The 288,358-nt window shown below is 37.8% G+C and overlaps 4 protein-coding genes across 18 annotated transcripts; 3 read left to right on the forward strand and 1 right to left on the reverse strand.

The window, feature by feature from the left end:
- The first annotated feature begins 419 nt into the window (after window positions 1-419).
- Window positions 420-38,096, forward strand: RAD52 (RAD52 homolog, DNA repair protein). Of its 11 annotated transcripts, none has more exons than XM_057491353.1 (12): window positions 420-519; window positions 12,754-12,856; window positions 13,924-14,025; window positions 14,583-14,676; window positions 14,826-14,893; window positions 16,791-16,909; window positions 17,822-17,897; window positions 33,441-33,637; window positions 33,804-33,937; window positions 34,827-34,907; window positions 35,875-36,090; window positions 36,506-38,096. In XM_057491353.1, coding segments are annotated over exons 1-12 (1,257 nt in total). In that variant the 5' UTR covers window positions 420-517; the 3' UTR covers window positions 36,571-38,096. The 11 variants fall into 11 exon arrangements, with proteins under 11 accessions (XP_057347336.1, XP_036763525.2, XP_036763532.2 ...); XM_036907630.2 differs by lacking the exon at window positions 34,827-34,907 and adding an exon at window positions 34,953-35,033; XM_036907637.2 differs by lacking the exon at window positions 34,827-34,907 and adding an exon at window positions 34,953-35,033 and having other exon boundaries at window positions 17,825-17,897.
- On the reverse strand, window positions 37,685-213,768 carry WNK1 (WNK lysine deficient protein kinase 1). Of its 5 annotated transcripts, none has more exons than XM_036907531.2 (29): window positions 212,043-213,768; window positions 129,723-129,895; window positions 108,037-108,257; window positions 105,777-105,934; window positions 82,305-82,393; window positions 80,448-80,667; window positions 78,668-79,001; window positions 77,694-77,863; window positions 71,694-72,929; window positions 69,534-69,614; window positions 66,211-66,357; window positions 64,752-65,210; window positions 63,758-64,039; window positions 62,984-63,087; window positions 62,730-62,892; window positions 62,198-62,314; window positions 61,716-61,889; window positions 61,448-61,505; window positions 61,186-61,308; window positions 59,240-60,672; window positions 58,027-58,110; window positions 56,114-56,197; window positions 55,450-55,510; window positions 52,597-52,670; window positions 50,733-51,376; window positions 49,856-50,058; window positions 47,327-47,521; window positions 41,064-41,251; window positions 37,685-40,587 (listed from the first exon to the last, which is right to left on the reverse strand). In XM_036907531.2, exons 1-29 carry the CDS (start codon window positions 212,799-212,801, stop codon window positions 40,270-40,272), a joined length of 8,352 nt encoding a protein of 2,783 aa, XP_036763426.2. In that variant the 5' UTR covers window positions 212,802-213,768; the 3' UTR covers window positions 37,685-40,269. The 5 variants fall into 5 exon arrangements, with proteins under 5 accessions (XP_036763426.2, XP_057347334.1, XP_036763499.2 ...); XM_057491351.1 differs by lacking the exon at window positions 71,694-72,929 and adding an exon at window positions 46,336-46,407 and having other exon boundaries at window positions 212,043-213,767; XM_036907604.2 differs by lacking the exon at window positions 71,694-72,929 and having other exon boundaries at window positions 212,043-213,765.
- Window positions 135,442-137,182, forward strand: LOC118923316 (presenilins-associated rhomboid-like protein, mitochondrial). The gene has a single exon (XM_057491356.1). It carries the CDS (start codon window positions 136,391-136,393, stop codon window positions 136,934-136,936), a length of 546 nt encoding a protein of 181 aa, XP_057347339.1. The 5' UTR covers window positions 135,442-136,390; the 3' UTR covers window positions 136,937-137,182.
- On the forward strand, window positions 137,288-146,407 carry LOC130680578 (short coiled-coil protein B-like). The gene is made up of 2 exons (XM_057491357.1): window positions 137,288-137,368; window positions 144,798-146,407. Exon 2 carries the CDS (start codon window positions 144,848-144,850, stop codon window positions 145,010-145,012), a length of 165 nt encoding a protein of 54 aa, XP_057347340.1. The 5' UTR covers window positions 137,288-137,368; window positions 144,798-144,847; the 3' UTR covers window positions 145,013-146,407.
- Window positions 213,769-288,358: the final 74,590 nt, after the last annotated feature.

Raw genomic sequence — 288,358 nt, forward strand, 5'->3', positions numbered from 1 at the left:
ATAAGGAATCTAATCCAAATAGTTAACTAATAAGTCCCAGCACTATTTTAAAAGTAAACATTCCTTTCTTGGTTGATTTCAAATGCCAGCTTTATGAAATAAATTATTTATGTATTAGGTCTGGTTCTAGGTTCTTTACGAAGCTTCCGATAGTGTTACTGGGAGTCCAGGAAATGGCTTGCCCTGGCGTATTACTGCTCAGATAATAAACTGTGATTAACAGGGGTTTATTAAAACAACCAATTTGAAAACGTAAGAGAATGATTTTGTTGGCTTGCTTGGCCTTAATTTGGGGTTGTGATGACTAAACTTTTTAAATCTTGTTTTTGAGCACCTCTCAAAGGATGCGCAATCGTCACCCAGTTGCGAGTTGGCTCCGAAGGGCAGTCTAAGGAACTCCCTTCCCACAAGTCTCCACACACCCATTTCCCTCCGGTCCCAGCTAATTTAAGAAGCCGTCAGGTGATGAGTGGGTGTGCGCGATAGAGGCTGGAGAGGACCGAGAATCAGTACCCGGATGTGTCCCCACTGCCTCGGTCGGCTGTGCCTGTCTGGGGCAGAAGCTAGGAGGGGCTCTCATAACCATTCTTGAGACTTAAAAGCACGGTTTTCTTTCCCGGCAAAATGCCTAGTGTGTACAGATAGGTGCTGAGAAGCTCCTCCTCTGCCGGTTGCCGCATTCCAACCGCGGATTGGGTTTGCGCGCTTGTGCGGGGAAGAAGGCGCGGGAAGAGTGGGCCCCAAAAGGCCTCAGGATAAGCCTCTCGCCCGGGCATGCTCTCCGGGCCCGCCAGGGGGCAGCAGAGACAGGGACTGCGGTGGAAGGACATAGGAACCCTCGCAGGACAGAGGATCAGACCGCGTGGCCTGCCTCGCGATTCTGGCTTGCTTTACGACTTTCGACAGGTTGCTTTGCGGCTCTTCTCCCTTTCCGACTTGGTTTACGCCCCTCGTCCTGTCCGTAGGCCCTCCCTGCGGCTCTTTCGGTCTGGACCTTCTTCCCAGGGTACCTTGCACTTCCTTCCCAGCCTCCTTTGCGTGGCCCTCTCTAAACCCTCCCTGCGACGTTTAGCGCGCAGAGATCCTTACGTGCACCGCGCGCTTCCCGTGGCGCGTAAGTGGGGAGGGGCGGCCAGGTGGCGGCGCCGCTGCGGGGCCACTGGGCCCTGGGCCCTCGGAGCCCGAGCGGAGCGCTCGGCGACAGTGGGACTGGCCTCGCGGGTCCCGAGCACGGAGGCCGGCCCGCAGCGGACAGTCGGGGTGGAGGGCCGGGGCTGCAGCGGCTGCTGTGGAGGGGCGCGGGGCCGACACCCCGGCGGCCGTGGGAGCGGGGCGTCGGCACCTGGGCCGGGGGGAAGGGATTACCTATTTCAAAGGAACTTGGCGCTCTGTTTCTGGATCTTTTTTAAAAATTGAGATAATTCATGTGCAATTAAATCCATCTAAAGCGAACTGTTGAGGGGCTTTTAGTATGTTCACAGGCTGTGCATCCGTCGCCCTTACCTAGTTCCGAGGCATTTCTCACGCCAGAGGGAAACGGCTCAGTAGCAAACTCTTCTTCCCACGTTCCCTGCCCGGCCCGCCTCGTCTGCCTTTTGATTCTATGATTTTGCCAATTCCAGTAACTTCACGTAAGCGGACTCACGGTATTTGACCTTTTGTGTCTGGTTTACTTCACTGAGCATGTTTTCAAGGCTCATCCACGCTGTAGCCTGTGTCAAAATGCCACTCCTTTTTATGGCTGAATAATGAATGATATTCCACTATAGGGATGCACCACATTTTGTTTCTCCATGAGTTGATGGGCATTTGGGTTGGCACTTTTAGCTTCCTGGCTTTCTGAGGCAAAATTTAAAACGAATTTTCCATAATTCAGCATTTAACTGGGGTTGAGTGAAGTGTTTCATTGGGCTCAAATTCTCAGTTCCGCACACATCAGACGGCTGAGTACCGGGCACTGAGCGGGCAAATGTATGCACAGTGTCAGCAGAGGCCCTGCTCTGTCGTGTGTAGGAGTTGAGTGGGTGAAAAATACAACTGAGATAGCAGTGGGTGAGAATTTTTACCTTAAAAAAAGAAACCAGAACAGGCGATCCTCATTCATGAAGTGTGTATTTGGGAATTTCACTCGCTAAAATTCTTCGTAATCCATAAACCAGTACCAGCACTTTGAAGCATGACGAAAATGGGAGTTGCCCCTCCTTGTTTCAGTACTCTGCCCTGAGCGAGTTGTGGGTATATTTAGTGCCACGTTTTTCTCATTTTTATTTTGGTGTTGGTGATTTCACTGTGTGAAATGGCCACCAAGCATAGTGCTGTCCAGTGTTCCAAGTACTGTGGTGCACCTCAGAAAAGACGAGCTTTTAGATAAGCTTCCCTCAGGTATCAGCCATAGTGCTGTTGGCTGTGAGTTCATTGTTAATGAATCAACAGTTTACATTAAATAATGCGGCTTATTTAAAGAAACAACACAAAAAAACACATAACACGGTTAAGTATTGACTGGTGGTCAGAAATGTTGGGGCCAGAGGCTGTCAGGAACGTAACCCTGTATTTCTCCTAGGAGCAAATTCACTATTCATGGTGACTTTATAGAACGATCATGACCAAAGAGAATGGACTGTATAACCAATTTAATTTTCAATGGCAGAGCGCCTCATGTGGATATTTCTCAGTCTCTGTTAACTTTTACCATTCTTACACTTAAGGCATTCATTTTTAATACTGTACTGACAGTTTCAAAGTGGAGAGAAGCTAAAATAAAGCTAAATGCTCTTTATATCATTGCTGGGTGGGAACTATGTTAAGTGCTGGGGATTCAGTAATTAGTATATGGCCTCTGTTCTCGAATGGCTGCATGTGGATTATAGTACGATGTGTGTTTTGACATATGACTAAAATGCTATGGGAATATAGGATTAATTCTGTTCAGAGTGTAATAAGGTGCTTAAGGCTTCAAAGAGGAGATGACATTTTGAGATCTGTTCTTTTTTACTTAAAACATTTTTTTCTACTCTTGCTAATTTTTCTTGAAGTCCCACAAACATAGCAGCATGGACATAAATGAAAGTAAAGAAAAAAACTTGATATCCATTCTGCTGTTTTAGATTCTCACTATCAGAACCTTAACTCAGCACAGTCCTGTCAGTCATGCCTCCTGTAATACATATCCAGAGTCCATCCTTTCTCTACATATCCATGATCTTTGTTGAGCCTTTATCATTTCTTCTGTAGACTGTTGTAATACAGACTAATTGATCTTTCCCAGCATTCACTGTTGACAGAAAGCTTTCTGAGGCATAAATATAATCTTATCATTCTCAGTTTAAAATTTCCTTTGCTCTGCCATGGTTTACAAACTAGTTTCAAGCTTTTTAAGGTGGCTTATATTACTCTGCATGAGCATGCCTTCTGTCTTTAGTAAAGATAAGAGGTCAGAGAAAGGGGGAAATTTCCTTTATAACAAGCTTCATTACCTTTTACTCCCTCCTTTCTCCCTCCACATATAATTAGAAATACTTTTAGGTGATAAGGAAATGGATAAGAAGAAAAACATTTTTGCCAATCTTGCTTACCTTCTTACCTGCTGGATTCAACCATTTCTTGCTCACAGCCACTACTCTAATTCAAGCTCTTTTCCTTTATGCCCACAAGTCTTTTTTTGATCATAGAATTTTATTTTTCTGGGAGAATACCTATCAGAAGAATTCTTGGGTCATATGACATTCTTATTTTCCAAAGAAATCAGATTAATCTCCAATATTACAAAACTGTAAAGCTTCTAGAAAATGTAGAAGAACATCTTCCTGGCCTTGGGCTGTGCAAAGATTTCTTAGACAAGACTCAGAGAGCAATAACCACTAAAAAGAAAAAAAATGTTATTACATCAAAGTTTAAAACTTCTCATCAAAGACAAATCTGAGAAAACAAGTAGGCAGGAACAGACACCTGTCTGACAGAGGACTGATATCCTAGGTATATAAACACCATTAGGGTTCAAGGCCTGGGAATAATCCTCTGTGGTCTGCTCTACCCTCTGGACACATGTCTCCACCTTAGAGTCATTCTTCTGTTTCAGGTAGGTATGGTAGCCTGTGTTTACAGCGGATAAGTTTTATCAGCCTGTTACCTGCCAACAGTGTATGAGAGGTCTACTTGCTTCACATTCTTGCTAGCTTTTGGTGTTGTTAGTCCTATTTTTAGCTATTCTGGTGGGTATGGAGTGGTATGTCATTATTATTTTAACTTTAATCCTTGAATACTAATGAAGGTGAACATTTTTTCCTGTGAAATTTGTTTATCTTCCTAATTTTTAAGTGCCTGCTCAAATCTTTTGCCCATTTCAAATTGGGTTTAGTCTTTTTATTATTGAGTTGTAGGAGTTCTTTCTATATGCTTTCTATATCTGGATATCAGTCCTTTGTGATTGCCTGTTCATTAGAGTTGTTTTTGATAAGTAAAACTTTACATTTTGATGTAGGCAGAGTTGCCACTTTTTTCCTTTATAGTTGCTGCTTTCCTAGTCTTGTCTGTGAAATCTTGGCCACCTACAGGTTGTTAGGATATACATCTGTGTTTTCTTCTGGAGATTTTATTGTTGTAGCTTTACATTGAGGCCTATGATCCATCTCTAGTTTTTGTGAATGTTGTGAAAAGTACTTAGTGAAAATATTTCCTCATATAGATACCCCGTTGTTCCAGCAGCAGCTGTGGAAAATGCCGGTATACTGCATCATTACCTTTGCAATTCAGAATACTGTGTAAAAATGATGGTTGATTTCTGGGCTCTTTTTTCTGTTCCATTGAGCAATCCTTTTGTCAGTACCAAACTATTTTAATTACTGTAGTTTTATAGTAAGTCTTGAGGTCACGTCGTGTAGGTCCTTCAATTTTGTTGTCTTTCAAGATTGATTTGGAGAGTCTAGGTCCTTTGCACTTTTCATGTAAGTATTAGAACCACCTTATCAGTTTCTACAAAAATGTCTGGTAGGATTATGACTGGGATGGCACTCAATCTGTAGATCAGTTTGGGAAATTAATATTTTAAAGAATTGAGTCTTCAAATATATGAACCCAGTATAGCTCCCTTCTTGTTTTTAATTTCTTTTAGTACCGTTTGTAGTTTACAGTGCAGAGGTTTTACGCATCTTTTGTTAAATTTATTCCTGAGTGTGTTTCTTTAACTGTTGTGAGATGGAGCTATCATTTTTATTGTTACTACTTATAGGATGTGCCATTTTTCCTATAACTGCTATTAAGATTTTATCCATTTTTGGTTTCCAGCAGTTTGCCCACAGTGTGTCTAGGTGTGATTTACTTTGTATTATTCTACTTGAGGTTTGATGACCTTAAATCCATAAATTTATGTCTGTCTCCCAATTTAGGAAATTTTGGTCAACTTTAAAAAAAATGTCTTTTTCTGTTCCATTCTCTTTAATCTCTTCTTTTGGGATTCAGCTTTATGTGTTCGTTGGCAAGGGTGTGAAGCAACTATATATCCTATAAGACCGTAAGGCTTTCATTATTTTCAGTGTTTTTTTCCTCCTCCTCAGACTGTATAATTTCTCTCGGTCTATTTTAAAGTTCACTGATTCTTTCTTTAATCTCTAATTTTGTATTTTGTGAGCAGGATTGACAGATGATTTACGAGATTCACTGGCCAAAATTAAGTATAAGTGTAGTGAGTGTGGTTTATCAGAAGGCTTCTTGGGGGTGGGTGGTGTTGTATGTCCTTTGACTTTTAAATTTTCTCTTGTCTAGCAGGATCCTGACTTTCTCCTCTTTGTCCTGCACAGCACTGTTTCAGAGGACATCCGTCATTCCTTCGCGCACTCTCGTGCCCAGAAACACTGACTTCCAGGCCGCCTCAGCAGCCCAGCGCACCCTGAGTGTGCTTGAGTCTCTCTTCCTGGCCCTCTGTGACTGACCACAGCTCTGTCAGGCTCCTACTCCGTGGGGGCCGCCGCCTCCTTTCCCAGGGAGTGAGTCAGTGCTGCCTTAGGCCCCCCACCTCCTCTTCTCTTCTTCGGGGTCCTGCCTTGCTCTCCTTAAAGATTTGGGATGAGAGTTTTGAGAAATATCTCCACCAGAATTTGATGTTAATTTTTTTCTTCTTTAGGCAATGGGAAGTTGTAGTAGTTTCAGTCTTTTAATTACTTTGGAAGATATGTGATACTGTTTTATTCGTTCCTCTTGTGGCCTGTATAGTTTTGGAGGATGTACTGGATAGTTGGGTTTATGTAGCTGCCATAACCTTGGCTAGGTAGGAAGGCTTTCCTAATATTTTACTTTGAAAAATTTGAAGTCTTCAGAAAAGTTATACAATAAGTGCCTGTATATCCTTCACCTAGATTCATAAATTTGTTAATTTACTTTGTCTAGTTCTTTCCCTCTTTATACACACAAACACATTTTATTAATTGAATGATTTCAGTGGCAGAAAACATGGCCCTTAAACCACTACTTCGTCATGTATCGCTTTGTACCAAGAGCTAGTCTCCTGCACAGTCACACCCCAAAAGTTAAGCAGCAATGTACCACCATCATCTGATATGCAGTCCGTTGTCAGGTGTCCCCAGTTCATGGCTTTTTTTCCTTCTCTCAGACCCCAGCAAGGGCCACCTCGGGGTCTCAGCATTGAGTTGTCTCTTTAGGTTCCTTCAACCCAGAAGGTTTCACTTGCCTTTGTGTTTGTTTCGTTTCGGTTTTTGAGACATTGCCATTGAGTCCAGGCCCTGTAGATTTGAACTTACCTGATTGTTTCCCATTATTAAAGTCATGATTAGGTTGGTAGAAATACAGCTTCAGTGATGTGACCTTCTCAGTGCATTCACCAGGGAGCACGTGATGTGACTCTTATTGGTGACAGTATGTTTGCTGACCTCATTAAGGTGGTTATCTGCCAGATTTCTCCGTTGGAAAGGTATCCTCTGCGCCCCCTACATTTTCCCTCCAAGTGCAAGTAGTTTATTTGGGAGATGACGCCAGGACATACTGGTAGAGGAGAGGGAAAGTGAGATGGGAAAGAAAAGGCAGGTAACAAAGGGTGCAAAGTCAGGCCAGTTCCATCTGGGCAGGAAACCAAACCTCATTCCACTGGGGACCTCTGGAGCCAATGTACAACTCACAGCTCAGCCTTACCACACAGAAGGGGGAAGAACTCCAGGGTCTTAAACACCAACTCTTTTCACCTACTGTTAGAGGACTGCTCCAGGGGTATCAATTCTCTGGCATGTCCGGCTTTACAGAAACAAATGGGCCCAGGCTGCCAAAGCAAGCCTTCAGCTGAAGAGATGCAGATGCTGGCATTTGGAAGTCCAGCCAAGTGCACTGTGTTTTAAGAGTTGAAGGGATAATTAGCAGAGCATCTGTAGTGTCTGTTTGACCTGAGTACCCCAGAACCTACAGCTTCAGACAAAAACTTATTTGTGATTATTTTTTCAGGAAATGAATTATAGGAAGCAGAAGTGAGGGAAATGGGAATTGAGGAGAGAAGGGGCATTAAGTCAGTTCAAGGGTACATATTCAGATTGGCCACCCCTTGGTAACAAGTACAGCTGATGGCTTGACCTCCTAAAGCTGTCTCCTGGGAGGATGTACAAGGCCTGCATCCCAGGGCAGTCCACCCGAAGGGAGGAAGGAGAGGGATTCACCCCTCCACTTCTGTGTCCCACTGGTAGAGCTTGTTGCCCCGCAGCACCAGTTATTCCTCCAAGTTTTCAGATTGTGCATGTGTGGGCATCACGTGGGTCTCACCTAAAAGACAAGAGGGAAGCCAAGGTGGGAGGCAAGAGGCACGAGCAGGAAGTAAGGGGCCATGGGTTGTGCCCATGTGCAGTCAGACCTCATGCATGTTGGGACCACATAAGGCAGACAGGGTGGAAAAGGTGGTCAGGGCCTCAGAGTCAGGCAAGGCCAAGAAGATTTGAGATGCCACGTAAGATATGCCTGATATATTTGGATCCTACTCTTAACAGATATGCACATACACACGCACATAATACACATACATAAACAGACAAAAGCTATCTTGCTGGTGGGGGGGATTCAGCCAAATTTTAGTTCTTCCTCTGTTTTTATGGTATATGTCTAAAACTTTCTAAAATATTTTAATTTTATAATGGAAAAACTGTTGTGGACAGTTTTAGAAAGGGAGGCAGAGCAGTAAGTATTTTTTTTATGAAGTAGAAACTGGTAAAAAAAAATGATTCCATGTTTCACTTTATGGGCAGAGACAGGATTATTCTTTTCTTTACTAAAAGGTTGAATCTTTTAAGAATTGTTTAGAAAAGTGGCAACAGGTTGCTTTTTAAATGTGAGAGGTGTAGCTCATGCCTCATAAAATTAGTTTCTCAAGAATTAAAAAATATACTTCATTTATATAGCCTGCATTATGAGTGTCTTTCATTCACTCATCTATTCATTCATTTAACTACTCAACAAACACTTCCCTTCCTGACCCCCTGCTATGTGCAAGGTGTCCTCGTAATCACTGGGGGGTGCAAAGGAGAACATTAGTAATCACCAAATGTTGGAATGCTTCTATTTCCTAGCCTCCATTGCAGTTCGGTTTGGGGCCATGTGATAAGTTCTGTCCAGTGAACTGTGACCACAGGTGATCACTATCACTTCTGGCCTGCAGCTGCTCTGAACTGCTGTGACCACTTTGGCTCTTTCTACCCCTGCAGTAATGACCTTGGAGGTCACATGTGCTAGGTCACACAGCTACCATGTGCACTGGATCTTGCCTGAATGAGCTGTAAACCTTTATTGTGTTAAGCGGTTCCCCCTCCCTTTTTTTATTATGATGAAATACACATAAAAGTTTTCATTTTAACCATTTTTAAGTGTGTAGTTCAGTGGCATTAAGTTAGCTCTATTATCTTTGTTTTTATTCAGTAACTGGACAGGTGCTCATTTGAGGCTTTGTGAATATCCTGTTACCCAACTTTTTAGTATTCAATGATTAATCTTGCTAGATGCTATTATCACATCATTTTAGTAGGACAAACTTATGAGGTTGACCTTTTTTTTTTTTTTTTTTTTTAATAATTATTTTTTATTGAAGGGTAGTTGACGCACAGTATTACATTACATTAGTTTCAAGTGTACAACACAGTGGTAGAACATTTATATACATAATTCTAGGTTCCAGCTATCACCCTACCAAGCTGTTACAATATCTTGACTTTATTCCTTATGCTATACATTACATCCCGGTTACTTATTTATTTTACCATTGGAAGTCTGTCCTTTTTTTTTTTTTTTTGTGAGGGCATCTCTCATATTTATTGATCAAATGGTTGTTAACGACAATAAAATTCTGTATAGGGGAGTCAATGCTCAATGCACAATCATTAATCCACCCCAAGCCTAATTTTCGTCAGTCTCCAATCTTCTGAGGCATAACAAACAAGTTCTTACATGGAGAACAAATTCTTACATAATGAATAAGTTACATAGTGAACAGTACAAGGGCAGTCATCACAGAAACTTTCGGTTTTGCTCATGCATTATGAACTCTAAACAGTCAGTTCAAATATGAATACTCATTTGGTTTTTATACTTGATTTATATGTGGATACCACATTTCTCTCTTTATTATTATTATTTTTAATAAAATGCTGAAGTGGTAGGTAGATACAAGATAAAGGTAGAAAACATAGTTTAGTGTTGTAAGAGAGCAAATGTAGATGATCAGGTGTGTGCCTCTAGACTATGTGTTAATCCAAGCTAGACCAGGGCAATAAAACATCCATGTATGCAGAAGATTTCTCTCAGAATAGGGGGGGTGAGGTTCTAAGCCTCACCTCTGTTGATCCCCAATTTCTCACCTGATGGCCCCCCTGCGACTGTGCCTGTCTTAGGTTGTTCCTCCCTTGAGGAATCTTACCCATCTCTGGCTAACCAGTCATCTTCCGGGGCCATACAGGGAAATGTGAAGTTGGTAAGTGAGAGGGAAGCCTTATTGTTTGAAAAGGTTAGCTTTTTACTTCTTTGCATATTTATGCCCTGTGGCTTCTATGCCCAGCATTTGTCTTGAGGTATCTTTACCACTTGGAGGAGTTATGATACTCGGTAAATTTGATATGAGGCACGAATTCTATTTAAGGGTTGTAATTAGGAAGGAAGAAGAAAAGCTATAGAAGTAGCAGACGGAAGAAAACATGGGAAGATTGATTATTTCTTTGACATATCTTCTTGTAGAGTAACTTCAGCATGTATAGGTTTTAAGCTACTACTTAAATTGCGCACACACATTAACATAATAGGAGTATAGTTACATAACCAAAGCATATCTGTAATTACCAGCCATCTCCAGTGAAACCAAGAAAACCATTAAGGCACCTTAGGCATTTGTGAAAACTTATCTATGATATGGTGGATATTGTCCAACTGAACTTGAACAGTCTGAGAGAAATCAGACAAATTAAAACAACGCATTCCTGGGGACTGTTCACATGCCATATGTTCTTTTAACAGTAAATAGTCTGTAGTTGTAAGAGTTTGGAGCACTACAATTTGCACTTCTCCAAATTCTTGGTTGAGTTCCAACAGTATAGATCCAGTCAAATTTGTTGTTTTACTGTATGCACAGGCCAGCTTAGATATCTCCTTCCTCATTCCCATGGCAAGTCCAGGAACTGGTGGGATGAGTGCATCTACAGCTGTAGCAGTGCGTGGATCTTTGTTGGGGTTTTTTGATGATCATCTTCTGGCATGAGTCTTCCTGAGAGTGCAGATGTTGGAAGTTATGAGGTTGATCTTATTAATATACCCTTTTACAGATAAAGAAATTGGGGCATAGAGGGGTTAAGTAATTGGCCGATTTAGGTAACTTCCCTTGTGGAGCAGAATATTGAGCCACATATGACTCTAAAATTCAAAGTATATTTTATAGCAGTGGTCAGCACAGTATGGCCTGTGGGCCAAGACTGCCACCTCTGCTATAATGAAGTTTTACTGGGACACAGGCGTGCTAATGTCTTACATCTGTGTTTGTTTATATCTGTGGCTGCTTCATGTAAATGTCGAAGCTGAGTAGGGAGAGACCATATGTCCTGCTCAATCTAAAGTATTTCCTATCTGGCCCTTTACAGAAGAAGTTTGCCAACTCCTGCTTTATAAGATAGGTAGTTACATTTTTTTGTTTTTATTTTTATATGGTAGATATTTACATTTTGTTTTTATTTTTATTAAAATAATATATGTACATACTTGAAAAATGAAATAGTGCTAAAAGCTGTGTTTTGAAAAAGGAGACCCCTGCTGTGTTATCCTATACCCCAGCACCACTCCTCAGAGGCAGGTGTGTGTCATTCTTTTAACCATCTTTTCCAGCGTTCACACTTACATTCTAAATAATGTCCTTATCCCACAATTTCTTGATTAAACAATTTTAGACACGAATGATTGACTTATCCTACTTTTCAGTGCTGGATTATAATAATTTATCACTCTTAGCTGAAATGTAATGTTTTATGATCATTTAAATAGTTCTCTACATCTTCATCATAATATATATAAGAAAATAAACATGAACTTAACAATAACTAACATTTATTTAGTACTTCCTATGTGCCAGGCACTATTCTAATGCAATTTTCATGCTGTATCACATTTAATCTTTTCAGAACCTCAAGGAAATATAGGTACTATTATTACCTTCATGTTTCTAGATGAGAAAAATCATTTAGAGAAATGACATGACATGATTTTTTCCCTTGGTGAAGCATGTAGCTGGTGACAGAGCCAAAACTGGCTCATAGTACTTGTGCTCTAAAGCATCATGTTGCAGTGGTCTGTGGAGAGGCATACCACTTGACATTCATAGATTTGTAGTGCCCTTACTAGGTAACAGACTTACAACATGTAAGTTTGCTGAGGCACAGCTTTGAGGCCGGGGAGAGGGGGTCAGGCTGTGGGTCAGCCGGGGCCGGTGCTTCTGTGAGGGTCATCGATCCTCTGATGGTCTGTAAATTTGCAAGGTCTCAGTCCACGGCACTGGCTCTCAGACTTGAGTTTGCGTCAGAATCACCTGGCGGGTTTGGTCAACAACTGATTTCTGGGTCTCACCTCTAGTTTCTGATTTCTCAGGTTTTGGGCATGGCCTGAGAATTTGCATTTCTAATAGGTGATGCTGTTAGAGGCCAGCATCTAACTGGGATACAGAGGCATACCAGTCCCCAGGAGATGCCAGTGCTGCCAGGAACCCACTGGTCTAATGCTCTCTTCTTCCCGAGTGATAGGGGCCCTCTGTGTTTCTTCCTTTTGCTCTTGAATTGTTTTCTGTCTGTAAGTCCTCACCCTCCAACTAGCTTGTTAGCTCCTGGAAAGCAGTTGAGTTTCTGTGGCTTACATTGCTTTTTTGACTCCTAAGGCCAGGGTCCTCTCGCTCATGTGGAAGTCAGCAATAAGTTCATTGCTCTCCCTTGATGTTTCTGTAATTTTGACTTTTTCATTTATGAACATTATAATACATTCTCATTGTAAAAATCCTTGAGTAGCACCCATTACCCTAGCAAAACTGCTAGCAGAATGGTGGAAGCAGGCCCTCAAGGCTTTCCAGGGGCTTGTAGGGTAGGAGCTCGGCCCTGAGGAACAGGCCTTCGTTGGGGCGGTTCACATGTGTGTGAATAAGGTGACTGGCAGCATGTTGCATGTGGTCGCTTTGACCAGAGTTTCAGTAGAGTCTCTTGCCTTTTACCTTTAGCATTCTTTGAGATTTTCTTCTAATCTTCTGTTTATGTAGAGGTCAGCCAGAATGAACATGTTTGCGACTGAGGAAACAATTCTTGGAGGCCGTAACAGCCGGCCCTCAGCTGCTGGTGGCGACTCCGTGCTGTGCTTTGGACAGGTAACTGGTTTTCATATCCAGAAAGAAGTGGGCTGTAGAGCACTGCTTGTGTGTAAGCTATTTATTGTTACGATTTTTCCTTAGAAGCATTATTTGGGAGTCTTTGATGCTTTTTGGGACTTTTGGGACTTTAGCATCAAAATAAGGGCATTTTGGGACTTTAGCATCAAAAGACTAATAGTACTGGGGATTACATTTAGACTTTAATTTCATGTATTGTTTGGGTCAGTTACAAATTCATATGCTCTAATATTCAAAGTAAAATGGAGACTATGTGTGAAAAGTCTGTCTCCTATCACTGTGACATTTCACCCAGGTCTCCTTTCTGGAGGCATCCAAAGTTTTTGTTGTCATATTCTTTGTAGAGATATTCTGTATATATAAAAGATGTTCTTGCTTTGTCCACCCAAATTCTGTCTTTTTTACCAGAGGTCTGTTTCTGAGTTACTTATTTCATTTAAATAGGGCAGGTGGGAAGCTATGGAGGGAAATCATCAGAGCAAGTAGTAGTGATGTATCTGTGTGCAGGGCTGGGGGGGAGTTGAGTGGGAGAGGGGCTCACACTGTGGACAAGCACTGTCCCTGGCCCTTTGCCTGCGTACACATCATACACAGACTGGAAGGCGCAAGGCTTTATTCCCTGGTTCTGGCTTGAGGAAATTTTGTCAGGATGGTAGTAACATCTGAGGCAGTGGTTCTCAAAATGTGGTCCAGTGATCCTGGGGGTCCCCAAGACCTTTTCAGAGTCTGTGAAGTGAAAATTAATTTCATAATAATAACTAAAGTACTGCCTGCTTTTTCACTCTCTCTTATGAGTGAATGATGGAGTTTTCCAGAGACTGCATGGCATGTGATGATGTCATTGCTCTGATGGCTAATAGAATATGTGCCTGAAGTTTGCCAGTTTTAATTTCTAATATTGGTAGACATAACCCACATGGACAAAAGCTCTGAGTGTCTCAATACTTTTTAAGAGTGCAAAGGATTCTGGAGACCAAAAAACCTGGAGACTTGGTGATGTAAGGAAAGGCAGAAATGTGGATTTGGTTTTCCTTTCTGGATTGTAGTACCGGTACACAGCAGAAGAGTACCAGGCCATCCAGAGTGCTCTGAGGCAGAGGCTGGGCCCGGAATACATAAGTAGCCGCGTGGCTGGAGGAGGCCAGAAGGTAGGAGAGTTTATGCCTGAAAGGTGGAGGCTGGCTACTCGGATGACCTTGCCAGCTTCTTCTCTGGGTCCTTGTGGAGTCACAGGGCCTTTTGTTCACTGTTCCTGGGTGTTTGCTAGTGTCTGTGGGAGGGGAAGGGGTCCCTCTTTCATTGCCATCTGAGTGACCCAAGCATTGTCTTGAGACTTCCATGCCAGCCGTCTTAGGAATTCTGCACTTTCTTTTCAAAATGTTTCTTTTGCCATTTGCTTCTGATTTTAAGGTCTGAGTATGCTTTTAGTTTTCTATAATATGTCAACCTGAGAATTGTACTTTTTTGGAAACTGAGTTTTGGAAACTGAGGTGAATGGCTATTCTCCCCGCAGACAGAATATTAGTTCTAACTGGCTCCTTCTGGAAGATCTTTGAAATAAGTTCACTGAGAATTTCTCTGGAATATTTAAGGGGAGTTTTGCCAAAAAAGGTGGTAAGGAATGAATTAAGTAAATTTGGATCCACATTTAAGTGTGATAAGGAGTTTTAACAAGACTTTTTTTTTTCTTTACTTATTTTTCCAGGTGTGTTACATTGAGGGTCACAGGGTAATTAATCTGGCCAATGAGATGTTTGGTTACAACGGCTGGGCACACTCTGTCACACAGCAGAATGTGGGTGAGTGTGTTTCCTGGCAGTGGTGACATCTTCCTTTCCCTACTTTGTCTAATTTCTGATATGAGGCTGCAGGGCAGGAACACTTGGCTGCCAGAAGGAGAAAGATGGGTGAGGCATCCTCTTCACCTGGTTCTCTTTCCCACTCCTAGATTTTGTTGACTTTAACAATGGCAAGTTCTACGTGGGAGTCTGTGCATTTGTGAGAGTCCAGTTAAAGGTGAGGGTGTAAGAGGTCTGCTGCCTCCAAGGCTTGGGCGGGTGGTGAGAGAGCGTGGGCAGGTGGGGATGTCTGTTGCCTGTGCCCAGCCAGGCTGGGGCGCTGGCCTCATTCCCTTAGGATGGTGGTGCTCAGACATTCTAGGCGTGTGTCCCTAGAAGAAATTTGAAAAACTTTCTCTCACACATTTTTAAGTTAACACCTAAAAGCTTCCCACATAAATATAAATACAGGTATCCCTCACATTCCAAAAGTTTGCCTCATGTCATTCGCTTTACAAAAGGCCCACATTAGTACCTGTTTTTGCTGATGGGAAAGAAATCTGATGAGGATTTTCACTTCTACAAAAGCAAAAAGCGAAAATAGCATTCACCATTTGTTGTCAGCAGTCATCATGAAGACAGTGGGCAGGCCAGGTAGGAAGAGGCCCCAGCCTCCTTTCTGGGGAGCCACACTCAGCACCTCAGCATTGGGCACCCAGAGCTTTGAACTGGGTCTGTGAGCATCTGCGCTCTTATCCCGATTTAGTTGGTGCCTCTCTTAGCAAGGTGTGTCTCAAGGGATCAGAAAAGCCAGAGAGGTTATTTTTTAGACTTGGAAACACTCGAAAATACCTCTGTATAAATGAATGGTAACCACATCTTTGCTTTACACTGTTAAGGTTTATGAAAGGTTTGTAGGAAAGCTCCACTTGGGGATGGATGGTGGGGAAGGCATGCAGTGGCAAAGGTGTGTTTTCTGGCACATTGTACAATTTGACATTCTAAAGTAAATCTGTTACCTCTTTTTAAAAGTACCAATGCATTCTAAATAAAGATAATTAAATATTGTCATCCATTTAAAAAATACCTGAGCAAGCTCTTTGGTTTGAGCAAGCTTTTCTTAAATCACCAGAAATTTTACATGGTTTCTTCTGGATCTCATATTTCCATTCCGTTTACTCTTTGGCTCTTATCCTAACATATGTTTATGATCGAAATCTTTTATTAATAACCTTATCTATCTCTGCCTCTTTGTGTGTGTGTATAAAAATAAACTTTTTTGGTAAATTTCCAGTGATCTTAAGGCTCTAAATATTAAAAAATTTCTTTTGAGTTACTATTACAGGTATTAACAAACAGTTGACAACATAACTACATCAAGATTTTTATACTTAATAGAAATAAAATTTATGGAAAAGGAATTCCTTTTTTGAAAGTGCATTTTTTAATGAGGTGGATAAAACCGTTTTTTTCTTTCAGCCCGTTTATATGCCCGTAACTTAATATTACTTAGTCTTAGATAGAATATCCAGCATTAAGTCTATTCTGACTTATTTTTGTAAATAGTACTGAAAAGCCTTATTTACGTAGATAAATAGGAATGGAGACAGTTTTGTTGTAGTGCCATTCATTTCTTTGAATGCTTTCTGAGTTATATTCCAAAAATCACAGAGTGCTATCATCAAACATTATATTCAGTTCTCTACCAGCTAACAACTTGATTAGGCCCACCTTCACTTTTGGCAAAAGCCAAGAAACGGATACCACCTGACTTGCAAAAGGATTTGCTCTCCAGTCATTAGAGTCTTTTAAATACAGTATTTCAAGTGTTCCTTTTGTTTGGTGTCCCAAAGGTTTTTATATCTTGGGGTGATGCATCTTAGTAAGATTTGGAGTGGGATAGATATATGCCTTTTTGTGTAGAAGAGGAAGTGGGAAGACAGTTGTCTCGAGGCACATTTCCAGGCAGATCGGGTCTAGCAAATAGTCCTGGCTATTGATGCTCTTAGAGCTGCATGCCCACTGGCTCTGTCGCATGGCCCTGGGCTGGATGTGCCCAGTTTGAACATGACTGCTTGAGGGGAAGGAAGGCTGTGCAGCTTTTCATGTGAGACCTTGACCTCCTCCTCCACCAGGATGGTTCCTACCATGAAGATGTGGGCTATGGTGTGAGTGAGGGCCTCAGGTCAAAAGCCTTGTCTTTGGAGAAGGCCAGGAAGGAGGCAGTGACAGATGGGCTGAAGCGAGCACTGAGGTAAGCACACGGTTTGGAGTCTGACCTGCTTCATTTCAGCTCTTGTTTCAGAGCTGTTTGGTTTTGTTTTTTTTGAAAAGGTAGCATGTTCACATGGTTCAAAATCAAAATAGCATCTGTCTCACTTCTGCCCGTGTCCCTGGCTGCCCTGCTTCCCTTGTCTCTTGTATTTTCCCAGTGCTCCTTTAGGTTTAGGCCTCCCCTTTTGGGGAACAAGTGGTAGGATTCTAGTCTGTTTTGTAATTGATTTCTCATACCCAACCTCTGCTCATTAATGTATCGTGGAGATCTGTCCACATGAGCACATAGATAGCGTCCTCATTCTCTTTAATACAACCAAACAGTTCTTTATTAGGGGTGTGCAGCAGAGTTAATTTAGGTACATAGAGCAAGGTTTTTAACCTTTAACCAAAGGCCATAGATGCCTTTTAGAATTGAAATGAATTGAATCATCATAAAAATACATGTATGAACATGCACCAAAAACTTGCAATCCCATAGCCTTTGGGGAGCCTTCATAGCTCAAGTAAAGAACATGAGTCCTGGAGGATTGTGTGAGCCCACCATTACTTGGCAACTGGAGCACTCCTTGGAAAAAAATCCCTGCTCTGAATTTGAGCCCCATGTCTAGGAGGTGGCTAATGGGGCTTTGAGAATGGGTTCCTGCTCTTTCCATACTCACTTCCTCTCCTGGAGGGCAGGGGTTTTGGCTGCTATGGCCACTGCTGTATTCTCAGAACCTAACATGGTGCGGGAACATGGTGATGCTCAGTAAATATTTTGGAATGTATATGAGGGTCCATTTCTTCTGCCGCAGTTGAGAAGCAGCTTCACAAAGGTAACTGTTCTCTGATGCTCACATGTAACAATTCTTAACCTTGTCTCCCCTCCTCCTTTTTTTCTTAACCTTAGAAGTTTTGGGAATGCACTGGGAAATTGTATTCTGGACAAAGACTACCTGAGGTCACTGAGTAAGCTGCCACACCAGGTATGTTAGGAATGGCTGAATGGAGTGCAGTGCAGTGAAGCTGTAGTCCACTTGTGTTATGGGTTGAGTACTTGGGGATGGAGAGAGAAAGGAAGATACAGCAACTTAGAGGGTCTGCAACGTGTATTTGGCCTCTCTGAATATTACAGCCAGCAGAAACCAGCCAACTTACTTTACAGATGAAATTGAAGCCTAGAGAATCTGTGCTGTCTCTCTGTAGAGAGAGCTGTGGTTGGGAATGGTCTGTGGAACCTCAAGAGGAGCACATGGCTCTTGGTAGCACCTCTGTCCTTTCTTAGAAATACTCAGAACCTCATCTGTTCAGCCCACTTTTCCATATTAGCCCTGGTGTCTTTAAGGCTCCCTTCTGCCAGTGCCTCTCGCATGACTGAGCAGTTTGCCTTTGGGAAATGGAATCTGCAGTTCAGCACCCCTGGGGTTGCACTCGACCTGTGCTGGGGTGGACACAGAGTGTCCTGTTGCCTGGTGGAGTGGGGCTGCTCTCTGTGGCGTTCTCTGAGGTCACGGCAGTCAACACCCGGGGAAGATGCCCTGTCTTGTACTTGAGGGATTCTGCATTTGGTGGAGCCTCTGATAGAGGTGTGTGTCAGTTGGCATCTGTCAAATCTCCATTTCTTCCCTTTTTAAAAATTCTTTTTGTACATTATTGGAGTTAGGTTGCTAATGTCTTGTTAAGGATTTTTTACATCTATGTTCATGAGAGATGTTAGTTGTAGTTTTCCTTTTTTTATTGTGATAAAAAATCCAAATTTGCTATTTTAGCCATTTTCAAGTGCACAGCTCACCAATGAAATAGCTCTCTAGAATTTTTTAAATCTTCTGGTGCTGAAACTATATACCTGTAAAACAACTCCACCTTTCCCCTTTCTCCCAGCCCTTGGTAACCATCATTCTACTTTTTGTTTCTATGAATTTGACTACTTTAGATACCTCATGTAAGTGGGACCATGCATTTTGTCTTTGTGACTGGCTTATTGCACTTAGCATAATGTCCTCAAGGTTCATGTATTGCTTAGTATGTGTCAGAATTTCCTTCCCTTTTAAGGCTGAGTCATCCGTTGTGTGTATACATCACATTTTCTTTATCTCTTCATTCGCTGAAGGACATTTGGGTTGCTTCTCTCCCTTGGCTGTTGCGAATAGTGCCGATGTGAACCTGGGCGCACAAATACCCCTTCAAACCCCTGCCTGCAGATCTTCCGGATGTATGTCAGGAGTGGGATTGCTCAGCATACGGTAGTTCTATTTCTTACTTTTTGAGGAATGTTCATACTGTTTTCTATAATGACTGCACCATTTTGCAGTTCAGTCAACAAACAGGGAACAAGGGTTCCAATTTCTCCACATCCTTGCCACCATTTTTTATTTTCTATCTTTTTGATAGTAGCCATCCTGATGGGTGTGACACCTTATTGTGGTTTTGATTTACATTTCTCTGCTGATTAATGATCTAGGTAGTCTTTTCTTGGCCATTTGTATATCATCTTTGGATAAATGTCTATTCAAGTCACTTGCTTTTTATTTTTTTTTTATTTTTTATTTTTTATTTTTTTTTATTTTTTTATTTTTTTTATTGAAGGGTAGTTGACACACAGTATTACATTAGTTTCAGGTGTACAACACAGTGATTCAACATTTATACACATGATAATTCTAGGTACCAGCTATCACCATACCAAGTTGTTACAATATTTTGACTATATTGCTTATGCTATACATTACATCCCATTACTTATTTATTTTACAATTGGAAGTGCATGTATATATATATATATATATATATATATTTTTTTTTTTTTTGTGAGGGCATCTCTCATATTTATTGATCAAATGGTTGTTGACAACAATAAAATTCTGTATAGGGGGGTCAATGCTCAATGCACAATCATTAATCCACCCCAAGCCTAATTTTCATCAGTCTCCAATCTTTTGAAGCTTAACGAACAAGTTCTTACATGGATACAAATTCTTACATAGTGAATAAGTTACATGGTGAACATTACAGGGGCAGTCATCACAGAAGCTTTCAGTTTTGCTCATGCATTATGAACTATAAACAGTTCAAATATGAATATTCATTTGATTTTTTTTTTTTAAATAATTATTTTTTATTGAAGGGTAGTTGACGCACAGTATTACATTACATTAGTTTCAAGTGTACAACACAGTGGTAGAACATTTATATACATAATTCTAGGTTCCAGCTATCACCCTACCAAGCTGTTACAATATCTTGACTATATTCCTTATGCTATACATTACATCCCGGTTACTTATTTATTTTACCATTGGAAGTCTGTCCTTTTTTTCTTTTTTTTTTTTTTTTTGTGAGGGCATCTCTCATATTTATTGATCAAATGGTTGTTAACAACAATAAAATTCTGTATAGGGGAGTCAATGCTCAATGCACAATCATTAATCCACCCCAAGCCTAATTTTCGTCAGTCTCCAATCATCTGAGGCATAACAAACAAGTTCTTACATGGAGAACAAATTCTTACATAATGAATAAGTTACATAGTGAACAGTACAAGGGCAGTCATCACAGAAACTTTCGGTTTTGCTCATGCATTATGAACTCTAAACAGTCAGTTCAAATATGAATACTCATTTGGTTTTTATACTTGATTTATATGTGGATACCACATTTCTCTCTTTATTATTATTATTTTTAATAAAATGCTGAAGTGGTAGGTAGATACAAGATAAAGGTAGAAAACATAGTTTAGTGTTGTAAGAGAGCAAATGTAGATGATCAGGTGTGTGCCTGTAGACTATGTGTTAATCCAAGCCAGACCAGGGCAATAAGACATCCACGTATGCAGAAGATTTCTCTCAGAACGGGGGGGTGAGGTTCTAAGCCTCACCTCTGTTGATCCCCAATTTCTCACCTGATGGCCCCCCTGCGACTGTGCCTGTCTTAGGTTGTTCCTCCCTTGAGGAATCTTACCCGTCTCTGGCTAACCAGTCATCTTCCGGGGCCATACAGGGAAATGTGAAGTTGGTAAGTGAGAGAGAAGCCTTATTGTTTGAAAAAGTTAGCTTTTTACTTCTTTGCATATTTATGCCCTGTGGCTTCTATGCCCAGCATTTGTCTTGAGTCACTTGCTTTTTAAATTGGGCTATTTGATTTTTTTTGTTCAGCATGTAGGAGGTCTTCATGTATTTCTGTTTTTAAGTTTGTTGTCACCTCTATCCATTCATCTTGGCTGTTTGCATTCCCATGATAATTAGTGATGTCAAGCACCTTTTTATGTACCAGATAACTGTTTGTATGACTTCTTTGGAACAATATGCATTCAGTTCTTATGTCCATTTTTAAATCAGATTGATTGTTTTTTTGCTATTGAATCATATCAGTTCTTTATATATTTTAGATATTAACCTGTATTAGTTTTATCATTTGCAAATATTTTCTCCCATTTGGTATGTTGCCTTTTGGTTGTGTTTATGGTGTCCTTCACTGTGCAGAACTTTTTGGTTTGATGTTGTCCCACTTGTTTGTTTTTGCTTTTGTTTGCCCTTACTTTGGTGTCAAATCCAAAAAATTATCACCAAGACCACTGTTAAGGAGCTACTAGGAGTTTTATGGTTTCAGGACTAATGTTCAAGTCTGTACTCTATTTGGAGTTAATTTTTATGTATGGTCTTAGTGATCCAGTTTTATTCTTTTGCATGTGGCTGCCCCAACATAATTTATTGAAGAGTGTCCTTGCTCACTATAATCTTGCCTCCTTGTCATAAATTAGTGGGTGGGTTTATTTTCATGTTCTGTATGTTTTCAGGTATCAATACTGTAGTGATTTGATTACTATAGCTTTGTAATATAGTTTGAAATCGGGGTGCATGATGCCTTTAACTTTGTTTTTCTTTCTCAAGAATGCTTTGGCTATTAGGAGTCTTTTGTGATTCCATACAAATTTTGATTGGAATGCCATTGGAATTTTGGTAAGGACTGTTTTGAGTCTATAGATTGCTTTGGGTGGTATGGACATTTTAACAATATTAATTTGAGCAGGAAATATCTTTCCATTTATTTATTTATTTATTTATTTATTTTATTTTTTATTTATTTATTTGGTAGATAATTATTTTTTATTGAAGGGTAGTTGACACACAGTCTTACATTACATTAGTTTCAGGTGTACAACATAGTGATTCAACATTTATATACATGATAATTCTAGGTACCAGCTATCACCATACCAAGTTGTTACAATATTTTGACTATATTCCTTATGCTATACATTACATCCCGGTTACTTATTTATTTTACAATTGGAAGTGTGTACTTTTTTTGTTTGTTTGTTTGTTTGTGAGGGCCTCTCTCATATTTATTGATCAAATGGTTGTTAACAACAATAAAATTCTGTATAGGGGAGTCAATGCTCAATGCACAATCATTAATCCACCCCAAGCCTAATTTTCGTCAGTCTCCAATCTTCCTTTCCATTTATTTTTATCTTCTTAAATTTCTTTTATCAGTGTTTTAAAATTTTCAGAGTAAAGGTTGTTCACCTTCCTCGTTAAATTTATTCTTGGGTATTTTTTTCTTTTTGATGCAATTGCAAATAGGATAGTCTTAATTTCTCTTTCTGATAGTTTGTTTTTAGAGTATTGTCTTTGACTTTTGACAGTTTGATTGTAATGTATCTTGGTGTGAGCTTCTTTGGATTTATCCTAAATGTGTTTTTTTGTATGGCTTCTTGAATTTTATGTCTACTTACCTCAGATTTTGGAAGTTTTTAGCCATTATTTCTGAAAATAATATCTACCTCATTCTCTTTTCCTGACACTCTTTTAATGAGTAGTATAAGTGTTCTATAAATCCCTTAAGGTCTTTATTTTTGTTCAATCTTTCTTCTTTTTGCTTCTCTGACTAGATACTTAAATGACCTGTTTTCAATTTGGCTGATTCTTTCTTCTGCCTGATGAAGTCTTCAGTAGAAGCCCTCTAATCAGCTTTTCAGCTCTTGTATTTTTGAGCTCCAGAATTTGTTTTTTTGTAGTTTGTTTTTGTTGATCTTCTCATTTGGTGATGCATCATTTTCATGATTTCATTTAACTATCTATTTGTCTTCTTTTTTAGCACAGTGAGATCTTTACTACAGTTATTTTAAATTCTTTGTCAGGCAGCTCATAGATCTGCATTTCTTTAGGGTCGATTTTTGTTTTATTTTGTTCCTTTGCTTGGGCCATGTTTCAGGTTTCCCTTATATGTCTTGTGATCTTCTGCTGAGATCTGGGCATTCGAAAAACAACTATCCCTCCCAGTCTCTAAGTATGGGCTTTGTGCAGGGGAAGACTTTTACCTGTCAGCCCAACTGGAGGGTTCTAGGACCTCTCAACATTTTTATGATTTTCTTTGCTTCCTGGCATCTGACTGCAGAACTGTTTCTCTGATGTGCTTTGGTGCTCATCTCTGTGTTTAGTGGCTTTCAAGCTCTGCTGCCCGTCGTCTCAGTGTTCTGAGTCAGGTGAGACAGAAACTAATGACTTGGGCAGGCCCGATGAGCCAGAACGTTGGACGCACAGTCCACTCTTGTGCTTCCCTCCTGCAGAAGCAGCTTCAGTATGGGAAGGTTCTTCTCGGTTGTGTTGCTCTGTGCCAGGTAGGGGCAGGCACATGGTTTTTCTTGGTTTTATGTTGGCCTGAGAACTGTAGCTTCTCAACTGGTCATTAGAGTTCTTACAAAGTATTCTACTCTGTATATTGTTGTTCACTTGGTGTCTGTAGGGAAAGGAGAGCCTGGAGTTTCTTAGTCTACTATTCTGCTGACATCATACTCCATTTCTTTTTTTACTTTATTTTCTTAAATTAATTTTTAAAATGAAGTACAACACATACACAGGAAACTGCATAAATGATAATGGCATAGCCTCATGAATATTTAGAAATGAATTTATTTAAATAAATTTATTTACAAGTAGATATGTTTAACAGCTATTGACTCCTAGGTAGGAAATACAACATTACCAGGACTCCTGAACCCCATTTTGCCCCCTCCATACACTACCTTGACTTTTCCTTTTCAAAAGTAATTACTGTCCTGACTTCTCTATTCTGATTGCCAGCCTCAGAGATATTTTTTCCTGTTTTAAACTTTATATAAGTGGAAATATAGTTATGCTTTATAAAAAAATCATTCAGGCAGAGAGAGAAAAAAGGATCTCTAGGAATGAAAGATGGCAGCATGACAGGTGAGACAGAGACCTCCTCCTAAAACCACATAAAATACAAAAATATAATTAATACAACTAATCCTGAAAGAGCAATAGGAAAGAAGGCTGCACCTGGAGGAAAGAACAGACCTCATGAAACAGGGTAACGTACCAAAGCTGTGAGCCGGTGGGGCCCAAGCCCTTTCCCCACCCCAGCTCACCAGTGGGAGGAAGAGAAACAGAGCGGGGAGGGAGTGGAGGCCTGGGACGCTCTGGGGGCACAAACCTACATTGCATGGTACTCTGGTGATTAGTGGGTATGGAAAGCTAAGACAGGCAGAATATCTGGAGAGATGGAGATTCCAGCTGCTTGTGGAAAACAGGGATCCATATCTGGCTGAGCAGGGCGGGCAGTCTGAGAGACTTCCTAACTACAAGAGGGCTGCTAAAGGGACAAGGATTGCACAGAGCTTACTGCTCAGGAGAAAGGACAGGGAGACAAAATTGTCCGGGTGCACTCTGCCCAGCAGGTTAAACAATCTTAAGGCGCTCCATCCCCCTGGCTGGCTATGCTGCTCCAAGGCCCCACACCGTGATATGCAGCTTGCTGCGCCTTCCTCCCAGCTAGTCTCTGCACCTAGCTCGCAAACTGGCAACCTCTGCCTTGGCATCAGGCAAGCCAGAGGGAAGCCCCGTCTATGGCAGCTACAAACACAAAGCATAGAGGCTTATACCTGTGTGTTCACCCACTGGTTCTGGCAGTGGAGACAGGCATAGCAGGCGGGAAGCAGGGAACATGACTTTCCTCCCCGCAAGGACCAACACCGCTCCCCTGTGACCCCTGACATTGCTCCTGGGGCTGAGCAGCCCCAGAGAGTAGAGCTTCTGGATACTAGAGGATATCACATATCACAGACAAATATGAAATGTCAAAGGAACCTGGTTCAAAGCAAAATCTCAACACCAGAGAAAGGCACAAGTGAGACTGAATTAATAAATATTCCTGACAGAGTTTTCAAAATAAAAATCATAAACATGCTCATGGAGGTACAGAAAAATATTCAAGAACTCAGGAGTGAATTTAGGACAGAGATCCAATCATTGAAGAGCACAATGGCGGGTATTAAAAGCAGATTAGATACAGTGGAGGAGACAATAAATGAAACAGAAACTAGGGATGAGGAATACAAAGAAGCTGAGGCAGAGAGAGAAAAAAGGATCTCTAGGAATGAAAGAATATTGAGAGAACTGTGTAACCAGTCCAAACAGAACAATACTCATATTATAGTGGTTCCAGAAGAAGAAGAGAGAGAAAAAGGAATAGAAAGTATCTTTGAAGAAGTAATTGCTGAAAACTTACCAATCTGAGGAAAGAGACAGTCTCTCAGGCTATGGAGGTGCACAGATCTCCCAACACAAGGGACCCAAGGAGGACAACACCAAGACATAAAAATTAAAATGGCAAAGATAAAGGATAAGGACAGACTATTAAAAGCAGCCAGAGAGAGAAATAAGATCACATACAAAGGAAAACCCATCAGGCTATCATCAGACTTCTCAGCAGAAACCTTACAGGCCAGAAAGGAGTGGCATGATGTACTTAATGCAATGAAGCAGAAGGGCCTCGAGCCAAGAATTATCATTTAAATTTGAAGGAGGAATTAAACAATTTTCAGATAAGCAAAAGTTGAGAGAATTTAGCTCCCACAAACCATCTCTATAGTGTATTTTGGAGGGACTACTATAAATGGAAGTGTTTCTAAGGTTAAATAGCTGTCACCAGAGATAATAAAAAGGAATAGACAAGGAGTACAGAATATGATACCTAGTATATAAAGAATAGAGGAAGAAAAAAAGGAGGGGAAAAAAAAAGAGAACCTTTATATTGTGTTTGTAATAGCATACTGAGTTAAATTAGACTCTTAGATAGTAAGGATGTTACCCTTGAACCTTTGGTAACCACGAATCTAAAGCCTGAACAGCAGTAAGTACATACCTGTCAATAATACCCCTAAATGTAAATGGTCTGAATGCACCAATCAAAAGACATAGAGTCATTGAATGGATAAAAAAACAAGACCCAAATATATGCTGCCTAGAAGAGACTCACTTCAAACCGAAAGACATAACACAGACTAAACGTGAAGGGAAGGAAAAAGATATTTCATGCAACTAATAGGGAGAAAAAAGCAGGTGTTGCAGTAGTAGTATCAGTCAAAATAGACTTTAAAACAAAGAAAGTCACAAGAGACAAAGATGGACATTACATAATGATAAATGGGTCAATCCAACAAGAGGATATAACCATTATAAATATATATGCACCCAGTGCAGGAGCACCAACATATGTGAAACAAATACTAACAGAATTAAAAGGGGAAATAGAATGCAGTGCATTCATTTTAGGAGACTTCAACACTCCACTCACTCCAAAGGACAGATCAACCAGACAGAAAATAAGTAATGAGACAGAGGCATTGGACAACACATTAGAACATATGGACCTAACAGACATCTACAGAACACTCCACCCAAAAGCAGCAGGATGCACATTCTTCTCAAGTGCACATGGAACATTTTCAAGAATAGATCACATACTAGGCCACAAAAAGAGCCTCAGTAAATTTAAAAAAATTGAAATTGTACAAACCAGCTTCTCAGACCACAAAGGTATGAAACTAGAAATAAATTATGCAAAGAAAACAAAAAAGCCTACAAACATATGGTGGCTTAACAACATGCTTCTAAATAACCAATGGATCAATGACCAAATAAAAACAGATCAAGCAATATATGGAAAAAATGACAACAATAATTCAACACTGCAAAATCTGTGGGATGCAACGAAGGCAGTGCTAAGAGGGAAGTATATTGCAATACAGGCCTACCTCAGGAAAGAAGAACAGTCAGATATGAACTGTCTAAATTCACAACTAATGAAACTAGAAAAAGAAGAATAAATGAGGCCCAAAGTCAGTAGAAGGAGGGATATAATAAAGATGAGAGCAAAACTAAATAAAACCAAGAAGAATAAAACAATAGAAAGAATCAAAGAAAGCAGGAGCTGGTTCTTCAAGAAAATAAACAAAATATACAAACCCCTGGGCAGACTTATCAAGAAAAAAAGAGAGTCTACACACATAAACAGAATCAGAAATGAGAAAGGAAGTCTAAATCCCATACACAAAAGTAAAGTCAAAATAGATCAAAGACCTGAATGTAAGTCATGAAACCATAAAACTCTTAGAAAAAAACATAGGCAAAAATCTCTTGGACATGAACATAAGCAACTTCTTCATGAGCATATCTCCCCAGGCAAGGGAAATAAAAACAAAAATGAACAAGAGGGACTATATCAAACTAAAAAGCTTCTGTACAGCAAAGGACACCATCGACAAACAGACACCATAGAACAAAAAGGCATCCTATAATATGGGAGAATATATTCATAAATGACATCTGATAAGGGGTTTATATCCAAAATATATAAAGAGCTCATGCACCTCAACAAACAAAAAGCAAATAAGCCAATTGAAAAATGGGCAGAGGATCTGAACAGACACTTCTCCAAAGAAGAAATTCAGATGGCCAACAGGCACATGAAAAGATGCTCCACGTTGCTAATCATCAGAGAAATGCAAATTAAAACCACAATGAGATTATCACCTCACACCAATAAGGACCGCCACCATCCAAAAGACAAACAACAACAAATGTTGGTGAGGTTGTGGAGAAATGGGAACCCTCCTACACTGCTGGTGGGAATGTAAATTAGTTCAGCCACTGTGGAAAGCAGTATGGAGGTTCCTCAAAAATCCCAAAAAAGAAATACCATTTGACCCAGGAATTCCACTCCTAGGAATTTACCCTAAGAATGCAGGATCCCAGTTTGAAAAAGACATACGCACCCCTATGTTTATCAGCACTATTTCCAATAGCCAAGAAATGGAAGTAACCTAAGTGTCCATCAGTAGATGAATGGATAAAGAAGATGTGGTACATACACACAATGGAATATTATTCAGCCATAATAAGAAAACAAACCCTACCATTTGCAACAACATGGATGGAGGTAGAGGATATTATGCTCAGTGAAATAAACCAGGCAGAGAAAGACAAGTATCAAATGATTTCACTCATCTGTGGAGTATAAGAACAAAGAAAAAGGTGAAGGAACAAAACAGCAGCAGACTCACAGAACCCAAGAATGGACTAACAGTTACCAAAGGGAAGGAGACTGGGGAGGATGGGTGGGAAGGGAGGGATAAGGGGGATTACAACTAGCAGACGTAACGTAGGGAGGCGGGGGATGGGGAAGGCAGTAAAGCACAGAGAAGACAAGTAATGATTCTATAGCATCTTACTATGCTGATGGACAGTGACTGTAATGGGGTATGTGGTGGGGACTTGATAATGGGGGGAGCCTAGTAACCATAATGTTGCTCATGTAATGCTATATTAGTGATAGCAAAATAAAATATAAATAAATAAATAAAATGAGAAAGGAAAATCACTATGACCACTACAGAAATACTAGAGAATTCCATGAAAAATTATATGCTAACAAACTGGATAACCTAGAAGAAATGGAAAACTTTCTTGAAAATTACAACCTTCCAAGGCTGACCCAGAAAGGAACAGAAAGTCTGAACAGGGCAATTACTAGCAACGTAATTGAATTGGTAATCTACCTAAGAACAAAAACCCTGGACCAGATGGCTTCACCAGTGAATTTTATAAAACATTTAGTGGAGATCTAATACCATCCTCCTTAAAGTTTCCCAAAAAGTAGAAGAGGAAGGAATACTTCCAAACTCATGCTATGAGGCCATCATCACCCTAATACCAAAACCAGGCAAAGACACCACAAATAAAGAAAATTCCAGACCAATATCCCAGATGAACATAGATGCAAAAATACTCAACAAAATACTAGCAAACTGAATTAAAAAATACATCAAAAAGATAATCCATCAAGATCAAGTAGTATTTATTCCAGGGATGCAAGGATGGTACAATATTAGAAAACCCATTAATATCATCCACCACATCAACAAAAAGCGTGGCAAAAACCACATGATCATCTCCATAGATGCTGAAAAAGCATTTGACAAAACTCAACATCCATTCATGATAAAAACTCTCAACAAAATGGGTATAGAGGGCAAATACCTCGAGATAATAAAGCCCATATATGACAAACCCACAGCCAACATAATACCTAACAGCGAGAAGCTGAAAGCTTTTCCTCTAAGATCAGGAACAAGACAAGTATGCCCACTCTCCCCACTTTTATTCAACATAGTTCTGGAGGTCCTAGCCATGGCTATGGCTATCAGGCAAAACAAAGAAATACAAGGCATCCAGATTGGTAAAGAAGTCAAACTGTCACTGTTTGCAGATGACATGATATTGTACATAACAAACCCTAAAGACTCCACTCCAAAACTACTCGATCTAATACCTGAATTCAGCAATGTTGCAAGATTCAAAATTAATACACAGAAATCTGTTGCACTCCTACACACTAATGATGAACTAACAGAAAGAGAAATCAGGAAAACAATTCCATTCACAATTGCATCAAAAAGAATAAAATACCTAGGAATAAACCTAACCAGGAAGTGAAAAACCTATACATTGAAAAGTACAAGACATGAGAGAAATTAAAAGTACAACACATCCCGTGCTCAAGGATCGGAACAATTAATATTATCAAAATGGCCATCCTGCCTAAAGCAATCTACATATTCAATACAATCCCTATCAAAATACCAACAGCATTCTTCAACAAACTAGAGAAAATAATTCTAAAATTCATATGGAACCACAAACGACCTTGAAAAGCCAAAGCAATCCTGAGAAGGAAGATCAAAGCTGGTGGGGATTACGCTCCCCAACTTCAAGCTCTACTACAAATCCACAATAATCAAGCCAATTTGGTACTGGCACAAGAATAGACTCATAGACCAGTGGAACAGACTAGAGAGCCCAGATATAAACACAAGTATATATGGTCAATTAATATACGGTAAAGGAGGCATGGAAATCAGTGGGGAAATGACAGCATCTTCAACAGCTGGTGTTGGCAAAACTGGACAGCTACATGCAAGAGAATGAAACTGGATTATTGTCTATGCCCATACACAAAAGTAAACTTGAAATGGATCAAAGACATGAATGTAAGTCATGAAACCATAAAACTCTTAGAAGACAACATAGGAAAAATCTCCTGAATATAAATATGAGCAACTTTTTTCTGAACTTACCTCCTTGAGCAAGGGAAACAAAGGAAAAATGAACACATGGGACTACATGAACAGACAGTTCTCCAAAGAAGAAATTCACATGGCCAACAGGCACATGAAAAGATGCTCCACATCACTAATCATCAGAGAAATGCAAATTAAAACCACAATGAGATATCACCTCACACCAGTAAGGATGGCTGGCATTGAAAAGTCTAAGAACAACAAATGTTGGCGAGGGTGCGGAGAAAGGAACCCTCCTACACTGCTGGTGGGAATGTAAGCTAGTTAACCATTGTGGAAAGCACTATGGAGGTTCCTCAAAAAGCTAAAAATAGAAATACCATTTGACCTGGGAATTCCACTCCTAGGAAATTGGAGAATATAATTTCTCAGACCCAAAAAGATATATGCACCCCTATGTTTATTGCAGTACTATTTACAATAGCCAAGAAATGGTAGCAACCTAAGTGTCTATCAGTAGATGAATGGATAAAGAAGATGTGGTACATACACACAATGGAATATTATTCAGCCGTAAGAAGAAAACAAATCCTTCCATTTGCAACAACATGGATGGAGCCAGAGCGTATTATGCTCAGTGAAATAAGCCAGGCGGAGAAAGACAAGTGCCAAATGATTTCCCTCATTTGTGGAGTGTAACAACAAAGCAAGACTGAAGGAACAAAACAGCAACAGACTCACAGACTCCAAGAAGGGACTAGTGGTTACCAAAGGGGAGAGGTGTGGAATGGCGAGTGGGGAGGGAGGGAGAATATTGAGGAGTATTATGATTGGTACACATGGTGGGGGGGATCAGAGGGAGGTCAGTGTAGCACAGAGAAGGCAAATAGTGACTCTGGCATCTTACCACACTGATAGGCAGTGTCTGCAGTGGGGTATGGGGGGGGAAAATAACGGGTGAATGTAGTAACCTAGTTTTTTCATGTGATACTTTCATAAGAGTGTATATCAATAATACTGTAATAAAATAAATAATGAATAAATAAAAATCACTGAGGTATTAAAGTACATATAAATGTGTAGAAAAGTATGCATATCATAAATGTTTGCTTGATGATGTTTTAAAAAATTGAAATATAGTTGATGCACAGTATTTTGGTTTCAGGTGTACCACATAGTGATTTGGTAATTACATACATTATAAAATGCTCTCTAGAAGAAGCTTAGTTACCATCATCACCATATAAAGATATTACAATGTTACTGACTGTATGCCTGTGCTGTACTTTAATCTCTGTGACTAATTTATTTTATAATTGGAAGTTCGTACCTCTTTATCCCCTTCCCCTATTTCGCCCATCGCCCCATGCCTCCCCTATACAACCACCAGTTTATGAGTCTATTTCTCTGTCATTTGTTCTGTTTTAGATTTCACGTACAAGTGAAATCATATGGTATTTACCTTTCTCAGTCTGACTTGTTTTACTTAGCATAATACCATCAACTTGATGAATTTTAAAACCAGACACATCAACTTAACCAGCAGCTGAATCAAGACAAAACAATCGCAATAACCTCAGAATCTGAGTTGCGTTCCTTCCCCTTCTCATCACTACTAAGGAAAACCACACTTAACAACGTAGATTAGTTTTGACTGTTTTGTAGTCTGTTATCAGTGTGAATTGTTTGCGTGTGGCCTCCTACCCTGTTTGTGAGATTCATTCAGTTTGCATGTGGCACTGTCATTGCTGTGTACTTTTCTGTCACATGAATATGTCACAACTTATTTTTCCATTCTGACTTTAATAGACATTGGAGTGTTTTGTAGCTTTGGTTGTTTTGAATTGGGCCACTATTAGCGTTCTTGTACGTGTCTTTTGGGGCATATGCACACTCATTTATCTTGGGGATAATGACGTCAGCCCAGAGGATAGGCATATGCTTAGTTTTAGTAGATGCTTCATTTTCCAGTGTGGCTGTGCTAATTCCCATGCTTACAGAGCAATATGTGAGAGTTCTGATGTTCCATATCCTCAACAGCATGTAGTGTTGTTTGTTTTTTTCCAAAGCTCACTTTTTTTCCGATTTTGTTTTGGTGGTAAGATATACATAACAAAATTTACCATCTTAACTATTTAAGTGTACAGTCCAGTGGTATGAAATACATTCAGAGTGGTGTGTAACCATCACCACCATTCCTTTCTTTTCATGTTATAAAACTGAAGCTGCTTACCATTAAACACTAACTCCCCACTCCCCACCCCAGCACCTGGTGACCACCATTCTGCTTTCTGTCTCCATGCTTTGACTAAGTACCTCCTGTAAGTGGAATCATACAGGTTTGTCTTTGTGTGATGGACTTACTTGAGTGTAACGTCCTCAAGGTTTATCAGTGTTGACGTGTAAGCTCATTTCTTTTTAACCTACTCATTTACTTTCCAGGGTAGATAAGAAATATCAGTATATTTTTCATTTTCCGGTATCTATCAAAATAGAGTAATCTCAATCCCTCATGTTCAATTATTCTGTCAATGTGACTTGAGGGAGAAATTCTCCCAAGTGAGAAAGCTCTGGGTTTCTGTAGTGTTCGCAGCCTAGAAATAAAATGTGTTGCCCTGTGCCACGAAGGACACAGTCACTACTTCTCACACTTGGAGAGATGCAGGAACGGCCCCTACTGGGAGACCCCCTACAGCCTTGGTCGGCAGCCTCTCTCAGCGCTTCCCCTTCCTGTCATTGGAAGGATGCAGTCACGCCTCAGCAAACCCGAGGCTGCCATGCGTGTTGTCCTTGCAGGGGAAGTGCTGGCAGAAAGGGCTGAGAAGGTGCAGGTCTCTGCGAAGACTATAACAATTTCCATAAAAAACGAGTGAAGATTCAAATCACAGTTTAAGACCATTTGCTCTGAGTCATAACTGAGATTCCTTTTTAGCAAAACAATACAGAATGGCACAAAGCAGAAAGTGAGATTGTTCTACTCATAAAAATTAAAATATTTCTTGATGTTGTGGATCCTTTGTGTAAGCATCTCAGGACCTTAGAGGGGTTGATGGGTAGAGGATTGTGGAATCTAGATCTTTAAAGCGGGGGAAGGAAAGGGAGGGGAAAGAACTGGAGGGAGTTATTTTCCCCTTTTATCCCTTACTAGTTGCCGCTGGAAGTGGATTTAACTAAAGCAAAGCGACAAGATTTTGAACCATCTGTGGAACGAGCGAGATACAGCAGCTGCCAACAGAATGAGACTCTGGGACCCCCAAAAGCACCAGGGGTGACTTCCCCTTGCAGACCAAGCCACTCGGATGACCCCCACATGGTGATGCAGGGGAACAAGGACAACGGCTCCCGGTATGGGGCCCCGTTCCCTCCCTCTCTGCTCCTTCCCACATGCTCTGCGTACCTCCGTTTCTACCTGCGCGGCCAGCGGCTTGGTGTGCTTGCCCCCTCAAAAACCGCATGTCGTTTTCCCCGTTAACTGGAAGCTCACGCCCACCTTGTTGCTCTTCTGCCGCAGAAGCCTAGCCTCCGCGGTGCAGAGCTGCTCTACCTACCAGCGGAAACTCCGGCAGAAACAGCTGCAGCAGCGGTTTCGAGAGCAAATGGAGCTACGGCAGCAAGTTCACCCGCCTGCGCCCTCAGCTGAGAAGGGTCAGGGCGTGAGGAGGGCGGAGCAAAGGCCCTGGGCGGGGCCACTGTGGTGGGGCCACTGTGGTGGGGAAGGCGGCCGGGCGGGGCTCCTGAGCCCTGGCTAGAACAGCACACAGGAGGGGCCCAATACACTAGGATAGTGAAATCCTGCTGTGCACTTCCTTGTTTATAGACACTCATCTTTTGGGGGGAAGGAAATGGGCATTGACATAGTCCAGAACTAGGAATCTCAGGGTATATGACTGGCTTCGTTTACTTTGGCGCGCTCTGTATGAGAAAGCCTTTCTGAGCTGTTTGAATAAGGCAAGATTGGAGCTGAAGGTGTGGGGAGCTTTTGGCAATTACTTATCCATGAATTTTAGTTTGAGTCCAGGTTCAGCAGCTGTAGTAGAGATTTTTTTGTCTCTCCCAGAGGATTTTTGTCTCTCCCAGAAAGGGCTTACTGTAGGCCGACAGGGTATTTGCCCAGCTTCTCCCTAAGAATTATCAGATCATCATAGAGGACTTGCTTCATGTTTAGCTCGCTAATATTCATTCGCTCAGCATAGACAGGCTGAAACAGGAAAAACAATCCCAGCTTTCCTGGGTATGTTCTTGAGAATATTCTAGATCTGTAGCTTCCCACCCGTCACAGAAGCTCCTGGAGAGAAGGGTGGAGGAGTGCCCCCCCGCCCACAGTATCCCTATCCCTAGCCAGACAATTTATATTGGTTTTACATAGTGAATTTCTGCTCAAGATTTTGTTTGAACAAGGGTTATAGCTTTAAAAAGTAATAACTGGCTTCTAATAACCCTTCTGTTTTTGCTGCTAAAGGAGGAATAAACTTTTCTGTTTTTTTTCCCCAATTTGGTGAGGAGAAAAATATATAGTGTTTTTAACTTCATACAGATGGGAAGGTAGGACGGACTCAGGCATGTTCAGTTCTGGCTGTGCTGAGAACCAGTGTGACGCCAGGCAGCTCCCCGGCAGGTTAGTTATGTGTTTCTGTGCCCTTGTCCCCTCTGTAAACCACAGCAGCTCTGCCGGTGCCTGTGAAGCACGGCATTCCCGTAGCTGCTGTTCCAGAACCGCTCCCGGAGGAAGACTTCCTTGCAGGTCAGCAGAAGCTAAAGGATGACTTGTGTATCAATCAGTAAATACCTACGAAATGCCTCTAAGTTACTGTGCCGTGTTTTTGGCAGTCACAAATACAGGCAAACCTGCGCGATGTCGTGGGCTTGGTCTAGACCATTGCAATGTGGTGAATATCACAAGTGAGTCAAATGAACTTTCTTTGGTTCCTAGTGCATATAAAAGCTATTTACACTGTACTGCAGTCTGCAAGTGCCAAATAGCATTATGTTTAAATAAAGTACATACCTTAATTTAAAAAATACAGTATTGCTAAAAAATGCCATCATAGATGAGCATTCAGTGAGTGGGATCACTGACCACGTAACAGTAACAAACACGATGATGAAAACGTTTGAAACACCACTAGGACTACCCACGTGACAGACATGAAGTGAGCAGATGCTGTTGGGAAAATGGAGCTGCTGGACCTGCTTGATGCAGGGTGGACACAAACCTTCAATGAGTAGAAAAACTCAGTATCTGCAGAACACAATACAGCTGAGCACAACAAATGAGGGTGCCTGTGTCTTTGAGAAGAGGGACAAAGTCTGCATTTGCATCTTTTATTGTCCCATGGAGTTTTAGGAGAAAAGAGGGCCCAAAATGCGTTGATGGCATTTCTGACTGATAATAGCATACATTCAGCTCCCCTGTTGCCCTAATCAAGAGAAGTTTCAGTGTACTTTTAAAGGTTAGGGGAAACATTCCCAAAACTGTCAAAAGTCCGTTTGTGACATGGAATTTCTTAGGAACAGATTTCCCAGCACGCCCCATGTGTTGAACACTCAGTGAGGCTTCATTTTTCTGTGTTCTGTTCTTCTAGCCAATCTTGAAATGTGGAATATGGCTCAGGATGCAGGGAACGTTGTTGCCAAGCCCTTGTCTAAATCAGAGCAACACCAGACCTCTGCCACACCAGTCCTGGAGAACCAGATGGTCGCCCAGAACAGGGACCCACAGAGCCTTTGCCACCGGAATCCACAAGCAAAACCTGGACCCTGGCACCTCCAAACTGATGACGTTAACCAGAACCTAACAGGTAGAAAAATGTTTAGAAACAGAAATTGGAGAACTTGAGTTAAATTTTAAAGGAAGAGAGCTATTGCATTTTAGGAAGTCGGATAGAATCATTATAGAGGAATAGCAGTGTGAGAAAATAGAAAACAGAAAATAATTGGTTTAAGAGTCAGAACTTTTCATTTAGGGTCCTGTCCAGAGGTGTAACTCCTTTTTAGCTCTTGATGGTGATGGGAAGCTTAAGCATTAAAGAGCTTTTTTCCTATTAAAAGCAGGTCCATCATGACTGTTGTTAGCAGGGATCTGTCCTTCTCATGACAGTTCATCTTGGGCTTTCAGTCTGATTCAGAATGGCTAACACAAATTACCACCTGCCTCCCAAATAGTCATCTTAAAATCAAGGCAGCTGTATTTTAATGATTTTTTTTCTTCCACAGGCAACTGTGATTCCTATAGGAAGAACCAGGACACGAAGAAAAGGAAAGCGGACCATGTTAATTGAGGATCAGGTCACACATGGGACTATCACAAAGGAATGTTCGGAAATGACTTTTTAGTCATGAAATTGTTTCTAGGGAATAAGCCTTATGTCCAAGGATTTACCTTGCTTCAGTCTCAACTTCAACAGAAGAGCTGACAATTGGAGCCTGCTGCACAGGAAGCTGAGCAGCTGGAAAGCAAGCACTTTTAAAAAGCTGGTCACACACTGCAGTGGGGAGGCTCTGGGGACCTTAGGTGCCTTCTCTTGGCTCTTGAGGGTCTTCACTATTTATTCTTAGGCTATTATAGTAATAGATATTTTAGGGATCACCAGTGGCTACTTGCCCTCAAGCAGTAGAAGCCGTACTACTGCTGAGCAACAACTTGAACAACTGTCTCCATTGCATCACTGCATGCTGCATGTTAGGGCTCCATGTGAGCCCAGCCATGTGAGCTCTGGGCAGCCGGCCAAGAACAAACGCTGTGGTGGTTCACTGCTTTGCTTCAGTCCAGGTTGCAGTTGTCTTCTATGATAATCTTGTTCATAGATTTACAATGTCTTGCATTTTTTCTTGATCAAGGAAGTAATGATCTAAGATCAAGGAAAGGGCATTTTAAGAACGCAAAATAAATCCTCAAGCAGTGTTTATATTTCTTCACTTGAGATGTGAAATATAACCCACCTCAACATAAATTGTTTTCTCATAGCTGCTTTTCCCCCCAAATGAGTTTCCATGTTACTTTTTATGGGATGTTTTGGACCGCATTTTTATCTAATCATCTTGAAGCAGTGGCTTTTGTCAATTTTGGGGTCACAGACCTGTTTGTGGGAAGCTGTGAGCCTGAGGCAAGGAGTCCCAAAGCCCAGGAAGGCGGTGAGCAGCGGCTTAGCCCTGACTTCCCTCGTACGCTGCCTCTTGTTGCACACTCAGCTATGTATTCATCTTTTGATTTTGATAACAGTACCATTTTCCTCAGAGAAACTATTATCTTCCGCTCTGCAGCATAATCTTAGTTCAGGTCAGAAGTGCCACTGAAAAATTTTGTGGAGTTAAGAATCCAGTTATAAATTATGCACAACTCAAAACCGAGCTAAGATCATGAAAAAGGAATTTGCTGGAAATAAAACCCACAGCTCAACAAAAGCAAGTTTGGTTTATTGAATGGTTTCATTAAATAAGTCTACAAAGGTTACAAAGAAGCACAAGCGCCATCTCACAAGAAGCACAACACCCAGAGTTAGTGCAAAATGTACAAGTAACGGCTGCTGAGAAACCCCCAGGGTTTGGATTCAGTTTGTTTTTTTAAACAGTACATTGTTAAATAATGTAAGGAAAACATTTAATTCAGAAAGTTTTTTTAATGTGGAAAAGTAACGTGTACTATTAACACAAAAATAATTTAAACAGTTCAGTAGCACTAGTTCATTTCTCTAGGCTTCAGTTATTTCATCCACAGGAGGGAAAAATAATGAATAGTAAATAAAATCAGTTCTTATTTTTTGTGTGTGAGGGGAAAGATTCCAAAATTATTAAACCAAAATAACCACCAAACAGTAACGTGCTGCATTTGGTTCCCTCATTCCTCTGGTAGAAGTATACTGTTTGATCTGTCCTAGGTGGCCTGTTTCTCATTCACTTGGCACCTTCTTTGTTCTATCCTTACTCTGACCATCTACCCAAGAATTATAAGCAGAGAATAAATAAGTAAACAATTCTGAACAGGGCTCAGAACCCCCGCTCTTTTCATTTCCACCTTCTGAAACCTTTGGCTCCTGTTGCACCTCGAAGGCCTTGGCTAACTTCGTGAAGAGAACGGGACCCCTGGAGGAGCAGCAGGACACCACCTGGGATCCTGCTTGCGGGGGTTCCCAGGCTGCACCCCTGGAGTGGGTGAGAGGTTGGAAATACGTCAATTCCCCAACTCAAGTCAAGAGAAGCAGCATCCAGAATTAGAGTCCTGGCTTTGTTCCTTATCTTCAGTAAGAACAGGGATCCGACAGGTGGCCAATTAGGAGAGTACTCGAAGCCCTCAAAGTAGCAGAACTATGCCGGACAACTAGGTGCATGAATAAGTAATACTGGCTGGTTGCAATTTTCACTTAAGGGGAATATTTGCTTTATGAAAAATTAGATTAGTTCCAATTCTAGAAACAAAGGTGGCACAATAGATTATGATCCCGCAACCAATGGACATCCTAAGGAAGAACAGGAGTAAAGCGTTCTCTCCCACAAACCATTCCTTCAGATGTGGATTCACTTTCCACAAAATGGGTACCCCAAGCTGAGGAATGCATGTACATCTGCAATAAGAGGAAAGCAAGCCAGTTTTTCTTAGAGCAACTTTTCCACCTGTACCATCACGTCCCCCAACTTAAAAACAGGCCCCACCCCCTTCCTTTGCGTTCAGCCATTTCTTCTAGGTCTCATCTGTTCAAGCCCAGCTCAAGTAAGGCTTGTTGCATCCATTGGCCAGGCTTCTTGTATCTTCAAGACAAGTCTGCTCTCTTCTTTACAGTCTTTTTCTTTTCACTTTATCAAACACCACCCTTCGTCTTCAAACTGCCCAATTCTGTGACAACACCCTCCTCACTGTTCCTGAACAGAGCTTATCTGCTTTCAACCACTGATGTCAACTTAACTTCCCACCCTGCCTCTCTTACACCTGCTCTAGACAAAATTTAATGACTTAAGAAAAAATACTTTCAATTTCCTTTTGGTGTGAGTCCCTGCTGGGGTCCCATGGACCTGAGAGTTCCTTCCACATTCCTTTTACTGATCTGGGGTCTGATGAGAATTTGATGCTAATGGCAGAAGCAATAGAAGTCCAAGGCACTAAGATATCCAGCAAGCAATACTGGGAGACAGAAGTATTCAAGTACAGTATTGTATACAATTTTACATTCACATTTATTTATCTAATACAATGGAAATACAAAGGAAAAAGTTAAAGTGTCTCAATAAGTAAAGGATAGAGCTTTTTTTCAACCTTTTAAACCTTTCATATTTTACTCTTAAAACTACTGTTGTCCAACAACATTTATATATCACAGTGTTTCCACATCAAAACTGATGGCAAAGTTACATGTCCACAGGGAACTTGTTTTTTTTTTTCCTAATCGCTAATGCTGCAGTCAGAGCTGCTAATGTTTGCTTAAAGCACTAATGACCTATCATAAGAAAGAGTTGAAACCTCAGCCCCCTGGTGTTTTTCACTGAGTTCTAAAGAGCAAAAAAAAAAAAGAAAAAGAAAAAAAAAAGTGGTGGGGAGAGGGTAGAAGAGGTGCCCATTATTTTTTTGTCTTGAGGCTTAGGTTCGTGAGGGAATAAGGGATTTGGGGTGGGTACCTTTTAAAATTAAGAGCTCCACCCATTTGAAAACACGGATGAGGTTTAGTTCTCCGCTGAGCTCTCTGGCAGCCTGAGCCACGGTTCCTTCCTAGCCCTCACCATTGCCAGATAAATAGGAAACCATATTTTGAAGCTGCCCCATCATGAGAAAGCTGCTCTTTTCTTCTTGTCCCCGCCAATAAATGGGATGGGGGGAGGGTGACTCTTCACTCTGAGGGCTCTCTAAGCAACATTAAACACATTCATTTCTGGCAGGAAATAACCAGTTATATGCAGCACTAGAAGTTAGTATGTAGGCTACTTCCCCCCTCCCCCCACCCCTCAGCATTCTACCTCCTGCCCCTGAATCTACTTGGTTAATGTCTCTAGGTCTAAGTGGTCCGCAGGTTGGAACCTGGGGGGTTGCTGATGGATTTCTGCAAACTGCTCATGTTGAAATTCTGTAAGGAGGCAGTTCCCACTGGTTGGAACTGGCTAAGCGGCTGTGGTGCTGGACCACCTGTCCCACTCCACTGAGTCCCAAACGGGGGAGCTGGGAAACCGTACTGCTGGGGGGGGCACATAGACTTGGTGAAGTGACCTAGAGAGGTAGCTGATGCTGCAGAGATGGGGGCAGAGCTGCCCAGGTTTGGGGTCATGGAGACGCACAGCTGACCGGGTGCAGAGAACTTCCTTGCCATCCCAGGGCCCTGAAAACAAAACAACTACATGTAAAGTTTTGTGTGGGTAGAACACACATGGGTGTGAAATGGGTGGTACTAAAATACAGTTCTAGAACTGGGACTGTATCTTAGAAGGTACAGTGAAACAAAAGCCAAAACAGAATCTTCCATTATTGGCTCTACGCTCATCAAATCAGGGTGAGAACTCCTGGTTGGGAGTGGCAGTGTCTGCTCATGCTACTTTGTGTCTGTGTGTCCAGTCCAGGGTGTTGAAGAAAAAGGGAAGAAGAACTGAGCTGACCAGCAGGGAGCTAGGGACTCAGGGGGGGAGAAGTAAAAGGGTACTTGGATGATTTTTGTCTTGTTTTTCAAAAAGTGTTAAAATTCATGAGCTACTAAGTATAAAGTTCACTAGCCTAGGTTGTTTACATCATCTCTTGATTCAGATGTGTGCTAGGTGGTGCTATAACAAATGGGAAAAATGGCAAAAAGGGAACATTTACCTCATAATTCATGTGTCCTTTGCTTCCTCTCCTGCCTGAAAGATTCATGGCATCTCGGGCCCAGTTGTCTACCAGTTTGTGCAGGTCATCTGTGAATGTGCCTTTCCTGCTGGACGTCATGGCAGGAGGCTGGGCTTGGGCTGCCTGGCTGTTTACTGTTCCCGCCACGGTGTTTGTGCTGCTGGTCCCTAGAGTTAGAAGGAGCAAGAGAATGTAACCATGACAAAGAGCATGGGCTGTAACTTCAGGAAGAGAGAAAACTTTACAGGATGATGAATGGCAAGCCACTGAATGGGGAGGGGATGAACGGAGAAGCCATGCAAGACAGGAAAGTCCCAAGGTCTGTTTAGCCAAGTATTTGGCATCACAGGGTAATGAAAACAGATTCTCTTCAGGAGCTGCAGAGGAGGCTCAACAACTCGGTATACTGGCAGGTGCAAAGGGAGGGGGGGCCCCCTCTGCCCCTCACAGACCCCCCTGGAGCCCTGCTAGTACTCCGGTCCCAGGGCACACTGCTGAGGGCTCTGCGGTATGGCCAATGAGGTGAGTTGCTCTAGAATATTGTGGAATGTAGGGCAAAAGAAGAGGATTCTTGAGCATTGAGTTGAGCTAAAGGAATGCAAAGATAGGTGCTTGGCCCAGGGAAAGATGGGGTTCCCAAAGCAGGTGGCACTGCCATAGTCGTTAGCCCTTCTTCAACAGAAAGAGGTGTTATGAGAAAGACCATGTTCTTTTCAAAAAACTTTTCACCTGGACCCATAAGCATGAATTTGTAAACATAAACTTTGGGAGAGGTGGAACTAAGTCTTCAACCTCTCTCAATTTCCTGAGTAAAGACCAAAACTACTCATGAGGAAGGTTCTCTATGTTGAGCCTGAACCTTCAACTCCAGGAAGACACGATTTTCCTGAAGATGACTTCAGGTCCAACGGGGTCAAGGATTCTTACTCTTTCCCCCCTCTTCCCAAAGAGCAAGCACTCTCATGTGGAAGCATCAGGAACATTCCAGCTGAGGCGGGTGTAAAGAAGGGGGAGCGGGAAGCTTTGAGGTCATCATGAAGGAATTCTATTTCTATGGCTTGATGAGAGGGAAGGAAGGAGTCTGTGTCCTGCCTGGTTTCGGCTCGGCCGGAGGGCACACTGAGGATTATTCGAGCGGCAAGTTGTGGGGAAGAGGGAAAGAAGAGTCATGGTCTTGTTTTTTTCCCCTCACCCCCCACTTTCTTACCAGATCTCACATTGGCTGCAGAATAAGTAAAAGCTACCAAAGTAGGTTGTGAGCCACTAGGCCTTCAGATATCCAAGTATTGCTGGGATCTAAACAAGTGCACAAATCCCACTGCTTGCAAGGTCAAAGCAGCCCCAGAGCACAGCAGCATGCCTGAAGCAGCTCTGCCATTTAAATACCCCATGTGATCCGCTGCTGGTATCAAGCGTGCAGCTGCCTCCCAAGGAATGGCACCCACAAGCATGTCTGCAGTAACAGCTAACTCTGAGGTACAGCTGCAGAGTGAGGAAAGCCACATGCTTCTCACCACTAAGGCAAACCCAGAACTCTGCGGTGTGGGCAGAAGCTCTCAGTGCCCGCGGGAGCCACGAGGGGTCGCTACCCACACACAGTGTAGGGGTGAGTGAGACCCCTGAGGCACAAGAAGGCCAGGGGGCCCAGGACAGCAGCACAGGAAACAGCCTTCCTAGGAGAGTAAGAGTGAGGCGGTGGTGGAGGGGGGAGCACAGGCAGTGAGGGTGGCAGCCGAGATGACAATGAAATCCAGAAAGCAAACACGTCACATGCACGAGGACTGTCACCCTGTCTGATGAGTGAGACAATCACAGTGAGCAGAGCGGCCACAAGCCAAACGCCAGGCCCAGCGCAGGTGGAGCTGCTTGCTCACGCTCACGAGGAGCTCATGCTGGGAGTCCCACCCCCCTAGTCTCACGTAATCGCCTTTGGTGCTGTGAGGACCCCTTTTAACCAACTTTCATTTTTCATTTTCATCTTTATTACACACTATTAGATTCTGAAAATGGGGTTTATACCACGGGGGGACACTCAACTATACTGTTAACTTTCTTCTTCTGGCTTCTGAAAACAGGCTTTCTCATTAAAAAGCAAACAAACTCAGCCTCCTCTGATCAGTAATTAATTCCTGGGAAAAGTTGACTTGCCCACAGAAGCTAGGATAATGGGTTGCATTTAGTCTATTTTAGTAGGAAAGTGTTTAAGAACACTTGTCATACAAGTATTTCTGAGAACGCTGCTTACCTTCCAGAGAATGTACTGACTGGCCTCTATACCTTCCCCAGTTCTGAAGAGCTCTGAGAAGTAGTGTATGCTTTACTACCAAAAGCCCACTTACTGATTTTCTGCTGCTATAACACACTTCCCCACACCACCAGATCCTAGGAACAATAACCTGCTATGAGCCACAATTTACTGCCCAGGATCCCAAGTATAGTTTTCTGGTTGACCCTCTAGGTGGCCTGCTGGGCTGTTGAACTGTCTGCACTTTAATGAGAAATCACCAGTCTAAGAAGCCAAACTCTACAAAGTAGTGTTTCTGTCCTCACCGTGCTGCCAGACACCTCACTATGACGTGAGGGCGTGAACTTTTGTCTGCTTGGTGACTGCTGATTTTCCAGTGGGCGGAACAGTGCCGGCACACAGCTGCTGACTTAAGGACTCTCCAAAGGAGATCTCTGACCTCGCTACACTAACTGGGCATCATCAACCCCTAAATGCCACAGAGCTGGGCTCACAGGGGGTCATCACTGAGAGAACTATGAGGTGATTTCCAATCCAGAAGGACAGCCAGTGGTCAGCAATCAAACATGTTAACTAATAAATTAGAAAAGGGAACAGTCTGGACGGATGGAAGCTGGGAATCAGGGAGTTGTGAGGCTTCAGGGTTCAAATAACTCATGGAAAACAGGCTTTGCAATCAAGGGCCAAAATTAACAGAAAGAAAAGATAATTACTACAGAGCTGGTTGCAAGGACAGACTTTTTTCACCATCTTCCCTGAAGCACAAAGAGAGAGCAATGTGTTAAAGATTCAGAAACATCAGTGTAAGTATTTAGAATCTCCAAACAGCACATCAGTCCCAGCAAGAGAAAGCAGGAGGGGAGACAGACGGTAGGACCTGGGAGCCCTTGCCACAGCTCCAGTTCTACAGGCTCTATCTTCCTGGCTGTTTTATCTGATGGACTGTGGTACCTGGCTGACACAAGTTGAGTTTCCGCATCCAATCTCTGTATCTGAGAGTATCCTGTGCCCTGTGTTTAGGTTCTGGGATGAAATCTCTCAGGTCTCACTGCTTGAATTTCAAATACCCAAGCAGTCTTTCCACTGACCCTGTCCCACTTTCTGTTTCTCCTGCTGGGTTGTTAAAAAGCAATCAATTAAATACATTAACAATTCTACCATAGTAAGTTGGTAGTACCATTGTTACAGTTTCAAGTTAATTTAAATTGGCCAATATATTTCACATCCTAGCCATACATACTAACCCCTTTCCCCTGGAAAAATCCTTAAACCTATGTGGAAAACAAGCAACTTTTGAACATAAATAAAGCATTAAAGCCAAGCCGTGCTTCTAAACCATTATCTATTTTGAGAGCACAGAATAATGTATCTGAAACTAGTTAAGACCCTACACATATAAGTACCTGTTTTCTTTGCATATTTGGTTTATATCTGCCTTTCTAGATTTGTTCACCAAGGCTTATATGATGTACAGTATATGCCTTCAACAGATGTAGGGTGTTGACCCAAAAGGAAGTAATAAAACTTAGTATTTCTAACCACTTTCATTTGAACGACAGTTTAATACTACCTGCCTTTAAGAATGTGAAGGGGATTTGTTGATTTAACTAATTGGAAGTGGCACCTGTCACATTATGTATTCTTCACAAAAAGGCCTTGGCTCTCCTTCCCTCTCAGACATTTCAAGCTGTGTAACAGAGGCCTGACATGTCAGTCTACTTCATAACATCTGTCTCCTACTATTAATGTCTTTTCATCTTTCTAGCTGGACATACAAATTAAATGCTTTTCTAAGTGTCAAGGTGCCAATATGCTTGGTCCAGCCACTCTAAACAGAAAAGTCATTGATCTGAGTGCTTAAAAAATCACACATGCCTGGAAAACTACCAAACTGGGTAATGCCTGCCACCTCCACCTTTTTAAAACAGCCCTGGACTAGCAGTGATATATGAGGCACAAGGACCTCTGAACCACATTCGAAACAATGATGGCCTTAGCACATGCATTTAAAAAGTACTTCAATAACCACATCAGAAGTTTGAGACCTTAAGAGAGAAGATTTTTATACAAACTCTAACCAAAGCTTTCTACTCGGGACTTACTTTTTTAAACTTTTCATTTCAATATACATTTACTGACTACCTACTGTGTGGCAGGTAGGCACTGGCTAGTCAGAGGGAAATGATGTGTGTTTCCCAGGTGCTGTTTCTGTGCACATGACCTTGTTTGATTTGTACAATGGCCCTAGGAGAGAGGCATCATCTTCACTTCACGTGTGGGGAAGATGGGCTGGAGAGGTTGGGTGGCTTGCTAACGTGTCTTGTTTCAAGAAAGCTGGGAAATCCCAGTAATCATGTCAAAAAGACCATTTTCACTTGAGGTACTGGGCTTCGGTCTTTAATAAAATTAATACTTTATCAGAATAACTGCAGTGAAACCCCTTTTGAACTACTAATTTTATGAGGGGGGTAGTGGTGGTGAAAGGATATAATGAAGAGATTCTAACATCTTTTCAAATGATAGATGGTTAGGCTTTATTGAGAATTAAAAAAGATTACAACCTACTCTGGAGAAGAAGAGAGAAATAGGGTGTAACTTTTACTTACTGCTAGGATTAAGTGCATCAATGGTCAAGATGTTTTGTTACTTCTAGTGCCAGAGCAAGGGATTGTCCTGAAAGGACTGTGGCGTTCAACTTCTGCTAGTCTAAATATGACCCAGCAGTCTATACTGTCTTGACATTTTATCTACCCTCTGTCCCAGATCAATGAAGAAGCAATTCTACCAGGAAGTTATTTTGAAGTGTATAGACACCTATTATTTCTACATCATCACAATTAACAGAGACCCAAACTTCTGAGGGTAATAGTAGTTGAGCAAAGCCACTGAGTAGATGATAAGAGACAAATGAAAATGGACTGCATGAAACAACAGATCCAAGCAGCAGAAAAACAAGGACAAGGAAGGAGTAAAGGTGTTACACACAAAGAGCCAAGCAGGGCGTACTCAGAAATCGGGTCCTCCTGCCACCAGGTTTGAATGTCACCTGCTCAGATGCACAGTTAAACTTCGCACAGCCTGTGAGAGGGGGAAAACAGGGAAGAACAGAGAGAGAAGAGACAGAACACAACTACAAGATGTTAGAAACTCGAGGCTGGAATGGTGAAATGCACTAAGATGGCACATAGAAGAACAAGCTTCTAGGGCAGGTCAGATATGCAGGATGGGAAATACTAGGCCTCAAGTTCCTCCATCTGCAAAACGCTGAAGCTCTTCCAGGGGGAATAATACTAGCAAGTCTGTGCGCTTACCACGCACAGGCATTCATCTTGGGAAGAGACAGTCTAATCTTCAGTTTCTTTGACATTTTGCCAAAAGCACCAGAGCTACTCATCTGGACTTCCTCTCATTTTTTCCCACCCACGTCCTTTCAATTGCTGTTCTAATGTTACTAGAAGTTCTTTCTTGTACAGGAATGTTTTGAATGATCATTAGTAAACAAAACTGCATTTGGACAGTAGATTATGGATAAAAAACTGAAGTGTGGGGCTATTTACCTTAGCAAGCTATTCCCATACTTCTAAACTAAAAAGTTCACACTGGCTAAGTAAATGCAGTGAGCCTTCGGAAACTGCTGCAACACCTTAGAATTTGGTCCAGGAAATCTCAGTCTAGTATTAAAGCCTTAGTTCCAAATTCCAAACAAGTCATCAACCTGGTTATATCCTTATATAGGCGCAGGTATAACTTTTTGCACTAATCCCTTGAAAAAAGCTATTCCACCTGATGGGAGTAATGACCCTGCCTAATCTAATCATCACCCACCTTCCCCTTTCTACCCAAAACATCCGTAAGTGGGCAATATACAGGCTGTTTTCTGGTTGGCTGATCTTCCAAGCTACCTTAGCAAGAAGATAACCATCAGGTTTTTGTTACAGACATGGCAAAGTCTCCATCTTAATATTTTTGGAAGATGATGATTGCTTTGATTTCTTACCTTGACCTGGAGCAGAAAGGCTTGGTACTGACATGGCACCATCACTGGTAAAGGCTGAATAGAGGTTGTCACTGGAGGGAGATGGCTTAAGGGGCTGTAACAACTGACTCTGCCCAGTCTCTGGGATGCTGCCAGGAGGGTGAAGGGTCTGCTGGGGATGCAAGACTGAAGCTGAACTCTGTCCAGACAGATTACCTGCCAAAAGATAAAGTGGTATGTGGCAACATGTACAGTTTCCCCAATGTACTTAACAGGCACTGTTCTTATTCCTCTGGTTTGTCCCACTGGGTTATTATTAATGGGCCGAAAGGTATAATCCTCACTAACAGGAGGGGAAGTGAGGAATGAATGAGAATCAACAGACAATAGGGCTATAGGAAACTACCCTAAAGGAGTTTCAGGTTTAGATAACCTAGAGGGTTCTAAAGTCTGAGCTGCATAAGAAAACTAGAACATGTAGTAGATACAAGGAATTTCATTTGACAAGTTTATGAGTGCTTTTTACTCTGTTTTAAAACAATGAGTTGGATCACAATACAAGTTGGCTTGGTATGCATTCTCTGTGTCTTGTAAGCATGTATCAGATCAAATACAAAAGAGGTGTCAAAAGGATGTAGATGACTACAGAGTAATGTGCATTTAAAATTACTGTTTGTAGGTAGTTCTCATTGCTAGCCAAGTGTCTTAAAACTGGCCAACGGCTCCGTTCCCTAGTAACTAGTGAAACAGAAGTCGACTCAAAAAAGTAAGTCAAAATTGGGATCAACACTCTGAATGAGCTGATATCCTTTTTAATCACATCTCTACTAATGAATTGGTTTTAATGTGCTAGAGAAAAGGTCTGCGTTTCTGAAAGCTTCCAGATAACAGAAAGCTGCCAAGAAGTCTGCAACTGATCTCCACTATATTTCTATTAGACCTGAAGAGCAAATATGAAGTATAGACTTAGATTTTCTATTTCTTTGGTTACAACAACTAGCAAGTTTTTTATTCCAATATAGATAAATGAAATAAAACTTTAATCAAGGAAATTACTCCTTAAGATATACCCAAATATCTGTATGAAATTTATATTCATCCCAGTTTCAATTTTGACCAATTCATTCATTAAAAGGAAGAACCTACTTCACTGGATATGGCTGGTAATTGTAGGTCTGCTTTTGTTATGTATCTGTATTCCTATTCTGTTAATGTGTGTATGCAATTTAATTAGTAGTTTGTTAAAACCTATACATGCTTATGTTACTCTACAAGAAGTTATGTCAAAGAAATAATCAATCTTCCCATGTTTTCTTCCGTCTGCTACTTCTATAGCTTTTCTTCTTCCTTCCTAATTACAGCCCTTTAGTAGAATTCGTGCCTCATACAGAAAATTACTGAGTAACATAATTCTTCCAAGTGGTAAAGACACCTCAAGACAAATGCTGGGCATAGAAGCCACAGGGCATTAATATGCAAAGAAGTAAAAACTTAACCTTTTCAAAGAATAGTGCTTCTCTCTCACTTACCAACTTTACATTTCCCTGTATGGCCCCGGAAGATGACTTGTTAGCCAGAGACGGGTAAGATTCCTCAAGGGAGGAACAACCTAAGACAGGCACAGTTGCAGGGGGGCCATCAGGTGAGAAATTGGGGATCAAGAGAGGTGAGGCTTAGAACCTCACCCCCCCTATTTTGAGAGAAATCTTCTGCATCCGTGGATGTTTTGTTGCCCTTGTCTAGCTTGGATTAACACATAGTCTACAGGCACACACCTGATCATCTACATTTGCTCTCTTACAACACTAAACTATGTTTTCTACCTTTATCTTGCATCTACCTACCACTTCAGCATTTTATTATAAAAAAAAAAACAAGGGAGAAATGTGGGATTCACATATAAATCAAGTATAAAAATCAAATGAATAATCATATCTGACTTGTTTATAGTTCATGATGCGTGATCAAAACCGAAAGTTTCTGTGATATGACTGCCCTTGCACTGTTCACCATGTAAGAACTTGTTCGTTATGCTTCAGAAGATTGGAGACTGTTGAGAATTAGGCTTGGGGTTGATTAACGATTGTGCATTGAGTCCCCTATACAGAATTTTATTGTTGTTAACAACCATTTGATCAATAAATATGAGAGATGCCCTCTCAAAAAAAAAAAAAAAAAGGAAGAACCTATATGAACTTTACTAAAGAAAAAACAATGTATTTTCTTCCAACTGCCCAAAAGGTTAGTGAAATGTGAGTTATATGAATTACCAGGCAGAGCTAAATGTTTATCCTTAAGAACTATAAAAATGAAGACTACCAGTAGAGAGTAATATGGATTACAATGGGATAAGCCATTGTACTCACTGAGTCTATTCCCACAAACTCAAAGAGAGGTACTATAAATATGGGGAGTAGTCAAGGAAGCGAGAGTAGGAAAGCCAACCCCTTTGAAATTTAACAAAAATTAAGTTTTCAATAGGTTACATATACAGTTGGAGACGGAAAAAAAACAGGGACAGCCATGATGACCTGGTCCAGGGCATTTTACCTGAAAGCTGAGGGCTTTTATTCCCTAAGGAACTGCTGCGGCTGGATTTGCTGCCTTTGCTTTTAGTGGGCCGCCTTCTCCTCCCTGAAAGAGGGGCGGCTGGGGGGATAATGACAGCAGGGGGCACCTTGCCCAGCTTGGTGTACAAAGATTCAATTTCGTGCTTCTGGCGACTCTGCAGGTCTTGAATCTCTTTAAGATGTCTATGAAGGATAACCAAACATAATTTAAAAATATTGTAACTACTTTTGTTTAAACAAGAATTAACAACAATATTCTTTAACCTCCATTCAGGTAGTTACTTACTCATGAATCTTTTTCACAAATGTACTTAATGTAACTTATACTACCCTGAGATTTTAGTTTGTCATCTCATCTTGCTGGCCACCATTATCCAAGCCAAATTCCAACAAGCTCCTAGCTAACAACAAATGGCTGATGATGTGTTAAGAAAAAAAGATTTCCTGACTTTTGAGGTTACATGTAGAATACTGAATTTGCTCCTCTGATCTAATTTGTAGAGTATGACTGACAAAACCTGCCAACATAATCTACATCCCAGTGCCATGACTGGATTCATTAGGTAGATTAGTAAGCAGCTAAGATTAGGTTAACAATGGTAAAAAGTGCTATTACTAAAAACAATAATATGGTAACAATAATACAAAGGTGCCGAAGAAATTCTATAACTAGAAATGTTATGGGTCCTTATGAATACCAGAAATCTAATGAGAATTTAACTAGTTTTTGCATATCATCCTCTCTTTAAAAGAAATGAGATGTAAACATTGCACTGAAAAGAATACTAATTTAGGCACCAGGAGCTGGGTCTCAATACAATTCTGCCACCTTCTTTCACAGAAGAAAACATACTTACTTTTCCCGTAGTCGTCGCAGCTCTAGCTTTAGGTCTTCATCTTCAATATCTGACTCGTTGTCACTACTCATGTAAGAGGAGTTGAATGAATTACTAAGGCTATGACTTAGGTTCTGGATAGGAAGGCTCTTTGAGCTCAGCTGATGGGGGGAGTGTGGGCTACCTGAACCTTCATCCACATCCCTACTTAAGAAGGCAGCCTCCAGGTCAGAAGATGGCCCGTTCAGAGGTGAAGGCTCTGACAGTTCAGGCTTTTCTTTCTTTGGTATTACAGGAGAAACAGCTTGCTCCAAGTCCACAAAAGGAGGAGATGCCACGGGCCCCTCTGTCTTCGCCTTGATCTTGTCTTCAGTTCTTGACACGGAGAAACGACCTACTTTGTTTGCTGTAGTTGTCACATGAAAACGTCCGACCTTGGTGGGACACCCAGCTTCTAAGCCAGGAGTCTGGTGGGCACTCTCAGGCCTAGCTGGAGAGACGCCATGGAGGGCCATCCCACTGGGCTCTGACTTTACCAGGGTACTCTCTGGGCTACTGTTTGACAGCACTGGGGACTCTGAAGTGCTGGACTCAAAATGAACAGACTTTATATCTTCTGACTTACTTTTACTCTCTTTTTGGACATCATCCATTGCAACTGAAACCTGATGGAAAGAGACCACAGTGAGACTTCAAACAAAATCTCCAGTATTAAATTTTTAGAAAAAATGGATCATTAAAGAGAGAGAGAGAGAAAACTACCTTATTTCCCACTCAGTGAGTAGGCTGATTATCTGTTTACACAGTCCCTCCCTCTTTGACTGAAAATAAATTGAATACCATTATATAGAACAATAATGTATGTCTGTTGGATTGTATAGATTAAATGTAGATTCTGAGTGACTCACTACACTAAATAAATAAGTGATTAATTTTCACGTCTCAAGTTATGCACTAAGACTTATGTCTTAGTGAAAATATAATAAATAACAACAGGTCATAGAATCTTGGAAGGCTGCTTGTAAATAAAAACTACAAAGACTAAATCCAATAAATGTTAAGCGCCAGCTAAGCTTCAAAAATTAACACAACTAAATGGTACTAAAAGGAGGATCCAGATCCTGGCCCTGGTCTGTCCATGTGTTATAAACACAAACTCAGCCCAGCTACAAACCCTTAGAACCTCTACAAATGAGAAAAATATCACACAGTATCTCCATCCTAAGAATAATGAGAAATAATCATGAGAATAATCAGAAAATTGCTGTGAAAGCAGTAAAAACAATGATTTTTCAAAGCTTGCTTGGCACAATATAGTAAGAGCCAGAATATATTCACTTGTTGGACAAGCTGAGAAAACAAAATGATTTATCACCTGATACTGACTCAGTATTTTCACTTCAGAAATTAATGGTAAGTAAAGTATCCTAAATATGGAAAATGTTTTTATATACAAAGATGTTTATTATGTTGTAAAAATTAGAAACAACCTAATGACAACAGGATAATGGTTAGGTAAACCAATTACTAGATGGGAAAAAGGCTGTAATTAAGAATTCAGAGGAAAGGCAGGGTCAATTTTAGATACACCCAAGTACACATAATAGGAATGGAAGAAAATATACCCCAAAAAGTAATCCTGGGGTGTGTGGTGATGGGAGGATGGGTAGAAAGTAGGACTACCTACTCTACTGTTTTAAACAGTCTTTATTTTCTTCAATTAGCATGTATTATTTTAAAAAGAAAAATGATAAAGATCTATAAAGTGCTATATAAAAGAAATACATCATCAAATAGGCAATTTTGTCCTAAAAGGTAGGTACCAATTATATTATGTATGCCCCTCCAAAAAGGGAGTCAAAGCAAGGATAAATGAGGGTCTTACCTGAAACCGCCCCATCTTAAAAACACCAGTCCCTGAACTAGTTGCTATGCCAGGACCTTCTGTGGCTTGAGAAACTGAAACAAACACAGAGAGGAAGAAAATAACTTAGCATATGCTCTTTTTGTTAGCTCTTTTTCCCTCTGGCCAGAAATACAGCAAAGTGAAACTACTTATCAGATGAGTAAAGTTAGAAGCAAGGAAAAATTTGCTTACCTTCCTTTCCCCTTAGGCTTTGTGCAAAAAGGGGAAACAGCTTTTTGCTCTCTTACTAGCTAGCTTCAGTATGAAAGACTGTATTGTTTTTGAAAACTTGTCAAAGGCTCAAGATTTATCATCAACCCTCTACATTTCCTTGTATACATGTACAGATGACATGGCATCACTTGAAGGAATAAAAGTTATATACAAGCAAAACAGTTTCACAGCTTAACTAAAACATTAAGAGATACTATAAAAACTAAGGTTAACAGGCACTAAAAACTTAATTTTATTCTTTAACTCAAAGATATAAATATTTTATGGGGATGATGAGGTTACATTTAAGATATTAAAGACCCATTTTTAAATGAAAACCAGCTCTGGCAAACAGGTTTAAGCAACAGGTAGGCCAAATCTCCAAACAGGACAGTAGAGGCGTTGGCATCATTGTTGAACAGTTTTGAGCAACTTTAAAGCCACCTAGGTCCTCTCTAGTGACAGTCACTTCATTTTCTTTCTAGAGATTACACAGATGTATACCAGCACTCAATGATTTATCTTAGTTGTCATTCCGTATGTCCCATTCTTTTTAATGGTTGCATAGTGTTGTACAGTATGTATGCATTATATGTATTTAAAAATGTATGTATTTTTACCAAGCTTCTACTGATGGATATTTAAGTTATTCAGAATTTCAGTATTGTAAAAGTGCTGTAATGACTATTTTCTTAGAGCTCTGTGGAATAAATACCTAAGAATGAAGTGATGAATCTTTTCCATTTAAAACTTTGGTAGATATTACTAAATTGATCTCCAAAGAGGCTGTACTAAGTCACCCGTGTAGCTAATTAAACTTCTGAATTTGCAAATGAGAGATGAGAAATGCTAACTAGCACTTGTCATTTACTTTCGATTTCTGTTATCATGAAGGAACTTAAGTATTTCCATGTCTATGTTTCTTTTTTTTGTATCTTATTTTTTGGTCCATGCTGAATTTATAGGAACTCTTTATATTAGCAAAACTAGTCCTTTTTATGATATGAATGCACACATACATACATACATATTTCCTAGCTTTTCATTTATCTTTGGACCTAATGGCATTTTTTTTTTTCCCATGCAGAGTAACTTAAATCTATTACTGTGTCTGGGTTTGGTATTAAATATAAAAACACTTTTCTCTGTATCAGGATCAACAAACCACAATCATGGACCAAATTCAAACTACTGCTTGTTTTTGTAAATAAGTTTACTGGAACACAGCCGAACTCATTCATTTATGTATTGTCTACTGCTGCTTTGGGGCTATAGGAGATTGGAGTAACTGTGACAGAGACTGCATGGCCAGCAAAGCCTAAAATATTTACTGTCTGGGCTTTGACAGAAAAAGTTTGTTGACCCTAGACAGTTACAACTTTTTTTCTGTTATGTTTTCTTCAGTACTATTTTATGATATCATTTTTCATCTTTGATCCATTTGGAATTTATTTTGGTCTAGGTTAGCGATCTGTGCTTTTTTCCAGATAACTGTCCATTTGTCCCAAACCATTTATTGCAGTATCTCCATCCTTTTCTGATTTGAAAGACGACCTTTTTCACATTCTACATTCTCTTTTGGTTTGTCCATTTCTAGACTTTCTAGTCTGTTTCATTGATTTTCAAGTCACTTCTCTTAAAATGAGGGAGCCATTTCAGAATGTAATTGGTTTAGAAATAATTTAAATAAGTTTTAAGTAAAAGTTGGCATTTAAGAAAGACAGAAAGAAGTAAGAGCATTCAGGTAATCATTAATAGTTATACAAAGAATACATTTTTGCCAAGTGGTGCTGAGGAGAATGGATATTATAAAAAGGGAAAATTAGTATTAAACATGTGCTAAGGAAACAAAATCACATTGAATAAATACAGCTAACATTTAATTATTTGTCACTTTTAAATATAAATTATTCTGAAGGGAAAGGTAACAAAAAGTAGAAATTTCAAATTTACTAGGTTCTGTGGGACTGTTGATGTGGTGAAAAGAGATTCACAATAAAACTTCAGAACAGCAGTAGCTGATAGGAACTTATGACTATGCACAGGTGATAAAAATTCTAATAAAATATTTAAGTTCTTGGTTTTGATATGTTTTATAAAATTAAGTTGGAAATATGACCTTATAAAGACATCATACTTATGAACAGACCAATTCTAAAGATTTCAGAAATAAAAATGTTTAAACTGATTAATCAAAATCTTACATTTGTATTTCTATCATCCATGTTATTTGAAGCCTGTCTCTCTCTCTAAATACTCAGTGTCACAAAAGCCAAGAGGTTACCAGCAAACTAACTTTTATAAATATGACTGAATTTCCTTAACTCTTAGCAAGGATGTGTCCTACCTAATAACATAAGGTCTTATGCTAAGAAATTTATTACCCCTTATGTGCCCCCTTAAAAAAAGATACACAAAAGAGTCATTAATTTCCATATTATTACATGCTCTATACATTATTATCAACACTCCTTAGTCATGAAATACATAAAAATGTTCTTTAAAAGAGTCTCATATACATCTATGTTCTCAAGAATGTATCTTTGAAACTGTAACGTCTCTGATCAATGGCAGCGAGGACTGCAAGAGGGAATAGGAGAGGAAGAAGATGCTTCTCACCATCCTTCTGAGGCTGTGCTCCTGCTTCTGTAACTGTTGCTGGAGCTGCCGTGGGCACAGGCTGCAAAACACATAATCAGACACCACAGATCTCTAGCTCCAGTCATTCTTAAATGTTTGTCCTGCTACCTTTCCTCTGGTCTTTAAAAGGGGCAGAAAGATAGTGTATGTAAAGACACACTTACATCCAAGGGAATTTTCTGTTTGTTTTTTTTAAAAAATAGCCTAAGAGTAAGTCTGATGTAAAGAAAGACAGATTTTTAAGAAATTTTGTGTCTTACTTCTTCTATGTTGCTTTGTTAATTTCATGGGGTACTTAAGAGTGTAACTAGGATATTCACAGAGTAGTTTTAATCAGAACATTATTGTGTCACAAGCCTGAAAGGAGAAGGCAAATTCTGAAGTACAGCCTCCCCCAAAGCATGAACACAAAATCGATAGGATCGGCCTATGTACACTTCTAACCAGAGGCAAGAAGACTATCTTTCAAACCAGATTTTTTCCCATAGTTACACTGCTGGATGAGTGTTAATTTTTCATCAATCTGTCTTATTTCTGTTGGCTGGAACAAACAGACTCTGAATAGGTGATAAAGGTATTAGTAATGACCTAGGTTAAGTTCCAGAATTATAATGTATTAGAGTTCAAGATTTTCAAAACTTACACCAACTGCAGATGTCACTGCAACAGTCTCTGGACTAAGTGTTCTTCTCAACTGAGCATCAAGATCTTCCAGAGGTTGCTGGGACTGAATAAAAACAACCACAGTTAAGTATAGGTCCTTGGCATACATATTCAGAGACACTACAGATAGCAAATTTATATAAGGCATACTGGTTTATGCTTTAGATTCATACAATATAACACCTGTCTTTTCAATGAATATAAAACTCGGTATACTAAGTTTGACTTACATTGCTTGAATGATTTACCAGTCTCAAAATTTTGTCAATCTCTTAAACTCAGTTAATTTATGTTTTTATAGTTTTGAATCTTCTTTATCTTCTTATCTATTTATCTTCTCTTTAAAAATATATTTTGAAAAATGCTTCAAGATCTTTTGGCAGATTAATTGTATCGCATGTTCCCTATTTTCTTTTTCAGTTTGATAAATCTTTGAGACCTTATGAATAAAAGATGGCATTAACATATTCTGTCACTATCAAGGGATACTATTCTTTCCTTCAGGTCTTAACAATCTATATACTTCTTATACCCTATAAATGGCAGCACGAAGGAACGGGAGGTCTGGACCCTCCATGCTCTTAATCAGGCCTACTACCATCCATTCCAAGGCCATGACTTTTACCTCTGCCACAGTCTCTCGTCCTACATCTATCTTGGCTTCTATCAAACTATTCTACAGCCTTCATTTATGCTTCTTCCTCCATATGCAGGCACTATATTTGAGGGTACAAATAAAATTTACCCTCACTCCTCCATGTCTTATTTGCTGTTTCTCATCACTCTTTAAATCCTCTTAGGAATCTGAATACATGCTTTTAATGAGAAAACTGGTTTAAAACTCCTCATTTTGCATACTTTTACAATGCAATTTTCTCAAAATTTAGTAGTTGATTAAGTGGGTTCTCTGAGTTATGTTATTATGGCAAGTTCCTCAAATTATGTTCTACTGTACATCTGGGATTAAAGATGTAGGGATAAATTCAGACTTCTCAAGTTAACAATTTACCATGTTTTTCTTTTATACAATTCGGAAATGAGTTCCTAATTTAGTTTCAATATTTATTACTTTGTCCCATGGCAGAAACTGGTTATACAATGGATTCATAATGAGTACTTCCCTTACGGGAATTCAATTAAATGTGTTGGATGGTGTAGTACCATGGGAAAGGGAAATAATTCAAATATTACAGGCAATTCTGACCACCACTATACCCAATGAGCAGAACTGAGTGTGAAATGGGAATCTCTTCTTCATGCCACTGGTCTCAGTTCTTCCATGAGCACAGGTTAGCTGAACGGTGTGGGTTTTTAAACTTAAAGATACAGTACATACGTTTCATGAAGAGTAACCCTTACACCCAACCGTATATAAGCCGTATTTTATCAGGTGGTCCCTGAAAGAAATGTCAAACTTTCAAGAAAAAACTGGCAGCACTGAACTCAGAATAGGGGCATTATCAATTATAGTGTGGTACCCTTTCCTAAGGAATTTTCAAAATTAACTTTGACTATGTAAATAGTTTACTTCCACAGTAGTCTAGAAACTAATCTCGTACTTAAGATACAGTGTCACTATTTACAAAAGTGTGAATTAGAGTTATATTTGTCTGGCAAAATGTCAACTTTGCTATTTTCTTCCTTCATGGATATGAAAAGATATTAATACCAAAAGTTTTCTAGATGACTTGAAGCAATGTTATGAACAAAAGAATCATGAAGCTTCTTACTTTAAATGGGGTCTGGGTCACCAGCTACAATGTTTCAAAAGAAAGCTGTTCTAAGCCAACACCAAATAGGAGCCAGAAGCCAAGATCATGCAATGGAGAATTTAAGTAAGCTCTGTGAAAGAAAGTAGGGGCACAAGAAGAAATTTGCCAAATCTTGGGGCACCTGAGTTAGTGAAGGTCCTGGAAAAGGTGGCAGCTGCTCACTGGGTGGAGTACCAGCTGGAAGTTCAGTACCCACTGGTAGGACCTATAGACAGTGAAGGGAAATTCAAGTCCATGAGACACTCAGAGTACAGACTGGAAAGAGCAATCAACTAATTTGAATGCAGCAGCATAAGAAAAAGGCACACTTGACACCTGGGTTATACTCTGGCATCTACCTTAAATAAAGGGCATTTAACCATCATACTATTATAGGGGTTACTACAACATACAAATAAAATATATAGTAAAATTCAGGAAAAGGTTTCCCTTGGGAAAACAGAACAAAGGCTGTATGGACAGGAGAGACACAGACATTCTTAAGCCACTTATTTGGTATAGTATTATTAGGCTTTTCCTAAAACAAGACTTTTCTAGGAAAACAAAAGAGTCCAGAAATAACCAAGGGGTAAGTGTGATATCAAATAGCATCAGAAATCTAACACTGTGAAGCAACATGTGTTTTGTCTGAGTGCAGCCTATTATCCTACTAAAAAGAATCCCACATCAATGGCAATGCAGAAAGATGAGTGAAGCAAACAATACAGTAGAAAAAATACAGCCTTGTTATTTGGAGAAGATCAGAGAGGGTGAAGATGGTAGAATAAGAGGAAATCCATCACAGCTGAATTAGAAAACATATTCTAATTAATTTATTCCTAGGATTAGAGTCTTTTCTCCTCCACTGTATCAAATTCATCAATTTCCAATTTTTTATAAACTCCAAATTGTACATCGGTGAAACCTAAGCAAAGCAGAAAAAGTGCCTCATTCTTACTGAAACTAAGACTGTGAACTCCTGTTACTATGTTTAATTGCCAGCAGAAGCATGTAGCTAGCTCCCTTTTGGGATACAGATTTCTTCAGTTTGTACTAATTAGGAAGAAATGCCTATATTTTACCTGACTATAGTACATTCTTAAAAAAGCATGCAGTATAATCAACCCCCAAAATTCTGCCATATTTCAAAAGAAAAAAGTCTCTCATGTTTAATGTACACATGCATCCTAAAATCACCTTCAATCAATTGACTTAATAAATTCTGAATGTCTACTATAAGCCAGGCATCTCTGTAACAACATTTCTAATTTGCAAGGCTGACTTGAAAAAATGCACTTATTGGAGGGAAAAAGAGTGATCATATATATCAAATTATTTCTAAACAAAAAGCTTACTGGAGCCTTGGTCAAAGGTGGCTTTAATGGAGCCCCTCCTGCTTTCCCTCCTGGTACAGTGCTGACCGGGGTAGAAACTTGTCCAGCTGTGAGCACTGGTGTAACCGATGAGCCAGTTGTTCCTAATGGCAGACTGGCTGGTGGTGAGCAAGTGCTTGCTGTGGAAGTCACCAGCTTGCCTGGTGCAACAGCAGTGGTTGGCACACCAGGTGGGACGGCGGTCTCTACTGCCATTGATGTCTCCAGTGAGACAGAGGCATGTGGAGCTCCAGATGAGCCATGTTCACTGAAGAGAGACCGCAGTTTCTCCTCTAGAGTCTTTATGTCATCAATGCCAGGAGCTTTGGGCTGTATATCAGCATCTATTTCAGGACAGTGAGTATGGGGCTGGTTGGGAAGCAAGGCTGGCTGAGGCTGACTATGAATTAGTGTCTGCTGTACAGCAGGCACACTGGTAACAGGTTGTACCACTGGTGGGATACTGGGTACCTGGGGTAATAAGGGCGTAGGAGTAGGTCCTGCTGCTTGGGGAAGGACAGGAATAGAAGCTACAGCTGATGGAATGACCAAAGGATGGACCCCAACAGGCCCAGAAACAGAACTACATACTCCTGCTCCAGGGGAGGAAGAGGAAGATGATGCAGAGAGGGACAAAGCCAACCCAGCTGCACTGCTATGGGATGTGTTATCCAGCGAGTGTGCACTAACCACCACTGTTTCAGCTGGGGTGGGGGTAGCGGAGCTGCTGCTAAGCTGAACAGCTGGCTGTGAAGCTATGCTTGGGAAGGCGGGGGTGGCAGATGCCGAAGACACCATGGCTATCCCAGAAGTACTGCTTGCTGCCTGCTGAGGTAATACAGGTGGAGGCTTAGCACCTGGGGCAGCACCAACACCCCCTGTAGAGGCTGGAGTTGTTGAAACTGGTATTGAGGTCAAAGTGCCTGTACTAGAAACAATGCTCCCAGGCGCAGGAGCCTGAGCTGGCTGGCTTGTTGTTGATATTGAGACAATGGTAGCTGCTGTGGTGCCTGACACCTCACTGGTAAGTCCTGGTGATTCAGACACAGATGGTACAGGAAGACCACTTGAGGTTATTACACCTGTGCAGGTGGCAACTCCAGCAACCCCTTTCTCAGCAGGCACTGTAATCTCAGACTGAATTACTGGGGTGGAAGTGTCAGTAAGAGGGCAGCTAGGTGCAGGGCCTGATACAGCAGGCGTGGCTGCTGCTGTGGCTGGCACTCCAGAAATGCTACTCATGGAAGAAGGTACTACTGGAAATGTTGGTCCTATATGACTGAAGTTGGGAGGTGCTGTACTGGGTCCTTCTGTCATTTGGGCATGTCTAAGGGCAGAAAAGGCCTGCTGCAGACTAAGGGATGAAGCAGAGTGAGACAAGTTCACTCCAGTGCCATGAGACGTAGAAGCAGCGACTGCAAAGGAAAATATAAAATCAGAATCAGTCTGTTTTAAGAGGGTGGATTCAAAAGATTGTCTTAATAATCTGCTTTTGGATTACCAATAGTACCATATACCAACAGGGTTTAAATCCTCTCCCCAAGAAAAAACAGGCTCTAAAACAGCAAAATAAAATAGTTGTGTGATCAACATAAGTTAGCTTGTATGAGTATCTACTTCTGAAGAAACACAGAGTAACCTTAAAGTATGTACAATAGTCCTAAATAGAGAAACAAACACATCTACTGTATTTATGCGGCTGTTATCTAATATGGCTGTCCTTTTTTGTTCTCTTTAATCCTCTCTAGTCATCATCTATTTCCCTCCTCCATACAGATAAACGTTTATCTGTTGGTTATAATTCGAATTTTTACTCTTCTTTATTGTCTGTGTAATCACTGAAATACAGCTTGATGACCACACTTCCAACATAGCAGAGATGCTGTAGGATTTATCTAAGTGTGTGGCAGAAACAATTCTTTCTTTACCTGTGTCAGATATTTCACTGGTAAAAATTTTTGATTCTTGTAATCGACTTTCTGGCACAGGACTCACTATAAACCGTCTTCCAGCAGAATGAACAACTTGAGTTAAAGAACTGGTAGGAACACCTGGGTAAAAAGAAACAATCCACTTAATCACATTACTAGTATGTATACAGTCACCAAAATGAAGCTTTAAGAGTTCATTAGTAGCACACAACTTCTTAGGTCAGAGTTAAAAGCAAACATGGAAAGAAAAGAAATTCACCTATTTGCTGGGGCATGGAAGATGCAGGAATTGGTTGTTTGAACTCTCCTTCCAATTTCTACAACAAACAAAAGTGATTAAATCTGTTCTCAAATGCAATCTTGACTCATTAGGCAAGCCCAACTGCCACAAGCAAAGAGAACATAAATGTTTGATAATCTCAGTCAGAGGTATAATGTGGTATCACTGGACATTTTGCATGGTAAATTTAGCACTACAGAAATATTCTCGATTAAGCAAAGCTCCATTGTGGGAATGGAGAACCTACTTGAGAACCTGAAAACCCATAGTCATCCTTTCCCTGTAGACTCTCCAATCCTTGGTCACCCTCTGGCTCCACACTGACATCCTCACTGAGCATTTCATCAGCTTTTTCAATAATTTCCCGAACTTGATCCACAAATGACTCTCTTTCTATTGCTAGAATAAAGTCATTGTTAACCTGTAAAAGAAATGTGATATCAGTCTGATTAGTACAGTGTTTCTCAAGCTTTAAGTCACTCACAATCTGCACTACTCTCATGACTTTTCCCCTATCTGCACACTACCTGTATTATTATTTATTTGATATGAAAGTTCTTCAGTACCTAGTTAGACATGTTCTAGACAGAAATATCTCTAAATCACAGATTTGGTGTGCCCGTTATGTCCATTGTCAAAATAGATTCTAAAACATCGCGTATTTGCCTAGGACAGTGGATATTAAGATCAAGACTAAGGCAAAGTTTGGAACGCCAAATGCAGACATACCATAATGGTTGCTATCTCCTCGGGGTTGTCACCATCTAAATCAAACTTAAATGTAACCATTTTCCGATTGTGAGTCTCTAATTGACACTCTACTACTCGGTCTCCTTTATTTGAAACCTAAAAAGAAAAAAACAAAAGGCACTTCATATCTCAGATCAAATTCAGCTTTGTTACTGAATTTGAGAAAGTAATGCAGATTAACACTTAAGCCTCACGGTACCACTACTCTATGAAGCCCTAGTACTCTACCTCTTAAACTGGTAGCAAGAAAGCCTTAAGAGATTACCAGCCTTTGAGTTACTTACTCATCTTTCACTGAAGAATATGGAAAAAATGTAAAATCTTTGTTCTACAAACTAAAACTCTTCTTTTTCTAAAAGGTAAATAATGTCTTATCACAGAAATAAAGAATTTAACAATATCATGTGGGTAAGGAGAAGACTTTAAACTTGATTTAGTAATACACCCGAGACTTAAAAATATTTAAATGATACTAACTAACTATATGCAACCCACAATCAGCAATACTTACATTCAAAATTCTCAATTTAGGTCGTGAAGTCTTTTCATGACGAGAGCGACTTCTTACAGATTTTCGATAATGCCGTTTTGTAGTTCTCCCTTCATGCCTTCCACTGGATGATGGGACATTCTCATTGCCATCACTCATACCTGAAGCAACATCTGAATGTGCACTTTGAAAAAAGAAAGTTCAGTTTACAATGTGAGATTTAAAGATTTGATATTTTGACCTTCCAGTCAAGGAAGGAATTTGACTTTACATACCTGTCTATAGAGGAGACCAGAGTGGTAGGCTGAGGCTGGGTAGGCTGCGGCTGTGCTGTTGGAACTGGCTCTGCAGGAGCAACCTGGGAGACTCCCTGAGTACTCTGCGAACAGAAAGGATAATGCATATCCTGGCAGTAATGTATGTTATTTATTATTGACCATCCCCACCAAACCCTTACCCCCAAGTTCTAGAAGCCCTCAATTTAAAGGTAATTCTTAATATTCAGCATCTAGAGACAGTGCTCTTAAAATTCCAAAGGCAGTGTCTATAGCTATTTATAGCTCTGATATAGACTGCATGGACACCAGTCAACATAGCTGCTATGGAGTGAGAAACTATAATTTGACCTGCAGCCAACATCTTACCAGAAGTGTGCAATAGGGCAGGTAGAGCAAAGTGCAAAGATGACTAAGATCTTTCTCCTAGTAGGGCAAAAATGACAGCTGGGAACATAGCAGGCTAAGAGACCCCTATGACTGCCAATGTAAGAATTAGTGAGAGGATAAAAATAATGGCCAAAGTGCCAGCTAAGGAAGTGAGGTGCTAATAGGGTTACTCTTCCTCAAGGCACAATCACTTCCCAAGAAAACTGCCAGTGGCCACAAGGCCCCCATATTGGCATTTCATTCTGCTGTAAGAAAAAGTCATGCAGAAATTAGTCTGAAATAGTCTCCAAATGAGTTCTTTATCAGGGGAACCTATGTTTCTCCTTTGTCATTTTAATTACATTAAATATATTTTCTATATAAACATGCAGTACTTCCATTTACCTCCAGAGCTGCTTGCTGGGAGGATGTAGTAGGGGCTTGTTGTGCTAAACTCATAGCTGGTTGGGACACTTGAATCTGTCCTCCTATACTGCCCACAGGAACCAAAATATTTGATTCCACATAAGGCTGCACCACTGTAGGAAAGTAACCCGGTGCAGCCAATGCTTCTGTTGACATGGGAGGGGACAAGACTGTAGAAGGGATGCAAACAGAAGCCACGCTGGAAGAGGGAGCAATATTTGAATCTCCTGGGTATTGTGGTGGCAGTCGAGGTGGGAAGCCCTATGACAGAAATCAGGAAGGTGAGTTAGTGCAGGTCGGCTCATCAAATTAGCAAAATAGCAAGACATGCAAAAGAAAAACCAAAAAAATCAAGCACAAAGCAAAGAAGAATAGTAACCTGCTCTCTTTCCAGTAATTTAAAGACTTAAAGATGATTCTTGAAATAAAATGATGGACTGGTTTCAATTTAGGGGACAGGACTCTACAACTATACTTTAAATTGTTTTTTTTTTTAAATTCATGGAGATTATTTAAATAGGAGGAACAGACATAATTCCTTCTATAAAAATATCTTTTTAGCCAATCTTAAATGGGAGAATGCAAAAACTCAAAGTATCATTCTAGGCATATCATGACATACTCATCTTCTAAATCCAAACCCTGAAGCTTTTTATTCATAGCATGTTGGCTACTCTGTTTACCTACAAAAAAAAAAGGAGCCTGACACTCTATTATTAGCCATATCTAATCATTCAATCACCTTCACTGTTTATTAAGACCATTTTTCTTTAAAGAGGTATCCAAGAAAAATGAAAGCAAATCATCACCCTATCTTTTCTCAGAATTTTATTTAGTTTTAGATTTTCCAGTTGGGATCAGCAATCTCTGTTATTGCTAGTTATTTTAATATTCAACTATTAGATTTTCAAGTCCTTGATGGTTTATTACAACCAAACTTTCTGGTGCCCTTTTTCATTAGTCGACACAATACCTGGTACAGAACATCTCCAGAGGGAAGTGGAACCTCAGCAGCTTGTCCAAGGTTAGCAGGTATTCCCATGGACTGAACTGCTGGCTGCAGGAGTTGCGGGTGAACCTGACTTGGCAGCTGAGTCACAGGCTGCAGGAGGGTTGGAAGCTGACTAGGAACCACAGTCGGTCCCCCTGGGATCACAGTTGCTGTAGCAGACGAAGCCAAGGTGAGCAGAGGCTGATTAATGCCAGCTGCCATTGTGATGGGAAGGGATGAGAAACCTGTCTGAGCTGCAGACACATGAGCAGTTGATATGGGAACTTGAGAGATGGGGTACTGAGGGAGTAAGGAAGTAGGGAGTGGCTGTCCCATAGGGAGGAAATGAGCACCAGAATGCACTGGAACAACTGAGGGTTGTGTTGCAACTGGGATCTGAGGTTCGCCTTGGATAGTTGGTGCTGCCTGGGAAACTGGAAGCTGGGAAGGTAAAGAAAAACAAAACACACAGACTTTAAAAAAAAAAAAAAAAAAAAAGCAAGGCCGCCAAAAGCAGGATTTAAATATTAGCCAAAAAGAAGGAAAATTTAAAAAACAACAGAAAAAACCCCAAACCAACCCTGGGTACACTAGTGTTAGTTATGCCATATAAGAATAGGGAAAGGAGAGCAGAAAAGAAGGCTGATAGATCGGCTATGGTGCCAAATCTTTTGTTGTAGAAAATTTTGCTAATGCTAATTGTTTAACAATAAAAGAGGACCTTCTACAGGCAAGGTTGTTGTTATTTACAGTTTTACTCAGATACAGTTCACATACTGTAACCCACTGGTATGTTTGCGGTCACTAAATCTATGACTGCTATTACAACAGTTACAAATTTCAAATGAGTATCTTCCCAGTGGAATCAGATTTTATCCATACTGCTTCCACAATTCTTAAATCTAACACAGGCCTATGAAAGTAGGTATAACTACCATGTTTCACTGACTTTAGGATGCAATCACCCCTCCCCCAACTCCTGGGCATTTTAACATTTATGAAACTCAGATATAACATACATTTAATGGTATGTCAGTATTCAGTGCTACATAAAACAACAGTGCATTTTACAACAGACAAATCTACATGAAAATACAGCATAGGTGCAAACCTAGAATATTAAATATGGTTGACACAATTCTAGAAAATGTCATTGGTTCAGTTACCAAAGCACTTCCATTTAACCCATCATACCTAATACCTATCAGACCAATTTTAGACTGATAAACCTGAAAGTTTTTGGACTATCACCACTATCAGCATGTACCCATTTATATCAACCAATGCATATGCACTGAAGGAACAACTTTCACTTGATTTTTGCAATGAAAATGACCAATTTCAGTATTTTACCATTAGAGAAGGTAGAGGCCTGTTCACATGAAAGGACAAGTTACATGGAAATAATGTTTACGTATCCTTTTAGAAACTAAGAGTTTACCTGTTTCCCAGCTGATACTTGAGGCAAGACCTGTGGAGCTTGAGGCTGGCTCCCTGGCTGTGCAGTAGTGGCCTCGTTGGAGGCTGATGTCTGGGGAAGTGAATACTGTACTGTCTGTTGAGGCGGGGCTGTCTGCTGTACCCCCTGCTGTGAGAATAAAATATAATTACTCAGTTTTATTTCAAGTTATTAAAACATGTTTCTAAGGAAGTATGCTTGCCTAAGGTCTTCAGTGGCTGTAAATGATGACAGTTTATTAGTAATCGAGACATACACAAACCCAAATTCATCAATTCCCCTTTACATTTATTGCTCTTATTCCTCTGGTGTTCTTTTTGGTACAACCAAGAACAATTAACCAGTATTTAAAAACTTGAGTCACCACTGGTTCTTTACCCAACATCCTCCCTGCCCCAACAGTGGGTCATTTACAAAGACATTTGGATACCATATCCAAATACATCTTCCCTCCTCCAAACCCCCTCCTGTTTTTTCCCTATTTCTTGGTATTAGCTCTCACTTTGGTCCTATATAAAATGAATCCAATCTCCTCCTTTAATCTTTTTTATCAACTGCATAATCAATATGCTTGAATAACAGTTCTGATTATAGCTACAAAATGGTGAGAAAAACTTTGAATTTGGAATTTTAGCTTTATCATTTACTAGCTAATGTAAAATTTTAGAGACCGCTCATTTTACTGCCAAAATAAGGTTTCCTTTTTTGAAAACAAAGACACTATCACTTAAAGTAGAGCAAAGGGAATAACATTTGGGTCTCAACCATGTGCAAACCACTCTAGTATAATATACGTCAACTTATAATGCATGCTGCATATTGTACCCAAATACTAAATTTTGTAATAAACTAATACTCCCTTTTGCCTAACAAAAAGCTGAACTTTATAGCTGATTTTTTAAGACTAATTTAAAGTTTTTAATTTTAGAACAAAACATCTTTTCATAATAAAATTTTAACCAATATTTAAGAATATAAAGTTAAATGAAAATATCCCTACCCCATTTCTCCAGAAGCAACCATTTTTAGTTTGGTATGGTGCCTCCACTTCATGGATTTTCATATGCATAAATGGTCATTTACTCACAAGTATATTTTTCATTGTTAAAAACAAAAACATACTCATTCTGTGAATACCGTTCTCAAACATGCTGTTTTCATTTCGTTTACCTATGGCATCAACAGCCTAATGATGAATGTTTTGGTTGTTTTGATTTTTTTTTTTGCTGCTTAGAAATGCTACAACCACCAGCCTTTCACATATGTCCTGGCCCATATAACTAATTGGTTACTGCCGGTATAAAGATAAGCTATTTGAGTGTGTATCTGTACATGTGCACATATACATGGAGATATAATTGACATATAACATAACTATTGGTATACATACATATATATGTATTGTAAAATCATCACAGTAAGTCTAGGTAACACCTATCATCATACATAGTTACAATTTTTTTCTTGCTGATGAGGACTTTTAAGATCTATTCTTAGTAACTTTCAAATATACAATAGTCTATATACAATATACAATACAAATATACAAAAGTATAAACTACAGTCATCATGTGTAGATACATTGCATCCCAGGACCTATTTTTATTTGTATATTTATTATGTATCTAGCCACCTCACTGAGCATCCTAGATTTTTTAGGGTGATAATCTGCAAATAATATTTTGCTCTTCTGATATTTATTCTATACTTCTTTCTTATTATACTAATTAAAACCACCAAAAGAATACTGATATATAATAGTGACAGCAGTCATGTTTGTTTTAATCTTATTAATTTCTGATAATGTATTCTAACTTAAAAAAAATCAGGAACAAATGCTGAATTACATGAAATTTATTTTCAGCAACTAAGGTGTATCATGTATCTAATTATAGAAGACACCTCTGAATATAATACAATTTCCCTATTTTCCCAGGAAAAAAAGAACTAAAAAACTAGAAAATCTTTTTGATCAACTTGAATATATTTAAACTTTAAGTAATTCACACTAAACTATCTAATAATCATTAATTTACATACTCAAATAAGATTGTATATTACATAAACATACTTAGAAATATTGCTTCCCCTTCTTCATTCGAACTCTTCACATGTAATATACAAGTGTCTTTATCTTCACTGGAGCTACACTACAAATGCTCTAGTTTTCTGTAGCATAACACTTTCCCTTTGTGTCTTGAGGTAAAATTTATAGAAGATAAGCAACTGTTTAAGTAATATGATAGTCAAGTTTTTTTGCATTTGTCTTATAGGTTTATTATTCATGCAATATTTGTATGGACTCCTAAAAGTGATTTTTAAACAAGCTGTTTACAATGACATAGAGAACCTGGAATACTGAAATGCTCCTAGGATCAAGAATCAAATCTATATTCAATTTCTTGGCTTTTATTTTAAAGGCAATTCTGTTGGATGTTATCTAAAAACATTTCCGACTATATATACTATTTAAGGTTCTTACAACCATATCTGTCCTCACCAAGTTCTACTTTATCCATTAGAATTTTTTTGGTTATTGTTCAAAATAAAGGACAATGAGAGAGCACTGTAATATCAAAGTATGATAAAGGTTTGAATACATGGTGGTTTCCTTCTCTATTAAGGGGAGTGGATATATCTGAGGAAAAATCCCCACCTTATACTTGGGCATATGATTACCTCTCTCTCACACCCCAATTAATGCAGAACCATGCTTACATCAAGATTTGAAATCAATCAACAATTTTCTTAATCTATACCTTCACTTATTTGTGTTCTAGCTAAAATGAACTATATATTAGCATTATATTAATCCTCAGTTCCTTGAACGTTTGGGAACAAACTCCCCAAATTAGAAGTTTAAAGCAAAGTTCCCAATATAATTGTTCTTAGGACAAAATTCATTCACAGTGCCTCTTAGCTTAAAATCTGGCACCTATCCCACATATTAGAAATGATTTAAAAAGAGTATAGTATTACTAGAGTCAAGCACAATTAAAGTAATGGCAAATGCTCATAAAAGGACAAGTCATAAATATAAGTAAATTATGTGTAGAATCATCTGTTTAAGAAGGCAGAATTTATACCAATAATAATGAAGTTCAATGTATGTCTAGCAGATTATTAAAAATTACGTTTAATAAAAATACATTGTAAAGTGTCAATGAACACAAGAAAGGTTATGCCTCTTGACTTTCCTTTTAAAAACTTCCCAAACCATTTATACCAGTAATCTAATTCATAAAACACATAAAATAGTGTTTTGGCTACTGCTAATTCATAAAACGTAGCAATATTGTTCTCACCTGCTGAGAATGTATGGGTTGGGAAGATGGAACCCCTGTTAAGCTACTTGAGGATGGCTGACTCTGGCTCTGCCCCTGTGCCTGAAGGAAAAAAGTGGATGCAACAAATTAGTTATGCCCTAAGTAAGTGTATAAAGACTTCAGGCTTTTGCAATAAATATTTAAGCTACTGAGAATTTGCTTGAGCAAAATGAAACCTGAGCTTGATGGAGCATGTATGGGAGAAACCACTGGGACATCTTTTGTAAGAAAGGTTAGAGAAGGGTTTTTATCATAGATATTCTCATCCCATGCAAAAACCACTGATGGTTGAAACCTAACCTACCACTGCTGCTCAGGCTTTAATTTTAGCTGGCCAAAATATTTATAATAAATCTCTTATTGAAAATATAATAATCCAGACAATATTAAGACTACAAATGTGAAAAAAAATATGTACCTGAACAATTAAAGCAAAAAGAGTATTCAACAATACCTTGGCTCCTTTTGCTACTTCTTGTAGTGCCATGTGACTTTTATCAAAAATGTAAAAAATCTGTTATCATCAACTACCAAGAACCCAGAGCAATGGCTGTCAACCAGCGGTGGTTCTGCCTGTCACAACTGGGGGAGGTGGCGACTACTAGAGGCCAAAGATGCTACTAAACGTACTCTGCACAGAAAAGCCCCCCCCCACAGAGAACTGACTAACCTAGAACATCAATAGTGTTGGATCTGAGAGACCCATATCTAGTAGAAGTTTAAGCTAAAATAAACGAGAAAGTGAGAAATGAATGGAGAACTTTATACAGATAACTTAAAGAATGAAAAGGCCCACCATGGCTGTTCCACTTCAGTTTAGGGGGGTTTCTTTGAAGCTGACTTGGACATGACATCACATCCCACTGCATCTAACCACTGTAAATATTTATTCTTCTGCAATATGTCTGCAAATTAACTACCTGATATTTGGAATTTTGCATTGGAAAGTTTGAAGAAGAATGGCTGGTAGTGCATTAAGAATCACTAGTACAGTAATGTGAGTATACTGCATGCTCAGGCAGTATAATTTCCAAGGTTCTGGATCTTTTTGTTTTTTTAGTACCAATCTAAGTAACTGATACTTCATGAATACTTTCAGGGCTGTTCATGACCCTGACTGGGGAAGAACATAGGACAAAAGTATGAAGAAGCACATACAGAACTTTTATAGGAGAGTGGAATATTTAAAAGATCCAAATGATGTCTTGGATGTATTGCTGCAAAGTCTCCTATATAGATTTTATAAGACTTACACATTTGACAAATATATCAAAGGAATATACGAAATAGTTAATACTAACTCTACTTATTGAAATCTACTATGTCCATTACTTTGTATCTGCAAGAGAGTGCATATGCTCATACACATACAAAACAAAATTTAAATATTAGGGAAAAAAATCAAGGCCCTGAGATAGCTAACATTCCTTAGCTTGCAACATACATCACAAATTCTCAAAATGAATGATCGGAAAAAACCCCACTCCCACACTAGATTGTAACTTAATTGCTAAAAATTAGAATCAGTCAATTTTTATGGATTAACATTTTATTTGGACATGTAATACACAGCGACTTGTTTAATCAATGCCATTTTAAAGGCATCTCCATTTGTTCAAATTCCTAAGATGTTTTCTTTCTGTCTTTTAAGATCTTTCCACACTAATGAAAATCTGTGCACTTTCATTACTCTTGCTACAAAAAGTATTATCTATTTTCCATTCTTTTCACTTTACAGGAAAAAAATCATTATCCTTTTTTTTTAAACTAGCTATGGTTGTTTCTAGGGAGAAAGAAAAAATTCACGTTGGTATTTGTAAATAATGCTGTGTCAACTTTACATTTTAGACATTTGCATTTGCACTAGTAGTTGAAAATATTCTACATATGGATAGAATTGACTTCGCAAGTGACTAAAATCCTAGGTTTTTTGTTGTGTTTTCCAAGGGTTTGCACATATTATAAGTAGGCAGCTTCTCTCATATTTTGTTGTAAATACAAGTAGCTTATAATCCCCCCCAAATGAAGAAGCTCTTAATAAAATTAAACAATATTCCTCATAATGGAAAGGAGGGATAGAAGATTAAATGTAATGGAACACAGGGTAGTTTAAAAGAATCGTGGAAGTTTTCCTATAACCTGTGGATGGAGTGCAGATCCTCCTGAAGAAAATGAGGCAGATAAAGCCTGCTGAGATGTGGTTCCTTGGGGAAAACAGAAGAAAAGTGGGGGTTCTTGTAACACTGTCTGAGGCAGACGGATAAAGGGTAATGAGACGTCAGAGCCAAAAGGTGCAGCTGCTCCCCCTGTAGGGGGAGGTGACTGAAAATCACTGGGGTCTGAAGAAGTAATTTGTGAGGAATCACTGGAATATTCTGGACTTCCTATTGGCCAGTTCTGTCCGATAGGCTCTACCACAGAAATGGACAATTCTGGGGCATGGTAATTCTGCTGTTCTTCAGTCACAGGCTGCAGGCGGCCATGCAATCCAACTGATTGAAGAGGTGGTTCTTCCTGTTTCAAGTCCACTGTAACCTGTCGATTTCGGTAAACACGCTGAGGTAAAATTCCTCCTTCTCCTGAAGAGGAGCTTGGAGTATGAACATGAAACTCAAACACACAATTGCTTCTGTTCTCACTGTTATGAGTTAACACAGCGGGTGCAGAATGAGGAACAAAGACAGGGTGAAATTTCAAACGTGTAGCATCTGTACTGATTGGTGCAGACATACTAGAGAGGGGAGATCCTGGACTCAGTCCAGAATCTAATGTTAAATTCTGAAGGTGTCCTACCAAGAAAGCCTGTCCAGATGGAAATTCAAAGACAGAACTTGAGGTAGGTCCCCCTTGTACTGGCTTCTGTTCAGGTATCTGTTTCACAGGACTTGACGGGACTGTTGAGTGGTACGGAATACCCTCGTACTGTTCTGCAACCTGGGCCTGGTAATGTACCCCAGCTAGATAAACTGCTTCCTGAGGAATAAAATAGTGAGCTTCTTCTGCAAGTATTCGTCCAGGTCTATAGTCACTGTGAACTTGAGCTGGTTCAAACATAGGATGGACCTGTATCTCACATGGCTCTCCAGTTACTCTACTGGCTGTAGTGCCCAGCATAACTACAGCCTCTGGTGTCCAGTTAGTTGGGCTGCCACCAGGTGGAAGAAGATTTTGGCCAACAGTCCTCAGCACGGGTTGGAAGTGGCGAGTTTGGGCTTCCAAGAAGGAGGTGCTCTTACGCCGCTGGGAAATGGCCACCTTCGGTGGACAGGTAGGAGGTGGTGAAAAAGAAACTGGACGTTCATGAATAGTTGGGAAAAATATCTGTGATTCTGGGTATGTTGGGGTCCCCCCACACGGATGCGCCATGGACTGAGGCTGTATCAACATGAATAAGACAAGTAATTCATACATTCATATGTGAAATTACATTAGACATGCACAACTGGGTAGCTCTGTGTAACCCTATGAAATGGTTACACCAAATTTATAATTAAAGAAATAACAATGTTTTTGAAAATTATGTGCATTGTAAAAATCCATTAAATACATCCAGGGTCAATAAAATTATTCTGTGGGACTCTTTGCATTAGGTAACAGCTGCTTTTCCACAACTTTCCTCTCTCAAAGGAAATGGAAGAATTTAGCTTTTATGTGATTATTCTGTTTTTTACTCACAATTATCATGCTTACTCTTAAGACTTATTGTAAATTATATTAGTAGAAAAATAAAGGAAGAATAAGATTAAGGGAAGACAATTAGCCTAGTGATTTTTATGATACAAGAAATGTACTTCAATTTAAGCTACTAAATAAAGTCCTCTTATACTCTTATTATCCTGTGCTGTGTTAGAGGCTTCAGTGTTATTATCTTACAACTAATATTAGTATGTCTTCTAACTAGAAATCAGATGAGGTTTTTGGTGAACAATAAAATATATGCAATTTGACCAGTGATAGCAGCGTCTTTCCCGTCTACCCAAACTAGATGCAATTAATTTTACTATATGAAGCATGTTACAGATGCTAAATCACTGAATGTCCCCTTTTCTGATCCTAGTTAAGAGTTGAATAATTTGGTGTTTGAATTAAGTGAAAAGGATAATATAAATAACAGTGAACTTGATTTAAGAGCATTTTTTGTTCACAGAAGCAGCTCTAGATTTAAGACTAAAATCAAGAGTTCTATGTTGCCAAGTGCAAACACTGCACACTGTAATAGTTCACTTTCATGGTTTCTTGTCTTGGAAAAGTAGATCAGTTTCATTCTTTCAATAGGAAAGACCCCTATCAAGTTAGCAAAATGGCTCAACTGTTATTTGTACACAATAGCCAAAAGAGGGCTTCTATTTCAAATGAGAATGATGCATTTTGCATTTTACTGTTGTTTATTCACAGAGTATCCCAAGCCATAAAACACTATACAGTTAACCATTCTCCTAGGTGAACATCTTAAGAATTTGGGGTTGCCAATATAGTTAATGAATATATTAACTATATTTACTGTCTGGAAAAGCAGCAGCAAGGTCCCACAGTGTTTAAAACAAACTTTAAAAGACCTTTTATTAACACAAGGGGTCACAGAAAATCACAGGTACTATATGTGTACCTAATGTATTATTAGAGTCAAGGTTCCACTTCATTTAATCTAACAAAAAAGTCTCCATGAGGAAACATTATGTGGCTTTTTAGGTTGCTGACACATTGTTTTAAACAGTTAATAAAACCAACTTTGACTCTTTAATAACTCTTCATGGACTGTGGGGGAAAAATGGACTCACCCAGCTTCATTAGTGTCTCTTTAGAACAACTGATTAGAACCACAAAGAGCAAGTATGTAAGTATGAGGAGAAAATGTGCTGATTATGTTTGATAGGAAATTTGCTTTTGATTAAGTCAACAATGAATTTAAAATGAAATACTACACAGATTCTTTATTACGATATGAAAATGCAAGGGTTTTGTATGTCAGTGGGGAATAGGAGAATATAAAAGCTACATTTTACTGCACACACACTGGCATGTGCCAAAGGTGTTTATAAGCATTCTCTCTCTTTACCTCCTTGCTTTTTTCTCCCCCTTAGAGACTTCTAACAAAAAAATTTCCTCCAGAAGAACTGGTATCCTAAAAGAGTAACATATCACTAAGTTGGGTCCTATTTTTTAATGTTTATTTAAATTGTTGATGCCTGGATGTATTCAGTGGTAATAAATTTTCATTTGTCAGGAAGTTTATGGTTACATACAGTACTGACAAAGAGGGAAGGCAGGCTGGAGCGTCGGCGCTTGCGCTGAGAGGCAGAGTGCATAGGCAGGACACTCTCCAATGCTTTAGAAAGCTTTTCGGCAAAAGTTTCCTCAGGGGCAGTCCGAAGGAGGGAAGGAGAAAGAGGTGCAGACAGCACTGGTGGTGGGGTGGAAGGAGCACTGGGAGAGATGCGGGACAGAGAGGGAACAGCAGAAAGATGGGGAACACAAACCGACATGCTACGGCCACGACGAAGCTAAACAGAAAACAAACACACACATGAAAAACACAGTACTTTGAAAACAAAATAACCAAATGTACAGTGGTAACAGGGCATAGTAGACATAAAGAAATGTTCCATCCTCCCCCAATTCCACAAAGCCAATTTTTTTTAGGAGAAATTAATTCCACACAGCACACCTGGCGGATCACAACTATCCTCTCTACTCTGTTGGTCAAGTACAGGTTTGTTTCTTTTATGAATAATCACAAGATAATGATTAATTATCTTCCTAAATATTCTGCAAAAACATTAACCGTTATGAGTCAATGAATAAGAGTGAATATGACTGACTGAGATAGCAGGACAGGGAAAACAATGAATACTGACTTGCAGTTTCTACAAACTTATGAAGACTAAACAAGAATGGATTCTGTTAGTGTACATTTTAAGATGAAGAATATTTTAAGACTAGATGACTTTGCAGGAGCTTTGGAAACCTCAGAAAAGGCTTCTCTATTCTGTTTTAGAAGGCATCAGATAAAAAGCTTTTTGGCTCACAGTGTTTTATTACACTTGTCTATCTTTGTAAAGGTAAAAAGTCATTTTCTACTACGAAAAGCATTAACTTTCTAGAAAAATTAACTTTCTAGAAGTAATTCACTAGGAAACATCCTGCATTTTTACTAAAATAGCTAACAGAAAAATATCCTAATTGTGAATCTCTAAAAAATAACTTTAAAAATTTTCCAGGCATATTGGAGATTCAACTCAGGTTCACAAAATTGAAGCTCCTTAACAAATATGGCTACAAAGCAGTACGTCTAATACTGTAAGGCTGTTCTGAGAAAGTCTGTTATTTCCTTTTAGAGATTGTGAATTGTGTTATTTTATTTTATTTTCCAAAACTGGCTGCTTAGAATACTCTGGCCAAAATTTGTAGCCCACAAAGAGCAAGTATGGAAGTATCATCATATGATTACTTAAGTTTCATTCTTGGTTCTATTTTTCTCTACCCTATTTATCCTTTATTCTAATTTTTTTATTCCACTTATAATCGATATATTTATATAAGCCACAATAAATTATTTTTGGAATAAGAAAGGAACAGAATCATAAAATAATTTTAAAAGCCCTCAACATTTAATAAGTTCATGATACCTCTACTGAGTATTGTCATTAAAAAGCAAGACTGTCATTAACAGCCTGCTGTTAGGCCATCAGTATATAGCTATGTTTGTGGCTCAAATATTTAAAATCATCATAAGTGATCATTCCATTTCCTTTTCTAAAATAGAGACCCAATGTTTATAAACTTGTGATGAGGGAAGCCAAGAGTTTAAAAATAGTTTTGAAAAAAATCTAGTTATGACGACCCAGAAAAAAAAATCACTTAGAACAAGAGTAGAAACTGACAAGAAATGATGACAAATATTTGTCAGAACACAAAAATATGTCCTCATGTCTTTATAAAGTTCTTTTACCCTACCTATTATTTTAAAGGTCAGAAAAGCAGACTGTTAAAATAGTACATTAGTAGTTTTGTGTTTCTGTGGCCATTCACTGTGAGACCTAGCTAAAGCCAGACTGATGAATAGACTCTGAAATAAACAAATGTCTTTTATTCCAAGCTGTAGGATAAAAGGCCAGGGCAAGCAGAAGTATTTTCTTAACAGAGAGATTTTCGTTTAATACAGAGCAAGAGTTTCACAAAATCCAAATTAAAAGCTTTCTCTGAAAGAGAGAAAGTCTATCTGCCAAAAGATCTCACTACAAGTGCTATACAGTGACCAATGACTCTCCAATTCTCTCCTGAGGCACATGATGTATTTTATTTACCTCTGAAGACTTTAAGGAGGGTGAACAAGAGAAAAGGGGTATTATCTCATGATCTACCTTACAGTCTCTACACAAGAAGCAAGAGTGGCTAATGTAAAACACAGGTATAATGTGTACATAAGTGTATTTTATATATTTATACATAAACACATAAGATATTTCAAGAAATAATCTCCACAAATTGATTCTGAAAATAAATCAGTAATAAAACAGATACCAAATAAAGGGAAAAAGCAAATGAACATATACTGGGGAAGGAACTTGTGTTCAACATAGACTTTAAGGCAGGAACACACATAGCAACTGATGATTAACTAATAAACACAAGCGCTAAATCAAATGGTCATACAAATAAAGGATTCCTTCACTCTAGAGTACTCACATGCAGCATTCTATAATGGTTTGAAGGTCTTACCTGTGTTTTATACAATAAGAAATCTTACAGAAAATACTTAGTAATTCTTTTAATAAGTACGTTTTTGAAAAAACTCTCAATGCCCCACCCCCAAGCCATTTCTATGTCCAACTTACGCTGTTTTTAACAGTTTCAACTCTAAAGTGCTAAAGAGAGCATTATCTTTAATCAATGCAGGTTAGTCTAAGGATTGTACAGTTTCTTCACATAGGAAATCCAGATAATTTCCACATATTAATGTATACATCCCACTTGCCTAAACTACTCCAATCTCTGTAATAGACCTATTTCCTTTAGAAATACACCATTTAGATTTCCTACTTCAGCCTTCTGTTGTTACTTGGGTAGTATAAAGAATTTGAATTGAATGCATTATCTATTGGCTCTCACAGACTTCCACTCCCTTATGCAGTTACTTACCATACTTGAGGGTGGATATGCCCCATGGGGCTGAGATTGTGCTTGCCCTGGGAGTGTGCCAGTAGAATGTGCCTGTTCATGTTGGGAACCATATGAAACTGTCTGTTGGCTGCTCACTCTAGATTCTGTGAAGACAGAAGATCCTTGACCACTGTCAACTGTCCCGTCAGCTGCAGGAGAAATGAATTGCAAAAAAAACCCACAAACAACAGAGATGAATCACAAAAAGGAATTTTATAGTTTCCCATCATAAACTCATGACTTTGGGGTTAATCAGTTTTTTCTTTACATAGACCTGAACTAAATAAATTTTTAAAAAATGAAATCTGGTTATTTTACTAAGTAGGTTTCTATATTAAATGAAGGATCCATATGTCTTTCTAAAAAGTCTTTTTAAAAATATTCCCTGGCTGTCAAAGAACCTCATTACTTGAAGAGTAAGGGAAAATATTCATCAGTCTTAAGTTTGATACAGCTTCCAAAGTCTTTTTGGAGACCAGTGGGTTTATATTAAGCAGGTAGTTCGATTAGTTAACTAGCAGTCTCATTAGTTTCTAGTCTTTATGTTAAAAGAGCTGAATGAGATTAATGGATTTAGTTATAAGTAGTGAAGAAGCTTTGTTAAAAGAGCTGAATGAGATTAATGGATTTAGTTATAAGTAGTGAAAATAAACATTCGTTTTTCATTAATTATATTTTAAGTAACTGTGAAAAATAGAAATCTACAAATTGGAATTTCCAAGATGTAAGAATCTGTAAACTTATTTTATATCTGAATCACATTCCCTCACTGTCCTGTCCTTTTATTCTATTAGCCATGGACATAGGAATAGAAAGTATGGGTAGATGGCAACCATTTCAAATTTGTTAGTCCAAAAGGCCAATACCAAGAGGCCAGTACACAATAATGAACAAGAAGAAAAAAGCCAATTATGAGTATCCTTAGCACACTGTGCATGTCCAAAAATACTTACATAACACAGACATACTAGGTTGCTGGTACTGTAATTGTTGATGTTGATCTGCCTCAGGTTCTTCAGGTTCTACTTGTGTAGAAACTGAAGCTGAAGTGGTGGAGGCAGTGGGCATGCCGGTGCTAGCAGCAGGGAGCTGCTTGATTCCTGCCTGGGAAGCACTTGATTGTTGTTCTACCTGCTGTTTGAGACTCTTCTCTTCCTGCTTTCTTTTTTCTTGCTCTTCCCGCACCAACTGACGCTGCTCTCGTTTTCTCTTAATTAGTGACACTCTGTCTTTGATGGCTTTTGCCATGGTCTTGTGATCACCTTCACAGACATACCCAGACTCTACCTACAGGATGAAAGGGTGCATTAGGAAACAGTAGGGTATCAAAAGAAAACAAACCAAATATAAAACAAAAAAGGCACTTTCAGGAGAAAAAGGAAGAGAGGAAGGGGAAGAAAGAACTCTTTTAAGAACTGGTCATAACCAAACTGTGAAATTACTGGTCTGAGTTATGTATCTCTCCACCACTTTTGTATGTATTACAAGGTGGATGTCATCACTTCTGTAGGAACCCATAGGGCGGATGTACCTTCACTCTTTACAACAAAACCGTGGAGAACCTAAAACTAAAGTTTTTTAAACCAAGTAAGTCTCATTCTATACACTCCATTTCCTGCTCACACATAACACTAATATTAACCTGTGTTGCTTTTACTTCTTTTTGCAGGGAAAACTACTGTAGTAAATATATATTAAGGTTAAAAAAAAACAAAAAACAAAACTCAAAGACAGTATAAAAACTAACAATTAAAAATAATTATCTCTGTCATACCTGACCTTTCTGAGAGGCAACTACTATTGAGTGATTCCTACAAGTTCTAGTAAAGATATTCTATAAGTATCTTCACATAATAAAAAGCTATTTTAGATACTACAGCAAGCCTAAAATTGAAGTGTTTCTTTTTTGAAAAGTGACTTTTTAGATATACTTTAAAAAATGACTCATCAAAGGCTGCCTACTAGTAACTGATTTTGAAAACTCCCTTAAAAGTAAAAATAATTTGTGACCTATTTATAGGCCTTATCCAGATGACTGATCAAAGGCTAATTTATCAATATTTAGAAAACATAACTTGTTATCCAACTAAACAGGCTTATACATATTAGGAGTCATTCAACCTTTGACTTTCAAAATTACTTCAGAATGCACTCTAGATTGATCTCTATCTACCTACCTACCTACTTACCAACCTAATCTTACTTACCTATTAATCCATCCATACCTACCTACCTACTTACTTTCCTATCTAACCATCTACCCGAATCTATCCATCCATTCATCCATCCATCCATCCATCCATCCATCCATCCATCCATCCATCCCTATACCTATCTATGTCTGTATATGCTTTCCTCAAATAAAAATAACTTTGGGGGCCATTAATCAATGCAATTTAGTAACAGTGGGATATGCCATACATACTGTTTCATAAATTGCTTTTTTGTTCAACAATATTAATGTATACAAGTCTACACCAATTTTTATTATTTTTAAATTTTTATTTATTTATTTTATTAAGGTATTATTGATATTACACTATTATGAAGGTTTCACATGAAAAAACAATGTGATTACTACATTCACCCGTTATCATGTCCCCCCCCATATCCCACTGCAGTCACTGTCCATCAGTGTAGTAAGATGCCACAGAGTCATTATTTGCCTTCTCTGTGCTACACTGTCATCCCCCTTACATCAATTTTTAAATGGCTATTAGTATACTAATTTACCATTTCTTGAGCAACATCCTCTGGCACATCTCTCTCCAAGTCAAAGGAAAACTCAATAGCTTCATTGTCTTTGTATTTTCCCTTTAATTTCTTAATATCCTCAATACGCAGCCATAATTTAATGGCTATCTTTTCTCCGTCATCTTCTTCTGCTAATTCTACCCGTACCCCTGTTTCCTCCTGGAAGAAGGCATGGTTCAAAAGATCTTTGATAGAATATCTTCCGAAGAGAGGGAAAAGAAATAAAAACAAGACAAAACACCATCAGATTGAAAACATAACTCTCAAGTGTGGCTGATTTTTATTATGCTTGGAATAATGAAAAAAGGACTATGAAAAGAAAGACAGGAAATTTTATAACCCATTTTTACATTGCTCCATCTGCATAGTGATTACAGGGTTTTACTCTTAAGTTATAGAACTTCAGAACAATCTCATAACAGCTAAGTGACTTTAAAAAGTCTAATCTCAGTTAATAGTGTACTAATAATAGCAAACAATACATAGATATCCTAGCTTCAAAAGACCACATCATCATTTACATAGCATTTATAGTTAGTAAAATACTCCTTATATGTATTATCTCATCTGATCCTTGATCAACATCCAATGAGGTATCATTTCCTACTAGGAAATGGAGGCTCAGACAGGTTGCAAATCTTGCTCATGGTTACAAAAGTTGTAAATGTTGGAATCAAAATGTGAAAATATCTTTTGATTACCTTCTACTACAGCAACCTTTACTTAAGTAAACCCTCCAAAAATTCTCTCAATTCCTTGTTCAGCGGTTTGTGTACTAGGCAAGCAGAAACTTAATTGTGAACAATCTTAAGATAAATGGTCTCAAAATACCAGTAACCTAATAAACTGTTCCATCCAAAAGAGAGAGAAAGTAATTTGTTCTAAGACTGGAAACAAACATTCCTTTGTTTATAGTAAAAAAGTCTTAGCCAGATTAAGGACTCTTCTTCCACAGTATATAAAAATAGAAACTCAAACTAAATTTCTACTAAAAAGCCTTAAAGATCATGATGTTAAGTTCTTCCAAATAACAGTTATGAAAAGAGTATAAGACTAGAGAAGTAACGATATGGAATTCTTTAACTTGGTTGATACACCTGATCACTCACATTCTTCAGATTGATTATGCTCAATTTACAACTTATATTTGTACTGGTTGGTCTACTTTTTCTTTTTTGGAGGGGGAGGGAGGACCGTGAAGGTAGATTATATTTCAAAAACAGACATTGGACCTCTGCCATGCCTAATGGGTGATGAATCAGCTATATGGCTGATCAGACACTTGCCACTCCTCTGAGAAAAGTCTTCTGTTGGTACAAATGACTAAACTGGACCTCCTCCTAAGCTTTGGGCAAAGTCGTATCTTTTTACTCAAAGGAATTTTGGTGTTTTTCTCTTCTTCTATTCTGGCATAATGACAGCAAATCAAGACCTGTATAGTTCAGTTGATTTTAAAGAGCCAATATTTTATTTCACCTTTTAGAATTCAACAGATAAAGAACTAAGGAACAGATTGGTACCTTGGACAGAGAGTAAACCCTACTGGGTTTTATAAATCATGCTGATGCTGTAAGTAGTTCTCATTGAATACAGTAGCAACATTGAAGGGGGTTCTGGTTTTCTTAAACTCTACCAACCACATTTTTCACAACATTCTAGTATACAAAATCTGAATACTACTTCAATGGGCAGAACTCTATTTTTAAAAATATTACATGACATAAACGGAGAGACTAATTATAAGTAAAATATTAAATACATTTTAGCTTGAGTGTTGTACTGAGAGCGTATTACGGTTCAGGTTTTTGTTTAAGCAATACCTAAGGGGCAACATACCTTTCATCCTTGTTTTGCCGTATGCATCCTTCAATAATTTCCTTTACTTCAGGAATTGCTACTTTGTCAAAACTGGCTGGTTTCACCCCCTGAAAACCAGAAAAATAGCAATAGAAACGTATTAATGAAGGCAGACCCTTTGAACTTTGATTTTTAATTACCTCTTAAGGTTCTATTAGATAGCCTTCTTACTATCCTGGCTTTTTCCTGATGTGCCTGCAGGAGCTGGTCCATTGCAGGACCAGAGTTGGGTAGTGGCAATTTAGCTCTCAAAAGAAAACAACAAGGAACAGTTAGATACTGTGGCCACTTACCTCCATGGCCTCTGTATGTGGTTAGGAAAAATTTTAAGCTGTTGTCAACATAATCCTCTGTGTTTAAGGTAAAGGAAGTTAAAGACTAAAAAGAAGGCCAAATATTCTAATTGGTTCGAAGATCTGTTGTTCAGCCTTGTTCCCTAACACATCAATCAACACAGCATTTAACTAATTTGAACAGTGAGTCCATGCATGGGCATGAATTCACAAGCTCAGTTGGGCAGGTACTCTCTTATTATACTATTCTTTAACAAACTCAACAAATATAGGAGTTAAGGATATGGATTGGTTTGGCATGGTAACTGAAGAGCAACCTGTCTTGTTCATTTGAAATATAAAATAAAAAGTGATACACCAGACTCATATGAAAGATAAGCTTTCCAATTAATTTCATAAGAAAACTCAAAACCAGATTTACATGTAATACTAAACAGCATCACGGTGATTTGGAATCTTCATGAAGTGTAAATTCTTCGCAAATAAAAATTTCAGCATTGTGTGGAAAATATACATAAGATACAAGAGTAACAAAATATCCCTGAGAGGTGGTGTGGAAAAACACACCTCATTATCTATTCCCACCTCATTTAAGTAAACACATGGATTGAGTTGGAGTAGCTACACTGATATATTATATTGTCCAAGTGGCACTGTAAGTCTATAAATACATAAAACACAAGGAATAGAAATTCAGGGAAAGGGACTAGGAAAGTTAGAATTTATAAAAATTCTAAATCACCTATAGTCTCAGTGACAAGATATATTAAAACAATTAGTGATAATAATTGAATATATCAGAGAAATGCATATAACCTCTCACAGGTTGAAAAATACATCAGAGATGGTTAGCTCTAAAAATTATTTTATGTAGCTTTGCCTTTATTTTTTATATTAAGGTACATACAGTGCAATGCACAAACCTTAGTGTACAGCTTGATGAATTCTGACATGTGTGTACACTCATACAGTCTTTCAATACTAGAGTTGGGGTGGGACTATTCTCATCAACTTTCTCACTGAATTATTCAAAAGTCCTGATTTGGAGGATTCTACCCCTAGGGCTAACTTTCCCCAGCAAGGAACTGTTTGGTAGGGCTTGCCCTAAATTTAATCAATATATTTAAAAGGTTTATTTCTGAGTAATGACTACAAAGATCACTTTTGTATTCCTCAGTCTTCTTTTATTGTAAATCCAGCTGTTTTCCCAACTTATCTTTGTCTTCACATAATTCTAAGGAAAATAAGAAAATGCTGCTGCTGAAGCAAAAGGCTGATATAATTGAGCAAGCGGATATGGTATTTCAAACAAATATTTAAGAAAACAGGAACTGTTTTAAGAGAGAAAAAAAGATGTACTAAAAGTTTTCTGGTAGAAACACTGGAGATATTTTTTTATATTTGTGTTTAACTTTCTACAATAAACACATAAAACAGTATAAAAGCAAACTTTTATGATGTTTCTTATAAAAATAATGGGAAGAACAACCTAAAATACTGTGTATTAAGTTTGCAGAACATTTATTATTGGCAGAAAATTATCTGAAAGACTGTTCTTTGGTAAAATTGAACATTAATATATAGTTGGCCTTTGCATGTAAAAGACATTCCAAATGTTAAGGAATGTGGCAAGAGAATACAGCTGCTCTTAAGAAAACTGTTCCTTCTTCCATAGACACATTTTAGGGGAATGTAATTTGGCCTTAAATTTGGCAGTAAAACTCTACATATTAATTTAATAAAGCACACATATATGATTATATTAAAAGACTCTTCTGTTTCAATTTAGCAAAGGCCTATTGGAAGAAAGAAAGGATTGAACACAAGGCTTGAGTTCAGTGTGAATTAGACAAGTTGTAGAAGCAGCTCTGAACTTCAGGTTCCTGTCCAGTAAATGGGGATACAACCTGGGCAACTTACATATATTTATGGCAGCTACAATCAAAAGTGATACTAGGGTGAAACTCTTTGAATTATTAAGTTTGTTGACCTAAAGCCACCTTTGAGTTCAAAGGAAATCACCAAAGATAATAAAGCTTAGTTAGGGTTAAAAGAAAGTGAAGAATTCTCTTGAGAAACAAGATACAAAGAGAACCTACTTTCACCCTTGGTTATCCTTACAATTAATCTTCCTGTTAGGACTACCCATACAAACATATACATATATATTCATGACTTTACAGAGAGGGTTTCCTATTTATAAACAGAAATACCAGTTAAACAAATGAGATACAAGGTCATTATACCAGAACTATCAGCTGTAAAATCATGTAACACCTTGAACCCACTAGGTTAAGCTACTTTCTGAATCTACAGTCAAGATTCAGGTATAGAAAATTCCATACCAATGCTTTACAACATCTTCAGACACCACTCTGGCTTTAAAAATGTGTTGCAGGTAACAAGGTAGCCAATAAAACTGGGAGACACCTTACCAGTTCAGCAACTGATATTATATTAAATAAAAGATTTAGGCTGCTTGTAGTTACCCACTTAGACAATGAAAAAGGTAAGAAGAAATTTCACAGTTGGCTTACCATCAGGAAGCCAGGATTATTCAATATCTATCATAGGTATTCTGAATCATTTGAGAATAATAAAGAACACAGAGGGACTGTATATTAAAAATGACCTCCTCAAAATGTAAAAATGAGTATGAAAACTCACTGACCCAGAAAGTGACCAAAAGAAAAGCCATATAGGACATATAATAGAGAGCTGCTTAAAATAAACAAGTACAGGTTTTGATATACTCATTATATTCATAGGCTTCCTGTTCTTAAGAGATGCGAGAACTCAATGTATTTTTTATAACTGGTAATTTTTTAATTAAAAAAAAGTTGTTCTACATTCTAAAACATGATTTTAAACACCAAACAGAACAAAGTAATGATGAGAAGATGTTTTAATGATAAAAGATTTCATCTTTTTTTTAGCTCACATACTTCAGCAAAGATGATTAACTTACAGCTTAAAAAATCCTCCAAGTATCACCCTTTTTGTTTACTCCCTGATTTAGCCCCATGCAGTCCTATTCTATTTAGTCATGTTTTGACTAGGAAAAGCTGTTTTGTTACTTCTTCTGAATGAGGTTCAAAAACACAAAACAGAAAAGAATATTAAGGTAGATAAACTGTGTTAACACTTTACACATAAGAAAAACGAGGTTAAAGACACACACCCTCTTACTCATTCAGCAGAGCTATCAACTGGCTCTAGAAATACTTTTGCTTACTTTTGTAAATTATAGGGTGTCTCTTCAGGCAGTAGTGACATACTATGTTTTTTTTACATGGGACAGTAGCATGTTTCACTGCATTAAACAAAAGTACTTCTTGAACATTCAATCATACATTTAAGATACTTTCAGGGCTATATAAAATTATGTATTCTTAAACAAATAAACAAAGGCCACTTTTGTGCAACCTTAAATGCAGTAAAAAAAATTAAAAAGACTCCCCAAAGACATATCAAAAATTGATTTAAGATAACTGTTTATAAAATATGTTGCTTTGTTTGAACTATGAAAAACCACAAACACATACACATACTTTATAGTCCCTGAGTTTTTCTCTGAATGCTGTATAGTTATGGCTTGCCAATTAATCTGCCAGAAAAATAAGTGAGTCATAATATAGTAATTTCTGGCTCATTCCTCTAGCTCTTAAAAACTGTCAGCACTTGCTTTTTAAAAGCTTTAATTTCAGATGTGTGACATTTAACTATCCTTTCAAAGAAGTAAAACTTTTCCTTACTGCTCAGAATTAAGAAAAACCTCCTTTGTGTTCATACAAAATGTAGTGTAAGTTAACTGAATTACAAAACTTGAAATATTTTTAAAAGCATTCTGAAGTAAACAATTTAAATATATTAACTGAGATTTTCTATACATATCACCAAATGGCTACAATATACCTTTTGTATTTATTGGAAATTCTTACCCACCTCATTTACACAATCCTTTTGAGGGCAGCAGCAGCAATGAGAATTTACGATGACAAACACTGAGCAAAAATCCTTCTTTGTAAAATCCATCAGAAAAGGCAAAATAGGCTTGTTACAGTTAGAGGAAAGTGAGGGGGGGGATGGATAAACTGCAAATTAACAGAGTAAATTAACCCACAGCATAAGAAAGGCAAACATCAAAGTCAGACTGAAGCACAGTTTGTTTAATGCTGGCCATGCTTCTCCAACTTTCAGACCTGGGTTTGCTCTGCTCAACCAACAATCTGCTTCTTCTAGACTGGCTCTTTAAACAAAACTACATGCTGAATGGTGGGGAAACTGTCTGCTACTCTTCCTCCTGCTTCTCCTCCAACAGCAACAGATCCCTAGACAAACAAAATGAGATTTTTTACATGCTCAGAGCTCCACCCATTATGTTCACAAGTTCTGCCTCCTTGACATCAAAACCTACACTGGAAATCTATTTATCTAAACACTCCCTTTCTCCTAATAGTGTTAAAATCATGCTTTTAAAAGAAAATGGTGACTGAGTTCAATGACTGAAATACATACTCAGAATATGTAGTCAAAAGAACACTGGACAAGTAAATCACAGCACTGAGGCTGGGTTCTCAGTTCCACCTCTCATACAACAAATCTGCGTGATCTGGGCAATATCCCTAAAACTCACTTGAAAAGTGCAGATAATAGTTCCTGTTTACCTAATTTAAAAAGTGGTGATATTAAGGTAAACTGTCTTACTACTCTTTCATGGTTCATAAAAAACAAACAAAAAACCCCACACCACAAAGCTGTGTGTGGTACATAGTTAGTACACACAAGTGGTAGGAATTTGTCTCCCTCCCCATTTATTAAAAGTCTTAATGTGTGTATCTACCAGAAGACATTTCCATTTGCTAGGAAGACCTCATCCACCCAAAGATCCGCTACTTTGATTTGAGTGATTAAGGAAAGGTTTCTCTTCATGGCATTAACAAAGCTGGTAGAAAAAGTACTGTTCACTTCATTATTATAATAGGTAACAGAACAGAGTCCTATCCCTTATAATTAGTAAGCCTGAATCCCCATGAAGACAGAGCATTCTAAGGCTTCAATTACTCAACAACATGAGCATAAGCTTAGAAGCTGTTTGGTAGGAATACTATTGTCAAGTCTAGAAATGATTATTAATTTTAACAAGCTATCTCAAAGTAGTTGCCACGTATCTATGGCTCAACAATATTCACCACTACTAAGTAGGTAGTCTAGGATATCAGGTATTGGTCAGAAATACAGCAGTGTAGCCCAGCATTACCTTTTATTTAGGTATTTGAGCAAGGCTATTCAGGACTACGTGTGGCTAAATGAAAACAACAGCTAGAAAATAGGTGCCTTGTTCCCTGCTTCACAGGTTTACCATATATAAAAATGTGGGTGGGTTTTTAAACTCTACAGGGCAACAAACAAAGCCAAAATGAGGTAGCACTTCTTTGGGCAAAAGTATAATGTAGGTACAAATAAACAGATATATAAAGACCAGTCTTTTCTATATATCAAAATAAAAGTTCAATATATGCAATAAAAATACCATTCATACACAGAAAACAGTTTACATGTCTAAACTTCAATTCCTCTTTCTCTTCAAGTCAGTGCTTTTTCTCTGGACTTCCCCATTTCTTTCAATGATATCATCATCAGTTTTATGATCCAGAATAGGGACCTGTTATTCTTGTATGCTTCTCTCACAATATTTAAGTACTATTATTCTCTCTGAACTCCTTAGACAAAGATAAATGTTTAAACAGTTGGTAAACAGTTCTACTGCTCTACTAGTACTCCTACTGCCCCTCCAATAGGTAAAGATCTGTGGCTAAGCAAATTACTGGCTTACTTCTCCAAATCAGTGCTTCTCTTGCGTAACAACTGTGACCACCAAAATCCAGATTATCAACACCTCACCTCTTGAAGCTTAGACAAATTTAAGATGGGCCTCACTGCTGCCATTCTCTCCATCTCCAATTTTTATTTTACACAGTGCCCAGCTCAACCATTTGGCTTTATTTAATCATCTGACATTTAAACATTTCCAATCATCTGACATCATTTAACTCACATCACACTAATAAAAAATGGCTAATAGTTCTCTGTATCTACAAGACAAGCAGAGGACCACAGATCTAGAAAGAATCTGAGAGCCCCTCCTTGTTCAAATGAGACAACTGTGGGCCAAAGAGATTAACAGCACATCAAAATCAGAATTACAACAGGCACCTATGGAGTGTCTAGTCTAGCAGGTACTCAGATACATACTACAGACAATGCATTCTCTTCAACACCTAGAATAAAACAAACTCAGTCTATGTTCCAGTGAGTAAAGGCCTAGTCAATGGTAAAGCAAATTTTAGAATCCAGATTCCACAATGTCTAGTTCAGTGTCACTTCTAGTCCATGTTAGAGTACTTTTAATTTCCTTAACCTGGTGTGCAAAGTCCTCACAATCCAACTTTTATCTACTTCTCTATTCCTATGTCCTCCAAAACAAGCCCAGTTCAACTGGTTACTTGTTCACCAAATACTTAACGCACACTTCCAATGACAAGAATACTCTTTCCACTCTCCCCCTTTTTAGCCAACAGAGTTTATTTCAAGGTGTACCTTAAATCATAGTAAGTAGCAACTATCTATATGAATCTTTTGGCATGTAAGTTATTTACAAAATAGCTGGAAACTCAATACTGTTATAATGTATTTAATGTATTTAAACATAGAAACCACCTTTTTATATCACACCTGTGTTTATTCTATAGTTTAATGTTGTGTGAATTATAGATCAATATTCAATAAATAAAACCAGCTTTTCTGAGAATTCTGAAATAAGGATTAGATGATTGTTCTTTGGCACCTAAAACATTGGGAATGATACCCAGAACTGTTTGGTTTAAGATTAATGGGCTGATTAAGATGAAGAACCTTTAATCTTAATGAAATCGCAGTAGGGTAATGGAAAGATTCTGAAAATCATGCAAAATGTTCCCAAGGTAACAGACTTGATACACAAAGGTTTTTTTTTTTGCATGTACAATCCAAATTTTTGGGTGAAAACAGGAATAAAATTTATAAATTTTATTTTAACTAATTCTTCTGGATTTGGGTCTCTGGGATAGCCAAAAAAATTCCAGGTAACTATTAAAGAAAGAAAAATACAAAGTTTTCTTCAACTTTTCAAACCCTGTCTAATCAGGAATCAGTTTCATTTGTTTCTGTAAAAAAGTAGGGTGAACTGCAATCTGGTATATAAAAAGTAAAAGGAATTTTACCCTAACTACTTTAATTCTGTTTTTCCCAGACAGAATGTTCAAACCTTGCAATCCAAAGGCTAATGGAATCAGTGACAAAGTTAAATTGCACAAACAAAGTAATTAAAAATCCCCATTCTTTCTAGCTTGGTTGTTATGAGGCTGGATTCAGCCAGATTCTAACTGGGTATGAACCATTAGTTTACAGGAATTTGAACATACTTATGATCCCATTGGAAAACAAGGCTCTTCAAACTCCCTACCAAATTCAGCTAGTCCTATCGAAGGAAATTAGTTTACCTCATGATTCCCCAAGGCTCATTACTCTCTGGATACATGAATGCTTGTGTACTCTCCAACCTCAAATGCTCTATCCTTCATAGAAAAAATTGATGCCATTGCTTACTGCTGATTCTATTATTTTAACAGCAGACAAAAGTTGTGCCAAGTACATTACTACTCTTATTCACATCTTCTTATTACCAGTGGCAGAGATTTACAAAATAAGTGAAGTTTTTTCTCCTTTGAACAGGGTTCATGAACCCTCTACACAAGGGCTCAGGCCTGTGATACCAGTCTTATACTCTTGATACTCATATACCCTATATTTTTTATTCTCATATTTTTTTCCCCCTTGAGGTCTAGAAAAAAAGTTTAAAAACAAAAACAGGTAAAGGAAAAAAAACTTAAGGTGTGTTTCAGTGTCATATTAGAGATGCTTAATTTCTGACCCTATTATTACTATTTCTCCTGCATGTCCTTGGCAAAATACTTAACCTCTCAATCCATTTTCCTACCTGTGAAATGAAGATAGTATCTACTCACCAGTATACAAGATTAAAACAAGATAGTGTATGTAAAGCACTTTGCAAAGTGATTGGCAAGAGGCAAGAAGACAAATGAATTATTAGCTCATTCACTCTCATTTAAAACTTGACTTTACTATAAGTTCATTAAACACACTTTAATCACTGCACTGGATAGAACAAGAGAGAACTTACTTCACTACTAAGCATGTCATAATGATATTAATGATAATAATGGCAATGCCTATTAAGTACTGATTGATAACTACATGTAAGGCGCTTTATTATTTTTTATTTACATTTCTCAGTAACTCTCATAAATACCTTAGGCTCTGAAAGGTTAAGTAAAGTTGCTCAAGGTATCATAGCTAGGAAACAACACTGATGGGATTTCAACTCAAGCACACCCACCTCCAGAGTCCATTTCCTCCACAGGCAACATGAAATTGTGTTTCACTTCCTATGGCTCTGTATTCATGTATTCACTTCACAAATACTGACTGAGTGCTAATGACTAGCCACTGTTGCTACTTCTCTATGTCTGTAAAATCTATGCTTTACTGTAACTATTACTTCGATGTTTACCTTCCTTACTAGAAGGTGGGAGAACAAAACATATTATCTTGTTCACTGCTGTATCCCCAAACTGACAGGAGGTATCTAATTAATAGCTGTTAAATAGGTGAATATTTGTTAAAAAAAATTTTTTAAAGCAATTGAGAACTAGAGCTTGTGGTTTGACTATAGAGTTCTGTGATCTTAAGACCTAAAAAAGTAATCCTGAGATATTAAAGGCAGACTCTTCTTTGTATCCCTTTTCTAAGTTAGTGCTAACCCTACAGAAGGCCTTGTGTGTTTAGAAGGGGACAGCTGACTGATTACTAACAAGGTACACATACTAGATCTGGTATGGAAATAAAAAATCTGGAGTAGTGGTGGAAGACAGAGGCAGGGGGTAGTTTGTATTAGAGCCCTACAATCTCTCGGTGAACAACCAAGCATGTTTCCTTAATAAATGTGCAACAGGTAGGCAGACTGAAGGTAAGATGTACTTTTAAAAATTAGTCATATTTATAGCAGTTCCCAAAGGAGAGGGGTGTGGGAGGGCAGGTGGGGAGGGAGGGAAAAGGGGATTGAGGGGTATTATGTTTAGTACACATGGACTGGGGGGGTCACAGGGAAGACAGTGTAGCACAGAGAAGGCACATAGTGGATCTGTGGCATCTTACACTGATGGACAGTGACTACAAGGAGATATTCGATAATATAGGTGAATGTAGTAACCACGTTTTTTCATGTGAAACCTTTATAAAAGTGTATATAAATAATACCTTAATAAAAAAGTTAGTCATATTTACAGTCAAAGCAGACTTAAGAGACGGTATAATAATACTTCAAGGTGCATTCTGACAGTAATAACTATTGCTTATACAATTAAATAAGTCCTTGTATAATCTAGGCATTTACTTAAATCCCCCATGTTTATCTCAGCACCCAAAACATGGGAAAACTTCAGAAAACTAAAAAGGACATAGCCCCACACAGGATCTGAACAGACACTTCTCCAAAGAAGAAATTCAGATGGCCAACAGGCACATGAAAAGATACTCCACACCATAATCATCAGGGAAATGCAAATTAAAACTACAATGAAATAGCACCTCACATTAGTTAGGATGGACAGCATCCAAAAGACAAGTAACAACAGATGCTGGCGAGGATGTGGAGAAAGGGGAACTTTCCTACACTGCTGGTGGAAATGTAAATTAGCTCAACCATTGTGAAAAGCAATATGGAGGCTCCTCAAAAAACTAAAAACAGAAATATCATTTGATCCAGGAATTCCACTCCTAGGAATTTACCCTAACAAACAAGATCCCTACTTCAAAATGACATATGCACCCCTCTGTTTAGTGCAGCACTATTAACAATAGCCAAAATATGTAAGCAACCTAAGGGTCCATTGGTAGATGAATGGATAAAGAAGATGTGGTACATATACACAATGGAATACTCTTCAGCCATAAAAAGAAAACAAATGCTACCATTTGCAACAACATGGATGGAGCCAGAGGGTATTATGCTCAGGGAAATAAGCCAGGCAGAGAAAGACAAGTCCCAAATGATTTCACTCATTTGTGGTGTATAACAACAAAGCAAAACTGAAGGAACAAAACAGCATTAGACTCACAAACTCCAAGAAGGGACTAGTGGTTACCAAAGGGAAGGGGGAAGGGAAGGTGGGTGTGGAGGGAGGGAGAAGGGGATTAAGGGGCATTATAATTAGCACACATAAGTGTAGGCATAGGGAAGCAGCATAGCATGGAGAAGACAGGTAAAAACTCTATAGCATCTTACTATGCTGATGGATAGTGACTGCAGTGTGTGGGGGGGACTTGATAATACAGGTGAATGTTGAAACCACAATGTTGCTCATGTAAAACCTTCATAAGAAGATTGTATATCAATGATACCTTAATTTTTAAAAAAAGGACATAGCCCTTTTTATTCTTCATTGAAAAACAAAATGAGAATGGAGGTTGGTAAAATCAATATGGAATTTCTCAGATAAGAAATACAATAATTGGCAATACAGAACAATAGACTGTAGATACTACAGAACTAAATTTTCACAGTTGAGAGGAAGCATTAAGTGCAATTAAATGCCTACAGTACCCTTAAAAACTAAGGATTCTAACAGTTCTGACTCAGAGAACTCAAGCTTTTTATGCCATCTTTTCTATAGCCTGACTATTATGCCTTTTTAAAAAGCAACTCCTGAATAAGGCAGAAAAATGCAATTAAATAGAGTTAAATTTCTAAGTCTGCAATCAAAAAGCAAAACAAAACAGAATACACAAACAGCAGTAGCCTCATAGACACTGAGAAGTGACTGGTGGTTACTATGAGAGGGGTTGGGGTGGGCATATGGGCAAGCTGGTGGGATAAAGGGGGACAAAGTCTCAATCATAACAGAAGTCGGTCATGGGGATGGTAGTACAGCATGGAGAATATAGCCAATGATTCTGTAACATCTTCCTATGTTGACAGATAGTAACTGCACTAGAGGGGGTGAGGATTTAATAATATGGGTAACTTGAACCTGTGTTGTATACTTGAAACCAATATAAGACTGTATATCAACAACACTTCAAAAAAATTTCTAAGTCAACTTGGTTACCTATAATGCAAGTAATAAGGTGCCATGAAATACTGGAAAAGTAATTTATTCAAATAACATTTTGGTATTGAATTATTTAGCCTACTTTTTATTTATTTAACCAAAAAAAAGGTACATAGAACTGGAAGGGACCTCAGGTATTCACTGTTCCAGCTCATACTTCTCAACCTTTCATGCCCATAAGAATCATCTTTGGAGCTTATAAAATGCGGGTTTGATTCCATCCATCTAGGATGGTGCCAAAATTTTACATTTTTAAAAAGTGGCCTAGTGCCAATTCTGCTGGTCTGGGGACTGCACTCTGGAGATTTAACAAAGATCTAAAGAGTGATTCTCTAAGTGTGAAGATCCCTGAGGGTCCCCAAGATCTCCTTTCAGGGGGGCCTGCAAGGTACTTCCTTTTCTAACAACGTTATCTGCATGAGGCCAGATTTTCTTCATACACATCAACCAAAGCAATACATTGCAACAGACGGAATGCAGCTGATATGAGAATCCAGTTGTCTTCTTTCTGATCAGATGTTAGAGGGATTTACAAAATGTAAAAATGCTGGTGCTGGTCTTTTCACTAAATTTTGAAAATCAGTTTCAGAAAGTTATTTTGCGTAAAAATTACTGATGTCAAGAAATACTGGGCTCACGTTATTTTAAAATTAATAAATACATTATGAAATTCTGTGTTAACTTCTAATATGGTAAAATGGATATAACACAAGAAAACAAAAGCTCTTTGGGGTCCTCAATAAAAAGAGTTTGAAAGCCACTAAGGTAAATCATTCAAGTCTGGTAAGCTGCTATCCTGATCCCTTCTCAAAAGATCTCAATGGGCACAAGAACAGAGCCACAGACCAGTGGAACAGAATAGAGACTCCAGATATTAACCCAAACATATATGGTCACTTAATATATGATAAAGGAGCCATGGATATACAATGGGGAAATGACAGCCTCTGCAAAACAGCTGGTGTTGGCAAAACTGGACAGATACATGTAAGAGAATGAAACTGGATCATTGTCTAACCCCATACACAAAGGTAATTCGAAATGGATCAAAGACCTGAATGTAAATCATGAAACCACAAAACTCTTAGAAAAAAACATAGGCAAAAATCTCTTGGACATAAACATGAGCAACTTCTTCATAAACATATTTCCCCGGGCAAGGGAAACAAAAGCAAAAATGAACAAGTAGGACTATATCAAGCTGAAAAGCTTCTGTACAGCAAAGGACACCATCAATAGAACAAAAAGGTATCCTACAGTATGGGAGAAAATATTCATAAATGACAGATCCGATAAAGGGTTGACATCCAAAATATATAAAGAGCTCATGTACCTCAACAAACAAAAAGCAAATAATCCAATTAAAAAATGGGCAGAGCTGAACAGACAGTTCTCCAAAGAAGAAATTCAGATGGCCAACAGACACATGAAAAGATGCTCCACATCACTAGTCATCAGATAAATGCAAATTAAAACCACAATGAGATATCACCTCACACCAGTAAGGATCGCCACAATCCAAAAGATAAACAATAACAAATGTTGGCGAGGATGTGGAGAAAGGGGAACCCTCCTACACTGCTGATGGGAATGCAAATTAGTTTAACCATTGTGGAAATCAGTATGGAGGTTCCTCAAAAAGCTCAAAATAGAAATACCATTTGACCCAGGAATTCCACTCCTAGATATTTAGCCTAAGAATGCAGCAGCCCAGTTTGAAAAAGACATATGCATCCCTGTTTATCACAGCACTATTTACAATAGCCAAGAAATGGAAGCAACCTAAGTGTCCATCAGTAGATGAATGGATAAAGAAGATGTGGTATTACATATACACAATGGAATATTATTCAGCCATAAGAAGAAAACCAATCCTACCATTTGCAACAACATGGATGGAGCTAGAGGGTATTATGCTCAGTGAAATAAGCCAGGTGGAGAAAGACAAGCATCAAATGATTTCACTCATCTGTGGAGTATAAGAACAAAGAAAAAACTGAAGGAACAAAACAGCAGCAGACTCACAGAACCCAAGAATGGACTAACAGTTACCAAAGGGAAAGGGACTAGGGAGGATGGGTGGGAAGGGGGGGAAGGGAGGGGATAAGGGGATGGGGGGAAAGAAAGGGGGCATTATGATTAGCATGTATAATGGGGGGGCACAGGGAGGGCTGTGCAACACAGAGAAGACAGGTAGTGAGTCTACAGCATCTTACTACGCTGATGGACAGTGACTGTAATGGGGTTTGTGGGGGGGACTTGGTGATGGGGGGAGTCTAGTAAACATAATGTTCCTCATGTAATTGTAGATTAATGATACCCAAACAAACAAAAAGATCTCAATGGACAGAACTGCAAACCTCTACCAGTATAGGCCTTTGCAGTGTGTCTTATAATCTTGCCAAGTTCTTATGTTCAATTGTGATTTTTCTGTTCTTCTCTCTTCTAGGTTAAGAAAATAACTGCTGAGCAACTCCCTCTTCCAATTTCATATAAGCCCCTTCCCTTAAGAAATAAAAGGAATACCAGTATTCCCCACTTTTTGTAAGTTCCCTATCATACCACTTCGCTTTTAAGAAAGACCTACATTAATGCCTGTTTTCATTAACTGAAAGAATTCTGAAGATTTTTGTTTTCAGGAAGAAAAGACGAAAACAAACACAGTATACAGTTTTATTTGGGATTCCTTTTACTGAATCATTTGTTCTTCAAAATATTGCCTAGTGTCTACAACATGCCATATCCTATACTATGAATACAGTATATATAAACAAAGATTTCATAAATCAGGCTCCAGGACAATAACTTTCAAAACACTGTATTTCATCCTTCCTGTTCCCCATTCCTCTTCAGAGGAAAGGGTGACTACAGGTTTAAATAGTTTAAGAAAGAGAAAAGGAGGAAGAGACTACAGAACTAAAGGGAAATAAACCTGTCAGAAAATAACAAATATGGTATACTCACACAATGGTATATTATTCAGTTATAAGAAGGAATGAGGAACTGATTTATGATACAACATGGATAAACACTGAAAATACTAGGCCAAGTCAAAACCAATACAAAAAGCCTAACACAAAAGGCCATATACTGTTACAGTTCCACCTGTATGAAATGTTCACATAGGCAAATCAAATCCACAAAGACAAAAGTAGACTAATGGTTTCTGGGGGCCAAGTGAGGAAGAGGAACAGGGAGTGAATACTAACAGGTATGGGGTTTGTTTTCCAGAGTGATGAAGGATTCTGGTATTAGTGGTGATGACTGCAGAACACTGTGAATATGATAAAAGAAAAAGCCACTGAATTATATATCTTAAAATGATTTAAATGGTGAATATTATAGCACATGAATTTTATCTTAAAAAAAGCCTATTGTAAAACTGAAAACAGGGTAAATACTATGCTAAGAATATGAAACAGTGATATTGGTCTTTCTATGTTCTATTAAACTAACACAAAGACAAAGACTTCTTTCATTTGTGAAGGGGATTTTCTTCTCAATGGAGCACAAGTTTGCATTTGCAAATAAAGATGCACTTGTTTATTAGTGTCTCAAATGTCTTTTCTTAAAAATCAGATTTGTTTTACATACTTTTAATCAAATAATTGCTTATATGAATTTTTATCTGATCTATGGCAGTGGTGTGCACCTGACAGTCTGACATAAAAGAACTCTGATGAAACACATTACTTTTAGACCTGAGTCTCTGGTTAACAACTTTCTAATCAGTAAGGTTTAGCTCTATTTTTCACCTATGCATCCTGTCATTATCTTTAACCAGTTAATCATATTTGCTGGGTTAGGTATAAACAGGGACACAATTTAATACAGGTCACCCACAAAACTTGCATTAAAAAATTACCATATAGCATATAATTTAAACTTGATTTCTTTAAATAGCAGTTATTTTTACACTTAATTTTATATAAAGAAACCTAAATTGTATGCTCTCCTGAGACATTTTAAGTATCAACCTTTTATTTCTTTAGAGAATCAGGAAGTGAATTCACAAGATTAATCAGACACTCATCACTAAATGATGTAGACAGCCTAGTCAGTGCCCAGTCAGTGTTTGTAACAACAGCCCACAAAGCAGCAGGTCATTGCCTGTGGATACATGATGAAATCCACCCCACTGTCAAATCAGAAATACTGTAACACCAGCAAAGAAGGCTGGTGGCAGAGAGAAATAGTACAGCATGCTTAAATATAGGGTTATCTTTTATACACTTCATTCTCCTAGTCCGTTTGGTATCAAAACATTCAGTACTGTTGCAAGGTAAACAAAGGATACTGATTCAAAAACCTTTGTATTTAAAATCCAAATGACCACCTCAAGCAGTTATACTGGTTTTAAGATGTTATTTCTTAGGCTAATACCAACAATAAGTATGGCCAGTAAAAAATGTATTACATTAAAAACTCTTATGTTTTCATCACTGAATCAGAGTAATAGTTCTATTCCTAAACAGAAAAGACTGCCCATAAATTTTCAGTCATTTAAATAGCTACTTGCTTGCATCAAGATTCTCGTGTCTACTAGGAGTACAGATGCTAACAGTATTATAACAGAAGAACATTACCACCACTTTTGCAGATCAGTAATTACTTACAGAACTCTTTAGAGAAAAATTTTCAAAGAAGTTCTGGTGAGATGTGTTTAGAATAGAAGTTAGCAACATTGTCTGTTAGGAGCCAGACTATATATTTTAGGCTTTCTGGACCATACAATCTGTTGAAATCACTCAACTCCACCACTGTAATGTATCAAAACACACATAGATAATATAGAAACAAATGAATGTGGCTGGCTATGTTTTATTATTTTATTTATGGACACTGAAATTTGAATTTTGTGCCATTTATCACATGTCATGACATTCTTCTTTTGATTTTTTCCCCAAACTATTTAAAAATATAAACACCATTTTTAGCTCATGGGCTGTACAAAAATGGGCAGCAGGCTGGATTTTGCCCACGGATTATAGCTTGCTATCCATTGTTTAGAGTATGATGGAGCTAAAAGTAGTACATGGTAAATTAGTAATAAAACACACAAATATTCCATATAAAACCAGCAAATTTTATAGTCCTAAAATTTAAAGTTGTATATACCTCATAATCAGGTCTGCTGTTTTGACCTTATCTTCTTAAGATATGTGCTTACAATGGATATATGTTTGTATTATTATCTATTTTCATAAATGTTAAGTGGAAAAGAACTTAGCTTAATTGCATTCTAATTCATAAAAAAAATAAATCTCTCATCCAACATGTGGCCATCTCTACTGCAACTTCTTATTTCAGAGTATCAGTCATTTCTTCAAATTACTGCAACAGCATCTTAACTGGGTTTTCAGCTTTTAATCTTTCTTCATAAATCCATTCTCCACCCTGTAGCCAGAATAATCTTTAAAATTTTTCAGAGTTGAAGTTTCATCTTATGATACCTACCAGTCTTAAAGGGCTGTGGTGATTCTCCTAGTGCTCAAGTATAAACCTCTGTTCCTCCCTTTTCCCTTGACTCTTCCTTTTCCTACTTCTACAATCTGTAGACAAATGACAGATTTCTCACATGCAACACTATCTTAGTCTCTCCCTATTTCTTTAATATCATTTTCCTAATTTGTCCAAACTCAACTTAATGCTTTCATTAAGTGTAACTGTTTTTTGTACTGTATGGTAACTGGTTTCCTTGTTTGTTCCATCTTCCCCTAGTTAAGTTCCTGAGAGATGGGAATTTGTGTTTTATTGAATAATATTCAATACCTATGATCTAGAAAGAAGTATGGAACATTGCAGAAATTTAAATATTTGTTGGATGAACCCATACGTCACTACAGGTTGAACTGTGTCCCCCAAAAAGATATGCTGAAGTTCTAACCCTCAGTATCTCAGAAGGTGACCTCATTTGGAAATAGGATCACTGCATATTTAATTAACTAAGATGAGGTCATCCTGGAATAGGGTGCAATATGACTTGGGTCCCTATAAGAAAATGAGACCCAGAAATACATTCAGGTGAGGGGAGAATGCCATGTGACTACAAAGACAGAGACTGTCTTACAGATGCAAGCCGAGAATGCCAAAGATTGCTGGCAAACCATCAGAAGATAAGAGGCGAGGAAAGATTCTCCCCTACATATTTCACAGGGAACATGACCCTGCTGAAACCTTGACTTTTGGACTTTTGGCCTCAGAACTGTGAGACAATAGATTTCTGTTGGTTTAGACCTCCCATTTGTGATTGTGATACTTTGTTATGGCAGCCCTAGAAAACTAATACAGGATTTATGCTCAAATATTTGGTGAACCAAATTAAATTTCAGGTATATACAATTTCCTTGTTTGTCCCTCCATACCCTCACTGTCAACTCTTCCTTGAAGTTAGGTTAAAAAAAAAATCAATGGACATGAGCAGATATTAGTGAGGTAAGTTTGATGCATTATAATGGGATAGAATAAATTATTAAATTCACATATTTGGATTCAAACAAGGATTTGTACAAGATCTATCAAAACAATTGGGTGGTTCACATGTGCTTTGATTCAATGTTTTAATTATCAACCATCCTGTCATTTCTAGCAAAATCAGGAGAGTTAATGAAAGGAATTAAAATCCCAACAAACCTAAAGGAAAAAAAAGGGCAAATTACCCTTAGGAAAAGTAAAGACATAAAAATAATTTACATATGAAATTTTATTTATTATTTCTATAGCTAATTTTTAAAAATAAGAAAACTGCTATATGTCACCAAAAAAGTTGAGAACTATATGTTCATCTCACATACAATAGACTGAATAATTATAATGGGGATGGAATCTGACATATTCATGGAAGTTTCTTTTTTTCATTAGAAAATTTCCAGAAACCAACCACTAACCTATCTTCTGGTGCAACCTTTGCTGATTAAACAAAGAGTCAGCCATTTTTCTCCATTCTTTCTTGCAAGTAAAGCATACACCTGCTCTGGCCAAGTCTTATACTTTTTAAAGAACTCTATTTGCAGATGAAATGACCTTGTATAGAGAAAATTCTAAGGAATCTACTAAAAAAGTATCAGAATGAATAAATTAGTTCAGTAAGGTTGTTTAGATTCAAGATCAATATACAAAAAGCAATAGTACTTGTTATGAACATCAAAAACTGAAGTAAGAAAACAATTCCACTTATAATAGCATCACAAAAAATACACTACTTAGGAATAAACTTAATTAAAGCACAAAACTTATACTCTGAGAATTACACAACATCACTGAAAGGAATTATAGAAATCTAAATGGAAAGTGAATCAAAAGTTCATCCCATGTTCATGAACCAGAGGACTCAGTATGGTTAAGATGGCAATTCTCCCCAAACTGATCTATGTATTCATTGTAATACTTATCAGGATCCCAGTTACTTCTGTAGAAACTGACAAGCTGATTCTAAAATTTATATGGAAAGGACCTAGAATAGCCAAAGCTTGAAGAATAAATAGGAAGACACATACTTCTTAATTCAAAACTTACTACAAAGCAATGGTAATTAAGACATATAGGTCCATGGAACAGCCCCGAGAGTTCAGAAATAAACTCATGTGGCTGTGATTCAATGGGAAAAGAACAGTCCTTCAATGGTGCTGGGACAACTGGATAGTCACAAGCAAAAGAATGAAGTTGGACCCTTACCACATACTAAAAATTAACTCAAAATGAATCAAAGGCCTAATTATAAAACTTCCAGAAAAAAACACTGGGACAAATGTTTGTAACTTCAGATTTAGCAATGGATTCTTAGATATGACACAAAAAGCATAAGAAAAAAAAAGGAACAGATAAACTGAACGTCATCGAAATGAAAAACTGTATGCCAAAGGACACTATTAATACAACCTGAAGAATGGGAGAAAATAACTGGAAATCATATATCTCTAAAGGGCTTAAATTTAGAATACACAAAGAACCTATATAGCTCCTTTGCAAAGGACCTGATAGGCATTTGTCCAAAGGAAAAAAAAATTATATACAGACAATGAGTTGTTAATAAATACTCATCATACTATAATTACAACTGTGTACTTACACATTTATGTTCTATATTAGAGCTAGTTTTCTGAAGACAGGGAATATGTATGTTATTTATCTGTAATCATCTGGTGTGAAGCTCTGGACCTGGCACATAGTGAGAATTCAAATAATGTCTACATTTGCATTTGAGGCTTCTATTTGGGATAGTGCTAGGGATAAAGATAAACATAAATACTTTATAGACATAAGTTTACAAATTTTTAAGAATATAAAGCAATAAAATAATAAACAGCAAGCACTCTTTTAAATGCTTCATACATTAATTCAACTTATAAACTCATAAGTAAAATAATCAATTGCAAATAAAATTCTTTAACTTAGATCAATTGATAATCTCAGCTCAAAGAAGGCAAAGATGATCATGCAGTGAAGCCAATCAGATAAAATTTGGTGGAAGAAATCTTCTAAGTATAGCATAAGGACTGACTGGACAGCAGAAAAGCTTGTAGAGAAGGTAAATATTATTACAAATGGATAGGAATAAAGGAAATGAAATGGCATGTGTGCAAGATAACAGGAATGGCTTGACTAAAAAAAGTGTTTAGAAGAAGATGAAGAAGAGCAAAAGATAGTATTAAAAATTTGTACATGCTTTGATAAGCAATCTGGTATCACAGAAGCTCCTTACACTAGGAAGAGGTAGCAAAAAGATTCAACTGGTTTAAGTGAAGCAGAAAAACAAATGAATAATGTAACTACTTCTGGAAGACAGCATAAGGTATGAAGTAAGGAAGATATGAAATCAAGAGTTCTGACAATGACAATGAAGAAGGCTTGGATCTAAGAGTTTTTCTAAAGCAAGAACCTGATAAGCTGGAAGTAGTGAGTAAAAAAAGCAATAAACTTCTTGAAGAGTTCAAGAATTCTAAATAAAATAAAGGATTTAATCATATGGTAAATAGCCTACCCTATGCCCAAAGATAAAAGGGAAAATGTAAATTATTATGCATTGGGAGAAGAAAGGGGAATCTTCATAAAAGACCTGAATTTGGAATAGAGAGAACTCTTAAGAGGGAAAGCAAATGAGCATTCTAAGGGCAAAACTGTACAATAATTATTAGGATACTTCAGGAATATCTGAAGGCTATACAAACTACATTTTTCCAGCTCCCAACCAGACTGCATTGAGGATCACTGCTTTAGAGAGGCCTATCATGGATTAGAAAATGGGATGAAATGGGATACGTGGACATTGAAAAGAGGCTGATAAACTAATAGTAAGGCCTTAAGGACAGAGAGCTGGAGACAGTAACAATACTGATAAAATACCATTGCAGTTATAAGGCCAGGGGTACCTTGAGAGTAATATTCCCTTATATGCAAACAATCTCTATTATTTTTATTTGTTACAAAGACCCTAATGGTCCTCACCATTCATGCTGAATAAAATAAACTGCCCAAACTAAGCTCCAACCCATTACAAAATCTGCATAATAATTTACATTTTCCCTTTTATCTTTGGGCATAGGGTAGGCTATTTACCATAGGAATAAAGGAAATGAAATGGCATGTGTGCAAGATAACAGGAATGGCTTGACTAAAAACAGTGTTTAGATGAAGAAGAGCAAAAGATAGTACAGCACAGAGAAAAGAGTCAATGGTTCTATAACATTTTTCTATGTTGACAGATAGTAACTGCACTAGTGGGGGGTGAGGATTTAATGATGTGGCTAACGGTTGAATCATTGTGTTGTATACTTGAAATAGCACTTACCACATACAAACATACCAAAAAAAAATTTTAAGGAATAGTCATAGTAATTATAATTAATGAGGTAACCAAAGATTCTCAAGCCTTTGTGAAGACGCAAAACTAATTTCGTCTACCTAAAGCAAAATGTTTCCCATCAGTTTCTAGAAATACACAAAACTACCATTTAACCAACTGTCAAAATCTAAAGCACTTCATAAACACATCGTGTAATACATTAAAATTCAATGAAATTGCATCATTAAAAATGGGTTAACTAGATGTTATGTGCCTCTTGACATACATGAAATACACAGCACCACATATTAAGTATTCTTGCAAAAAATTTTTAACCTAAATTTTATCAAGCCTTTGGAACAGTGGCTCTCAAACTTGTTCCCCTTGGGACACTTACATTTTTGAAAATTACTGAGGACCCTAAAGGGTTTTTGTTTATGTGCCCTATAATTACTGATGCTTATGATGTCAGAAATTAAAACCAAGAAAGCTTAAAATATTAATTCATTAAAAATTATAATAAACCCAGTATATGATAATAATACATAACCTTAAAACAAAAAACTCAAAATTTTACAAAACAAAAAAAACCTTAGTGAGAAGATCTACTGGTATTGTTTTATATTTTGCAACCTTTGTAATGTATGGCTTAAGAGAAAATAAATGGATTGTCATAACTGTTTCATTTAATCTGTGGCAATATCATACATCATTTATGTTCTCTGGAAAACTACACTGTATGTTCTTGTACAAATGAGTGAAAAAGACAAAACTATTTTTACATCACTGGCATCCCTCCAACTACTTTAAGGTAAATTTGTGTTTATAGGAATATGGAAGACAGAGTAACAAGTTAAATGACAAGGAGGCAAATCAATAATTGCAGAATGTGAAACAGTCTTTAAAACAAGTAATCTAACCAGGGATGGAAGTACAGCACAGAGAAAATAGTCAATGGTTCTATAACATCTTTCTATGTTGACAGATAGTAACTGCACTAGTGGGCGGTGAGGATTTAATAATGTGGCTAACGGTTGAATCATTGTGTTGTATACTTGAAACTAATATAATATTGTATATCAAACTATACTTTAAAAAAAAGTCATTGATTTTCTTCATTAAATCAATAGAACATAGAAAAAGAAAGTGGGGGCAATAGTTTTAGACAAAGAAACATAAAATGTCTTCCATGCACCTTGATGGGCTCTAATTTGAACAGTGACTATGAACAGGTACCTCTGAAACAACAGGGGAAATACCCAAACAGGTTAGTGTATTAGATGATCTGGAAATTACTGTTAAGTTTTTCAGGAATGACATGGTTACCTAAGAAAAGATCTTTATTTGTCAGATAAGCACAATGAAGAATATAATGGGAAAGCAAAACAAAGAAACAGAGAAAGATGACAAATGAAATACAGCAAAAATGGTCCTGATTTCAAGTTGCATCTAATAAATGATAATTCATTGTACTAGTCTCACTACTTTCACTTGTTTGAACTTTTCAAAACAAAATTACTAAGTATAATTACTTGGTTTAACTTTCATGTCATTTGTGTAAAGCCTCCACATTTTTGTAGTAAACTTCTTTAGTGCTTTATGATTATAGTCCTAAGAACTATGCTTCAGGTTTCAACTGGACAACTAGGAAATACCTCTTCTGGCAGATTAACTATCTTGTGTCATTTACATTAAACAAGGTTTTAATTTACACCTTAAACACTGTGGGTTTATAAATGCTTTCATCAATTGATAAATCAATTTTAAGCCATTCAGGGAAAAGTCTATGAACAAAGCAGACCTTGTTAAGAGCCTTGCTTTTAACTTAGATAATAAGCTTTATGATTTGAGGGAATGAGAATTTAGATGAATAAACAGGGGGTTAGAAATAGGTAATGGGAGTATTCTTGAACATATTTTCTAATGAAGGTTTAAATGAAAGCAAGGAGGGTCCAGGATAAACTGGTGTGTCTCTGATTTTGTTTTTTCTCACCTTATCATGAGCAATAAAATATCTTTAACTCCCTCTTCACCCAACACCCCAGTATGCTTTCTCTTACTGTTTCCTTTTGCAAGGTTGTTATTTAGCTTGGGATTCCTTCTGAGATGTGACCTAAGCTCATCAATCAGTTAGGGGAAGACTTACACTGGTCACTCGACGGTAGATCTGAGCAGCATTCTGGCACTCTGAATAAGGGTATTCAGATGTGGCCATCTCAAGCATACACATGCCAAAAGCATAAACGTCAACAGATTCATCATATTTCTCCTCATACATCTCAGGGGCCATGAACTCTGGGGTACCTTAAATTAAAAGAACGATTCAGTTTCAATGTGAGAAGGTGCAGATGTTACTCACCTGGGGTATAAGGAGAGGTACTGACCTGTGAGAGAGAAAAAAGTGGAAGGGGGAGAAAAAGAAGGGAGGGAGGGAGAGGAGGAGAGAAGAGAGAGAGAAAGGGAGGGAGGTAGAGGAGGATGCAGAGGGGAAGAGAGGGATAGAGAAAGAAAGAGAGAGAGGAGACAGGGATAAAGAGGAAGGAAATCTTAGTCTGTTTCATCCAGTATCTTACAGATCTTCCACTGCAAGGCCTTCATTAAAAAAGCTGGAACCGGGTCAAGTGTCTATTCATTTTTTTCAAATGGATTACTGTTATACAATGTCAAAAGTGGAACTGTGGATAAGAAATAAGCTGGTATAACTCATATTGAAAATAATAGAAGGAAAAGGTAAGAGACTAGCAAGGAATAGATATACTAGCATCTACCTGTAAAATAGGACCTAGGTTTAAAAAGATCAAAATACTTGTCTGCCCCCTACTGTATAGTAGTTGTAAGGTTAACATTATAACTAGTCTCCTGCCATTAACATTCCACCTGATCAGTTTCACTTTTAAGGAGGCCTTGCAGTGAAAAATGTTATGTTCAATGTTTTAAATATAATAAAGTACAATTGTCTTTAAGGACCACTCACCCCTTTCTTCACACACCATCCTACCTGCAGTACACAAATAAGTCTACTGCAGACACAAGAAATATAATGAGGGACATCCTGCAGACAAAAAACACATACATACATGCAAATAAAGGACTCAAATACATCCTGAGTTCTGAGCACAGTGGGTATGAGCCCACAGACCAAGTGTTTCAATGTTTCCAAAGAAATTAAGTCTGGGTACCTCAAATTATGGGACATTTCCAAGAACAGACTTGCACACTATGATTTAAACAAAAAGAGAGAGAAAAAACCTCTCTTGGGCTAGATTTTTAAGATGCCAAAGATAAAGAAATGTTTCCTCTAAGGAAGGCAAAAAAGAAATTCAGCTTTAAATTATTTTCCTATTCTTCTTGTTAATCTATTATCAGAGAAAATGTAAAAACAGCATTCAAAATCAAAGTTACATAATATTCCAAGAACACTACTTTATAAAAATGTGCAAATTACTGGTGCTCCTATGCTTTTTAAAATTAATATGTAAGAATCAAGCCCTCTTAAAAATTAATGATTTTTTTGTTGCTGTCATCGTCACCTTTTGGGGAGAGCAGAGTGTGAAGATTTCACATTTTCAAATTGTCACACCCTCTCTGGAGAGCAAAAGCTTATCAAAATAATAAGCATTATATTATTTTTCCAGCTCTAACTCTCTCATATTAAGTTTAGTCGGAAAAGACAGCCTTGTTCTTTAGATCAGTGATTCTCAACAGGGAGCAATTTCCAGAGACATTTTTGGTTATAGCAACTGGGGGAGGAGATGGAAAGCATATGTGCTACGGCATCTAGGGGCCAGAAATGTTGCTCAATAATCTTACAATGCACAAGACTGTCCTTACAACAAACTGTCCAATCCAAAATGTCAGTAGCACTGAGGGTGAAAAACCCTGTTTTAGATATATCGTATCTTCTGAAGGGAAAGAATAAGAAGAAAGCTGGTAAAAACAAACTTTCAGAATAAACCGTCATATTTTCACATTTAAAAATAAAATGTTAATAGGCAGGTATTTTTGAATATACATATATATCCAACAGACTTTTCTGGAAACTAAACTACATAAAAATTCTATTTTATGATGAAAGCAATATACTGTATCTATTAAAAAATTAAGTATGTAATACTAAATATCAACAAAATGACCCAATAAGATTGATAATTACATAAGGTTTTGCCAACAAAGTTCATCTTACTTCTCTTCATACAACTTAACAAAACATCAATAGTTTCAAGATGATTCTAGAAGCATAGATACAGAGAACTCTGTATCCCCTAAGTAGCACTTATTGCTTTCTGGGTTCAAGCTATGAATTTCTGAAGGTTTATTTCATGTAATAAAAGCTGACAGAATCAGGTTTCCAAATAAAAGGAATGTCAGAAAGCCAGTTAGGCTACAACATAACACCTGAAACATACCTATCACACTCTTGGCAAAGGAAGCCCGCTTCAGGGTTGCCAGACCTAGGTCTCCAATCTTGACTGAGCCTGTAGGGCCAGTGATAAAGATATTGTCACACTTAAGATCTCGGTGAATAATAGGTGGAGTTCGAGTATGAAGAAACTGAAGTCCTTTAAGGATCTGACGGCACCAGCTTCTTAGAACTTTGATCTTCATCACCTTAAACCTTTTCAGGTACCTAGACAAGGAAAGGTATACCAAACAGGTTATCAATGATATGAGTTTACTGCATTGAGGAATTCCATTAAATTATAGCATATCTGAGACAGGAATATCAAATTTAGAGTATTAAGATTCAGTAACCTTAAAGGTTAGTGAAACTTTTAGTAAGGTTAAAGGGAATAGGTTAATAATAGGTTGGTAAGCGAATTCTCATATAACAAAAAGCACAAAAAAATGAATTCTTTAGAAATAGATCACTACTAAAATGATTCAAAAGTTAAGAGGTAGAGTTTGACTTCTGGTAAATGGTGGAGCAAATCTTATTGGATACCGAGCTAATTATAAACTCTAGTAAAATATATATACATGAAACAACTACTTGAAGACTCAGAAGAGCAGCCAAAATCAGACATAAACTGGAGGGGAGTTCACATGACAAAAAAGGGAAAGCACTGCTTGAGTGTCATACTGTTATCTGTTCAGCTGAGGGGAGGCTCCAGTCTGACTGTGCAGGTCACCTCAAACCTGGATAGAAACCTGTAGCCTTATTAGCTGAGGAATATGAGGACAGAGCTTACGACGACCTCAGCATCTGCAACAGTGCCATGCAATAGAACAATGACAGACTAATACAGTATCCACTAGAAAAAGGTGAATATTTATATTTAAATGTAAATTAATTAAACTAAGGAATTTCATTTCCTAGTCAATAGTGGCATGTAGCAAGTGAGTAACATTTTTGACAATACAGATTATAGGACATTTTCAGTATGACAGAAAGTTCCACTGGACAGCAGAGATCTAGAAAGCATAAAAGGGGAATAAATCACAGAGAGGGAGTATATCAAGGGAGCCCCAAATTCTGCATATTTACTCTGCCCAAATCACTGGTTGACCTATGAAATATGTGTATGTGGGGAGATTCTAAGCAGCCCAGCTAATGCTAACAGAACAGAGATTTCTGATGCTACCCACTGCGGGGATGACAAACTTTGGGGACTGAGTTCACATGCATATTTTACCTGGAAATATTCAGGAAAAAAACAAAGATAACTAAAAAATGTAAATTTAAGAGATTACATTTTCTTACTATCTTTAGAATACTTATGACCAGAGGAAAATTTGTAACAATGTATTACAGGGTTTATAGAATATATAAATGTAATATGTATGAAAATTACAGCACAAGGAATAAATGTTAGGGGTAAGCGGAACTATATAGTGCAAAGTTCATTTGAACTAATATATGAAATTGTACAGTATCAACCCTAAGCAAATTGTGAAAAGTTAAAGATATAAATGCAATTTCTAGAGGAATCACTTGTAAACACACACACATACACAGATTTAACTAAAAAGCTAAAACAGAAACTAAAATGAAATTCTACTTCATTTGGTTGGGGTAATTAAAGAAATCTAGTGGTGAAAGTTGGTTTTATGGTTTAAAAGAATATCAAAACATAGTTAACTCTGGAGGTTGAGGGAAGGGATGCCTAAGGGCATTTACTGAGATGATGGAAATGTTCTATATCTTAGTAAGAGTTTTGATTACATAAGTGAATCACTGAATGATACAGTTATGATTTAGTTTTCACTGTATGCAAATTTTGCTGTAAGGAAAAACAAAGATTGCATACAAAAAACTATACAAATATTGGAACTTTAATGAACCAAATACTGAATTGTTTTCAAGTGAAACATACTGATGTCTTCAACTTATTTTGGAAAGAATAAAACTATGGTAGATTGATAGGGAGAGGATCAGATGGGTATATGTATATATGGTAAGGCAAATATGGCAAAAATTAAATATAATAAAATATAGAATCTAGGCAGTGACTATGTGTGTGTTCACTGTATGATTCTTCCAACTTTTATATTTATAATATTGGGAAGTTAGTGAAGCTGGCTTGATCTCTTTCATATGTATAAAATGAAGTATATTTTTAAAAGGTAATAAATTATTGTTTAAACCTTGCAGTTTATGACCTTATGAAATTTTTTAGTATCACTGGAATTCTCTAGGTAAACAATTACATAACTGCAAACGGGCAGTTTTATTTCTTCTTTTCCAATTTTTATACCTTCTACTAGTTTCCTCATCTTTACACCTCACTGTAGTGAGTGGGCTCTCAAGAATACTAAATTTAAGTGGTGAAAACAAATATCCTTGCTTTGTTCCCACTATCAAGGAAATAGCTATGTATGAAGTTAGATGTAGGCTTTTTTCATGGGTGCTCTTTATCAGTTGAGGAAGTTCCCTACTACTTAGTCACAAATAGATGTTGAACTGTCAAATACTTTCTCCACATATGCTGAAATGACCATATGGTTTTTCTCCCTTTTCCTGCTCATGTGGTGAACAGTGTTGATTCATTCAATGTTAAACCAACTTTGTGGTTTTGGGATAAATCCTATTTGGTATGGATGTATTGTGATTGCTGGATCCAATCTTCTATTATTCTGTAAAGGATATTCGCATCTATATTTATGAGGGACATTGCCCTAAAATTTATTTTGCTGTACTATCTTAGGTTTTGGTATTGTGTTATTCATAAATGAGATGGACACTGATTCTTCTGCTTCTGTTTTTTGGTAAAATTCAACACACTGTATTTTACCCCCATTTAAAAAATTATAAAATACATGTAATGTAACATTTACCATTTTTAAATGATATTAAGTACATTCCTACCATTATGCAAACACAACCATTCATCTCTAGACCTCTTTTCATCTTGCAAAACTGAAACTCCATACCCATTAAACAATATTTCTCCCACTTTCTCCTCTGCTTGGGCTCATGGCAACCATCATTCGACACCATTCTACTTTCTGTCTCTGGATTTGACTACTTTAGGTACCTTATGAAAGTATAATCACATAATGTATGTCTTTTTGTGATTTTCACTTAGCATAATGTCCTCACAGTTCTTCCATATCATAGCATGTATCATAATTTCCTTATCTGCTAAAAAATATTCCATTGTACATATATACCACATTTTGCTTATACATTCTCCCACTGATGGATACTCGGGCTGTTTCTACCTTGTAGTTATTATGAATAAAGCTGCTATGAACACGGGTATACAAATATCCCTTCAATTCTTTTAGGTATGTAACCACAGTAGAATTGTTGGATCATATGGTAATTCTATTAATTTTTATTGAGATATAATTGACATATATTAATTTCAGATGGCCATGATTCAAAATTTGTATATTTTATGAAATGATCAGTATAATAAATCTAGTTAACACCCATCACTACACAGTTACAACTTCTTTTCTTGTGATAAGAACTTCTAAGATCTACTCTCAGCAGTTTTCAAATATGCAATATAGTATTATTATCTGTAGTCACCATGTTGTACATTATATCCCCACAACTTAGTTTATAACTAGAAGTTTGTACCTTTTGAGCCATTTCCCCCACTGCAACTACCAATCTGTTCTCTGTATCTATGACTTTGGTTTTGTTGTTGCAGTGGGGATTTGGGGGATTTTTTTGTTTTACATTTTTCATGTAAGTGGGATCATATGGTATTTGCTTTCTCTGCCTGACTTATTTTACTTAGCATAATGCCATCACAGTCTACCCACATTGTCACAAGTGGCTAGATTGACTTTTTAATGGCTAAAAATATTCCATTTTATATATAACACATCTTTATCCATTCATTCATCAATGGATATACTTAGGTTGCTTCCATGTTCTGACTATGATAACTAATATTGCTATGAACATGGGGGGGACATATACATTTTCAAGTTAGTGTTTTTGTTTCCTTTGGATAAATACTCAGAGTGGAATTGCTGGATCATACGGTAGTTCTATTTTAAATTTTTTGAGGAACCTCCATACTGTTTTCCATAATAGCTGCACTAATTTACATTGCCACCAACAGAGTACCCTAGCCCAAGGGAACCCTTTTCTCTACATTCTTGCCAGCACTTGTTATTTCTTATCTTTTTGATACTAGCCATTCTAACACTGGTTTTGATTTGTGTTTCCCTAAGATCTAGTAACGTTGAGCATCTTTTCACATGTTTATTGCTATTTGTCATTTTCTTTGGAGAAATCTTTATTCAATTCTTTGTCCATTTTTGAATCCGCCTGTTTTATCTTGTTGAGTTTTGGGAGTTCTCTATATATTCTAGATATTAATTCCTTTTAAGTTATATGATTTGTAAATATTTTCTCCCATTCTGTAGGTTGCCTTTTTTACTCTGTTGATACTATCCTTTGTAGCACAAAATTTTTTAATTTTCATGAAGTACAATTCTAAACACACTGGTTTTAAAACATTTGATCTGGCTGACGTTTCAGGAATTTCTAATAACCAATATCATTTCCACTTTAATAGAGTATTAAGTTTTCTTTTTAATTGTTGAGGAAAGTGAGCTCAAGGTCACACAACTATTAAAAGACAGAGACAGCAACTGAATTCTTAAGCTTCCACTACTGCTACCACCTGACTAGCTAGCTATCTAATCTGTTATATATACTACCATCAGGTAAGTCTTTCGGAAGAATGCTAGCATAGTCCCAGGCAGATAATAGACACTCACCTGCTTTCTGAATTATTCAATTGTATCACTATTGGATCATGATCAAATCCTTTCCAATGCTTCCCTACATTATCCTATCCATAAATTAAAGCAGAAATTAATCTTACACGCTGCATTCAAAACTCTCTACATTATATTCCCAACCTATCTACTGGAGCCTTTTCTGTCATTATTCCTCCCTATAAACTCTGTTGTTTTAATCAGAAGGGCTAGCCTACAGCTAACTTTTTATACCTATTTTTATACAGTTCCCATAGTACCTCAACACTTAAAAAAAAAATCTACCTAGATTTTAAGGCCTAATTTAACTCTATTACTTTGATAAAAATCTTTAAGAATACCCTAGCCAGTAGGAAGTGATTTCATCTTTTCAACTGCTATTAAAATAAAAATTACTATGCAGTCATAAAAAGGAAAGACATTTTGCCATTTGCAACATGGATGGATCTTGAGAGCATTATTTTAAGTGAAATGAGTCAAAGAAAGATAAATACTATATAATATCACTTATATGTAGAATCTAAAAAACCCAAAAAACAAAACACCAAGCTCAGAGATACAGAAAACAGATTGGGGATGGAGTGGGCAAAATGGGTGAAAGGAATAAAAAGGCACAAACTTCCAGTTATAAATAAGTCATGAGATGTAATGTAAAGCATGGTGACTACAGTTATCAATACTGCATTGTGTATTTGATAAAGTTGGTAGGAAAGTAGATCTTTAAAGTTCTTAACACAAGAGATAGGATTAAAGATGGCGGGGTGAGAGGAGAGGCAGAGGCTTCCTCCTAAAACTGGATACAATTAGAAAATTTAATTGGGGCAACTAATCCTGAGAGAGCAACAGGAAAAGAGGATGGCGTCAGACTGCACACACCTGGAGAAAAGAGCAGACCTCAGCAAACGGGGTAACGAACCAGAGCTGTGGCTCCACAGGACCCGAGCCCCTCCCCCATCCCAGCTCACCGGCGGGAGGAAGAGAAACGGAGCAGGGAGGGAGTGGAAGGCTTGGGACTGCTGAATAACTAACTCCGGAGATCTGCTGTGGGAGCACAAACGTACATTTCAGGGTGCTTTCACGAGACTCGCATGACTACCGGGTTGGAAAGTTAATATAGGCAGAGTTCCTGGGGAGACTGGGATTCCGGCTGCTTGTGGAAAGCAGGGATCTATATCTGGCTGCTCTGGACAAAAACATACCTGTGTGACCGGCCCACTGGCTCAGGCAGTGGAGACAGGCACAGCAGCCAGAAGGCGGAGAACAGCTCCTTTTCCCCCGCAGGCACCAGGACCACTCTCCTGCGACCCCAGACATTGCTTCAGGGGCTGAGCAGCTCCAGAATAGACCTTCTGGACACTAGAAGGCACCATATACAAACACGAAATGCCAAAGGAACCTTGTCCAGAGTAAAATTGTTAATACAACTCCCGAGAAAGATTTAAATGATATGAACCTTGTGGCTCTTCCTGAAAGGGAGTTCAAAATAAAAATCATCAACATTCTAATGGAGGTACAGAAAGACATCCAAGAACTCAGGAATGAATTCAGGTCAGATATCCAATCGTTGAAGAACACGATGGAGGGTATTAAAAAAAGGTTGGATACGGTGGAGGAGACAATAAATGAAATAGAAACTAGAAGAGAGAAATAAAAAGAAGCTGAGGCACAGAGAGAAAAAAGGATCTCTAAAAATGAAAGAACATTGAGAGAACTGTATGACCAATCCAAGCAGAACAATGTTCGTATTATAGGGATACCAGAAGAAGAAGAGAGAGAGAAAGGGATAGAAAGTGTCTTTGAGGAGGTAGTTGCTGAAAACTTCCCCAATCTGGGGAAGGAGATACTCTCTCAGGCCATGGAGATCCATAGATCTCCCAACACAAGGGACACAAGGAAGACAACAGCAAGACACATAGTAATTAAAATGGGAAAGATCAAGGATAAGGACAGACTGTTAAAAGCAGTCAGAGGCAGAAATAAGATCACATACAAAGGAAAGCTCATCAGGCTAACATCAGACTTCTCAGCAGAAACCTTACAGGCCAGAAGGGAGTGGCATGATGTATTTAATGCCATGAAGCAGAAGGGCCTGGAACCAAGATTACTTTATCTGGCAAGATTATCATTTAAATTTGAAGGAGGGATTCAACAATTTCCAGATAAGCAAAAGCTGAGAGAGTTTACCTCCCACAAACCATCTCTGCAGTCTATTCTGGAGGGACTGCTATAGATGGAAGTGTTCCTAGGGTTGGATAGCTGTCACCAGAGGTGGGAAAACCACAGAAGGGAAGGTGGAGCAGCTGATTGTGAGGCAAATGCAAAATTAAATTGACAATCCCCAAAGTCAATCAAGGGATAGACAAAAAGTACAGAATTTGATACTTAAAATATAAAGAATGAAGGAGGAAGAAAAAGGAGGAGAAACAGAAAAGAACCTTTAGATTGTGGTTGTAACAGCATACTAAGTGAGTTAAGTTAGACTCTTAGATAGTAAGGAAAGTAACCTGGAACCTTTGGTAACCATGAATCTGAAGCCTGAAAGGGCAATAACTACATAACTGTCGATAATCACCCTAAATGTAAATGGACTGAATGCACCAATCAAAAGACATAGAGTCACTGAATGGATAAAAACACAAGACCCATCTATATACTGCTTACAAGAGACTCACCTCAAACCCAAAGACATGCACAGACTAAAAGTCAAGGGATGGAAAAAGATATTTCAAGCAAACAAAAGGGAGAAAAAAGCAGGTGTTGCAGTACTAGTATCAGACAAAATAGACTTCAAAACAAAGAAAGTAACAAGAGATAAAGAAGGACATTACATAATGATAAAGGGCTCAGTCCAACAAGAGGATATAACCATTCTAAATATATATGCACCCAACACAGGAGCACCAGCATATGTGAAACAAATACTAACAGAACTAAAGGAGGAAATAGAATGCAATGCATTCATTTTAGGAAACTTCAACACACCATTCACTCCAAAGGACAGATCCACCAGAAAGAAAATAAGTAAGGACACAGAGGCACTGAACAACACACTAGAACAGATGGACCTAATAGACATCTATAGAACTCTACACCCAAAAGCAACAGGATACACATTTTTCTCAAGTGCACATGGAACATTCTCCAGAATAGACCACATACTAGGCCACAAAAAGAACCTCAGTACATTAAAAAAGACTGAAATTCTACCAACCAACTTTTCAGACCACAAAGGTATAACACTAGAAATAAATTGTACAAAGAAAGCAAAAAGGCTCACAAATACATGGAGGCTTAACAACACGCTTCTAAATACTCAATGACCAAATTAAAATGGAGATCCAGAAATATATGTAAATAAATGACAACAACAACACAAAGCCCCAACTTATGTGGGATGCAGCGCAAGCGTTCTTAAGAGGAAAGTATATAGCAATCCAGACATATTTAAAGAAGGAAGAACAAACCCAAATGAATAGTCTAACATCACAATTATCAAAATTGGAAAAAGAAGAACAAATGAGGCCTAAAGCCAGTAGAAGGAGGGACATAATAAAGATCAGAGAAGAAATAAACAAAATTAAGAAGAATAAAACAATAGAAAAAAATCAATGAAACCAAGAGCTGGTTCTTTGAGAAAATAAACAAAATAGCTAAGCCTCTAGCCAGACTTAAGGGAAACAGAGAGTCAACACACATCAACAGAATCAGAAACGAGAAAGGAAACAACACCACGACGGACCCAACAGAAATACAAAGAACTATTAGGGACTACTATGAAAACCTATATGCGAAAAAGCTGGAAAACCTGGAAGAAATGGACAACTTCCTAGAAAAATACAACCTTCCAAAACTGGCCAAGGAAGAAACACAAAATATAAACAAACCAATTACCAGCAAAGAAATTGTAACGGTAATCAAAAACTACCCAAGAAAAAAAACCCCGGGCCAGAAGGATTTACCTTGGAATTTTATCAGACATACAGAGAAGATATAATAGTCATTCTCCTTAAAGTTTTCCAAAAAATAGAAGAGGACAGAATACTCCCAAACTCATTCTATGAGGCCAACATCACCCTAATACCAAAACCAGGCAAAGACCCCACCAAAAAAGAAAATTATAGACCAATAATCCTGATGAACATAGATGCAAAAATACTCAATAAAATATTAACAAACCGAATTCAAAAATATATCAAAACGATCATATACCACGACCAAGTGGGATTCATCCCAGGGATGCAAGGATGGTACAACATTCGAAAATCCATCAACATCATCCACCACATCAACAAAAAGTAAGACAAAAACCACATGATCATCTCCATAGATGCTGAAAAAGCACTCGACAAAATTCAACATCCATTCATGATAAAAACTCTCAGCAAAATGGGTATAGAGGGCAAGTACCTCGACATAATAAAGGCCATATATGATAAACCCACAGCCAACATCATACTGAACAGCGAGAAGCTGGAAGCTTTTCCTCTGAGATCGGGAACAAGACAGGGATGCCCACTCTCCCCACTGTTATTTAACATAGTACTGGAGGTCCTAGCCACGGCAATTAGACAAAACAAAGAAATACAAGGAATCCAGATTGGTAAAGAAGAAGTTAAACTGTCACTATATGCAGATGACATGATATTGTACATAAAAAAACCCTAAAGACTCCACTCCAAAACTACTAGAACTGATATCGGAATACACCAAAGTTGCAGGATACAAAATTAACACACAGAAATCTGTGGCTTTCCTATACACTAACAATGAACTAATAGAAAGAGAAATCAGAAAAAAATTCCATTCACAATTGCATCAAAAAGAATAAAATACCTAGGAATAAACCTAACCAAAGAAGTGAAAGACCTATACCCTGAAAACTATAAGACACTCTTAAGACAAATTAAAGAGGACACTAACTAATGGAAACTCATCCCATGCTCTTGGCTAGGAAGAATTAATATTGTCAAAATGACCATCCTGCCCAAAGCAATATACAGATTTGATGCAATCCCTATCAAATTACCAACAGCATTCTTCAATGAACTGGAACAAATAGTTCAAAATTTCATATGGAAACACCAAAGACCCCGAATAGCCAAAGCAATCCTGAGAAAGAAGAATAAAGTGGGGGTGATCTCACTCCCCAACTTCAAGCTCTACTACAAAGCCATAGTAATCAAGACAATTTGGTACTGGCACAAGAACAGAGCCACAGACCAGTGGAACAGATTAGAGACTCCAGACATTAACCCAAACATATATGGTCAATTAATATTTGATAAAGGAGCCATGGACATACAATGGGGAAATGACAGTCTGTTCAACAGATGATGCTGCAAAACTGGACAGCTACATGTAAGAGAATGAAACTGGATCACTGTCTAACCCCATACACAAAAGTAAATTCAAAATGGATCAAAGACCTGAATGTAAATCATGAAACCATAAAACTCTCAGAAAAAAACATAGGCAAAAATCTCTTGGACATAAACATTAGCGACTTCTTCATGAACATATCTCCCTGGGTAAGGAAAACAAAAGCAAAAATGAACAAGTGGGACTATGTCAAGCTGAAAAGCTTCTGTACAGCAAAGGACACCATCAATAGAACAACAAGGTGCCCTACAGTATGGGAGAATATATTCGTAAATGACAGATCCAATAAAGGCTTGACATCCAAAATCTATAAAGAGCTCATGCACCTCAACAAACAAAAAGCAAATAATCCAATTAAAAAATGGGCAGAGGAGCTGAACAGACAGTTCTCCAAAGAAGAAATTCAGATGGCCAACAGACACATGAAAAGATGCTCCACATTGCTAGTTATCAGAGAAATGCAAATTAAAACAACAATGAGATATCACCTCACAGAAGTAAGGATGGCTACCATCTAAAAGACAAACAACAACAAATGTTGGCAAGGTTGTGGAGAAAGGGGAACTCTCCTACACTGCTGGTGGGAATGTAAATTAGTTCAACCATTGTGGAAAGCAATATGGAGGTTCCTCAAAATGCTCAAAATAGACTTACCATTTAACCCAGGAATTCCACTTCTAGGAATTTACCCTAAGGATGCAGCACTCCAGTTTGAAAAAGACAGATGCACCCCTATGTTTATCGCAGCACTATTTACAATAGCCAAGAAATGGAAGCAACCTAAGTGTCCATCAGTAGATGAATGGATAAAGAAGATGTGGTACACTCCAATGAGTTCTACACAAGAGTATAAAGGGCATATAAAAGTGTAGGCAAAGGGTCTGTTTGTGTTTATACAGAGGATCAAAGCCTAATTGGGCTACACCGAAAATGAACTAAGATACGATATGAAAAAGAACTTCCAACATCAGCACTCTCTGGAAGACTCATGCCAGAAGATGATCATCAAAAAACCCCAACAAAGATCCACGCACTGCTACAGTTGTAGATGCACTCATCCCACCAGCTCCTGGACTTGCCATGGGAATGAAGGAGATATCTAAGCTGGCCTGTGCATACAGTAAACCAACAACAAATTTGACTGGATCTATACTGTTGGAACTCAACCAAGAATTAGGAGAAGTGCAAATTGTAGTGCTCCAAAATCTTACAACTACAGACTATTTACTGTTAAAAAAACATAAGGGATGTGAACATTCCCCAGGAATGGGTTGTTTTAATTTGTCTGATTTCTCTCAGACTGTTCAAGTTCAGTTGGACAATACCCACCATATCATAGTTAAGTTTTCACAAATGCCTAAGGTGCCTAACTGGTTTTCTTGGTTTCACTGGAGATGGCTGGTAATTACAGGTATGCTTTGGTTATGTAACTATACTCCTATTATGTTAATGTGTGTGTGCAATTTAAGTAGTAGCTTAAAACCTATACATGCTGAAGTTACTCTACAAGAAGATATGTCAAAGAAATAATCAATCTTCCCAGGTTTTCTTCCGCCTGCTACTTCTATAGCTTTTCTTCTTCCTTCCTAATTACAACCCTTAAATAGAATTTGTGCCTCATATCAAATTTACCGAGTATCATAATTCTTCCAAGTGGTAAAGATACCTCAAGACAAATGCTGGGCATAGAAGCTACAGGGCATAAATATGCAAAGAAATAAAAAGCTAACCATTTCAAACAATAAGGCTTCTCTCTCACTTACCAACTTTACATTTCCCTGTATGGCCCCGGAAGATGACTGGTTAGCCAGAGACGGGTAAGATTCCTCAAGGGAGGAACAACCTAAGACAGGCACAGTCGCAGGGGGGTCATCAGGTGAGAAATTGGAGATCAACAGAGGTGAGGCTTAGAACCTCACCCCACCGTTCTGAGAGAAATCTTCTGCATCCGTGGATGTTTTATTGCCCTTGTCTAGCTTGGATTAACACATAGTCTACAGGCACACACCTGATCATCTACATTTGCTCTCTTACAACACTAAACTATGTTTTCTACCTTTATCTTGCATCTACCTACCACTTCAGCATTTTATTAAAAATAATAATAATAAAGAGAGAAATGTGGTATCCACATATAAATCAAGTATAAAAATCAAATGAGTATTCATATTTGAACTGACTGTTTATAGTTCATAAACATGCATGAGCAAAACCGAAGGTTTCTGTGATGGCTGCCCTTGTACTGTTCACCATGTAAGAACTTATTCACTATGTAAGAATTTGTTCTCCATGTAAGAACTTGTTTGTTATGCCTCAGAAGATTGGAGACTGACGAAAATTGGGCTTGGGGTGGATTAATGATTGTGCATTGAGCATTGACTCCCCTATACAGAATTTTATTGTTGTTAACAACCATTTGATCAATAAATATGAGAGATGCCCTCACAAAAAAAAAAATAAAAAAATAAAAGTATACACTTCCAATGGTAAAATAATAAGTAACCGGGATGTAATGAATATAGTCAAGATATTGTAACAGCTTGATATGGTGATAGCTGGTACCTAGAATTGTCATGTATATAAATGTTGAATCACTATGTTGTACACCTGAAACTAATGTAATGTAATACTGTGTGTCAACTACCCTTCAATAAAAAAATAATTATCTACAAAAAATAAATAAATAAATAAAGCAGAGTCTTGCACATTTTTTATTTTAAATTAAAAAAAAAAAGAAGATGTGGTACATATACACAACGGAATATTATTCAGGCATAAGAAGAAAACAAATCCTACAATTTTAATTGTCAACAACATGGATGGAGCTAGAGGGTATTATGCTCAGTGAAATAAGCCAAGCAGAGAAAGAAAAATACCGAATGATTTCACTCATTTGTGGAGTAAAAGAACAAAAGAAAAACTGAAGGAACAAAACAACAGCAGAATCACAGAACCCAAGAATGGACTAACAGTTACCAAAGGAAAGAGACTGGGGAGAATGGGAGGGTAGGGAGGGATAAGGGCGGGGAAGAAGAAAGGGGGTATTATGATTAGCATGTATAATGTGGGGGGTGGGGGAAAGGGGAGGGCTGTGCAACACAGAGAAGCAAGTAGTGATTCTACAACATCTTACTATGCTAATGGACAGTGACTGTAATTGGGTTTGTGGGGGGGACTTGGGGTAGGGGAGAGCCTAGTAAACTTAATGTTCTTCATGTAATTGTAGATTAATGATAACAAAATAAAATAAATTAAAAAAAAAAAAAGTTCTTCACATAAGAAAATTAGAAAAAAATCTGTAGTGATCCATGACAGGTGTTAACTAGACTTCTAAGGTGATCACTTCACAATATATACAAATTTTAAATCATTATATTCTATACCTGAGACTAATACAATGCTCTATAATTATACCCCAATAAAATAATTTCAAAAAATTTTAATGAAAACACTTTAAGTTACGCATACTTTGACTCACCTTTCATTTTTAGAAATCTATTTCACAAAAATAAATAAGGACATACATATAAGCATGATTACTGCAACATTGCTTTTAAGGGGAAAATAGGGACAAGAGATCCACTTTGTCCCATACAACTATAAATGGGACGTTTTCAAACTCACAGAGGCTAAATATGGTGAGAGAGAAGTGATGCTAAAAATAGGAAAATAACCTAAAACCACCACAACCAAACAAGATAAATGACAAGGTAGCATCAGGGCAGAAGATATAAAATTTAAATAAATAAAAAGGTTCTACCTAATAAAGCATTTCCAAGTCCTTCATTACAGCTGACTCAGGACCAATCATCTTGAAGAAAAGCTTAGTAGTTCAAAGGCCCCACACTCATAATCATAGCTCCTAATCAGTTTTTCAGTGCTGAAATATTTAACGTGAACTAACAACCAGCTCATGGTTAAATGGGGGTAATTATGGTACCCATCCCCACAAAACTGGAAGACTAAATGTTGAGAACAATGACTGCTGAAGATTATAGGAAATGTTAGGTCAACAAACAGATGGTATCAGTAAAAACACAGAAATTATAAAAAGAAACCAAAGAAATTTGGAAACTGAAAAGTACAGTAACTGAAATGAAAAATTCACTGAAGTGTGTCAAGAGCAGATTTTGAGCAGGAAGAAGAGAGAGGCTGCAATAGAAATTATCCAGTCTGTGAAGCAGAAAGATAAAAGAATAAAGAAAAATCAAGAGAGCCTAAGAGACCTGTGGGATACCACTAAGGTAATCAACATGTGCACAACAGGAGTCCCAAATAAGAGGAGAGAAAGTAGTAGAAGAATATTTCATCAAATAACAGCAAAAACCTTTCCCAGTTTGATCCAAGAAATTTAACAAACTCCAAGAAGGATAAATGCAAAGAGATCCACAATGAGATAGTTATTTAAATTGCTTACAGTCAAAGTGAAAATCTTGAAAATATGAGAAAGGCAACTTGTCATGACCAAGAGATACTCAGTAAGATTATTAACCAATTTCTCAGGAGAAACCATGAAGGCCAGAGGGCAGAGGGATGGCACATTTAAAGTGCTAAAAGGAAAAAACCCTGCCAACCAAAAATTTTATATCCAGCAAAATTATCCTTCAAAAATGAAGGCAAAATTAACTGATTCCCAGTTTAAATTCCCCAAATAAACAAAAGCTGGGGGATTTGTTATTAGTACATCTGCCCTACAAGAAATGTTAAAGGAAATCTTTCAGACTGAAATGAAAGGACACTAGACAGTAACTTTAAACCATAGTAAGAAATAAAATCTCTGGTAAAGATAACTACACAGCTAAATATAAAATAAGCATTAATGTATTTTTGCTTTATAGATGATTTCCTGTTCATTTCCTACATGATTTAGAAGACAAAGGCACAAAATGATAATTATAAATTTGTTAATGGGAACATAATATATAAAGATGTAATCTGTGACAAGAAAAACAAAAGAGGGAGCAAAGCTATGTAAGGACAGAAAGTCTAGATGTTATTACAGTTGATTTGGTATCAATTCAAACTAGTGTTAGAAATTTATGATGTTAATAATTGTAATCCTCAAGGTAACCCTTAAGAAAATATCTAAAAAATATACACAAAGGAAATGACAAGGGTTTCAAAATGGAACACTACAAAAAATTAAATACAAAAGAAAGTAATGAAGGGGATGGGGAACAAGAAGTTATTAAGAAATACAAAAAACAAATTGCAAATGGCAGAAGCTTTATCATTTAACTACTTCAAATATAAATGGATTAAGTTCTCTAATCAAAAGACAAGAGATAGGAGAATAAAGACATATGTATATAAACCAACTGTATGCTGTCTACAAGAGACTCAGTTTAGCTTCAAAGACCCACATAGGTTTAAAGTGAAAGGATAGGAAATAGAAAAAGATATTCCATGAAATAGTAACCAAAGGAGGGTGAGGTGGCTATATTAATATCAGATAAACAGATTAATAAAAAACTGATACAAGAGATAAAGATTATATACTGATAAAAGGATCAATTCATCAAGAAAATAACAATTATAAACACATACACACATACATTATCAGAGCTCCCAAATACATGAAGAAAATATTGACAGAATTGAAGGTAGGAATAGACAGTTCTATAGTAATAGTTGGAGACTTATATACCCCACTTAATAAGGCGTAGAACATCTAGACAGAGGATCATTAAGGTAGTAAAGGATTTGAACAACTCTTTTCACTACCTAGACAATAACATAAATATATGGAACACAACACCCAACAACAGCTGAATATTCTTTGTAAATGCACACAGAACATTTCTTCAATAAACCTCCCAACCGAGTTGAGGACAGATGGGCTTCACTGCTGAGTTTTACCAAACATTTAAAGCAGAATTAACACCAATCCTTTTCAAACCCTTCCAAAAAGGAGTAATGCTTCCTAAGTCACTCTGTGAGGCCTGCATTACCCTGATATCAAAGATACCACAAGAAAACTACATATCAATATCTCTTAGGAATACAGATTCAACAATCCCAACAAAGTATTAGCTAACTGAATCCAACAGCATAGTAAAAGAATTATACAACACCATGACCAAGTGGATTTATACATGAAATGAAAGGGTGGCTCAACATCAATTAACATAATATACCTAAATAGAACAAAGAGAAAAAAAAGCATGATTACCTCAGTTGATGCACAAAAAGCATTAGATAAAGTCCTATCTCTCTATGATAAAAATACTCAAATTAGGAATATTAGAGAATACATTCAACATGATTAAGAAGCATTTGTGAAAAACCCAAAGCTAATGTCATACTCAATGGTGAAACACTGAAGGCTTTTCCAGTAAGATTAGCAATAAGACAAGGATAGCCACTACTCTTCAACACTGTACTAGACGTTCTAGCCAGATCATCTGGACAAGAAAAAGAAATAAAGATATCATAGTTGGAAAGGAAGAAGTAAAACTACCTCTATTTGTAAATACTATGATCATATATATAGAAAATTCCAAAGAATACACACACACATACACACACATCTAGAGTTAATAAAATAATTCAACTAAGTTACAAGAGCGCAAGAAAAACAAACCCAAATCAGTTGTATTTATACACCAACAATCAACAACCTGAAAAGGGAATTAAGAAAACAATTCCATTTGCAACAGCATTCAAAGGAATAAAATGCCTAGGAATAAATTTAACCAAAGAAATGAAAGAAGACCTAAATAAAATGAAAGACATTTTATATCATGGATTGGAAAACAATATAGCTAGTTGACAATACTACCCAAAATGATGGATAGATTCAATGTATTTACAGATACACTTGACTTTGTCTATAGATAACAATTAAAATTCTATCAGCCCTTTTGCAGAAATGTAAAGCTAATCTTCAAATTCACAGGGAATTGCAAGGGATCCTAAAGTGCCAAGGCAATATTGAAAATAAGAACAAAGGGGTGGGGCAAAGGGGAAATGGGAAATTGCTTAATGGAATTTAGTTTTGCAAGATGAAGAGTTCTGAAGATTGATTACATAGCGATGTGAATGTACTTAACATTACTGAATTGTACACTTTAAAATGATTAAGTTGGTAATTTTTTTTTCTTTTTTAACCACAGTAAAAAAATTCCCATATAAATCCTAGAAATCACCTTGTTTCAACCTCTTAATTTTACACATGGAGAGCTGAGGCCTTGAGACAGGGAGCTGCCCCAAATCATAGTTGTTCAGAAGAAGCAGAGCTGGGAGTAGAACTCATAGTTTCTACTCTAAGTCTAGAGTCTTTCTACTGCACACTCTCACCGCCCTAACTTTAAGGCTCTGAAATTGAAACAGATGATGGGAAAAGAGAACTTTACATTTAAAAAGAAAAAATGCCTAGGAATTTAGACAGTGTGCAATTAAAGAGTAAACTTACTGTGTGGGATGGGGAGTGGGGAGTGGGGAGTAAATGCTTAATGGGTATCAGGTGTTCTTTTGAGGTGATGAACATTCTAGGAATTTGATAAATGTGGTGGTTACAACATTGTGAATATATTAAATGCCACTGAATTGTACACTTCAAAAAGGTTCATTTTATGTTATGTGAAATTTCACCTAAATTTAAAAAGAAATCTAAATTTATTTCCATTTCCTGAATCAAATTTTCTAAGCTATATCTTTCCATCTTACTTTTTCAGGTATGGGTGTTAACTTGTTTCAGTTTTTAAGCTTACAAATTTATGCCTATGTGGAACAAAGGCAGAAACTCAAAAAGTCCAAAAAGCATATATAGTTGAACTTTGAACATGGGTTTCAACTGCATGGGTCCACTTACATGCAGATTTTTTTCCCCTATACATATATTGGAAACTTCTTTGGAGATTTGTAACAATTTGAAAAAATACTTTTTTTCCTCTAGCTTATTGTTAAGAACACAGTATTACATACATACATATACAAAATTTGTGCTAACTTTTTATGTTATTGGTAAGGCTTCTGGTTAATAGTAGACTACTAGTCATTAAGTTTTTGGGGAGTCGAGTGTTATATGCAGGTTTTCGACTACAAAGGGGGACAGCATCCCTTTATCCTCCCACCCTGCTGATTAAGGGTCAACTGTAATTCCCATCCTGTTCACCTCTCCAAATGCTACTAATGTTCCTAAATTGTTCTGTATTCTTCCAGATACGAATATGGATGTTTTTTGTTATAGTCAAACAACTTAATGTTCTGCTCAGTTAAACTGTTAATGAAGTATTAACAAGCAAGTTTACAGCATTTGTTTTAATGGCTATGTAAGGGTCATCTGTAATTATATGAGAAAACGAATTTGTTTTAAACCTATTTGCTTAGGACTATACACACATCCTCATTCTAAGCCATCCTCTTCTCAAATACTGTCTTTCCTTCAAGAACGATAATTAAATCTAATGTCTCATCTTTTTCATATTCTCCATCTTTTTCTGATTTAGTCTTGATTCAATCTAGTTTGTTGTTTAATTTACAACTGAAGTTTTAATTTTAATGATTTTTTTATTTCTAAGAAGTTCTTTCAATCTTTCCTAATTATGTCTGAACTTTTTCTGATGGAGTTATTTTCCTTCTTCAGGGTTTCTATTCCTTCTTGTAGTATTTTAAATGCTTGTACATTACTATATAGACTTACATGTATCTTTACTGGTATCTTTTTCCAGTTACATGCTTATTTTGTAACCACCTTGAGAGTTGTCTATCACTATCTTTAATTCCTGCAGTGCTATTTTCCAGTTGTACCTGATCATTTTTACTGGTGTAATCTGTAATTTAATTGTGAGGTCACCTTCTCTAAGGACTGTTTTGTCCATGGATGCTATTACCAGTGAAGAATGAAAATGTCCCTGGGAGTTTCCATTGAGTTCTGGACTTAGGGTTCCTACATCAAGTAGTTAATACATATTTATACTATAGAGACATCTACATAAGACCTAGCCTGAGATTTTTATTTACTCCCTTCTCATCCAAAGTCCTGGGCAGAGGGACAAAATTCCTCATAGCTTTCACTGGCTGCAAGTTTTCCCTTTCCATGGGTAATTCAGTTTTTTTGACACAGGCTAAGTTTCAGTTTCCCTCTCTACTGAGTTCTAAGGCCTTTTGTCCTTGCATGTACACCAAAATGTTAATATCCAATCCTCAAGCCCCATATGTATATTTCACAAAAACAAACAAAAAACTGGCCCATTTTGGCTTTGGGTCACCTCTGCTTTGCCTTTCATCTGGAGGTTACTCTTTCTTTCTTTGGAGCTTGGATATTTATTGAAAAAGCTTTTATTACATTCCACATTTTAGTCTGTTGATGGGGGTAGGCCACTCCACAGAGGCTTAGCCTACTATGTTATCGAAAGCCCCACAATACGGTTTTTACAAAAAGTAAACTGTTGTAAAATACTCTTGCAGGGTATGCCTGACCAACTACTGACAATCCACCTAGTATCCAAATCAGTGAAAATAATCTCAAAATGCAAATATACACACAACTACCATTATAATTCTCCTTAAATCATTCAAGTATTAATCAAGTTTCAGGCATAGTGCTAGGGAGTGCTAGTGGAAAAAACAGGCATGTTAATAACAAGAAGCCTGAAGGACTAGAATAAAGGTGTTACCACAAATTTGGGAGAAATTGTTTGGGAAATTATAATTTGCAGGGGGGAAATAATCTATTGGCTCTTTAACATGTTAATCCTGAGCATCCAAGAACACATGCAAGTAACTACATGCAGGCAACACAAGACTATTTCAAAGATCTGGAATTAATCAGCTCAGTAGCATTAACTGAAGGAAGTAATACACAATAAATATATACTACAGAGATAATTTTAAAAATCCAATTCCTCTGCCATTGGAATGAAGAAGGAGATATCTAAGCTGGCCTGTGCATACAGTAAAACAACAAATTTGACTGGATCTATACTGTTGGAACTCAACCAAAAATTAGGAAAAGTGCAAGTTGCAGCACTCCAAAATCTTGCAACTACAGACTATTTACTGTTAAAAGAACATATGGGATGTGAACAGTTCCCAGGAATGTGTTGTTTTAATTTGTCTGATTTTTCTCAAACTATTCAAATTCAGCTAGACAATATTCATCATATCATAGATAAGTTTTCACAAATGCCTAGGGTGCCTAACTGGATTTCTTGGTTTCACTGGAGATGGCTGGTAATTGTAGGTATGCTTTGGTTATGTAACTATACTCCTATTATGTTAATGTGTGTGCGCAATTTAATTAGTAGTTTAAAACCTATACATGCTTAAGTTACTCTACAAGAAGATATGCCAAAGAAATAATCAATCTTCCCATGTTTTCTTCCATCTGCTACTTCTATAGCTTTTCTTCTTTCTTCCTAATTACAACCCTTAAATAGAATTCGTGCCTCATATCAAATTTACCGAGTATCATAATTCTTCCAAGTGGTAAAGATACCTCAAGACAAATACCGGGCATAAAAGCCACAGGGCATAAATCTGCAAAGAAGTAAAAAGCTAACCTTTTCAAACAATATTGCTTCTCTCTCTTACCAACTTTACATTTCCCTGTATGGCCCCATAAGATGACTGGTTAGCCAGAGACGGGTAAGATTCCTCAAGGGAGGAACAACCTAAGACAGGCACTGTCGCAGGGGGGCCATCAGGTGAGAAATTGGGGATCAACAGAGGTGAGGCTTAGAACCTCACCCCCCCTGTTTTGAGAGAAATCTTCTGCATCCGTGGATGTTTTGTTGTCCTTGTCTAGCTTGGATTAATACTTAGTCTAGAGGCACACACCTGATCATCTACATTTGCTCTCTTACAGCACTAAACTATGTTTTCTACCTTTATCTTGCATCTACCTACCACTTCAGCATTTTATTAAAAATAATAATAATTTTAAAAAATCCAATTCCGCCATAATAAAAAATTTACACTATTTTCCTCTCTGAGTGTAAATAGATACTAAGAGACCTGGGATTCCAAAAATATATTCCCAACTTTTACCTTAAAACTCTTTATTATAAGAGTTCTATACTTGACCTATCCATGACCTGAAAAGCTAGGTCTAGCTGTTTTGGCTTCAATTTCTGATATTATGGAAAGTGGAATTAACTACTAGTAACTGTCACAACACAATTTGCATTTGATACAATATTTGCATAGATGCAGCAAAATTGCCCAATATAAGGTGATAAAACAAGTAGCTTCAACCTCATTTTAACCACTAGAGGGCTACCTTGTCATTTGATTTCTGATCCCTCAGCCACTCAATTTTAGAAATACTAATCACTTTGACTTAAAATAATTAGTTTTATTCTGCAGTAACTTCTTATTTTAATACTTAGCAATAAATATCAGACCACTTTATACACCAGAGGACTTTGTAGACAGGAAAATGTGGTAATATACTAACGACTGGAGGAGTCTCTCCTTAGTATAGCATGCTGGGCAACAAAAGTAGGACTCCTCAGCCCTGAAATAAGAAAACCCAAGTTCTCTCATATTTGTTGGTCAGCTTTTATAATATTGATGGACTTACGTTTTAAGCGTTCCAGATGTCATAAGTTCAGTCACCAAAACAATGCACTTCTTTCCTTTTACTGTCGATTCCCAAGAATCATAGAATCGAACAATATTAGGATGTTGAAGGCCCTTTAACATTTCAGCCTCTTCTTTAAATCTCTGCCTCTCAGACTTTGTTAATTTTCGATCCTAAAATCAAAAGCCAAAAGAGAATGTGGTTTAAAATAATAAAATACCAAGGCACAGTTAAATTTAGATGGTAAACATATACTAAATATAATGATCTATAGTGTTAAAACAGGAACACAACACAAATGTTACTAATAACTAATAACTTCATCAGCCTGTCAGTGTGAGAACAGGCTAAAGTGTATTTAAGAAAAATACGGATATAAAATCATACTTGAGATTATTTTCATATTTTTACCATTAATATGTGCCTCATATATAGTCTCATTTTGTAGGTGCAGTTAACTCCCACTTCTAAATTAAGTCATCTATTGCTAGGAACAAGCAGGGCTTTGGAAGCAGAAAGACCTTAATATAAATTCCAATTGTTTTTTTTTGTTTTGATTAGAATTTACTTTAGGAATACATATGTTCACCTCACAGGACTATTTTAGGAATTAAATAATCTACTAGGCATGCTTTTGTCACATGTTTAAAGCACCGGGCACTTCATAGGTTAATTTACTTACCTGAGATGAACTGGGAAAAAAAACCATTTAACTTGTTCAGTTTGACAAGGTCCCGCATACACGAACTCTGAATCGTTTTGTAAATTAAAACTAAAACTATCTCTGTCATACTAATATTCTGTCAAAGCATGTAATACATAATATTTTAACAAAATATCCCAGGCATACAATAAAGCAATGTGTCCATCAAAAGAATTAAACATTACAGACATAATGTAAAGCCCCCTATGTAACTAGACTTCCAAAACTACTACTTACCTGTGAATAAGCACCACCCTAAATTTAGACACACCATTCCCAAATGGGCTTTTACATTTTATATAAAATGTTGAAATTTTATAAAATGACGTTATAGAGTATGTGTTCTTTGGAAACTGCTTTTTTTGACTCAGTATTGGTTTTTCTTTGGTTGGAGACTGTTAAAGTATCATTGATATACAATCTTATTTTGGTTTCAAATATAGCGGTTCAACAGTTACCCAAATTATTAAATCCTTATCCTCTTTAGCACAGTTACTATCTGTCAATATAGTAAGATGCTACAGAATCACTGACTATATTCTCCATGCTGTACTACTGTCCCCGTGACCAACTTATATTGTGACTGCGAATTATTGGGCCCCTTTATCCCGTTCACCCTCCTCCACCAACCCTCCCCAACCGCTTGCCCTTCGTAACCACTATTCCCTTCTCAGGGTCTATGAGTATACTGCTATTTTGTTCCTTCTGTTTTGCTTTGTTCTTATACTCCACAAGTAAGTGAAATCATACACTCAGTACTGATTTGAGACCACCAATGATGGCATACAAGGAGACATTACAAGAGATCTACCATATTATTATTACAAGTTGGCTTTATTATCACTGTTAACATAGTTATCCATTGTCTGAATATATCATAATTTATATAATCTCTTACTGATGAATCTTTAGGCTGCTCTTCATTTTAAGCTACTACAATACTGCAATAGTGTGGTAATGTTAATCACCTTGGACATATGTTTAAGAGTGTCTTAGGACACAGGTTCTTAACTTGGGGTCCACAAACACCTTTAAGGCAGATTTTTTGAACTTGTGTGAAAACAAATAAATATTTATTTTTCATTAACCTTGAATTCAAATTTAGCATTTCCTTCATTATGAATGCTACCAAATAGCATTCATCAGGACCAGTGATTTTTGTCACAAGCAGACTTAGATATTTTCTTATCACGTAACAGTGCAGATTATCTCAAAGTATCATTTTATACTAATCATTACTTTGACATTATGATAGCTATTAGATCTTGCAGTAAATCGTATCAGTATGCACTAATAATGCACACTATATTAAATCACAAACTTAAGCATTTTTGATAACTCATTATCATTCATTTTCACTTAATCCTATGTATTATATGGACTTAAAATATTATTTTAGCCTTCTTCACTAGTCTTCAAAAGAGATCTTTGGCACCAAAAAACAGTAAAGACCTATTAGGTTACATGGCTAACAATTACTGGATCATAAGGTATAGGCACCTTCAATTTTCACAGGTATCAAAAAATTACTGTAATAATTTATCTCCCAAAAGCATTGTATCAAGGTTCCCATTGCTGCACATGATCACTCACAATTGGTAATATCAGACATCAATTCTTGTCAGTTTGATGGGTGTAAAATCATATACTTTTCCTTAATTTACATTTCTAGAGTCAATAATAAGTTTGAGAAACTTCTTGTTTTCTTTTCAGATTACTTGAGATTCCTCTTCTGCAAAAAAGATGCCCAATCCTATCATTTGTTGCTTTACCTTTTTAAGTTCTTAATATATTCTGGATACTAATCCTTTACTGATTCTATGAGTTACAAATATCTTTTCTCAATTTGTGGTTTGTACTTCCACCTCATTTATTATGTCTTTTGTTTCACAGACGTTTTAATTTCACTATAGTTCAATTTATCTATCTTTTACTTTGTGGGTGGTGGGTTTTACATCTTCAGTAATTCGTTCAGACACTGAGGTCATAATTTTTCTTCTCCTCCTTTTTAAAATATAAATGTTTTGTTTGCCACATTTGGGAATTATTTGTTGAAGAATTTATTTGGTTGGGAAAAAGGAAGACTGCCTGTTACCTTATTTTAATCAACAAATTACCACAGTGCCATTTGATGAACAATACATCTTTTCCATGTAAGTGTAGTTTCATTACTGGATTCTCTATTCTATTCCAAACGTCTATTTCTGCACCAATACCACACTTTCTTAATGCTATAGTTTTAATAATTCATACTTGGTAGTACCACTTCCTACAACAGACCCTTCCCCAAATTTATTTTCTAAATTACCTTGGTAACTTTTTTTTCCTATAAGAATACTTTCATTTTTATAACAAATTATAGCATAAGCCAACTAAAACTATCAGAATATTGCCAAGAAGTTTAATTAAAGGCATACTAATTGGAATGACACTGAGGTAGTACATCTGTTTTCCAATAACCCTTTCTCCCAAGTAGCATATATAAATTTTTTAAACTTTATTGAAGTACATACAAGTTGTATGCCACAAAAAAATCACTAATCACCACTCCCCATCTTATACCTTATTTCCCGAAATATTTTAGTACTATCCTATTACTCTTTACCTAAGTAGACACCATTATAATTTTTAATTAAACAGTATCACCTAACTTACATTTACCCATATTATCTTTATTCATCATTACCTTTTGCTCTCCTTCCCATCTCTGGGTTCAATTTTCTTCTTTCTTGAAATACATTTTCCAAACTCTTTAAGTGAACATTCGTCCATTAGTGGCATAATGTTAGACTGTTTGAAATGTTTATTTCATTATCACTCTTGAATACCAATTTAGATGGATGTGGAATTCTAGGTTGCAAACAACCCACCACCACCCTCTGCCAGCACTTTCAAGATACTGTTTCATGGTGTTCTGGTGTGTATTGAAGCTGTCAATATAAACATACTCCTTTGTAGATCATCAATATTTTCTGTCTGGTTGCTCAAAAGACTTAAAAAAAAATTGTGCTCTGCACCATTACTACCAGGCATCTAGTTTTATTTATATATAATGGGGCTATTTTTTAAGCCAAAAGTTTCAAGTTATCTGTCTTTAAGTCAGGAAAATTCTCAACTATTATTTCTTTGCATATTGCCTCCTCCATTCTCCATTCTCTTCTTTATAATATTTTATGTGTGTTTGTGTTATATGTGAAGGTGTGTGGGGAGGGAGGGAAAACTTACTCTATCCTTTATATCTTTTAACTTCTCTCTCATTTTTCATTTCTTACTCTACTACCTTCTGGATAATGTTCTCAGATCTACCTTCTTTTCTTGCTCACTAACTCTCTTGAGTTATTATATTTAACCTGCTTATTAACTCTGAAAAAATTTTTTAATGCTATCAAAATTTAAAGGAGACAGGGATGTAAAGGACATGTGACAAGATCTCAGTCCCTGCTCCAGAAATAATAAATGAACACAAACCAGATGAACACTTCCAACTGAACATACAGGTCTTGGAGGGCTGGGTAGACAGGTGAGAGGGGCATTTATTTGGCCATCCATAAAGAAAATAAAACCTAAGGACAGTCTGTCTATCACCAAAAGTACCTACTGGGGGTTTTTATAAAGGGAACTTGGTCACTACTCCAGTCTCTACTCTCTCCACTAGCATCATAAAGTTAGGAAGGTAAAAAGAAGAAAAAGCTAGGTACTCATATTAAAGGCTTCAGTGGGGAAGGAATTCTCTTGCCATTTCTCTAGGTCCAATGCCTGGGGGAGGCATTGTAATTACCCCTCCCCACTCTGTGTTAACTCTGCACATGGGGTTTTGAATGAAACATAACTGGCAGCTCAATTTGCAATGATCCCCTTCAACCTCTACTCCATCCAAGCTTCATGAACAGGTTAAGTTTTCCTAGCATTCTCTTTGGAATTTCTTCCCTCTCAGGACCTGCTCCATCTCAAAATAACCACTGCAAGACTGTCCTCTCTCAAAGTTCCCAAAAAACCCCCTTTCACAGCCCTTTTATCACTTTCATTTCCACTTCCAACAGGTGGCTGCAACCAAAGTCACATGCCCCGTCCACTGAGACTCAGATCCCTGGCAGCAGAGCTCTATCATCTTGGGTTATCCTCCTAAAATAAAATGTTCCTTTCCCAGAGAACAGAAAGCCAAAGGACAAGTCAAAGTATCTGGAGCCAGACGACCAAGGTGATACTTGTCATCTAGTTTTAAACTGTAATGCATTTTCATTTCTTGGAGCTCTGTTTGGGTCTTTATCAAATCAGTTATTCACTACCCTCCTCCAACATCATCTTGGTGTTTTTGTTATTTTAGATTTTTAGTCCCTTAACTCTTTTAAAATAACTTATTTTGGAGGCTCAATTCATACCACTTTTACCTGAGTTACTGGGGATCTAATTTTGCCTATTGTTTAGGTGCTAGCATTCTTTCACTCATGGTGGCCTGTTTCTTCATGTGACTTACAATATTTGATAATATGGTTATCTTAAACTATGACTTGTCTGTTGGATTATCCTGTTATGGGTGTACCCCTGTAGACAGGCTCCGAATTTGTTTAGGCCTACTGCGCTAACGGGTATTACCAGGCTTGGCCATACATGGCTCCATGTAATTGATTCAAATTCGAATCTCACACACGTTTGAATACAAATCCTTAATTATGAATTCTCAGGTTAACATTTTTCAGCTGACCTAGAGAAGCCTGTCTTTTCCTCAGAAATGGAGTTCTCTAGTCTGTCTTTTCATTAAAGGTGTAGCTCTAGGAACAACTTTATTGTCTCTCAATTCCAATACCTGCTTGGGCTTGAGATTTCATTTATCCTCAGATAAATGGTAAAACCATGTGTTTTCACTAACAAGACTGGCAACTGTCCTACAAAAGCTGAAATGTCAATTCACTTTTCCCAGTCTGGTTTTTAATTTCTTCTTAGTTTTTAGACCTTGGAGATTATCCTTACATTCTTACCAGCTCAGACATTTAAAAGTATTTTAAATTAAAAGCATTTAAAAGTACAGACTTTTGTTCTCTAAATTTTCAAAATATTTGGTGTTTTACAGTGTGAAGAATTTTTAGCTTGTTTAGTTTTCCATTTATTGACCTTCAACAGCGTTTCTCAAAAGTGTTTTTTAAATATCTTGCTTACTATTCATTCTTAAATGTTACTCATTTAAGGAAAATTTATGTAGAAAAAAAGAACAAAAATCTAGATCACTTGTTAACTCCCTTATACGTTACTGAAACTTTACTATTGTATAGCTGAATTAAGAAAACATTATTTTGAAGAAACTGTGAAAAGGCTGATCACCTATGGAGCACACCTGCACTCCTTTTGAGTGAGTAATTTGCTTTTTAAACTACTCTGCTTGTACCTCCCTGCATGACCTCCTTGCGAATTCTTCCTCAGTCAGAATCAAGAACCCTCCTGTGGGTTGAGGTCTCACCTAGCACGCAGGGAGATCTCCCCAGATTGGATTGCCCAACAATATTTTGGCAACCATGAAGGGACATTTAACATAGTACTAACTAACAGTCTGGGTTTAACTTTCTTATTCAGCAAAAATGTGGATTCAGAAAAGTATCCAAGAACAAACAGTGAAGTAGATAAAAGGCAGCTTTGATTCCTCCTGTAGAAGAAACAGTCTTCTATCCTTCTCCCTATCCCTTAAAGACTCTTGTAAAGCCTTTTTTTTTTACTGTTGGGTTTATAGGTTGTGCATTTGGGTCAGTTGCTATCTGGCAAAGCAAATCACTGAAACCTAGGGTCCAGAGTTATTCTGATGGTATAAAAGCTGACTGGTTGGACAGCAATAAGACCACAAAAGGAAGGAGACTTCAGCAATGACATTAACAAATGGTGGAATAACCTCAGTGATGGCCAGGGGACTTGGACAGGTATCATAGCTGCAAATGTTTTTCTATTCTGTTTCTGGAGATTACCATCTCTATAGCAGATAATGATCAGACATTTCACATCCAACCCAGCCTCAAAGGTCCTCTGTTCTCTGAAGTTGCTGTCAACATTCCATCATTTCTCCTTGTTTCACATGGCCACAAATATGAACGTTTTGTGGAGCTTCTCCTCCAGCATAGTGAACATTCCAGGTCAAGTGCAGTTCACAGCAATGTACTTATCTGCAGGCTTTAATTTCAACTGTGTCAGTTATATGTGTAAAGTTGACACAGGAAGATATGGACCATCACTTGGTACATTAGGCGCAATCATGACTGTCTTTGCTGCCATCTGCACTAAGATCCCAGAAGGGAGGATCACTATAACTTTCCTTCCAATGTTCACGTTCACAGCAGGGAATGTCCTAAAAGCTAATATTGCCATGGATACAATAGGAATGATCCTGGGATGGAAATGTTTTGATCATGCAGCACATCTTAAGGAAGCTTTCTTTGAAAAACGGTATATTACTTATGGTCATGAACTTATTTGGAAGAACAGGGAATCTCTTGTGAAAATTTGGCATGAAATGAGGACTAATGGCCCCTAAAAGAGGAGGTGGCTCTAAGTAAAATTGTGTTTGTCTAATACTGGTGTGTCTGGTTCATGCTGCATGAAAACCCCAGGAACACACTGGCCATGGAGGAACATCTTTGCTCCTGCCTAGAAAAACACCTGGCATCTAGCTTTCCCAGTATTTTGAACTATGTCCCCAGTACATGTCTTACTAGAAAGTGAATACAACAAAGTTGTACAATAAAGGTTTATATATCTCTAATTTGTTGACAGAAACTTCAAAAAGTTAATCCACGGTGGGGCGGAAGATGGCGGCGTGAGTAGAGCAGTGGAAATCTCCTCCCAAAACAACATATATCTATGAAAATATAACAAAGACAACCCTTCCTAGAATAAAGACCAGAGGACACAGGACAACATCCAGACCACATCCGCACCTGAGAGAACCCAGCGCCTCGTGAAGGGGGTAAGATACAAGCCCCGGCCCCGCGGGAGCCGAGCGCCCCTCCCCCCAGCTCCCGGCGGGAGAAGAGCAGGCAGAGCGGGAGGGAGACGGAGCCCAGGGCTGCCGAACACCCAGCCCCAGCCATCCGGGCCAGAGTGTAGGGCCCTCGATACTGGGAAAACAGGGCAGCAAGAACAGTGAGCAGGCACTGGAGGCTGGGCGACAGAGGACATAAGAAAAGCGCGCGACCATTTTTTTTTTTTTTGCCTTTTTGCTGCATTGTTTTGGCGAGCGCTGTTTGGAAGTCTTAAAGGGACAGGGACCCCAATATTAGGGAAACAGGGCAGAAAGACCGGTGAGCAGAGGCCTGAGGCTGGCACCGGAGAATAAAGAAAAACGAACGACCACCTTTTTTTTTTTAAATAAAAAAATTTTTTTTTTTTTAATTAAAAAAAATTTTTTTCTTGTTTTTTTTGTGGTCGTTGTTTTGTTTTGGCGGGTGCTTTTTGGAAGTCTTAAAGGGGCAGGGCGGGCCACTTAATCCAGAGGTAGGGAATCCGGGACCTCTGGGCACCCTAACCCCTGGGCTGCAGGGAGCAGGGAGGCCCCTTACGGAGATAAATAGCCTCCCAGCAGCTCCTGCTCCAACGCGACTCCACCATTTTGGAGCAGCTGCCCGAGCCAGGCCACGCCCACAGCAACAGCGGAGATTAACTCCATAGCAGCCGGGCAGGAAGCAGAAACCCTGTCTGCGCGCAGCTGCGCAGCACAAGCCACTAGAGGCCGCTGTTCTCCCAGGAGAGGACGGCCACAAACCAACAAGAAGGGAAGTCCTTCCAGCCGTCACTCGTCCCAGTTCTGCAGACTATTCCTATCACCATGAAAAGGCAAAGCTACAGGCAGACAAAGATCACAGAGACAACACCAGAGAAGGAGACAGACCTAACCAGTCTTCCTGACAAAGAATTCAAAATAAGAATCATAAACATGCTGACAGAGATGCAGAGAAATACGCAAGAAAAATGGGATGAAGTCCGGAAAGAGATCACAGATGCCAGAAAGGAGATCGCAGAAATGAAACAAACTCTGGAAGGGTTTATAAGCAGAATGGATAGAATGCAAGAGGCCATTGATGGAATTGAAATCAGAGAACAGGAACGCATGGAAGCTGACATAGAGAGAGACAAAAGGATCTCCAGGAATGAAACAATATTAAGAGAACTGTGTGACCAATCTAAAAGGAGCAATATCCGTATTATAGGGGTCCCAGAAGAAGAAGAGAGAGGCAAAGAGATGGAAAGTATCTTAGAAGAAATAATTGCTGAAAACTTCCCCACACTGGGGGAGGAAGTAATCAAACAGACCACGGAAATACACAGAACCCCCAACAGAAAGGATCCAAGAAGGGCAACACCAAGACACATAATAATTAAAATGGCAAAGATCAAGGACAAGGAAAGAGTGTTAAAGGCAGCTAGAGAGAAAAAGGTCACCTATAAAGGGAAACCCATCAGGCTAACGTCAGATTTCTCAACAGAAACCCTACAGGCCAGAAGAGAATGGCATGATATATTTAATACAATGAAACAGAAGGGCCTTGAACCAAGGATACTGTATCCAGCACGACTATCATTCAAATATGACGGTGGGATTAAACAATTCCCAGACAAACAAAAGCTGAGGGAATTTGCTTTCCACAAACCACCTCTACAGAACATCTTACAGGGACTGCTCTAGATGGGAGCACTCCTAGAAAGAGCACAGCACAAAACACCCAACATATGAAGAATCGAGGAGGAGGAACAAGAAGGGAGAGAAGAAAAGAATCTCCAGACAGTGTATATAACAGCTCAATAAGCGAGCTAAGTTAGGCAGTAAGATACTAAAGAGGCTAACCTTGAACCTTTGGTAACCACGAATTTAAAGCCTGCAATGGCAATAAGTACATATCTTTCAATAGTCACCCTAAATGTTAATGGGTTGAATGCACCAATCAAAAGACACAGAGTAACAGAATGGATAAAAAAGCAAGACCCATCTATATGCTGCTTACAAGAAACTCACCTCAAACCCAAAGACATGTACAGACTAAAAGTCAAGGGATGGAAAAACATATTTCAAGCAAACAACAGTGAGAAGAAAGCAGGGGTTGCAGTACTAATATCAGACAAAATAGACTTCAAAACAAAGAAAGTAACAAGAGATAAAGAAGGACACTACATAATGATAAAGGGCTCAGTCAAACAAGAGGATATAACCATTCTAAATATATATGCACCCAACACAGGAGCACCAGCATATGTGAAACAAATACTAACAGAACTAAAGGGGGATATAGACTGCAATGCATTCATTCTAGGAGACTTCAACACACCACTCACCCCAAAGGATAGATCCACTGGGCAGAAAATAAGTAAGGACACGGAAGCACTGAACAACACAGTAGAGCAGATGGACCTAATAGACATCTATAAAACTCTACATCCAAAAGCAGCGGGATATACATTCTTCTCAAGTGCAGATGGAACATTCTCCAGAATAGACCACATACTAGGCCACAAAAAGAGCCTCAGAAAATTCCAAAAGATTGAAATCCTACCAACCAACTTTTCAGACCACAAAGGCATAAAACTAGAAACAAACTGTACAAAGAAAGCAAAGAGGCTCACGAACACATGGAGGCTTAACAACACGCTCCTAAATAATCAATGGATCAATGACCAAATCAAAATGGAGATCCAGCAATATATGGAAACAAATGACAACAACAACACTAAGCCCCAACTTCTGTGGGACACAGCAAAAGCAGTCTTAAGAGGAAAGTATATAGCAATCCAAGCATATTTAAAAAAGGAAGAGCAATCCCAAATGAATGGTCTAATGTCACAATTATCGAAATTGGAAAAAGAAGAACAGATGAGGCCTAAGGTCAGCAGAAGGAGGGACATAATAAAGATCAGAGAAGAAATAAATAAAATTGAGAAGAATAAAACAATTGCAAAAATCAATGAAACCAAGAGCTGGTTCTTCGAGAAAATAAACAAAATAGATAAGCCTCTAGCCAGACTTATTAAGAAGAAAAGAGAGTCAACACAAATCAACAGTATCAGAAACGAGAAAGGAAAAATCACGACGGACCCCACGGAAATGCAAAGAATTATTGGAGAATACTATGAAAACCTATATGCTAACAAGCTGGGAAACCTAGGAGAAATGGACAACTTCCTAGAAAAATATAACCTTCCAAGATTGACCCAGGAAGAAACAGAAAATCTAAACAGACCAATTACCAGCAATGAAATTGAAGAGGTAATCAAAAAACTACCAAAGAACAAAACCCCCGGGCCAGATGGATTTACCTCGGAATTTTATCAGACATACAGGGAAGACATAATACCCATTCTCCTTAAAGTCTTCCAAAAAATAGAGGAGGAGGGGATACTCCCAAACTCATTCTATGAAGCTAACATCACCCTAATACCAAAACCAGGCAAAGACCCCACCAAAAAAGAAAACTACAGACCAATATCCCTGATGAACGTAGATGCAAAAATACTCAACAAAATATTAGCAAACCGAATTCAAAAATACATCAAAAGGATCATACACCATGACCAAGTGGGATTCATTCCAGGGATGCAAGGATGGTACAACATTCGAAAGTCCATCAACATCATCCACCACATCAACAAAAAGAAAGACAAAAACCACATGATCATCTCAATAGATGCTGAAAAAGCATTTGACAAAGTTCAACATCCATTCATGTTAAAAACTCTCAGCAAAATGGGAATAGAGGGCAAGTACCTCAACATAATAAAGGCCATCTATGATAAACCCACAGCCAACATTATATTGAACAGCGAGAAGCTGAAAGCATTTCCTCTGAGATCGGGAACTAGACAGGGATGCCCACTCTCTCCACTGTTATTTAACATAGTACTGGAGGTCCTAGCCACGGCAATCAGACAAAATAAAGAAATACAAGGAATCCAGATTGGTAAAGAAGAAGTTAAACTGTCACTATTTGCAGATGACATGATACTGTACATAAAAAACCCTAAAGACTCCACCCCAAAACTACTAGAACTGATATCGGAATACAGCAAAGTTGCAGGATACAAAATCAACACACAGAAATCTGTGGCTTTCCTATATACTAACAATGAACCAACAGAGAGAGAAATCAGGAAAACAACTCCATTCACAATTGCATCAAAAAAAATAAAATACCTAGGAATAAACCTAACCAAAGAAGTGAAAGACTTATACTCTGAAAACTACAAGTCACTCTTAAGAGAAATTAAAGGGGACACTAACAGATGGAAACTCATCCCATGCTCGTGGCTAGGAAGAATTAATATCGTCAAAATGGCCATCCTGCCCAAAGCAATATACAGATTTGATGCAATCCCTATGAAACTACCAGCAACATTCTTCAATGAACTGGAACAAATAATTCAAAAATTCATATGGAAACACCAAAGACCCCGAATAGCCAAAGCAATCCTGAGAAAGAAGAATAAAGTAGGGGGGATCTCACTCCCCAACTTCAAGCTCTACTATAAAGCCATAGTAATCAAGACAATTTGGTACTGGCACAAGAGCAGAGCCACAGACCAATGGAACAGACTAGAGAATCCAGACATTAACCCAGACATATATGGTCAATTAATATTTGATAAAGGAGCCATGGACATACAATGGCGAAATGACAGTCTCTTCAACAGGTGGTGCTGGCAAAACTGGACAGCTACATGTAGGAGAATGAAACTGGACCATTGTCTAACCCCATATACAAAAGTAAACTCAAAATGGATCAAAGACCTGAATGTAAGCCATGAAACCATTAAACTCCTTGAAGAAAACATAGGCGAAAACCTCTTAGACATAAACATGAGTGACCTCTTCTTGAACATATCTCCCCGGGCAAGGAAAACAACAGCAAAAATGAGTAAGTGGGACTATATTAAGCTGAAAAGCTTCTGTACAGCAAAAGACACCATCAATAGAACAAGAAGGATCCCTACAGTATGGGAGAATATATTTGAAAATGACACATCCGATAAAGGCTTGACGTCCAGAATATATAAGGAGCTCTCACGCCTCAACAAACAAAAAACAAATAACCCAATTAAAAAATGGGCAGAGGAACTGAACAGTTCTCCAAAAAAGAAATACAGATGGCCAACAGACACATGAAAAGATGCTCCACATCGCTAATTATCAGAGAAATGCAAATTAAAACTACAATGAGGTATCACCTCACACCAGTAAGGATGGCTGCCATCCAAAAGACAAACAACAACAAATGTTGGCGAGGCTGTGGAGAAAGGGGAACCCTCCTACACTGCTGGTGGGAATGTAAGTTAGTTCAACCATTGTGGAAAGCAGTATGGAGGTACATCAAAATGCTCAAAACAGACTTACCATTTGACCCAGGAATTGCACTCCTAGGAATTTACCCTAAGAATGCAGCAATCAAGTTTGAGAAAGACAGATGCACCCCTATGTTTATTGCAGCACTATTTACAATAGCCAAGAATTGGAAGCAACCTAAATGTCCATCAATAGATGAATGGATAAAGAAGATGTGGTACATATACACAATGGAATACTACTCAGCTATAAGAAAAGGGCAAATCCAATCATTTGCAGCAACATGGATGGAGCTGGAGGGTATTATGCTCAGTGAAACAAGCCAAGCGGAGAAAGAGAAATACCAAATGATTTCACTTATCTGTGGAATATAAGAACAAAGGAAAAACTGAAGGAACAAAACAGCAGCAGAATCACAGAACTCAAGAATGGACTAACAGGTACCAAAGGGAAAGGGACTGGGGAGGATGGGTGGGTAGGGAGGGATAAGGGGGGGAGAAGTAGGGGGGTATTAAGATTAACATGCATGGGGGGGTAGGAGAAAAGGGAGGGCTGTACAACACAGAGAAGGCAAGTAGTGATTCTACAACATTTTGCTATGCTGATGGACAGTGACTGTAAAGGGGTTTATAGGGGAGACCTGGTATAGGGGAGAGCCTAGTAAACATAATATTCGTCATGTAAGTGTAGATTAGTGATAGCAAAAAAAAAAAAAAAAAAAAAAAAAAAAGGGCAGTTCCTGTGTGGTAACCTCCAACGAGTTCTACACAAGGGTATAAAGGGCATATAAAAGTGTAGGCAAAGGGTCTGTTTGTGTTTATACAGAGGATCAAAGCCTAATTGGGCTACCCCGAAAATGAACTAAGATACGATATGAAAAAGAACTTCCAACATCTGCACCCTCTGGAAGACTCATGCCAGAAGATGATCATCAAAAAACCCCAACAAAGATCCACGCACTGCTACAGCTGTAGATGCACTCATCCCACCAGTTCCTGGACCTGCCATGGGAATGAGGAAGGAGATATCTAAGCTGGCCTGTGCATACAGTAAAACAACAAAATTGGACTGGATCTATACTGTTGGAACTCAACCAAGAATTTGGAGAAGTGCAAATTGTAGCGCTCCAAAGTCTTACAACTACAAACTATTTATTGTTAAAAGAACATATGGCATGTGAACAGTCCCCAGGAATGGGTTGTTTTAATTTGTCTGATTTCTCTCAGACTGTTCAAGTTCATTTGGACAATATCCACCATATCATAGATAAGTTTTCACAAATGCCTAAGGTGCCTAACTGGTTTTCTTGGTTTCACTGCAGATGGCTGGTAATTACAGATATGCTTTGGTTATGTAACTATACTCCTATTATGTTAATGTGTGTGTGCAATTTAAGTAGTAGCTTAAAACCTATACATGCTGAAGTTACTCTACAAGAAGATATATCAAAGAAATAATCAATCTTCCCATGTTTTCTTCCGCCTGCTACTTCTATAGCTTTTCTTCTTCCTTCCTAATTACAACCCTTAAATAGAATTCGTGCCTCATATCAAATTTACCGAGTATCATAATTCTTCCAAGTGGTAAAGATACCTCAAGACAAATGCTGGGCATAGAAGCCACAGGGCATAAATATGCAAAGAAGTAAAAAGCTAACTTTTTCAAACAATAAGGCTTCTCTCTCACTTACCAACTTCACATTTCCCTGTATGGCCCCGGAAGATGACTGGTTAGCCAGAGACAGGTAAGATTCCTCAAGGGAGGAACAACCTAAGACAGGCACAGTCGCAGGGGGGCCATCAGGTGAGAAATTGGGGATCAACAGAGGTGAGGCTTAGAACCTCACCCCCCCGTTCTGAGAGAAATCTTCTGCATACGTGGATGTTTTATTGCCCTGGTCTAGCTTGGATTAACACATAGTCTACAGGCACACACCTGATCATCTACATGTGCTCTCTTACAACACTAAACTATGTTTTCTACCTTTATCTTGTATCTACCTACCACTTCAGCATTTTATTAAAAATAATAAGCTTCCGTTCCCTCCCACTCCCGGCTTCAGGGACTGCAGAACATTCATCAAGGATTTTGTATCCAAGGCCCAAAAGTTTCTTACCTAAGATGATGAATGCTGACATGGATGATCTCTCTGCAAGAGTAGATGCAGTTAAGGAAGAAAATCTGAAGCTAAAATCAGAAAACCAAGTTCTTGGACAGTATATAGAAAACCTCATGTCAGCTTCTAGTGTTTTTCAAACAACTGACACAAAAAGCAAAAGAAAGTAAGGGATTGATAACCCTTGTTTAATGGAATTACTGCTGCTTTTTTCTTTAAAATTTGGATAGGTTCCAAAAGTTAGAGTACTTTTGTTTGTTGCTTCATTGAGTATTTATGAAGATTATGTCAGATTAGGCAAAATTAGAGCATAACAGAAAACTTCATGAATTTGTGTATTATGTTAGTCCATGAAAATGTGCAAATGTAGAGTCTTTATAATTAGAAATGCATATATTTATGAAACTTGAAAATGAATGTTTTACTGAATTTCCTTTGAATTAAAAGTTTAACACTGTCATTTATAGGCATAGTAAGAGATACAAGAAAATAATCACCATGTTGTGAAAAAGTGACCAAAATCATGTACTGAATGCACAGCTTTATGTACCCTGTCCACCATCTTGTGCCTCTTCTCCGTTTGTTTCTTCCTTCCCATTTCCCTTCTCCTAAGGAAAATAATTATTTCACATTGTAAAAGTAATTTCAGTAGTTAATCATCTATGAGAGTCAACTGAACCGTAATTGTTGAAACTTAACTGAAATACTTTCTCAGTTAGGGCTTATTTGTATTTAGTTGTAAGATAGGATTGTTAGTTTCTCTTCAATCAACTGAAAACAGAGGCTATAAAAATTTTTTCTTTGAAACTGAATTGTGAAATTGAGAAGATTTGTTAAAAACCTTTTTGCACAAAATAAGCCATTTGGTATCTGAAAAGCTCTGGTTGTGTGTGTGTTTGAAATAGAAAATTTTAAGAAAAAATAGAAATAGGATGGAAAAAGTACTTCATATACAGCAATGACCAATTCCAAATGTTTTTACTCCAGATCCGTGTTATCTTTAGCACAAATTAGATCTTTTGAAGAATATGTGTGAAAGTGGGTGAAGTTTGATTAACTTTATATAAACCATATCTAGATTACAAAGAGTTCGGTCTCAAGGCTTATTTGTAATACCCAGCAGATCAACTTTTGCAAAATCCCTTGAGTGTATTAGTATTGAATACTGAATAAAATAGGAGAGTTTTACATGTAGTCTAACTGATACTTCCTCAGTATTTTATCTTGCTACTTCTTCCAGAATTTTCTGTAAATCCAACTACTTTGCAGAGTTTTAATCATTCTTTAACAATTTAAAAAATTTTAGTTTGTAGGTTCCATTTGGTAAGAAACTTAATATCAGAAGTAATGCTAAAAAGATCCACTAATGTAGATTTGGGCTACTTTTAATCATGGAATAATCATGTTTGTATTGGTGTAAGATTCAATGAATGACTTTAGCTGTATGAATATATAATAATAATACTGCAAACATTTTGTGTCCCTTTTGTGACCTAATTCACAAACATTTAAGATTGTATTGCAATTTTGCTTTGCTGTTTAATAAAATACTGTTTCAGAAAAAAAAAAAATAATAATAATAATAATAATAATAATAATAAAGAGAGAAATGTGGTATCCACATATAAATCAAGTATAAAAACCAAATGAGTATTCATATTTGAACTGACTGTTTATAGTTCATAATGCATGAGCAAAACCGAAAGTTTCTGTGATGACTGCCCTTGTACTGTTCACTATGTAACTTATTCATTATGTAAGAATTTGTTCTACATGTAAAAACTTGTTTGTTATGCCTCAGAAGATTGGAGACTGACAAAAATTAGGCTTGGGGTGGAATAATGATTGTGCATTGAGCATTGACTCCCCTATACAGAATTTTATTGTCGTTAACAACCATTTGATCAATAAATATGAGAGATGCCCTCACAAAAAAAAAAAAAAAAAAAAAAGGACAGACTTCCAATGGTAAAATAAATTAGTAACCGGGATGTAATGTATAGCATAAGGAATATAGTCAAGATATTGTAACAGCCTGGTAGGGTGATAGCTGGAACCTAGAATTATGTATATAAATGTTCTACCACTGTGTTGTACACTTGAAACTCATGTAATGTAATACTGTGTGTCAACTACCCTTCAATAAAAAATAATTATTATAAAAAAAAAAAAAAAAAAAAAAAAGTTAATCCAGCCTCAAAACTAGAAAACAATAATCACATGAGCTACATGAATTACGATATTCTACCTATCATTAAGTGACATTCAATTTTATTTCAATATACTGTTTGATATGTAGTTTAATATACAGTCTACCTACTTGATTATCTTGATGAAGTACTCATCTGTAGCAGGCAAAATTCATTTTAGTTTTAGTAATTATTGTACATCTTCATAAATGTTTGCTTAAATTTTAATATTTGGGTACCCTGTCTCAGACAATTGGATACAATGAACATCAGGGACAAGGTTCCTGCTATCCTAAACCTTACAACGTTAAGAGGCAGAAGCCTTAATCTTATTAAGTTGATAAAAAGAAAAATTGGGTACTTTGAGAACTATCACAGAAGACCCAACTCTATGTGCATAAGGTAGTGTTAGCCACGTGGGAAGAGAAGCCTTGTCAGCAAGTTACTCTAAGCATTAAAGTGAGATCATGGGCATGTAAGTACTCACAGTTCTAGTCACATAATTCTTAAAATGCTAAAGGCCAGGGCTAGGGTTAGGGTAAGGTTTTTGGCAAGGTGTAGGGGCAGGATAGGGTTACAGTTGGGAGTTAGGGTCCGGGTTTAATGTTAGGGCGAGTGTGAGATTGAGGTTTAGGGTTATGGTGAGGTGTGGGTGAGCGATAAAATTTTAATCTATTTCAATTTGTTTATTCACCTATTGTTTGAACTGTTGGAAAATATATCACAGTAGATCACTGAAGCTGAAACTTGGTATATTATAAAAGATAAGGAAGTATAGTGCTTAATAATAATAGCTTAAATATAAATTATATAATATAATCTCTTTTGTACAAATGGGAAGTTAACTCTAAGTCCAAATAATTTTTCTCTGTAAGGCTTTCACAAAATTCTTATACAGTTTAAAAAGACTATGATCAATCAATTGTGAAAGGTTTTCTCTCAATGGGTGTATAATTTTAGCCAGAAATTGTCACTAGATGTAAACTAAGCCTGTAGCACAACATTCTACATTGTTACTTAAATTTTAATCATAATTTAAAATTTACATTGATTGTTTCTATTGTGTCTACAGTTCCAAGTTTTCAACAATGTTTTAAAGTACACAAGGCTTGTAAATTCTTTCTGCTGAAAACTTAAAGTAATTTACTTTGAGTAGTCTTTCTCTACTACCACGATCTTATTTCAAGCCATCAGTCTCTTCTGGAGTCCTACCATAACCTACTGAAAGTCGTTTCTACACATCTCATCTTAACCCCATACAATCTGTTTGTAGATTTGTCCAGATAAAGCCAGTGTATTTTTTTCTTCTTGACGTATTGTTGATATACTATCTTATGTTGGTTTCAAATAAGTGGTTTAACAGTTACCCACATTAAGTCCTCACCTCCACTCGTGCAGTTACTATCCATCAACATAGGAAGATGTTACAGAATCACTGAGCCAGTGTATTTTTATGCCAACTGGCTCAATTTAATAATTTCTATGCCTACTTAACTATTTCTTAGAAATGCCATTTTTCACATTTTTAGTATCTCTGAAATTATGTCATACAACTGAAGTTTTAGATTCAATTATGTATTATATGCCATAACACTGTTTAAAATTCTTTAATAACTTTCCACAGCCTTTAGGATAAAAGTGAGAATTGCTGTGACCTATGAGGCCTCACATACTATAGTCCTTGTCCACTCTCCAAACCTAATTTCCTTATCACTCTAATCTTTTCCATTTTTAAACATGGCATGCTTCTTCCCACTGAGGTCCTTCATATATACTGTTTCCTCTAGGACACTCTTCTATTAACCTTTTTTACCTAGATAATGCCCATTAATTCTTCAAAGATCAATTCAAGTTATTTACTTAGGGACACCTTCCCTGACTGCCCCTTATACTCTTGGTTAAATTATCCCCTCTCCACACTTATATATGTTTTTATGATCTATGTATATACCTCTTTCTTTGCACTTAATCACAAATAATACTATATTGAGGTTTATTCTAAATGCAGTGATAAAATGCTTTTTCAGTATTTTATTTTTAGCATCTGATAACCTAGCATAACACTTCCAATAGCCATGTGTTAGTGAATCCATGGAATGTGCCTTCCAAAAAAGTGTGTATCCTTAGCAAGGAGTTAGCATTTCCCCAGGGATAAAAGAAATTCCTGTGATTTAAAACGTGCTAACTGGAAGTGGGCCTCGGTGCCTCAGTAAGTGTAACACCATGACCAACTTGCAAAGACCACAGCTGCTGCCATTTTGATTTTTAAAAATAATGTGTAATAGCTATGGCAAAAAAGCTGCCAACTATTTATTTTATAAACAGTTGGGTACTTATATGCATAAAGAGGAATTAAATATAAATAAAGGAAAAAACAAACAAACCAAACAGACTTCTTCCTCACCAAAAATCTACAACCAATTTTCCTTGAGAATACACTGAACAGCAATCTTAAAATTCCATGGGAAGATTAAGATTAACTTTTATCTAATTTTCCCTGTAAGTCATCTATACTACAAATTGGAGCTATTTTACATATCTATTGTAGATTTTTATTCTCCCTGAAAATTACCGATGATTTAGTTTAAAGGGTCTGAGAACCTTGGTTGCATGAGCACAAACTATCAACTTAGTAGGGGAAAACCCAAATAATTTGGTGTTTCTTTCAATAATGTGTCAACTTGTTCTATGCCTTATAACTCAATCTCTTACTTCTTTATCTAGGATCACTTCATAAAATATCTTGGAGAACTACTTTATTTTAGCACCCAAAAGAATTTTAACTTAAGACAAGAGTAAAATAGACCAAAACTAACATAAAGCTGCAGACCAGTAAGAACAGCTGTGGCTTTAAAAGTAATAGTTCTCAAGTGTTTGCTATTTACGACTTGGTTATCTTACTTCTATTCTCATTAATCCTCAGAAAAATCTGAGAGAATATTAGGTAATATTACTTTATTTTTAAACAGATGAACAGGCTAAGAAAAATTAGTATATTCCTCAAATTCACATTCAAAGCAGAAGCAAGAATTAAATGAAGATTTGATTTAAAGATCATGTTCCACTCACTAGACAAATGTATCTTAAAAATTTTGTAAACTTCTAAAACAATTTTCTTCTCAGAAATCCAGGACGATATTTCTATTATTAACTAGAGATCACTGAAAAGTATTTTAGGTAAATTTAGGTAAATTACTAAATTATATGTGAGGGTAAATAAGAGGAATCCATATTGCCTAAATATTACCCACTGTCAATCAAATTATCATCAAGACAATGATAAAAATTTTTAAATAAAGTATCAGATAAGATTTAGAACAGGTTAGCCACTGTTGCTTTTTAGTACCTTCTCTCCAGCATTATCAATCTGGATAAACCTGGAGGCTTGGTAACGCTATCCTAATTGCAGCATTCCCTACACCTTCAGAGTAAAGCAGAGCTGATGCAGCTAGGCTCCTCTATTCATTTAATTCTTTCCACCTACATAAAATTGTTTTGACAGGCAAAACCAAGGATCACTTGTCACATGTCCTCCTGTAATGTGCACAGTTCCAGGCTGCTGAAATGGGGAGTGGGGAGCTGGGCAACAGCAAAAACAACTCTTCTTCTCAGTATCATCCAAATAACAGTGCTCAGTACATTATTTGCTGGTGTGAGAAAGACAATGCTAGTATTTGGTACAATGCTCTTACAGCAATTTGCACATCTTTAGTTACATGTTTTTAAGATTGTAAACATCCTCTACAGGCACTTTCTGGTTATCCCTAAATGTCATTATTTTCTAACGCAGCAATCCTATGCCTTCCTATTGTTTATTAGCCCCAAAGGCAAACCTTCCAAAGAAACTGTGTGACTGAAGCAGTACGAATGTTTTCATTAATTAAATCGGAAATATTTATTATTTAACACTTGTGCCCAAGAAATACCTGGCCTTCAAGTCTCATTAACATTTAAACTTACGTAGCATTTTATTTTTAGTAATATTTAATATTTTATGACTAAATAAAGACCACATATGATAAGTAGACATATCAAAATGTGGGTGAAGTGTCTGCAATTCTTTGATTAAAATATTTTAGGTCAATACTGAAGTCCTTTCTCCTTATCATTTGTGCAACACACTGACTTAGCAAAGCCCTGGGCATCTCATTCCATCTTTAAAGTGATATTAATTGTTGGGTGTTGGGATATAGAAATAAAAACTTGTCTTCAGGCAGAGAGAACTGCAGTTTGAAACACTGCTTTCCAAGGTAACATGGATTTCAGTTACCATTTAAATTTAAAATAATTTAAAGAATCTTTCTGTATTTTGAAGGAAAAGAATAATACAGATACTTAAGTTTGGCATAACTATTTCTCATAGGCCTACATGGTCTAATAACAATTCAAATATGAGAGAAGCATTTTGTACTTCTAAATACTTTTACATACTCAACATCTGCCCTTTTAACTACATAATAACTTTTATTCTTGAAAACTCCAGAATATTTACACATTGATGGCCTGGGGAAAAGTGGGAAAATAACTAGGAGAAGCAAAATAATGATTCTTAAGCAAAATCTCTGGACTGTTAACAACAAAGATTGACAGGGCTTTTAAGGTGTTTTGAAATACAGTATGAAAATTAAGCCAGGATTTCATGTGGCCCAACCCATAGAGTAAACACGTACTAAAAATTTCTTCATGATCTTCTTCCAATCTGGTACCCTTAGAGAGGAACTGAGTCTACTGCACAAAGAGAATCAACATTAGTTGAATTTTCCTCAACAGGTCAATAGATATGGAAATTACAGGGGAAGGGAGAGAACAAGGGGTATTTTTTAAATAGCACTGTGTCCTTTCCATCTTCATGGAGTCATCTAAGAACTGTTCTTCTGAAACGGTACCAGTTTCAGAAAGACAAAACCAGGTCACCAAAGGAATGAAAACGAATTTGGTTGTTCTACCTAATTCCTTCTCCAGTTAGCCCCTTCTACCCAATCTGGTTCATCTTTATTTGCATTTCATTTATTTACAGAAGGGTTCTTTGGTTTCAAAACAGTGGGGAAAAATGACCTACTTACACAGTAAAGACAAGAACGCTTTCTCAAACCAGTTGTGTACTAACAAAGTTCTACAACTAAGCATCCTCCCACTTCATCCCTAAATCTGGGCCAAATATGCCACTTTAGGGCCTAACAGTTATCTCCAACCCTCTCTTCTGGGGGACACAAAAGTCAAACAGAATTAAAAACATCCAGAACCTGGAAACTTTATGTTAATGCTAAAATTGTAGCAGATACTTATAAAAGCTTAAACAAAAAAGAAACAAACATATTTAGTCCAATTAGAAAATGGCAAACTATTTTCACTAAATGACCTACAAAATCCATTGTATAGCAACACTCAAAACAGGAAACCTAGCCATTCATATAAATTTAAAAAGATTTTAATGAGATAGATTAGATTCACTTGAATATGAAGGCTTTTAACTGACAGAGCTAAACTCCACTATTGTAGGGAGGCCTTATCCTAAAAAACTCTAAAGAAAGCAAAAAGGCCCAGATGCAGACAATAAGGGAAGCAGAATGCAGATAAGGTATAAAGGTCAAAAACTTCTCCTTCATCAGAGAAAGCAAATTTTACACATCAAAGACTAATGTTATTCTGCAGCAGATAAAACAGTTACCAAAGTTTGGTAATGAAGGGTTGCCAAAGGGGAGATCAACAAAACAGAACTGAAAACTCCAAATGGCTTATTAGTGGTGAAACTTAGTAGGTCATCCTGTTATGAATGTGCCACCACAAGAAAGCAAATGTGGTGGGTGCACGTCACGAGGACAGCAAGAATCTCATCAAAGAATTCACTGAGTTTGATATCCTAAACTTGTTTCATTTTGTTCAGGGAAGAATCAAAGTCCAGTAATCCCAACACAATGCATTAGCTTTTCAGTGTGTGTGATGAGGTATTCACTTAAGGAAATAAGACCAAACTAAAAAAACTTTTTAGATCCTAAAAAAAAAAAGATGGTGGACTCTAAGTAAAACATGACCATTTATATGAACTTTTACATTTATTTTATTATGGTGTCATTAATATACAATCACATGAGCAACACTGTGGTTACTAGATTCCTCCCCTTATCAAGTCCCCACCACATACCCCATTACAGTCACTGTCTATCAGCATAGTAAGATGCTATAGTGTCACTACTTGTCTTCCCTGTGCAATACTGTCTTCCCTCTGCTCTCCCTACATTATGTGTGCTAATCATAATGCCCCTGAATCCCCTTATCCCTCCCTTCACAACCACCATCCCCAGTCCCTTTTTCCCTTTGGCAACTGTTAGTACATTCTTGGGTTCTTTGAGTCTGCTGCTGTTTTGTTCCTTCAGTTTTTGCATTGTTGTTATACTCCACAGAGGAGTGAAATCATTTGGTACTTGTCTTTCTCTGCCTGGCTTATTTCACTGAGCAAAATACCCTCTAGCTCCATCTATGTTGTTGCAAATGGTAGGATTTGTTTTCTTTTTACGGCTGAATAACATTCCATTGTGTGTATGTACCACATCTTCTTTATCCATTCATCTACTCATGGACACTTTGGTTTGTTTCCATTTCTTGGCTATTGTAAATAGTGCTTTGATAAACATAGGGGTGTGTATGTCTTTTTCAATCAGGGATCCTGTATTCTTAGGGTAGATTCCTGGGAGGGGAATTCCTGGGTCAAATGGCATTTCTATTTGAGAAACCTCCATATTGCTTTCCACAATGGTTGAAGTAGTTTACATTCCTACCAGCAGTGTAGGAGGGTTCCCCTTTCTCCACAGCATCGCCAGCATTTATTGTTGTTTGTCTTTTAGATGTTGGCCATCCTAATGGGTTTGAGGTGATATCTCATTGTTGTTTTCATTTGCATTTCTCTGATGATTAGAGAGGTACAGCATCTTTTCATGTGCCTGTTGGCCATCTGAATTTCTTCTTTGGAGAAGCGTCTGTTCAGATCCTCTGCCCATTTTTTAATCAGGTTATTTGCTTTTAGGTTGCTGAGGCACGTGAGTTTTTATATATTTTGGATGTCAACCTCCTATCAGATATGTCATTTATGAATATATTCTCCCATACTGTAGGATGCTTTTTTATTCTACTGATGGTGTCCTTTGCTGTACAGAAGGTTTTTAGTTTGATATAGTCCCACTTGTTCATTTTTGCTTTTGTTTCTCTTGCCCAGGGAGATATGTTCATGAAGAAGTTGTTCATGTTTATATTCAGAAGAGTTTTGCTTATGTTTTCTTCTGAGAGTTTTATGGTTTCATGACTTACATTCAGGTCTTTGATCCATTTAGATTGAACTTTTGTCTATGGAGTTAGACAATCCAGTTTCATTCTCTTACATGTAACTGTCCAGTTTTGCCAACAGTAGTTGTTGAAGAGGCTGTCATTTCCCCACTGAATATCCACGGCTGCTTTATTGTATATTATTTGACCGTATATGCTTGGGTTAATATCTGGACTCTCTATTCTGTTCCACTGGTCTGTGGGTCTGTTCTTGTGCCAGTACCAAATTGTCTTGATTACTGTAGCTTTGTAGAAGAGCTTTAAGTTGGGGAGCATAATCCCCCCTGCTTTATTTTTCCTTCTCAGGATTGCTTTGGCTATTCGGGGTCTTTTGTGGTTCCATATGAATTTTAGAACTATTTGCTCTAGTTCATTGAAGAATGCTGTTGGTATTTTGATAGGGATTACATTGAATCTGTAGATTGCTTTAGGCAGGATGGCCATTTTGACAATATTAATTCTTACTAGCCAAGAGCATGGGATGAATTTCCATTGATTAGTGTCCTCTTTAATTTCTCCTAAGAGTATCTTGTAGTTTTCAGGGAATAGGTCTTTCACTTCCTTGGTTAGGTTTATTCCTAGGTATTTTATTCTTTTTGATACAATTGTGAATGGAACTGTTTTCCTGATTTCTCTTTCTGCTAGGTCATCATTAGTGTATAGGGATGCAACCGATTTCTGTGTATTAATTTTGTATCCCACAAATTTGCTGAATTCAGACATTAGATCTAGTATAGTTTTGGAGTGGATTCTTTAGGGTTTTTTATGTACAATATCATATCATCTGCAAACAAGGACAGTTTGACTTCTTCCTTACCAATCTGGATGCCTTTTATTTCTGTGTTATCTGATTGCCATGACTAGGAACTTCAGTACTATGCTGAGTAAAAGTGGGAAGAGTGGGCATCCTTGTCTTGTTCCCAATCTTAGAGGTAAAGCTTTCAGCTTTTCACTGCTAAGCATGATGTTGGCTGTCGGTTTGTCAGATATGGCCTTTATTATGTTGAGGTACTTGTCCTCTATACCCATTTTGTTGAGAGTTTTTATCATGAATGGGTGTCGAATTTTGTCAAATGCTTTTTCAGCATCTATGGAGATGATCATGTGATTTATCTCTCTTTTTATTGATATAGTGGATGATGCTGATGGATTTTCAAAATCTGTACCATCCTTTCATCCCTGGGATGCACTTGATCAGGATGTATGATTCTCTTGTATTTTTGAATTCGGTTTGCTAATATTTTGTTGAGTATTTTTGCACCTATGTTCATCAGGGAATATCAGTCAGTAGTTTTCTTTTTTGTGGTATCTTTGCCTGGTTTTGGTATTAGAGTGATGCTGGCTTTACAGAATGAGTTTGGAAGTTTTCCCTCCTACTTTTTGGAAAACTTGAAGGAGAATGGGTATTATGTCTTCTCTAAGTATCTGATAAAATTCAGCAGCAAATCGACCTGGTCCAGGAATTTGTTCTTGGTTGTAAGTTTTTTGATTACTGATTCAATTTCATTGCTGGTAATTGGTCTGTTCAGATTTTCTGTTTCTTCCTTGGTCAGTCTTGGAAGGTTGTATTTTTCTAGAAAGTTGTCCATTTCTTCTAGGTTATCCAGTTTGTTACCATATAATTTTTAAGAGTATTCTCTAACAATTCCTTTTATTTCTGTGGTGTCCATAGTGATTTTTCCTTTCTCACTTCTGATTCTGTTTATGTGTGTAGATTCTATTTTTTTCCTCATAAGTCTGTCTAGGGGTTTATCTATTTTGTTTATTTTCTCAAAGAAGCAGCTCTTGTTTTCATTAAATTTTTCTATTGTTTTATTCTTCTCAATTTTATTTATTTCTTCTCTGATCTTTATTATGTCCCTCCTCCTACTAACTTTGGGCCTCATTTTTTTCTTCTTTTTCCAGTTTCAATAATTGTGAATTTAGACTGTTCATTTGGGATTTTTCTTCCTTCTTTAAATAGGCCTGGATTGCTATGTATTTTCTTCTCACAACTGCCTTCACTGCATCCCACAGAAGTTGGGGCATTGTGCTATTGTTTTCATTTGTCTCCATATATTGCTTGATCTGTTTTAATTTGGTCAGTGATCCGTTGATTATTTAGGAGCATGTTATTGAGCCTCCATGGGTATGTGAGCCTTTTTGTTTTCTTTGTACAATTTATTTCTAGTTTCACACCTTTTTGATCTGAGAAGTTGGCTGATACAATTTCAATCTTTTTTAATTTACTGAGGCTCTTTTTGTGGCCTAATATGCGGTCTATTCTTGAAAATGTTCTATGTGCACTTGAGAAGAATATGTATCCTGTTGCTTTTGGTTCTAGAGTTCTACAGATGTGTAGTAGGTCCATCTGTTCTAGTGTGTTGTTCAGTGCCTCTGTCTCCTTACTTATTTTGTGTCTGGTTGATCTGTCCTTTGGAGTAAATGGAGTGTTGAAGTTTCCTAAAATGAATGCATTGCATTCTATTTACCCTTTAATTCTGTTAGTATTTGTTTTACATATGTAGGTGCTCCTGTGTTTGGTGTACAGATATTTATAATGGTTATATCCTCTTGTTGGACTGACCCCTTTATCATTATGTTATGTTCTTCTTTGTCTCGTTTCTTTCTTTGTTCTGAAGTCCATTTTGTCTGATACAAGAACTGCAACACCTGCTTTTTCTCCCTATTGTTTGCATGAAATATTTTTTTCCATTCCTTCACTTTTAGTCTGTGTATGTCTTTGGGTTTGAAGTGAGTCTCTTTTAGGCAGCATATTGATGGGTCTTGCTTAATGGAGTTTTATATTAAGGAATTAACACTTGGCATCTTCATGGTTGGTAAGATCTGACAAGTTTAATGTTTTGCTAATTCTGGAATTCAAATTAGTATTTACAATCGTTTAGTGGACACTTTATGATCAAAGACTTAATGTCTCTCCAACCCTACAAGTTCCTTCCACAAATCAGCTTAACCACTTCAATTTTCCTCTTTGTCTTCCCAGGCAGTAAGGATGGGACCCTTTTCAATCCTTATTAATGTTACCATTGTCCACATCTCATTTCCACTGTTAAGTGTAAGAATGTTCTGGAGTACCTGTTAACCAAGGATTCTAGAACATTTACCACTATATTAATGCAAATCAATCACCAAGGGAAAGACTTATTATGACCAGCACATTTGGAAATACTCTTTATTACATCAAATCCAAATTCCAAAGCCATTCAGATCCACCTTCTTTTTGTACTTTCCAAAATAATCCACCACAGTTAGGAGGGTTTCCTATACTCTCACATGCCAGGCTTATCTCCTCTTATGCATTCCGACCCTTCAAGTAACTGACATTAATCTTAGTTTCCTTGCTGGTAAAATGGATATAAATCTTTCTTGACTAAGAATTATTTTGAAGATTCAACATGCTGCATGAAAGCTTTAAAAACTGTAAAATAATTATATAAAACATAAGAACTTTGTGTTTATAGTGACTATTCCAGTTTATAGTGATTTATTCCCTTGTATGTATTCCTGAATAATTCCCATTTGGCCATTTTTACTCTTCAGTGAAACAAATCGCTGAAAAAGTCATCAGAAGTTGGAATTTTCTTAATTTTGGACTACCGACCTATCAGGGGTAGGTAAAAGAATTCTGTGTTCTAACTCAGAAAATTAACTATATATTTATATGTATATTCTGGTTATACATATCATCTAGTTGACCAAAAGATTTCACAAGGCAGTTTGCTTTTTTAATTACAAATGATGACCTAAGTGGAAATTTATAAATTCAATGTTAATTGTTAATTTTGTTAATAAACTAATTTTGGCTGCAGGTAGGCTGGCGTGTCCTAATTTCAGCAAGTTTCCCCAGTGAACTATTTACTCTGAATTCCTTTACCAGTTAAATAAAATTTCTGCAGTTATAATTCATAACTGAAAAAGACATCTTCATAAGACTAAGTCATGTATAAAGGAAGATGGACTGCAACAATTTGGTTAAGAAAGGTAAGTAAAACATTGATTTTAGTTGGTTTTAATTTGCATTTAAATTGGAAGTCTGTGGTTTTACAATTATGTAAGATCTATAAAGCGCAAGGGGTACATTTTTGTTTTCTATTCCCATGTGTAGTATTTTAATACTTTAAGTCATGTTAAGGGTTCACAAAATATTCCTTTAAAACATTTCTAACAATGAGGTATCACTTCAAAACCACTAGGACTGCTATTATTAAAAGGAAAAACAAAAACACCTAGACACTAACAAGAGTTAGTAAGGATACAAAGAAATTGGAACCCTTGTGCCTTACTGGTAGGAATGTAAAATGGTACAGCCACTATGGAAAACAGTACGGTTATTTCCTCAAAAAGCTAAACACAGAATTACCATATGATCCAGCAATTCCACTCCTTGGTTTATACCCAAAATAATTGAAAACAGGGACTCAAACAGGACTCAAACACCAATGTTCCTAGCAGCACTTTGCACAATAGCCTAAGGGTGGAAACAGTGCAACTGCCCGGCAACACATGAGTGGAAAACAGTATGTGGTAAGTATGTACAATGGTGTATTATTCACCCTTAAAAAAGAAATTCTGACACATGCTACAACATGGATGAACCATGTCTCAATAATCCAGATGCAAAGGACAAATACCGTTATGTTTCCACTTCCATGAGGTACCCAGAATATGCAAATTCATAAAGATAGAAAGAAGAAAAGAGTATATTTACCAGAAGTTGGTGAAAGGGGAGAATGGGCTGTTAATGAGTTCAAAGTTTCAGTTTGGGGTGATGAAAAAGTTCTGTATATGGATGTACAATACCATTTATGTTCTTAATGCCACTAATTGTACAATTAAAAGATGGTACACTTTGGTAAACTGATGTTGTATACATTTTACCACACAAAAATCCTAACCATTACCTGATTTTGAAGAACCCTGTTTTGACACTTAAGAAAATGAAACACAAAATTCAGGATAGAGGAGGCAGGAGGATGCTACTAGGGAAAGGCACACTGAGGACTTCAAAGGTATACATATGTTCTTCCTACACTAGGCAAGTTCTTGACGTACACGATGAAATATATGAAGCTATATGTAATTCTTCTACACTTTAGAAAAATAATGTATAATGATCATCTTATCAACTCCCTAAAAAAAAAAAAAAACAAGTTACAAATTTCACGTTTTCTTATTTTCATAGCAAGTAAATAATTCTAGCACAATACTGACTTCTTGATAACTTTAGAAACTAGATTAGCCTGCATTGACATTATTAATATTACCTAATCCAATCATTATTTCACCCAATGAATTAGTTTTAATGTATCTCTTAAAAAAAACACTGTTACCACATGATCAATGAGTATATGGTAAATTTAAATACTTTACTTGAGCTTTTTCAAGCATCTATAAATGTAGAATATAAATACACACACACATATCTATGTAAATACTTTCTGTATTTGTTATATTTTAATGTTTTGCCATATTTGTTTTAGATAATCTTCTATCAAATATAAATAATACCATACCTCCCCCCACCGCCATAGTTACCCACTATCTGGAATATTGATGGCATTTATGACAATGTGTATTTTTATAGTTTTACAAAATATGTACACTTTCATGAATGATACACTGTACTGTTTTATATACTGTTATATAAATGCCATCTCAAATTAGTTTTCTCCAAATCTTGCTTTCGTTGTAGCTTATCTTTTTTAATAGACTCATTTCCCATTTCAGTAGAGAAGGTATCTTCAGAGTGTACCTGACTAAATAAAACACATATCCTTATTAAATCAGCAGCAATAACTATGGATTTTCAAAGTAACCATTATATACCAAACTATAGTTTGCAAAACATAAAACTAACCTTTGAATGAGTACATTTTTAGAAACTACTTGTCAACCAAGAAAAAAAAGAATGGGCACATTTTCTTTTAGCTAAATCTTGTTTTTCATTTTCAAAATATGGATACTATAGAGAAAAGCTCTTATTAAACATCTACCTAATTTTATAAAATTAGATCTTACTGCATTTTATATATAGCCTCAGGCTGGCTGCAAAGAATCAGTTACTGCTTCAAAAGTATCTTGTTTATTTACTACCCCTCTTCACACTAAGGCTGCAGTTTATATACAAGCATAATCCTTTCATTTGAAAATAAACATAATTCCCTAAAGTAACTGAAAATTAATAAGGGTCTTTGTCCACTGCCTTTTATTTTTAGAAGAGAAAATGACTGAAATGAAATCAGATTTGTTTAGTATCATGGCTTCAGCCAACAAGTCAAAGGCATCTCTATAAAACAATCATTATGGAACCCTATATTATCAATCACTATGTTTTTCATCCTTAGGTCAGCGCTGCAAAACCAAATTCTTACTGAAATTATAATAGGTTTATTAAGTACCATGCTAAAGTACCAACAATTCAAAAGCAATAAGTAAGTTTCTGCACTTGAGAAACTCAAAGGGAGGTAGGGGTATGTAGGCTTTAATGTAAAAAAAAAAAATGAAGAAATACAATTAACCATATTATAAAGCTGAACCAAATAAAACTGTCATTTTTGTCAGTCATAATGGGGGAATACTGGCTATGCCATGTTTCAACCTAACACATGACTGAATTACTTTTCTTTCCACTTCTCCCAGTGGTTTGGAATATACCTTATTTAACTGTACCAATGATTCCTTTTAAGTTGTCCAACAACATTCTTTAACTTGTATCTAGTACCAGGATCTTTGGAGTGTCTTACATTTGAGTTCAAAACATGTTTACCATCTTCCTTACCTGCTTTTTAGTTGTTAAGGTAATCTGGAGACTGATTATTGTTTCCTTCTGATGCCACAGTTAGTCACAAATAACATGATGTTCATACTTTTTATAACCATATTTACAATTTTAACTATTTCACACATTGTTAGTCATTATAAAATGACTTTAATTTTTGAATGCCTTAATTCTTGTTTCAATACTTAAATGCCTTTAAATACAGTAAATGCCATATCTTCCAGAACCTAATACTGGAGTAAAGAGTCTGATCTTAGATCTTTAGTAAATAATGGTATTTCTCTACATGGATATTTATAAGATGTCCTTCTTCCAAAGATTTACAGATTGAAGAGACTAAGGAGAAATAACAACTAAAGGCAATGTGGGATCCTGGGTGAGATCCTAGAGCCAAAAAAGAACATTAGTGAAAAATTCATTAAATTAAAGTAAGGTCTGCAGGTTAAGTAGTAACACTGTACCAATGTTACCTTCCTATTCTTGTTTATATAGATACTAAAATTAAGGGAAACAAAGTGAAGGATATAAAAAAAATCTCTGTACTATTCTTGCAACTTTTCTCTAAGTCTAGTATTAGTTCAGAAGAAAAAGTTTTTAAAGATGTACAAATACTGAATTTAACAAACTTACTGCTGTGGTGCAGATGATAGAAAGGGGGGCTTTGGAGAGAGAGGCAGGGGGCATATGAGAACTCTACTTTCTGCTCAATTTGGCTGTAAATCTAAAATTCCTCTAAAAAACATTTTCTACTGAAAAAGAACAAAGGCACACATAAAAAAGAACGAGGTAGGGGGAAAAAAGTTGTCCCAATCTTTAAAAGTCAATTATTCTGCTAAAATGTGGCCAAGATGTGGGTCTCTTTTCTTGGTTTTTAACAGAATGAAATGAGTTCTGTCTGTATACAAATAACTTTTTTTTTTAACTCAAAAGTTTTCTCCTAGTCTGTCAATTATTGGTCCTTTACAAATATCAATTTCCATATATTCTTTCTTCTCTGAACTCATTTATCTCATCATTTTTTTTTAATCTGCATCTTGAAAGAATCTTCATCACTAATTTGATTTCCTATGGCATCAACTCTCCTTTTTACTAAGTTCACAATGTGGATTTAAATTCTGGTATTGTTTTCTTGAATTGCCTTCTTCACCTCTCCTTAAAATATGCCATTTTTCTTTCTCAATACCATGAGCAGAGTTTTCATGCATCTTACTCAATATGTTGGCATTTTAATTTATACTTTTGGGTCATGCATGGGTCTTCTGAATTCTCTTCTCAGACACACTTGTTTCTTTTGGCTCTTTCTTGAATGAGGACAGATCTTCCAAACAGTGCTTTGGTCACCACTGTGTCACACATGTGGAAATCAAATTTCTTTAATAAACATTCAAAAATAGTAGTGCCATTACCAGTTTCTAGCAAGCTTTACTCTAGTGCAGATATTTCTCAAACTTTTGCCATTTGCGTATCATTTTCACAAATTTTTGCCAAACCCAATACCAGCTATAATGATATTTACTTGGTATTTTTATTTGCAACACACTAGTATACTTAAAGCTTACTTTAGCATCCTCTTAACCAGTCAGTATTGTTGGTTTTTTAAAACAAATTTATAAATATTGAAATGTTCATTCACATATGACCTAAAATTATCTTTTAACTCTAGAAGTCTATGTACCATATTTTGGATAACAAGCCCATCTACACTACATGCACATTATTAGTTACCACCTACACAGACCTCTCCTCCCACCACTCCATTTACTGATATGCTGACATACAAAAAATTCGTGAGGGCACACAGTAGAGGACTGGAAAAAGAACACCTGGTTCATCTCATATATGCATGGGTGAAGTTGATGGCCACTCAATTTTCTGGTTAGCATGGGCTCCAAGTCTGACTTTTACATAAAAAATGGGGATAGATAAGGATTTTTTTCCTACTCTCAGTCTCTGTTTCAAAAAAACAAAGTTTATATATATTCTGTGTGCTTAACTATTACGTAGAATTTTTTTCTATCTGGCTCAATCTGCCTCGACATTAGTACCATTTATTCTCAGTTCTGTCTTTATGTCTATGAATTTTCATTTGTAGCAATGTTAGGAAATTGAATTCATACCTGATTTCATGATTACTTTAGTAAGAAAATATGAAAGGCGGTATTTGGAGTTGCTAGTCAGCCACCACCTTGAAACTTCTTTCCCCACCCCACACCAAATTTTCAGCTCTGTTAATAAGCAAATAACCAAAGAGCTATGCAACTGACACCAAGAACAAGCTGTCTCTCCATACAGAAAGGTGATTCAACATCATTAACATTATTCAAGAAGTTTGCAGGGGATTCCCATTTAAGATGTCAAAAAAAAACATCTTACTTTACTGTTACCTGCTCTTCCTCCAGACCCCAAAAACATGATAACTCAAAAATGTTAGAGAAATAAATACTAAATGGAAAACAATAAAGAGAATTGGAAAGACCTTTCAGCAGATAAAAGATGTCTAAAAATTGGTAACATTCTGGCCCAAGAAGTCTAGGATACAGTTGGAGGATACCCAAGAAAGTAGCCAATCCTTTCCTTCAAAACACTGAAAGGAGGAGGGGCGGAAGATGGCGGCGTGAGTAGAGCAGCGGAAATCTCCTCCCAAAACAACATATATCTATGAAAATATAACAAAGACAACCCTTCCTAGAATAAAGACCAGAGGACACAGGACAATATTCAGACCACATCCGCACCTGAGAGAACCCAGCGCCCCGCGAAGGGGGTAAGATACAAGCCCCGGCCCCGCGGGAGCCGAGCGCCCCTCCCCCCAGCTCCTGGCGGGAGAAGAGCAGGCAGAGCGGGAGGGAGACGGAGCCCAGGACTGCCGAACACCCAGCCCCAGCCATCCGGGCCAGAGTGCAGGGCGCTCGATACTAGGAAAACAGGGCAGCAAGAACAGTGAGCAGGCACTGGAGGCTGGGCGACAGAGGACATAAGAAAAGCGCGCGACCATTTTTTTTTGCTTTTTGCTGTTTTGTTTTGGCGAGCGCTTTTTGGAAGTCTTAAAGGGATAGGGACCCCAATACTAGGGAAACAGGGCAGAAAGACTGGTGAGCAGAGGCCTGAGGCTGGCACAGGAGAATAAAGAAAAACGAACGACCACCTTTTTTTTTTTTTTTTTAATTAAAAAAATTTTTTTTTCTTTTTTTTTTTTTGGTGGGCGTTGTTTTGTTTTGGCGGGTGCTTTTTGGAAGTCTTAAAGGGGCAGGGCGGGTCACTTAATCCAGAGGTAGGGAATCCGGGGATCTCTGGGCACCCTAACCCCTGGGCTGCAGGGAGCAGGGAGGCCCCTTACGGAGATAAATAGCCTCCCAGCAGCTCCTGCTCCAACGCGACTCCACCATTTTGGAGTAGCTGCCCGAGCGAGGCCACGCCCACAGCAACAGCGGAGATTAACTCCATAGCAGCCGGGAAGGAAGCAGAAACCCTGTCTGCGGGCAGCTGCGCAGCACAAGCCACTAGAGGTCGCTGTTCTCCCAGGAGAGGAGGGCCACAAACCAACAAGAAAGGAAGTCCTTCCAGCCGTCACTCGTCCCAGTTCTGCAGACTATTCCTATCAACATGAAAAGGCAAAGCTACAGGCAGACAAAGATCACAGAGACAACACCAGAGAAGGAGACAGACCTAACCAGTCTCCCTGAAAAAGAATTCAAAATAAGAATCATAAACATGCTGACAGAGATGCAGAGAAATACGCAAGAGAAATGGGATGAAGTCCGGAAGGAGATCACAGATGCCAGAAAGGAGATCGCAGAAATGAAACAAACTCTGGAAGGGTTTATAAGCAGAATGGATAGGATGCAAGAGGCCATTGATGGAATTGAAACCAGAGAACAGGAACGCATAGAAGCTGACATAGAGAGAGACAAAAGGATCTCCAGGAATGAAACAATATTAAGAGAACTGTGTGACCAATCCAAAAGGAACAATATCCGTATTATAGGGGTCCCAGAAGAAGAAGAGAGAAGAAAAGAGATGGAAAGTATCTTAGAAGAAATAATTGCTGAAAACTTCCCCACACTGGGGGAGGAAGTAATCGAACAGACCACGGAAATACACAGAACCCCCAACAGAAAGGATCCAAGAAGGGCAACACCAAGACAAATAATAATTAAAATGGCAAAGATCAAGGACAAGGAAAGAGTGTTAAAGGCAGCTAGAGAGAAAAAGGTCACCTATAAAGGGAAACCCATCAGGCTAACGTCAGATTTCTCAACAGAAACCCTAAAGGCCAGAAGAGAATGGCATGATATATTTAATACAATGAAACAGAAGGGCCTTGAACCAAGGATATTGTATCCAGCACGACTATCAATCAAATATGACGGTGGGATTAAACAATTCCCAGACAAACAAAAGCTGAGGGAATTTGCTTTCCACAAACCACCTCTACAGAACATCTTACAGGGACTGCTCTAGATGGGAGCACTCCTAGAAAGAGCACAGCACAAAACACCCAACATATGAAGAATCGAGGAGGAGGAACAAGAAGGGAGAGAAGAAAAGAATCTCCAGACAGTGTATATAACAGCTCAATAAGCGAGCTAAGTTAGGCAGTAAGATACTAAAGAGGCTAACCTTGAACCTTTGGTAACCACGAATTTAAAGCCTGCAATGGCAATAAGTACATATCTTTCAATAGTCACCCTAAATGTTAATGGGTTGAATGCACCAATCAAAAGACACAGAGTAACAGAATGGATAAAAAAGCAAGACCCATCTATATGCTGCTTACAAGAAACTCACCTCAAACCCAAAGACATGTACAGACTAACAATCAAGAGATGGAAAAACATATTTCAAGCAAACAACAGTGAGAAGAAAGCAGGGGTTGCAGTACTAATATCAGACAAAATAGACTTCAAAACAAAGAAAGTAACAAGAGATAAAGAAGGACACTACATAATGATAAAGGGCTCAGTCAAACAAGAGGATATAACCATTCTAAATATATATGCACCCAACACAGGAGCACCAGCATATGTGAAACAAATACTAACAGAACTAAAGGGGGATATAGACTGCAATGCATTCATTCTAGGAGACTTCAACACAACACACACCCCAAAGGATAGATCCACCGGGCAGAAAATAAGTAAGGACACGGAAGCACTGAACAACACAGTAGAGCAGATGGACCTAATAGACATCTATAGAACTCTACATCCAAAAGCAGCGGGATATACATTCTTCTCAAGTGCACATGGAACATTCTCCAGAATAGACCACATACTAGGCCACAAAAAGAGCCTCAGAAAATTCCAAAAGATTGAAATCCTACCAACCAACTTTTCAGGCCACAAAGGCATAAAACTAGAAATAAACTGTACGAAGAAAGCAAAGAGGCTCACAAACACATGGAGGCTTAACAACACGCTCCTAAATAATCAATGGATCAATGACCAAATCAAAATGGAGATCCAGCAATATATGGAAACAAATGACAACAACAACACTAAGCCCCAACTTCTGTGGGACACAGCAAAAGCAGTCTTAAGAGGAAAGTATATAGCAATCCAAGCATATTTAAAAAAGGAAGAGCAATCCCAAATGAATGGTCTAATGTCACAATTATCGAAATTGGAAAAAGAAGAACAGATGAGGCCTAAGGTCAGCAGAAGGAGGGACATAATAAAGATCAGAGAAGAAATAAATAAAATTGAGAAGAATAAAACAATTGCAAAAATCAATGAAACCAAGAGCTGGTTCTTCGAGAAAATAAACAAAATAGATAAGCCTCTAGCCAGACTTATTAAGAAGAAAAGAGAGTCAACACAAATCAACAGTATCAGAAACGAGAAAGGAAAAATCACGACGGACCCCACGGAAATGCAAAGAATTATTGGAGAATACTATGAAAACCTATATGCTAACAAGCTGGGAAACCTAGGAGAAATGGACAACTTCCTAGAAAAATATAACCTTCCAAAATTGACCCAGGAAGAAACAGAAAATCTAAACAGACCAATTACCAGCAACAAAATTGAAGCGGTAATCAAAAAACTACCAAAGAACAAAACCCCCGGGCCAGATGGATTTACCTCGGAATTTTATCAGACATACAGGGAAGACATAATACCCATTCTCCTTAAAGTTTTCCAAAAAATAGAGGAGGAGGGGATACTCCCAAACTCATTCTATGAAGCTAACATCACCCTAATACCAAAATCAGGCAAAGACACCACCGAAAAAGAAAACTACAGACCAATATCCCTGATGAACGTAGACACAAAAATACTCAACAAAATTTTAGCAAACCGAATTCAAAAATACATCAAAAGGATCATGCACCATGACCAAGTGGGATTCATCACAGGGATGCAAGGATGGTACAACATTCGAAAATCCATCATCATCTACCACATCAACAAAAAGGACAAAAACCACATGATCATCTCCATAGATGCTGAAAAAGCATTTGACAAAATTCAACATCCATTCATGATAAAAACTCTCAACAAAATGGGCATAGAGGGCAAGTACCTCAACATAATAAAGGCCATCTATGATAAACCCACAGCCAACATCATACTGAACAGTGAGAGGCTGAAAGCTTTTCCTCTGAGATCGGGAACAAGACAGGGATGCCCACTCTCTCCACTGTTACTCAACATAGTACTGGAGGTCCTAGCCATGGCAATTAGACAAAACAAAAAAATACAAGGAATCCAGATTGGTAAAGAAGAAATCAAACTGTCACTATTTGCAGATGACATGATATTGTACATAAAAAACCTAAAGACTCCACTCCAAAACTACTAGAACTAATATCGGAATTCAGCAAAGTTGCAGGATATAAAATTAACACACAGAAATCTGTGGCTTTCCTATACACCAACAATGAACTAATAGAAAGAGAAATCAGGAAAACAATTCCATTCACAATAGCATCAAAAAGCATAAAATACCTAGGAATAAACCTACCCAAGGAAGTGGAAGACCTATACCCTGAAAACTATAAGACACTCTTAAGAGAAATTAAAGACGACACTAACAAATGGAAACTCATCCCATGCTCCTGGCTAGGAAGACTTAATATCTTCAAAATGGCCATCCTGCCCAAAGCAATATACAGATTCGATGCAATCCCTATCAAATTACCAACAGCATTCTTCAACGAACTGGAACAAATAGTTCAAAAATTCATATGAAACCACCAAAGACCCCAAATAGCCAAAGCAATCCTGAGAAGGAAGAGAAAGTGGGGGAGATCTCACTCCCCAACTTCAAGCTGTACTACAAAGCCACAGTAATCAAGACAATTTAGTACTGTCACAGGAACAAAGCCACAGACCAGTGGAACAGAATAGAGACCCCAAATATTAACCCAAACATATATGGTCAATGAATACACGATAAAGGAGCCACGGACATACAATGGGGAAATGATAGTCTCTTCAACAGATGGTGCTGACAAAACTGGACAGCTACATGTAAGAGAATGAAACTGGATCACTGTCTAACCCCATACACAAAAGTAAATTCAAAATGGATCAAAGACCTGAATGTAAGTCATGAAACCATAAAACTCTTAGAAAAAAACATAGGTAAAAATCTCATGGACATAAACATGAGTGACTTCTTCATGAACATATCTCCCCGGGCAAGGGAAACAAAAGCAAAAATGAACAAGTGGGACTCTATCAAGCTGAAAAGCTTCTGTAAAGCAAAGAACACCATCAATAGAACAAAAAGGTATCCTACAGTATGGGAGAATATATTCATAAATGACAGATCTGATAAAGGGTTGACATCCAAAATATATAAAGAGCTCACACACCTCAAAAAACAAAAAGCAAACAATCCAGTTAAAAAATGGGCAGAGGAGCTGAACAGATACTTCTCCAAAGAAGAAATTGAGATGGCCAACAGACACATGAAAAGATGCTCCACATCGCTTATCATCAGAGAAATGCAAATTAAAACCACAATGAGATATCACCTCACACCAGTAAGGATCGCCATCATCGAAAAGACAAACAACAACAAATGTTGGCGAGGTTGTGGAGAAAGGGGAACTCTCCTACACTGCTGGTGGGAATGTAAATTAGTTCAACCATTGTGGAAAGCAGTATGGAGGTTCCTCAAAATGCTCAAAATAGAAATACCATTTGACCCAGGAATTCCACTTCTAGGAATTTACCCTAAGAATGCAGCACTCCAGTTTCAAAAAGACAGATGCAGCCCTATGTTTGTCACTGCACTATTTACAAAAGCCAAGACATGAAAGAAACCTAAATGTCCATCAGTAGATGAATGGATAAAGAAGATGTGGTACATATACACAATGGAATATTATTCAGCCATAAGAAAAAAACAGATCCTGCCATTTGCAAAAACATGGATGGAGCTAGAGGGTATTATGCTCAGTGAAATAAACCAGGTGGAGGAAGACAAGTACCAAATGACTTCACTCATATGTGGAGTATAAGAACAAAGGAAAACTGAAGGAACAAAACAACAGCAGAATCACAGAACCCAAGAATGGACTAATAATTACCAAAGGGAAAGGGACTGGGGATGATGGGTGGGAAGGGAGGGATATGGGCGGGAAAAAAGAAAGGGGGCATTACGATTAGCATGTATAGTGTGGGGGGAGCACGGGGAGGGCTGTGCAACACAGAGAAGACAAGTAGTGATTCTACAGCATCTTACTATGCTGATGGACAGTGACTGTGAAGGGGTATGTGGGGGGGACTTGGTGAAGGGCGGAGCCTAGTAAACATAATGTTCTTCATGTAATTGTAGATTAATGATACCAAAACAAACAAATAAATAATAAATAAATAAATAAAACACCTCACCATTCTATCATTCCCCTCCCTGAAAATTCAAAAGACAGTGAAGTTTAACAGTTAACAAGCCCACCCATATTCAGAGCTCAAAGTGAGCCTCATTCTTAAGTATCAGCAATCACCACTCTTGAAGGGAACCTGCGAAGATAAAATTCTTTGAGAAGGCAGTCAGAAAAACACTATGGCATTGGAAACTACAGGAAAAACAGAATTAATACAAGGCAGTACAAAAAGGAGCTGTATCTATACTGTTTGGCTCAGAGATAAATATGAGTTATAAACATTTGATTTTCACTTTTAGACATCTTTAAAACACAAAACAGAATGTTAATATTAATCATCTTGATAATCTAAAAAAACATAATGGAGGTTAGATAGAGAAGAGGGTAAGGGTGGTATTCTCTTCATCTTACAAAGTAGAGCCTACAAACTGCCTGTCTCTGATGGAACAATAAATAAAGGTATGGCATGGGTAAATTATCTAAAGCTGCAATGGAAACCAGTTAAACACCAATCATTTCCATATCACCATTAGGATTGCTGCTGTATTTTCATATCTTTTTTTAAAACCTAATATTCCCTTAAAAATCTATCTTTTTATGAAACTTAAATTTATGGTCAAAGGAACTTTTATATTCTACTCTGAGTGAAATGTGATGCCTGCCTGATATAAAAGGTGAACATAAAAATGGGAAAATGTTAAATTCTAGCTAAATTTTGCTCAACCTTGTTAGTTCTAAAGTGGAAAATCATAGTATTAAGGAATTCAGTGTGTACTGGGGGAATATAAACCCATCACAATAAGGATGATATAATCAATATTAGAAGAATACACAGTATAGTGAAAAGACAGAAAAAAAGATTAATTTATGTCTGGGTAAACTCTTTAGGGAAAATGTTTTAAAATGAATATTCATTTATTATTAATTCAAAAGGAACAACATGAGCATGGAAGTGAAAAACACAGTATGTATATAGATCAAAATAAAAAGTTTAGGAATTGTTTAAACATTTACTCTGAGAGTGGAAAAGGTCAGAGAGGAGGCTGGATAAACACCAATAAAATCTTGTAGAATTTCACACCCCAGTAAGGAGATTTATATTTCATAATATTTGTATTATAGATTTGTATTACAGAGAATGGAGCACAAATGAAAATTTTTAAATATGTAATCATATAGATTTGCACCTTCAAAAGACCACAGTGGCATTGGTGTGGGACACATACCAGAAAAAGGTACTTAGATTTAGGCAGTATTTCTTAATCTCTCAAATGTTCCTTTTCCTTTCTAATTATCAAGTTCTTTGTTGCATAATCCAGGAGAGTATATTATTTCCTGCTCTTCTCTCTTATACTTTCACTGATTCCTGTACTTCAGAAGAATGCATGACAAAAATAGCACCAAGAAGGGTATGGTAGAACTAGGAATATACTTAAGAGGCTTACCACTAGTCTTGAAGGGCAGAATATTATCTGAAGATTCTGATTAACTTAAAAAGTGCATTATAAACTCTAGAGCAACCATTAAAAAAAAAATTTTAAGCAAAATACACAGTATGTGAATGGTTGAGATAAAATAGAAATGTTCAAGTAACCCAAAGGAAAAAAGATTCAAAAATAAGTAAGCGGAACAAAGAGAAAACACTTAGCAAGAGTATCAGTAGCCCTATTAAATTTAAAGGACCTGTGTTATAAGGGAATACTACAGAAAAACTACATAGCAACAAATGAGGTAATCTAGACAAAATGGAAAAAATTCCTATATAGCCACAAAGTATGGAAGCTGACTCAAGAAATTGAGAATCGGACTAGACCTATAATGGCAGAGTGAATTAGTATTTTTTAAAAACTTTCCACAATGAAAAGTCTAGGGGAATTTGCTGGGAAATGCTATCAAAGGTTTAAAGAACATCAATCCTTCACAGACCCTTCAAAAGGAATTCAATGAGGCCAGTATCAACCTAATACCAAAACTGGATAAAGACATCACAGGAAAACTACAGAACAATATCCTTTATGAATAAGGACATAAAAATCCTCACCAAAATACAAGCACACCAAATCCACAACAAATAAAAAGGGTTCTACCCATGCACCAAGTGGGATATATCTTAGGAATGCAAGGTTGATTTAATATCTAAAAATCAATCAATGTAATACACCACAGATTAACAGAGCATAAAGCCCACATGACCTGAGTAGACACAGAAGCACTGAAGAAAATTCAACACCCTTTCATGATAAAAACACTCAACAACCGAGTAGTAGAAGGGAACTTCCTCAATCTGATAAAGGGTATCTACCAAAAAACCACAGCTAACATCATACCTAATCTTAATGGTGGAGACTGAGTAATTTCCCCCAAGGTCTGGAACAAGACAAGGATGTCTGTTCTCATCACTTCTAATTCATTATTCTGAAGATCCTACGTAGGGAAATTAGGGGAGGATAAAAAAAAAAGAATTTAAAAAACATCCAAATTAGAAAGGAATAAGTGAAACTGTATTTATTTGCAGATAATATCATCTTGTATATAAAAAGTCCTAAGGAATCCACAAAACACTACCAGAGCTAGTAAATGAATGCAGCAAGGTTGAGGATTCAATATACAAAATCATCTGTATTTCTAGACTTACAGTGTTTATACACACTAACAATTCAAAATTGAAATTTAAAAAATATCTATTCATAATAACATCATGAATAATGTAATACTTAGGAATAAACTTAACAAAAGAAGTGTTAAGAATCGATGCTGAAGTCACAAAATATTGAGAGAAAATAAAGAAGACCCAAATAGATGGAAAGACATCCATGCTCATGGTTCAGAAACTTAATACTGTTAAGATGACAATACTCATCAAATTGATCTATACATTCACTGCAGTCCTTACCAAAATTCCCCCTAAAAAGTTGCCTTGTGGAGCAGAAACTGACTAGCTATATGTAAATACAAGGCAACTACAAAGTCAAACCAAGCTTGAAAAAGTAGTACAAAATTGGAGAACTCACACTTCCTGATTTTAGAATTTACTACAAAGTATTACTACAGTCATCAAGCAGTGTGGTATTAGCATGAGGAAAGACATATAGATCGATCAACAGAATGGCATCCAGTCCAGAAGTAAGCCTTAGTATCTATGATCAATTGGATTTAAACAAGAATACCAAGACAATTCAAAAGGGAGAAAAAAGGTCTTTTGGAAAAAAACTGCTGAGATAACATGATACCTACTTGCAAAAGAATGAAACTGGACTCCTCATTTGTACCATATAGAAAAATCAACTCAAATGGAGTAGAGACCTAAATATATGAGCTAAAACTATCAAAATGTTAGAAGAAAACAGGAATAGGTCTTTGTGACCTTCAGTCTGGCATGGTTTCTTAGATACGAAACCAAAAGCATGAGTGACAAAATAAAAATCAATTGGATTCCAACAAAATTAAAAATATTTGTGCTTAAAGGACACTATCAAGAAAGTCAAAAGCTAACACACAGAATGAGAAAAATGTTTGCAAATCCTATTTCTGAGAAAGGACTTGTATCTAGCATAGAGAACTCTCAAAACAACAAAAAGACACATAGCCCAATTAAATAATGTGCAAAGAATCTGAATAGATCTACAAGTAGCCATAAAAGATGCTCAACATCACAATTTATTAGGGAAATGCAATCAAAACTCTAATAAGATACCTCTTCACCTGCATGCCCATTCAAGGCTAAAATTTAAAAAATTCATAAAAATAAGTACTGACAAAGATGCAGAGAAACTGGAACTCTTGTTCACTGCTGGTGGGATGAACCCTTATAATTCACTGCTGGTAAAATGGTGCAGTCACTTTGGAAAACAGTCAGGTCTTCAAAAGATTGAACATTGAGTTACTATTTACCTAGCAGTTTCAATCTTCAGCATATGCCCAAGAGAAGTGAAAGTATATGTCCATATAAAAACTAGTGCATTAATGTTCACAGCAGTATTATTTATAATAACTAAGAAAGTGGAAAGAACACAAATGTCAATCAACTCATGAATGAATAAACAAAATGTGGTATATCCATACAATTTAGTATTACTCAACCATCAAAAAGGATGAAGTACTGATGCATGCTACAACATGGATGAATCTTAAAAACATTATGTTAAGTGAAAGAAACCAGTCACAAAAGACCGTTATTATGTTATTTCATTTATATAAAATACCCAAAAGGGCAAATCTAGAGAGATAGGAAGTAGGCTAGTGTTTGTCCACAGCTGGAGGGTTTGGAGAGAAATGGAATTTATTTTGGGGATGATGAAAATGTTCTAAAATCAATTGTTATGATAGCTATACAAGTCTGTGAATACATTAATAACCACTGAATTGTATACTTTAAATAGGTGAATTAAATGATATTAGATTATCTCAATAAAGCTCTTTTAAAAAATGCAAATGGCAAGTTAACAACAGAAACCATCATCAAATGGATTTAAGAATTATATTTGGTTAAACATATGGTCCCTCTGATCCAGTATTGTCTCAGTGACAGAAAAAACCATGCACAGTGATAAGAAAAGGTCCGTTTCCTTCAGCAAAGATTGTGGAGAGAGCCCTAAAACCACACTGTTACTCAATATGAATCTCTATTATCTAAGTATTTTTAAAAACTGTTATCAGTCTCTCTTTTCACTTGGAATAATTAGTTACAATGTTTACTACCCACTGAATAGAGAAATAATATCCTTATTTTTGTCTGTTTACTTAAATTTACTACTTGACTCTTCTGTTGGTGTTACTTATTTTAACATATAATAGTTAGGAAGCCCAGTAAGCTTTATTCTTTGTAATTGTATAGACATTTCAGGTCAAATTTAGTAAGCTCTGCTTTATAAAGTTCTTCCATAAACAGCTAACAATTTGGTATCTCAATGGTCCAAACACCAGAGAGAAAAGCTCTGATTTGTTTTTAATGGAACAGTCCTTTTGGTAACAGTTATCAATGCCATTACTAGGCCCCACAAAGATTTTATTCTCAAGATTTGGATGGTCGGCTGATTGAGCTTTATTGCTACAAGCTTATCTTTTAGTTATAGGAGGATGATATAGAAGTGTCCTAAACCTTATTTATTATTAATAACAGTAGCTCCATGTGTTAGTTTACCCAGAACTAGTTACCATCCTAGGTAATCTATAGACTCATTTAATATTTGAAATACCCTTAAAAGGTAGATGCTATCATTTTCATTTTACAAATGAAGAAAACAGAGGCTTAATGGCTAGGTGGTATAGAGGACCTTTTAACAATGCAGGGAGATTAGGGGTACCAACTAAAAAATCTACATAGAACTTTTGACTCCCTCAAACTGCTAAAAGCCTATTGTTGAGGAGAAGCCATACTAATAACATAAACAATTAACATGTTTTGAATACTATATGCATTATATGCTGTATTCTTACAACAAAGCTAGAGGAAATACAATGTTTTTCAAATTGCTGGAAGTTTCCAAAAATTTTTCCAATATATTTATTGAAAATAATCTGTGTGTAAGTGAACCCTCAAGAGTTCAAACCCATTATTGTTCAAGGGTCAACTGTACTTGAATGCAAACCATGTCTTATTTCCCTAGAGTTCCACAGGACCTGATAAGATCTCCATGAATTAAAGATTAAAAAAAGCAAGTCAAAGGACAATGTTTAAATGTGAACATATATTTGTGTAAGTGCCCAGAGAACTGGAAGCACATGCAAATAATATAGTTGCCTCTGAACACAGGGGTGAAAGTAGGAGGGCAGGGACAAGAAGGGACTTGTAGATTCTGCTATAAACATTTATGGCTTTAATATTAAACAATGTAAATGTATTCCTATGTGTATGTTTTTTTCTTCTAAGAGTAACAATACTACAAAGATGGAAAAAACTCATTAATCAAAACTAATACATATACTACTGTAGTTCTGTGCCAAGGTCTCTTACCTTTAGACCTTTGTACTTCCCTCAGCCTACAACATACATTATTTACCCCCCTCTTTCATGTGGCCAATTTCTTCCTCTAGAAAACTTCCTTGACAAGCTCTCTCACTTTTGGGGGCCTGAAGGTAGGGAAGTAGAAGTGTTTAGGTATTATCAAGATAATTATCCTTAGGTTAGGTAGGGGAAAAGGCAAGCAGACAGTTTGGTATGATAAGAAGTCTCCTAATTGCCCTCTTCTGCAATGGACACTTTGGCTACAGGTCCTGAGTAGAATAAAGTTTCTATTCCCAGCTGAAACCTAGAGGTGGGAGTGGGAGGATTATGAAGTATTTTAAAGCTGGACTAATAAATGACTCTTGACTCACCAAATGTATAAAAAGACTAAAGGAAGTAAACAGCCTCCTCCAATTTAAGATTAGAAATGGACAGAAAATTATCAGGAAAGAACCTCTCAATCATATTAATATTTGATATTATATACCTAAAGTACAATGTCCTGTCGTTAAGCAAGCTGTAAACAGACAATTTTATCTGCCCTCCTCAATATCTTTCACAAAGTAAATCATTAATAAATACCTGATGAACTGAAATGGTTTACCATGTTAGGGTGGCAGTTACATATGAAATGTAACCTTTAAAAAAAAGAAACTCTCTCAAGCAAAGTACTATTTCTTGGATCAAGTATATAAGCTTAAACCAGTAATTACAGAAAAGCACAGATCTAGGTTTCAGATATGTTAGAACCATGTTGTACAAAAAGTTATGTTACGTTAGTGTTACAAAGAACCAAAAATTATAATAGCATTCTGATACTGCTAAAATTTTGTATATAGACATGGAAATGTCCAGATGATCCTCCCTATTATGTAATAATTATCTTTTTCTCTTAATTAAAAGACCCTTTTCATATGTTCATCATTTTTTAAAACTCATAGTAAAATTCTATTACTGACATTTCTAGATTTCTTTCCCAAGTGTACTACTTCACTGCTGTAAACTGTGATACTACAACATCCACAAAATTTACAATAACCCACCAATCCTAACAAAAATAGTTTTAGACCCCATTTTAAAATATCAGGCTTTACTGGGTTTAAACAGATCTAAGACAACTGTCTCTAGAATCTTAACACAGCACATTTCCCTTAGTGGAAATGGCCACAATTCATTTCCCTAAATAATGTGATTTCTACACCCAGTTTTACCAGGCAAATGATTTCAAGCCAATCATGTAATCTTTTTGAGTTATATCTTCATCTCTAAAACTTAAGACTGAGCAGAGAGAACCAAAAGATGTATTAAGTTCCATTCCAAAAAAAGTGAAAGGAAGAAAATGAGGAAGAGGAAAAAGGGAAGGGAGCAAGGAAGGAAAATAGAATAAATACTACACAATATAACACTAAGGCAGTAAACTCCTATCTCCCAAAGTTAAAAAAAAAAAATTAACACTAAGATATGGACATCTAAAGACTTTTGTCATTTAAAAAAGTAATTAGCAGGCCTTTACCTCACAAAACGTTTCTTTCCATGAAACCAGCTGCTCCATGTTCCTTTTAAATAAGTCTATGACACAGCTTTTATACACACATACACAGAAAGTCAAGATAGCTTCCCAGATAAATCTGTTAAACATGCTTACCATTTTTAAGAAAACACAGGCAACAATGAAGATAGCTTAGAAGGATAAGGAAGTCTCCTTACTAACCTCTCCCTACCCACAAAACTCAGCTTAGAAACCACTTCATCCAGATAGTTGTTTCCTTCTACTTCCTCTCCATCCCTCAAGACTAAATTAAGTAGCAGGCATTGTGGATTGTCACCCAGCCATTCCCAAACCTCCCTTGTTGATAACCATAATCACTTATGTGGTTCAAGTATCTATCTGTGCTAGAAATAAGGTAGGCCCCAACACTAGTCCAAGCGAATGAGTCGTGATTGACTTAAGCTGATCATGGAGGTCCCATTTCCAGTATATGGGCGTGTGACCACAACTCTGGGGAGTGGAACATGAGACAATCCACAAGAAACTTGTCTTCTGCTGCTGAATGTGATGCTTGAGAATGGGACCCTTAAGGGCATTAGTGATACACAGCGCTGAGAATGGCAGAGAGATCTTTGATGAAATGACTGAATTAACCCACATGGAAATGCCCTGCCTCTTATGAAAGGCTATAAATTGTTATTGATTAAAGTTGGATTTTCTGCTGCTTACAGCCAAAAACATTCTGGAAGCTTTCAGAAGACAAAGCAGAAGTACCACAGAAAATACTCTCACAGGACTTTTCACAAACACTATTCACAACTTAAAGGCAAAGAGTGGATTTTTTATCTTTTCAGTGTCTAGGCTGTAAGTACTTCACAATATGTGTTCCTTGAATAACTGTGCTATTGTATGTGTGTAAAGTATGAAGGAGATAAAGCTAAAAATGCTGATTGGAGAACATTAAAAACCTGATGAACCTATGTCATTAGACTTTATCTTGTAACAGGTCAGGATTTCCAAAAAACAATGTCACACAGAACACTGTTCTGGTATGTTATAAGACATACCAACTACAGTATCAAATACATTTCAGAAATGTTGGTAAAAATAAATAGGTTTCTTCAATTCAGGACTTCTTATGAACTGACAATATGCATTTTGTTATGTTAATAAGGGAACCTTTGTAAAGTCTCTAAGGTAAACTGAGGATGGATGAGGACTGCTGGGGGAATCACCCTGTGATTAAAAGGTTGGAACTTTTGGTGCCAGCAGCCCCACCCCTCCAGCCCCCACCAATGTCCTGGGAAGGGGAGAGGGGCTGGAGACTGAACTCAATCACCAACAGCCAATAACTTAATCTTGCATATGTAATTAAGCCTCCATAGAACCCCAAAAGGATAGGATTTAGAGAGATTTAAGTTATCACTATAAATGTGAATAGGTTAAAGCTTTCTATTAAAAGAGACCTTAGAACAGGCTTTTTCTTTAACTCTAGCTGTGTTATTAGAAACATACTTAAATTAAAATGAAACAGGAAGGAAGAAATACATGAACAAATAAATGAGATAAATGCTAACAAAAGAATGTAAAAAAGGTAATTGGTAAGCAAAAACAATTTTGAGACAACATATATTTTATATTGATTATATGGTCAATTACATAATATTGATGCATTTAGCCTAGTCTGAATATAAAGCACTAAATATATAGCATATAACATCAAAACTCTTAGAAATATAAAGAGAAACTGATAAATTCACAATTATTTTAGGGAACTGACATGTTTCTCAAATACTAACAAATCAAGTAGCTTAACAAGGCAATATTTGGAATTTAAACTTACAATGAACAAACACAGAACATTCTCCCCTAAAAAACTGAACACAGTTTTCAAAGGATCATTCAACTTCGATTTTTAAAACATCCACATATTATACTATAAGTAGTATTAAAAAAATCCCTAGACCCAGGAAGAAACAGAAAATCTGAATAGACCAATAACCAGCACAGAAATTGAATTGGTAATCAAAAAAACTACCTAAAAACAAAACCCGTAGACATGGTTTCACTGCTGAATTTTATCAAACATTTCATGAAGACCTAATACCCATCCTCCTTAAAGTTTTCCAAAAAGTAGAAGAGGGAATACTCCCAAACTCATTCTACAAGGCCAACATCACTCTAATACCAAAACCAGACAAAGACAACACAAAAAAAGAAAACTGCACACCAATATCCCTGATGAACATAGATGCAAAAATACGCAACAAAATATTAGCGAACCGAATTCAAAAATACATCAAAAAGATCATCCATTATGATCAAGTGGGATTCATCCTAGGGATGCAACGATGGTACAACATTCGAAAATCCATCAACATCATCCATTACATCAACAGAAAGAAGGACAAAAACCACATGATCATCTCCATAGATGCTGAAAAAGCATTCGACAAATTTCAACATCTATTCATAATAAAACTCTCAACAAAATGGGTATAGAGGGCAAGTACCTCAACATAATAAAGGCCATATATGACAAACCCACAGGCAACATTATATCTAACAGCAAGAAGCTGAAAGCTTTTCCTTTAAGATTGGGAACAAGACAAGGATGCCCACTCTCCCAACTTTTATTCAACATAGTTCTGGAGGTCCTAGCCACGACAGTCAGACAACACAAAGAAATAAAAGGTATCCAGACTCACAAGGAAGAAGTCCAAATGTCCCTGTTTGCAGATGACATGATATTGTACATAACAACCCCTAAAGAATCCACTCCAAAACTACTAGATATAATATCTGAATTCAGCAAAGTTGCAGGATACAAAATTAATACACAGAAATCTGTGGCAGTCCTATATGCTAACAAAGTCCTAGCAGAAAGAGAAATCAGGAAAACAATTCCATTCACAATAGCATCAAAAACAGTAAAATACCTAGGAATAAACCTAACCAAGGAAGTGGAAGACCTATACCCTGAAAACTACGGGACACTCTTGAGAGAAATTAAAGAGGACACTAATAAATGGAAATTCATCCCATGCTCTTGGCTAGGAAGAATTAATATTGTCAAAATGGCCATCCTGCCTAAGGCAATCTACAGATTCAATGCAATCCCTATCAAAATACCGATAGCATTCTTCAATGAACTAGAGCAAATAGTTCTAAAATTCATATGGAACCACAAAAGACCCCAAATAACCAAAGCAATCCTGAGAAGGAAGGATAAAGCAGGGGGAATATGCTCCCTGACTTCAAGTTCTACTACAAAGCCAAAGTAATCAAGACAATTTGGTACTGGCACAAGAACAGACCCATAGACCACTGGAACAGACTAGAGAGTCCAGATATAAACCCAAGCATATATGGTCAATTAATATATGATAAAGGAGCCATGGATATACAATGGGGAAATGACAGCCTCTTCAACAGCTGGTATTGGTAAAACTGGACAGTTACATGTAAGAGAATGAAACTGGATTATTGTCTAACCCCGTACACAAAAGTAAACTCAAAATGGATCAAAGACCTGAATGTAAGTCATGAAACCATAAAACTCTTAGAAAAAAATATAGGTAAAAATTTCTTGGACATAAACATGAGCAACTTCTTCATGAACATAATCTCCCCGGGCAAGGGAAACAAAAGCAAAAATGAACAAGTGGGACTATATCAAACTAAAAACCTTCTGTACAGCAAAGGATACCATCAGTAGAACAAAAAGACATCATACAGTATGGGAGAATATACTCATAAATGACAGATCCGATAAAGGGTTGACATCCAAAATATATAAAGGGCTCACACACCTCAACAAAAAAAAAAGCAAATAATCCAATAAAAACATGGGCACAGGATCTGAACAGACAGTTCTCCAAAGAAGAAATTCAGATGGCCAACAGACACATGAGAAGATGCTCCACATCGCTAATCATCAGGGAAATGCAAATTAAAACCACAATGAGATATCACCTCACACCAGTAAGGATGGCCAACATCCAAAAGACAAACAACAAATGTTGGCGAGGATGTGGAGAAAGGGGAACCCTCCTACACTGCTGGTGGGAATGTAAACTAATTCAATGATTGTACCTTCCTACACTGCTGGTGGGAATGTAAACTAATTCAACCATTGTGGAAAGCAGTACGGAGGTTCCTCAAAATACTCGAAATAGAAATACCATTTGACCCAGGAATTCCACTTCTAGGAATTTACCCTAAGAATGCAGCAGCCCAGTTTGAAAAAGACATATGCACTCCTATGTTTATCGCAGCACTATTTACAATAGCCAAGCAATGGAAGCAACCTAAGTGTCCATCAGTAGATGAATGGATAAAGAAGATGTGGTACATATACATAACGGAATATTATTCAGCCATAAGAAGAAAACAAATCCTACCATTTGCAATAACATGGATGGAGCTAGAGGGTATTATGCTCAGTGAAATAAGCCAGGCGGAGAAAGACAAGTATCAAATGATTTCACTCATCTGTGGAATATAACAACAAAGAAAAAACTGAAGGAACAAAACAGCAGCAGACTCACAGAACCCAAGAATGGACTAACAGTTACCAATGGGAAAGGGACTGGGGAGGATAGGTGGGAAGGGAGGCATAAGGGGGAAAATGGGGCATTACGATTAGCACACATAATAATGTAGGAGGGTGAGGACATGGGGAAGGCAGTATATACAGAGAAGACAAGTAGTGATTTTATAGCATCTTACTATGCTGATGTACAGTGACTGTAACAGGGTGCATGAGGGGGACTTGATAATAGGGGGAGTCTAGTAACCATAATGTTGTTCAAGTAATTGTACATTAACAATATCAAAAAAAAATTCCCTATAGCAGAAATTACATAAACCAGAAGCTATTCTCTGGCCATATGGCAATAAAACTAGGAATCTAAGGCATATAAAATGAAAGATCTAAAGATACTGGCATTTGTTTTCCAATAGATTCCTGAACATTTCCCCAATAGCCCAGTCAGATCACAGTGAGACTCACAGAAACAAACCCCAGCCATCGAATTTACCAGTTTTCAATGCCAACTCAAACACCAGCAGACAAACAAGGTTCATCAGATACTTGAAGAAAGCCCTTAGAATCAAAGGTAACTAAAACCAGTAATCAAATTGAAAAAGCAGAAGCTATGACAGGAATTAAGAACTTCAAGGAGAAACTCTAAAATGTGAGTATCTCATTCACATGACATAAGATGATGCAAAAAAAAAATCTCTTGGAAGCTAAAAAATGTTAGCAAAAATGAACCTCAATAGCATGGTCAAGCCATGATTCTCCAAGAAAAAAACTCCAGGGAATAGAATAAAGATATGAAAAATAGGAGGAAAATGATAAGGAAATTAGACCGTTGGTTTAGGAGAAACAACATATATGTAACAGGAGTTCCAGGAGGAGCAACAGAGAAAATAGAAAATAAGAAATAAAGAAACAGAAGGAACTTCTCTGAACCGATGCAAATAAATTTCCAGACACTAAGAGCTGTGATGGAAAAAAGAGACTCACAGCCAGGAATATCACTGTGAAGTTTCAAAATACTGAGAGCAAGTAGAGAAACCTAAAAACTTCCAGAGAGAAAAAATATATTAACGGCACAGAGAATCCTACTAGCATCAAACTTAAAACAGCAACTCTGCAAGTTAGAAGAAAATAGAGCAATGCCTTTAAAATACTTTAGGAAAATTATTTCCAATCTAGAATTCAGGATCTAAACTACCAACTATTAATGAATACTTTAAAAAATGAAGGAGGAGACCAAGAAAGAAATGGGACTCCAGAAACATGATCTAATATCATCAGTTAGTGATGAAAGGAATTCCCAAAGCGAATGGAAGGGGACCCCTAGCCTGGGCATCAACCCAGAAAGCAACTAGCACAGATTGGTGATGGTCAAAAGTCCCTACAAGAGGAATCTCCAAAAGGCAAGAATATTTAGAAGTTTCAATGTATTGACAGATGATTTAAACAAGTGGGGGAAAATTTTAGGGAAAAAATTATAATAAATACAGAGAAAACTAAGTTTAGTAAAATAGTATAACATTTTAGAAAACTGTTATACAGTACCTCAAAAAATTAAACATAAACCTAACATATGATCCCAACTTTCCACATAGTTATTTATTTACCCAAGAGAATTGAAAGCATATATCCACCCAAAGACCTGTACACAAGTATTCATATCAGCTTTATTTAAAATAGCAAAACCCATAAAAAAAACACAAATGTCCATCAACAACGAATGGATAAACAGTGGTACATCCACTTAATAAAATACACAGCCATAAAAGAATGAACTGCATATTGTTACGTGCTACAATATGGATGATACTCTAAATAATTATACTGAGTGAAAAATGCCAAATAAAGGGCATAAAGAAACTTTTGGAAGTGATGAATATGTTCATTATATTGAATGTGTACAATTTAAACCTATTAAATTTAAATTGTACACTTTAAGTACATGCAGTTTATTGCATGTCTGTCATACCTCAAAAAAACTATTTTTCATGTAACAAAAATATTCATGTCAAATGCTAAATTATATATTATGAAACAGGACAATTCATAATCACATAAAAGGCAAAAATAAATAAAACCATAAGAAAAACCTATACACAAACAACATACCAGATGGAAATTCATTCACTAAAATATTAAAAGTATTCACTAAAATATTAAAAGTTGGTGGAAACACAAGTAGATTGGTGTTTTTTTTAATTGAGGTTATCACTGACATATAACATTAATATGTTACTTTCAGGTGTACAATATAATGATTCAATCAAAATTTGTATATACTGCAAAATCATCACCACAGTAAGTCATAGCTAACATAAATAGTTAAAAAAATTTTTTTGTGTGTTAAGGATTTTTAAGATCCACTCTCTTAGCAGCTCTCAAAGACACAATGTAGTTTTTAAACAATAATCACTATATATATATATTAGCAATATATATATATATATATATATATAGTAATGTAACATTACATCCCCATGACTTACTTATTTTATAATTGGAAATTTACCTTTTGACCCCTTTACCCCTCCACCACCTCCAGCAACCACCAATCTGGTCTCTGAATCTAAGGGCTTGTTTTGTTTTGTTTTGTTTTAGATTCCACATGTAAGTGAGATCATATAGTATTTGTCTTTTTCTGTTTGCCTTATTTCACTTACCATAATGCTCTCAAGATCCACCCATGATATGGCAAATGGTAAAGTTTCCTTCTTTTTATGGCTGAATAATATGCATATAAGAAACACAGGTTGTTCTTCTTTCCATCTCTAGATCTTCCAAAATGTGCATAATGACTAGTATTAATATTATAATAATGAAAACCTTTAAGATACATTTTCTTCAATTTGAAACTAAGAATTCAGAGAATCAGATTTCATCTGTGCCTGCAACCATAGTCTCACTATTGATATGACCTAATTTAAAACTCTTATCACCAACTTGTTGAGCTGGTAGGAACAGTTTACTCAAGAACAGCTTAACAAGAGGTCCTTAGTATTCAGAAATAAAAAAATTGGAAAACTCAGAATTGAGTTGTCCAGTAATGGTAGTCATCAGCCAGATATAACTACTGAGACTTCACTGAAATGCTGCTGATGTGATTAAGTGTGAAACATACACTGGATATTGAAGGTTTTATAGAAAAAAGAAATATAAAATATAAAAATATAATTTTATAGTGATCTTATGTTGAAATGACACTTAGATATCTTAGGTTACATAAAACATATTATTAAAATTAATTCCAGCTGCTTCCAATTTTTTTAAATGTGGCTACAAGAGAATTTAAACTACAGATATGTGGTACACATATTTCTATGAACAGTGCTGATTTAGGACATTTTTTAAAAATCTACTTATTTGTCAAAGGTAAATAAAGTCTCTCACTGCAACTTTGTTTCCATCATATTTTCCTCAGATTCCAATTAGATTTCTTAATCCTAGTTAATTTCACAAACTTAGGAACCCCAAAGTGGTATATTCAATAGTACATAGTTAAGCCCCACAGGATGATCCCTAGTTTTAGAAACATTATTCCATCAAAGTTCCCTCAGTTTTTTACTGTATAAAATAGAGATGACAAGGTATTATATATGGTGTTACTAAGAGAAGTGAATGAGATGATATAGAACAGAACCACTAAGTGTCACAGTTACAGACTTGCTGAAGTAAATAAATAGCTATGTAACTGCTTCTACACTAGTTTCTCAGATATCAGGATTTGAATTCAAGCCTCAATGAACTGATGATTAGGTATGAACTTTATCAGGGTCATTTAGGCCAAAAACCTCAAATTTAATTTTCAAAGTCTATGATTTACAATTATATAAAACTTGCAATATGTAATATATACATATACTATTATAAAAAATTTAAATTAATGTGAGTGTACTGTATTTTTGGTTCTTTGTTATTTAAAATAACCCAGCCAAGTACACAAAATTATCATTTTCAAGTGAGGAAAAAGGTTCAGAATTTAAGGGAGTGGGATGTTCAGGTCACACAAATATTAAGTAGTATTCCCAGAAGAACTCAGTCATGGAGGGGTTGAGGGTGGGGAGAAGATATAGGAATCTGACAGAATTAGAAGATTGGCAAGTTAAAAAAGAAAAAAGGATCTTGATGATTAGAACACAAAAACAAACAACTCATTTAAATAACAACATACTTATGTCTTCAAATTGAATCTGTGTTCTGCACAAACTGTCTTTCAAATACTCAAATCCAAAAAGGTGCTGAAGATGGTGCTACTGGTGTGTGTTACAGTTAACAGTTAACAGTTAACGCCAGTATTGTGCCAATTAATAAGGGACTAGATAAAAAGTAGAAATAAAATGAAGATTATTAAATTGTCTACACTGAAAATTAACAACTGTAAAACTTTCCACATGCCTAACTCCAGCTGTTAGGCAAAATGATCATTTGCTGCTTCCCAAGAATGTTCAGAGTCTGTGTTATATTAAGAGACAATAGTAGGAGCTAACATTCATATAAACAGAATATTTCCATTTTGTGGCAAATATTTATCAACAATTTACTGTTTGACTTAACAGTTAAGTAGTAAAAAAAAGCTTTCAAGTTTATACTCTAAATGAAGTGTTTGATTTCATAGAGTGGTTTGTAAACAGCCCTTTAAAAAAAAGAAGAAATACAACAGAAGACGTAACTCATCACTAATTAGGTAAGTATTTTGTGAAACTTGGCTTTTTATGTGTATATGTGCTGGGTCATAATGCAAAATATATTTCATAGAATGGGTCTCAGCCAAAAACTTTTGAAAGCCATTGCAAAGTAGTCTACTACAGCAATTACACATTTAGTAACTGGAGGAGCGTTGGGGAAATCAGACTGAATCAAAGTAAAAAATCCTCCCTTTTGATTGTTCAAGAGGATAAGAATCATATTTAAGTAACACAGCCTAAAGCTGGAAGGATCCTTAATTCTACCACTCACTTTACTAACTAAAGACACATACTTAACCAAAGATCATTTTTCTATACAGTACTTAGCATTAAAAGCAAGTCTCCCATTCTAAATCTCTTTGCACTGAATTAGGCTGCAGAAAGGCTTTTTAAACAAAAAAAGTTACCAGCATGTAAGTGCTAATTCTGAATTTCCTATGTTGGTTTCTAATAACCAAAACAAATTGAAGTTTAGCACATGCAGTCATTTTCCTCAAGTACTATTCTACCAGTTTAATGACCACACCAGCTCTCCCATTAAAAGTGTTTTTCCAGCTAGTTATTTGGTACTTAGCTTTTTATGGCACTTTTCTTTTCTCATTATGCTCAGCAGTGCATGCAATAGTGTGTTTAGGAATACAGCACACCGCTTTTGAAAATGCATGGCCAGGGCCATAACAGAACTGAAGTTTTCCTTTATTTCTATATTCTGTCCAAATTTTAGAAGCAAAGCACTACAAAATCTAACAATTATATCAGACCATATTTTTTTATTTGTGTACCTCACTTAGAATAAAATATTATAAATGTTTTAAGAGGTTTCATTCAGAATAGTAAAACCTTGTAAAACAAGTAAAACAAAAGATTTGATTCTCATCTCATGACAAATAAATCTTCATCAACAACTAAATCAGTAAGAAAAGAGAAGAAATATGTAAGGATTGAAGTCTAAACAAAGTTGATCTCTCCACAAAGCACTAAAACCATTAAACATTTCAGGTGGGGGGCAGACTGTCACCGTTTCATACTACAAGCAAAGATTTATTCTATATCCTCTCTCCTAATATCCATAATAAAGTCATAACATTATTTGCACAGAACCCTAAAAACATGATTCAAATTATTTCTTTAAGGACCATTAATTGTTCATCCTTAAACAATTCTGTTAATGATTAGCAACAAATTCCAGACTTTAAAAACTGCTCAACATTAGGACTGGCAAGATATAAAGTTATTTCTTTTCTGACTTCTTATGACTTCTGACACTTAATGACTAGTCAAGCCAGTGAAGTACATAGAAATGTCAAACAAACGGAGGGAAGAGGAAATAGACACTGACTGATGAGGTACAGTGTCTTTCACATCCACACAGACTCAAGTAAATATCTTATAGTTTATTTCTCAAACCTGCAGTATGGTCATAGGGACATTTAAAAATCCAGTATTTTTATTCCACAGTCCAGTTAATTCACAAAACTGCATATGCATTTTTCTCTTAGAAGATTAAGGGAAAGGAAATTTTTAAATAAAAATATGTGTATGTTTATATTTTTAAGTAATTCTCACAACCTAGATTCTTTTCCCAACAGGGAATTCTAAATATGAAAGCAAGCACCACTCACACGCCAAATATAGGATGTGCCAAAATACACCAATTTTTCCAAAATTGATGAAAATACGAAATTTATTACTGAACTCTTTGAAAGAGAGTAGACAATATAATCATCACTGTTAGAAGAAATACATAATCAGTGGTGGTTTTAACAGAAGAGAATGCTGTCCTGATTTTAAGGAGGGGGGAAAAAATCAGACTTCATCCATTGTTTAGAGTTTTAAAAATATGTGCCTCATGGTTTTTTCCCTAAAACCTTTCATTTTTCCCATAGCTTAATTATGTTAATCTCTTTAAGAAGTGGACATGTCCTGACCCATATTATTTTATTTTCATTCATAATCTCAAGCCCTAATCACAGTGCATGTTAGCACGATGCATGTCTCCAATTTACAGAATCACTTTATGTTAACTCTTTTCTAGATTTGTTACATTTAATATCTCATCAAAATATCTTACCATTAGCATATCTACACAAATTTTAACATCTTTATAAGATTTTTTAAAAACTCAGGCACCAATCATAGTCACAAGTATGAAAAACATCTAAATATTAAATACTGTAAGACAACAGCCCTCTTCTGGTTTCCCACAGCTCAAACAGTTTAAACAAAATTTAATCCTTATCAGAAGCCAAGACTTCAACTCACTTAGGCTGTAAGATAGTTCTTCTTAGATGAAAATATAATTTAAATCATTAGGAAACCCAAAACCAGCTACTATTTACAGATTTCTAGCTAGGGCACTAAGCTTGAAGTCCTTCTAAAACAACTAACAAAGTATCCATTGCCAAAAGTTTTTAACTATGTTTGGGTCATACTTACCTGTGACTACAACTCAGAAGTAAATACCTCAAAAGCTTAATAGTACAATTCTACCGTATCTAAACAGGACACAAAGACAGATGAAAAATACTGCACATTTCTGGAAGCCAAACATTCTAAAGTTTCATGGGTCTGCAGTAAATTCATTTTTAAAATAGCTACCACGTAGTATTAATATTTGTTTCAATGAGCAATTACAGTGAAATAGAACACTAAATATCATTTGTTATTTTTAAATAAGTACCATATTATCGCAAGCTTTGCTGTCACCCTTTCTCTTCAAATGCTTCCCAGCTCACAAATCATAGTAATATTTGAGAAATTACACAGCTGGGTAATAGTTCCACAAAAGACTATATCTAGTTCTATCTCAAAATTTGAGCAGACTATGTTTGGCCCAAAGTAATATAAAGCATCTAACTACACTGATAAAATCTAGTCTTTCACAAACAACAACAAATGTTGACGAGGCTGTGGAGAAAGGGGAACCCTCCTACACTGCTGGTGGGAATGTAAATTAGTTCAACCATTGTGGAAAGCAGTATGGAGGTTCCTCAAAATGCTCAAAATAGAAATACCATTTGACCCAGGAATTCCACTTGTAAGAATTTACCCCAAGAATGCAGCATTCCAGTTTGAAAAAGACAGACGCACCCCTATGTTTATCGCTGCACTATTTATGATAGCCAAGATATGGAAGCAACCTAAATGTCCATCAGTAGATGAATGGATAAAGAAGATGTGGTACATATACACAATGGAATATTATTCAGCCATAAGAAAAAAACAAATCCTACCATTCACAACAACATGGATGAAGCTAGAGGGTATTATGCTCAGTGAAATAAGCCAGGCGGAGAAAGACAAGTACCAAATGATTTCACTCATATGTGGAGTATAAGAACAAAAGAAAACTGAAGGAACAAAACAGCAGCAGAAGCACAGAACCCAAGAATGGACTAATAGTTACCAAAGGGAAAGGGACTGGGGAGGATGGGTGGGAAGGGAGGGATAAGGGCGGGAAAAAAAGAAAGGGGGCATTACGATTAGCATGTATAGTGTCGGGGGGGGGCATGGTGAGAGCTGTGCAACACAGAGGAGACAAGTAGTGATTTTACAGCATCTTACTACGCTGATGGACAGTGACTGTGAACGGGGATGTGGGGGGGGCTTGGTGAAGGGGGGAGCCTAGTAAACATAATGTCCTTCATGTAATTGTAGATTAATGATACCAAAATAAAATTTAAAAAAAAACTCTAGTCTTTCACACAGAAACAGATCTATCTATTTAAAAATCAAATGAAAAGACAGATGCTAACTGACTTTACCAAATGGGAACAGTAACAAAAAGTATTGCTGCACATCGTGGAATAAATTTAACATATGCACCTAATTCTCAATAAATCCCAGAATAGTAATAAAAGGGACCAAGGTCACTTAGTCCAACCCTTTATCTTCAACACTTCTGAATGAGCATCTACTATGTGTGAATAGGGTTTTTAAATATTCTTGTCAACAACTCTGACTCGAACACAGGATTACTGGTTAATTTCCTGTAGTTCATATTCTTACCTAGGTCCCCGTTTTTTCTACTGCCTCTTGGAAGTCCTTGGAACCCACACAATTTCTCTCTCAAAGCACCAGCCCAGATACAAGTGCCATACAGAACAAGAACATACTGAGATTCAATCTGAACTTCACATACTTAACACCACCAAAGATTAGATTGAAAATTGAGAAATTATCAATTCAGTCTTTGGATCATACACACAACTTGACCTATTCATTTTAGTGCTCACTACAAGGTAGTTAATTACAAAGACTGAAGAGAAGCATGCTAACTTTTAAAACAAAAATGAAAAGGGAAAAAGAAAGAAAGAAACAAGAATGATGTAGGCTCAAACTCCCACTTCTACCATTTGCTAGTCATGATGTTGGCAAATTATTCAAGTTCAGTCTCTTCACCTGTAAAATGGTGATTGATATCTATTTGCCACAAGAATTAAATGAAAAAATACATAAAACTGTGTCTGATCCATAAATAGTCTCAAATCCTCACCACTTCCCCAAGTCCTTTAAATACAAAGACATACACACTTCAGACTTGATCAAACTTCACACTGATGCTACAGAGTTGCTAACAAAAACACAACTTGTCATAATAAGACAGAAATTTAAAGACAATTGAATTAGAAATGATTTCTGTCACAAGAAACAGTATTACTTGATGTGCCATTTAGGTTATCGCATTATGTCTTAATTTACTTCCTAAATACTAATAAAGAATACAGAAATGAGGGAATATCTACTAATTGTAAAAGTAAAATTTTAAACACTGATGAGGAACTAGCACATTTCTAAAAATATATTTGTGCATATAAAAATAAAATTTGCATCTTAATAGTATAGGATAAATATGCCCATAAAGACAAAGCAGTTTTTAAATACCAAGATCAGGAAGGTAAGAAATTAGAAATTTCATTTATCAACTTTTACAGGGTAGACTCACTGTAATACAAGTAATGAGGAAACAAAATCTAAGATAATACAAAAGAATCAGACAATGACAATACAAAACCATTAGAAGACAAACAACAGATTAAGAGAAAATATTTATAAAAGATGTATCTGATAAAGGACTGTGATCCAAAATATACAAAGAACTCTGTTTTCAAACTGGTTAAAAAATGGGCCAAAGACATGACACCTCACCAAAGAAGATATTCATATGGCAAATAAACATATAAAAAGATTCTCCACAGACATCATCAGGGAAATGCAAATTAAAACAGTGAGACACCACTACCTATCTATCAGAGTGATCAAAATCTGGATCACCAACACCACCAAATGCTGGTGCGGAGGATGTGGAGCAACAGAAACTCTAACATTCGTTGCTAGTAGGGAGCCACTCTGGAAAATAGTTGGGCTCACAAAACTAAACCTACTCTTATAATTCAATCCAGCAGTTATGCTCCTTGATAACTTACCCAAAGAAGTTGAAAACTTATGTCCACACAAAACCTACATACAAATGTTTACAGCTGTTTTATTCATACTTGAAAGCAACCAAGATGTCCTTTAGTAAGTGAATGGATAAATAACCTGGTATATCCAGATAATGGAATATTACTCAGCAATAAAAGAAATGGGCTATGAAGCCATGAAAAGACATGAAAAATCCTAAGTGCATATTACTAGAGAAAGAAGCAGGGATATAATGGGAAATCTTTGTACCTACCCACTCAATTTTAGGTGGTAAACCTAAAACTACTTTTAAAAAAATTTAATTCTTATGAAGAAAAAAATTGTATTGTTGACAATTCCTAATACTGAAAAATATTTGCTGAAAATGGAACAAATTATTAATTTTGATTTTAAGAATTTATAGAAATTGTTAAGAAAAGCACCTGACACTAAGCCAAGTAGATCAAAAGACAAAAGAGGATATGCAATTCATTATCAAGTATATGGGGGAAGATTCTAAAGAAATAAAAAATATATAAAGCAATGAGAAATTTTCAAGGTAACTGTTGATAAATGGGCAGTGAAATAAGCACTCTGGGGTCACTGAAAATATACATAAGCATATTTATTCTAGAAAATATTCTGACAATATGTAGAAGTAAGTATTTAAATGTTCATATCCTTAGAACCAGTAATTGCATTTCTGAAATTTAATCCTAAGAAAATAAACAGTGAAGTCTGAGGTATTATTTCATGTTTTGTTCTCAAGGCAACAGGTAAATTCCTTTTCTCTATTGCAAAGCCTATGTAGTCCCTAGCCTTGGGGTCTTTTGTGTTATTCTAGAACCAGCAATTAAAAGACAATCCCCTCACCTGGCTTCTGTGTGCGACAGCCTAGGCCTAAAGAGAGTTCAGCTGGACTGTACCAGAGAGGGAGAGGATGGGAGGAATGAAGGGAATTCAAAGTAGAAACTGGATGAAAAAGGGGGATAGAAAGATTCTCCCAGACCAAAATCAGTACCCTCACCTGCAACGAGAACTGCATGGGTAGGGTGGGGTGGGGTGGGGTGGGGTGTGAGGATGGGGTGGCAATAAGAGAGATGATGGTTAGAACTTTATTTTAGAAAATTCTGCAAAAAATCCTATTATCCAAGATTCTCTGTAACCTGGCCTTCAAAAAAACCTTCCAGGATTACATAAATCAGCATGCCATTGACAAGCACTGTAGGTGGAATACTGGAAAGCACTTTCCTAGTAAAGTTCTGGCCTGTATGAAGCCTGTATGTAAGGACTGGCGGGAGGAGGAGCTGTGCAGAGATTAATGACCAACTAAATTAGGTGAAGACACAACACAGACTAAGTTTTAGTAGAACAGGAATATGATATTTCATAGTTACAACCTTATAGAGGAACACTTATGCCTACCATGTTTATAAAATAAAAAAATACCTAAAAACACTGGGGTAAATTGTGGTGTTTCCATGTAAGTAATTATCACACAGCTGCTAAAAATACTAATACGAACTCTTATGTTACAGTAAATTACAAAATTATCATAGCATAAAATTACACACACACACACACACACACACACACACACTATGATTCCAGCAGTATATAGTTCAGAGGGCAGGGTTTTTCCTCTATTTGCCAACTAAGAGAGTACCTGGCACACATGAGTTCTATAAATATTTGTTGAATAAATATAAAACCCATCTTGAGAGAGAGGGAGAGAGAGAGAGACAAAAGAAAATATTTCGAACTGATACATCAGCATGGTCTTTTAGTGATGGAATTTTAGTTAGGTTATTTTGTCTATTTTTCCCTGTCTTTTCTAAGGCGTCTCAAGTATAGATTACTTCTGTAAAATAAAACAATTAGGAAGTAGTTCTCTTTAAATGCATTAAGAATTTCATGTACTTTCTAAACATCTTTGGTGTGCTCTAATGTAGATTTAACTGAAAATTTAAATGAAGGAAGCAGACTGAAGTTATCTTAAATGGGTAGGAAGTAGGAAAAACACTAAGGTTTTTTCCCCCTGTAGTTTAGTCAATATACGAAACTAAACTTCCTCAAAGGACTTTCAATGTACTGTTATTAACGTCCCTAACACTTGGCTCTTATAAACTTGTCAACCACAGTAACACTGCTCTAAAAGCAAACTAAAGATTTAAAATAGTTGGACCATGTCCAAAATCATGAAAGGCAGTGAATGAACTTTATGCAAATCTCTGAACAAAGGCTTAAAGTAAAAAAATAATCAGCTTTGTAATATACCAAGCATGACTTTAAACTTCTATTCAGAGTGATCTACGGCATCAGTCCATCAATCTTCTAGAGCCAACTGTAATTAAATGTTGGCATTTGTGGGCCAAATATTCAACAGATTTTCTTGAGAATTAAAAAGATGTAATACTCAAGTAGGAATTCAAGGGTTGTTGTACATTCTAACCTAAGATCAGAATGTTCTGAAACTGTTATGTCCAACTGCATGTGCAGTAGTATAAAGGAACAAAACAATTATAGCTGTGTACAAACAACACCAGTTTATCTAAAATTTCTAAACGTTAACATAGAATTTTTTTTCTATGAAGTAAATCACGCAAATTAAGCTGCCAAACAGCATGATCACAACTATGTAAACACAACACACCAATTACAATTACAGTATTTGTTGTTTTAAAAACCTCAAAGTTTGAAATGGTAAAACAAGCCAACTGTACATACAGTATAATCACAACTACACAGACAAAAATCAAACACAAAGCAATTAAACTATTACAAATGCTTATCTTTTGGATGAAGAAGGGACTGACTAATTGCAGGTGGTTTGTATTTCCTTTTTTCCTGTAATTCCTTAATTTCTATAATGAGAATACATTACTTCTATAAAGTTTTTTCCTTAAAAACTTTTTTTGTGTGTCACTTAAGGATGATTATAAAAACCAAAGTGGAAATAAATGAAGTTTGTAATTCAGATAACTGAGTCAAAATCAAATTAGCAGTAGCTCTAAACAATGACTATCAAAAGGCCCTTATACAAAAGGAAAATAGATTTCTGTGCTCACTAAATTACCATTTAAAGCATGAAAAGCACTGTCTTGGCATCTTCAGTGTATTTCAACTTTATTAGCTATATATTCAGTAAACTTTTTATCCTTTTTATTTTATAGGAACAATTAAAGACTCAACTATTTTGGAAAAACTTAGTGCAAGCAAATAGCTGAACTATAATGTCTCTTTTTTAAGCAAAAGATACAAAAAATCAATTTATCTGAATTCTCAGTATCATTAAAATATGAGTATGGGCACTAAACTGACTGACAATTTTAAGGAGCCACAATGGCTAGAAATTATTGAATAATATAAAGAAAGCAGCATGTTTACATATTCATGATGTACCCAAACATGCATCAGCAGTTTATCTGAAATAAATCTACCATACATTTCAAGATATTTGCACTAAAAACTGACTTCTAATATTCTCTTAGCAACAACTGAAGTACTCAAAACAAGACCATAAGAAATATCATTTCTAATACAAATATGTTGGCAAATAACAAAAGACAAAATAAAACTTTAAAAAACTAAGTGCCAATTTTCATAATAATCAGATACTTAAAGCACCACAAACTAAAAAGATTAAAAAGCCCAAATTTCTGTTTTCAGCAACAGCAAAATATTATGGCTTGTAAAGGGTACTAATGAAAGAAACCACAAAAGGAAGGTGCTAAGATATTTTTAAAAAGGAAATAGTAAACTTAATTTAGGGCAGCATCAGCTCTTTTACAGCATTTTATTTTAACAGAACAGTCTACATCAGTGATGGCCAACAGAAATATGATGCAATTTACAGCCAACAGCTATACATGCAATTTAAAATTTTCAAATAGCCACATTTAAACAAGTAAACAGAAACAGATGACATTATAGTATTTTACTATACCTAATATACCCAAATGTCATTTCAACATGTAATCTTATTTTTTATATGGGAATCTTTTAAATATATTTTTTAATAGTAAGTCTTCAAAACCCAGTATATATTGTACAAACAGCACATCTCCATTTGGATGCTAAATTTTCATCAGAAAAGACCTTAGAGAACAATTATAAATTGAATTTTATACTAACACTCCCAAAAGTTACCTATGTTCCTAGGGAATGATTGTGAATGTGAGGAAAAAACTCTCCTCCCTTATTTCAACCTTCCACAATTACGAAGAAAATTCAGCACAGTTCAAACCACCTGTTTTCCTCTCAAGTTAAACACTGCATCATATCCCCAAAAACAGCAGTAGAAAGAATATAAAAGGACAGGTAGTAAATTCATTTTAAAAGAGTACTGCTATCAGAAAGGAAGATACTTGAGGATGAAGAGATAGCAGCCCTGCTGCAGTGAGGATACCTGAGAGGACAACTGCCCAGAGGAGCTTAAAGATTGTATTCCCAGTTTTACTCTCAACACTGATACCAAATGTGTGTGTTATTCACACCACCAACAAATCTTTCAACTCTCTGTACACCAAGCAGATATCCTACGATTCAAGTCATTTCTGATACTAATTACCTGGAGTAAGGGCAAACCCCACAGGTAAGGGCTCAGGTCCACAAGACACCCCCCACTTCAGATGCTAGCTTCAGTCCCAGTAAAGTTGCCACCAATATCTCTAACAAGCTATAAACTGGGGCTCCCATGACCTCCAACAACTCCCTCAGGTTTGATAATTTGCTAGAGTGGCTCACAAAATTCAGAACAGTTTGGATACAATCCAGGAACAGTCACATGGAAGAGATGAATGGGGCAATGTATGGGAGGGCTGCACAGCTTCCATGCCTTCTCCAGTGTACCACCTTCCCAGCAACCTGGATGCTCTCTGAACTCCATTGTTTAGAGGTTTTTATGGAGGTTTCATTACATAATCATCAGCCATTAGTGATCGACTAAATTCGCAGCTCATCTCCCCAGAGGTGAGCATGCGAGGTAGGCTGAAAGTTACAACCCTCTCATTATGCCTAGGGTCTGGGGCCTTTCTAGGACCAGTCTTTAATACCTAGGAGCCAGCCAAGAGTCACCTTTTTAGAAATGTGCTCCCATCACTCTGGAAATTCAAAGGGAGTTAGCAGCTCTGTGTCAGGAACTGGGGCCAAAAATGAAACATGTATTTCTCATTATGCCACAGCTACGTACAGGGGGATTATGTAGTCATACATATACTTATGAGAACCAAGTTTCTCACTCCTGGAGTAGGGAGGCATATATATGGAAAAGAAGAGAGCTAGAATTAACTCTATATTGAACTGGAATTAGAGATAGCAATGTGAATTCATGGCTTTCAATATACACATACAGATAGATAAATGTACATACACAGAGAGAGAGAGAGGTATAAACACACATGCATACAGTTATTTGAGCTCCTTACTATGAACCTAGAAACAGCGATACTCCCCCCCACTCCAAGTGGCAATGAGCATACCTGAATGACATTCAGATCTAGTTTTCTGAATTCCATTCTATGCTATAATGAACCAGGCTCCTTGGAGAAACAGCTGGTCCAGCGCTGGGGTAGGGAAATACTAAAAACGCACCTGGAATATTTTATGCAGGAAGTTAGAGTAACATAAAAAAATGATAAAGACATATTAATAAAAAGGACAGAGAAGGCAGCTTCTGGCTAAATCTGGTATAACCTGTGTTTGAAAATATTTCACAGTAAAAAGTTTTTTAAGAAAGTATTGCTGTATCCACCACATTTAGAAGGAAAAAATACTATGTACCATTTAGCTAAGTACTGATTGTTAAAAAAGTCAGTCATCTTTTTACCCATTAAGATGGTAAGGGTGACAGATTTTTAAAACATAAACTAATCAGGTATTCACACTGAGTACTGAGTACATACTCAGTAAATCTGTGAAAGCCTGTAATAGTGATATTTACGGGAAGTGTGGCAATTTCTTTCTTTCCTTGTAAGAGGGACAGAAAATGGTCAAGATTCTTATTACAGAAATCAAAGTTGTGCTTTAGCCATAGGATGCTCACCAGCAAAATTTCACTATGGTCACCCACCTTATGTACAAGTAAAAAAAATCTACAGAGATAAATAAACTGGCATAAATGTAACACAGACAATCGCCCACCAAAAGTAAAATCTAAACTAGTACCTCTATGTAGATAAATAAACTGGTGTAAATGTAACAGAGACAATTTATCCACCCAAAGTAAACCTAAACTAGAACCCCTATGTAGGTGCCTGATAAGGCAGAACAAATATTTAACTTGAGAATCTATCATTTAAAAATTGCTGATGATTTTTTTATTTGGTCTGGAGAGAAAAGAGCAATGCATTTAGCAGTCACCTTCTTTGTTCTGGGAAGAATCACTTGAGTGGCCCTTCTCAGTTATGTAATTGAAACAAACAGGTATCTCTTACCATAGAGAAAGGGTACATAACAGGCTGTTTTTGACTTGAGAAAAGCTGTCTCTACCAATAATACTAAATAGTACTGAGCTAACAGAAAGTGTGCAGAAGTATGGGCCAAGACGGCTCTGGTAAGCAACTGAGACTGAGGCCTTCCCTTTTAAGTTTACTTTTATTAGAAATTCTCTTACAGATTGAGATGGCCCTGAATGAGGTCCACTGGCAGGAAAGTTTCTACCATCCTGACCACACACAATAACATCACTTAGCTTAAAGAAGGGAGAATGAAAGTCTAAACCTATGCTTGGGGATGAAAGAGCAAGGGGTGACTTATACTATGTGTAGCTGAAGCTGAAAACCTCTACTGAACTCAGCTACTCTAACCACCATAGGACTATTTTGAAAAAACTGCCATATTTTGAGGTGCTCAAGTATGGATTACCCTAGTATAAAAGGGACTGTCTGATTTCAAAGGGCTGTTTTAGTCTAAAGAACATCCAGTAATCCAAGCATCTGGGATGATATGCTGATCAGTCTGTGCTGGTGGGTATGTAGGCAAACAGTATCAACTGATACACTTTTAAGAGTTTTATCAAATTGTTTAAGTCTTGATACTTCAAAAAGAAAGCACTTTATCCCTGAAAATCTTACTAGACTGATGTAACATCTTGTTTCCTTAACAATGCTGAATAAACTAAACATTCCAGAGGATTTCAAAACATAATTATGTAATTTAAATGAGATTTTTATTTGGAGATTATACAAGTAAAAAGGCCAAATCCTTCTCAATAGCATATATAATGTCAAAGTAAACAGTGGAGAGGAAAGAGGTAACAAGATTAAAGAAAAAAAATCAAGGGAAAAAAGTCAATTTATACTGTCAGTATTAAGATCTAAGCTAACCAACTATATAACCTCAATCTGCAAAGTAAATAAAACTAAATCCTATGAAAATTATACAATAACATGTTGATCTGTATGTTCATACTGTGATATCCTTAACTCTGCTTCCCCAATGAATAAACATACGGCACTGGTACCTAATAATTTTAGGAATTTAGATGTCCAATTATTTCTTACTAACAATGTAAAACTTGAAAATGAACAATCATGTCAAAAATCCTAACACTATAAAGCCATTCAATCTGTCTCTATTAGATGGAAATTTGATACACACAGACCACTAGAAATAACATTCCTTCTCCAATACTAAGTCTAAACAGAAGTCTCTGTGATGACCATTGTAAATAGCATCTAAAAAACTCTGAACACAGCAAGAAGTTACCAAAATAAACCTGTTAGCTTCCTCCTTACAGAATCCACAGTGTACAGAGACTAAAAGGCCTTTTATGTGCAGATGTATTTCATAAAGTTAAAGTATAAAAGGTGTAAGATGCTCAACAACAAATTATAATTGCTATAACAGAGCAAAAGGACTTAGAATTCCACTAGAATTCAAACTCATCTTCTTGGCTTAACTGAAGTATTCTGTAGTATAAAGAACAAGGACTCAGAAAATGCCATGTGATCTTAAGTTATGAAACCTGAGTTAGTTTCTTCAAATACAAAATTAAGAAAACATATGCTTTACATTGTTTTGAGAATTACAATTACAAATAATATGCTCTGGGCATAGCACTGTGCCTGTCACAAAAGAAGGGCTCTTATAATATTAGTAATTATTAATACCTTGCCAGATTAATTAGCAAGGAACACTCTACAGAAAGACAAAGCCTGAAGAAGTATATGCAGTATTTCGACTTTCTGTTGTAGAAAAGTCCACTTTGGCCACATCCTAGAAACAGTGTTTAAGTAATTCAGAACTTTTCTTACAGTGGAATTTATTTCAAATCATTTCCTCAAGTGACATACAAATATGATCATTTCAGAGAGATGCTCCACTTAAAAAATATATAAAGTATATATCACCACATCATATTAATATGCAAGTGTGGTACGAATGCCAGAATTTATAGGAGAAAAAAACTGTTTAAAAGAATCAACATATTTGAGGAAATGACAGCCTCTTCAACAACTGGTATTGGCAAAACTGGACAGCTACATGCAAGAGAATGAAACAGGATTATTGTCTAACCCCATACACAAAAGAAAAACTCAAAATGGATCAAAGACCTGATTGTTAGGTCATGAAACCATAAAACTCTTGGAAGAAAACATAGGCAAAACTCCCTTGAATATAAACATTAGCAACTTTTTCCTGAACATATCTCCTTGGGCAAGGGAAACAAAATAAAAAATGAACAAATGGGACTACATTGTGCTAAAAACCTTCTGTACAGCAAAGGACACCATCAGCAGAACAAAAAGGCATCCTACAGTATGGAAAAATATATTTGTAAATAACATATCTGACAAGGGGTTAACATCCAAAATATATAAAGAACTCACATGCCTTAACACCCAAAAAGCAAATAACCTTATTAAAAAATGGGCAGAGGATATGAACAGACACTCCTCCAAAGAAGAAATTCAGATGGCCAACAGGCACATGAGAAGATGCTCCACATCGCTAATTATCACGGAAATGCAAATTAAAACCACAACGAGATATCACCTCACAGCAGTTAGGATGGCCAACATAGAAAAGACTAGGGACAACAAATGTTGGTGAGGATGTGCAGAAAGGGGAACCCTCCTACACTGCTGGTGGGAATGTAAAATAGTTCAACCATTGTGGAAAGCAGTATAGAAGTACCTCAAAAAACTAAAAATAGATATAACATTTGACCCAGGAATTCCACTCCTAGGAATTTATCCTAAGAATGCAGGATCCCAGTTTCAAAAAGACATATGCACCCTTATGTTTACTGCAGCACTATTTACAATGATCAAGAAATGGAAGCAACCTTAAGTGTCCATCAGTAGATGAATGGATAAAGGAGAGGTGGTAAATATATACAATGGAATATTATTCAGCCATAAGAAGAAAACCAATCCTACCATTTGCAACAACATGGATGGAGCTAGTAGAGGGTATTATGCTCAGTGAAATAAGCCAGGTGGAGAAAGACAAGAACCAAATGATTTCACTCATCTGTGGAGTATAAGAACAAAGAAGAAACTGAAGGAACCAAACAGCAGCAGACTCACAGAACCCAAGAATGGACTAACAGTTGCCAAAGTGGGGAGGGGACTGGGGAGGATGGATGGGAAGGGAGGGATAAGGGGAATAAGGGGCATTACGATTAGCACACACACAAGGAAGGAAGTATAGCACAGGGAACACAAGTAGTGGCTCTATAGCATCTTACTACACTGACGGACAGAGACTGTAATGGGGTATGTGGTGGGGACTTGATAATGGGGGGAATCTAGTAACCACAATGTTGCTCATGTGATTGTATATTAACGATACCAAAAAAAAAAAAAAGATTCAACACATTACTCCCAATGCTCAACTGAGTATCAGTAAACAGTGGATAAATGGTGTGACATGTGAAAACTTATTTGCATTGAATTTATCTTCAAAGAATAAACAAAAATAAAACATTAATTGGCTTAGAAGAGACTTTTGATGGATGCTGAGGCAGAGAAAGCACATAAAATACTGTATTTTGATGCTGTAACCTCTCAAGACCTTTCCTTGCTTATCTATCCATCTTATCCTCAATCCTGCTCTCTACTTACCCAATTTTTCTTGCCCCATAATTCATTCAAACTTGTCTAAAGAAATGGCGTACTCTTAGTATCTCCACCTAACCTTCCTCAGCCACTTCCTTAACCCACTGCAAACTTTCCACTCTTCTGTAAGATCACCAAATATAATGTAACATGTTAATCTTTGTTAATTCTACATGTAATTCTTCAAAGTGGTAACATTTTTTATTCTTATTCTAAAAAAGGAAAGACTGTTTTGTACTGCTAATAGAGGATGCATTTTTTAAATGGGTAACAAGTTATAAAGACACCACTGTATATTCTTTATAGTTTGTGAATTCTATCTCAATAAAGCTATTTCTTAAAAAAAGCACAACTGAACACAAGATCTAGACACATGTTCTAAAAGAACTTTCTGCAATGACGGAAATGTTCTATATCTGTGCCATCCAATATGGCAGCCACACATGGCTTTTGAACACTTAACATGTGGCTAGTGCATCTGAAGGACTGAGTTTTTAAATTTTATTTCATTTTTATCAATTTTAATTGCCACATGAGGCTAATGAACAGGGCAGAAATATAGCAAATTACCAGTGACTTACATCTACTTACATTATGCTGCCTTATTCAACTATCCTCTTAGGCAATCCTGAGTTTTGTTATTAATGACTTGTTAACTGCCAAACGATAAACAATTTCAACAGCCTAACTAATTTCTCTATTGCTTTTTAATCCTTCTAAAATCCATTCTCCACAATTACTACTATGCAAATTCGAACTTCTCTGCTATATTGTTTTCTCGAAATTTTATTCCCTTGATATTACCATTCTTGCTAGAGTTCTATTTAGTCTAACCCCTGGGCTCATTTTCCCTTTGCCCACCCATTAATTATTCCTATTTTGCCCTAGGACCATTATTCTCCCCTGTCTCTTCCTCTGTTTCTCTCTCTCTCTCTCTCTGTGCGTGTGTGTGTATATCTCTCCTCTCCCTAGATGATTTCATTTACTTCCATTATTTCAGTCATGACTAAAATAGACACGAGAATCAACAGCCTCTATCTCTCCCTCAGACCTATTCTTTGAGCTTCAGTAATATATCCAACTACCTATTGAACTTCTTCCTGGAGGTTTCACAAATACCTCAAACTCAACCTGTCAAATTAAATTCATCTCCATACCCCTCTTCTCCTCTTAAAAAAAAACCCTATTCTTTCTTATTCCCTCCCTCAGGTGACAGTTCCACCATCTATCCCCGCCCTCTATCCATGCTCCATTTTTCCTCCAAATGTCAATGAATCACTAAATCCTGCATATATAATCTCCTAAGTATTTTAAGATTCTACTCCTCTATTACAGCTCTCATTCAGGCCCAGAAATCTCATACTCAGACCCTAACTAATTGTATAAGGAGGACCCTTGAAATCCTCCATAAATCAATTCTCAACAATTACCACTCTGCAAATCTAACCAATTAATTTTTTGCTTACAATCCCTTAGTTACACTCCACTGCCTATAGCTGAGTATTATGTGGGAGAGATGTGTGGAGAGTTCAAAGAATATGTAAATATTAATGTCTAGGAATACTTCAGCCATGTTAGAGATGATCTGTTGCATTTCCCAAATTTACCTTAATCCACAATGATCTGTACTAGTCCCAAGTAAGAAGAGTATTCACCTGGAGATGGATACTTCAGGTTATTTAGCTCAAAACTATTAGCCATGAAGATGATCTTACCATTATCCCATGCCCTCTGTTTACTTCTATCTACTTACAGAGAAAATGTGCACACCAGTAATTATTTGATTCACTAAAGTAGTTTCACCTCTCACCATTGGGTCCATCTATTAGTTTGTGTTTGATTAACACAAGACCATCCGCCACGCACGTTCTGACAAAAACCAGTTCATCTATTGTTGAGAAGCTGAACCTTGGCCACACAAAAGGCATCTATAGTAATAATTAGTGTGATTTCTTTTAACTAACCTGAGTATGATAGGTATACCAAAGAGATTTCCAAACACTCTTTCTTATTCTTTAATTCTTAAATTTCTTAAGAATTCTTAAATTTCTGAGAAAACTGTATTTGCTTGTGATGACAACAGTTTATCAGAAGAGTCTTTTCTAAAAATCACTAAGCACATTCATTTGCCAAGCACATTTAATAGCTCAGGCTTGCAATGCTAATATTCAAGTTACAACATCAAAAAATAATTCTTCATGAAAGCCCATCTAAAAAATCTAAATTAAGTCAATCACAAAACTAAGCAAATTACTGACATTTTTCCTCTCATATTGGTAGAATGTACAAATAAACCAATTATTGTACAACTGTTTACAAAATTTAGTGTGCCAACTGTCAAGGGCACCATCCTCTTCTAAATAAACACACTCTTAAGAACTTCTGGAAACTTCATTTCAGTCTGAAAAGCTGCTCCGCTTTTAAGATTTGAAAAAATTCCTAAGTTGACAATGCAAAAAAGTTCCTAAAATCCAACTTTAACCAAAAGTTTAAAACGCCCAGTTTGTAACAAGTGACAACTATGACCTTCAAAATGGATTTTTTTTTAGCACCACCATCCTTTTATTATATTGTATATAACACTTCACATTTTCAAAGTATCTTCACGTAGTGTTCAATTGATCCTCAGTCCTGTTAAGTTGGTAAGACATGTTACTACTAATAAAATCAGCACTACAGACTCACTCAGGGTGAGATAATCGGGTTACACAGAACCCAAGTGTATTGCCTTAGGGCTTTTTTCTATTGTGCAGTATTGTATAATGCCACAGTGAACTCTCTGAATTCAACATTAGAGAATCTGCTGTGGACCAAAGAAAGGCAAGGAATATGGATGAAACAACCCTGAGATCTAGAGAAAAAAACTTATTTATTAAAGTATATTGAGTGTCTACTTATATCTTCAAAGAGCTTGAAGGCTAGTGTAATAGACAATACAAACAATTTCAAACAAATTTGAACACTGTAAGAAAGGTCACAAAAGGAAAAAGATCTTAAATTCTGGAAATATCTGGGACAGTGACAGGTCATGAAATTAATAAGTCAGACAGAGGAAAAGTAAAACTAAATTTGAAAGCACTGATGACACCATGTTCAACCCCAAACTTCCTCCTATATGAGCGGAAGCAATAGAAGAGTTACTACATGATTTTTCAAGCATAAATGTAAACAAATCAAACAAATCTTCATAGGTAGCCTCAAAATCAGCAGGCTCTTGCACTTCAATATGAAGTCAAGATATGAACTCAAGTCACCAGACAACAACAGATTGCCAATTTGTTTTATACAAAAACAACCTCTCTTGAAGACAAGTAGTGACTCTGTGGCATTTTACTACACTGATGAATAGTGACTTCAATGGGGTATGGGGAGGGCTTGATAATATGGATGTACTAACCACATATTTTTCATGTGAAACCTTCGTATCAATGATACATACCTTAATGAAAAATTTTAAAAAAAACCTCTCTGCCAGTTCTTACACTGGAAAAACACCTGTGATACTAAAAGTGAGGGAAAAGATTGAGAGAAAAGGAAAACATTTAACCTTCTCAGAAACACTAAGTAAGAACTAAATACATCATTAAAAATCGGCCTAAATATAATTTTCAGTTCCTTTACCACAAAGTTTATTTCCTACAGCATTAAATCTACATATATTTTAAATCGAATCTTATCTAACCAAAATCATCCTGTCTTTAATTTTATTCTGTTCTGTTTAGAATGGAAAAGTAATTTTTTCAAACAAGTCACCAATCATTCTTTAATTTGCAAAGCAGCTCCTTGAGTTATCACAATTTTGCCTACACTCATCAGACTTTGAGAATTAAAAAACAAACTCCAAAGACTTCTCCCTGAAATCTAGTTCCTAGCACCGAAAATTACTGCAGATTGTCACCTTAAGAAAAGGAACATGGCACAAATTTTAAAAGCAAAGATAAAGAAATCCTCAATATTCAAACTGGAAGGTTCAGTTCATGGAGTTATTTTAAGAACTACAGCAAAGTAATGTTATGGTTTCTTAATCACAGAACCACATCCCATTTCTGCAGCATTGCTAAACTTCTTATAAAACATGATTATCATATAGTTATGAGACATGAGCCTTAATTTACTAAAAGCCAGAAAACAAAATTTATTATTTGACCTCCCCTTTCAAGTAGATCTGTAAACAATCTAATCAATATATAAAGTGAATGTATAAGGTGAACTTAGTATTTAGCAACTTGGGGAGAAAAGTAAGTCAGTCACTCCTAAATCTGTGTATAACTGTTTTCTTAAAGCAAATTATGCTACATTTCTTAATAAAACAAGATGCCTCCCAAACCCCAACACCCACAGAAAAGCAAAGTAAACTCTGCAAAGTCTAGCAGTAACATTTTCTGACCAAGCCAAGTTAGTGTTAAGGCATGTAATTTGCTTAATAAAACCAGATAAAAAAATCTGTCTTAAAGGATGTCAGTTATCACTTAAGATCCTATGGTATCAAACTGTTTTAATAGACAGCTATATATACTGTGGCTCTAAAAACAAGTTCAAGGCAAACAAGTTTTATTTGTTTACTACACTCCCCCACTCTCCAACCCAAAAAGCCTATTTCTCCATTTGAAGTGATAAAATAATACCTGAACCAGAAGGCTAGGATCTGCCATGGTTACAGGATCATATTTCTCCAGAAATCTGACAGTGACTTTCACACCAAAACTGAATTGCTTCATTTGAGATTTACTAATTAGCCATCTACTAGACCAAAAATTCTTTAACATTTCCCGAATTATTGTATCTTAACCATTTTAATTTTTGTTCTTCACCAATTTAAGTAAGTGATTTACCTGCTCTATAACTTCAGGTTTTTTAAAAAGCAAGCAGGCAGAATAACCTAAGATTTTTTTCACTTTAAATCCATTAAGATGCTTAACTCGACAACTGAACACAGTATTTCTCCTGTTTTCCTACAGAAAAATATATGTTAGAGTATACATTCAGTGAAAAATATGTAAGAAGTATATATATTTTCCTTTTTCCCAATACTTTAGTAATTCCTTGGCTTGTCCTTTAGTTTGCACCCAGACAAAAACTCAAGCACTAACCTACCATATATGTGTTTATTAGGCAAGTGTCCTAGTCAAAAACAAAAAAATACTGGACAAGCACTGTAATAAAGGATGCTGGGGCTAGGATAATCACATTTTAAAAATCAAAATGAAAAACTGTAGGAGGGTCAGAGGAGGGAATACTTCCAAACATCACTCGAATACCAAAACCAGGCAAAGACACCACAAAAAAAGAAAATTACATACCAATATCCCTGATGAACTTACATGCAAAAATACTCAACAAAATATTAGCAAACCGAATTCAAAAATACATCAAAAAGATCATTCATCATGATCAAATAAGATTTATTCCAGGGATACAAGGACGGTACAACATTTGAAAATCCATCAACATCATCCACCACATCAACAAAAAGGACAAAAACCACATGATCATCTCCATAGATGCTGAAAAAGCATTTGACAAAATTCAACATCCATTCATGATAAAAACTCTCAACAAAATGGGCATAGAGGGCAAGTACCTCAACATAATAAAGGCCATCTATGATAAACCCACAGCCAACATCATACTGAACAGTGAGAGGCTGAAAGCTTTTCCTCTGAGATCGGGAACAAGACAGGGATGCCCACTCTCTCCACTGTTACTCAACATAGTACTGGAGGTCCTAGCCATGGCAATTAGACAAAACAAAAAAATACAAGGAATCCAGATTGGTAAAGAAGAAATCAAACTGTCACTATTTGCAGATGATAAGATATTGTACAATAAAAAAACCTAAAGAATCCATTCCAAACTACTAGATCTAATATCTGAATTCAGCAGAGTTGCAGGATACAAAATTAACACACTGAAATCTGTGGCAGTGCTATACACTAACAATGAACTAGCAGAAAGAGAAATCAGGAAAACAATTCCATTCACAATTGCATCAAAAAGAATAAAATACCTAGGAATAAACCTAACCAAGGAAGTGAAAGACCTATACTCTGAAAACTACAAGACACTCATGAGAGAAATTAAAGAAGATATCAATAAATGGAAACACATCCTGTGCTCATGGATAAGAAGAATTAATATTGTCAAAATGACCATCCTGCCTAAAGCAATCTATAGATTCAATGCAATGCCTATCAAAATACCAACAGCATTCAATGAACTAGAGAAAATCGTCCTAAAATTCATATGGAACCACAAAAGACCTCAAACAGTCAAAGCAATCCTGAGAAGGAAGAATAAAGCAGGGGGAATTACACTCCCCAACTTCAAGCTCTACTACAAAGCCACAGTAATCAAGACAACTTGGTACTGGCACAAGAACAGACCCATAGACCAATGGAACAGACTAGAGCACCTTGATATAAACCCAACCATATATGATCAATTAATATATGATATAGGAACCATGGACATACAATGGGGAAATGACATCCTCTTCAACAGCTGATGTTAGCAAAACTGGATAGCTACATGCAAGAGAATGAAACTGGATTATTGTTTAACCCCACACACAAAAGTAAACTCAAAATGAATTAAAGACTTGAATGTAGTCATGAAACCATAAAACTCTTAGAAGACAACATAGGCAAACATCTCCTGAGTAAAAGCATGAGCAACTTCTTCCTGAACCCATCTCCTAGAGCAAGGGAAACAAAAGCAAAAATGAACTCATGGGACTACATCAAACTAAAAAGTTTTTGTACAGCAAAGGACATCATCAACAAAACAAAAAGGCATCCTACAGTATGGGAGAATATGTTTATAAATGACATATCCGACAAGGGGTTAACATCCAAAATATATAAAGAACTTACACACCTCAACACCCAAAAAGCAAATAACCCGATTAACAAATGGGCAGAGGATATGAAGAGACAGTTCTACAAAGAAGAAATTCAGATGGCCAACGGGCACATGAGAAGATGCTCCACATCACTAATCATCAGGGAAATGCAAATTAAAACCACAATGAGATATCACCTCACACCAATAAGGATGGCCAGCATCAAAAAGACTATGAACAACAAATGCTTGCGAGAATGCGGAGAAAGGGGGAACCCTCCTACACTGCTGGTGGGAATGAAAGCTAGTTCAACCATTGTAGAAAGCAATGTGGAGGTTCCTCAAAAAACTAAAAATAGAAATACCATTTGACCCTGGAATCCCACTCCTTGGAATATACCCAAAGAATACAACCTCTCAGATTCAAAAAGACATATGTACCCCTATGTTTATCGCAGCACTTTTTACAATAGCCAAGATATGGAAGCAACCTAAGTGTCCATCAGCACATAAATGGATAAAGATGTGGTAGATACATACAATGGAATACTATTCAGCCATAAGAAAGAAGCAAATCCTACCATTTGCAACAACATGGATGGAGCTGGAGGACATTACGCTCAGTGAAATAAGCCAGGCAGAGAAAGACAAGTGCCAAATGATTTCCCTCATTTGTGGAGTATAACAATGAAGCAAATATGAAGGAACAAAATGGCAGCAGACTCACAAACTCCAAGAACGAACTAGTGGTTACCAAAGGGGAGGGGTGTGGGAGAGTGGGTAGGGAGGGAGGGAGAAGGGGACTGAGGAGTATTATGTTTAGTACACATGGTGTGGGGGATCACGGGGAGAACAATGTATCACAGAGAAGGGACATAGTGGATCTCTGGCAACTTGCTGCACTGACGGACAGTGACTGCATTGGGGTATGGGTGGGACTTGATAATATGGGTAAATGTAGTAACCACATTGTTTTTTCATGTGAAACCTTCATAAGAGTGTATATCAATCATACCTTAATAAAAAAAAGAAAAACTGTAGGAGGGTCAAACAACATATGAAGTTTCTAAACCAGGGTACCACTCAATGAGCTAGGATTCATTTGGTTCTGCAGCCAAATCCTTAAGTTAAAAATAATATGGCAATATTATATATAAGGATACCAGTCTTCAGCCTGACCTTGCCCATGTCTACCCAGAGTACAAGAATCCAAGAAGTCATGAGTTCTAAGAAAAAACGAGAAGCGTAGGCAAAATTCTTGTGATATTAGATAAATTGAGTTTTTTCTACTCTATCATTAGTTCAAAGATAAACTATGGGAGTGAGGACTTGATAATATGGGTGAATGCTGAACCACTGTTGCATATTTGAAACCATCATTAACACTGCATAGCAATACTTCAATAAAAAGATAATAAACTATCAGAAAACTCCAGGTAGTAGTAAAGGTAAACACATTACATTCTGAGAAGTCTGCAAAGTTACTGTAACTAAGAAAATTAATCTATATAACCATTTACTTGGGTCCAGTCTTGAGAGTACAGTAAGCAATTAAGAACAAAAAATTGTTAAAAGCACCAATTCAAATTTAAAACTAAAACAGAAGAATAAAATCCAGGCTCAGTAGCAACAGACACCCTTGGCACAAAAAAGAACAGGGGTCTGCCTGTAAACTAAATTTTTGCCTGTAAACCAAAACCAAAAGGAATCACACCTAAATTTTTTGAGTTATGACTGACCAATAGGAAAAATAGTTTAAGTTTGTTTTTTTTCCCAAAGGTCTGCCACCTCTCCAACTATAAACCACCATAAAAATCGAGTTTTTATTTCACAATGCCTTATTAGTTCTACATCGTTAACTGTAAAACTAAAGAAATTATGTTCCTAAAGAAATTGTCAGTTTTCAAGTTTAATTCCTTCCACATGTTGAGTTAATTTCCCTTCACATTTGATATGGCCTTTGGTCATTTTAAGTTGACATTCAAAGGGTTAAGTGTCAACCTTTTAGCTCATGGCTAACGTAAATTCGTAAGTCACTCAGTTACTTTCATATTCTATTTCACCCTGTTCCCATTCTTGGCAAGAAGAATACAGATTATGATATTTTTCATGTATAAGGTAGCTGACTTTTTCAGTGAGGGAAATGCTGCTCCTTCCAATAACCTATGTTCATTTCCTAGTAAGGGCAACATTCAATCAAGCTGCCTCAGGTCAAGCAACCAGTAGCCCAAATCCAGCTATTTAAACCTAGAATGTACCTGTCAACCAGAATGACACCATTATCTACACCTGAAAATTCTCCCTCCCGGAAAGATTAAAAGCGAAGCACTGTGACTCCTTTGGACTCGTGGAAAAGTTTGGTTTAAAAACCTTTCATAACAAGATTAACACAACGATAAAGGCAGTACAACTCTCCAAGCACTTACATAAATTTACATGGGCTCTTGTACTATTCACTGTTTAGTGGATGGGCTGAAGACATACCAGTTTTATTTAATAGCAGACCAACCGCTAGCTACCATAAGGCTTAAACATTATTAGGGGGAAAAATAATAACACTTACTGTACTTTACTGTGGTCCCAAGACATTTACCCAGAGAAGAAAAGTATTTTTATACTTTATATTGAATGCCTGTGCAACCTCCAACTAAAATATAGCCAAAGGAAGATATATTCGTATTTAAAAAGAATAGCCTGATCACAGGGATGGAAGCCCGCATGTAACACACTAGTGGCTAATCACTGCAGAGCCTCTGATGAGACTGAAAGGCACAAGGCAAGAATGGCCCTACTTTCCCAACTTAAAAACTTCCCCCACTAATCCTAAATTTCCTGCCAGACACTAAAACAATACCAACAGGCAATGTGTTTGTTCTAAGGCGATTTTCATCACTCCTCCCCTAGTAGCAAATCTCTCAGGCTACCAAGAATTCTTACTCTATCCAGCGACATGCCCCAAATTCTAGTTTCAATATTCTCCACGAGTTGCCACCCCCCAACTCAGAACAGTGTGAGAATGATATATAAAGGGTGAACTCAGTAAACTGGCTTAACCGAGCCAAATCTGGATGCAAACCACTGTAAAGTAAAGAAGTTAGTGGGGCTATACCTGCAGTTCACACCAGGCGACCTCTACAGTGGTTTCAGTGTCCAGACCTTTGTAGACTGTCTTAAAGGAGCCTCTGCCAATTTCGATGTCAAACTTGAGAAAGCGGCCATCATTGGACATTCCCACAGCCTTGGTCTCCAGTTCTTCGATATCATCCTGTTGCTGGCTCCGTTCCTCCTGTGGCTCCCTGGAGCTGCCCCCGCCGCTGCCACTTCTCGCCGACGGAGGATCCTCCCTGCTCCCCACATGGTTAGGCTGGGAAACTTGGCGGTCTCGGCTGGTACTGCTGCGGGCAGTCGCGGCGGCAGGGCCCGCGGGGGGTGCTTCCCCAGGGGCAGCCGCGGCGGGCGGCTGCTGGGCTACCCGGGCCGCGGCGGCGGCGGTCAAGGTGTCCTCGCGGTGGGGCTCCGGCGGAGCACTCTGCGGAACAACCGAGGGGACGCCAGGCTGCGGCAGGGCGAGCGGGAGGCCGGGCAGTTCCAGCGCAGTGGCGTTGGAGTCGCAGATGACGCTGCGGCGGAAGAACCGATGCTCGGTGGTGGTGGTGGTCGCGGCTGCCCCACGGCTGTCTTTGTCCATAGTGTGGCGGCGACGCCGGTACTCCTCAGTCCGGCCTGTTCCAGCGTCGGTGCCCGCGGCGCCCAGCTTCTCCCCCACAGAGGAATCGGAGCTGGAGCCGTTCTTGGGGGAAGGCGCCGGCGGCGAGAGGAACAGGGAGCTCGGAGTGCTGCTCTGCTTCTCTGCGGCACCCCCGGACATGGTCGTCGGCGGGAGCGGGGCGAGCTGGCTAAGATTTGTGAATTAAGAGAGAGTGCGGGGCCGCCCGCGAGAAGCGGTGGAGGCCTGCAGGTCCCGCTACCGCAGCCGGGACGGCTCCTCACTCAACACTGACTAGCCGCCCCGAACGAGAGGCGGGACACGGGACCCAGCTGCGTCGGCTGCTGCAGCTCCCAGGACGGGCTCGTCGGCGGGCGATCGAGGAGCTGAGCCACGGGAGTTAGCGCCTCGCGGTCCGCATCCATCCTGCGGCGAACGGCCGGGAAGGCTGGGGCAGCGGGGGCGCCGCAGTCATGAGGGGCAGGGCGCGGAGCCGGCACTGAGGCGAAGCGGATGCGGCGGCAGCGCCGCCGCCGCTGCCCGGGCTGGGCGGGCTAGGCCCCGAAGGCGGCGACGACGCGCGGCAGGCACGAGCACGGGCTCCCGAACGGTGGCAGCTCCCGGGCCAGAGCGAGTGGGAGGGGCCGAGGAAGGCGAGGGCGGGCGGCCAGGCTCCGGGTCAGTCAGGCAGGCGGTCGCCTCCCACACGCGCCCCCGGCCGGGGCACCAATCTCACAGGGCGCCCATGGCCCGGATGCGAAGGGCCGAAGCCACGAAGCCTCGGCACCTGAGGAGCGGCCCTCCCTTCCCCGAGGCCTCCCGCCCGCCCCGGGCCTGGCAGACGCCGTCTCCTCCCGGGCCGGTGCCGGGGGCTGACGGAGGGAGGGAACAGTGGGGAGGGGAGGGCCGCTCACCGCGGGGCCCGAGCTCCGCTGCTTCTCGGGGCCGAGAGTAGAGGAGACCGGGAGGACTGGGTGAAGGGGCTGGGGAGAGGAAAGAGCAGTCACCCCCACCAGGCGCCTTCTGTCACAGAAGATGGGGGTGCAGAGTGGCCGAGGTAGAACAGCCGCGTCCGCTGAGGAAACGCTCCGCGCTAAATGGCGCCGGGAGTCTGAAGCCTCCACACAGCCCGCTCCGACCCCGCCCCCTGCCGCCTGGGGCAGTCCTGCCCCCACCCCGCTCGCGGGGTTCCCGCGCACGCGTGCCAGGACCGAGGCTCTCTGGGATTTATAGTTCGTACATTTGAGGGGCACAAGGGACTCAGGAGGAAGGCGCCTATGACTTCCATGATGCCCTGCGGTGGCTTAATTTGATGGCTCATGGGAGCTGTAGTTTCCTCTGGAAACCGCCCCGTCTGGAAGGTTGATGGGAGCGTCACCGTGGTTTGCTAAACCCCATCCTCAAGTCTGTGCTAGCTAGCCGAATCATTATCTATGGATTAATTGTGGAAGAAGAGAAGGAAAAAAAAAAAAGAAGAGGGAGGCAGGACGAGAGGAGAGACTCCCATCATGCTCTGCCGGGGCGAGAGCGCTCTTAGGGTAGCCAGGCAATGAAAAATGATCTGTTGTCCATCTTTAACGGAGAGCCGCAGTAGTGTCGAGTGACTAGGGGCGCGGGGCTGGAGGGGAAAGGCGGAGCCGGGAACCGGAGCCCAAGCGAGAGCCCGAGGGCTGAACACGCCTTCCGTTAGAGTAAAAAAAAAAAAAAACTTTGCTAACATTGCGCATAAGATTTATATTGCCTAAATGAATTGGGGAAGGAGGCCGAATTACCTTGCATCCTCCTCCCTCCCAGAACAATTAAAGCCAGTTTCCGAGCTCCATTCCCCAAGATAGAAATTCTGGCTGTCAAAGACGGGCTGCCCTCCTGAAATCCAGGATCCTAGGGAACTCTGCTTTGCCAGAAAAAGACGGTGCGGGGCGATTCGAGAAAAGAGAAGGTCCACATATTGTTGCATCTTTTGTCACAAACTTAAGAGAGCTGAGCTGACTTTTGCGCTCGTAGTGACTGAAACTTAATTTCCATCTTGATAATTTAGTGAAAGATCCCCTTTCTCTAGAAGAACATGAGTGTACACATGTAATTTATACCGTGGCTTGGGGCGCAGAGGAAGTCTGCATCATCCAGTGCTCAGTAATGAGATGCTTTTCTTGGAAGCATCCGTGGGCTCCTTGGACCCCTTTGCTCCTCAAAACTACTCGATTGTACAGGTGATGAGCACCAGGGGGCACTAGCCAGAGCAGGAAGTCCGACCGGAAAATCAGATGGCAGTTAAAGTCTCAGCCCAACGGGTAAAAGCGGGAAGCCCTTAAACGTAAGCAACCGCATCAGAGCGCCCGCAGGCTCCGGCCTCTGGTCGGCGCCCGCTGAGGAACGAGCTCCGAAGCGCGTTGCCTAGCTGAGGACCACGCTCAGCGTGAGTGGTTTGGAAGCTACCGGATGCAAGATTCGTAAGAGCTAGTTTGCTAGGCAATACCCACAGTTTATCTGGATGAACTCCACTTAGACGGGTTTTGCTACACAATTCATATTAAATCATCTGATACGTAGTTACTATTTTTCAATTTTGTGTTTCTCTACACTTTCAGGTTTACAAAAAGTTGGTTTTAAAAACAGAGATTGGTAGATATCATGAAGCTAGCAGATTATGAACGTTTTAAAATACAAATTCAGCAGGGGCAACTAGAGTACACACTGCATTGGACACAAGCCCCTTGACAATCACCATGTCCTACAACACGTTTTTCAACCCGGAACAACTAAATTCATTGTCAACAATAAACTGTTGACTTAAGCCACCCTTGCCCACATGACAGCTTTTCCTACTTGTGTAACATTAGCTTTATTATGAAAACAGGTACAATTTTAAGCTGAGTATAACCACACTGTGTACAATGGTTAGATATAAAGGTTGAACTGTAGTGTGAATATTTCACTACAGACACTTATTTGCTCAGTTCTCTTTTAATACTTACCAATTTCCAATTAATATGTTTTCTGTTACTCATTATTGTAATATCCCTAATAGTACTTTTTGTTTCTCTGTAATTTCAATTAAGTAAGGAATTGACCCCTCCATAATCCATATAAAACACCAAGTTATGTAAGTAGAGATACCAGAAAGAAACAAGGATACAACAGATGCACTAAACTCAAGCAATTTGATTTCCTGCCAGGTGGGTCCATAAGAATACAAGTATTTTATTTTCTCTGTGTTCTTTGTTCACTTTGTCATTGTTCACTCGCCATTGATTCATATTTTTATTTCCCATCCATTCCTATTTTATGTTTACATGACTCCTATCAATGCTAACTGGCTAGCAATGAAAGCCAGAGATAGCTTTGATTTAGACAGTGGTTGAACATACAAAAGCTATCTTATTTTGTATGTGGCATAATTTGTAGGGTAGCTTCTTGAAGTGCAGGGGGAAAAATACCATGTCGAGAGCATTTCTCTTTTTTGTGTGTCCTTTCCCTCATTCCCCGTGCTCTTTTATCTTGCCTATGGATATTTTTAATTTTACCTCCCTATCATGTGGACTCAAAGAAGAAAGGAGAGTAGGCAGTTAATCAATGAAAGAATATATTTTTTAACCTTTCTTATTATAAATGAAATAAGGGTTGGGACTTACCCTATATCAAAGCATATTGTAAAATTATAGGTTAAATCTACATAGTACTGAGATAAACATAGATAATGGGACAGGAGAGAGAATACAGAAACAGTGTCATGTATATACGGGAATTTCATATATGAGGAAGATGGCATTTGAGGTCAGTGGGGAAAGGTTAATAAACAGTGTTTGGACAACTACTTAGTCATTTGAAAGACATTATGTTAGATGTCTACATCATATCATTTACAAAGTTAATTTTCACATAGTTTAAAAAGCAAATTTAAAAAAGAGCTCTAAGAATTTTTAAAATACAGGAAAACACAGAAAGAAATGCAAGTAACTCAAGAGTCATAAAGAAAAAATATTTGAATATATCAAATTGACAATTCTGTTCCATAAACTACAAATGATAAGCTGTCAGAAAAACTTTGGAACCTGTATTACATAAAAAATATCCAAAATATATAAATAACACCTTAAATCACTAAGAAAATACAACCCTATAGAATAGGGGGAGAGGAGATGAAGAGACAAATGAGACAGAAGGAAATGCAAATGACAAAAGTAAGGCTGATAAAAGGCAGAAACTCAAGAACTAGAGAAGTGCAAATTAAAATAACATGCATATTTTTCCCTCACAAAATTGGCAAAATTTTAAGGATTTATAATTTCAAGTGTTGGCAAATATGTGCAGAAAGTCATGTGCTATTAATGAGAGCATAAATTAATACAACCTCTTTTGAGGGCAATATGTTGGTACTTATTAAAATGTAAACTGTGCCTTGCCTTTGACTCAGAAATTCCCCTTCTTGGTAACTACCTTAAAGTGCACTAAAAAATGTCTATATGAAGATCCACTACAACTTTGTCTATACCAAAAAATTGAAACAATATGCATGTACATCTATAAGAAAATAGTGAAACCATAGTATATCTAATTTTGGCAACACCATGCAACAACAGAAGAGAAGGACGTAAATATATATATAAATATATATATAATGCATATATATAAATATATATAGACATAAAAGTAGTCAGTGAAAACCTCAAGTTGCAGAGTAATATGCACTAGATTGTATGTTGTATTAAAATTTATGTTTCTATATGTATTTAAATGCACAGAGAAAAATCTGGGTAGTATACACCAAAATGAAAAGTGAGGGGGTTACTTCTGGGGAAGCAACCTCATATCTATATTGTGTGAATTTCTTAATACAACCTCACTTATGGCAGACAATTTGAAAAATGGAGAATAGAATATGAAAGTAAAAATCTCCTGGAATCTACCAGCCAGAAATATCAGCCTTCAGTATTTCTGACTGATAAAAACATTTATAATTATAAACATTTCCAATGTCCACAAATATTCTCTGGAAACACTACTTTTAACGGTTGCATGGTATTCCATCATAGGACAATTCCAAGTATAAATTTATTATATCATCTAGAAAGAACATCAGGGAAAATTTTTAAAATGGGAATCCGTATCATGTTCCAGGCCTTAACAAGCTCTCATAGGAAGAGATCTATCAGAATCACTTAAGAAGCTATTATAAAATACACTTTCTAGACTGTTTCACCACCACTGCCCCACCCAGCTAAGGTGTATTTTTGGTGAGAGAATTCAATGGAACCATACCTGCTCTACAAGAAAAGAATTTTTTTAAATTTCTTACAGAAAAGAAAATATTAGTACATGAATTAGTAAGTTAGGATATAAACAAGGCATAAAAAACATTGGAAAAATAACTGATTATGTTGGGAAATAGATTATGCATTTTTTCCCTCACTTAAAAGATAAACATCAATTTAAAGCAAACATAATGATAATGTATTACGTACACAATAATATATATGTAGAAGTAAATTGATAACAGTTACAGCACAACAGGCATAAGAGGGAAATGGAGGAATACCATATAAGGTTCTTAACACTACATATGAAATATTATTTGAAAATAAATGATCATAGCCCACATCAGAGATGAATGAAAAGACTTCACCTTCTTAGAGATCATAGAATATTTACTTAAGTTTAAGTGTATACAGTAGAAAAAATGTTGATGTGTTTCTAAAGATGGAGCAAATAATAAACTTATTTTATTTTGTAAAAGTAATATATTGCACATAATATATGTTGGTCAGGGGGATGGTAATACAGCATGGAAAATATAGGCAATGATTCTGTAACATCTCCTCCTATGTTGACAGACAGTAACTGCACTAGAGGGGGTGAGGATTTAATAATGTGGGTAACAGGTGAATCACTGTGTTGTATACTTGAAACCAATATAGATTATATATCAACTATACTTCAATAAAAAGTGCAAAAAAAATAAATGATTATAAGTTAAAGATATGTAGTAAACACTAAAGCAATCACTAAAATTAAAAAATAAAAGAGGAGTAATTAACAAGCCAATAGTAAAGATAAAATTAAACCACTGAAAATACTTAAATTATTCAAAAGGAGGCAGAAAAAGAAAAAACATGGGGCAACTGGAAAACAAATAGTAACAGGAAGATTTGCATTCAACCATACTGACAGTTACACTGAATGTAAATGGTTTAAACCCTTCAAACTCTCCAATTAAAAGGAAGACATTCAATTAATCAAGGAGGAAAGAATATATAATAGGGAAAGGATAATCCTTTAAATAATTGGTGTTGGGAAAACTGGACAGCCACATTCAGTTGACAAAGGAGGCAAGAATATACAATAGGGAAAGGATAATCTTTTTAATAATTGGTGTTGGGAAAACAGGACAGCCACATAAAAAAGAATAAAACTAGACCAATTTCTTAACACAATACAAAAAATATCTACTCAAAATGGATTGAAGACCTTAATGTAAGTCCTGAAACCATAAAACCCCTAGAAGAAAACACAGACAGTGAACTCCTGCACATTGACTTTAGCAGTGTTTTTCTGGATCTGTCTCCTCAGGTGAGGGAAACAAAAGCAAAAATGAACAAGCATGACCACATCAAACTAACAAGTTTCTGCATACCAAAAGAAACCATCAACAAAATGAAAAGGCAACCTACTGTATAAGAGAATATAAATACAAATCATATATTTGTTAAGGGCAAACATCCAAAATACATAAGGAACTCATACAACTAAATACCAAAAAAACAAACAATCCAATTTAAAAATGGACAGAGGACCAGAACAGACATTTTTCCAAAGAAGACATACAGTTGGCCAACAGACACATGAAAGGATACTCACTATCAATAATCATCAGGGAAATGTAAATCAAAACCACAAAGAGATATTACCTAATACAAGTCAGAATGGCTAGTATCAAAAAGATGAGAAATAACAAGTGTTGATGAGGGTGTGGAGAAAGGGGAAACTATGTCCGCTGTTCTTGGGAATGTAAATTGGTGCAGCCACTATGGAAAGCAGAAAACAGTATGGAGGTTCCTCAAAAAATCAAAAATACAAATACCATATAATCCACTAATTCTATTTCTTGGAACTTACCCATAGAATAAGAGACACTGCCTTGAAAAGATATATGCATTCCTGTTTATTGCAGTTTTATTTACAATAGCAAAGATATGGAAGCAACCTAAGTGTCCATCAATATGGATAAAGACGTGGTGGATATATATATATATATATATATACACACACATACATGACAGGAATGAAATCTTGCCATTTGTGACAACATGGAAGAACCTAGAGGGTATTATGCTAAGTGAAATAAGTCAGATAAAGACAAATACCATATAATTTCACTTATAGGGGAATCTATGAAACAAAGAATACAAAACAAATGAGCAAAGAAACATAAAACACAGAAACAAACATAAATACAGAGAACAAACTGGTAGTTGCAAGAGGGGAAAGGGTTGAGTGGTTGGGCAAAATAGATGAAGGGCATTAACAGGCACAAACTTCTAGTTATAAAATAAACCAGGGATGAAAACTGAAGTATAGGGAATGTAGTCAATAATATTGCAATAACTTTGTATGGTGACAGATGACAACTACACTCATCATAGTGAACATTTCAAAATGTATATAATTGTCAAATCACTATGTCTACACCTGAAGCTAATATAATAGCGTATGTCAACTGTACTTCAATTTTTTTTATAAAGGAAGATATTGACAGATTGGATAAAAAGGCAACATTCTACTACATACTGTTCATTAAAAAGAAAACTTTAAATATTAAGACACAAGTTAAATAGATGATAAAGACACCATGCTAATACCAATCTAAAGAAAACAGGAGTGGCTATATTAATACAAAGAAGTACTATTATCAGCGATAGAGAGGGTTATCTCATAATGATATAGGAGTCTTTCATCAATAACATTTCAACCCTAAATATATATGTACGTAATGAGAGAGCTTCAAAATACATGAAGTGAAAACCCTGAGAAGAAAAATTAGACAAAGTCCACAGTTATAATTCAATATTTCAAAATCTTCATTCATTATTGGATAAAGACAAATTCATTAAGAATATATCAAAATTTGCAGTATGAAGCTAAAACAGTATTTACAGGGAAAATATATAACATTAAATACTGACATTGGAAAAAAAGAAAGATCTAAAATCAATTATTCATGATTCTACCCTAAAAAATTAGAAAAAGAATGGGAAACTAACCCAAAGTAAGATGAAAGAAGAAAATGGTAAATCAAAAGTAGAAATCAGTGAAATAGAAAGTGAAAAAATGATCAATTAAATCAATAAAACCACAAACTGTTTCTTTGAAAAAATAAATGAAATTCACCTCTACAGAAGATTCAATTTACCAATATCAGGAATAAGAGAGGAAAAAGATCCTACAGACATTAAAATGATAATTGGAGAATATGATGAATAACTTTATGTCAATATATTTGACAACTAAGATGAAATTAACAAATATCTTGAAACACAAACTATCAAAGTTCACTCAAGAAAAAGAAAACAGAAAATCTAGTGGCCCTAAATCAAAGAAATTGAATTTATAGTTAATCTTCTAACAAAATTTCAGGTCCAGGTGCCTTCATTGATGAAATATACCAAACATATAAACATACTGAGAAGAAATCATACCAATGCTACACAAACTTTTCAGGAAACAGGAGAGCAGGAAGTAATTACCAGCTTACACTACAAGGCCAGCATTACCCAGTGACCAAAACCAGACAAAGATATTATGCAAAAAGAAAACTACAGACCAGTATCTATCATGAGCATGATGCAAAAATCTTGAACAAAATTTTCATACATCAAATCCAGCAATACTTTTTAAAAAGGATAATACATCATGTCTAAGTAGGGTTTATCACAAGATATAACAATCGGTGTAATACAAAAAGCAATCAGTGTAATTTGTCATATCAACAAACAAAAGAAAAATCATATGATCATCTCAATAGATGCAAAAATTCAGTTGACAAACTCAACAAATATTCATGATTAAGAAAAAGCCCTTCAGCTGACTGTAAATATAAGGGAACTTTCTCTATATGATGAAGTACATCTACAAAAAAACCTAGAGCTAACAAATGCTTTCTAAGATGTCAGATAAGGTAAGAATATTCACTCTGCCACTTTATATATAACATGGTACTTGGTAGTGCCACCAAGTGCAGTAAGAAAAGAAAATAGGTAAGAGTCATGTAGACCATAAAGAAAGAAGTAAAACTGCCTTTATTCACAGACATCATGATGATACATATATAATATCCTAAGGAATCTATAAACAAACCCAACTAGAACTAACAAGTGATTTAACAAGGACACTGGATACAAGGTCAATATACAAAAACCAATTGCATTTCTATGTAGAAGCAACAGACAATTGAAAAAATTAAAAATTTTAAAACTTATCGTTTGACTTTCAGATGTCAACAAGTTTCCAGTGGTCATCCCTTCATGGAAACATCAATTTGAACAAATATCCACACACAATAACACCTTCAAGAAAAGATAAGGATTCCAGATTTGGCTTATAGCACCTAGGTAGAGCACAGAAATAAGAAAAGGTACATTCAAGAGGGGAGGAAAGACAGTTTCATTTTACCCCATCACCGCTTCCCCAATCCTGGGCAGCTCAGTGCAGAGAGAGAGACACTGCCAGTGGAAGAAGGAGAATTAAGTAAACACAATTTCACTGCAGACCCAGGACCAGGCCCCCACCAAAGACAGGCCAGGTTCTCTGGCTTCAGGCCCACCCCAGTGTCAGACTAACCCATTAGCCCCAGGCTCCACTGGATCCAGGGTCTAGACCTGCCTCGTTAGACATGGTTCTGGACCAGCCTCCATGGACTGGCTCTTGGACTGCTCCTTTGGAATCAAGCTCTAGACCCACCCCAGCACCAGGCTGGCCCTGCAAAGACCCAAGCTTCGGGCCCAGCACTGCAGTCAAAGACACCAAGCCTGCCTCTGTGAACTCAGGTCCTAAACCTACCACCTTGGACTTAAGTACCATGCTGCCTACTCTGTGGATCCAATTGAGAGGCCCAACCCAGGGGACCCAGGCTGCAGGCCCACCCTCCGGTGGACTCAGGCAGCAGGCCCTCCCACCTGCTAACTCAGGCACCAGATCTGCCTGCATGAGGCACCCAGCAGCAAGCCGGCCCACGGACATTACCAGAATCTCTGGATGGGCTGGCTGGCTTTCCCTGCTGAAACCGGTCTGTACTTCTTCAAATGCACATACTTTAAATGCACATACACCAATAAAAGGTCACAAGGATCATGAATAATCAAGGGAACAGGGTACGGCCAAAGTAAACTAATAAAACTCCAATAACTGATCCTAAAGAAATAGAGATCTATGAATTGTCTGAGAAGCGACTGAGACTAGTCCTCTTAAAGTTCAGTGACTTACAAGAAAACACAAATAGATAGACAACTAAGCAAAATTAGCAACTTCTCAATATAACACAAAAAGCAAAAGCTAAAAAAAAAGCAGAAATAAATGAATGGGACCACATCGAACCAAAAAGCTCTGCACAACAAAGAAAACAATCAGCAAAATGAAAAAAACCTACAGAATAGGAGAAAATATTTGTAGACTAGCCGATAAGGGATCAATACCCAAAATATATAAGGTGGGCCTTATAGCAGCCAATAAGATCCTTTCCTCATACGATATGCAAATCATACAATTCAATAGCAAAAAAATCCAAATAACCCATTAAAAAATAGGCAAAGGGCTTGAATAGATATTTTTTGAAAGAAGACATCCAAATGGACAACATGTATATGAAAAGGTGTTCCACATCACTAATCATCAGAGAAATGAAAATCACAACCTCAGTGAGACAACACCTCACAACTATTAGGATGGCTATTATAAAAAAGATAAAACGTGTTGATGAGGATACAGAGAAAAGGGTACAGTATTGGTGGGAATGTAAATTGGTACCACCATTATGGAAAACAGTATGGAGATTTCTCAAAAAATTAAAAATAGAAAAATCATATGATCCAGCAATCCCACTTCTAGCAAAGAAATGAAATCCAAAGGAAGTGAAAACAGGGTCTTGAAGAGATGTCTGCCCTCCCATGTTCATTGAGACATTTATAATCACCAAAATATGGAAGCAACCTAAGTGTCCATTAGCAAATGAATGGATAAAGAAGATGTGGTACATATACACAATGGAATATTATTAAGTCATGAGATAAAAGGAAATCCTGCCATTGCATGGATGAACCTTGAAAAAATCATGTTAAGTGACATAAGCCAGACAGAGAAAGACAAATACTGTATGATCTCACTCATATATAGAATTAAAAAAAGAAAAAGAAAAGGCTGGACTCATAGAATCAGAGAGGAGAATGGTGGTTACCAGGGTTGGTTGGGGAGGTGACAGTGAGGAAATGAAAAGGTGGTTAAAGGGTACAGAGTTGCAGATACATAGGGTGAATAAGTCTAGAGATATGTCTAATGCAGACGTGATAACCATACTTAACAACACTGTGCTGAATGCTGGAAGTATGCTAAAAGAGTAGATTTCAAGGGTACTCATCACACACACACAAAAATGCTAATTATTTCAGGAGGTGAGTTGTCAATTAGCTTGACTGTACTAATCATTTCACTGGGAGCACTAATTAGATTGGGAGTAAATAGTGCAAAACAATATCTGGAAAGACATTTGTAAACAGAATATGTAGAATTCTTACCATACAACATTAAGCTAAGCAGTATAATAAAAAAGTGTGCAAAAGATTTGAACATATACTTTACCAAGGAAGATAAATGAATGGCAAATAAGTACATGAAAAGATGTACAGCATTAGCCACTAAGGAAGTGAAAACTAAAACCAGAATGAAATATTGCCACATACTCACTAGAATGATGAAAATTAAAAAGACAGAGAATATGCCAAGGTTTGGTGAGGATGTGGAGTACCCGGTTCTCTCACACATTGCTGGTGGGAATACAGTGGTATAACCAGTTTGGAAAATAATTCGACTTTTTAATAAAGTTGAACATGTACTTCACATATGATCCAGAAAATTCTCTGCTAAGCATTTACCTATGAGAAATGGAAACATTTGTCCACACAAAAACTTACATGGAAAGTTTCATAGCAATTTTATTCATGATAGTCCCAGACTGGAAACAAACCAGCGATCTACCAACAAGGTGAGTGGGTAAGTAAACTGATACTTCCATAAAATGGAATGCTACTCAACAATATAAAGAAACAAACTACTGATTCAGTAATATGAATGACTCTCAAAAGCATTATGCTAAGAGAAAGAAGCCAGACACACAAAAAGCTACTGATTTCCATTATACGTCAATCTAGACAGGGCAAAACTATAGTAACAGAAAGGTCACTTCCAGAGTCAGGGGCTGATTGGAGGAGACTGTCCAGGAGCACAAGGGGACTTTTTGAATGATGGACATGTTTTTCATCTTGATTTTGGTGGTGGCTACCTGACTCTATTCATTCAAAATTTATTGAACAGTGCATTTTAAATGGCAATTTTTAAAATTGTATGTAGTTATGCCTCAATAAAATAGATTTTTTAAACGGCATAAAATTCTGCCAAACTATTGAAGCATCATATAGTCTACAAAACATGCTATTCTGTTTACAATTACTTCTCTTGATACCCAAGAGATTGAAACATGATACTTAAAAAGTCTACATAAACTTTTTGGGTGAAAATGAAAAAGAAAAATGAAATTACTATTTCAGTTCAATAAACCCCTGAGCAGTAGTCAATTTCACCCATTTCTATGGTTTGGAGGGATAGGGAGAACTATGAAGAAAAGTACTGAAAAGAATTATGAACGTAATTAGTGAGTACCTTCTTACCAATAAATAAGTGAGCTTTCCAACTGCTTACAGTCTCTCTTAAGAGTTTGCCTTATAATTTAGTCATTTATGATCAAGAAAATTTCTGTGCATTACTTCAATATTTGTAATTTAATATTCACTGACAATTTTCTGAATCTTAAGGTAATGATTTTACTGAACATATTTTGCTTAATTAACCTCCTCAGTCAGGTTCACTCTGCAATGAGGAAGAGTATTTGGCAAATTCAATAACAACAATAGTCATATTATTATTTTCCAAATGTCTGTATGTGTTTGGACCAATTAAAGATATTGTTGTAAATTTGCCTCTTAGAATGGCCAAGAATTAGAAAAAGAGCTGCAAGTTCTACGCTGGGTAGTACTGTACAGGAAACACAACCATACACGTTCTTTTAAGACAGTAATAACAGTCCTTAAAAAGAAGTCTCATTTTTTTCCAGCTTAATCACAAAGCTCTTAAATTTATACACAATACGAAGAAACAATAGGGGAAGAAGATGAAGAAAAAGGAACCCAGGCCATCTAGGTCAGTAGTGGATGAGACCTTAGCAGATGCACCTTTGTAGGGTTGGACCCTTCATTGAATTGAATTAATGTTAAGTTGGCATTCCATTGTCAGAGTGGCACTCACCTCAGCGTACTCCATATGGGACTTTCCGTGAAGTTTCTTCACAGTTTCTCTAGGAAAATCCTAAAATGTTCTTTCTCTCCCCCTCTACTGTTTTCCCTCCCTCATCCTCTCCCAAAATACTTCTAAATTTCTTTTATGTGAGTATCTAGGTTAGGTTCCCACTAGAAAGGAAACAAGTTTCATTCCAAAATTTGTATGCCATGTAATTTTAATTCTTCAGTATGGGTCTAAGCAGTAATAACAGTCATGATTATAATAAGGAGCCAGGTTAGAGATTTGCTTGTGGAATCTAAATTTGAAATGTGGGACATTTCTCGAGAAAGACAACATAATGTTGCCTTCATAGCTTAGTACATGTTAGGAGTAGCTTCTCAAAATAGACCTTTTCAAATACCAGGCTGATTTTAGCTCTCTATCTGGACATCTTTACAGCTCTTATCCCAGTGCTCTGATAAGATGTATTAAGTTATGACAGACCAGGGCGGGGGCATCTTTTCACTCATCTCTGCCTGTAACAAGCCAGGACAGGTTGAAGTGTTGGATTAGCTACCAAAAAGAATCAGGACACAAGTGCTAGGCCTTAATTAGAAAAAACAAAGTCAGAGCTGGTTAGTAGAAGGAGGTCCAAAAAGCTGAGCTGGCCCAAAGAGAAATTAAAAACCGCTGTAAAGGGATGCCCACTCTCCCCACTGTTATTTAACATAGTACTGGAGGTCCTAGCCATGGCAATTAGACAAAACAAAGAAATACAAGGAACCCAGATTGGTATAGAGGAAGTTAAACTGTCACTATCTGCAGATGACATGATATTGTACATAAAAAACCCTAAAGACTCCACTCCAAAACTACTAGAACTGATATCGGAATTCAGCAAAGTTGCAGGATACAAAATTAACACACTAACAATGAACCAATAGAAAGAGAAATCAGGAAAACAATTCCATTCACAATTGCATCAAAAAGAATAAAATAGCTAGGAATAAACCTAACCAAAAAAGTGAAAGACCTATACCCTGAAAACTATAAGACACTCTTAAGACAAATTAAAGAGGACACTAACAAATGGAAACTCATTCCATGCTCTTGGCTAGGAAGAATTAATATCGTCAAAATGGCCATCCTGCCCAAAGCAATCTACAGATTTGATGCAATCCCTATCAAATTACCAACAACATTCTTCAACGAATTGGAACAAATAGTTCAAAAATTCATATGGAACCACCAAAGACCCTGAATAGCCAAAGCAACACCGAGAAAGAAGAATAATGTGGGGGGATCACACTCCCCAACTTGATGCTCTACTACCAAGCCATAGTAATCTAGACAATTTGGTACTGGCACAAGAACAGAGCCACAGACCAGCGGAACAGATTAGAGACTCCAGACATTAACCCAAACATATATGGTCAATTAATATATGATAAAAGAGCCATAGACATACAATGGGGAAATGACAGTCTCTTCAACAGATGGTGCTGGCAAAACTGGACAGCTACATGTAAGAGAATGAAACTGGATCACTGTCTAACCCCATACACAAAAGTAAATTCAAAATGGATCAAAGACCTGAATGTAAGTCATGAAACCATAAAACTCTTAGAAAAAAACATAGGCAAAAATCTCTTGAACATAAACATTAGTGACTTCTTCATGAACATATTTCCCCAGGCAAGGAAAACAAAAGCAAAAATGAACAAGTGGGACTACATCAAGCTGAAAAGCTTCTGTAAAGCAAAGGACACCATCAATAGAACAAAAAGGTACCCTACAGTATGGGAGAATATATTTGTAAATGACAGATCCGATAAAGGCTTGAAGTCCAAAATATATAAAGAGCTCACCCACCTCAACAAACAAAAAACAAATAATCCAATTAAAAAATGGGCAGAGGAACTGAACAAACAGTTCTCCAAAAAAGAAATACAGATGGCCAACAGACTCATGAAAAGATGCTCCACATTGCTAATTATCAGAGAAATCCAAATTAAAACCACAATGAGGTATCACCTCACACCAGTAAGGATGGCTACCATCCAAAAGACAAACAACAACAAATGTTGGGGAGGTTGTGGAGAAAGGGGAACCCTCCTACACTGCTGGTGAGAATGTAAATTAGTTCAACCATTGTGGAAAGCAACATGGAGGTTCCTCAAAATGCTCAAAATAGACTTACCATTTGACCCAGGAATTCCACTTCTAGGAATTTATCATAAGGATGCAGCACTCCAGTTTGAGAAAGACAGATGCACCCCTATGTTTATTGCAGCACTATTTACAATAGCCAAGAAATGGAAGCAACCTAAGTGTCCATCAGTAGATGAATGGATAAAGAAGATGTGGTACATATACACAATGGAATATTATTCAGGCATAAGAAGAAAACAAATCCTACAATTTGCAACAACATGGATGGGGCTAGAGAGTATTATGCTCAGTGAAATAAGCCAAGCGGAGAAAGACAAATACCAAATGATTTCACTCATCTGTGGGGTATAAGAACAAAAGAAAAACTGAAGGAACAAAACAGCAGCAGAATCACAGAACCCAAGAATGAACTAACAGTTACCAAAGGGAAAGAGACTGGGGCAAATGGGAGGGTAGGGAGGGATAAGGGTGGGGAAGAAGAAAGGCGGTATTATGATTAGCATGTATAATGTGGGGGGTGGGGGAAAGGGGAGGGCTGTGCAACACAGAGAAAACAAGTAGTGATTCTACAACGTCTTACTATGCTGATGGACAGTGACTGTAATGGGGTTTGTCAGGGGGACTTGGGGTAGGGGAGAGCCTAGTAAACATAATGTTCTTCATGTAATTGTAGATTAATGATAACAAAATAAAAAATAAACCCTGTAAAGATTTAGCCCCTATCTTATTGTTGAATCAGTTTTGATTTGATTTTTTTTAATGGAAAAAATGCCTTACCTCTTCAGATTCCTGTGATGCATGGTTATTACCGAGATAAAATTCCAGAAAGATTGACTAAGATGTTTTCAAGTGCACAGGTCCTCTCAAGAAGCATCTCCTGATCATGAAGTTATATGAACGGAACACTATGTAATGACTTGAGGAAAAATACCTCCACTAGCCATGGAGATGATTATTGACATTTCCACATGTTCATGCCTTATTTCTACAATCAGATGTGAGCCTTCCGTAAACAAGGACGATACCTCATAATGATTTTGTCCTCTGCATGATCTATAAGGAGGTCCTAGTGTAACAGACATTAACAATATGATTAATTTAAAATGTTAAGTTTAACTTTGTGTATCCAAGACCATCCCCCAACACATTCATATATACTCACACATACAACAAACTAGGTTTTTAATAAATTCTGTTCATCATAACAGTGAAAGACATGCATTAAAAAGTTACAACATTTTATCTCTTTAAAGGTGAGAAAACGTTTTCATTCATTGTATTCTTGTGGAGAAACTGAAGGTTCCTATGGTCAGGATTCTCACCTGTCCCTGGTGGGCTCCCTTACTACACACGTATGGACAATACATTGTTATTGACTCTATATAAAGAGCTCTGCCCAGTGCTCTGGGCAACATGTTGGCATGGTTGCACAGCTGCATGACTGCAGGAGAGAAGAGACTGGAGAGGTGGCAGTGCTGAGGACAGAGACTGAGACCTGCCACTGTGTGAATAAAGTTGAGTATAAACCCTTTTACCCCAAGAACGTTCCGCTGTCATTTTTTTCCATCTCATTGACTCCATTGTTAACTGGTGCAGGGCTGAAACCCATTGGCAAGACAATTCTTTAAAAACTAACTTTCATTTTTATTATTCCAGCAGTGTACTTTTTAGAAAATTTAGAAAATAAAGATAAGCAAAAAAAAAGTAGCAACCCTCATAATTCTACCACAGAGAGATGACCACATTAACATTTTGATATATTTCCTTCCAATAATTTTCCTTTGTTTTTATTGTTTTGATTTTTATATACTGTTTAATATTTTAACCTAACAATATAATCATATTTATAATCAAAGTTATCACTAAGTTTTAAATTCACAATATTTTAAATGACAGCAAGTCTTTCATCACATAACTAAACCAAAAGTTCTTTAAACACAGCCTCAGTTTGGGACTTTTAAGTCTTTACTAATATTTCACTATTATATATCAGATGCTTTTGGAAGATCTCTCTCCATCCCCACGTCTGTATGTGGAAGTTACGTGCAGTGGGGAGTACAAACAGGATAGAAATGTAAACTGACTCCACTATTTCAGAGATCTTCTTCCTCTCTCTCAGGCCTGGCACTTCAACACTTTAAGAAAGATTTTTAGAATTATTATTTAATACTAAATATAAGATACAGCTTTCCTTACTTCTCCATCCTAGCTTGACTTACTCAGTCATCCAGTTTACCCTAACTCATCTTTGTATTCATTCCTCCCTTCCAAAAATTAGTTTCTCTCTTGACATTAACACTAATGCCCGTTTACTTCATAAAAGACCACTTTTAAGCTTATGCAATCAGATAATCCTGTTGCATTTTAATCACATGTAGAAAATATACAGTTGGACTGGATATTATCACTAGAGCATTCTCTTGAGGAGTTAGGGCAAAGATAAAAATGAACTTCTTAACAAGATTTTGTTTGTTGGTACAAGTTTTGTATTAAAGATTTTTATTCTGTTAGAGAGTCTGTAATGAGCCCAATTAGAAAAAGATGTCAACCTAGTAAATAGATGTTAATGAGATCATTTCACAATACATACAAATATCAAATCATTATGTTGTACATCTGATACTAACATAATGCTGTATGTCAGTTATACTTTAAAAAAAGAAATAATTCAGTAAGGAAGAGAGATGACCAGCCAATCTGTGTTGTTTTGGTCATATTAAGCACCTCAAACTAATATATATTTTTTGCCGTGACCACTGAGAATAACAAGAGTTGACAATGGGGAAAAGGTGGGGAAGGAAATGAGTAGGAAATTGTGACAAATAGACATGAGAGCCAAGCTCCATTTTAAAGGTCAACAAATCCATTTAGATATTATGATACCTTGTCAGTTTCTAAAATACTATGAGCTTTTAGTATTTATTTAATATTAACTGGGGTTATTTAAGGGCCTTCCCAGTTAGTTTATAAAATACATTTTCAGGAAAAATAAAGTACCAGGGACAATGTGTCAAATAAAGTCTGACCTAAAACCTGAAAAGAATTCACTCCATAGTTAAAATCCCTTATCAACAATAGTCCCTGAACTTGCAGCTGGCAATTTATGTGACTCTTAATTTAAATGAGGCCAGCAGTCCTAATCCGCACATTTAATTTAGAACTGCACAGTTTTCTAGCTGGGTTTGCATGTCTGTGTTTTCAAAAGGTGATGCAATTGCATACTTAAGCTGGTTATTTGACTATTTTCATTCTTAAAAATGTGTTCACTGGTCTTTAATGGGTTATTGTTCAGGACAGATCAATGTTAATAGCGTCTAATATTTTCCTAGTATTTTTCAAACTCTACACTCTTCACATAGTCTTCATTTATTTTCATTTTCCCATAATTCCTAGGAGGAAGGGAGGAGATTGGGACAAAACAGGAGAAACTGCAACACAGAAAGGGGAGGAGTTGGGCCCCAGTCACCCAGCAGTGACTGAACTTGACTAGTAGGTTCTTTATATCCAAATTATAATCTCCATCTAGACCAAGGCATTGGATCTTAGTAAATTTTAGGATTTTTTTCCCCCTTGTATTTACTGGTTAGAAAGAAACTTGTCTATCTTAAAGCATTCTTTCCTGGGCTAAGGTCAAGTGCTAAGTGTGCTCTATTCATTCTCTTGGACTGATATGCTATGAAGAACCAGGGTAGAAATCCTGAGAGAGGAAACTAAATTTGCAGTTGATATACAGGAGTTTTCCTTACACTGAATTTGGAATTTTTAAATACAAGTCTATGCAAGCACATGAATTGTCTAGACAAACTATCTGGGTTCAAATCTTACTGTTCCTTAACAGCTATTTAACTCACACAGGTACTTTAAACTCCCTCAGACTTTTCCCTTATCTGTAAAATGGGGATAATGATAGTACCTACCTAATAGGGTTGTCAGGTTAAATATGTAAGTGGATATTAAAAATTTAGAACAGTCCCTGTTAACAAGATCTATGTATTAGTTATTATTAATATGATATGATTTAGATAAATCTTCATAGGAGTACAACTATTACATAAAACAATAAATATATCAACGTTAAAACAAATTCCTTTTAATAATCCTCATTTCCTTTCCTAATTAGAGTACTAACCTGGTAAATGCCAAGGAAATGCCATAAGATTTAGTGTCTTTTTATTTTTATCAGGGCTTATTACAAAGTCCCTTAGGCTGTTATCATGGGCAAGATAGAGAGATGTGAGCTTGAAGATATTAACAGGATACAGCTATTATATTGGAGAGAGGTCCTCGGGCACTTTGTCCCTGACCTGTACTATTTAACATTTTAATCAATGTCTTCAACAAACACTAAAAGAAATACCAACTAAATTTTCAGATGTGGTGATGCTTAGACAGATTGCAGATTAATACTACAAGTATCAAACCAAGGTTTTAAAAGATTTTAACAGCCTTGGATAATGAGCCAAAATGATCAAAATAAAATTGTACAAGATAAATATAAAAGTTCTAAACTTACATTTAAATAATCACTAAGCTTTGAAGATATCTCATTAACAAGAGGAAGGAGGAAGGACGGACTGAAGGAGGGAGGGAGAGAGGGAGGGGGACTGGAGGGAGGGGGGAAGGAAAGAAGGGAGGCAGTCCACCATTTACCAAAATTAACAAGCTAAATACTCAAATGAATAAACCTGGGATAAAAGAAACCTCAGATACTCAAATATTCAATTAAGAAAGATAATAGATCAATTATAATCCATAAACACCATTTAATAGTTAGGATCTATTGATAGATTCTTGTCAGTTTCTATATTTGAGCCAGTTCTCAAACTCCCTGAATGGACCTTTGTTAATGAAGAATTTTTTGTCTACATTCTTTAGGGGAGAGTTCACCTAGTTTTCATTACATTCCCAAAGGTGTCTTTGACTTCTCTCACATCACAGAAAAAAGCCTGAGGACCACTAATCTATAATATAGTGTTCAGTTGTGAGCACTGTGTTTAAAGAAATTGATAAATCAGTGCCAGTGAATAGAGCCAAGGATGGCAAAGGCTTGGAAGCCATGTCCTATGAAAACAGTTCAAGAAACCTGGGAAATACAGCATGCATAAGAGAATTTTTGTTGGGGATATGATAACATTCTTCAAATGTCTGAAGGACTTGAATGTGTATAATAGATTAGATTTATTCTGTGTGGCTCCAAAGGCAGAAGGCTAGAAGTTACTAGGAGACAGATTTCAGCTTAATATAAGCCAGGATTTGCTAATGATTCAAACTGTCCTAAATTGGAATCAACTGTGCTGTGACCCAGTGAACTCCTTATTACAGAAAGTGTCCAAGCAGAAGCTGGATGACCAATATTTAGCTAGTGATCTTGAAGGGATAGTGGGTTGGTGTGGATGACCACTAAGTACTCTTTCAACTCTAAGATTCCTTTATTCCCTGATCCTTGTCAATGTTAAGCAGATCCCTTAACACCCCTTCCCACCATCCGCAAATAAGAATGAAAAGTGTTCTTATCTACTTTGTAGTTTTTGGTTACATTTAATGGAACATATAAAATTGTACCATCCTTATGCACACTTATGTTCATTGCAGCATTATTTACAAGAGCCAAGATATGGAAGCAACCCAAATGCCCATTAAAATATGAATGGATAGGAGGCGCTCAAGATGGCAGCATGAGTAGGGTATCAGGAATCTCCTCCCAAAACCATATATATTTTTGAAAATACAGCAAATACAACTATTCCTAAAAGAGAGACCAGAAGCTACAGTACACCAGCCAGGCTACATGTGCATCTGTGAGAACTCAGCCTCTCACAAAAAAGGTAAGATACAAAGCCATGACCCAGGGGGACCCAAGCACTACCCCCACCCCAACTCACCAGCAGAAGGAAAAAAGTCAGAGTGGGGAGGGAGTGGAAGCACAGGACTGCTAAATAACCAGCCCTAGTAATCTGCACCAGTAGCACAGACACACATTGCATGGTGTACTGGATATTAGAGGAACAGAAAAGTAAAATCCAAGATGGAGACTATGAGCTCCGCTGGGACAAAAGAAAATCTGGCACTTTAAAAGTCTTAAAGGGACAAGGGTTTAACAGGTGGACAAAATCTCCTGGCACTCTCAGCCCAGCAGGTTGGGAATCTCAAGGAACTTCAGGTGCCCTAACCCCCAGGGTGGCAATGCAGCTTCAAAGCCCCTCACGGAGATAAGCAGCCTGCCATTCATTCCCCCCGGCTGGCACTGCAAGCAAACTGGCTGACCTGCCACTGCTGTGGACCATCCAGGGAGCAGCCCCGCCCACAGCAACCACACAGAGTCTTCTCCCAGCATGCACCTATCCGGGACAAACCCAGAGGATGCCACCAGCATGCAGCTGCCCAGCACAGGCAGAGGAAGCTGGCGCACAGTCTGGAAGGCATGAAGGGGCGCCATTCTCACAGGAGAACACACCCGGTGTGTCTGTGACCCCCACAGTGCCTTAGGCTATCCCAAGGGCTGCCCAGCCCGCAGCAACTCAGAGGATTAACCCAGAGACTGCTCCCTGTGTGCGGGTAAATGGCACAGGTAGAGGAGAAGGGCAAGGTGACCAAGAAGCAGGAAGGGACTCTGTTCTCACAGCTGGCACACATGCCACCTGCCAGCGATGACTTCTATCACCACAAAAAGGCAGAAGAACCTGGCCCAGTCAAAAATAATTCAAACAACCCCAGAGAGAGGGCCAGCTGAGATAGTTATAATCAATCTTCCTGAAAAAGAATTCAAAATAAAACTCATAACCATGCTGATGGACCTGCAGAGAAATATGCAAGAGCTAAGGGATGAAGTCCAGAGGGAGATAACAGAAATGAAACAATCAATAGAAGGACTTAAGAGCAGACTGGATGAGATGCAAGAGACTGTTAACGGAACAGAAATACAGAGAAACTGAGACAGAGGAAGATAAAAGGATCCCTAGAAATGAAAGAATACTAAGAGAACTGTGTGACCAACCCAAATAGAACAATATTCACATTATAGGGGTACCAGAAGAAGAAGAAGAGAGAAAGGGATAGAAAGTATCTTTGAAGGAATAATTGCTGAAAACTTCCCCAAGCTGGGGAAGGAGATAGGCTCTTAGACCATGGAAGTCCACAGATCTCCCAACACAAGGGACCCAAGGAGGACAACACCGACACATATAATAATTAAAATGGCAAAGATCAGAGTATTAAAGTCAGCCAGAGAGAGAAAAAAGATCACCTACAAAGGAAAACCAATCAGGCTATCATCAGACTTCTCAACAGAAACCTTACAGGCCAGAAAAGCATGGCATGATATATTTAACACAATGAAACAGAAGGGCCTTGAACCAAGAATACTGTATCCAGAAACATTACCATTTAAATTAGAAAGAGGAATTAAACAACTTCCAGATAAGCAAAAGTTGAGGGAATTTGCCTCCCACAAACCACCTCTACAGGATATTTTAAAGGGACTGCTCTATATAGAGTACTCCAAAGGCTAAATAGATGTCACCAGAGAAAATAAAATCACAGCAAAGAAAGCAGACCAACCAAATACTAACTAAAGGCAAAAAATAAAATCAACTATCCACAAAAGCAGTCAAAGGAAACACAAAAGAGTACAGAATAAAACCCCTAACATATAAAGAATGAAGGAGGAAGAGTAAGAAGGGAGAGAAATAAAGAATCATCAGACTGTGTTTATAATAGCATAATAAGTTAGATGGTTAAATAGTGAAGAAGATACCCTTGAACATTTGGTAACCATGAATCCAAAGCCTGCAATGGCAATAAGTACATATCTATTGATAATCACCCTAAATGTAAATGGACTGAATGCACCAATCAAAAGACACAGAGTCATAGAATAGATAAAAAAGGAAGACCTTCCTATATGCTGCTTACAAGAGACTCACCTCAAACCCAAAGACATACACAGACTAAAAATGAAGGGATGGAAAAAGATATTTCATACAAACAATAGGGAGGAAAAGCAGGTGTTGCAGTACTCCTATCAGACAAAATACACTTCAAAACAAAGAAGGTAACAAGATATAAAGAAGGACATTACAGAATGATAAAGGGATCAGTCCAACAAGAGGATATATCTATTTTAAATATCTATGCACCCAACACAGGAGCACCTATATATGTGAAATGAATACTAACAGCATTAAAGGAGGAAATAAAATGCAATGCATTCATTTTAGGAGACTTCAACACACCACTCACTCCAAAGGACAGATCAACCAGACACAAAATAAGTAAGGACACAAAGGCACTGAACAACACATTAGAGCAGATGGACCTAAAAGATATCTACAGAACTCTACACCCAAAAGCAGCAGGATACACATTCTTCTCAAGTGCACATGGAACATTTTCCAAAATAGACTACATACTAGGCCACAAAAAGAGCCTCAGTAAATTCAAAAAGATTGAAATTGTACCAACCAACTTCTCAGATCACAAAGGTATAAAACTAGAAATAAATTGCAGAAAGAAAACAAAAATGCTCACAAACACATGGACACTTAACAACATGCTCCTAAATAATCAATGGATGAATGACCAAATTAAAACAGAGATACAGCAATACAGAGAGACAAATGAAAACAATAGCACAATATCCCAACTTCTGTGGGACGCAACGAAGGCAGTTCTAAGAGGAACGTATATAGCAATCCAGGCTTGTTTAAAGAAGGAAGAACAATCCCAAATGAATAGCCTAAAATCACAATTATTGAAACTGGAAAAAAAAGAACAAATGAGGCCTAAAGTCAGCAGAAGGATGGACATAATAAAGATCAGAGAAGAAATAAATAAAATTGAGGAGAATAAAACAATAGAAAAAATTAATGAAACCAAGAGCTGGTTCTTTGAGAAAATAAACAAAATAGAGAAACCCCTAGCCAGACTTAGTAAGAGAAAAGGAGAATCTACACACATAAACAGAACCAGAAACAGAAAGGAAAAATCATGAAAGACACCACAAAAATACAAAGAAGTATTAGAGAATACTATGAAAATCTATATGGTAACAAGCTGGATAACCTAGAAGAAATGGATAACTTTCTAGAAAAATACAACTTTCCAAGATTGACCAAGGAAGAAACAGAAAATCTAGACAGACCAATTAACAGCAATGAAATTGAATCAGTAATAAAAAAATTACCCAAGAACAAAACACTCAGGCCAGATGGATTCACAGCTGAATTTTATGAGACATATAGAGACGACATAATACCCATTCTCCTTAAAGTTTTCCAAAGTAGAAGAGAAGGGAATATTTCCAAACTCATTCTATGAAGCCAGCATCAATCTAATACCAAAACTAGGCAAAGACCCCACAAAAAAAAAGAAAATTACAGACCAATATCCCTGATGAACATAGATGCAAAATTACTCAACAAAATATTAGCAAACCAAATTCAAAAATACATCAAAAGGATCATACACCATGACCAAGTGGGATTCATCCCAGGGATGCAAGGATGGTACAATATCAGAAAATCCATCAACATTATCCACCACATCAACAAAAAGGACAAAAACCACATGATCATCTCTATAGATGCTGAAAAAAAGCACTTGACAAAATTCAACATCCATTCATACTAAAAATTCTCAGCATGGGTATAGAGGGCAAGTACCTCAACATAATAAAGGCCATATATGACAAACAGACAGCCAACATCATACTTAACAGCAAGAAGCTGAAAGCTTTTTACCTAAGATCAGGAACAAGACAGGGATGCCCACTCTCCCCACTTTTATTCAATATAGTAATGGAGTTCCTAGCCATAGCAATCAGACAAAGAAATACAAGGCATTCAGATTGGTAAAGGAAAAGTCAAAACTATCACTATTTGCAGATGACATGATATTGTACATAAAAAACTCCACTACAGACCCCACTCCAAAACTACTAGAACTAATATCAGAATTCAGCAAGTTGCAGGATAAAAAATTAATACACAGAAATCTGTTGCTTTCCTATACCCTAATGATGAACTAGCAGAAAAAGAAATCAGGAAAACAGTCCATTCACAATTGCATCAAAAAGAATAAAATATCTAGGAATAAACCTAACCAAGGAAGTGAAAGACCTATACCCTGAAAACTACAAGACACTCTTAAGAGAAATTAAAGGGGACACTAAGAAATGGAAATTCATCCCATGCTCTTGGGTAGGAATAACTAGTATTGTCAAAATGGTCATCCTGCCTAAAGCAATCTACAAATTCAATGCAATCCCTATCAAAATACCAACAGCATTCTTCAACAAACTGGAACAAATAGTTCTAAAATTCATATGGAACCACAAAAGACCCCAAAAAGCCAAAGCAATCCTGAGAAGGAATAAAGCAGGGGTGAACTTGCTTCCTAACTTCAACTCTACTACAAAGCCACAGTAATCAAGACAATTTGGTACTGGCACAAGAACAGAGCCACAGACCAGTGGAACAGAATAGAGAGTCCAGATATTAACCCAAGCATATATGGTCAATTAATATATGATAAAGGAGACATGGACATACAATGACAGCCTCTTCAACACCTGGTGTTGGCAAAACTGGACAGCTGCATGTAAGAGAATAAAACTGGATCATTGTCTAACCCCATACACAAAAGTAAACTTGAAATGGATCAAAAACCCGAATGTAAGTCATGAAACTATAAAACTCTTAGAAAAAAACATAGGCAAAAATCTCTTGGACATAAACATGAGCAACTTCTTCATGAACATATCTCCCCAGGAAAGGGAAACAAAAGCAAAAATGAGCAAGTGGGACTATATCAAGCTGAAAATCTTCTGTACAGCAAAGGACACCATCAAAAGAATAAAAAGGCATTCTACAGTATGGGAGAATATATTCATAAATGACATCCGATAAAGAGTTGACATCCAAAATATATAAAGAGCTCACACAGCTTAACAAATAAAAAGTAAATAATACAATGAAAAAATGGGCAGAGGATCTGAAGACACTTCTCCAAATAAATTCATATGGCCAATAGGCATGTGAAAAGATGCTCCACATCACTAATCATCAGAGAAATGTAAATTAAAACCACAATGAGGCATCACCTCACACCAGTTAGTATGGCCAACATCCAAAAGACAAACAACAACAAATGCTGGCACGGATGTGTAGAAAGGGGAACCTTCCTATACTGCTGGTGGGAATGTAAATTAGTTCAACCATTATGGAAAGCAGTATGGAGGTTCCTCAAAAAACTCAAAATAGAAATACCATTTTTTCTTCTGGCGGAAGATGGCGGCGTGAGTAGAGCAGCGGAAATCTCCTCCCAAAACCACATATATCTATAAAAATATAACAAAGACAACCCTTCCTAGAATAAAGACCAGAGGACACAGGACAATATCCAGACCACATCCGCACCTAAGAGAACCCAGCGCCTCGCGAAGGGGGTAAGATACAAGCCCCGGCCCGGCGGGAGCCGAGCGCCCATCCCCCCAGCTCCCGGCGGGAGAAGAATAGGCAGAGCGGGAGGGAGACGGAGCCCAGGACTGCCGAACACCCAGCCCCCGCCATCCGGGCCAGAGCACAGACACAGTACGTGCCCAGGGGGCCCTGGATGCTAGGGCAACAGGGCAGCAAGAACAGTGAGTGGGCACCGGAGGCCGGGTGTCGGAGGACATAAGAAAAGCGCGCGACCATTTTTTTTTTTTCTGCTTTTTTGCTGTTTTGTTTTGGCGAGCGCTTTTTGGAAGTCTTAAAGGGATAGGGACCCCAATACTAGGGAAACAGGGCAGCAAGACCGGTGAGCAGAGGCCTGAGGCTGGCACCAGAGAATAAAGAAAAACGAGCGACCACCTTTTATTTTAATTTAAAAAAAATTTTCTTTTTTTTAATTTAAAATTTTTTTTCTTTTTTTTTGGTGGTCGTTGTTTTGTTTTGGCGGGTGCTTTTTGGAAGTCTTAAAGGGGCAGGGCGGGTCACTTAATCCAGACATAGGGAATCCGGGGATCTCTGGGCACCCTAACCCCTGGGCTGCAGGGAGCAGGGAGGCCCCTTACGGAGATAAATAGCATCCGAGCAGCTCCTGCTCCAACGCGACTCCACCATTTTGGAGTAGCTGCCCGAGCCAGGCCACGCCCACAGCAACAGCGGAGATTAACTCCATAGCAGCCGGGCAGAAAGCAGAAACCCTGTCTGCGCGCAGCTGTGCAGCACAAGCCACTAGAGGTCGCTGTTCTCCCAGGAGAGGAGGGCCACAAACCAACAAGAAAGGACCTGAAGTCCTTGCAACCATCACTCGTCCCAGCTCTGCAAACTATTCCTATCACCATGAAAAGGCAAAGCTACAGGCAGACAAAGATCACAGAGACAACACCAGAGAAGGAGACAGACCTAACCAGTCTTCCTGAAAAAGAATTCAAAATAAGAATCATAAACATGCTGACAGAGATGCAGAGAAATACGCAAGAGAAATGGGATGAAGTCCGGAGGGAGATCACAGATGCCAGAAAGGAGATCGCAGAAATGAAACAAACTCTGGAAGGGTTTATAAGCAGAATGGATAGGATGCAAGAGGCCATTGATGGAATTGAAATCAGAGAACAGGAACGCATAGAAGCTGACATAGAGAGAGACAAAAGGATCTCCAGGAATGAAACAATATTAAGAGAACTGTGTGACCAATCCAAAAGGAACAATATCTGTATTATAGGGGTCCCAGAAGAAGAAGAGAGTGGAAAAGAGATGGAAAGTATCTTAGAAGAAATAATTGCTGAAAACTTCCCCAAACTGGGGGAGGAAATAATCGAACAGACCACGGAAATACACAGAAACCCTAACAGAAAGGATCCAAGAAGGACAACACAAAGACACATAATAATTTAAATGGCAAAGATCAAGGACAAGGAAAGAGTGTTAAAGGCAGCTAGAGAGAAAAAGGTCACCTTTAAAGGGAAACCCATCAGGCTAACATCAGATTTCTCAACAGAAACCCTACAGGCCAGAAGAGAATGGAATGATATATTTAATACAATGAAACAGAAGGGCCTTGAACCAAGGATACTGTATCCAGCACGACTATCATTCAAATATGATGGTGGGATTAAACAATTGCCAGACAAACAAAAGCTGAGGGAATTTGCTTTCCACAAACCACCTCTACAGAACATCTTACAGGGACTGCTCTAGATGGGAGCACTCCTAGAAAGATCACAGCACAAAACACCCAACATATGAAGAATCGAGGAGGAGGAACAAGAAGGGAGAGAAGAAAAGAATCTCCAGACAGTGTATATAACAGCTCAATAAGCGAGCTAAGTAAGGCAGTAAGATACTAAAGAGGCTAACCTTGAACCTTTGGTAACCACGAATTTAAAGCCTGCAATGGCAATAAGTACATATCTTTCAATAGTCACCCTAAATGTTAATGGGTTGAATGCACCAATCAAAAGACACAGAGTAACAGAATGGATAAAAAAGCAAGACCCATCTATATGCTGCTTACAAGAAACTCACCTCAAACCCAAAGACATGCACAGACTAAAAGTCAAGGGATGGAAAAACATATTTCAAGCAAACAACAGTGAGAAGAAAGCAGGGGTTGCAGTACTAATATCAGACAAAATAGACTTCAAAACAAAGAAAGTAACAAGAGATAAAGAAGGACACGACATAATGATAAAGGGCTCAGTCAAACGAGGATATAACCATTCTAAATATATATGCACCCAACACAGGAGCACCAGCATATGTGAAACAAATACTAACAGAACTAAAGGGGGATATAGACTGCAATGCATTCATTCTAGGAGACTTCAACACAACACTCACCCCAAAGGATAGATCCACTGGGCAGAAAATAAGTAAGGACATGGAAGCACTGAACAACACAGTAGAGCAGATGGACCTAATAGACATCTATAGAACTCTACATCCAAAAGCAACAGGATACACATTCTTCTCAAGTGCACATGGAACATTCTCCAGAATAGACCACATACTAGGCCACAAAAAGAGCCTCAGAAAATTCCAAAAGATTGAAATCCTACCAACCAACTTTTCAGACCACAAAGGCATAAAACTAGAAATAAACTGTACAAAGAAAGCAAAGAGGCTCACAAACACATGGAGGCTTAACAACACGCTCCTAAACAATCAATGGATCAATGACCAAATCAAAATGGAGATCCAGCAATATATGGAAACAAATGACAACAACAACACTAAGCCCCAACTTCTGTGGGACACAGCAAAAGCAGTCTTAAGAGGAAAGTATACAGCAATCCAAGCATATTTAAAAAAGGAAGAGCAATCCCAAATGAATGGTCTAATGTCACAATTATCGAAATTGGAAAAAGAAGAACAGATGAGGCCTAAGGTCAGCAGAAGGAGGGACATAATAAAGATCAGAGAAGAAATAAATAAAATTGAGAAGAATAAAACAATAGCAAAAATCAATGAAACCAAGAGCTGGTTCTTCGAGAAAATAAACAAAATAGATAAGCCTCTAGCCAGACTTATTAAGAAGAAAAGAGAGTCAACACAAATCAACAGTATCAGAAACGAGAAAGGAAAAATCACGACGGACCCCACGGAAATGCAAAGAATTATTGGAGACTACTATGAAAACCTATATGCTAACAAGCTGGGAAACCTAGGAGAAATGGACAACTTCCTAGAAAAATACAACCTTCCAAGATTGACCCAGGAAGAAACAGAAAATCTAAACAGACCAATTACCAGCAACGAAATTGAAGCGGTAATCAAAAAACTACCAAAGAACAAACCCCCCCGGGCCAGATGGATTTACCTCGGAATTTTATCAGACATACAGGGAAGACATAATACCCATTCTCCTTAAAGTTTTCCAAAAAATAGAGGTGGAGGATATACTCCCAAACTCATTCTGTGAAGCTAACATCACTCTAATACCAAAACCAGGCAAAGACCCCAACAAAAAAGAAAACTACAGACCAATATCCCTGATGAACGTAGATGCAAAAATACTCAACAAAATATTAGCAAACCGAATTCAAAAATACATCAAAAGGATCATACACCATGACCAAGTGGGATTCATCCCAGGGATGCAAGGATGGTACAACATTCGAAAGTCCATCAACATCATCCACCACATCAACAAAAAGAAAGACAAAAACCACATGATCATCTCCATAGATGCTGAAAAAGCATTTGACAAAGTTCAACATCCATTCATGTTAAAAACTCTCAGCAAAATGGGAATAGAGGGCAAGTACCTCAACATAATAAAGGCCATCTATGATAAACCCACAGCCAACATTATATTGAACAGCGAGAAGCTGAAAGCATTTCCTCTGAGATCGGGAACTAGACAGGGATGCCCACTCTCTCCACTGTTATTTAACATAGTACTGGAGGCCCTAGCCATGGCAATCAGACAAAATAAAGAAATACAAGGAATCCAGATTGGTAAAGAAGAAGTTAAACTGTCACTATTTGCAGATGACATGATACTGTACATAAAAAACCCTAAAGACTCCACCCCAAAACTACTAGAACTGATATCGGAATACAGCAAAGTTGCAGGATACAAAACCAACACACAGAAATCTGTGGCTTTCCTATATACTAACAATGAACCAACAGAAAGAGAAATCAGGAAAACAACTCCATTCACAATTGCATCAAAAAAGATAAAATATGTAGGAATAAACCTAACCAAAGAAGTGGAAGACTTATACTCTGAAAACTACAAGTCACTCTTGAAAGAAATTAAAGGGGACACTAACAGATGGAAACACATCCCATGCTCGTGGCTAGGAAGAATTAATATCGTCAAAATGGCCATCCTGCCCAAAGCTATATACAGATTTGATGCAATCCCTATGAAACTACCAGCAACATTCTTCAATGAACTGGAACAAATAATTCAAAAATTCATATGGAAACACCAAAGACCCCGAATAGCCAAAGCAATCCTGAGAAAGAAGAATAAAGTAGGTGGGATCTCACTCCCCAACTTCAAGCTCTACTATAAAGCCATAGTAATCAAGACAATTTGGTACTGGCACAAGAACAGAGCCACAGAACAATGGAACAGACTAGAGAATCCAGACATTAATCCAGACATATATGGTCAATTAATATTTGATAAAGGAGCCATGGACATACAATGGCGAAATGACAGTCTCTTCAACAGGTGGTGCTGGCAAAACTGGACAGCTACATGTAGGAGAATGAAACTGGACCATTGTCTAACCCCATATACAAAAGTAAACTCAAAATGGATCAAAGACCTGAATGTAAGCCATGAAACCATTAAACTCTTGGAAGAAAACATAGGCAAAAACCTCTTAGACATAAACATGAGTGACCTCTTCTTGAATATATCTCCCCAGGCAAGGAAAACAACAGCAAAAATGAGTAAGTGGGACTATATTAAGCTGAAAAGCTTCTGTACAGCAAAACACACCATCAATAGAACAAGAAGGATCCCTACAGTATGGGAGAATATATTTGAAAATGACACATCCGATAAAGGCTTGACGTCCAGAATATATAAGGAGCTCTCACGCCTCAACAAACAAAAAACAAATAACCCAATTAAAAAATGGGCAGAGGAACTGAACAGACAGTTCTCCAAAAAAGAAATACAGATGGCCAACAGACACATGAAAAGATGCTCCACATCGCTAATTATCAGAGAAATGCAAATTAAAACTACAATGAGGTATCACCTCACAACAGTAAGGATGGCTGCCATCCAAAAGACAAACAACAACAAATGTTGGCGAGGCTGTGGAGAAAGGGGAACCCTCCTACACTGCTGGTGGGAATGTAAGTTAGTTCAACCATTGTGGAAAGCAGTATGGAGGTACATCAAAATGCTGAAAACAGACTTACCATTTGACCCAGGAATTCCACTCCTAGGAATTTACCCTAAGAACGCAGCAATCAAGTTTGAGAAAGACAGATGCACCCCTATGTTTATTGCAGCACTATTTACAATAGCCAAGAATTGGAAGCAACCTAAATGTCCATCAATAGATGAATGGATAAAGAAGATGTGGTACATATACACAATGGAATACTACTCAGCCATAAGAAAAGGGCAAATCCAATCATTTGCAGCAACATGGATGGAGCTGGAGGGTATTATGCTCAGTGAAACAAGCCAAGCGGAGAAAGAGAAATACCAAATGATTTCACTTATCTGTGGAATATAAGAACAAAGGAAAAACTGAAGGAACAAAACAGCAGCAGAATCACAGAACTCAACAATGGACTAACAGGTACCAAAGGGAAAGGGACTGGGGAGGATGGGTGGGTAGGGAGGGATAAGGGGGGGAGAAGTAGGGGGGTATTAAGATTAACATGCATGGGGGGGTAGGAGAAAAGGGAGAGCTGTACAACACAGAGAAGGCAAGTAGTGATTCTACAACATTTTGCTATGCTGATGGACAGTGACTGTAAAGGGGTTTATAGGGGGGACCTGGTATAGGGGAGAGCCTAGTAAACATAATATTCGTCATGTAAGAGTAGATTAGTGATACCAAAAACAAAGCAAAAAAAAAAAAAAAGGGCAGTTCCTGTGTGGTAACCTCCAACGAGTTCTACACAAGGGTATAAAGGGCATATAAAAGTGTAGGCAAAGGGTCTGTTTGTGTTTATACAGAGGATCAAAGCCTAATTGGGCTACCCCGAAAATGAACTAAGATACGATATGAAAAACAACTTCCAACATCAGCACTCTCGGGAAGACTCATGCCAGAAGATGATCATCAAAAACCCCAGCAAAGATCCACGTACTGCTATAGCTGTAGATGCACTCATCCCACCAGTTCCTGGACTTGCCATGGGAATGAAGAAGGAGATATCTAAGCTGGCCTGTGCATACAGTAAAACAACAAATTTGACTGGATCTATACTATTGGAACTCAACCAAGAATTTTGAGAAGTGCAAATTGTAGCGCTCCAAACTCTTACAACTACAGACTATTTACTGTTAAAAGAACATATGGCATGTGAACTGTCCCCAGGAATGGGTTGTTTTAATTTGTCTGATTTCTCTCAGACTGTTCAAGTTCAGTTGGACAATATCCACCATATCATAGATAAGTTTTCACAAATGCCTAAGGTGCCTTAATGGTTTTCTTGGTTTCACTGGAGATGGCTGGTAATTACAGATATGCTTTGGTTATGTAACTATACTCCTATTATGTTAATGTGTGTGCGCAATTTAAGTAGTAGCTTAAAACCTATATATGCTGAAGTTACTCTACAAGAAGATTTGTCAAAGAAATAATCAATCTTCCCATGTTTTCTGCCGCCTGCTACTTCTATAGCTTTTCTTCTTCCTTCCTAATTACAACCCTTAAATAGAATTCGTGCCTCATATCAAATTTACCGAGTATCATAACTCCTCCAAGTGGTAAAGATACCTCAAGACAAATGCTGGGCATAGAAGCCACAGGGCATAAATATGCAAAGAAGTAAAAAGCTAACCTTTTCAAACAATAAGGCTTCCCTCTCACTTACCAACTTTACATTTCCCTGTATGGCCCCGGAAGATGACTGGTTAGCCAGAGACGGGTAAGATTCCTCAAGGGAGGAACAACCTAAGACAGGCACAGTCGCAGGGGGGCCATCAGGTGAGAAATTGGGGATCAACAGAGGTGAGGCTTAGAACCTCACCCCCCCTGTTCTGAGAGAAATCTTCTGCATATGTGGATGTTTTATTGCCCTGGTCTAGCTTGGATTAACACATAGTCTACAGGCACACACCTGATCATCTACATTTGCTCTCTTACAACACTAAACTATGTTTTCTACCTTTATCTTGTATCTACCTACCACTTCAGCATTTTATTAAAAATAATAATAAAGAGAGAAATGTGGTATCCACATATAAATCAAGTATAAAAACCAAATGAATATTCATATTTGAACTGACTGTTTAGAGTTCATAATGCATGAGCAAAACCGAAAGTTTCTGTGATGACTGCCCTTGTACTGTTCACTATGTAACTTATTCATTATGTAAGAATTTGTTCTACATGTAAGAACTTGTTTGTCATGCCTCAGAAGATTGGAGACTGATGAAAATTAGGCTTGGGGTGGATTAATGATTGTGCATTGAGCATTGACTCCCCTATACAGAATTTTATAGTCGTTAACAACCATTTGATCAATAAATATGAGAGATGCCCTCACAAAAGAAAAAAAAAAAAAAAGGACAGACTTCCAATGGTAAAATAAATAAGTAACCGGGATGTAATGTATAGCATAAGGAATATAGTCAAGATATTGTAACAGCTTGGTGGGGTGATAGCTGGAACCTAGAATTATGTATATAAATGTTTTATCACTGTGTTGTACACTTGAAACTAATGTAATGTAATACTGTGCGTCAACTACCCTTCAATAAAAAATAGTTATCTAAAAAAAATAATAATAAATAAATGAAAAAGAAATACCATTTGACCCAGGAATTCCACTTCTAGGAATTTACCCTAAGAATGCAGCAGCCCAGTTTGAAAAAGACATATGCATCCCTATGTTTATCGCAGCACTATTTACAATAGCCAAGAAATGGAAGCAACCTAAGTGCCCATCAGTAGATGAATGGATAAAGAAGATGTGGTACATATACACAATGGAATATTATTCAGCCATAAGAAGAAAACCAGTCCTACCATTTGCAGCAACATGGTTGGAGCTAGAGGGTATTATGCTCAGTGAAATAAGCCCGGTGGAGAAAGACAAGAACCAAATGATTTCACTCATCTGTGGGGTATAAGAACAAAGAAGAAACTGAAGGAACCAAACAGCAGCAGACTCACAGAACCCAAGAATGGACTAACAGTTACCAAAGGGAAAGGGACTGGGGAGGATGGGTGGAAAGGGAGGGATAAGGGGGGGAAAGGGGCATTACAATTAGCATACATATTGTAGGGGTGGGGCACGGAGATGGCTGTACAACGCAGAGAAGACAAGTAGTGATTCTATAGCATCTTCTACACTTACGGACAGTGACTGTAATGGAGTATGTGGTGGAGACTTGACAATGGGAGGAGTCTAGTAACCATAATACTGCTCATGTAATTGTAGATTAATGATACCAAAAAAAATAGATGAATGGATAAACATGTGGTATATTTATACAGTGGAATATTACTTGGTCATAAAAAGAAGGAAATCTTGCCATTTGTGAAAATGAGTGGACCTGAGCATGGGTATCATGCTAAGTGAAATAGGTCAGATAAAGACACATAGCATATGATATCACTTATATGTGGAATCTTAAATAAACAAAACAACAAAGACAGAGCCATTAATATGGACAACAGACTAGGTTACCATAGAGTGGGGGTGAGAGGGTGGGTTAAAAAGGTAAATGGATAAAGAGTTATAAACTTCAAATTATAAATTAAATTAGTCATGGGAATGAAAGTACAACAGAGAGAATACAACCAATAATATTGTAATACATTGGTATGGTAACAGGGGATAACTACATTTAATATGGTGATCATTTAGCAATGCATATAATTATCAAGTCACTATGTTGCACACCTGAAACCAATATAATATTGTATATCAACTATATTCCAATAAAAAAACAGTACCATCCTAGAGGAAAAAAATTCTTAAATAGAATCGCAATACAGGGTCTTAGAAGAAGCTTAAAGGAGCCCTTAAAAATAATCTAGTCCTATTCCCTGCTCCATACTCCTTTTAAAAATAAAGAAGGAAACTTGTGGCCTAATGAAATTAAATTATTCCTAAGATTCTGACATTTCTTTATTAGCCAGGCATGTTAAATCTACAATACTACTTTTTAAACTGGCAAGTGTTTGTTGAGAAAAAAAAGACTCCCCAGTCCCAATATGGAATTAATTTTCCTGTTGATAAGGATTGTATTTCCTGATGATAAGGATTGTATTTCCTGATGATAAGGCCATTGTATTATATACCAACTCCTTTTCATAATTCAGGTCCAATTAGACGGTGGATTATTCAGGCCTTTCTCCTTTCTTCTCAGCCTTTCTCCCTCTTAGGCTAGTTATGTAGTTGATAATGAATTCAAAGGGATAAAGAAGCTTAGGGCAAAAATGCAGGAGATGGACAGCAGGATAAAAATTACTGGGCAATATTTGAATTTTGGATAATATTCAGATTTTATTTTTCCTTGTTATCCTCTCCCATTGTCAATTAATCCACAACAATATATCACATATTTATTGATAAACTGCTTTTGTGCAAGTCAACTATGATCATCCAAATAACCATCAAAGGAATTATAAAAATTATGCTGGGTCTCAACCAAATTTGCATTAAGTTTAATATACACTTGAAGAAGGTTGATGCTTTGACCAAAATATCTTTTTTCCTTGTTACTATTGGCACAAAATGGAAACAGACTTAATAATTAGTCTCAGATGCTCGTTCACCACATTCAGAGGACAGAATTAGCTCTGTGCTCTCTGAGACCACAACAGGTGATTGAAAGATTAGTAAGTTTCATAACTATGTGTAAAACAGTGGTGAAGGACCTGGATAAATTTATCAAAATGCTTAATTTTAAAAAAAGCATAATGCAGATCCACAGCTAACATCATATTTAATGATGAGAGAATGAATGTGTTTCTTTAGGATCTATAACAAGACAAAAATGTCTAATTCCATTCAATATTGTACTTGAAGTTCAAGCTAAGGCAAGAATGGATTGGAAAGGAAGTAAAATTATGTCTGTTTGCAGATAATATCTTGTAGATAGAAAAACTCAAGGAATCTACTGAAAAACTATTTGAACTAATACTGAATTCAGCAAGTTTACAGGATACAATCAATATACAAAAATCAATTTTATTTCTATACAGTAGCAAAGAACAAAATAAAAATAAAATTCAGAAAAAAAATTCCATTTTCAATAGAATCAAAAAAATAATTAGCAATGAACTTAGCCAAAGAAGTATAAAACCTATACTCTAAAAATTACAAAATATTGTGAAAAGAAATTAAGGAAGATCTAAATAAAAAGGAAGACATCCTATAATTATAATTGGAAGATTTAATATTGTTAAGAAAGCAATAATCACCAATTAAACTACAGATTCAAACCACAATCCTTATCAAAATTCCAGGTGGATTCTTTAAAAACATTGACAAGCTAATCGTAGAATTTGTATGAAATTTCACAAGAATAGCAAACACAATCTTGAAAAAGAAGAGCAAATTTAAAGCACTCATAATTCCTGATTTCAAAAACATACCACAAAATTACAGTAATCAAGATAGGGTGATATTGGCGTACAGATAAGCATATAGATCAATGGAAAAGAGTTGAGAGTCCAGAAATAATTCCTTGCATTTAAAATGATCAGTTGATGTTCAACAAGAATGCCAAGACCACTTAATGGAGTACAACAGTCTTTTCAACAAATGGCCACCATGGGACAACTGGATAGCCAAAGGCAAAAGAATGAAACTGAGTAACTGCTTCACACTACTTAACACACAAATATGAACTCAAAATGGATCATAGACCCAAATATAAGAGCTAACCTATAAAACATTTATAAGAAAACAGGACTGATGGTTACTACTTTGAGGCAATGGTTTCTTTTCTTTTCTTTTTCTTTTTCTTTTGGTATCATTTATATACAATTACATGAGCAACATTGTGGTTACTAGACTCCCCCCATTATCAAGTCCCCACCACATACCCCATTACAGTCACTGTCTATCCACATACTAAGATGTTTTAGAATCCCTACTTGTCTTCTCTCTGTTATACTGCCTTCCCCATGCCCCGCCCATGCTACGTTATGTGTGCTCATCGTAATGCCCCTTTTATTCTTTATCCATTCCTTCCCACCCATCCTCCCCAGTCCCTTTCACTTTGGTAAGTGTTGGGCCATTCTTGGGTTCTGTGACTGCTGCTGTTTTGTTCCTTCAGTTTTTTCTTTGTTCTTATATTCCACAGATGAATGAAATCATTTGATAGTTGTCTTTCTCCATCTGGCTTATTTCACTGAGCATAATACCCTCTAGCTCCATACATGTTGTTGCAAATGGTAGGACTGGTTTTCTTCTTATGGCTGAATAATATTCCATTGTGTATATGTACCACATCTTCTTTATCCATTCATCTACTGATGGGCACTTAGGTTGCTTCCATTTCTTGGCTATTGTAAATAGTGCAATAAACATAGGGGTACATATGTCTTTTTGAATCTGAGAATTTGTTTTCTTTGGTTAAATTCTTAGGAGTGGAATTCCTGGGTCAAATGGTATTTCTATTTTGAGTTTTTTGAGGAACCTCCATATTGCTTTCCACAATGGTTGAACTAATTTACATTTCCACCAACAGCGTAGGAGGGTTCCCCTTTCTCCACATCCTCGCCAGCATTTGTTGTACCTAGTCTTTTCTATGTTGGCCATCCTAAATGGTGTGAGGTGATATCTCATTGTGGTTTTAATTTGCATTTCCATAGTAATTAGTGATGTGGAGCATCTTTTCATGTGCCTGTTGGCCATCTGAATTTCTTCTTTGAAGAAGTGTCTGTTCAGATCCTCTGCCCATTTTTTTTAGGGTTATTTGCTTTTTGAGTGTTGAGGCATGTGAGTTCTTTATATATTTTGGATGTTAACCCCTTGTCAGATATGTCCTGTACAAGTATATTCTCCCATACTGTAGGATGCCTTTTTGTTCTGCTGATGGTGTCCTTTGCTGTACAGAAGGTTTTTAATATGATGTAGTCCCATTTGTTCATTTTTTATTTTGTTTCCCTTGCCTGAGGAGATGCATTCATGAAATAGCTGCTCATGTTTATATTGAAGAGATTTTTGCCTATGTTTTCTTCTACAAGTTTTATTGTTTCATGACTTACATTCAGGTCTTTGATCCATTTTGAGTTTACTTTTGTGTATGGGGTTAAACAATAATCCAGTTTCATTCTCTTACATGTAGCTGTCCAGTTTTGCCAACACCAGTTGTTGAAGAGGCTGTCATTTCCCCATTGTATGTCCATGGCTCCATTATCATATATTAGTTGACCATATATGCTTGGGTTTATATCTGGGCTCTCTATTCTGTTCCATTGGTCTTTGGGTCTGTTCTTGTGCCAGTACCAAATTGTCTTGATTACTGTGGCTTTGTAGTAGAGCTTGAAGTCGGGGTGCATAATCCCCCCACTTCATTCTTCCTTCTCAGGATTGCTTTGGCTATTTGGGGTGTTTCGTGGCTCCATATGAATTGTAGAACTATTTGTTCCAGTTCGTTGAAGTATGCTGTCAGTATTTTGATAGGGATTGCATTGAATCTGTAGATTGCTTTAGGCAGGATGGCCATTTTGACAATATTAATTCTTCCTATCCATGAGCACGGGATGTGTTTCCATTGATTGATATCTTCTTTAATTTCTCCCATGAGTGTCTTGTATTTTGCAGAGTATAGGTCTTTCACTTCCTTGGTTAGGTTTATTCCTAGGTATTTTATTCTTTTTGATGTAACTGTGAATGGAGTTGTTTTCCTGATTTCTCTTTCTGCCAGTTCATCATTAGTGTGTAGGAATGCAATGGATTTCTGTGCATTAATTTTGCATCCTGCAACTTTGCTGAATTCAGATATTATATTTAATAATTTTGGAGTCGATTCTTTAGGGTTTTCATGTACAATATCATGTCATCTGCAAACAGGGACAGTTTAACTTCTTCCTTGCCAATCTGGATGCCTTTTATTTCTTTGTGTTGTCTGATTGCCATGGCTAGTACCTCCACTATTATGTTGAATAAAAGTGGGGAGAGTGGGCATCCTTGTCTTGTTCCCAATCTTAAAGGAAAAGCTTTCAGCTTCTCACTGTTAAGTATAATGTTGGCTGTGGGTTTGTCATATATGGCCTTTATTATCTTGAGGTATTTGCCCTCTACACCCTTTTGTCCTTCTTTTTGTTGATGTGGTGGATGATGTTGATGTATTTTCGAGTGTTGTACCATCCTTGCATCCCTGGAATAAATCCTACTTGATCATGATGAATGATCTTTTTAATGTATTTTTGAATTCGGTTTGCTAATATTTTGTTGGGCATTTTTGCATCTATGTTCATCAGGGATATTGGTCTGTAATTTTCTTTTTTTGTGGTGTCTTTGCCTGATTTTAGTATTAGAGTGATGCTAGCCTTGTAAATGAGTATTCCCTCTTCTACCTTTTGGAAAACTTTAAGGAGGATGGGTATTAGGTCTTCACTAAATGTTTGATAAAATTCAGCAGTGAAACCATCTGGTCCAGCGGTTTTGTTCTTAGGTAGTTTTTTGATTACCTTTTATCCCAAGAATCGTTCCCTTTTCATTCCTTGGTCTCACTGAATCCACAGTGAACTTGCCCGGGGCTCATACCCTTAGGCAAGATACTTGGTCTCTCTGGACTCTCAGCTCCATCTTCTCACCTCAGGGAATCTGCCAGGCTTTACCTAGATTCCACCTTTCTGGGCCACCATCTATAAATTCAAAGCAGTAAGCTGAGCAATCATGGGGCTTAGCCCCATTTTTTTTGCATCTCTCAGGGATCATTGTTATTAATAGTCTAATCTTAAAAATGGTTATTTTCTTTTTAAAAATATTTTGTCTACATTTTTAGTTGTTCAGGCAGGGGTAAAATTTGTCCCCAGTGTTCCATGATGACAAGAAGTAGAAGTCCAAGTTCATGCTAAGTATGGCAAAAAAGTAGGATTAATTGGCTCACTTAATCCAGTCACAGAAAGGGAGAGTATATACTGGCTTTAGGGTTGACTGGATGTAGTGACTTTGGTTACACCAGAATGGTTTCTCTTTCTTTCTCCCTATCCCTCCATCTTATTTCTACTTCCATATCTTGGCCACCTTCTAGTGGAAGACATGGCCACTGCCAGCTCTTGAATCCACCCTGACAACAAGCATGCCATAGACGAAGAAAGAATTCCTTTTCCATCTCCAACTTTGATAATTCTGTGGAAAGACTGGCCTGACTTGGATATATCCTATGTCTACATACCATCACTGAACCCTGGAAATATATGGATTATAAAGAATAACCCAACAAATAATAACAACAAAAAAACCTCACCATTGTACACATACCTTTGGGCATTTTTGAGTATTGCCTTGGGGTAACTCCCTAGAAATTGCTGCATCAAAGGTTTTAGACAAAGCTTTTTTTATATTGTCAACATTCTTACCAAAAAGTTCATATCACTGTACCCTCCCATCAACAGTGCATATATAAGACACATTTCCCCTAACCATTACCAATGCTGGGTATTATTTTTTTTCACTGTTCCAAAGCTGACAGGAAAAAATATTATTTCCTTGTTATTTTAATTTGCAGTTCTTTGATTAGTCCTGAAATGAAACATTTTTTCATAGACATTCATTCATATGCATTCATGTAATGGACATTTACGGAGTACCAATTATGTGACAGGCACTAACGTAGACACTAAGTGATTATTAGCCTTTTGTATTTTTTGTTTTGTGACTTACCTATCATGTGGTCATTTTTCTACTAAGGCATTTGTCTTTTTCTTATTGATTTATAAGAATTTCTTATATACAAATGTTATCAACTGTCACATATTATATCAATATTTTTAAATTAAGGTCATCTGTCTTTGATTTTGTTTTAATAACTTTTTGGTGTGCAACTTTTAAAAATGTTCATGTCAAATCCTTTATGGTTTCTGCCTTTGATGTTGATATAATTTTCTCACTTTTCAGCTGGTCATATCTGGCATGTTGGCCAGTTTCTGTTAAGATTCACCAAGTCATTTGTAAAAATCAGCTTCTGGCACATATCTCTTCTACAGCTTACTCTACTCCTGCATCTCTAGGAACCCCAGGGCTGCAGGCAGCAAATTCAAAACATGGTTTCTCCCAAAAGGCTAATTAGGAGACAGAGTATTTCTGCTGTGTTTAACAAGTTCATCACAGATTTGGGTTATAAACAAATATCCTTGTTGATGATGTTCTCTGATTATTAATTAAAGAAAATCTAAGAAGAATAATACTAAAAAATCACATAATAGCACATACATTTTTTAGGATCTTTTAAATTTGGTTTGCTCTAATCTGATAGCTAACTTACTTCCTGGTCATCTCAGGAGAGAAAAAGAGCAACTGTATCCACAAATGTAGATGTGCAAGAGCTGCTTCTCACATACAAACTCATTTATCTGCAACAAAGGTGCCTTCTACCTTTTAATCAAATATCCTGCATATTCAGTAGTAACAGTCTGGAACATGAAGACTACGGCTTCTTGGTTATGTTAGAAGGGGCCTCCTAAGCATTTGCTGGCAGCTTCCCAGGCCCAAATACACTTTTTTATAACCTGTAAAATACACAAAATTTTCCTTCTATCTTTTGCTTGGCAGAAGTGATGTCAAATAGAACTTTCTGAAATGATGGAAATATTCTATGATTATGCTGCTCAAATGGTCAACACAAGCCCATGTGTGGGCACCATACTTGTCATTTATTTCTTGAAATATGGCAGATAGGACTGAGATTGACTTATTCTACAAAATTATTCCTTATTTGTCTGAAATTCAAACTTAAGCAGGCATCCTTTATTTTTTCTAGCAACCTTATACAGGTGACTGGTGGCCACCATACTGGAAAATGCAGGTAGGGATGGATTGTCCTGTTTCTTGCAATGATCTTCAGACTCACTGAAAGACTCCTTTAGGATTAAATCAGTGAGGAAAATGGTTATGATCATATTTTGGCATGAAAAACTGCCTGATTTCTTTTTTTTATTTGAAGTATAAATTATTCACAACATTCTCTATGCTGTACATTACATTTCTGTGTCTTATTTATTTTATAACTGAAAGATTGTATACCTCTCCATACCCTTCACCTATTTCGTCCACCACCCTACCCACTTCCATCTGGTGACCATCAGTTTGTTCTGTGTATCTATGAATCTGTTTCTGTTTTGTTTTGCTTGCTTAGAGTCCACATATAAGTGAAATCATACAGTATTTTTCTTTCTCTGTCTGACTTATTTCATTTAGTCTAATACTCTCTAGGTTCATCCATGTTGTCACAAATGGCAAGAGTTCAATTTTTTTATGACTGAGTAATATTCCATTGCACATATGTACCACTTCTTTATCCATTCATCTGTTAAAGGACACTTATGTTTATTTCTGTATCTTGGTTGTTGTAAATAATGCTGCAATGAATATGGAGTACAGATATCTTTTTGAGTTAGTGTTCTCATTTCTTTAGCTAAATATCCAGGAGTAGAATTCCTAAATCCTATGGTAGTTCTGTTTTTCATTTTTGAGTAATCTCCATAATGCTTTCCATACTAGCTGCACCAATTTACATTCCCATTAACAGTGCACAAAGATTCCCTTTTCTCCACATCCTTGCAAACACTTATTATTTCTTGTCCTTTTGATAATAGCAATACGGAGTGGTGATATCTCATTGTGGTTTTGATTTGCATTTCCCTGATGATTAGAGATGCTGAGTGTCTGTTTTGCCAATGGGTTTCAGCCCCGGAAAAGTTCATTATGGATTCAATGTGACCAAAGAAATGACAGCAGAATGTTCTTGGGGTGAAAGGGTTACACCCAACTTTATTTCCACGGTGACAGGTCAATCACTAGAATCACAGCTACTCTGAGTGAGTCTGCATGCAGCAAGCCGGTCTCTGCCTCTGGGCCTCCCCTACACCCACAGCCGTCTCACTCTCCGTCATTGGCACTACCACCCCTTCAGTCTCTGCTCTGATCTCCTGCAGACTTGCAGCTGTACCATGTCACCCAGAGCACTGGACAAGGCTCTTCATATAGAGTCGATAATGATGTATTGCCCACACATGTGTAGTAAGCTAGCAGTGGGGAAGTTGGGGTTCCTATCACCAGGATCCTCACTGAACTTAAACCATCTGATGATGTAACTGACCTGTTGCTAGGCTACCACTTCCACACCTTAAGGCAATAAGCTATTATTGCACTATATAGAGAACTTGGCCCAGTTTTCTGTGCACAGGCAGAGATGCTAGTGCTCATTCTACCACCAGGAGAACAAGCCAGGTAATAAACCCTTTCACCCCAGAGAACGTTTTGCTGTCAGTTTCTTTGGACACATTGCATCCGTAGCAAACTTGTCTGGGGCTGAAATCCATTGGCAAGACAATTGGCAAAGTCAGCAGGGTTGATTGTTGACCAAGGAAAAAGACAGGCTGCCCTTATGGGAGGGGTGCTTCAGTGGACTGCCCCTGTGACTGGGGAGACAGTGGATTGTCCCCAATGGGTATGTGGTCTGAGGTGGCTTGCCTCCTAGAGGACTGGGCCCCACCTCAGGACTGGAGGCAAGTGGAGATGATACCTGGGGCAGTAGTGATAGCTCTTGGTATATTAAGTAGGTCTTTTGAGAGACAGAGTGCCCATGAGGCAGTGGGAACTGTGGGTTAGCTGCTTCTCACAATATTTAAAAAGTCTGCAGAAGAGAAGGACATGCTCCTGAAAAAGTCCCAAGAAATGGTGGCATGAGAAGGCAAGCTGCAAATTTCTGTGGATTCCCTGAAGAAAGAAATGGCATTGATGCAAGAGGAGGCAGCATGAGCATGCTGGCATCAAGGTGCCATTGAAGAGGTAAAAGATTCCTTACAGAATGAGAATGCAGCACTGCCAGGTGCTCTGAAGGAGGAAAAGGCCATTAAGGAAAAAGACAAACTCCTGAGGGAAGCACAGGCAGAGGTGGCACAAGAATGCCAGCTGTGAAGCATTGAGGTGAAGGTAAGAGAGCTGCTGAAGACTGAGCTAGCATTGCTGCGAGGCATGGTAGAAAAGGTAAAGGTTGTAGCAGAAGAAGCACTCGGGGGAGAGGAGAGAAAGGCGCCATCGGCCTCGGAAATGGAGGAGCTGGGGAAGGATGAAGGGGTGGTGCTGGAGGCACTGACCCCTCCTGTATGGAAAGCACACCCAGTGGTTGTAAAGAAAATAAAGATCCAGCAGCTGAAAGTTCCCCAACGAGAAGAGCAGCCCCCTCCCCAGGTCGTGGAGCATTCTATGCTCCGCCCCTATACTCAGGCTGAGCTGGTAGATTTGGGCTCCCAGTTTAGGCAGAAGTCCTCAGAGTCAATAACAGCTTGGATCCTGCATCTATGTGACTTAAGGGCGGATGGAATTGTTCTGCTGGGATCAGAGATGGGAAAGCTGGTTTCCCTGACAGTGCAGCCCGCCTTGAGGTAGCAATTACAAAATGCACATCAGACTCCAGGGAGTCACTCCCTCATTGATTGGCTTATGGCTGCATGTTGTGCTGTGTGGCCCAATCTGGGTGATCTACCATCCTATCCTGTTAGATAGCAGACATATGATGAGCTCTGAGAGCTAGGCATAAGAAATGCCACCTATAGTCCAGAGAATTATGGCCCAGATAAAGAGATTTTCACTACTGGGATGAGAAATATTGTGCTTCACACAGCTCCCACATCCCTCTTTGGGTCTCTAGTGGCCATTCTTTCCCCTGACTTATGGCAGCCCATAAGCGAGGTGACATGAAGAGTAGCAGACTTAGGAGAGGGTGAAGCAATGAGAACACAGAAACAAATAAGGTCTGCTACTCCCAAGAAGAATTTAAAGGGCCCCATGAAGGTTATAAGGACCCAGATGTGGGTTGATTTAATATGGGCAGGAGCAGAAAAAAGGAAATTAGATGAGAATTCAAATTGGATATTACTAGAGCTATGGCAACAACTGAAACCAGAGCAGCAGTTCCAGCCATTAAGACCAAAGAGGCAGAGGTCAGACACAGAGCCACAAGTCTGGCCTGTGTGTTTGCAAGACTTCCTGCTGGAGAGCGAGCCAACCTCACTTGAGCCCACACAGGAAGGTGATTGGGGAACAAGGTTTGACAGAGGGGAAGGTTGAGGTATCTGCCCTGAGGGAACGGGGGGGCCAGAGGGCACATGTTGAAATAGCTATTCATTGGTCCCCAGTGAACATACAACATGTCCTGGCTCTGGTGGACACAGGGACTGAATATTCACTGATTCATGGTAACCCTGAATGGTTCCCTGGGATGCCCACTATCATAGATGGATATGGGGGTAAGGCTAGCAGAGGGAAAAAAGCCCATATCCCTTTGGGAATAGAACATCTAGCCCCAAAAGAGTATAATGTGAATATATCTCCTATCACCGAGTGTATTTTGGGGATTGATATCCTGCAGGGTCTATGGTTGCAGAACACTGCAGGTGAGTTCAGACTGAGAGTACGTGTGGTAAAGGCAGTTCTGAGGGGACATGCTAGGCACCCGTCCATAGCTTTGCCTGTGCCTCAATGGGTGACTAATACCAAACAATATAAACTGCCTGGAGGGCGTAAAGAGATTGCAGAAACTCTCCAGGAGCTGGAAAAAGTGGGTATTATAAAGCCCATCCATAGTTCTTTCAATTCCCAGTATGGCCAGTAAAAAAGCCAGATGGCTCCTGGCATATGACTGTGAATTACAGAGAACTGAATAAAGTCATACCCCCTAGGCATGCTGCTGTCCCCTCTATGGCAGGCCTGATGGATACCCTCAGCCATGAACTAGGAACATACCAGTATGTGGTGGATCTTGGTAATACTTTCTTTTCCATTGACATTGAACAGGAAAGTCAGGAACAGTTTTCCTTCACATGGGAAGGATGGCAATAGACTTTCACCATCCTTCCACAGCCCCACCATCTGTCACGGACTTGTAGCCCAGGACTTGGCTACCTAGGAGAAACCTCCAATGGTGCGGCTGTACCATTATATTGATGATGTCATGCTCACGTTTAATTCTCTTTCAGATCTAGAAGGCATAGCACATAGACTGCTGCAACATCTACAGGAGAAAGGATGGGCTGTGAACAGTAGGTCCAGGGACCTGGTCTGTCAGTCAAATTCTTGGGGGTCGTCTGGTCAGGTAAGACCAAAGTTATACCAGAAGCAGTTATAAATAAAGTCCAGGTCTTTTCTACCCCTACAACTGTAGCATTGCTACAGGAGTTTCTGGGTCTTCTAGGCTACTGGAGAGTGTTTATCCCACATTTGGCACAAATTCTGGGGCTGTTATACTGGTTGCTACGAATGGGTGTCAGGTGGGACTGGGATGAGACATGTCTTTACTACATCTGTCTTTACTACAGCAAAACGGGCAGTCAAGGCCATGCAGGCCTTGAGTGCGATACACCCATTAAGGCCCTGTGAGATGGATGTTCTTGTGACTGAAGACAGTTATGGCTGGGGTCTATGGCAGTGGCTTGAATGAACTCACCAATCTATTGGATTCTGGTCACAACTCTGGAAAGGGGCAGAGGTACAATATACTTTGATAGAAAAACAACTGGTGCCATGTATCACACCTTGCTGGCTACAGAACCCATCACTGGAATTGCCCTAATAAAGGTAATAACCACCTATCCCATCTTGGGGTGGGTACAAGACTGGATCCAAAAGCCAAGGAGTGGTGTGACACAAACACCCACACTGGCCAAATGGGGTGCTTACCTACAGCAGCACAGTGCCCTCTCTAGTAGTCCCTTAAGTGAAGAACTCCAATGCTTATTGAGGCCGGTGACATATACTGGTGAAAAGCAGGAAGAACTTGCTTTTGAACCATTAGTAGCAGAGAGTCCCTATCAGGAGGGAAGAGCCCCTATAACTGAAGAATGCATGGTACACAGACAGCTCCAGCCATGGGCATCCCCAAAAATAGAGGACAATAGCTTCCCATGCTAAGACTGAGACAATATGGGTAGAAGATGGTGAGAGGTAACACAGCCAATGGGCAGAGTTGCAGATCATATAGCTTGTGATCAGCCAGGAGCCCTTCCCTATAGTTGTCTGCACTGACAGCTGGGCTGTCTGTCAGGGCTTGACCCTGTGGCTACCAACCTCATACCATGTCAACTGACTGGTTGGTCAACAACCCCTTTGGGGATGAGAACTGTGGCAAGACTTATGGGACTGTGGTGAGACTAAAATAATTACAGTACACCATGTGACAGGTAATTTGCCACTGGCATCCCCAGAAAATGATGAAGCAGATAAATTGGCCCAGATACATTGGTTAGAAGGAAAGCCTGCCTCTGATGTAGCCCAATGGTTACATCAGCGTTTGTTGCATGCGGGGCAAAAGACAATGTGGGGTGTAGCCCATTGGTGGGGCTTGCCTTTGACCTTTGAAGAAGTTAGTAGAGTCTGGCAGGGGTGTGTTGTGTGCTCCAAAAGGGACTTACACCAAGTTCCACAGCAACATGGAACAATACCTAAGGGGCCTATACCCCTCGTCAGGTGGCAGATAGACTATATTGGGCCTCTACCTGTGTAAGAAGGATATCGGTATGCCATTAGTTGTGTGGACACAGCTACTGGACTTCTGGTTGCTTTTCCTACCCATTGTGCAGACCAGCAGATGACCAAAAGAGGCCTGGTGCATCTCTTTGCCGCCTATGGCCAACCACAGGTAATTGAACGTGATCAAGGCACCCATTTTACTGCACATACATGCAAGAATGGGTGTGACAGCTGGGAATCAAATGGAAGTTTCATGTGCCATACAATCCTACCACAGCAAGCATGATAGAGAGGCACAATGGCTTGTTGATACCTGGACTAAAGTCAGATACCAATAGTCTGTGGGGATGGCCAGTCTGCTTATGGACCATGCTAAGGCATTTGAACGAGAGAGCCTGAAAGGGAGCCCTGAGTCCCATAGACATGTTAACACATATGGCTGCCTCCCCTATACAACTGCAAGTACAAACCAAGCAACAATCACTGAAGCCAAGGTTCGGCCACCAGAATAATATCTTGCTGCCAGCTGAACCCCAGAGACTCCATTGAGTGGACATGGCTTTGGACCTTTCAACAGGTAGACTGATGGCTGGCTCTCCTGGCACCTTGGGGACAAGGCCTGGAAGCTGACCTCCTGTGTAGTCTTAGAATAACAGCAGAGTAGCCCCCAAAGTTCACAGTAGTATATCCTGAATGGCCAGAAGGTAGGAGCATCTTACCAGGGAGATTTGTTTTATCATTATGGCCAGTGCATGCACCTCCATAGCACTGTATATAGGCCCTTAGGTAATCCCCACGAGGAAAGGAGTAAAACTATGGTATACTAGACCTGAAAGGGACCCCCTTCCTGCTACAGTTCTATTACAGGACCGCTGTCTTGCATGCATCCTACCTGATGGACAAGATTTGCCTCTGTTGGTGGCATTAAAACATGTGTCTTATCATCCCTAAGGTCTTTGTGGATTGGGAACTTCCTCTGGCTTGAGGATTATTATGATTTTTGTTACCTGTATCAAAATCTTGTTGTATCTTAATTTTTGTTATTATCTCTAAATAGTTGTTATCCTCGGTTGCTGTTGTGGAATCTGGTTACAGTGCTCCAGCTTTCTCACACAGGGACCGTTGCAGAAGATTGAAAGCATGCAGATTGTAAGGCGAGAATCCTGGAGGGGTGAAGTGTGGGAAGTTGGGGTTCCTATGGCCAGGATCCTCACTGAACTTAAACCACCTAATGATGTAACTGGCTTCCACAACTTTAGGCAGTAAGCTATTATTGCACTATATAGAGAGCTCGGCCCAGTGCACTGGGTGGAGGGAGAGACGCTAGTGCTCCAACTACGTCAGGAGAGCAAGTCAGGTAATAAAGCCATTCAGCTCAAAGAACGTTTTGCTGTCAATTTGTTTGGTCACATTGAATCTATAGTGATCTTGGCTGGGTCTGAAACCCATTGGAAAGACGCTAGTCAACCAGGGCCAGGTGAGAATCCTCGCCATAGGACCCTTCACTTAATCTATAGCATCTTTTCAAGGTTCTGCTGGCCATCTGTATGATTCTTTGGAAAAATGTCTATTCAGATCCCCTGCCCATTTTTTTAATTGTTAATTTTTTTTGTTATTGAGCTGTATGAGTTCTTTACATATTTTGGATGTTAACCTCTTACTGGGTATATGAATTGAAAGTACATTCTCCCATTCAGTAGGTTGCCTTTATATTTTGTCAGTGGTTTCCCTTGCCGGGCAGAAGCTTTATAGTTTGATGTAGATCAATTTGTTTATTTTTGCTTTTTTTGCCATTGCCCTGGGAGTCAGATCCAAGGAAGTGTATCTTCCAAAACGATGTCAAATAGTTTACTGCCTATGTTTTCTTCTGGGTGTTTTATGGTTATGGTCTTATATTCAAGTCTTTAATCCATTTGGAGTTAATTTTTGTTTATGGTGTAAGATAGTAGTCCAGCTTCATTCTTTTTTTTTTTTTTTTTAGATAATTATTTTTTATTGAAGGGTAGTTGACGCACAGTATTACATTACATTAGTTTCAAGTGTACAACACAGTGATAAAACATTCATATACATAATTCTAGGTTCCAGCTATCACCCTACCAGGCTGTTACAATATCTTGACTATATTCCTTATGCTATACATTACATCCCGGTTACTTATTTATTTTACCATTGGAAGTCTGTCCTTTTTTTTTTTTTTTTGTGAGGGCATCTCTCATATTTATTGATCAAATGGTTGTTAACGACAATAAAATTCTGTATAGGGGAGTCAATGCTCAATGCACAATCATTAATCCACCCCAAGCCTAATTTTCGTCAGTCTCCAATCTTCTGAGGCATAACAAACAAGTTCTTACATGGAGAACAAATTCTTACATAATGAATAAGTTACATAGTGAACAGTACAAGGGCAGTCATCACAGAAACTTTCGGTTTTGCTCATGCATTATGAACAGCTTCATTCTTTTGCATGTGAATGTCCAGTTTTCCTAACACTGTTTATTGAAGAGACTGCTTTCCCCATTGTATATTCTTGCCTCCATGTCATAAATTAATTGACCATATAGGCCTGAGTTTATTTCTGGGCTGTATATCCTGTTTCATTGATCTATGTGTCTATTGTGCCAGTACCATATAGTTTTGGTTACTATAGTTTGAAACCAGGGAACATGATGCCTCCAGTTTTGTTCTTCTTTCTCAAGATTGCTTTGGCTATTCAGGATCTTTTGCAGTCCCACGCAAATATTAGGATTATTTGTTCTATTTCTGTGAAAAACGCCATTGGAATTTTGCTAGAGATTACATAGACTGCTTTGGGTAATATGGACATTCTAACAATATTAATTCTTCCAATCCGTGAGAATGGATGTCTTGCCAATGCGTTTCAGCCCAAGGCAAGTTCACTATGGATTCAGTGAGACCAAGAAATGAGAATAGAACATTCTTGGGTTAAAGAGGTTTATTACCCAGCTTGTTCTGCCTGTAATAGGTTGAGCTCCAGAGTTACGTCTGCATCCAGCAGTCTGCAGGTCTGTAGTCCTTCATCTCTGTCTGTGGCCAGAGCACTGGGCAGAGCTCTTTATATAGTGACTCAGTCAATAATAGATTATTGCCTATGGGTGTGGAAGCAGTAGCCTAGCAGGAGACCAGTTATATCATCAAGTAGTTAAGGGTCAGATGAGGATCCTGTCCATAAGAACTTCCATTTTCCCCACAATGGATTATCTTTTTACTTGTGTCTTCTTCATTTTCTTTAATCAATGTCTTACAATTTTCAATATACAGGTCTTTTATATCCTTGGTTAAATTTATTCCTAGGTATTTTATTCTTTCTGATGCAATTGTAAATGGGATTGAGTTCTTAATTTCTCTTTCTGATAGTTCATTGTTAGTGAATAAAAACACAACAGATTCTAGTATATTGGTTTTGTACCCTACAACTTTACTAAATCAATTTGTTATTTCTAAGAGGTTTTTTTTTTGTGTGTGTGTGGAGTCTTTAGGGTTTTCTATATATAAAAGCATGTCATCCACAAACAGTGATAGTTTTACTTCCTCCTTTCTGAATTGGATGCCTTTTATTCTTTTTCCTGCCATTAGCCAGGATTTCCAATACTATGTTGAATAAAAATGGTGAGAGTGGGCATCCTTGTCTTGTTCCTGATCTTAAGGAAAAAACTTTCACCTTTTTGCTATTGAGTCAGGTGTTTGCTCTGGGCTTGTCATATATATAATGGCCTCTATTATGTGAAGTACATTCTGTCTGTACCCACTTCATTGAGAGTTTTTATCATAAGTAGATGTTGAATTTTGTCAGATGCTTTTTCTGCATCTATTGACTTCATCCTTTATTTTGTTAATATGGTGTATCACATTAATATATTAATGTGGTATATTGATTGATTGATTTGTGGTTGTTGAGCCATCCTTGCATCCCTGGAATAAATACCACTTGATCATGGTGTATAATCCTTTTAGTGTATTGTCGAATTTGGTTTGCTAATATTTTATTGAGGATTTTTGCATCTATATTCATCAGGGATGTTGGCCTGTAATTTTCTTTTTTTGTGGCACCCTTGTCTGGTTTTGGTATCAGGGTAATGCTGGCCTCATAAAATAAATTTGGGAGCATTCTCTCCTCTTCAGTTTTTTGAAAGAGTTTGAGAAGGATAGTATGGATAAATGACAGTTCCTGTGGCCAGGATTCTCACCTGGACCTGGTTGACTAGCTCACTGCATACCTGTGGGCAATACATGGCTGTTGACTCTATATAAAGAGCTCAGCCCAGTGCTCTGGGTGCAACATGGTGGCAGGGCTGCAGGGCTGCAGGAGAGCAGAGCAGAGGACAGAGGCCCAGAGGACAGCTGTGAGGGATGACTGTGCAGAGAGGCCCAGAGGATGACTGTGTGGGACGGCTGTACAGGCAGAGAGGCCCAGAGGACGGCTGTGCGGACAGAGGGGCCCAGAGGCAGAGACCAGCTTGCTGCATGCAGACTCACTCTGAATGAACAGGATTCTAGTGACTGACCTGACACCTGGAAATAAAGTTGGGTATAACCCTTTCACCCCCAAGAGCGTTCTGCTGTCAGTTTTCTCTGGTCACATTGAATCCATAGTGAACTTGCCAGGGGCTGAAACCCATTGGCAAGACAGATAGGTATTCAGTATTCTTTGAATGGGAGAATTCACCAGTGAAGCCAGCTCATCCTAGACTTTTGTTGTTGGGAGTTTTTGATTACTGATTCAATCTCCTTACTAGTGAGCAGTTGTGGGGAAAATGGAAGTTCCTATGGCCAGGATCCTCACCTGCCCTTAAACTACTAGATGATGTAATTGGCCTACTGCTAGGCTACTACTTGAACACCTGTAGGCATGAGCTGTTATTGATGAATCACTATATGAAGAGATCTTCCCAGTGCTCTGGGAGGAGGCAGAGACAGAGGTGGATTATGGACCTGCAGACTGGTGAATGCAGATGTGATTCTAGTGCCTGACCTGCTGCTGAGAGAATAAAGCCAGGTATAAACCTTTTACTCCAAGAACGTTGTCATTCCTCAGTCTTACTGAATCCATAGTGCACTTGCCTGGTACTGAAACCCTCAGGCAAGACAGACCCCAAAAACCAAAAAACCAAAACACCCTGCATGTATATCTCCATCTAGGAGTCTTTCTGGGGACCATTATTGAAGACAAAAGTTGTTGAAATATCTCTCAAGTAACCTTCCAGATTCTTAGGACAAACCTTTAGCTTTGTTGAGGTTGGCTTTTTCTACTGCTTGGGAAAAAAATTGCCTAAACTGCCTGTGGATAAAGTAAAGATTCCTATGGCCAGGATTCTCACCTGGCCCTGGTTGGCTAGCTCACTACACACTTGTGGGCAATGTGTTGTTATTGACTCTATATAAAGGACTCCCCCAGTGCTCTGGGTGACACAGTGTTATGGCTGCAAGGCTGCAGGAGAGCAGAGCAGAGGCTGGAGTGGTGGCAGCGCTGAGGACAGATAAGCCCAGAGACAGAGACCGCTTGCTGCATGCAGACTTGCTCTGAGTGGACAGTACTTTAATGACTGACCTGGACCTGCCACCATGGGAATAAAGTTGGATATAAACCCTTTCACCCCAAGAACATCCTGCTGTCATTTCTTTGGTCTCATTGAGTCCATAGTGAACTTGTCTGGGGCTGAAACTCATTGGCAAGACACTGCTTTCTCCAGACAGATGGGCAAACTTCATAGAGGTAGGAGACTGATCAGTGTCATGCATATGAGAGGAACTTCCTGGGTTGGTAACATTAAGTGTGATGATCAGATTGGCAGGTGCCTCTAGTTAACCTTCCTATTCCTTAGTAAAATGTAGGTGACCCAGTGAGGTACATAGATCTCTGAATACCCCTGGGCTAATCCAATCCTAGCCAACAAAATAGCCACTCATTACAATGGAGGAATTCCAAGAACTAATTTCACCCCCTGCAAGGAATAACTAGCTCCTCTTTCTTATAGTAGGCTTCTCATCCTTCTCCTGATAAACTTTTCTTACAGGACTAAAAGCTGCTTCTTGGAATTTTGGGAGTGGACCTTGACACCTCTAATTCACAACCACTTAATCCTGTGGAATTTGACTAACATCTCTTATTGCCAGCTGTCATCCATTCATCTCTTCTTTGACTTTGTGCCTTCTTTCAACATAGCTGCAAAGTGAGAAACGAGGGTAGAGTGGAGGGTAGTACTTATATGTGCTGAGTTTCTGCTATGTACCAACCACTGTACTTTGTATTTCACATTATCTCATTAACCTTCACAATAACCCTAGAAGAAAGATATACAGATATATGGATATAGACATAGATACATAGATAGATATAGATATACAGATAGGTACAGATATGTAGATATAGATTAGATGATATAGATGACATAGATATCTGCCCTGTCTCCCTAATACACACAACACCACAGTTAAGTAATTTACTTCTTTGGGATGTGTAACCTCTTGTTCTTGTGACGTTAGCAGACTCAACTAGGCCTGCATTGAGTTGTAAAGCAGTGTCCTAGGTTAATTCTAATGTTACTAACATTAGTATTTGTAGCACTTGGTTTAATAGTGGTCTGGAGGCAGATCAAACCCTTGAATATCCCCTGATTTTACTCCTATATCCTTTACAATCTTAGCTGTCCTAAGGCTGTCGGTCAGAATTGCTATTTGAAAATGGCAGTGTCTCCTGACAGCCGACCAACATTCTTGTATCACTGACTGACTAACTGATTAATGAATCCATTTAACAAGTATTTACTACAGCTTTACTGCCTACAATATTCAGGACACATTCGTGGGGGACACCATAGCCCAATAATAAATAGAATAGACTTTGAGGAGGACTACTTAAGTTTGAATTCAGGCTCCATCACTTAGTAGCTGCATGACCTATGAGATATCTAATATATATGAGATACTAATCCACTATACTAGGTACTAGATATTAATCATTTTGATACTCTGTTTTTTCACTTGTAGAGATAAGAACACTTCAGGTGGGGACGGAGGGCAGTTGGTAGGTTTTTATAGGATTTATATAGGATCGTCCATGTAAACAGATTGGCATACAAATAACTGCTTGATCAATGGTAGCTGTTCTGTTATGGGAGAAGCAAAGTGACTGAAGAATGGATCCTGATTCAGGAAACACAGAGTCTAGGAGGGGAGATAAGATGTGTACATAAATAACTATAATACAAATTTAGAAACAAGGGATGATATGGAGGTAGAAATCATATGTAATGAAATTTAGAGGAAGGAAAGATCACTTCTAGGAGAGGAAATCAGAGAAGGCTTCTTGGATAAAATAACATTCAAGTTGATGGATAGTACTCATACTATCCAGTATTAACCCTGTGAATGGCAACTCTCTTAAAAACTAGTAAGTACTATCCAAGTTTAAAACAATAAAAGACAGAATCCTGGTGCACAGTCCTGGAATATAGCATTATGGGGCCGGGTGCCTGCTGGGCATGATGATGTGCCTATGAGATCAGTGGAGAGTAATATATGTCCAGCCTACAGATTCTGCTTTCCAGTTGGTTCCATAAGGGTCATTCTGACCCAGGCAAGACTTCTTCTGCCTAGGTGACTTTAATCAAGATTAGCTCTGGGAAAGACTCCAAATTAATGAGTGTCAGCAAGATTTTATTAAGTGTGCACCATGAGTCCTAATCTATAGGTATGGGACTGAATAAAAAAAGAAAGAAAGAAAGAGGTGTGACCCCTCTTTCAAAGGGTATATATAGTCTATTTAGGAAGATAAGATTAACATTCAAAATTATTTTTATATCATTTATTGTTTTTTCTTATATTTGTAAAAGCAATACTAATTCACTATAGAAAATTAAATAGAAGAGAAGCAAAATCACCCCTACCCAGCTTAACCAGATTTAAATTTTTAAATTATAAATTTTTCATTGCCACCCTCCCTCCACAGACAGGCATACCACCCCCACCCTCACCTCACATTTCTCATGGGAGGAAGGTCTTGTGCAAGTGGCTTATGGATTATCCCATTTCCTCTTTCCCTTCTGGAGATGTCTGCCTGGGAATGTGATTTGGCTTAATGTACAGAGAAGGGTGTTTCTTTAAAGTGACTTCAGGTTCTCAGTGTAGCCATCAATCAACCACCAGCTCTGTAAAGTGGCAGGCTTCTCGCCCAGGCAGGCTGCGGGGTCTTGTGTTGCTATTTAAGGTAAGGGGAAAAGGAAGTGACAGACGCAGCTCTACACCAGAAATGTAAAGCTGTTCCCGTCTGAGCAGGGAAAGGTCAGTAAATTTTATGTTGTATTTGGGGAAATAGTTTTCTTCAATAATAGTAGCTCCAAATTGCACTGTATCTGAGAGTTAATATTAGTTGGTTTGTGTGTGTGTGTGTGTGTGTGTGTGTGTGTGTGTGTGAGAGAGAGAGAGAGAGAGAGAGAGAGAGAGAGAGAGATGAAGAAGAAATCCTCATTCTCCATCTCTCCGTGACTGAGAATTAAAAAAGACTCAGCTCACTTTGGCCTGATCTGCTGAAGGGGAGGTCCCCTGTGGTGGTAGTCTAGACTAGAGATCTAACCAAGGAGTCCTATACAGTGTTGGTCTACACAATGTTTAAAGTTTAAATTAGTATTTGATGTGAAACTATCAGGAGATACCACATAAGATTGTCGATTTTCAGCTTTTATTGAAATGAAAAAGAAAGATCTGGTAATCCTGGGCTCCTCTTTTTTTTTTTAAATCAAGGAAATTAGCTGTCTTGCCAATGGGTTTCAACCCTGGGCAAGTTCACTATGGATTCAATGTGACCAAAGAAATTGACAGCAAAATGTTCTTTGGGGTGAAAGGGTTTATTACCCGGCTGGTTCTCCTGGGGGCAGGTCGAGCACTAGCATCTCTGCCTCCACCCAGAGCACTGGGCCGAGCTCTCTATATAGCGCAGTAATAGCTTATTGCCTAAAGGTGTGGAAGCGGCAGCCTAGCAACAGGCCAGTTACATCATCAGCTGGTTTCAGTTCAGTGAGGATCCTGGCCATAGGAATCCCAACTTCCCCGCATTAGCCCTTTGGGTGTCATTTTTTTTCCTTGTTTTTCTTTTTTTTAATTTGGGGGCCTTTCCATTGTTAGTTTTTATTTCTGTGTAGAAATCTTAAATTAGTCAAATTTATCAATCATGTAGTCAAATTTATCAAATTTGTGTAGTCAAATTTGTCAATCATTTCTCTTATGGCTTCTGAATTTCCTACCTTGCTTAGAAAGATTTTAGTCACCTGTGTTAGTTTGCGAGGGCTGCCGTTGCAAAGAATCGCAGACTTGGTGGCTTAAACAACAGAAATTTATTTCCTCAAGCCTCTGGAGGCTAGAAGTCCAAGGTGGAGTTAGCAGGGCTGGTTCTTCTGAGGCTTCCCTCCTTGGCTTGTAGATGGCTGGCTGCCTTCCCCCTGTATCTTCATGCTGTCTTGTTTATGTGTGTATCTATGTCCTAACATCTTCTTCTTATGTGAACACCAGTCATATTAGATTAGGACCCACTGCAATGGCCTTATTTTAACTTAATTACCTTTTTAAAGATCCTCTGTCCAAATGCAGTCACGTTTTGAGACAGGTGGTTAAGACTTCAACGAATTTTGAAGCAACTCAATTTAGCCCATAACACATCCAAGATTATTTTTTAAAGTTTTTCCCATGTTTTATTCCAGTAGGTTTGTGGTTTTGTTTTTTAAGATCTAAATATTTGATCCATCCAGAATTTGAGAATTTGCTTTGGCATAAGATATGAGGTAGGGATCCAATTTTACTCTTTTTCTGCATGGTGAGCAAATGCAGCTGCCTGTGTTAATAATCTTCCTCCCACCTCAATCTTGAAATTCTACATTCATCTTATACTCAATTTCCAAGTATATTTGGGTCTCTTTCTGGTTACTATTTCATATAACTGATCTATTTCTGTGCTACTATCAAAAGTTTAATTATGGCAATTTTATATTTTAATCTTCTAGGGCTAATATTATTTTGTTATTTTTCGTTTTCAGAATTTTCATCACTATGTTTGCACATTTACATTACAGTGTTTACTTTGCCTGGTCTAGTTCTAAAAAAATTCTAATGCCATTTTTCTTGGGATAGGTTCAGGTACAGAGATGAATTTAAGAAGACTTTACAAGTTTCTATTATTGAGACTTAAATGTCTATATTTCTTAGCATTATTCACCCTTTCAAACTGCTTGAATTTTTAACCATGTATATGTACTAGTTTTTATGATGAAAAAATTCATTTCCATTCAAAAAACAAAATTAAAAGAATATAGCAAGGGTAAACAGTGATGAGCAGAGATAAATTTATCTCTAGGAGCCATTTGGAACTCCTTAAATTCTAAACCCCACAATTATATCTTCCCTTCTGTTCAAGGATAAGCCTTGTTTCTTATAGTTAGAACAAAACAGATTCGGCAACACATTTGGACACAGTCTGCATGTTATACTGATGAGAAATGTTAGTTTTTCCCTCCGCTCTCATTTCTGCAAATTCAAAAGATAGGCTCCTCTCTCAAAGGTTGTCGAGGCTGAGAGATGCAGACTGTAAAGTTGGCAGGTTTCCCTAATGTTCCCCAGCCAAGGCTGTCATTGTCTGACTAAACCCAAAGGGTCAGGTTTCTAGTGACAAAGGAACTGCCTCATGTCTCCTCCTGTCTCACTAGCAACCAGCTGCTTTTCTCTCAGAGTTCAAGTGTCTTCCCCGCCCCTCTGAGGCAATGCAAGTCCGAGGAGAGGCCGGCAGCTGAGATTCAGGCGCCTTGTTGAGTCTCTGTCTTTAACGGGGTGAGAAAGTGAATTAGGGGTCACACTTCTTGTCAAGAGGTCATTTCTAATGTTTCTTGGTCCTCAGGTTAAATGAAGGCCTACTAGTTCTCCTGTTTCCTTTCTTGCCCCTTTTTCTTTCATTCATTCACTCACACGCAGTACATACGTGAGTAATCATCCTAAAATGTAAGTCAGAACCGTGCCACTCCTCTGCTTCTAGCCCTCCACTGACTTGTCGCCTCACCTGGAGTGGAAACCCAAGTCTGTACGACGGCCTGCTCGGGCTCTACACGATCCGCCCACCGATTTCCAACTCTTCTCCCTATCGTTCACTCTACCCAGCCACACTGGACTCCTTGCTGTCCCTGTCCCTATTGCCACGTGGAGGCCCCACGAGGCCAGGAAGCCTCATCCCTCAGAGAGCCACATGGGTCACTCCCTCACCTCCTTCAGTTCTTTATGTAAATGTCACCATCTCCTGAGGCATTTTCTGATCACCCAACCTCAAATCGTAAGCCTTATGCTCCCTACCCCTATTCAGGCTCTGTTTTTTTTCTGGAGATAACCACCATTGAACATACTGTATACTTAGTTTCCTATTTACATCTACACCCCTTATTAGGATGTAAGCTCCGTGAGGGCAGGATGGTTGTCTGTTTGGCCCACTGTCTTATCTCACAGCCCAGATCTGTGACCACTATAAAGGCATTCACAAATATTTGCTGAATGAATGAGCAAGCTAGTAATCCCTCCAGTTTGGCATCGGGATGTCCATTCATCTTCCAGCTACCTTCCCCTAAAGCCACAGATGCCTCACAGTCTCTGGTTCTGTTTCATAGAATAAGAGCTTAGCTGTCATGAAGTTGTCATATTAAGATATGGAGATTCCCAGAAGCACCGTCCCTCTTTAATGGAACATTCTTCAAGGAAATTGCAGATGAATAATTAAGATCTCTTCAGAAAGAAAGATGACAGCCCAAATCTAGCTTTCCTATATTCAAACCTTTCCTTGGCTAATGGGAAAGAATCTCTTCTAGCCATGATATATTTATTCATCATGCATCCATTGTCATTTGATACATAGAGTTACTGAAATCTATCTGTTCTTAGTTCCCTTGGTGGGTGGGAGAGCGTTCAGGTATTCATTTAGTCAACAAAGGTTTATTTGTTGTTGTGTGCCATCCAGAGCCAGAACTGGTACACAGTACTGGAGGTCATTCTTGCCTTCATGAAACTTACGTAGAGTTTAATAGACAATAAGCTGATTAGTAAATATGTAATTACAGACCAAAAAAAGCACTGTGGAGATAACAGAGTATTTCAATAAATGATTACATAGATGGACCCTTTTAGATATGGCCAGGGAAACCTTGTCTAAGGAGATAATATTTAAACACAAATTTGAGCATAAGAAGAGCCAGGCAAGACATATATGGAGACAGGCCTGGAGGGCTCCCAGGGTGTCTGGGACAGAGTGAAAAAAAGTAAAAGGGCTCAAGGGTGTTGAAGATGTCGCAAAGAGAAGGCTAGATCATGGATCCCCTGGTATCCCCTGGTAGGTCTTGGTAAGGAGCTTAGGTTTTGTTCCGATAGCACCATGAAGCCGCCGAGGAATCATTAAGCAGGTGAGGGCCTAATCCAACTTACCTTTGACAAGATCAGTCTGGCTCTTTGGAGTCTGGCAGCCACTCGCTACCTGCGGCTATTGAGCACTTGAAATCTGGCAAGTCAGAAATGAGATGCACTATGAGTGTGAAATATACATTATTTGGTATATTTAAAACTGTACACTCAAAATCACATTAAAAAATGTAAACTATATCATTAATAATTTTTGTATTTTATGTTGATAATGCTTTGAATGTTAAGTTAATAAAATATACTGTTAAAATTCATATATTTAAAACTGTACACTCAAAATCACATTAAAAAATGTAAACTATATCATTAATAATTTTTGTATTTTATGTTGATAATGCTTTGAATGTTAAGTTAATAAAATATACTGTTAAAATTCATTTCACCTGTTTTTTTTGTTTGTTTAATGTGCTTACTAGGAAACTTTAAATGACGTATGTGGCCACATTGTGTTTCTCTGGGACAGTGCTGCTCTGGTTGTTCACAAAAAGCAGATTTGAGGGAGAAAAACAGAGGAAGTGAGAAGAGCAGCGAAGAGGCAGTTTCTGGGCATTAGAGATGATGGGCTGTTTGGTTTAAGGGTTAGTGTGGGGAATGGAGAGAAGTGAATACAGACTGAGATATGGTTTTGGTGGGCGGTTCTACAGGATCTACTGATGAGTCAAGGATGAGCCCCACATTTTTTATTTGAGCAACAAGTTATATGATGGTGCTGTTTAGTGAAATGAGTAAAAATACAGAGGGATTTGGCTTTTTGGTGGTAAAGGAATCCCAGCCCAGCTTTGGACATATTAAGTTTGAGGTGCCTGTGAGACATCCCAGTGGAGCAGCCACACTGGCAGATGGAGATCAGGGACTCCAGAGCTCTGAGCTCAGAGGAGAGGTTTGGACTAGACTAGCGAGAGAAAACTTTGAGTTCTCAGCACCTAAGTGGCACGTGGATTTAGGAAGGTAGAGAAGAGAAGCAGGCCTGAGGACTGAGCCCTGTGGGTGTGTCATTCCTGTGGTGACTGCTGGAGTGTGAGCAGAGACAAGGAGCCTGTAAAGGAGAGAAAAAGGAAGAGAGGCCTAAGAGGACAACAAAGAAACTGCAGTGCTGATGAACTGAGAGGAGCTTGGAGGGAGGGAGGGTTTCCAGCTCTGAACCGGGAAGCCCTGCTGAGAGGCCACAGATAAGCCCAGAACAGGATTCTCAGGTTCAAGCAACAAGGGGCCCAATAATGGTAATAAACATGACAAAAGTCATTTTCAGTGGAGGGGTAGGAAGGAAAGCAAGGGAGGACTGGAAAAGTGAAGTAGTACCAGGGGAAGACAACTCTTTCAAGAAATTTGGCTCTGAAGAGAGCAGAGACAGTGGTGGCACCTCGCGAGAATGGAGTCAGAGCACAGGAACGACCCCAGGTGGGGTGGATTTATGACACAGGGAAGGGACAGCCTTGGAAACCACATCCTGGAGTAGCTTGGAGGAGGTAAGATCTGGGACCCGGAGCAGGGAGAGGAAGATGTATGTACAGCTGATGGAGTCTCAAGACATAAAATATTTATCAGAGGAACCCCAAGAATTTGTGTCCCCAGTTTGAGAATCACTGATCTGCTTGAGACTTGCATATGCCTGAATTGGAAACAGGAGCATGAGATCAGAGTCTGGCTTTTCCTGCACCATGTACAGGATTGGCTTCATGGGGTGCAACATATACAGTCTAAATCCATATTTAGAAGGACCTCGTACTTGGTGTGATGCTCTGCTGTCACCATCTTGAAATTCCTTATAATATTTGAACAAGGGGTTGTTTGCATTTTGTACTGGGCTGTGCAAATTATGTGACTGGTCCTAGCCAAATGTTGATATCTGACTTTTAAAAAAAAAACACTGAGATGTAATCCACATACCATAAATACTTGACTTATTTGTGCCTTTGTTTCCTCCTCTTCAAGTAACCACAGTATATCTCCCCTCTCAGATAGGTGGTGTGACAATGAATGCAAAGTTCTGGGAGCCCCTCTGATGGGGCTTCCCATCTGGGAGGCCTCATTCTTGTGCACAGTACCCCCACCATGTCTCAGTCACTTGTAGCTGCTGCTGAGGTGCTCTCTTCTTAGCCCACACCCTTATGATGTTTTCTTCCTTTTTATACCAACAACTCCAAATAAGATTTAAATACACTGATCACATCATCCTGTCTCCCAGGCTGTCTGTGCTTGGTAGGGCTTGGGTCTCTCAGGGTCTCTCCTATATGGAAGGTATTAACAGATACAAATGCAAGACTTGACTGGGCAGAGAAAGTGCTTCTGGTCCCCTTCTTATGAGGGTGCCCAAGGCAACAGATTAGCAGAGATATAGAGAAAAGGGTAAAAGAGAGGTAGTTCTGTTTCTGACATTTGCAGGGCCCAATGCAGATACAAAAAAATTAACTATAGATGTAGTATTTAAAATTTATAATTTATACTGTTAAAATAGTATATCCTTCTACCTTGACAAGTGTATTTTCATAATGTTGACCAGGTTTAAATTTAGAATGTGGGGGCTCCTGAGAGTTCTGGCTGGAAAGTGATTGTGTGAGACAGTCCACCTTCCAGTCCTGTCCATGTGTCTTCCTATTTCTGGCTCAAGAAGTTTTGGGGGATGATAGAACAGTGGTCATGGAAGGACTGAAGGCAGAGGGGATAGAAAGTTGACAAATTTCACCCTGGAGCTAAGCTGGGCTTGTGAGTGCCTCTTAGTTTTATTATCATTGCAGAGATTTGTTTCTCCATATTGGATAAGATGCAGGAATGCTGGAGTCAGCTGAATTAAGAGTCAGGTTCATGCCCTAGCCTCTGCCCTGGATGCTGTAAGGTTCAGCCTCGCCTGCCACTCGAGGTCCTCTCCCAGGAACGCTGCCTGGCAGTACCAGGCTCCTCTCCTGGGCTTGCCAAGACCAGAGCAAAGGAGTGAGTAGAGAGGGAAAAACATGGCAGGATGTTTTGAAGACTGTGTCCCAAGACACTCTATTTTCCAATCATTCTGCAGCAGATATCGGTTTGTGTCCATTTACAAGAACAGGACTAGGTGCTTTTGCTATCAGAGCATAAGGTGCAGGTTGGTGAGCTAAGAATTTCCGGAGGACATTGTGGGGAAGAGGAAGTAGTGGACATTATTGTGATGGATGAGTGTCTAGACTATTGTGATGGATGAGTGTGCCAGAGTCTCCACCCTCATAAGAATAAGCTTCAGCCTGATGTTAGGCTACCAGTAGGATGGGAAACAGACCTTAGCCAAGCTCCTGAGAGTTGCCTTGCTTTCTAGTATTTATGTCAGAGAGACAATGAGAGGCAAAGGGAGCTGCCAGGGGACACATCTGCCAGGTGGAAAGAATCTTTCTGAATATTAAGTCAAGACAGAATAGAAGAAAGCCGATAGACTCAGGAAGACAGTGTGAGCAAGCAAAGTGACGACCATGGACCCAGCCTCGCTCCAAGCTCAGGAACTCTAACACTTACAGCCAATAAATACCTACTCCACCACTTTTTTTTTTCATGAGTTAGTTTAAGTTGGTTTCCTATCACTTATAACTGAAAGAGTCCTGACTAACCCCAGATGTAAGACTCCATATGCATGAGTGGAATGTGGAGGTGAGTTGAACAGTACAGAGAAGATACTTCCAAATGACTACCAGTCTGTGAGTATGGTGTCAATTGGATACATCTGTTTGAATAAGAACTGATGAACATTCTCTGGGAATCTTATTCAGGTGGACCAGAAGCATTTGACCAGAAGGATTGGGTCAGCCATTATTCCTAATCCCACTATTTTACACTGTGACCCACCAACCACCATCACCACACTGTCCATTCCCCATGATATATGGGTAGGTTGCCTAAACCTCTCCAGTGTGGAAAGTAAGAGAGCAAAGAAAGCCATATATATGCCCACCAACCAGCTGACAGTAAGACTGGTTTTGCTATTGACTCCCAGGAAAAAGGGCATACTGCCTTAATTACATGATCACACACAAATACTGAGTTCCTACCAGGTGTAGGGCATTAGGATAAATCCTGTGACAGAAGCATGGAAGTAGAAAATACTGGTTTATAAAGTTAACTGGGAAGTTTAACTTGCTCACACTGTCTTCCTGAGTTTATAAAGTTAACTGGGGAATAAAACCTAAATAGTGCATATAGAATATTAAAAATATAAATATGTTTGGAAAACGGGCAGTTCCTCAAAAAATTATTCATGGAGTTAACCATTTGATTTCAGCATTTCCACTCCTAGTGTTGTCAGGCAATCCAACTGGGGGAGATCTCCCCATGCACTTGGTGAGACCTCAAGCCGGGAGAGGATTCTTGACTCTGATCAAGTAAGAATTCACAAACAGGTTGATCAAGTGCAGGTAAGAAAGGAATTCATTAAAGCGAGAGTATTAATGAATGGCAACAGCTGTGCAAGAAGTAGAGGGCAAGGATGAACAGAGGGAGGAAAGGGAAGCTCATTGAACTCCTGCTTGGCATAGGGCAAATCCCCTGCCAACTCCTGAAGCCAGGGTCACATGGCATCCAGTGTCTGCTTGAATCTGCATGGTGTGGGGGCTAAGACACTGCTACCCCAGGATTTAGGGGAGCCGTAATGCACTGGATGGAGCGAGATTATGTTCGGAGAACTTCCCAAAGCAAAGAAAGGAGATTTTGGAGCAGGCTACTAAAGAGCATGATTGTACAGCCTCAGTTCTGTCCAGGTCACCCAGTTGATGGGAACTTGTAAGCCCACATCAGAGATCTCAGTAACCCTTCCCTGTTTGTCTGAAATAGAACAGAGAAAGCGAAGACTTGTGCTTAATACTAGAAAATTCAGTGAAATAGCAAAGTGACAAAGACATAACAACCACCAGAGGCAGAGGCTAGTGAGTTCTTGTCTGTTTATGAAAAAGAGTTCAGAGACAAGGTGCAATAGGCCTATGCAACAAGAGAGTTTATTTGATAAGACAGTACACACTCAGATGCGAGTGTGGGCGACCTCAGAGAGGAGGCTCGCTCAGGAGGGTTCGGTTTGGGTGGTCTTATAACTGGAGTTTAAGCAGAGGTGGAATATTCATCAGGTTACGTGGGGTTTTCTCAATATAGGAAAGGGATTTCTGGGTCACCCTCTTTTTGCCCTTAGATGCTCTTCCTCAGAACCGTCATGACCCAAAGGGTATGAATTTTAGTTTGCTAATGAGCATATAATGTATTTTGAGGTGAAGTCAGGGTCAATTTCTCCTCCATGTCTGAACCAGTCAGTTTTGGCAGGTCTGGTATCTATACCCTCTCTCCCCGTCTTCCAAGAACAGTTTACACGGAATGTTTAGGATATAAACAATCATCTAACCGAATGTAAACACTAGCCAAAGTCTCTACCTCCTTCCCTGATCCTGTTTGGTTATCTGCCTACTATAACACTAGGTTATCTACCTAAGAGAAAAGAAAATGTATGTCCACGCAAAAATTGTGCATGAATGTTCACAGCAGTACAATTCAAAATAGCCAAAAGGTGAAAACAACCCGTGTCCATAAATTGAGGAATGGATAAACATAATGTGGTATTTCCATGTAATGGAATATTATTTCTCTCAAAGAAGGAATGAAGTATTAAGATAATAAGAAATATATATTTGGTCTTTGTCCCTGGTCGCTGGCACAGAGCTCCTAAAACCCTTGGAACTCCTAAGTGAAAGAGTGATAGGAGAGTCTTTTGTTATTCATAACAAGTCCCTTTCAACCACACCTGAGTTTATGGTAAAGAGGTGACTCTTTGTGGCCTCTCCAATAGCTTCAGGTTGGGAGTTATGTTAAGACAGAACTATCAGCCCCACTCCCCACATTCTGGGAGGGAAGAGGGGAAGGAGATTGAGTTCAATTGCCAAAGGCTAGTGATTTGTTCAAACATGGCTATATAATGAAACCTCAATAAAATCCCCTAAACAACAGTGTTCAGAGAACTTCCAACATAAGGTACATCAAAGTGCTGGGAGGGTGGTGTGCCATGAGGGCATAGAAACTCATGCCTCCCTTCACCAAATTTTAACCCCATGCAGCTCTTCCATTTGGCTGTTTCTGAGTTGTATTCTTTATAATAAACTGGCAGTAAGAAAAGTGCTTTCCTGAGTTCTATGAGTTGGAGTCATTTAGTGAATTATCAAACCTAGAGTGTTCATGGGCACCTGTGAATCTATTTATAGTTGGTTGGGCAGAAGTGTGAGTAGCCTGGGCACCCCATTTGTGGCTGGTGTCTGAAGTAGGGACAATTTCATGGGACTGAGCACTTAACCTGTGGGGGTCCAACATTATCTCCAGGTGAATATTGTCAAAATTGAGTTAAATTGTAGGACACCCAGTGGTAGCAAATAATTGGTCCTTGTCAGGAAGAAAGAATCTCCCAAGTATTGATACATGCTACATGCTACAATATGGATGAACCTTGAAAATATTATGCTAAGTGAAAGGATCCAGACACAAAAGGCCATGTATTGTATGATTCCATTAATAGTAAATGCCCAGAATAGACCAATTTATAGAGACAGAGAAATAGGTCAGTGGTTGGCAGGACTTGGAGAAGGGGAGAGCTGGGAATGACCATTAATGACCATGGGTCTCTGTTTGGAGTGATGAGAGTGTCTGACAATTAGGCAGTGGGGATGACTGCACAGCTTTGTGAAGATCCTAAAAACCAGTGAACTGTACACTTTAAAAATAAATAAATAAACATTTTGTTTAAAAAAGCAAGGAGAAGGAACATGGCACAGTTATATATGAGAGATTACCACACCGGTTCTCCCTGCACAGAGCTCTTTGAAGCAGGCACTATGCTGACAGACAGGAGAAATGACAGCTTCCAGTCAGCTGACAGTACTTCAGAATCACTGGTTCCATGATAGTGGCTATTTTCAGGCTATTGTCTTAGCGTAGACTAATACAGAAACCATGTTCTATCTTAATTACATAGCCAAATCCTTGCTGACTCCCAGCATTTACTTTCCTCTTACTCTTAAGAAATCATTTCTTATTTTTGACACAAAACAAAACAAAACAAAAACAACAGATATCAAAAGACTAAGGTTGCTGTATTAGTCTGTGTTCTCCTTGGAAAGCAAGGATTGAGACCAAGGCTTAGTAAATGTATTTGGGGTCAAGAGTGAGGGGCAACAATCTCATGCAACTGAGTAGAGTAGGAAAGGAGGGAAAACCAGTGCAAAACGGTCCTTGTGGGAAATTGAGTCTCTGCCTCGTTAGAGGAGCCATGTCGAGTGGCCTCAGAATTATCTCACTGAGATCAGGAAAGACTGGATCCTGACTGCTGGTCAAGGTTTTCCTCCTCATGTGCATAAGTGCTGAAGGGAATTTTTGGGTATCTCTCCCCTCTGTCTGAGTTCTGGGTACAAGAACTATGCCCAAGAGAAGTTGCTCACTTCTCCATGGGATTACCCCATTGGGCCCCCTGGTTCTCAGGCCTTAAGACTTGGACTGGAACTATACTACCAGCTTCCCTGGGCCTCCATCTCACAGCGCATCAAGAGGCTTCTCAGCCACCATCATCATATACTCTCTTTGGTGGCACTGTACTACAAGACATCGAGTACATGTAAAATCAAGCCTGACATGGATCCTTCACATGAAGTTAGGAGAGTAACAATCTGTCAAGCTATTGAGAGATCATTGGAGCTTCATCCTTGGTTTCTTAGATTGCCTCTTCTGGGGACAACCAGCTACTATGCTGTGAGGATGCTCAAACAGCCCTATAAAGACCACCTTAGAGAGAAGAGCCGAGGCTTCCTGCTAATAGCCAGCACCAACTGGTCGCTATGGAGAAGGTGCAGTCTAGGAAGTGGGCCCTCAACAAACACCGAATATGCCAGCACCATGATCCTGGACTTCCCAACTTTCAGAACTGTGAAAAATAAATTTCTGTTCCTTGTAAGCTAAAACAAAACAAAACAAAAATTGGCTGGAGTAAAAGATGGGCCAATTAATAATTTTAAAAACATTATAACACCTTAAATTTATACAATATTAATGTCAAATATATTTCAATAAAAATTCATGCAAAGTTAAAAAACATTGTAGTCAATGAGTGCTAAAAGAACAATAAAAGAAGGAATCATTTCAGGCTGTGGGGGTAGGGCATCATTAAAGAGGCAAAACTTAGATTTGTAGTATTAACATAGCTCTACATAATAGTTATCTGGTTTTGTCACCATATTTACTTAAATATAATATATTTTGCTTATATATTGCTTATAATTTAAGTAATTCCCATTCTTCGTACCTTAGGAGGGAACTTAAAAATATGTAAACATAAAATAAGACTGGGAAAGCACAGTCTTTCAACAATGGTGCTGGGAAAACTAGATAGACACAGCAAAAGAATGAAGTTGGACCCTTGTCTTACTCCTTATGTAAAAACTAACTCAAAATGAATGAAAGACATAAACATAAGTGCAGAAACTATAGAACTCTTAAAATAAAACATAGGGGAAATTTTCATGACATTGTACTTGGCAGTGATTTCTTGCATATCATTAGTATAAGCAACAAAAGAAAAAGTAAATACATTGGACTTCATCAAAATTAAAAACATTTGTGCATCAAAGAACACCATCAAGAGAGTAAAAAGCCCATAGAATGGGAGAAAATAGTTGCAAATCATATACCTAATAAAGGATTACTATCCAGAATATATAAAGAACTCCTCTAATTCAACAACAAAAAAGTACACTATCCAATAAAAAATGAGAAAAAGACTTGAATCGATTTTTCTTCAAAGTAGATATTCAGATGGCCAATAAACTCATGAAAAGATCAACATCACTATTAATTAGCAAAATGCAAATCAAAACCACAATGAGATCAAAATGACATCAAATCCATTAGGATGTGAAAAAAGAAGAAAGGAAAAATGTTGATAAGGATATGAATAAATCGGAAGCCTTGTGCATTGCTGATGGGAAATGTACAATGGTACAGCCATTACAGAAAATAGTTTGGTGGTTCCCCAAAAGCTAAACATAGAAGTACCATATGATCCAGCAATTCCGCTTCTGGGTATACACCCAAAGGAATTGAGAGCAGAAACTCAAACAGATCTTTTACACCTAAGTTCACAGCAGAATTATTTGCAATGACCAAAAGGTAGAAACAACCATGCATTCACCAGATGAATGGATAAACAAGATGTAGTATATACATACAATAAAATAATGATTAGTCTTAAAAAGGAAGGAAATTCTGATACATGATACACAAAAATGAGTCTTGCAGACAATATACTATATGAATTAAACCAGACACAAAAGGACAAATGGTTCCACTTTTTGAGATACTTGGAATAGGCAAATTCATGGAGAGAGATAGTAGATCAAGATTACCAAGGTCTGGGGAGAGATGAATATGGAGTTATGGGTACAGAGTTTCTGTGCAGAGTCACAAAAAAAGTTTTGGATATAGATATTGGTGATGTAGCACAACACTGTGAATGTAATTAATGTCACAGAATTGTACACCTAAAAATGATTAAAATGGTAAATTTTATGTTATGTGTGTTTTACCCTAATTTTAAAAGTACCAAAAAGAAGGAAGGAAGGAAGAAAAAAATGCTGAGATTTCTTCAAAGGGCATCAGCAACATCCAGGGCAAACCTCTACCATCTTAAATTAACAAAGCAATTTTCAGGGGCCTCTGAAAAAGGGAACCAGCTGAAATTATAGCAAGACAGGTACTTCTCACCTGAGTGTCAAATGGGGCATCTCTAGCTGCAGCCTGCTAGTGACAGTGCTTTGAGAAATGTAGTTTCAGGTTGGGCAGTTGGCTAGGGTTACTATGAAATCGAATCCCTGCAAGATTTAGCTTCCCCCTGACTTGTTTGTTTGGCTCCTCTGACAATTGTCGTAAGCTAAGTCCAAGGCCAGATCACCAACTGGCACCCAAAGGCTCAAGAGAGCCTGAAGCACAGTCACGTTGTCTCTTCAGCTTGTGCCACGGGCTGCTCAAATCCTCTGATCCCTGACTATTGGTCCTGCTATATCATCCTTGCTTTTAAAATGTCAGTCTTCAAGCTTCTCTCGGGATTTCCCCCAGAACTGCTGAGGGGGACTTCTGGAACTGTCTTTCTTGTTCTTCCTGTTCAGCACCTGCTATTGTGATTGCCTTCTGAGAGTCACAACAGATGGGTTTTTCTTCCAGTTTCTTTTGGCTGTGGCATACAACCAGCTCCAGCCTATGAGCTCTCTCCACTCTCTTCCTCATTCTGCCTTCAGACTATCTTTGGAGGACACAAGAAGTGCCTGTCCCCACAGCCACCATACGTCAAGGCTTGTGGCGGGCACTCCTGCATTTGGCACTATTTCCCGAGAACTTCCTGCTTGTTCTTTTCCATGGTTCTTCAAGGCTTTGTCTTTTCTCTGGTTGCATCCTGTGGGGAGAGGTTTACCTCCCTCCTGCGAAGGCTTCCACTGGGCAGGATCTCAGATCTACGACCATTTTCAGAGAATTGCGTACACAGGAAAAAGGTTGAGAAATGTTCTCTTAAACGTTCCCTTGCTAAATTTTAATTTTGACATCTTGCCACACAAGTTTTTTAAAATTGTGGTATAGTGCACAAAACATAAACTTGCCACCTTATCATTTTTAAGTGCGTAGTTCAGTGGTGTTGAGTACATTCACAGTGTTGCACAACTCATCTCCAGAACCCTTTCCATCTTGTAAAACTGAAACTCTACACCCATTTAACTTCTCTTTCCCCCTCCCAGACCCTAGCAACCACCATTCTGCTTTCCATCTCAATGAATTTGACTCCTCTAGGAACCTCATATAAGTGAAATCATACAATATTTGTCTTTTTGTGATTGGCTTACTTCACTGAGCACATTTTCAAGGTTCACCCATGTTGTAGCATGGGCCAGAATTCCCTTTCCCTTTGAAGACTGAATAATAATATTCCATTGTGCATATAGGACCACATTTTGCTTATCTATTCACCTGTCAATGGACATTTGAGTTGCTTCCACCTTTCGGCTATTGTGAATAATGTTGCTATGAACATGTGTGTACAAATATCTCTTAAAGACCCTGTTTTCACTTCTTTTGGATGTGTGCCCAGAAGCAGGATTGAGGGATCATATGGTAACTCTATTTTCAACTTTTTGAGGAATTTCCACACTGTTACATAAAAACCATAGAGCATGACTAAATAACCCATGGAAGAAACTGGATTAAAGTGATGCAAGGTGATATAAGTCTGGCATCTTTGAAATTTATCTTCAGTATTTTCTTTGTTCATGGCTTTTCCATACACCTCTTTCCTTTCAGTTTAGTCTACAGAATGAAGATTATACTCTATTTTGAGTGTCTGAGGCCTGTGGTAATAGTCTCTGTTTATGAGCGAGTGCCTTTGAAATCAACAGGAGAGGAAGCAGAATTGAGTAGGAGAAGTTGCGCTGCCTTGCAGGCCTGAAGACAGCCTCGTCCAACCCACAGGAAGCTCTAGAACTAAAATGGTTCTCCAGGTAATCTGCCGTTGGCTGAAACAGTAGAGTCTTCATACCCTCCTTGGTCATTGGCCTTGGGAAGACATGACCTTGAGCTAGAGGGCTCTCTGCAGCTGAGCAAATTCTGAAGCCTGCAGCTGTCAGCCGCATTCCCAAAAGCTGGAGCCACACAGCCATCCTCGAAGGGAGGTATGGGTGGCTTACACCATGTCTACCACAGTAGTTTTTGTGAAAGCCTGCTGAGGGAAGCTTCTAGAAGCACAGAAGATCATGGAACATGGGCACCAGCAAGAATGTGGTAGTGCTAGTACAAGGTTTATTTATTATTCACTGTGAGAAGAAATGTCTGTATGTGGTGATTAAAAGCCCAGACTCTAGAGTCAGACTACCTGGTTTTGTAATTCCCAGCTCGGTGGCCTCGGTCAGGTTATTTGACTGCCTTGTGCTTCAGTTTCCTCTTAGACTAGAGGTCATACTAGAATCTATCTTATAGAAATGTTATAAGAATTAAGTGAGGGGGAGAACAGTGTATCACAGAGAAGGGACATAGTGGATCTCTGGCAACTTGCTGCACTGATGGACAGTGACTGCATTGGGGTCTGGGTGGGGACTTGATAATATGGGTAAATGTAGTAACCACATTGTTTTTTCATGTGAAACCTTCATAAGAGTGTATATCAATCATACCTTAATAAAAAATTAAAATTAAAAAAAAAAGAATTAAGTGAGTTAGTCTATATAAAGTGCTTCAGAAAATGTCATGCCCAGAGCAAGTGCTTTATGTGTATGTGTTGTTATAGTTTTATAAAGGCTTTGAATGAAAATAGGGATTTTAGAACTTATGGAAATAGTGGGAACCTGGAAGGAAGATGAAGAATTCAGAGAGCTGGGTATAAAATGAAAAATGAAAATGAACAAGAAAGCACTAGGGGGTGAGAAATGAGATACAGAGAGAAAATCATAAAAATGGGGGAAAAGGCGTCCAACTGAACATTAAAATCAAAGGGTAACAAATTGAACAATTTGAAGAAGTAACTGGGGAGTTGGTTCTCTGAATATTTAAAGGATCCTTCTTGTAGCAACATTGCTTCTGATCCCCACTTCCTCTTCTTTCAAGCCATCCCTCCTTCCTCCTACTCACTTTTTGAGTCCCAACCCCCTACTGACCAATTACTATAAATTACACTACACATACAAATACCATGTGCTCTATTAATGAAACGTGAATGTTGCCATAAAGCAGTTGAAGCAAAAGACGAGACAGAATCAGGACACAGAAGACAAGTATAAGCACATCATTCCATCAGTGGTGACTAAAAGCAAAGCAAAGGTGCTGTCAGAGAAGACATCAAAGCCAAAACCCAGGAGCACCATGCGCTCAGCCCTTCACATGTCCCAGAGGAAAAACTTGTAACTGTAGGAGTGTGATAGACTGGCTCATAGCACACAGTACCAGTCTTGATTCTGGAACAGACTGAAGACTGTGACTTTCATATATGTGTGAAAATCACACACTTTTCAAGATAGAACAGAGAGAGAAACAGAGAGGGAGACAGTACCTTTGTATACTTAATTGACAATGACCTTTAATTGTTTAATTTAAATGAGAGCCCGGCCACTATCCCATCCATGTGAGCTGGACCTCTCCTCCTCAGACATTTTAGTCTTGCAATGCTTATGCTGAGGACAGTGGGATTCCGTAGGGCTGACCCCTCCCAAACTTGCTAGAAAGGAATTCTTTTTGTTAAGCATGGTCTGTGAGCTGGGCCATTTATTTGCATTCATAGTGTGTGTGTGGTTTTGCACTGTATTGGATGTGAGATTTCTCTCCTAGTTTCCAGGCATAATAGCACATCTCTGAGAAGTGGCTAAGCTCCTGAGAAAACTCAGAGGAGACCCAAAGGAGAGAAGCAGGAACGGATCCCCAAGCGCAGAGCTCATCTGCAGCTGCCTGCCCACAATGGGAGCATTCTTTTCATCCGTGCATCAGGACCCATTGTTCTCTGCTTATAACTGGAGTGAGATAAGCAGCAGTTGTGAGGCCCCTGCCCTTCCTCCTCCCTGGCCTGGGTACTGCATGTGGGAAGCCTGGCATTAGTGCAGAGGGTTCTGACTGTTCTGGAAAGATAGAGTTGGTGAAGATAGGGGCATCAGATTCACTCTTTAAACACAAACTTTTATCTGCAAGGAGGCAGTAGGAGAAGACTGAGATGTTACAATAACAGCTATCACTAGTATTTTCCTATACTCTGCATATGAAATAACTAGAGAAACATAGTTTTGTATATAATTTACATACATATATTTATATTTGCCAAGCCTTTATATAGTCATTGAGTCCATTTTCAAGTTTTTCTCCTTTTTTTTCTTAACCTTATTTTTGTGGCTCTTTCCTCCACCTTACCCATATTCCTTACATTATATAGCCAAATCTCATTTTTCAGGGTAGTTCTGTTCTGTGAAGTCACTGGGAACACTGAATTAGGGAATACTGAAGCATGGCTCCTAGGGGAAATACAGGGTTAGGTTCCTACAAGTCTCTGGCCACACTTCCATCATTTCTGTGCATTTCTGTTTAAAGACATCTTATTTAATATATATTGTTGATTAATTAACATTGAATTCATGGCAACAGCACTCTAACTCATGCCTGAATAAAGCTTACTTACACACACATTTTCTTTGTAAGACACATCATAGCCTTCTTGCTCATAAGAACAATCGAAGACACTTCAAGACTATGCTTGGAGGACTTTTTAAA

This window comes from Manis pentadactyla, chromosome 14 (assembly GCF_030020395.1).
Source record: "Manis pentadactyla isolate mManPen7 chromosome 14, mManPen7.hap1, whole genome shotgun sequence".
In the NCBI taxonomy this organism is placed as follows: Eukaryota; Metazoa; Chordata; class Mammalia; order Pholidota; family Manidae; genus Manis; species Manis pentadactyla.

Coding starts and splice junctions, on each gene's coding strand:
- RAD52 (XM_057491353.1), top strand. Junction 12,857..13,923: donor CCGTGCTGTGCTTTGGACAG/GTAACTGGTTTT, acceptor TCTGGATTGTAG/TACCGGTACACAGCAGAAGA. Junction 34,908..35,874: donor GCCAGGCAGCTCCCCGGCAG/GTTAGTTATGTG, acceptor CTGTTCTTCTAG/CCAATCTTGAAATGTGGAAT.
- LOC118923316 (XM_057491356.1), top strand. CDS start 136,391: ATGATCAGACATTTCACATCCAACCCAGCCTCAAAGGTCCTCTGTTCT.
- LOC130680578 (XM_057491357.1), top strand. CDS start 144,848: ATGATGAATGCTGACATGGATGATCTCTCTGCAAGAGTAGATGCAGTT.
- WNK1 (XM_036907531.2), bottom strand. CDS start 212,801: ATGTCCGGGGGTGCCGCAGAGAAGCAGAGCAGCACTCCGAGCTCCCTG. Junction 108,258..129,722: donor ACATCTGGAACGCTTAAAAC/GTAAGTCCATCA, acceptor TTCCTTGTCTAG/GTACCTGAAAAGGTTTAAGG. Junction 72,930..77,693: donor CATATCCACCCTCAAGTATG/GTAAGTAACTGC, acceptor ATGTTGATACAG/CCTCAGTCCATGGCGCATCC.